We start from the raw sequence: 288358 nt of genomic DNA, 5'->3' as shown, positions 1-288358 counted from the left end.
GAGCAAGAATTGATTCTAGAGCAGGTGGCCTTCAGACTTGACCCAGAACATATCTATATATTACATATAATTATATAAATATACATAATTCATATTAATGTGTTATTTCATATTTAACTTGATAATTTATGAAGTGACTTCCTGTATAGTATCTCATTTAATCTCTACAAATCTTCTATGAGAGATGGAAAATGCATTTAAATGTCCTGTTTTTACAGATAAGAAAAAAAGGAAGGGTTAGAGAGGTTATCTGAGTTGCTCAAAACTCTACAGTCAATGGACAAAAGAGACTGGATTTGAACTCAGGACTTCAGACTTCCAGTGTAGTTTTGATTCCACTAGACCAGCGTTTTCACTGGGGAGCCTTAATGAACGCTGATGCTCAGGCCCCACTTCATATGCATCAAAAAAACATGCGATGGTAGGGGTCAGGCATGAATACTTTCTAGAGACCCCCAGGTGCTTCCAGTATTGAGCAGAGTCTGAAATTACTAGTCCTTTAGCCTGACGATTCTTTCTTTTCCAAATGTGTTTCTAAGGCACCATTAACACATAGTCTGACTGGTTTCTCACCATGAATTGTATTCACAGAAGAGGCGAATATTATCCCTAAACATAAAAACATAACATTAAGAGTAATTAGTAGGTTTTTAGCCATAAAATCACATGTACTAAAAATATATGAAAAATAAATTGGCATTAATAAGCTCTATGAGACCAGTGATTAAATTCTGAGCTTCCCAGTGTTGTTCAACCGAGTTATTAAGAAAAACTAAAAACAAAAACAAAAAAAAGCGATTCCTGACAAAGCTTTTACCTTTCTCAGCCAACACTCCTGTTTATTTCTTTGGGAGCTGCTTCCAAAGTTAGCCACTTATCTCATCCTCTTACTCTCATCTCTCCTCCTTTTCTGACTATTCAAGGGAAATTTCGCTAATAAGATCAGAGGGAAACAAGCAGCTTCGGCTATCAGTGGATGTGAAAGCAGGTCATGGATTCAGACATGCCACTCTATACTTTCCGTGCAGCGGGAGCCCAGGAATCCGGGTCTCTCTGGCAGGATCTTCGGTGCCCAGTAGGCCAAGAGAGTCCAATCGCGGACACTCCAGGAAGTCTGTCCGCATTGGAACCAGAGACTCGGACGATAATGCTTTTGAGGTGGTCCAAGTGGAAAGTTCAGTCGCGAGTCCGGGTTGCCCATCAGGTTAGGTTCAGGTCTGTTATCAACCACGGACTTCAAAGCTCTGGGCTCTAGTCAAAGGGGTAAGTGTGCTTAAAAAATCATAAAAATAAAGACCTTCTCAGTGGCTCTGGGCAGGTGGGCCCTCTGAAGGAGCCAGACGCGGGGAGCACAGAGGATAGAAATCTGGGAGCGCAACCAGAGCAGGTTCGTACCCCACAAACAGCGCGCTCCTCAGAGCGAGAACGCCATGGAGCCCCTGCCCGCTCCTGGGGAGATCTGGAGAATCCTTGGCCGCTGCAGTTCTGCAAAGCAAGCGAATAGCAGTGGGAACTCCCAGACGGTTACAAAACGGTGTCCCTGACATATCATCTATTTTCAGAGGTTTGGGGAAAGGGGGCATTTTTTCTCTCTTCTTTCTTTCTTTCTCACCTCCCCCGACTCCCCCCCGCCCCCAAGTAAATCAGGGCAGGCCAGTTTCATTCTTTGAAGTACAACCAAGTGCAGCCAGTCCCATTTCAGCATCAAGAAAAAGCACATCTGTGTCAGTAGCCGATGTCACCGGCCAAGTTGACATGTGAACACGAGAAAACTTACGTTAGGAGGACCTGTGCCGCCAGATCTGCCTCTTGGTGCGGGTGCAGCTCAGGTCCCTTTACTGCGATCCGAGATAAATGGGTCTTACCGCACCTTCTCCTCTCAGGTGACGAGGGATTGTAGCACTGGCATTGGCTCCAGAGCCCCAAGTATGTTCTCTTCTTGGCTCTGCTGCTAGGGAACTGTGCACTTTAAATTCTCGCCGTCTCAATTTCCTCCTCTGTGTACACGTGGGCATGAATATACCTTTTCTGCTGTACCGCCATAGGTTACCCGGAGGGTCAGATATGAGTGCTCTTTGCCAGGACTGAAGTCTGAGGCATTGCTTTCCATGTAGATCTGTCTAAACGTGCCCCTTCGCCGCTGCGTAAGAATGTAGAGAACCCCGCTGTGGCCGCTCCCGTGCTGCAGCAACGGCAGCATGCGTGCCGAGGGAGAGATGATGGCCTCATCTGAGGAGTAATAGTGTGTCTTGTATTCATCATTAGTATACAGGCCTCTCTTTAATTTTAAAGAGAACAGATGAGACTTCAGTATAATTCTAGCTAGCGCCAGGTCCTTTCAGCTGCACTTCCAGAACCCCGAGGCCCTCGGTCTGTGTTCCTTTCTGCTCTTAGGGACTCGTAGCAGAACAGCTGGGAGCCCTGGTCCTGCAACAAATAGAAACTCTGCCTGTTAGGACATTGGGTCTATTATCTATTGATTTCCATTTCCACGGCATCCCATGACAACCTGTATTCCTACCCGTCACACGCTGACGTCTGAGGTGCATTCTGTATTCCATGACTAGCTTGTTCCATATGGACGAGCCTCTTCCCTTGGATTAACCTGGCTTTATCCTATGTACTTAGAAAAGGGATATGGGCCCATTGTGTGTGTGTGTGCGTGTGTGTGTGTGTGTGTGTGTGTGTGTGAGAGAGAGAGAGAGAGAGAGAGAGAGAGAGAGAGAGAGAAGGGAGGGAGAGAGAGAGAGAGAGAGAGAGAGAGAGAGAGAGAGAGAGAGAGAACAAAGATGTTAATGATGCTGACCCTCAAACCCTCCATTCTACTACGTCTGGCTCTAGGGCACCAGTTTGAAAGTCTGGGCATAGCCACTGTTTGTGTCTTCTTTCTTTTTTCTTGGTCAGCCTGGCTAGTTTATCAGTTTTATTGCTCTTTGTCAAAAAGGACCATTTTATTTAATTGACTTCATTGTTTCACTGTTTTCAATTTCACCTTAATTCTTTTCATCCCTTTTGCCTGCTTCGTATTTACTTTGACTTACCTTTTCTAGCGTCTTAATTTGGAAGCTTGAATCATTGATTTGAAGACCTATTCTTCTTTCTACTATAAGCCTATGTGGCTACAACTTTTTAAAATTTAAGGAGTCTTATAGCTGCATCTCCAAACTTGAAATGTTTTCTTTTTATTCAGTGAAAAACATAATTCTACATTTCCTCTCCTATTGGCTTATTTTATAGACCTTTTCAACAAAAATATAGTGGTTTTCACAGCATTTACAATATATACTTCTTACCTGGCTTCCCCAGTGACTACATTTCACTTAACTGTGGTATAATCTCAAAACCAGTAAATTGAATTTGGTACAATACTCTTAACTAGATTACAGACATTATTCAGATTTTACCAGTTATTACATACTAGAGGCCTGGTGCATGAAATGTGTGCACTCGTGGAGGGAGGGTCCCTCAGGCCGGCCTGCACCCTCTTGCAGTCCGGAAGCCCTCGGGGGATGTCTGACTGATGGCTTAGCCACCACTGCTGCGCTCGCCAGCTGTGAGCCTGGCTTCTGGCTGAGCTGCACTCCCCCTGTGGGAATGCTCTGACCATCAGGGGGCAGCTCCTGCATTGAATGTCTGCTCCCTGGTGGTCAGTGTGCATTATAGTGACCAGTTGTTCCTCTGTCGGGCCGAAACCAGGTCTCTGAGGGGTCCCGGGTTGTGAGAGGGTGCAGGCAAGGTCAGGGTACCCCACCAGTGCACAATCAGGACTGGGGAGGGACACGGGAGGTTGGCCAGCTGGGGAGGGACCACAGGGGGGCTTCAGGGCATGTCCGGCCCGTATTGCTCAGTCCCAATCAGCCGGACCCCAGCAGCCAGCTAACCTACAGGTTGGAGCATCTGCCCCCTGATGGTCAGTGCACATCATAGCAAGCGTTTGAGCGGCCTTAGCATATTATTAGCATATTACGCTTTGATTGGTTGAACGATTGACTGGACAATTAGCATATTAGGCTTTTATTATATAGGATATTCATATGTGTATGTGTAGTTCTATGCAATTTTAGTTCAGTATAGATTCATCTAACAATAACAATACAGGTATTTGCCATCATTACAAAGCCACTCCCTTGTGCTAATTGTTATAGTCAACCACCTCCACCATCATTATCTTCTGGCAACCACCAGCCTAGTTCCTTTGCTAAAATGTTGTCATTTTTAAGATATTGCATTTTGTCATTTCAAGAATATAATATAGATGGGATAATACAGAATGCAACCTTTTGGAATATTGGCTTCTTTTTTAGTGCCCTTGCCATCCATTCAAGTTGTTGCATGTATAACTAGTTTGTTTCTTTGTATTTCTGAATAATATTCTGTTGTATGGATGTACCACAGTTTGTTTAACCTTCATCCATTGAGGGACTTTTTTTTGCAGTTTTTGGTTATTAACCATAAAGCTTCTATGAAGATTTATGTATAGGACTTTATGAGAAAGTAAGTTTTCATTTCTCTGGGGTAAATATACAGGAGTCAATTGTTGGGTCGTATGATAAGTGCATATAGTTTTCTCAGAAAATACCAAACTGTTTTCCGGAGTGGCTGTACTAGCATTTTACATCACCACCAGCAATGACTTAGAGGTCTGGTTTCTTATCTCCTCATCAGCACCTGGTATCTTCACTATTTTTAAAATTGTAACCTATTTAGAAGGTGTATAGTGATATTCCACAATGGTTTCATTCTTATTTCCCTAATGGCTCATCATTTGAACATCTTTTTATGTGCTTTTTGTCATCTGTATATTTTCTTTGGTGAAAGCTCTGTTTATGTCTTTAGCCCATTTTCTAATTGAATTCTTTTCATCTTTTTACTGCTTTTTTAAAAGCTACTTTATATATTTACTTGTGGTTTGCAAATATTTTCTTCCAGGTGGTAACTTGCCTCAGCCACTTCATAGTCTTCTACAGAGGAAACACTTTTATTTTAACAAAGTCCAATGCACTGATTACATTCTTTTTGATTGTATTTTTGCTGTCATGTGTAAGAACTCTTTGCCTACTCTTAGAATTCTCAGATATTTTTCTTCATTTTCTTTTAAAATTTCATAATTTTACATTTTCCAATTAAGTCTATAATCTGTTTTGAGTTAACTTTTTTAAAATATATTTTTATTGATTTTTTACAGAGAGGAAGGGAGAGGGATAGAGAGTTAGAAACATCAATGAGAGAGAAACATCGGGGGGGGTGGGGGCATGCGTGGGGAGGGGTGTGGGATAGGAATGGGAGGATGAGGACAAATATGTGATACCTTAATCAATAAAGAAATTTTAAAAAAACAACAAAAAAACACAAAAGTATGGAAGAGAATAAAAAAAAAAGAGAGAGAGAAACATCAATCAGCTGCCTCCTGCACACCTCCTACTGGGGATGTGCCTGCAACCAAGGTACATGCCCTTGACCAGAATCGAACCTGGGACCCTTGAGTCCGAAGGCCAACGCTCTATCCACTGAGCCAAACCGGTCAGGGCTTGAGTTAATTTTTATATAAGCTGTGAGATTTTATATCGAGGATTGTTTGTTTATTTGTTTATTATCAATTTATTTATTTTGGCCAGTATGACTCAATGGCAAAGCATCATTTATTGAAACATAGCAATTTCAGTGTTGGCATATTGATTGATTAATAGTTAAGAGAATGATATTTGCTTATAACATTTAAAAGGGGAAAGAAGATACTAGTTACTATCTTTTTTTTATTAATTTGGAGAAATAAACATTTACCTTCGATAGTATTCAAAGGAATAGAAAGTGAAACTATAAGACACAGTCTTCCCCTTGTCTCTGGTGCTATTCCTTCCTTTCTGGTGCTGTGAGTTTCTTGTCTGTCATTGTCCTTCTCGCTAAAGAAGGTTTAGTAATTAGTGCAAGGCAAATCTACAGGCAACACATTCCCTCAAGTTCTGCTTGTATTCCAAGTGAACTTGGGCACCAATAGGAGCAACTGGATTCTCAACATATATTCTAACTCAAGGAAACCCTTTTTCCTTCCTTCTTTCCTCTTTTCCTTTCATCCTTTCTTTCCTCATCCTGTATGCCTGTACCTACTCGCATTCATAAAAATTTGGTTATCTTTAGGAAAATGAAATATGTCTTTAATAATTGTAGAACTGATTATTTAAAAACACTTAACACTCTTAAGCTGAAACAGAAACTTGGAAAAGCCACTACAAAATTAACCTCGAGAAATGAAAGAAACCAACTGAAAAAATGTAAATGGAGTCCATTAAATCCTTGGAATTGCTATGGCAAGCAGAAAAAGCAGTTTTAATATACTTAGTTTGCTGAGTGTTCAATTTTTTGAATTCTCTCTCTTTCTCCCTCTCCCTTCCGGTCAGTGAAATGAGAAAGACTTTATGTAATCATTACTTTTCATTCTCATCACTATTATACTCATGGTAGTAACTGTAGTAATGTAACTAATCAAACTAGAACCACTAGTCGGTATTTCTGGGCCATGCATGAGGAGGAAATCAATCATTATTCCTGACATTGATTTTGTGGTATATTCTCCATTATATATGATGTTGCCAGATATATTTCTTCATAGAGAAGAAGGAGTCCTATTCCTTTGCTTATCTAGTCTCATATTTCCTTATTCTTTCCGTTGCTAGAATAAGTGGGCTCTTCCTGGCTATGTGGAGAAGGCGGGACTGATCGCCATTCTGTTTCCGGTTGTGGTTCTAATCTAGTCTAGGTGCAATATTGAGGTCTCAGAGATGCAGAGTTGATGAAATCTCTAAAGTCAGACTTCTTCAAAAAATAGAAAGACTTCTTTCTGGGTAATATAGTATAATTTTATAATTCTCTTGGTATTAATGTCTATGGTCTTATTTTATTATTTTTAATCTTGTATTCAATGGGGTGTGCAAACATTTTAGAAATTAAGATAATCAATAATAATCTCATCTCATATTTGTTCCAGTGAGTCAAAAGGAGTGTAAAGCCCCTTTAAGGAGTTTATGCACCTTTTTTCCTCTGCTTCCCTGGTAGTCCATAGAGCACAGGTGTAAGTGCTTACTAGTACAATGAATACGTAATGATATTTCTTTCCCTCCATGCCTCTTTCCCCCTCTTGCTCTCTTTATTTCTCTCTCTGCCATGGACATAGGGGTGCATATAGTCTTTCAAATTAGTACAACAGGCATTTTTTAAAAAACATCAAGCAAAGTACTACAGAATAAAATGGGCAAGTATGATTATATTACATATAATAAGAGTCTATAGTTGTATATGTATTCTACACCTGTAATCACATATATTTGTGTAATGAATCACACTGAAATTGTGTTTCTGACGGTACTTCAAATCCAATGACTTAGAGACCTCTGGCATCGTCTACGGCAGTCTATGGAAACTTCTGGATTCTCTAGACTTGAAGGTTTATGCATGGGCTGCAGTGTTATGACAAGAAGTAAGGACGACTGCTCCTCCAATGAAGAAAATGGTAAACTCGCCTACACTGAGGCCTTCCGAAGAGGGAAGAGGCTGAAACTCCTGGGTAGGTTGAGAAGACCTTTGGAAAGAATTCACTGTGCGAGGAATGGAAATTACATGAGATCATGGAACATGAGCCACAGAGAGACAGGTTCAAGGTCTCAGAGTCTGAGTCTGTGCAAGTCTCAGAAGTGTAAACACACAGCTGAGGTATCATAGAAGTGTACACTTGGTCCCTGTACACTTTTATTAGCCAGTGTCACCCCAGTAAAGTTCATTTAAAAAGGAAGTGTTCAGATTTGGGCTGGATGTCCGAGTCATTTCGAACAACCTCCTAATCAGGTCAGCCTTTTAAATACCACCCTGAGGGCTGGTGAAATGTTTCTACAGCAACTCCAAGTCCAGAGGCTGGGAGACGTGTCCTTGGCCAGAAGAGGCCCAGACCGGAGAGCATGGCTCAGGCCCAGCAGGAAGGGGCCCAGGGAGGGCTGCTCTGGGTAAAGGCCTCTGTGAGCTCCACCTAGTGGAAACTCCACCCTCCCTCCCACCGTTTTTGAACTTTTAAAGCTCATTAAATCAGGAAGGGTTGGGGGAGAGTGGTGGTCACTCCAAGAGCGAGGGGACTTAGGCATCAGAGATGGTTTTAGTGACCCAGCTTTATGCTCCACCAGTGAGGACAGATGGGAACTCAACACAGCAACTCAAGACTTGACTATGAGCCCTAGCTTGTTTGGCTCAGTGGATAGAGCATGGGCCCAAAGACTAAAGGGTCCTGGGTTCGATTCTGGCCAAAGGCATATAACTTGGTTGCAGGTTTGATCCCCAAACCCTGGTCTGAGCGCACACAGGAGGCAACCAATCATGTGTCTCTCTCATATTGATGTTTCTCTCTCTCTGTCTCTTCTCCTCCCTTTCATGCCCCCCCCCCCCGTTTTCACCCCCAAAAATAAAAAACACAATGGAAAAAATATCCTTGGGTGAGGATTAACAAAAACAACAACAAAAAATAATTGACTATGGCTTTGTCTTCCTTGAAGCTAGGTGAGGGGTGCTTCTAGACCCCAATACTTTGGCATCTAGGCACCCCCCTTGTGGACTGTTTTAGGGTGGCGTGAGCTTCATTCAGTTCAGACCGGGACAATCTGAAGAGCATCCTGAACCTGAGACAAGACTGTAAAGGCTCCACCACAGAAAAGAGGAACATTTCAGAGATGTGGCCCAAGGTTTCAAGGGAACACAAGGGGCATTTCCTTTGCTGGCAGGGCAGTTGGACGTGTTATGCAGATGGATCTTTGCCGTCGTGAATGCTCAAAACTCAAGAGCAGTCAGAAGAGCTCCCAGGCCTGAGCCTGAGACAAGTGGAGAGGGGTTTAAGAGCCAACACTCACTCTGAAGCCCCAGGGCCCACAAGCTAGATGGTAGTTTTAGAATTCCAAACTGAAGTCGGTGTGGCCAAGGGAGTCTTAGCAATAACGGGGACAGTCCTGCATATGGATGGGACACTTTCCCAGGGTTTCTGTCTCCACAGAAACCAAGAAATTCTGTTTGGTCCCATGTATTGTGGTGAGGACACCCCCAAGTGACTGACACTGAATTTCTTACCAGCCAGGTGGGTAGAGGCACAAAGCAGATTAAATTGGATTTAACACACTAATGGAACATGCAAGTTTGTAAGCCCTAGTGTAGTGGTGTGAGGTCACACATGGACAAAAAAATATAAAAGTAACATCTACATTTATTTATTTTGTTATTATTATTTGAATCCTCACCTGAAGGTATGTTTTTATTGATTTTAGAGAGAGAGGATGGGAGAGAGAAACATCGATGTGAGAGAGAAACATCAATCTGTTGCCTCCTAACCTGGCATTGAGCCCACAACCTAGGTATGTGCCCAGACTGGGAATCAAACCCTCAACCTTCTGTTGTACCAGGAGATGCTCCAAACAGCTGAGACACCTGGCCCAGGGCCATATGAGTTTATTTTTTAAGGCACTTAGTTCTCATTTCAAATATATTCACACACATTAAAGAGTTTGTAATTATTTTCATCTGTTACTGTTAGAGAGGAAGAAAATGACTTGGCAATAAAGGCATCATCTTACAAACCCAGTATACATACAGGAGTGGGCAAAAGGAGGTTGCATTTGTGAGCATTCGAAACACAGAGTTCATTCTTGTATTATTACTTATTAATGATTGTGTTGTTTGTTTGTATTACAATGTAAATCTCCTTTTGACCACCCCATGCGGGCAGACCTGAGAGATACTGTAGGTTTGGTGTCAGAACACTGCAATAAAATGAGTCATCATCTTTTTGCTGGTGGAGGGTCTTGCCTTCAATTTATTAAAAAAACAAACAAACAAAAAACGCAACATCTGTGAAGCATGGTAAAGCAAAGTGCAACAAAGCGGGGCGAGCCTGTACATACATACCTTTAGGTGGAGCCAGCCAGCAAAGTCCTGCCTTTTAGCTGACTCAGTTGAAACGAGTTTCTGTTTAGTATGGCACGTGTCCAAGACAGTGACCACAGGAGCAATGGGGTCAGAATTTACAAATTTGACTATGATATTTGAATAATAAATTTTTAATAAAAATTCAATTACTTGATAAAATTTCACATTTATTCTTACGGTCTGTACGTTTGTTCTATGATGATAATATTTGACTTTGAAACATCGACTCTGGCTGAATGTTTATTTTAATCCTCAAACATTCAACCCAGTGTACCTCTGTTAATATATAAAAACTCAATAAATAGTGGTTCTAGCAAGGGAGTATGGTGACTTGTATGCCTGCTGGAAAAGTAGTCATGTTTGATTGGGAAGCATCATCCCTTAACCTTCGGGATATGCAATAGGGGATTAGTGAGCAAGGAAGAGTGTGCCAGCCCTGCCTGGTGTGGCTCAGTTGGTTGAGCATCTTCTCATGCACTGAGAGGTTGCCGGTTCAATTCCTGGTCAGAGCACATGTCCAGGTGTTGGGCTTGATCCAAAGTGGGAGGCAGTCAATTGATGTTTCTCTCTCCCTTCCTCTGTCTCTAAAATAAATTTAAAAATTTTTAAAAAAGAAGTGTGTCCAGCTTACATTAGCTGTTTGTTCTGGTGATTGTTTAGGATGTTTGAGGTAGATGCTAAATTTATTTCGCTTGACAGTAGACCTTTGGAATCTGCATTTAACATCTGACACTAACTCTTAATGAAGACACAAAATACATGATATGTAATAATTTTCACTGGGGATAATAATACCTAAAGCTTTGAAATATCAACCTTTTTTTTTAACGTATGTAAAATCTATATATATAAAAAGCCAGCAACTGGAATGCTGGAACGAACAGTGGCTATGATGCCGACTGCAGCCAGCCAACCAGCCCATTGGGGGCGCAGCCAGCTGGCCAACCTCCCACAGCCTCTCCCCGCGGCTGGCCCCGCGGCCCCCATCCCCCCGGCTGGTCTGGCCCCTGATCAGCCCCCCACCTCAATTGGAGGCGGGTCTGGCTGGCCAACCTTCTGTGTCTCCCCCGCCCCCCCTCCCCGCCATCTCGGCTGATCAGGATGGACCGGCCAGACCCCACCCATGCATGAGTTCATGCACCAGGCCTCTAGTAATAGATAGATAGATAGATAGATAGATAGATAGATAGATAGATAGATATAGATATATAGATATATATATAGAATTTACCATGAATTTCAGGTATCTTGACTGTGAAAGATTTAGTCTATTACACGGGTTAACTGAGGTCTATCTACCGTTTACATCTTAATTAGTTCTATTGGTGAATTTGGTATTTTTAAAAAATATTTGATCATCTCCGAGAACATACTATTTGTATACATTTAATGCCTACATGGAAGCTATGAAAAATTATTTTGAGGTCTATGTCCTTATGGAGCTTACAATGTTCATTAAATGAAAAGGGAGCCGTGGATGGAACAACACAGTGTATGGAACAACACAGAGGGTCTTTTAACTGGCCCAAGTGTTACCGGGTCAAGCACAGAACATGGAAGCCAATTACAGGTCTTCACAATTCACTCCTCTTCACTCATTCAGATTTCCTAAACATTGTCATAAGCCCCTCTTTTCCTACTTTCCTTGAGGAATAGTCCTCAGGAACTAAAATAATCGAGCTTTGTTGTTTCTTCTGCAGGAAAGGACTCATTGACCAAATTAAATCTTATATTTACTATTAAGTTTGTGAGGGTTTTTAAACTTATTTTTTCTAAGCCTTTTCCTGAGATACAAACTACAGTGATTTATCTTTACAGTGTGCATCATCGAATGCAGGGACACATTCTGAGATTGGTGTCCTTAAGTGATTTCGTCATTGTATGGACATCACCGAGCACTTACACACCTGGCTGGTACAGCCTGCTGCTCACCTGGGCTGCATGGTGTCTCCTGCTGCTCCCAGGGGCAGCATGTGATTGTACAGAGCAACCCCAGAGTCCATCAAGCACAAGAGGAAATGGTACAATCAAGAGATGCAGTCAACAGATATTAAGAGGCTCCTGGTGGCGGAACATGGCAAACTGTTTTACAGCAAACCTTTTTTTAAACCTTTTTTAAAATAAAAAATACAGTATAGTAAATACACAAACCAGTCACATAGCCATTTACTATCACTATCAAGTATTCTTTCCTCTACATGATTGTAGGTGCTGTACTTTTTTCTTTTTTTAATATATTTTATTGATTTTTTACAGAGAGGAAGGGAGAGGGATAGAGAGTTAGAAACATCGATGAGAGAGAAACATCGATCAGCCGCCTCCTGCACAACCCCTACTGGGGATGTGCCCGCAACCAAAGGTACATGCCCTTGACTGGAATCGAACCTGGGATCCTTCAGTCCTCAGGCCTATGCTCTATCCACTGAGCCAAACCGGTTAGGGCGGTGCTGTACTTTTTTATGACTGGCAGTGAGGTAGCTTTGTTTACACCAACACCACCCCCAACACCTGAGTCACACTCTGCAATATGACTGTCACCAGGTGACAGGAATTTTTCAGCTCCTTTGTAAACTTAGGGCCACCATCAGGTATGCCGTTTGACATTGGCCAAAACGTCAGTAGGCAGCATGCAACTATATTTTAAATTTGATTAGCAGTATGTGATTTAAGATACAAGTGTCCACACTCTGTATCAGCATCTGTGTTCTTTGACAATGGTGAGTGGTGGCCTATAAGACATGTGCTCCTTTCTCTATTTCTCCTATAACTTCCATCTAACCTCAGGCCAATGAGTGTTCAAGTCATGCCAGACTTAATCAGGAATTAATTACACATGCAGAGATTAAGTTTTGAATGAATATCTTCGTGTAACATTTCTGTGCCTCCATATGTTTTTTTCCTAATAACACTTTAATCTTCTACCCTTTGGAATATTTTTATGGCCGTGAGATAAGACATACTATTAATGCCAGAAATGACTCTGTTGCACGGTACTAGGTATAATTGTAAGTGCTTATTTTTACTTGAACTGTCTACTGCTTTGATTAAAAATATTTTTTCTAATATTATGAATATTTTATTCTTGAAAAAAACGTAAGAGGCTGTTTATAAATGGAAATCAGAGTCTTTGGGAGGGAGGCCTTTGGCAAGTCCGTTCTTTTACACAAACAACTGGGTCTCTGGGAGGGGACCACACGAAGCCTGCAGCCCCTTTTGAACCCGCAGCGGCGTCCTCCAGGGAGCGTCACTGGCTGCGGACTGTTTAGTGACAGCAGTGGGGTGCATCGCAGCACCGCGCCTCAAAGGAAGCCTCACCTTATCTGACCTGGTCTTGCAGGAGCTCAGGCGCCTGCCAGCCAGTTGACGGTAATATCCTCCGTCATTTCCATTTTTTAACATTCAGAGCCATCTGAGGACATCTTTTGTTTGCTTATTAGATCGTCACAGGATAGATTTTGTTGAAAACTGAAGATGAGCCCTGGTTGGCAAGCTCAGTGGTAAGAGCCTCGGCCCACCTCCACCTGAGGGTCCTAGTGGTTTGATTCTGGTCAAGGGCACTTACCTGGGGTGCAGGTTTGACCCCCTACTTGGTTCCAGGTGCCTGTGGGAGGCAACCAATGTGTCTCTCTCACGATGTTTCTCTCTCTGTCTCTCTCTCTCTTTCTGCCTGTCTCTCTCTCTACTCCATTCCCTCCTTTCCTTCCTTCTTCCCTCCCTCTCCCTCCTCCCTTCTTCTCTCTCTGAGAATCAATGGGAAAAATATCCTCAGGTGAGGATTAATAAAAACACAAACAAACAAAAGCTGCAGAACTGTTCTGTAGCTGGCCCGTCGCCTCTGGCAGCAGTCACTGGGGATTTCTAGTCCTGTGACGTCCTGTGGCATCTGTCAGTGACCCCAGTGGCCAGACCTCCCCCGCGCTCTCCCCTGCTACAGTCCTTGGGTACTACTGAAGGATCACCCTTTTCATTTAATCTTTTTTGACATTAAAATTGTGCTTTTAATGAATCTTGTAGCTTCACGTCAACATTAATTTTTTAAATAAAACATAGAGTCCCATGTGTGAAGAGAGCCACTACACAGCTGGAAACGTGGGCAGCGATGACTTTGTTCGGTTCGTGGGAAGTGATCCCCTTGGTGAACTTGTCCGAGTGGAAAGCGCTATAGAGAGCGGTGGGCTGGCTTTGCTTCTGCAGAGCGCTCTGCTCTGACACTGTCCCTGTCTCCCTGAGGGACCAGTGGGTGAGCAGATGCTGTTAGCCGCCAGAGCCAACACTACATTCTTCTTTCCATTCTGCGAGGAGAACGTCCAGTGTTGTTATTTATAAAAGCTTCTGGTGCAGCCTGTCGGCTCGGACTGAACACACGCTTATTCCATGTCCTGCTAGGAATGCCAGCCCGGGAAGGGCAGCCGTCAGGTTTATCACTGTGTGTGGGGGTGCTGAGTATTTACCTAGCACATGGAGTAACTGAGGGCTTTTTTGAATTCATAGATTAGAGTCTTTTATTGTTACATCAGTTAGTGAGGTCGGATCATTATGACTTATCCCCAGAGCACAGCTTTTTAATGGTTTTCTCTATGAAAGCAAACCGAGTTAAAAAGTCACAGTTAAACATAAGTTGGTGAGGGGCAGTATTCATTTCCCAGTATGCCACCTTGTTTTCACTTCTGTTTCAAAACATGTTATTGTATCATAGAGAAAGCAGCTTTCTTTTCTTTCCTTTTTATTGAATGTATTGAGGTGACACTGGTTAACAAAATGATACCAGTTTCAGACGCACACCTCCATAGCACATCGTCTGTATATTGTATTGTGTGTTCATCACCTCAAGCCAAATCTCCTCCCATCACCATATATCCCCCCTTATTCTTCTCTACCTCCCCTCTGAAAGCAGTTTTCTAACCAATAAATTAATTTCAAAAAATAAAAAAAGAGAAAAACGCCTGAGTGTTCAGTCATGAAGTTCCTACAGTGTCCTCTGTACATTTACAAAACTACGTAATAGGGAAGGAATTTGTTATAACATAAAACACAATCCTTTAGAAATACCTGCTTTCTAATCTTGATACACGAAACTACTATACCTTTCTCTCACTTCTTTTTATTCATTAACTAGAGGCCCGGTGCATGAAATTTGTGCACTGGGGTGAGGGGGAGCAGTGTCCCTCAGCCCAGCCTGCACCCTCTCCAATCTGGGACCCCTTGGGGGATGTGGGATCAGGCCTAAACTGGCAGTCGGACATCCCTCTCACAATCCGGGACTGCTGGCTCCCAACCGCTCACCTGCATGCCTGCCTGATTGCCCCTAACCACTTCTGCCTGCAAGCCTGATCACCCCCTAACCACTCCCCTGCCAGCCTGATAGATGCCTAACTGCTCCCCTGCTGGCCCCAATTGCTCCCAACTGCCCTCCCCTGCAGGCCTGATGTCCTCCAACTGTCCTCCCCTGCTGGCCTGGTCACCCCTAACTGCCCTCCCCTGCTGGCCTGGTCGCCCCTAACTGCCCTCCCCTGCTGGCCTGATTGCCCACAACTGCCCTCCCCTGCTGGCCATCTTGTGGTGGCCATCTTGTGGCCACATGGGGCGGCCATCTTGTGTGAGGGCATGATGGTCAATTTCCGTATTACCTCTTTATTATATAGGATAAGTTAATTGGAAAGGATAAATATAGAGAGCAGAGCACTATGTCATCACAGCATCCAGAGTTAGCCACCCGCAGGGACACAAGTCAGACCCGACTTCTGACACCACCTGCAGTTCAGGAGTTTTCCAAAACCACCCTCAGGCTTGATCCTGTGCTGAAAAGTCTCGTGGAACTCACTGAACCCTGTTTTACTCACGGTTATATTTATTGCAGAGAAAGGATGTAGAAAATCACCGAAGGAAGAGATGCCACGATAGAGTTTGGGAGGTGTTCAAACGCGGAGCTTCCTCTCTCCGTGGAGTTGTCAGTGACTTGCTCTCCTCCTGGCCACGTGCAAAAATACGCACAGAATCATGTCAGAAGTCGGGACCAGGTCCACCTGAGCCTCTGGCATCCAGAGTCCTTATGGGGTTTGGCCTATATGTCTGCATAGCTGACCTTCAGTTCTTAGCACCTCTAGGAGGTTAGGCTAGTATCTTTGGTCTCCATTTCTTCCAGAGGTTGGAACTGATAGTGCACGGCTCCTAGTCCCCATCATAAATCAGAGGAGAGTGTCCTGTGGCCCAGGCTCCCAGGCAAACGAAGAGCAGGCCACTCCAGGAGCCTAGAATCAGCTTGCAGTAGTTGAGGACGAAGGTTAGACCTCGTTTGGGAGAAGGCTAATTCTTCATACACAGTGATGCCATTTTCACTTTCATTTGGCAGGGGTAAAATGAGGCAGAGCAAATATGGAAAGTCCTTAAGGTTGAAGAACATGGAACTAGGAAATAATACCGTATTTTCCAGCGTATAAGAGGACTGGGCGTATAGAAGATTTTCCTGGGTTAAAAAGTCATCTTAAAAAAAAAAGTCGTCTTATACACTGGAAAATACGGTATGTAGCACTTTTTGTTTATGTCTTGAATTATGGGATTTACAAGTAAAGGGGAGGACCAGCTGGCCTGGCTCAGTGGTTGAGTGTGGACCTATGAACCAGGAGGTCTTAGTTCAATTCCTGGTCAGGGCATATGCCTGAGTTGTGGGCTCGATCCCCAGTGTGGGGTGTGTAGGAGGCAGCCGATCAATGATTCTCTCTTATGATTGATGTTTCTATCTCTCTCTCCCTTCCTCTCTAAAATCAATAAAATAAAATAAAAATTTTTTTAAAGTTAAGTGGAGAATCCACTAATAGCCCAAACTCCTTTATTTACACATTGAGGTGGAAGAGGGCATAGAGAGGATAAAGGGTGATGGAAAAAGTTAAATTAAATTTTTAAAAATGTGTTGAAACTGTCTTCCTTTCCAAATTGTCGTCAAGTTTTGTAACTGTTTCTTGAGTGTTGAAACGTGGTGTTTTCTCCAACCATTGGGTGCACCACATGCCCTACATCACACTTGTTGATTGTGGTTTGGGGATCTTTTCTATTTTTTTTTCCTGTTGAATATAGAAATTATGAGAAGAGATATGTTAAAATCTCCCACTATGGTGCTGGATTAAACCAGGTCTCCTTCCATTTCTGTCTAGTTTGTCCTCACAGAGGTTATGGATTTATTATCCGGCGTGTTCATGTTGGTAGCTTTCGCGTAAGTCTGGGAGGTTGGAATGTGTGTCGTGGTGGAGTTTTCCTCTATACTCACCACAGTGCTTCTTGCTCTGAAGCTTACGTTTCTGATGCTAACATAGCCGTACTAGCTTCGCTTCTATTGGTGTGAACCTGGTGTACCATTCCACCAGCTCTTTACTTCCCAAGTTTCTGTGACCTTTTTAGACGTAGCTTTCACAGGTAGCCCACATCCGGATGTCGTGTTGTAACCCATTGGGATAAATTTTGACTTAATTGTAACACTTTGTCCATTTTACATTTGCTATGATCACTCATCTTTTGAGTTTATTTCTGAACTTTTATTTTGTCCTTTTTATTTTTTCCAAGTTTCCTTTACTCTCCTTTCTTGCTTCTTTTGCATTAATTTTTACCTTTTCACACTGTTTTGTTGCTTGAATCAGTGGCGTAGATTCTCTCTGGGATTGCGCTGGGGGATCATTAGAATACTCGTGCACGGTATTTAAGGGTCCTTCCTCAGCTACAGACATTGGATTCCCGGTCTGAGAAGTAATTCATATTCTGAAATGAGGCAAGGGATGGCCATTTTACCTGAGAAGTTTCACAGGCGCGTGCTCGTCTGTCTTGGGTTTGTTGTCGTCGTTGTATGACCTAAGCAATACCCTATTTTGGCTACTCCTCTACCTCATCTCTAGGGACATCTGGTTTCCCCTGAGACCTCCTTGCTGTTTATGATGAATACACTCATCTTGCTCCTCTTACTTCAGGATCCCGTCATCTCTATTTATGTCAGGATTCCAGATCTACAACACACCTGGCCATCGATGGCAGCTACCGCCGTGCCTGTCACTAATGCTGATGCCTCCTCACTTTTATCACTTCAATACATGGAGCTCTCTCCTGGAGCACAGATGGTTAGGGAGTTCTGGGCTCATGCATTTTACCCCCTCCAGCACGCCCACTTCTCTGAGCCTTTTAAGCTCTTCTTCTACCATCTGCTATGGCAGTTCCAGCGTTTCCACATCGCTTAGTGTGGGCCTGCTCTTTCCCAAGCTTCTAAGAGCTGTCTGAGCAGTGTGGTAGCAGAGCATCCCATGGTTCCTGCCCAGCTTATTTCTCTTGCATCTCAGGAAATTGCTCCAAGTTCAAAAGGCTATGCTTTATCCAACTTTATATTCTGTCCTTGAACCATGACATACATTGGCTCATGGTTCTCCTTCCTCCCTTCGCAGGCCTAGTAAGTACTTCCCCAGCTGGGTGGCTTGACCCCAATGATCGATCTGAGGAGATAAAGGAGAAGTGGAGACAGATGTCCTGTAGGTACATGTCATTTTGCAAAACAAAGTTTTTTTGTATCATCTTTAACGTGGAAGATGCTAGCCTTCAACTGGGAGGAGTGGGCCACTCAGGGGCATATTTCAGGGGAATCTGGAGAGTTCAGCCCACATCTCAGTGTCCTACATCCCTCTAATTATGGACCTGACCTTGGCATAGCATACTAGCCGGATTTGACAATGCAGACTTCCCTTGAACTCTGCTACCCTTATAATTAACGTCTCGGCCTCCTCCATGGCTTTTGTTTTGCATTTCATGACAGTAAATAAGAGACTCTTCATATAATGCCAACAAGGCTCTCAATTCACACTTTGTCTTCAACAGGAGATTCGTAGCCCTGAGCCTTTTATTGCCTTCCTCTGGTGCATCAGTACCGCCCGGCAATATGCATCTGATCTACAGTCCTTGTACTTACTACTTCCACCGCACCTCCCAGGCTCTGTGACACAGAAACTGCTGGTGCCTCCCCTTCATCTGCATCCCACCCCAGTTCATCACTGTCCACATGTTAGCAATGACACCAATATGCCATCCCAGGAGTCACTGATTGTGCACTTACCACCAGTGATGGTGTCCTCATTGCCAACACACCCATATGAGGGTCTGCTTCTTAAGGTCACTCCTCATATCCATTGCCTTACATTTTCTCAGGGTGCATGCTCTGAGATGGAGATTGAGTATAAGATATCGATTGTGGAGTGTGGTTTGACTTATCTGTTGCCACATAACAAAAAAGGACTTAGTGACTTCAGAAAACAACCATTTTGTTGTATCTCACAATCCTATGGGGCAGGAGTGTGGGTAGAGTTTGGCCGAGTGATCCTTCTGCTTTGTGTGGAGTTGACAGTTGGGGTATATTCACTTGGCAACTGGACTCTCTCACATGCCTGATGTCTGCAGAGAGAGGACTAGAAGGCTATGTTCAGTGGAGCTCCTCTCCTTCTATATAATCTCAGGACCCCTTAAATTCCTCAGTCCTCTTAAAGACTAGGCCTGACCTGGCAGGGTCCCTTCTACTGTATTATGTTGGTCAGAGTAGTCCTAGGACAGCCCAGGTTCCAGGGGAAGAAACACCTTCTCTCTTGGTTGGGAGAGTGTCGAAGAATGTGTGGCCCTCTCGAATCTGCTACCAATTCTCCTAGGAACAGGGTACATCAGGGAACAGACAAAGCAGGATTGGGAAGAAGGAGAAGATGAACTGCAGTGAGGTGGCAGCAGGGGTCTCAACTAATCCCCAGGGAGTTCTGGAGTTAGAATGGCATTTGAAGTTGTCCTGAATTGTTGCAAGGAGGTTGAGTTTGTGTATGGCTCCCTTGGGCCAGTCATTTAACCTGGACCAGTCATTTGACATGTTCTTGAGGAGGAGAGGCATAACCTTGTTTGAGAAAGCTCCCTTAGACCCAAGGCTATTTTTAGTGAGAAATTTTGTTGTGCTCTATCATCAACCAACTCTCTTGACAACCCCTGTTACTACAGGAACATCTGGGTGATGCATCACAGCATCCATTGCACACATCAAGAAATAAATGAAGGCTGCAAACATTATTATGACCTAAATAAGCAAATTAAAAATAACAAGTTACCATATCAAAAATACTGAAAATTAAAATTCTGATCTGTAAGACCCTCAGCAATAAAGATAAAAAATATACTGATGTGAAGGATATGGTTGAGATAAGTGCAATGTATGTATGCTGTAGAAAAGAGAAGAGTGTTCAAGAAGAAACGACTCGGTGACAGATAATCAATGTTTTTGAAGGGAGAACACAGCCCATGGAACAGAAGACGATTTCTAAAATATCTATCAAGAAGAAATTAGGAAAGAAATGGTTCTGAAGATGAAAAGAGCTTACAGTATGCGAGGCAATTTTATCCCAGGCTGCTGAACTTAAAGACATATTTTTAATGAATGATTGTATTTCAAAAGTAAAAGTGGAATTCCTCTAGTAAATAGGGGCTTGAAGTAGTGCCCATTTCTATCCAATATTCTATATAATAAAGAGGTAATATGCAAATTGACCCTCACACCCTCACATCACAAGATGGCCACCCCATGTCATCACAAGATAGGCACCCCCAAATAGTCACAAGGTGGCCGCCCCCACATTATCACAAGATGGTTGGCATGGAAAGGCAGTTGGGGGTGACGAGGCCTGCAGGGGAGGGCAGTTGGGGGGACCAGGCCTGCAGGGGAGGGCAGTTGGGGGCAACCAGGCCTGCAGGGGAGGGTAGTTGGGGGTGATCGGACCAGCAGGGGAGCAGTTGGGTGTCAATCATGCCAGCAGGGGAGCGGTTGGGGGCTATCAGGCAGGCAGGCAGAGTGGTTAGGGGCAATCAGGCAGGCAGGCAGGCGAGTGGTTAGGAGCTAGCAGTCCTGGATTGTGAGAGGGATGTCTGACTGTCGGTTTAGGTCCGATCAGAGATCAGACTAAACCAGCAGTTGGATATTCCCCAAGGGGTCCCAGATTGGAGAGGGTGCAGGCTGGGCTGAGGGACACCCACCGCCAGTGTACGAATTTCATGCACCGGGCCTCTAGTATCTTATAAAAGCAAGACACACACACACAAAAAAACCTCTACAGTTCTCTTTTATGTTGAAACTAGAAAGCAGACTTGCCCCCTAGATTTTTTTAAATACATTTTTATTGATTTCAGAGAGGAAGAGAGAGATAGAAACATCAATTATGAGAGAGAAGCATTGATCGGCTACCTCCTGTATGACCCCTACTAGGGATCGAGCCCACAACCTGGGCATGTGCCCTAACCAGGAATCAAACTCTGACCTCCTGGTTCATAGATTGATGCTCAACCACTGAGCAACACCAGCTGGGCCATAGTTTTTTTGGGTTGTTTTTTTTGTGTGTGTGTGTGTTTTGTGTGTGGGGGTGTGTGTGTTTAAGTGTAAAGGCAGATAAAAGCAACTAAGATTGGCCTGAAATGGAAAGGATTGTAGGGCAGCATGAAACACCCAGGAGAAAGGAAATAACAAGTGGTCCAGAAACAACAGGTCTCGGCAAAGACCAGCATGAAACAAGGGCTGTGGGGTCTGCGAGGGATGAAGCAGAAAGTGAAAAACCAAAGAGCTCAAAGTGCAGGGAGACATGAACGCACAGGATAATGGAGAAGCAGCCATTCGTCTTAGCAAATCCAGTGAGACTGCACTCTCCAAAGGAATTGTCTGTGACAGCCAGACAGGAAAAGGCTAGTTTTTTCCTTGGTAAGAAGTACAGTTGGAGCCGGGCCAGAATGGACACAAAACTGCTAGAAGAAATAAAGTGGGAAAGCTTTTCCCAAAGGACACCTCACAAAATTAGAAAGAACAGACGAAAGTTCTGGCCAAATACTTGATCATGAACTAAAAGTAGAGAAAGAGAAATAAAATAATCACTTCTATGAAGGAAGACCCCAAAGGAGAAAGAGAAATAAAATAATCACTTATATGAAGGAAGACCCCAAAGGGGAAAACACAAGATTTTAGGGAAAATACAGTGAGAAAACAGGAGGCCATGAAATGTACATTGACAAACTAAGGGAAAAATAGTAGAAAGAACAAACAAAAAAAGCACAAAAACGAAGACGAAATTGGAAGGAGCACAAGGCACCATAAGCATGGAAGATAATACAGAAAGGGATCTAGATTATAGAATGACAAAAGTGATCAAAATAAAGTAGAAATACAGAGGAGTTACAAAAGATTAAAGGGAATAGTTAGATACACAAGAAAGGCAAAGGAGATCAAATGCACATAATTGGAGTTCCCTAAGAAGAAAGCCAAAATAATGGAACAGAATATAGAAACATGTAATTCAAGAAAACATCCCTGAAATGAAAGAAGGCTTGGGTCGAAAAGACGTGTCATATGCCAGGGCAACTTGAACCAGAAGGATCAATAATGAGGTACATTTTGATAAAGTATTAGTCCTTAAAGTTAAAGAATCCTTTGCAAAGTTAAGCAAATTATCAAGTCACTTAGAATAATTTTTTTAAAAAAGCAAATTAACCAGATTTCAAGTTTTCCTCAGCAGAATTCAGCATCAGAAGACAAGGCAGCAATCCTATATAATAAAATGCTAATATGCAAATTGTCCCTACAGTTGGGAGTTCAAACAAATGGGAGTTCCACATGTGCTGACCACCAGGGGGCAGTGCGGAACATGGCAGGCGTCAGCAGTGGAGGCGCTGCAGGCCCCAATTGGGCCCCGATGAGAGCAGGACCACAGAGGGATGGTGGAGCAGGTGAGTGGGCGGCGCCAGGGAGGCCCCAGCTGGCGGCAGGCAGCCGGGGGAAGGGAGGCGCTGGCCGGCAGCTGGGCCTCTAGTATTTATATGATAGGCAAGGGGAAATGTACAAGCCAAGGATTCTATATCCAGCCAACTTGTGCTTCAAGTACAAATTCAATGGACAAATTGTTTTGAACACAAAAGCCTTCAGGGATTATTGGTCCCAAAAGTTCTTATTAAGGAAACTGCTTACAGGTGTACCTGTCAGACTAGGGGTAACAGGAAGGCAGTGGTAAGTCATATGTATTATATAGTACTCATCCATTGTGGAGTAATTGCCACAGCAGGTTAGTGAACACATCACCTCCTATGTTTCCCATTTCTTTTTTGTGATGAGAACATTTAATGTGTACTCTCTTAGCAACTTCCCTGTGTGTAACACAGCATCGGTAACTATAGTCACCATGCTGTCCATTACATCCCAGACTTACTCATCTTATAATGGGCACTTTGTACCCTTTGACCAACATCTCCTCATTTCCCCACCCACAGTGCCTGGCAAACACCACTCTACTGTCCATTCTTTCCTTTTTCTCTAAATTAAATTTATTGGGGTGGCTTTGGTTAATAAAATTATACAGGTTTCAAGCGTATACCTCAGTGATACATTATATGTATATTGCATTGTGTGCCCACCACCCAAAGTCAAATCTTCCGTCACCATATATTTGACCCCCTTGACCCTTTACGAGCCCTCTCCCTCCCTCCCTCTGGTAAGCACCATACTGTTGTCTGTGTCTTATGAGTTTTTGTTTGTGCATTTGTTGCTTTCAGTTCTGTATCCCATATATGAGTGAAATCAGATAGATGATTGGATGAAGAAGATGTACATAAAGGGTGAGGCAAAAGTAGGTTTACAGTTGTGAGAATGCAAAAGTTTATTCTTGTATTATTATTTATTAATCATATTTTCCACACAAACAACTATAAACCTACTTTTGCCACACCTGTAAAGATAATGAAATGCTACTCGGTCTTCAGAAAAGATGAAATACTGCCATTCGCACCAACATGGATGGATCTTGAGACTATCATGCTAAATGAAATAAGTCAGACAAAAAAAAAAGTTAAGAACCATATGATTTCTCTCCAATTTATGGCCACACCACCCCGAACACACCCGATCTCTTCGGATTTCTCTCTGTTCTTTTCAAAGCCAAATTAGATCATATCCCTCCCCTGCCTAAATCTCTGCATTGGTGTTTCAGTTGCCATCAAATAGACCCAAAGCCCTTACGAGATTAAATTGGCCAATGCTGTGTGGACCCTGCGTGTTTATTTCTCCATTGCAGACTTCTATAACTCTCCTCTCACTTCACTTCCTCCCACTCCTTCTGGAACAGGCTGAGCTCTCTCCTAGTTCTGGTCCATGGAACTTTCCAAAAACTCTTCTCTGAGACTTCATAGCCTCATTCTCTCACTTCGGTCAGGACCTGCTCCTTAGGGACGCTTTCCTGAGCCCACCTGCCTAAAATTGCAGCCATGTCTCCTAGCTCCCCTCTACTTAGTAGGGTTCCTGACACAGTAGGTCCTCAGCCTATTTTTATTGAGATTATTTGGGTCTGCGTTGAGTTGTGTTAATCCAATGTCTTTAAGTAGTCTCAGTACTCAACACTAGTCTTTCTATTTTGATGGGTGTTTTTATCACTTGAATTGTATCATTGATTCTCTTTTCTTTCCAAGAGGAGTGCTTGGCTGCAAAATTTTCCGAGTCCTTATACCCTGGGAGTGTCTTTCTTCGTTGCTTTCGTGTTAGAACAATACATTGATTGATGTGGAATTTTCAGTTCACACACTTTTCTTATTAAAATTCTGTGTTGTCCTCTGGCATTCCCTTATGTAGAAGAGAAATTCGAGGACAGCCCAACTTTTGTTCTTTCATAGGTAACGTTTTCCCTGCTTGCCTGAGTGCTAATGCTTCATTTTGAATCACTTTTTTTTTTTCATTGCTTTTTTTGGGTTCATGAAGTTAGTCCGTTTGATTTAGACTTAAATAATATTTCAGCTCAGAAAAGGGTTTTTTGTATTTACTTTTTTTTTAGAACTCTTAAGATCTACTCTTAGCAGAATCCAAGCTTAATACAGAATTATTCACTATATCACCTTGCTGTCCATTAGGTCCTCAGATCTTGCTCATCTTTTCATGGAAAGTTTGTGCACTTTGACGAATATCTCCCAGTTTCCATTTTCTCCTCCTCTCTGCTTCTATGAACTTGACTTTTTTTTTTTTTTTAGATTCCACATATAAGTGATACTGAACTGCATTTGTATTTCTCTTTCTGGCTTATTTCACATAGCATAGTGCCCTCCAGATTCAAGACGTCACTTTTTTTTTTTCATTCAGGCTTTTGTAGACTAAGGTATGCCCAGAAAAATAGGCATACTTATATTGTGCCAGAAGTGTTTTTATTTTACTTTTGCTTTAATCCTTTTCTTTTCTTCTAGAACTGTGGCTATAGTACCATTGACAGGAATATATCTCTTCTCAATGACTAGTTTGTATCATGGATTTTTCTGGGTGGTGCTTCTACTTGAGGTGAAATTAGCTCCTTATAACTCAGATGAAATATTAGTTCTTCATATAAATGTCAATATAAAGAGCACCAATAAAATAGATTTTCTGAAACTAATACGTTTCCCCCTAGCCCTTCCATTTGGGTAGATGTCAGGTGCTTAAGCCAACCATCTGGGAGTTGTCACGGATTCTTCCTTGTGCCTCACACGCAATCTCCTTTTCCCTTTATTCATCCTGCCAGAATGGCCTTGGCCTTCTCTCCATAGCTTGACCTGGCTTAGGCTACTTCTTAGATCCTCGGGGATGGAATGCTACTGTCTTGCCACAAAACTGAAGATTTTAAAAAGTATAGTTAAGGTATCACAGACACAGAGACACCTGAAAGACAAGATTTGAGAAGAAAGGTCTCATCTTTATCATTTACTGTACATTAACATACATAGTCATACACAAGGAATAGTCATTAGAAGGCCGATGTACTCTGACCACATACAGTAATTTCCAAAGCAATGGAGGGAGAAGACTATGCAACCATATGGTATGGTTATCATAAGGTAACCTGTTCCATTCTTTCGTGTTGCTGTTACTGCTTTTGACACAGCTACAGGAAATAAAAAGACTACTGGAATGCATACCAGGAAAAAGTATTCCCAGAAGGCTTTGCAAAATGAAAGTTGGAATCCTTGAGTGGAACCAGATTTCTAAAAAATAAGCTTTCTGTTCTCTATAGCTAAGATGATTCTGTTAAAAATAAAATACATTTTATGCATTTGGTCACATTTCATATTAAAAATACATTAGAGGAAAAGAATATGCGCACAGAAGTTATAATGCAGTACCTGAAGTTCAATGTGAAAAGCAGTAGTATCATGACATCATAATGTAGTGTTGGCTCTAGAGATTCAACTGTTTAATTATATTGCACTTGAGATACATCATACTATCTTCCTTCTTTTCATTGTAAACGGGAGAAATTTCTAGTTAGTTTTGGTTTTTTGATTACCTATTGCTGTGTAACAAACTAGCCCAAAATGTAATGGCTTAACCCAATACCTTTTATTTGCTTGCAGTTCTGGGGGTGGAAGTGTGGGGAGGGGGCATCAGGAATCCAGACAGGGCACAGCAGGGAAAGCATGTGTCTGCCTCATGTGATATATGGTAGATGTGAAGATCCAAGACGGCTCTCCAGTCCCAAGTCTTAACCTCAGCTAGGAAAGCTTGAAAAGCGTGGGCTGGCTGCAGTAGCTCTGGGATCAGTTGGCCAAGATCTCTGTTCTGGCTGTCATCTGGGTTTCGTGGTTCACCTCCATACAGTTTCAAGGCCTCTCTATAATCCCCCTTGTTCCTCCTGAAGGGTGGCTGAACTTCTCTCATGGAAACTCAGGGTGAGTGCAAAGGAAGAGCTACAATGTGTAAGATTTAGACATGGGTTGATCCAGGTCAACCATCAACATCAACTGCAAGGCCAAATCGCTTTGGAAAGAAGACAATACTCTGCGTTTTGTGGGATCAGGAAGGTGTGATGTATTATGAGCTTCTAAAACCAGGTGAAACCGTTAATTCTGATCACTACCGACAACAAATAATCCATTTGAACCACGCTTTGATCGTGGAACAACCAGAATGTGCCAGAAGACACAGCAAAGTAATTTTGCTTCATGATGACGCACCGTCACACATTTTAAAACCAGTTAAAGACACATTAAAAGATCTTGCCTGGCAAGTATTAACCTACCCGTCATATTCACCAGACCTTGCTCCTTCAGATGACCACTTGTTCCGATGGATGGCACATGCACTTTCTGAGCAGCACTGCAAACGTACGAAGAAGTGGAAAATTGGGTCTCTGAATGGTTTGCCTCAAAACAAGGAAAGTTCTATTGGGACGGCATCCACAAATTACCTGAAAGATGGGGGAAATGTGTAGCTAGCGATGGATGTTACTTTGAATAAAGCACTTTTGATATTTCTCTTGAAATTATCGTGTTTTCTTTGATTACAAAACCCACCATTATTAACCGATACATCTAGTAAAGCTTTCATTTCCTTTTTTTAAATGTAAACCTACTCAAGACTCACATACATCTATGTAAGTAAAAACCCCTTTAAAAGTGTTACTTCAAGCAGAAACCAGTTTGGCTCAGTGGATAGAGTGTTGGCCTGCGGACTGAAAGGTCCCAGGTTCGATTCTGGTCAAGGGCATGTACCTTGGTTGAGGGCACATCCCCAGTAGGGGGTGTGCAGGAGGCAGCTGATCGATGTTGCTCTCTATCCCTCTCCCTTCCTCTCTGTAAAACATTAATAAAATATATATTTTTAAAAATGTTACTTCAAGTCTTTAAATCACTTGATAAGGTATACTGAATTTATTCAGTCTTTTAGAAAAAAATTGTTTGGAATGTTGTGGAATTATTGTGCTATGGCATATGACCTTTCTCCCCATTCTACAAAATATTGACAACAAATGAATTTTCACAAAAAGAAAACCTGGCCAGTTTTAGTAGACTCAAACCCGTGTATTCCAGTGACTGAGTTATGAATTCAGCCTTCGGTTCAGCGCCCTCCGTGGCTGCTTTGAGCTTGCCTGCGAGCGTGCTGTTTATTTTCACATGCAGGGAAAACTAAGTATTCAAACTACTATCATTTCCCAGAAAAAAAAATGAATCTGAAGATGTGAATAATGAATAAGAGTCTAAACACAGTGCACCTTTGGACAGGAACACTGTCTCTCCACAAACAGCGATGGTAACGGGGGTAGGATATGTACATAGGGAACAACAGTGCTTTCAGGGTCTGCACAGGTTCTCTCTACTCCCGTGAATAGGGCCATTCATTTCGGCAGGCCCTGTGTGTATGTGTGCGTGTGTGCGTGTGTGTGTATGTGAGTTTTGGAAAGCTCGCTGTCCTAGCTGAGCCCAGCTGCATGTAGCAAATGTTTGGAGATGTCTAAATGTGTATAATTCCATTCAGTACCTTTCTAATGAAATAATTCAGCCAAATGTGTGAAAACAGGAATAGAGGAAAAAAAAAAAGAGCAAATCAATCATGATAGGAATTCTATTCAAAGTAAAATATAAAATAATATAAAATGGCCAGTGAGAGAGAGGTTAAGATTAATGTTATATTCTTATTTTATTGAAAAATAAAAAGCATCTCACTTGAATACTTCAGAAAGCAAGAGCTGTCAGGAAGGGAGCAATAAACCAGATATTTCTATGGTAGGATATTTATCCTGAGATTACAGCTCATGTTTAAGCCACCTGATTTGTTTCTTCCTTACATCGTGATGTATCAGCCATCATATCAAGCTACGAAATTAATTTTTAATTTTATGATTGTTTAAAAAAGAGCAAACTATATGAAGAGGAACAGAAAAAATGGATTAGATGATTTATGGGGTATAGTAAAATAATTATTTTAGCTAGTGAAAATTGTGTTATTTTATTAGGTTGACATGACAATAATATTAAAAACTCAAATCTATAAGGAAGATTTTTAAAATTAACTATCAGAATTTTGAAGCTTAAATGGAGAGAACTAAGAGTCAGGTCCCCGCCCTAGCTGGTTTTTCTCAGTGGATAGAGTGTTGGCCAGCGGACTGAAGTGTCCTGGGTTCAATTCCAGTCAAGAGCACATGTCCAGGTTTCGGTCTCGATCCCCACTAGGGGGTGTGCAGAAGGCAGCCAATCAATGATTCTCTCTCATCATTGATGTTTCTATCTCTCTCTCTCTCTCTCCCTCTCCCTTCCTCTCTGAAATCAATAAAAATATTTTTTAAAAAAGAGCTTTAGATCCCTGAAGCTCTAGTTAGACAGTTATTTTTAAAGATGGTGGTCTTCAGGGAGGCACTTCTAGGGCTGGGACTCGGCTTTTCCTTTGTAAATTGGCTATCTGTACCCATTCCACACACCCCCACTCCCAGCCTCTGGCAACCAATGAGTGAAGAGAATGTGGTACATATATTATATATACACTTTAATAGCTGATAGCTCACCTTTGAAAATGAAATGTATTTTAATAACCACTGCCTTTATAATTATTCAAAGTGTGTATATACACCTTTTGGGACACCCTATATATTATATAGAGAACATGGAATATTATTCAGCCAGAGAAGGGAAACAGAAAGAAATCTTGCCATTTGAGACAACATGGATGGATCTTGAGGGCATTATGTTAAGTGAAATAAATCAGACAGAGAAACACAAAAATAATTGAAAAAGTGAATTCATCTATACAGAAAACTTCAGGAAGTGGTTATGGGATTTAAATCAGTGGATATGGTTTGTGGGGTTTGTTTTGGGGGGGAGAGGAGAGCGGGTATATTGACCAGTTTGGTGAGCAGGCAAATTCCTCTTCCCCGGATTCTGAACCTGGATTTCTTCTCTGGATATTGGTGGACAATTGGTTTTATGAGCAAGGGCTCTATCTATATACACTGCAGATTTCAGAGGGTTAGTTTGTTAGTGTTGCATAGACTGTGCTGAAGAGAGGAAAACCTTGGGGCAGAAATATGAACGAAGCAGTTTTCTGGGCCTGGGGGCCATGGGGGGGTGGGTAGTTGATGGGAAGTTGGGCAGAAGAGCATAAAGTTGCAGAAGAAAGACTGAAATTCCAGAAAGGGTTCCTTGAGAAATCATGCTACGATCAGTAAAACATAAAGAACAAAGAAGCTTTGAGATGCCTTTGACCTTCCCCGTCTGAACCCTGTGTGAAGCCCACACTGAGGGCGTCCATACGATGCTGTAGATATTTACAGAGGCTGCCACTGCAGTGACAATTCACTTTGAAGTCCCTCTCCGTGGTGCAGGGGTGGATGAAAGACCGTCCTGTGATGGTCCTGAGCCAGCGGGCCGGGGCTATGGTAAAGCAAAGAGGAATCCTGGGGAATGAGCCTGCCTAGGTCTTCAAAGGACCTTTTCTCTGCCTGTTAAAAAGTGTTCATTCTTGATTGCCACCCTCCTAGAAAAACTGTGACGCTCGGGAGTTTTATTTGGAGCAACATGAATGGCTTTACTTTCAATAGTCACAGGCAAATGACAGGTTCTATTTAATTTTTTTATATATCTTTATTTACATAGACTTTAGTGATATCCCTGCCTGCTGTATAATTTGATTTATTTTGGGACATCAGAAAGAATCCACTGAAGTTGCACATGGCAGCCGCCTGCTTGGGCAGCAAAACTGGTAGCACAGAGCAGAATAGCAAATAAAATTCAGTTAAGAAATCACAGGCTACTTTAAAAGGGAGTTATGGGTATTTTTATCATTGTATACTTTACCCCAATACAAAAACATTCATTGAAGAATAAGCAAGCCAGTGTTTGGGAATACGTTGCCCCTAATTTACATAAAAGACCTACAAAAGGTGCCACGGATTTAAGTCCTCAAACCTTTTGGGGATGGGTACAGAAATGTGCGAACATGGAGGGGACCGTGCAAATTATTGTCAAATGCAATCATAGATTTTAGAAAAAGAACAGGACCCTTTGTTTGGCAGACTCTTCTAATTCAGTGTCTTAAATAACAATGTTTTCCTTTAACGTTAGGTCTGTGGCATAAAGCTTAGGCAGTAGAACAGGCGTGAGTTCAAATTCTGGTTCCAGCACCCACATACCATCACTAAGCCCCAGGTTGCCCATTTACACAGTGAGAATAATCATAGTAATGAGGGCGCCTGTTACTGGCGTCCTCAAAGTCCATGGCAAAAATCTCTTCCAGGTGGTTTATTTATTTATCTTACATTAATATTACAGATATCCCCATCCCCCCTCTTTGCCCACCTCCACCCAGTGCCTGCCCCCCTTCCCACTGACCATCGCCACACTGTTGTCTGTGCCAGTGGGTTATGCATACATGTTCTTTGTCTAATCTCTTCACCTCCTTTTATCCAGGCCCCCCTTCCCCTCCTCCTGACAGCTGTCAGTCTGTTCCATGTGTCCATGGCTCTGATTCTATTATGTTCATCAGTATATTTTGTTCATTAGATTCCACACATAAGTGAGATCATGTGGTGTTTGTCTTTCTCTGACTGGCTTATTTCACTGAGCATCATAATCTCCAGGTACATGTTGTTGTTTTTTGTTTGTTTTTATTTTTCTCATTGGTATTTTGTCTCATTCTCCTTCAGCCCTCATTTTTATTAAAAAAATATTTTGACATAGATTTTTTTTTTAATATGTCTCCACTGATTTCAGAGAGAGGAAGGGAGAGGGAGAGAGAGTGAAAGAGAGAGAGAAACATCAATGACTGATTGGCTGCCTCCTGCACACCCCCTACTGGGGATCGATCCCGCAACCCAGGCATGTGCCCTGACCAGTAATTGAACTGGGGACCTGGTGGGTCTTGGGTCGATGCTCAACCACTGAGCCACATTGCCGGGGCAGACGGGTTTTAGCCACGGAAAGTTTTCTTTGCAGGCTCTCTTTTTTTAATTGGTTCTTTCACTTCAATACTCTTCTTTCTTCAAATACGTCCACAGAACTTCAGATCTGTTCATAGACTTCCTTTATGTGAGTGAACAGTCTGTCTGTGTAAAGTCGGTTAGCTTATCGCTGCTCTTAGCGGTCAGAGGATGATGTAACATTGACCTTTCATAGGACAACCTTATTTCTCCAGTTTTGTAATTCCTGGAGGGATGTCTCAGACCCATCTCTGTGGGTGCGAACCCACTACATACTTCTCTGCTTGTAGAAATTTTATTTTGTCTTTTGTCCCTCCCCTCACTTCTTCTTCCTTTCCCTCCTCCTCAATTCAGCCAGCAAGGCCTTGTGATAAGAGTGAGGTTCCTACATTTCCCGTCTCTAATTTTTGACCAGAATGATAAAAGCTGAAACACTGGAAAATCATGAATGTTGGGAATAGATGTGTGTGGACTTGATTTCTGTCATCTAGGTTATGAGTCTGATTTGTGAGTCCCCCACACATTCATAGGTCATGTCATAACTTGAAAAAGTGCATAAAATATCACTTTGATAACTTAGCTCAGTGGTCGGCAAACTGCGGCTCGTGAGCCACATCGGCAAATTCATTAGTCAACAGAGCTGCAGTTTGCCGACCACTGACTTAGCTGCTAGATCTCATATAAATGGACAGAAACAGCTCTTGCCTTGGGACAGTCTGATGACCTCTGACCTTTGGAGTTGAGGTGCATTCTGGACCGTTGCCTTTCACTGTGTGGTAAGCTGCCTTCAGCGTTTAAATAAACTGCTCAAATGAGATGGGATGTTTCCAATAAGTTACAAAAAGTTGCTGCATTCTTGGGGGACTCTGGCTCCATTCCCATCATTTAATCAACCCCAAGAGCCCCACGTTCCTACAGCCTAGGAGATGCTTTGGTTGCTGCTGATATGCTTGTTGTTATTGTTGTTGTGTAAAGAGAGACTTCCTTTGGATGGGGAGGTAACGGAAGGGTCATTGCCCGTGCTCATTTCTCTCTGATATGTACGTCATGAAGGAGATACTCTGCCATCTTCATTCCCAGGTGGTGTAGGAAACCGGGATGGATCTGACTGCATTTTCCCCAGTACATTACGTTTTAATCCTATTTCCGGAGGGCATGCGGACATCAATTTAGGGTGTGCTCAGGCCAGGCATTCACTTTCATAAGAGAAGTGCGTTCTCATTGATGGTCCCTTCTGTCTCTTCTGCGTATCTGCCCTGAGCTCACTGCTTGGTTTATGAGACTGATTTGAAAATTGTCTTGCGTTTTTCATCACTAAAAATCACTTCTCCATTCTGTATAATCCTTAGGCATTTTGACCGGCCCACTGTAATTTTCTCCTGTAGAAAGGGGGCTTGCCTCTCCTAATTATTCTGCTTCTTCGCTGGAGATTTGTACATTAAATTGTTAGTTACTAAATATTAAGTCTGGAACAAGGCATGACACTTCAGATATAGCAAAGGTAAATTATGGCATTCGGCACTATTACAAGGTGCGCTACTATTTTTATGGTAACCTTACCCACTCTCTAACCACAAATAAGTATTTGTCTAGTATGGGTGTCGTTCGAAGGAAATTATGTTGCAGCTTGTAATTACTTCCACTGAAACCTATCTGCTCAGACCTAGACCTTGCCCTGCCTGGAATGCATGGGCGGTGGGGGGGGGGGGGGTTCTTGGAGCTGATTAAAGCCGTGGTCTTGACTTTGACTTTGGTCCTTTAAGAAGAAATTACTAGTAGCTTTACTGTGGGATCAATGAGCATCGCTGTGTGTGTTTCCTTGGAAAATGAAGTGCTTATGATGTGGCAGTTTAGAGAGAGAGGATGGTAGCAAGCTCTGGGGTTCCCTGAGGGATGCTGCCATGTGTACCAGGACTCCTGGGTCTCTCTCTCTCTCTCTCTCTCTCACACACACACACACACAGGCACACACACGCACACACACAGCCTTTGTAAAGTAGGATTTGAAATTACCTGAACAATTACTAGGAGGACACCCCCGCCCCATCGTTAATTTTTCACCTTAAACTGAGATTTCTCAGTAGAGTAACTGGACTTACAGAAAGCCTGTGAAGCCCGGTGTTCTGTACATGCTCCTCTCCCTGCCCCCGTATTCGGCAAGCCTTTCTGCTTCCGAGCCCTTTGCTGGTTCACAGAACCGTTCCAGCACGCGGGTTGTTTCTGCGCCTGGGGCGCCCTTACCCGCTTCCCTCTCCATCCGAATCCCGAGGCCTCTCTCATTCCTAGACCATCTGCTCCTTACAGTGCTCCTCCTGCTCCCGGGAGAAAGGACTCTTCCTCTTTGCCGCCCCCCCCCCCCCCCCCAGCCTTGTGTTGAGCTCCTTTTGCCATAGCTGGCCCAGTTCGCCCGCCCGGTGAAGTGGTTAACGCCTCCTGCCTTTCTGCCACCTACACCTTTCCATGGAGCCGCTCGCCTTCCTTACGCACTTGATCTGCGGCGCCGGCAGGTGCCCGCCACCCGGTGGGACGCAGGTGTCCATGGACTTGCAGAGCCCACGCGCTCCATCCTTTGGGGTGCTTTCGTCTCGCCTCTCTGCTTCCCGCAATGTTCTGTCCTGAAGTCAGCTCCTCCCAATCATTCTTTCTGCTGCCCCTGCCGGCCCCCCCCACCCCCCCTCCCGCCCCGGCAGGGATGTCTCTTTTTCCTACAGGGGAAGCTGTGTGGGGGATGGGAGGAGCTGATAGTCCAGGTCTGGCTTAGAGTCAGCACTCGATGAGCCCTGGCTCCGTGAGTCTCCCGTCTGGTCCATAATGCGCAGAGAGGCCATGTGCTCCTGGGGACGGGGCGTAGTGGAAAGGTGGAACGGAGACTCGGGCCTCTAGCTCTCCATCACGAGGTCGAGTTCAGAGCTCTTTAAATCACTCCGAGCTCTCCATTTCCAGATCTCTAAATCACTGACTGTCCCCAGGTCCCCCTGACCCCGGCTGCCTGGCTAAGGAAAGAGCCATAAAACCCTCTGGAAAATGGACCATTTATTATCTGCTGGAGCTCAGGTCTGCTCTTGGAGAAACAGTTTTGACGTTTTGGTTTAAGTCCTCAATGTGAGTTGGATAAGCAAGTTTCTTGGTCTTTCACTCTGAGCCTCCAACCTCATCCCCACATGTTTTTTAAAAAAATTTATCTTTATGGTTGAAAGTGTCACTGATATCCCACTTTCCCCCCATTGGCCCCCTTCCCCGCCCCAGGCCTTCACCGCACTGTTGTCTGTGTCCATGGGTTTGCACATGTGCATACACGTTCTCTGGTTAACCTCTTCCTGCCCCCCGCCCGCTCCCTCAGAGAATCCTGTCTGTTCCCTGCTTCCATGCCTCTGTCTGGGTCTATTTTGTTTGTCAGTTTATTTTGTTCATTAGATTCCGCATGTGAGTGAGATCATGTGATGCATGTCTTTCTCTGGCTGGCTTATTTAAGGGCAGCGACGTATCCTGTAAGAATTAATCTTGCTTGAAATATCTCTTACTTTAACTGTCATGTGGAAAGGACTTGAAGATTATTGTCATTTAATGGCTGTCTATTATTTTCCAGGAAAATATTACAAGTATTTGCAATGTTCCAATTATTTGTCAGGCAAATAATACAATTATTGGCTCTGCTTCTGACCATAATAATGTGTGGGAGGATTTTAATGGTGAGAGACAAGAGGCTCACAGGGTGTAAATGACTTGCCCAAAGGTACTCAGTAAAGGTAGCGTGGCAGGGTGTTAAAGATCTCCCATCTGGCCTCAAGGAACATGAGTTCAAATTCTGAGTGTATCACCTATCAAGAGGTGATCTTGCTGAATTTGCTTAGAGGTCAGATGATTGCGAGCAAAAGCTTTACTGAAGCAAGAAAAATACATTAATTAATTTAAAAAATACCAGTGCTTCAGTTTATAAAAGAACATATCAACCCCTAGGAAGGACAAGAGCCAGTTATTTTAGTAAAAAATGTAGACTTTGGTTTTACTTTTTAAAGTATCAGATGAATCATCCCCATATGTGCTGATGGTGCCGGTTACTCAAGCGTTCGTCCTCCTGCTCTTGATTCTGGGGTTTCATTCCCTGGAATTCTAATGGAAAAAGCCTGGGCTCACATGAAGACAGGGCATTCTTTGGAAATGCCAAAACTCCAAAGAGGGAATATACTGTTACCCTTCCAGTAGCAATTAGTGGGTTTATGAAAGCACACATGTCAAAGAAGAGCTTGCTTATGGATTCAGAGTGATGACATAGACTTAGAAACATGAGAAAAGATGGAAAAAAATCTCTGGTGTTCACCTTAAAATGGGGGCAAGCATGTAGTCTTACCTCCCACAAAAGATACAATTTAGGATTTCCGGGAAGCTCATTCTCTGTCTTCCTCTCCTTTTTCCTCTCGATTCTTCCTAATTTGTTGTTAAGTGGTTCCATTTTTGCCTGTTGTTTGTATAGAGCATATGTTGTGGCATTTCCAATGGTCAGACAAGGGTCTCTGCTCAACTCGTTTAAAGCCAAAGGGGATCTGCTGTGTCATGTACTGAAAACGTGGGGGGCTGGAATTAAGGGTTGGAAGGATGTCATCGGGGGCCAGGCCTTGGCCTTGGCTGGCTTGCCCTCATTCACACCAGCCACACCAGGCTACCTGCTGGGAAGCCTGGGGGGTGGGGGAACACTGTTTCTCTCCCAACAGTTACAGCAAAGACCTCCTCGTGTAATAAATTGTCTCCAGTGGGGCAGGTGTGCCCCTGAAGGAATCACTGGGCCCAGGGACATGCAGTGCTTTCACTGCTAGACCGGTTGCCCATCCCGAAGCTGCGGAGGAGTCAGTGGAGGACGAAGGAGGAAAGCGTATATATTGTCACCAGGTACAGGGTGAATGGTGTCAGAACCACAGACACCGCCCAGCTCAGGAACAGTTAATGAGTGGAAAATGGATCACATGATTCCTCCTCAAGAAACTTCAACCAACTGACTCCTCCTCTTGGTTTTCTTATTCTGGTTGTAGTGTGGATCACAGCTCTCCCAGAGCCCAACCTCAAAATAGCTTTCACATCTCCTCCTCCCTTGGCCCAGTGCTCGAGTTCTGTGGATTTATCTTTCAGGATGTCTTTCGCATCTGCACTTTCTTTCCATTCTCACTGCCACCATTCAGATTTGGAGGATCATTAATTCTTGCCCAGACGGTTGCTTTTTCCTCCTAATGGATCTTCCAGCCTTCAGTTTCACAAGTTTTTATATATTTATACCAAATTGTATTTCATTTTGTTTCTTACTCATGTTTCTATGATTTCTCTAACATTTTATTTTTGTTCCTCAGTGCTATCCCAGAAAGACCATAGACCTCCCTGCAATTTCTACCTGGTGTCCAGGAATTTTATTTTTTAACTCTTTTTGCTTATGCATTGTTGGCCTATTTTTGCAAGGAATTGTGGGTAAAAGTTATCTAAAACTGAATTGAATTCATTGCAAATGCTCTGGACTTCCTCACTGCTTTAAAATTCCATCAGTAAATAAGTGTTACCCAATTAAAATGTTAGAGCCACATAGTATGTATGTATGTATGTTGTTTTGTTTTGTTTTGCTTAAGAAAAACAACCTGGCTGGGTGTTAGTTTAAGGAAATACTGGAGGCAGAAGGACCAATTGGAAGGATACTAGCATAATACAAGCACAATGTAATAAGGTATATTAAAAAAAGGGAGTGGGGACTGGGAATAAAAAGGAAGGCAGATTGATGCCCGGCTGGTTGGGCTCAGTGATTGAACTTTTCTACCCATGAACCAGGTCATCTGGTTTGATTCCCGGTCAGCACATATACTCAGGTTACAGACTGGATCCCTAGTAGAAAGCATGCAGGAGGCAGCTACTCAGTGATTCTCTCTCATCATTGATGTTTCTCTTCCTCTCTCCCTCTCCTTTTCTCTCTCTCTAAAAATCAATAAAAGACATATTTTGAAAAAAGGAAGACAGATTGGAAGAACTGTTTTACCTCTCAGTTTCACCATGAGGCCCATCTTTCTCTCTGCTTGAATAACAACAGTAGCCAGGTCATAGCAAATCTTCAGGAAGACTATGAATGCTGTTGAACACTCTATCATGTCCCCTTTGCTACTTTCTTGGGTATGGGCTCTCAGTGGGCTGATTGTCTGTTTTTTTGTTTGTGGACTGTTAGAACCAGCTCAGCTTATGATGCCTGGGAATTACTGACCCTTTAAGAAGATTGGCAGGTGGGAGGTAGGTCACAATTCTCCATCTCTGGTAAGAGCAGCTCTGAAGTGTGATGGATCTGAGCTGTTTCTAAGTTTCCTTGAAATATTGGGTCAAAGATACCTTTCATAGGACTTGGTTGATGTCACACCTTTCCTCCCTCCCTTCTCATTCTTCTAGCAGTTTCTTTCTACCCCACGTGGAATCTTCTCGGGGTGTGATTCTAGGGAACCCAGCATGCACCCAAGGACTAACTACCTTATTCTAAGCTAAGAGGGCAATACAGAAGCTCAAGAATTAAGAATGAGAGGCCCCAGGTTAAGAATCTAGGTGTGAGAAATCAAAGGTAGGTGGAAGAGAATGCAGGCACTAAGATAAACATCTGTAATTGTGTTATTCCTTACCTGGAAGTGAGAATTAATCAGAAAACGACCTAAAATGTGGTACAGCTACATTTCCAGTGAATTAAAAGAGTGCACCTTCCTCACTCGAGCCAAACATCACAGAGCAGTATTTTACACTGGTGTGTACTTTGGCTTACAATGTAAGGTTATAATTTATTCTCTTTGGTCTACATCCCAGTATTCACAGCCATGTCCAGCGTACCTGACTGAGGAGTATTGTTGGCCAGATTCTTAGGAAGAAATCTTTACTGAAACCATTAGAAAAAAGTGACGATGGTTTCCAAAAGTTCAGGATTAGCACGACCAAGCAGCTGATCTGTTGATTCTCTGAGAAGGGTTCAACCTCCTCTCTCCAAAGCAAAAACACAGACAAAAACCTTTCTACATTCTCCAGCCAAGACCAACTCGAGCTGTTTGTTGGCTGGAGTCTTATTTGTATGAATAAAGAGTAAACATGCGGATAATTTACTGATGTAAAAATTACCAGAAGTCTAAGGTCTTAACCAGCAACAGGGAGTTGAGGGAAGTAGCCTTCGATTCAATTCTTGGGCATTTTGGTGATCTATTTTGTTTTCAAAATTATTCCAAAGCCCCATCCCAAAATTTCCTAACATATTTTCAAAATTTATCAGAAAGAGAAGTATGTTCATCACTATTTCATTATACTTGTATATTTTATTTTCCATAAGTGGCATGTTTTATAGAATAGATCTAAGCTATTCAGATGTCTTGAATAAGAAGTTTCATGAATGTGTGTTTCCTGTTTCCTGAATTTACTTATACTGAATGTAGGCTCAGGAGTGGTGTGTGTGTGTGTGTGTGTGTGTGTGTGTGTGTGTGTGTGTTATTCATTCCTATTCCCCTAGTTCTAGTAGATTTGCCTCTCTGTCCTGAGAGTTCCCAGAGTAGTACTCGACTCAAAAGAATATTCTCCTCGTTAATTAAAAAAAAAAACCAAAATAGTAGTTTTATAAACTTTTATTTTTCTGTTAGACTGTGAGCCCCTTGATGGCAGGAACCATGACTTATTCATCTTGGCATTCCCTGGTGAGAATGTGGGCATATAGAAGATGCTCAACAAATGTTTGTGGAATGAATGAATACACAGCCTATGTGTAGACAGGTCCAGATAGTTAGTCTTCCCCCCACAGCCCATAGTACCCCCAGGAGAAAAGAAATTGGATTAGGACAGTGGGTTCCAGGAATTTGACTTCTCAATGTCGGGCTTGTCTCCTCCCTGAGAATATGAGCAAAATATCTGAGAGGGAAACAGAGAAAGAAGTGTGGCTTTTTCCTTCTTCTTCAGTCTGTGGAGCGGACTGTATCCACTAAAAAAATACGTGGCGCGGTAACTTCAAGAGGCGACCTGCTCAATTTTTATTCCTTCCCATAATCTTTTTTGGTAATTAAAAATCATTGCTCTTACTTCTATTTTGTGTTGTAAAAGGTTAGTTTATTTCTAATAGTAGGGTGTTATATAAATAAATACAACTAGCTAGTCAACATAACACATTACAGAGTCAATGTAAAACCGTAGTGAAGAGATTGGGCAAGGTTAACGAAAGCAATCTGGAAGTTTATTATTATTAATATGTTTTTATGTATTTCAGAGAAAGGGAGAGGGATAGAGAGATAGAAACATCAATGATGAGAGAGAATCATTGACCGGCTGCCTCCTGCACTTCCCCTACTGGGTATCGAGCCCGCAACTCCCACATTCCATGCCCTAATCTGGAATCCAACCATGACCTCCTGGTTCATAGGTCAATGCTCAACCACTGAGCCACACTGCCCAGGCCGTATGGAAGTTTTAAACACTAGAATTCTGACTTCTAGCCCACTGCATTTTTCAGTTAACTACAGTCCTAGTTGCTTCACCTTTCTTGGACTTGAACTTGCTTTGTTCAGTGTAAATACCCACTTAAATACGCAATACATTGGTGTATAAAGGATGCCCTTATCCCTCGATTTATGCTGGTAGAGTTTTACCGGGACCTAGAGTGTTAGTTACCTGTCTATCCAGGCTTTTTTATACTGACTCTCCTTGTGCTACTTTTCCGGCTGTTGAATTAGTTAAAGTGACCCCTAGCCTTGGGCCAAGGTCTCACTAAGTATGCTAAGCAAAATTACACATTTTGGGTGAAGGTACTTAATAAATAAGAGCAGGGCAAAACCATAGAATCAAAAAGTGGAAGTAATGGTAAAAGGAATAAAAATTTTAAAGCTAAAAAATATTCATTGAATTTAGTGGGTTATATTTCATTTCTGAATGAGAGAGTTAGGCATATGGTAGAAGTAATTGCAATAATATAATTTATTAGAGTATAGCTATGTTATTTACATATTACAGACTTCCTTAAACGTATTTCATTATTTTCAGTATGGTATATAATTAAATGTAATTTAATTATCCTGTTTTTGTGAGATGTCTTATAAAATTAATATAAACATTTTTCTTTGTGGACCATATATTTCAATTTTGTTTTTAAAATTTGGTATATGAACACATGTATTTAAAAAGTTTTTTTTACTACCCTTTATGCTCTCGGCATTGTCTTGGCTCGGAGAATACATAGCCTTTGCCTCAAGACTCTTACAGTCAATGAGTAAAACTGATAAGTAAGTAGATGGTAACAGTGCGCAATGTGGAGTGTTGTGATGTGAAGGCAGAGAGAACGGGCACCTCGACCAGATTGTAAAGACGCTGGGAGAGCTCAGCAAGTCGTGTGAATTGCATCTTGAAAGAGAAGTTAGCCACGTCTAGTGGGGTTGGAGTTTGGATCTGGGAAATGATTCTCTACAAAGAAGCTGCAAGGTCTGAAGGGCCATGGCTGAGAGGAGTTTTGGGCATCAGCATCAGAGAAGTGCAGATAATGGAGCAGGACTGGAGACCTGGAGGGGGCCAGGTCACAGAGCCTCCTGTACCTGCTAAGGTCTGAACTTCGTTTTAAGGCTGCCATGTCCATGGAATGACTATATGCAGGTGGGTATGACATGGCCCACGTTACTTTTTATTTATTTTTAAAAAAATTTTTATTGACTTTAGAGAGAGAGGGAGAGAGAAACATCAATTTGTTGTTCCATTTATTTATGCTTTCATTGGTTGATTCTTGTATGTCGCCTGACCGGGGATGGAACCCGCAACCTTGGCTTATCGGGATGATGCTGTAACCAAGTGAGCTACCCAGTCAGGGCTCCATTTTTCTTTTTAAAGGAACTCCTCTGGGCATGGGAAGGGTATAGAAGCAGGGCCAAGAGAAAGAGCCATAGATCAATTTAGCAAGGAGTAGCAATTCAACCAAATCGGAGGTGTTAGGAAGGCGAGAAGTGGATGACCGGAAGTATGAAGAACATAGAACCTCCACCGTTTTGTGCCTAGCTGAATGCCGGCGGTGCGGCACGCATTTTCATCTCAGGAAGTGAATCTGTGCAGGCGCCACTCATCGAGATGAGGAATGAACAGAAGTGAGAGTGGAAGACGCGCGCTCACTTCGGCAGCACACACAAAAAATGTAAGATGATTTCAGCGTTTGCAGATGTTAAATTTAAAGGTTTTGGGGGGACATTTAAGTGAAAAGCTCAGGTAAGCAATTAATTTTACTGGAAAAACTGAAGTTAGGGTAGAAGATGTACCCAAGTTCTTACCAGTGAAATGTAATGGGAAGTGCTGGGCCTTCTGAAAGAGCCCTTTCCTTAAGAAGGAGGAAATTCCTAAGGAGCAGCCTTCCCCTTTCTCTCCGTCTGAGCACTGATCAGCCGGGACCTGGTGCTTGGACAGCAGGCAGATGCTTTGGACCATGGCGGGAAAGCAGGGAACAGCACCAACGAGAACCAGGTCCCTGATATTACTCAGCTACTGGACTCACCGACTCTCCACCATCCCACTATGGAGCTTTTAAACGATGAGCTCATAAAAGCGCTATTTGAGCAATTTTCCTGTTTTAGTCATCTGCGCTGAGAGAGCATTTTAACTTGAAGATTGAGATGCGATTTGAAGATAATTCAGCGGAGTATAGGTACCTCTTTACAAAGCTGAATTGTGATTAAAAGGGAAGAGATGCCATTATTTAGATGTGGCATCAAGGGTGTTTTCTTTTATAAGGGGGGGACTTAAGAATATCTAATTTGGAAACAGCCCAAGTGCCCATCAGCAGATGAGGAATAAAAAAAGCTGTGGCACATTTACACCATGAAATACTATGCAGCGGTAAAAAAGAAGGAACTCTTACCATTTACAACAGCATGGAGGGATCTGGAGAGTATCATGCTACGTGAAATAAGCCAGTCAGAGAAAGACAGGTATCACAGGATTTCCGTCATATGTGGAACCTAACGAACAATGTAAACTGATGAACAACATAAATCCAGAGACACAGAAGCATGGAATAGACTGAGGGATTTCAGAGAGAAGGCGGGTGGGTGTGGGCGGAGTGATTAACTAGGGAACTTGTATGCAATATATGCATAGCTCCTACACAGGCAGTACAGTAGTGAAGGCCTGGGAGGGGCGGGTGCCGGTTGGAGACGGTCAATGGGAAAAAAACTAACGAAGGGGACATCTGTAATACTTTGAACAACAAAGATAACTTTTAAAAAAGGATCTAAATATTAACAATACAGACAGATTACAGTGGAGACAGAAATCCAAGGCAAGCGCGTAATTGGATGGAGCTGGTTGAGTGGGAGAAGGCTTTGGAGGAGGGAGATCCCTTCCTCTCTGACCGCAGGCAGGGTGCGGGCGGGCGAGTGTGCGTTTCACGGAGGGACATCTTACTGCTTGCATTCCGTTTCCTTCACAACTCCGCGTATTGCTTTTGTTTTGCTCAGCGACCAGAGTAGTTTTATATTATCATGGTCGAGATTATCAGGAATCTCTCTCTTTCAATCAGAAAGAGGTAGAGGGTCACCAATATGCAGATGCCCAGGTGGGGGCGTGCCCGCAGGCTGGAATGAGACTGGCAGCAGCTGACTGTCAGTACCTTGTCAGAATCCCACCTCTTGTGGCCAGCTGGTGTGTGGAGACACACTCTTCTGGGGAACCCAGGAGTCCAATTGGTACCAGCTGAGGAGATAGAAAGTGGGCGTTAGGCCACATGAAATACGAAGATATCAGAAAAGGACAAATTCTGAGCACAAGAGAAGAAAACGGAGCGCACCCAAAAGTTATTTGATAGTTGTTTTGAAAGACACAACCGAAGAGGTTTGCATTTGCAGCCTCAAAGCCCAAAAAGTGTTCTCTCATTACACTCAAGCGAGGGATGGGAACAGTTCCCGGCTGCAGCGGGAGCATACCGAGAAACCTCCGTCGGTTACGTCCAGTTTCCATGCCTGACATTCTGCACGGAGCTCTTTCTCAACTGGATGGCACCGAGGGATGAAACCCAAGCTCCATCGCTGTAATGAACTTGAGTCCATGGTGCAGTACTTGCTGTCCCCAAAGTTATGGTTGACATTGAACTGTTACTGAGCATTGAAAATGAGAATTCATTCTTAAATGGAACAATAGGATGACGATATGCGTTTTCGTTTAGAAATCTACCTCTCCTATAAGATTCTGTACGAAATTCACGCCTTTAACATTATTTCCAGATGTACTTTTGGCTAACGGTTTATTTCTTTATTTAGCTAGACTTGTTTCTTACACCAGGAGAAGGATGATGTATTACAGAACAGAGCCATTTTTGAGGCTGAAGGTTGAAATCAGAGAGACTCGGGATTACATATATAAGAGAGTTCCCATTCTGAAATGATATGGCGTGCAAGAATAATAATGCCTCCACCCGTCGTTTAATTTCTTCAGCGGCATGCCAAAAAATATCAAGAATAAATTAATCTTCCCTTGATTTGTGTGTTCTGAAAGTAATGGGAAACCATTCATGAAGTCATACATCTTTCAAAAAGTGATTAACCAGGTAAAAAAGAACTGGCGAGTGCTCAAAAAAATGCCTTATTTAGTGTTTGGGCCAAACTGTACGATTTTTCAAGCTATTTTCAGTGTCCATTTCAATGCTCTGGTGGACGGAGACGAATTCTATTTGTTCAGCTGGAAGATGTTCCTCTTGGCATGACACCCACTTTACAAAGGCAACGAGAGAAAGTGAAAACATTCTGAACATTTCGAGTGTAAGGAAGTAATATCCTAAGACAATATAGAGTGTATTTTATAAGAAATGCAATGTTTTCTGTATTTTTATGTTTCTGAGAACAATATTTAAATTCGCTAATTAACTGAATAGTTGGAAAGTATTGGATTTCACTGTAAGTGAGGCACCAGTAGTTATACATTGCAAATGCTTTTCCTACCACTGCTCTTTTTGCCTTCCCCTTGTGCTTCTATTTTTATAACCTACGTTACTGGAATGTGAAATAAATTGTCATTACTAAGTCAGTGACACCAGGCTGCAAAATAAATAAATGAATAAAAGCTTGTGTGACACATTTAAAAAATTTTGTAACATTTAAAAATTATTTATATTTCCATTTTATAAAAGTTACAGGTACTGAAAAAATGCAAAATTCTGAATAATATAATGAAAAATAAAACAATATATTTTATCATCTCACTACCTAAAGAGTAATAGTAATATATATTTTTTCAAACTTTCACTTTATCAGTAGACCTTCAAAATGAAAATGTTTGGTGTAGTACTTTATATGTCGTTTGTATTATATTATTTCTGTAAAAATTATATGAAAGTATTAAATATAGCATACACCTCCTTTTCTTGGCTGTGTAATAGTCTGCTTAGTGAACACAGACTGATCATACTCTTTCACCATCATAAGTATTATTGGTGATGTTTTATAATAGTGGCATATTATCTCTAATAGCTCCCTCGAACTAGTGAAATACGTATTGAACAGCTATTCTGTGGTAAGCACAGAGCTGTTAAGACATAGCTCCTACATCAGGAAGAGTATAACACAATGGAGAAGACAGCAAACAAGCACATGGCTCATCTAAGATTGTGGACGACTGACATGACACTAATGACGTGGCGAGCTCAGACCCTGAGAGCCACTGGAGTTACCTTTGTCGAGAAGTTTGCACCCGGACTCAGGTTCACACCTGGGAGTCTACCTGTTGCAGGACAGGTGAACCGGCATGTCAAACCCTACTTTTCCTATTATGCGAGAACAAGCTAAGTCACCGTAGAATAGGAAAAGGCTCATGTACTTTCCTGTATCTGACATCTGACGGTAGAATATCAGCTCTGCCCGGCCGGCATGGCTCAGTGGTTTAGCATCAACCTATGAACCAGGAGGTTGTGGTTCTCTTCCTGGTCGGGGCACATGCCCAGGTTGCCGGCTCACTCCCAGTGTGGGGTGTGCAGGAGGCAGCCGGTCAGTGATTCTCTCTCATGATTGATGTTTCTATCTCTCCCTTTCTCTCTGAAACCAATAAAAACATATTTTAAAAATACCTATCAGCTCCCTGAGAGCAAGAACCGTAAACAATTCCTTGTACAAAGTTGTCCAATAAAAATGCACATTAACCCTATATGGAAAAAATCAGTCCCTGTTCCAATAAGCCATTCACTCAGCCTCTGGGCTTTGGACTTCGATCTCTCCTATCATTGCCTAGAGTGCTTATGCTGGGATGGCTTAGATACAACAATATTGCAAATGTAGTCCCTATCTGAGTAAAGTAACAGAAGTGAGTAAAAGTGGCATCTAAGTAGACTTCTCTCTCTCCCTACCTCCCCCAATTTAAGAAGTTATATATGATTCTACTCACGGGTCTCTTCCGAATCCCCCAGAACAGCAGGGCATCCAAATGAACGAGGATTCCAGGAGTCCTGCCCACTCACCTGGAAGGCCGCTGCCTTCGCACAGGGGACGAATGTCTTTCCTGAGTGTCTTTCGTGCTGCTGTTCAAAGGACTACAATTCCTGATAAGGATTTAGGCTAACGTGAAAGTTGATTATCAGTTAAAAGGGATGATAGGTGAGCAGAGCACATTGACCTGGAAGAGAATTCTGAGGGTCATGCAGCCTGGCAGTGTACGTAGGGGCTAGACTCATTTTTGGATCCAGTTACGTGATGCTTAGAGGGGTTCAGCTCCCAGGGTTGAAGTGGCAGCATGTGCACCGGGGAATATTGTGTCGTGCTATTAATTATTCAGTCCTCCGTGGGATGTAAGTATTTTCTTCTTGTCACATAAGTCAGTCTAACTGAAAACATTAGTTTATTGAGTGGGTACGTCTCAATGGTGCCATGAAAAAGGTTCGGGCATGTCCTCGCTTTACAATAGCGAACCCCCCTTTGCTGTTGTGCAGGGGTAGCACCAAAGTGTAAAGAACAGAATGACCTTCCCAGGGCACCTTCTCCAGTGAGTCTCTGAAGAGGCCAGGTTTTCCGCCCTCCCCCACCTTTCCAAGGCTGATAAACATCTTTCATCTCTGAAGACTCAGCTAAGTAACCCATCTTGGGAAAATCCTTGTGCTGAAAGGCACCTCTATCAAAACATTTACGTCATTTTGTCATAATTATTGAGTGTCTGTTGCCCGAGTGAGAACATAGGTTCTGCAAGAACAAGGTCAACAGAAGGTCACTGGATGAAAACATGCCATTCCCAAGCCTACAATCTGATATTTTGAAGATGCATTGGTATATTAACCAGTCTAGACTTCAGTTTGCTCATGTGCATAAAAACAAAAAAAGTACCTTTCAACTCTAATATCTCATGTGTATATGATGGATTGTTGGTCAATACAAGTCAACGTTCTGAAATAGCAGAACTCATGCTCTCCGTTAATCTCTGCTAAACCTTTGCTTTTTTATATTTTAAATAGGAAAATAAATGACTTATTTTTTATAAAGTTGAATCTGTTGTAAAGAATTGATTGAGCTTTACTTTTGGGTTTTGTCATTTTTCTACCCAAATTTCTTACTCTGTATCCAGATATGATCAGATATTTCCATTACCAGCATTAATTAGCCCACATCTCCTAGTCTTCTTTGAACAGATATCTAATGACATTATTTACTACTTGGAAATGTGAATGTGGGTATTGTTCTCAGAGTTCCACTTTCCTTCCTTGATTCCAAATAAATCTTTCCTCATTTCTCAAAGACCTTTGTGTAGCGATAAGAGCTTGTCTTTAGGGGTTTTTGCTTGGCCTGATGCATTATTCTAGATATTTCTGAAAACTCCTCTTCAGGACTTGACCTTATGTCCTGCAAGTCTGAATGGTAAAGAAATCAAATGCAGCCAAAAGCAACTATATTTGCCCGAGAACATTGAGCTATTTAAGATGCCAGCCTCTTTGGGCATGTGTGAAATGCCACAGCAGTTGGCAAGGCTTAATTAAAGCATTGATAGTAAATGGAAGCATTTAGATTTATATATCACTTGAGGAAATTCATAACTCAGTGGTCATTGAATAAAATTCACGAAAAACAAGCTTAATTTTCTTTTTTTTTTCAGCAACAAAACTTGATAGTTTTTTTAAATTTTAAAATCCCTTTGAGATTTCAGCAATCTATGAAACTGATGAATTTGTATTGCCCTTCCTATAAGAGGAATGCATGTAAAGCAATTTTGCCAAGATATGTTGATAACATTGCTAATGGCTACAATTTAATTAAAAAAATAAAAGTTAGAATATAAACAATATCAAACTATATTGCAAACATACACACACACATATCTTCTCTTTCTTTAAAGAACAAAAAATGAGCCCTAGCCAGTTGGGCACAGTGGACAGAGTGTCAACCTGTGGACTGAAGGGTCCCGGGTTTGATTCTGGTCAAGGGCACATGCCTGGGTTTCGGGCTCGGTCCCCAGGAGGGGGCATGAAGGAGGCAGTCGACCCATGATTCTTGCTCATCTATGATGTTTCTATCTCTCTCTCCCTCTCCCTTCCTCTCTGAAATCAATAAAAATATATATATATATTTTTTAAAAAGAACAAAAATGAAACAACTATGAAAATGTTAAGTATAATAAAATTATTTTTTTTAGTTTTTTTTATCTGGAATACTGTTATATGCCCATTCTACTAAAAAAAATTTTTTTTTATCGTTTAAAAAATTAAAGTACAGTTGTCCACTGAGGATTTTTAAATAGCCAACTCTTTCCTGCTTTCTATAACATTTTTTTCTTGTTGTGTATGCTTTATTCTTAAATAAAGAATACTCTCTATTTAAGAATAAAGCATACACTTATTCTCTAAGAGTTGCATTGAACAGACTGCCTCTGAACATGCTTTTCTAACTTCCTCAAGAATAATTAAACACGGTCTTAATTTCCAGATTTAAATTGGGCCTACAGTGTCTTAAGCTAGGGATATATAATAACAGTCTCATCTGGAAAGAGGAACAAAGATGGAAATAAAATAAGAAAACTCACTAGTATTTTTGAACAAGCTAGAGTCTTTTAACACTTTTTTTGCTGTAGGACTATGGCCAAGTTCATCTTTCTGAATTTCTATTTTCTTATCTTGGTTTGGGAAAGATTATTATAATTACTCCCTAGGGTTCTTATGATGATTCATTGAGTTAATTCCTTATCTTGAGCAGGAAAAGGATCTGACCTGAGGTTGGTGGAATTTATGGTCTATGCTCTTTTCGTGGGTGGAGTCCCATAGAGCACTTCCTCTTCCCAAGTAACTAGGCCCTACCTTGGGGATACTCAAAACCAGCTGCATTCTCAACTTGGTTCTCAACAGTTTCTGTGGCGTAGTCACCTCATCCCTCACCATAGAGCTTGTATGGTGGGCCAACTTCTCATCAAATCTCAGATATCTCTGCTTTGCAGTGTGGTCCCTGGGGAGTTCTGGATTGCTCCTGGGCCATGTACCATCGCTGGGGAACTAGGGTTGGGAAGGCCTCCTTACTCAACCCTCTGAGAAATTTCTAATTTTCCATTGGAAGCACCCCTTTAAAAAAATAACTAAAATTGACTGGGTATGTGGTCAAAATAGATTAAGATGAAAAAATCACTAGAATTAACTTACTGAATCGACATTTAGGGGAACATCCCTTTGGGGATTCCTTACTTTAGAAGTAGTCATTGCATTCTACAAAACATCACTTAAAACACGAATAAAATTCAGAGAAATGTAGCAATAAAATATTCTTCTCACTTTTCTCCATGACTGCGAGAACACTAAGAGGCGTGGCAACATTAAACAGCTGTTAAATGTTAATGATTTAAATAAGAAATGTCAAATTTAGCTATATCTTTTATTTATTGAACATTAGGATAGAGTGTTCAGTACTTAATATTCAATAAACATTAGGATATCCCTGACTCTTGTCCAACATTCACATAGTGCTATAGGCTGAATGTTTTGTCCACCCCCAAACTCATATGTTGAAGCCATAACCTAAAATGGTACTGTATTTGCAAATCGGGCCTTTATGGAGTTAAGTAAGGTTAAGTGAAGTCTTCAGGGTGCGGCCCTGATCCAATAAGATTAGTGTCCTTTGAAGAAAAGACACCAGAGAGCCCTTTTGCATGTGTTGCTCCATGTCTCCCTCTGTCTTGAGTGCAACCTCCTGGAGCAGGGAGGAAAGCCCACGTGAGGAAGGTAGCTGTCTGTAAGCCAGGAAGAGTGCTCACCAAGACCAGCTCCCACAACTGTGGGAAATGAATTTCTGTTGTATATGGCACTCAACTCTACAGTGTTTTATTATGGCGGCCCAAGTTGAGTAAGGCACATGGTAGTGACAATTCATTATAACCTTCATAGCAAGATTGATTATAGGTAATTATGTACCCTATTATGTACAATATTTTATTAGTCATATTGCAGAAAAGTAAAAATGACCAAAAAAATAGCAAGCACGTATTCCCGAATTCCTTAGTGCCTCAATGCTATATAGTAGAAACTATTGGCTCACAAGAGGTATTCCCTTTAAAAAGTTGTAGTTTTGTTAGGAAAGAAAAAGAACAAAACACCAGGCAGAAGATAAAATTACAGACCAGTATAAGAAACTAAAATTAGCCCTTGGAAAGTTTTGATGTAGGTGGTCTGCTCTACATATACGTAAATATATCTTTCTGTGTTTTTAGCCACTCGTTCAGTTTTTCCTTTATATTTTTCGTCGCTGAATAGTCCCAGGCTAACAAATACCTTAAAATTGTGTGGGTTCATTCATTGCTCTTACTGTTACTGAGGGAAGCAATCTAATTAGACAGTGGCGGGAGGTTATGAAAGATTTAACATATTCTTGCCATCCAGTGGTATTTGGATTTGAAGTGAACTGACTGGGGGAAGTAATGTTCACTCCAATGGAATAGAAACCGGCAGAATGTCAGCACTGTGGCCCAAAAATAGCTCCTGCCTACCCCCCATACGTGCAAGTGTTAACAGGATGGTGTATTATTACAAAACGGGCACATTTCATGGCCTTAATCACAGACTTTGACATGATTAAAGAAAAAAACCCAAGTGGTCTAGGGCTTCTTGCAAGACATACAATTGGCCCGTTTTTTAAGGTGGGGTAATATTTGGCTAATCAAAAATAAATAAATAAAGGAAGGCAGACACCCAAGAAGGAATGAGCAAGACAAGTCTGGGGACAGTCTTTAAGAATAATTTTAGCCGAAACCGGTTTGGCTCAGTGGATAGAGCGTCAGCCTGTGGACTCAAGGGTCCCGGGTTCGATTCCGGTCAAGGGCATGTACCTTGGTTGCAGGCACATCCCCAGTTGGGGGTGTGCAGGAGGCGGCTGATCGATGTTTCTCTCTCATTGATGTATCTAGCTCTCTATCCCTCTCTCTTCCTCTCTGTAAAAAATCAATAAAAATATATTTTAAAAAAAAGAATAATTTTAATAGCAAATATTAGTGTTAGCAATACCTTTAATTTGCTCTAGGTGCTTGCCCCATAGTCCTAATGTTCATTCGTTTCCAGATGAAAAGGAGAATGTTTGTTTCTGGTAACTGTGTTCAAATCTACTCACTGCTCCAAATGATTCCGAATACTTACATTTGAACACTGTCCCCCTTTTTATTTTTGGTTTCCAAATACAGTATTTGATTTCGTTGGAATAAAACGGAGAACTTGACTTGGTGTTTACATATGGAAAACTAATTTCTAATCGCGGTCCTCCGTGCGCTAGTGTGCTTGGCGTGTGCCTGAGAACCTGCCAGCTCAGCAGGAAGAGAAACCAGTGAGCGCCTGACGCTCTGAGCTCCTCTGAACCCCACCCCCTTCCCCTTTTGGCACAGATCAGTCCACTCTGATCAGCTTGTGACAGTTTCATTTCTAAGGTATCCGTCTTGGTCCTTTTATATAGTGGCTATTAGTATTTTCTGATTATCTTAGCATCTCTATTCAAATTTTACCACTTTGAGAATTCATGTTCCCCTATATTCTTTCCACACCCCCTTTAGCCATCAGGGTATCCATGTGCCCTCACCCTGGCCTTTCTGGGTCACAGTTTGGGTTTTTCCAAGGGCCTCTTGGTCCTTGGTTGAGTTCTTCAAATTTATATGTAAACCACGATGTGGATCAGAGTAGGACGCTTTGTGTGTTTGCAGAGCGTGTCCCTCACTGCATACATGCTGGTCTCCTCGCCGTTCCTGGGACACACACCCTCTCTGGCTTCGGAGCTCTGGCACTCACAGTTTTCCTTGGACTAGAATGTTCTTCCTGCCCGGGGCTCTCCCCTTTGGTCTTCTCAGGTTCTCTTCAGTGTCACCTCCTCAGGAGCCTCCTGGCCAATTGCCTGTCGCCACAGCACCAGCTCGTCCGCAGGCTCCCTCTCCTGCTCTGTTTCTTTGTGTTGCTTTCTCTCTTAGCAAGACGAACTTAGGGTGTATCCACTGGGCGTATTTATTTCATGCCTGTTTCCCTGATGGAATGTAGAATGTAAGGCCCCTGATGGCGGGGACTTTGTATTTTTCTGCCAGTGTGTGGGACACTGATACATACTAGGCACTTAGCAAATATTTATTTATGACTAAGGTACCAATTCATCACACACACACACACACACACACACACACACACACACACACACGAGAAAGCTCAGTTCTGGGCTCTATAAGTCCAGGAGTCCCATCAAGAGGCCAACTCTCCTGCCGGGCCTCGGCTGCTGGCTGGGGAGAGAACAGGCTGGCTGGGTTCTCATTCATTATGAACGTGGGGAGGGCCTGGTTCGTGGTTAGAGCTCTCCTATCAATTTCTTCCTTTCTGCTCCTTCGTAGTCAGAATGACCTCAAAACCCTATCTCCTTAAGTCTGCTCCTTACCCCCAAGTCAGAAGAGTGTCTCCCTGCGTTTAGAAAGCAGTTCTCGAGGATGCTGAGACCAGCTGTCTGACACTCATGAAATAGGGGAGAGGCTGTTCCGTTAGTTCAACAAACGATCCTTCAGTTAATTACCCTCAATACGTGATCCAATACTCCTTCCTTTGACTTACCAGCTAGCTCTGCGCCGCCTCCCTGGGCCTCCACCTGGGTGGTGCCCCCATGCGGCCTTCCCACAATGCTTTGGCAAATAATAATTCAACCAAACAGACAGTCCCCTGACAATCGTCGATTCAGTGAAGATTTGTGGGTGTTTTAAAGGGCTTGGGGGGGTGGGGAAGTCGGTACCGGCAGTCTACCACATTGGTCTTGAAATAAGATCTAAACCAGGAGACTTTTTAAGAGCCAACATTTGTACATAATTTCTCCTATGGAAACTCGGAAACTATTTCAGAGCACTAAATTAATAGAATTATTGAGGTTTCTCTACTTCCTGTATTCACTTTCCAAATTCTTCCTGTATTAGGTTACCAAGGCACAAACTGCAGGGAAAGTTCAATTAACTTCTGAAAAGAAATTTCTATTTCTATTAAAAAGTAAAAGTCAACATCAAGCCAGAAAACTGAAAGCAGGTAGTACTCACACCCCTTCTAGAGCCTCCTAATTCCACCTGTCCCCGAAGACCCCAACACCCTCTTTAGAGGCACACAGACCTCCCAACGCTCTTTATAGACCCCCTGGAGAAGGCCAGCGAAAGTCTCTGCAGGCAGAAACGCAATCCGATGTGTAAGTCATTCCAGCAAGGGGAGGGATGTGTGCGTCATATCTCTTCTTTCCCAGCCTGAAATACATTGTTTTCTCCCTTTAATGATGTACATTTGCATGAGGATTAATCAGTGGATTAATCAGCTTTAAGATCAGCATTCGGGGTGCTTTTTCTCTTCTTTTTTTTTTTTTTTTTTTTTTTTTTTTGGTATAGCTTTTCTCTCTAGTGAAATGCTGTAGTCGTTGAGGAAGTCAGGGTAGTGAGTGTGATAAGAGATGAGGCCAACAACCCCCTTCAGATTCCAGTGACCGCCCTGGACACAGGGATACCCCCATGCTAGGCTCTCCCTTTGGAGGAAGGGACAGCAGAGAATGAGCCATTTTTCAAGCCCGCCCCCACACCGACCACTCTCCCCGGGCTGGGCGAGGAAGGGCTCAACCCTTGTGGGTGGGAGATGAGTCATGCCACATTCACCTAATTCCTGGGCTTCTGCTCACCCGGAGGTGTCATTCAGTCACTGTGTTCTAAACAGGCTTTCTTTTCAAAGTCTCTTCTGCCTCGCATTTTTTTCTCCTGGGGGAGAATAAAGCTGAAAAAACATCGAAATGTAAGAGGTCAAAAACTAATAGCTGTGCAGTCGGCCATACAAGTCTTACAGCAGGGAGCTAACATCCATTTTCAGGTTTCTTTTAGCTCAATACTATTTTCAAAATTCAAAAAAAAAAAAAAGGTTAAAATATGGTAGAGAATTAAAATTACCAAAATCAATATTTCTCTTCATTACATCTCTAGAACTGAAGAGTCTTCAACCCCAAAATAAAGTCAGTCATAGGCTAGACCTGAGAGTTCAGAAATAAATATTGGGTAATAAAATATGATTTATCAATGTGGCAAAATACGGTAGATAGGCTAGTTGCCCCTGTCACAAGATTTTTAACCTTGGAACCAAATCATTCAGGAGCATCCCAAACAGTGATTTTGGAATTTGATGGAGTTGGGTTTGATTCCCAAGTAATCACTTACTGAATTGTGCCTACTCTGGGTTTTAATTTTCTCATCTTAAAAAATGATAACCACAAGCAAAATTGAGACCGATTCATAAAGAGCAGGCTGACAGTTCTGGCTGGGTGGGTGGGAGGCATTGAACAAAAAAGAAATTAAGTAAGAGAAAGAACTATGATACAAAAACAGTGTGGTGATTATAGGGTAGGATGGGGGTGGGAGGGGGTGGAGGTGGAACAGGGTATGGAGGGATAAATGGTGATGGAAAAATGCAATTAAATCAAATTAATGGTAAAAATAAAACTGCACAGAATTTAAATGAGATACTGTATGTAGAACATGCAATAGTAGGTAAAATGCCTTATGTGGTTGCAGGTCACAAGTTTCCGAAGAACTGGTTTTGAGTATCAACTAAGCCATTTAACAACTTTGAATTTTTTCAAGTTTATTTGCCCTGACCTTTCATTATTTTAATTCATAAAATCAAAGCTAAGGCCTAGTTATTTTTATGAGGATTAATCAATGAAATGAATGCATTCACTTAATTTATATTCAGGAGAAAACAGTGGACCCAAAAGACACCCGAGTGTGATGAAGCTGAGATTCTAGTCGTTTCACCAAAATTTGACACACACCAAAAACTTACTTCACATGGAAGAAGATTATTTCTATCGAAAGGTAGAATTGCACTCTTCTGGTTGACTCCCTAACAGAGAATTATCAAGAGCGGGGAAGGAACCCCCGAAGGATCTCCTTGGTAGTTCCCACGGTTGTCTTCACCTAAAAAACACGTTCATGCATTCTATGAAAAATTCTTTAAAGAAGCAATGGGAAAAAGATTAAATGAATCATATAATTTCAAAAATCCATAGAAGAAATTTACCTCCTTGACTCCATTCTGGCCGTTTAGCACATTCGTTGCTTTCAAAGAGATTACTTCTGGAAAGTATGACTTCCAGCCCCACAGCGATTAATTATTTCTATTTATTTTAGTGTTCTGAGCAGGTTGGGGAAGTTTGTTTAAGATGGTGTTTCCTCATTTTCCTTATTTTTCAAGATCTGGTTGGAGAGTTTGAGGTTACCCTAGGGGGAAAAAAAGTATATTAATTAATCATATTCTAACTACGTTGGGTTCACAGATATAATGCTAAAATGTTTAAAGTTTTTATCTCCTTGGAATCGAATAAACACACCTCTGCAGTAGGTAAATTATTCAAGTATGCCTACTATTTAATAAACCAAATAAAAATTCCAAGGGTTATAGTTGATAGACATTTGTTTTTTAATATTTACAATTACAGTTTTAAAAATAACTGGCTTGCCAAGTTACTTTATTGCTCATCTCATATTGAAAGTTTTATATGCTATTTTTTTATATTCAAGAAGAATCCAAATGATTTGGAATTGGCTGCTGTGTCATAGGTTGGTGAATGAACTATTTATTAGCAAACCACAATATAAACAGGCCTAAAGGAAAATATGAAAATCTCTATGGGACATTAGCCAAGGAGGTTTTCTAAGGAGAAGAGGAATGAAGTGATCATAAGGACATATATGTTGCTTTAAGATTACATGCAGATACAATGAATAGAAAAAAAAGTGGGGAAAGGAGATCTTAAAACTTACGGAAATTAGTATACTATCTTTACTATTTCCTTAGATCAATCTTCAGTCTGGAAATAAAGTGTTTGATCTGTGGGTAGATGGGTGAGGTTTTTTGGGCAGGAAGTGGCGTTTTATTTTTATTTTGATTCCCTAAATCACTTATTTACCCCTTCTCCTCTTTCTGGGATGTTTGATAGACACACTAGAACTTCATATAGATTAATTCTGACCCTCACCCATTTGAATGTGCCAAAACAGTCCCTCTGAATTTAGCCTCATGGTACATATTTTGTAAGAACAATTACTTTTCCTAAGCTTAATTTCAGTAATTGTATTTCAGCATTACAGGCAAATGTCAAATTTAGCTGTTCTTTCTCCTTTCTGTATTTTAAACTCTACCTTTATGCTTAGGTTCATTCCCTAGGTTTTCAAACACTAAGAAGCTCCTACCTTAAAAAAGAAAAATCAGATGTGCACACACACACACACACACACACACACACACACGCACGCGCGCGCGCACACACACACACACACACACACGCACTCACTTTGACGCCTATGTCTCCCTCTTCTGCACAGCCATGCATCCTAACAGTGTGATTTCCACTCTCTCTTCACTTCCTCACTTTCCAACTCTTTCTTTGATCCAGGCAGTCAGCTCCCTTTCTCTCATGCGAGTAAAACTCTTCTCACCTAGGGAAGCAATGACTTAGTTGTTGCTAAAAACCAGTGGGTTCCTCCTTATTTTTATTCACTTCATAGCAATATTTAACAGTTTAACTATTTGTTTATTAACCTGGTTTATTCCGCTTCTGCAGGCTTGTCTAATGACCTCCTGCCTCTGTGGTTGCTATCTCATTTTCCTTTAAGTTTCCTTTGACTTGGTTCTGGGCGTCTGGAGTTACACCCTGGGCCCCGTCTCCATCTCTTTTCACTCCCCGAAGGCGAATCCATTCACGTGGTTTCAGTCTCCATCGGTGGTCGTGGAGCCTCCCACATCCACGCTGTAACCCAGACCCGGATATCCTAACGCCTCTGGGCCTTTTCCCTCGAGTGTCTCCTAAGAACCGCAGCTTAGCGTGTTCCACGCTGACACCTTCTCCTCCCTCCTCCACGCACCAACCGCCCCTGTCTTCTGTGTTCTCCGCCTCTGCAAGTAGCATGAGCCTTTATTCCGTGTCCGAAGCCAGACATGAAGACCTGATTTTGGCTGCTCCGTGTCCTTCATCCTCAATCCAAATATTGGCCACGTCTTGTCATTCTCCTTCATGCCCATCGCTACCCTGTTAGTACCCAGCGCCACGCCTCTCACCTGGAGACTCCAACAAAGTATTTCTATTGAAAATGCGAGTTTTGCCTTTAGAAGCATTGTCTTATATGAGAATATTTTCCTTTGACTTGAAGGAGCTTAGTTTTTGAAACAATACTGCTCTACCCTGAGGCTGTCCTATAATGAAATCATTTTTTTCTGCTCTAAAGCGACTGTCAGAATTGGAGGCTCGTGTGAAATGGAATGGGGTTCTAGCCCATTTAAAAAATGTAGCTGGTATCTGTCTCTGTCACTCTGTTCCCACGTGGTATTTTACTACTTACAGGGAGTTTCAATCAAAATATGTCATTTATATAAATTTAAAATATGATATTCCCAAAGAGATTTAGGGGAACCATCTCAGAGTTTCTAGTACTACATACACTATAAGATCTGGTTAAACTCTGCCCTAAGACCGCACATTAAAATCCACTATCGTTAGTAATTATAAATTATTACTAGCCTTCAAAATATGGAGAAGGGTGTAGAGTAGGAAGCACATGTTTGAAAACATACTAGTAAGCGTCATTTCTGGCTTCACCACACACATAACTTTGTTGAACGGTTTCTCCTTTTCCCAGACTTCTTTACTTGTTACCAGTTTACCACGTGTTTGTTGAGCGCCTTCTTACTGCCACGAGCAGGGGGTTTGAAAATGAGAACCCAGGACCCCTGCTCTGCCTTGCCCTCCAGTGTTTCCGCGGAGATACATCCAGGCGCTCTGTGGGCTGGGTCCACACCAGCACACGTTTTATTTCTATTTACTGTGATGGCATCCATTAAGCACACACAACGGCTTTCTTAAGAATTGTTTCTGCAGACTTCTAAAGATGACCACATAATGAAGAAATGCAGGGTCATTACTTACTAAGCTTTTAAAATGTTCCTGTAATAAGAGCCCTCTCTGTCACCGGTCTGCATGCTGCCCATCATTGCTCAACTGGGCACTTACAACGAACTTTCCCTCTAGTCCAAACTGGAATCTTCTATCTTGGCCACCTCTCTAGCTCTCTTCTGAGAATATGTCAGTGTTAATACCTGCTTCATTCTCATTAAACTCTCCTGCTAATTTCCATTCAGTGATACGCAGATTACGTTCCTTCAATACTCCTTAGCCTTTCCACATAGGGATTGAAAAGAAAAGAGGAAGAGCTGATACGTAGGAATTTCATTTCCAAATGTGTGAATGTAACTGTGTTCTCCACGTGATCCTGATGGGCGGGGGACTGTCCTGCCGGCCTGTGTGGCCATGCTCTGCATCCTGCTCTCCTAACCTTCACACTAGCTGTTGAGCAGCACGGCCACATGACACAATAGAATCGAATCTGGGCACTAGTACGTGAGGACATGTGATTCCAAGACAGTTCTCAAACAAAACCCCTGCTGTTCACGCAGTTAACCTTGGGAATTGAAAATGGAGCAGAGGATGGTCTGGGGAGAGTCATCGAATGAAGACTGAGAGCAGCATGGAAACATACATTTTTAAAAAGGAGAAAGGTGCCAGGCCAGTGTGGTTCAGTGGTTGAGTGTCGACCCAGGCACCAAGAGGTCACTGGTTCAATTCCCAGTCAGAGCACATGCCCAGGTTGCAGGCTCGATCCCCAGTAGGCAGCCAATCACTGTATCTCCCTCACCAATGTTTCTATTTCTCTCTCCCTTCTCCCTCTCCCTTCCTCTCTCTCTAAAAATCAATTTGAAAAAACATTTTTAAAGAGAGAGAAGTGTGTTACCAAAGTGGCTGAATGAGGTTTATTTTAGTCCTGCTTTGAAGGTATTTCCAAAGGTTGTGCTCTTGGAGGTTGTAATGAATCAATGTTTCCCATCCACCTCCTGAGCCCCTCACTTTAGCAACCGTCAGCTTATCCTCTGCATCTGTGGGTCTGTTGTTTTCTTTTGTTACTTGCGCTTTTTAAATTTTTAATATGTTTTTATTGATTTCAGAGAGGAAAGGAGATGGAGAGAGAGAAACATCAATTATTGATTTTAGGGAGAAGGAGAGGAAGAGAGAGAGAAACATCTATGAGGAGATAGAATAATCTATCAGCTGCCTCCTGTGCACCCCCTACTAGGAATTGAGCCTGCAACCTGGGCATGTGTCCTGACTGGGAATCAAACCCTGACCTCCTGGTTCAAGGGTCCACACTCAACCACTAAACAACACCATCCAGGCTGTTTTGCTTTTATAGATTCCACATATGAGTGAAACCATACTGTATTTGTCTCTCTCTGACTTATTTCACTTAACGTAATGCCCTCTGGGTCCACCCACATTGTCGCAAACAGCACAATTTCCTTCCTTTTTATTGCTGAGTAATACTCCATTGCATGTACGTACCAGAGCTTTAGGATTTGTTGTGTAGTAGATGGATTCTAACACGCATTTACACACATGCACGTGCTTACTCATCATGTCTAGATCTGTGGCCAAAGCCTAAACAGCAGCTTCCTCCATGCCCCCCCGCACAATCTAACTTCATCGGCTAAAGACCAAAGTAACCCTGAGTTTATGATGGATTGTTCTAAAATTGGTTATTGGAGTAGACACTATGGATACTGTGGTACTCCCCTAGACTCCCAACTCAAGACCATCCCCAGCCTTTGGCACACGCAGCTCCGTCCCTCAGTAGGAACTGTCCTCGGCTGTACGGAACTGCCTTCCCAAAGGTGGCAGGCGGCCCATGGCCACGGGGGACAGGTGGAGGGATACAAAGGCACAATCAGCTCCCCGGGCTCAAGTCAGACCTACGTTAAAGGCCCATCTTAGCTCCAGAGCTCCCCCACAGGACTGGCGGGGCTCTGAGACGCAGCTGTGCTGGAGGCCAGGCCAGCTGCTCCCTCTGCCCAGTCCCTGTCATCACTTACTTACCTGTGTATATCCTGATAGAGCGCCCCTAAGCCCACTACATAAACTCTCTGTCACTTTATGGGGAACTCAGGCTGACACACAGCAAACGCAGGTCCTGCAGTGTATTACACTTAACCCTAAAGAACGTTCCTCTCTGAGTTTTGAAAAGGATGGTCTGGAAGCGCTCAGGCACTCAAGCATAATTTCATTAGGTTTATGAAAACTCATCGTTTTCCCTGGAATGGGTATTGCAAGATGGAAATGGCATTGCTCTCACAATAGCCAAGATCGAGATTTACTTGGAGTTTTTCAGGCGGAGCTGATGGGGATTGCATGTAACAGATAAATGCCAGACCTGGAAAGAGTTTAATTTTTAAGCCAATTAACGACAGGACTGTATATATTTCTTAGGTCAAACAGGACATCCATGTTGTGTGTTTTTAAATTATAAAAGTCGAAATGCACACCCCGGAAGGATGTCCATGACATAGTGAGAACAGCAGGTTGCATATACAATATATGCACAGACAATATTTATAAATGGAAACAGCACCCAAATCCTGTAGGTGCACGTATATTTGTTTGCATCCTTGAGGGTGAAGAAGGATAAGTAAGAGGACATAATAGCATTCACTATCATAGGGTGAGACTGCTAGTAGTAGCAGAAGTATAGCAGAGGGTGAATACAGTGGGTTTAAAAGAACAATTATTCTATACTATTCTTCTTTTTTTCTGGTTGGGGTTAAAATGTTTGTCATTTTGAAAGAGGCATTTAAGATTTAAAAATAAATAGAATGTCTTTAATCTAAAAACCAGACCACGGAAAACCAGTCTAACTAAAACTGTTCTTCGTTGGAACGTGATACGGTGAACGTTTATATTACTGAGAGGAAGACTCCCAGACACAGTGAAATCTATTGTAAACAAACGCAATGATTTCAAAGAACTGGGATAAGAATAAAGAAAATTGAATTATAATTGATGGCAGAAATTTTCAATTTTCCTTCCTCAGAAATGCCTATATCACTGATGACTAATAAGCTATTTTTCTCTTTTCTCAACTCAAACCTGTCTTACAGTAGCATAGATGGATCATGTCATGTTTAGAAGCCCTCAAAAGCTCCCCATAACTGGAGAGAGAATCCACGCCCATGAAAATGAAGTGTAGGTCTCATACTCTTTCTCCTCCCCGCTCTAACCTCATCCTGCCCATGTGGCCCCTTCCATGCTTCAGCCTTCAGATGATGGGAGGCCTCCAGCGTTACCTGCACTTGCTGGTGAGAGGAAGGTCTCCCACCGAGTTCCACCTCCTGGATAACTTCTCTCCTCCTCCCATGGTAAACCAGGATGTCCTCGCCTCTGGGTAGTATTTTTGTGCCTCGAAGAATTAGCCTGGGTTAGGCACCGTCCCACCAAACCCCAGCTATCTCAGGGGGGGTTGAATCTCAGTGAATTCGTTTCTTAGCTTTATTGACATTTAATTGTTAAACAATAAACTGCACATGTGTACACATCCATGAAGCCATCACCATAAATAAAGATAATGAACTCTCACCGTCACCCGCAAACATTTCTTCAAGGCCTTTTGCGTTTCCCCCATCCCTCCCCACCTGCCCTGCACATCCTCAGGCTGCGCTGATCTGCTTCCTATCCTGATAGATGCATTTGGATTATCTGGAAATTTATGTAAATGGAATCATACCATATGTACTCTTTAGTTATTTTAAGACTAATCAATGTCATAGCCTATGTCGGTAACTCATTTTTATTTCTGAGTAGTATCCCATTGTGTGGTTATATCAAGATTTGTTTATCCATTCAGCTGTTCATAGACGTGTGGGTGGTTTCCAGTTTGGGGATATTACAAACACAGCCGCCATGCTCATTTGTGTACAGGTCTCCCACACTTACATGGAATAATAAGCTTTGATTTATCCTGTGTGAATACTTAGGAGTGTGTACTAGTTTGTAAGGATGTTGGAACAGAGTACCACAAAATGGTGACTTCCAACAACAGAGGGATTCTCGCACAGTCACGGAGTCCAGACGTCCAACATCGAGGTGTTAGCGGAGGCTGTAGGGACGGCTCCTTCTCTGTTTCTTCTAGAGTCTGGCATTTCTTGGCATACCTTGGCGTGTAGATGGATCACTCCATTCTCTGCTTCTGGTGTTTGTTTGTTTGTTTGTTTTTAATTGATTTTAGAGAGGGGGAAGAGGGGAGAGAGAGAGAGAGAGAGAGAGAGAGAGAGAGAGAGAGAGAAACATCTATCTGAGAGAGAGGCATTGATCAGCTGCCTCCTGCACACCCCCTACTGGGGGTTGTGGATCAAGCCCACCACCTGGGCATGTGCCCTGACTGGGAATCTAACCAGCAACCTTTTGGTGCATGGGACGATGCTCAACCAACTGAGCCACACCAGCCAGGGCTCTTTTGTTTTTATGGGTCTTCTCTGTGTTTGTGTTTCTGTGTCTAAATTTCCCTCTTCTTGTAAAAACACCAGTCCTATTAGATTTAGGGCCCACTTCACTGCATTACATCTTCAAAGACCCTATTACCAAATGAGGTCACAATTATATGTTTTGGATGGATGTGAATTTGGGGGGGACACTACTCAACCCAGTACAGGGTCTAACATTTTTTTTGGACAAAGTTAATTCTTTACCAGACAGGTATGTTTTACAAGTATTTTCTCCACCAAAGGACTTGCCTTTTCTTTCTTTTTTTATATTTCTGTTTTGTTTATTAATGTTTTTTCAAGATTTATACATGCCCTAGCTCATCTTAAAAGAAAACCACGCAAACATGTAACTCACCCCAAGAATAAACTTTTTTCTTGTTCTTAAAGATGACATAGATATTGCATAACATTTAGTGGTTAGAACAGTATTGTCATTGTGCTGAGAAAGAGAAGAATGAAGTGGAGGTAAAGAGGATCCTGATTTTTAAATAGGGCTTTTAAAATAAAAACACATGGTTTCAGATTTGCAAATATATTACATGACTTATTACACAGTCCCCCATCTTCCTAACCCCTTCAGAGACTCAAGTCATTTAAAGAGACCTCGTGAATGTGGGCATCTTTCTTTGCCACAGCCTAAGCTCTCGGCAAAAATTTACAGACAGTCTACCTTAAGCCTTTTCATTTTTATACTAGTGCCTTTTGAAGAGCAATATTTTCAATTTTGATAAAATTCAACTTAGAGATTTATTTCTTTTGTAGTTTGGCCTTTTTGTGTGGTGTTTAAGAAATATGTATCAAACTCAAGGTCACTGAGATTTTGAGATTTTTCTCTCATGATTTCCTTTAAAATTTTTTCTAGATTTAGGTCTATGAGTCATTTTGAATTGATCTTTGTGTATTGTATGAGGTCAAAACAGAGGCTTGTTTTGGTTTATTTTGGATATAATTATCAAATTGTCCCAGAACCATTTGTTGAAAATATTTGTTCCCATTTAAATATCTTGGTAATTTTGTCAATAATAAATTGAATGTACATGTAGGCCTAAATCTAGATTTTCTGTCTGCCACACCATATTTTTGACATATTTTTATCTATATTTCCATATATATAACTGTCAAAAATATGGAAATATTTAGAGGCTTTTTAACAGATTTTTTTCATTCAAGGGTATAATTTGCCTCTAATTTATTATACAGACTCAATAAACATTGTTTTCCTCAACTGCATAAGTATAATGAGAATTTAAAATATATAGAAAACCTTAAAGAGATAGTTCTAAATGGTTAAATTTATACACAGAGAAGTTGAAGCAGAGCAAAATGTCTTTTCAGTTACAGAGCAGATACTCAATAAATGTTTTTTGAGTGTGTGACTAGTCAGTGATCAATGAAGGAACCAAAAACATCACCTATTTTATAACAGTCATACATTCATCTTTCCTCTATATGGAGTTTCTTTCTGTATCAGTTGTTAAAATTTAGTTATTTTCAGTGTTATAAAGTAAAAGCAATAGCTGTATCCTTGTCCTTATTTATCTAAAGTAGGTATGGGGTATTAAATTATTTGTTCCAGATTTGAAGTGGATACTCAGAAGTTAGTAATGGTGTACTTTGTTCAAATGTATGTATTATCACCTTTAACACAGATTTTCCCTTCCCTTTAGTCATGTAAAAAGCTGTGAGTAAAATATATATCTATACTTTCCTGAAAGGAGTGTATCGAGATACGTGAGCACATTATGAGCCAGGGTTCTCATGCTGGTACCCGTGGATTTAGGCAGTACCCCTTTATCAAGACTATTGGCAACCAAAATTTTACTTAGGAGCCAAAGAGACTTCCAATTATAAGGGAATTGGAACCAGACTCTTTCTTCTTGAGCTTGAGAATTATTAAAATATCTTAAATGCCAGGGTGGTGCCCATTGAGGTTTGCTATAATGGACGGTCAGGCGGCACACCCCATGTGCAAAAGATAATCTGTAGGAAGACAGATTCTGGACTGGTGTCTTCCCTTTGACATTGTCTTAGGAAAGGCTAGATTCGGGTACAGTGAATAGTTTATGCTGGAATCTCTTCAGACCTACAATTGTAGACATGCTTGAAAAAATTAAAGGCAACCAAATTTAAAAATCTGTTCTTAATGCTGGGACGGACCAGCAGGCCCTGGGCGATGGATGAATGGATCACTCTGACACACGTTTCTGTGAAAGAGAGGCTAAGGGACTGCCTGGCTCTAGCAACTAAGCAGCCCCGTTCGCCTGCCTCCGTAGGCTTTTATTGTCACAACAGCCTGAACTAAAATGAACTATTAGATACTATCAGCAGGGTGAGCATCTTTGAGAAAGCACCTGCTTCTACAAGGTCGGGTCTAAAGACTAAACATAGAGATTCCAATAAAACACCTGGGGGCTCAGACTTGTTTGGAAAAATCAAGGCAGGGGCTGCTGCCTTCGCCAAGGTCCACTGAGAGGCCCCCGACCTTTTGGAGGATCCTCCTCACCGACTTTCCCGCCAAGTCCCGAGCTTCCCCACATTTTAACACATGTCACAGCGAACTGGCCTTGACAAAGGAGCCAAGGCAGCCTCTTCCACAGACGGTTCTGGAACAACTGGACATCCACAGGCACAGACCTGATGCCCTCCACAAAAGTGAAATACAATTAGACCGTAGACGTAAATGTAAACTATAAACCCACAAAACTCCTGGAACATAACCTAGGAGAAACCCTTGGACATGGCAATGGCTTTGTAGATAAAACATCAAAGGCATGAACCATGAAAGAAACAATAAGCTGGACTTCATTAAAATGAAAAGTGTCTTCTCTGTGATAGACAATATCCAGAGTGTGGGAGTACAAGCCACAGGTGTGGAGAAAATATTTGCAAAAGATACATCTAATAGAGAACTGTTATCCAAAATATGCACACTCAAAAAAAAACTCTTAGAATTCAACATTAAGAAAATAACTCAATTATAAAATGGGCCACAATCTTTACAAATGCTTTGCCCAAGAAGCTATACCACGGGCAAATAAGCTTATGAAAAGATGTTCCACACCATTTGCTACCAGGGAAATGCAAATTAAAACAACGAGATACCACTATGCACCCATTAGATTGGCCAGAGCCCATTGACAACAGCAAATGCTGGTGAGGATGGGGCACCCGGAGCTCCCCTTCTTTGCTGGTGAAAGCATTTGACAATTTCCTACACAACTAAACACACTCTTACCATGTGACTCAGCATCATATTTCTCCGTATTTATCCAAAGAAGTTGAAAATTTATGTTCCCAAAAATAAAACCCTGCACATGGATGTGTATAGAAATTTTGTCATGGTTACCAAAACATGGAAGCAACCAAGATGTCCTCAGTGAGTGAATGGATACATACACCATGGTCCACCCAGACAATGGAATATTATTCATCACTAAAAAGAACTAAGCTACCAAGCCATGAAAAGAAGCCAATCTGAGAAGGCCTTATCTTGTACGATTTCAACTATGATATTGTGGGAAAGGTGAAACTAGGGAGATAGTAAAAAGATCACAGGTTACCGGGAGGGGAGGGGGGTGTGTGAGAGAGAGGAACAGGCAGGACACAGGCTTTTTAGGGCAGTGTATAGTACCATGATGATGGATACATGATATCATACATTTACACAAATGTGCAACAGCAATTATGGACCCTACGGCCAACTATGGGCTTTGGGGGATAACGGTGCCAGTGTAGGTTCATCAGTTATAACAAATGTACTGCCCTGGTGAATGACCTTGTAATGGGAGGGACTATGCATGTTGGGTGGTCGGGGCGATATCTGATAAATCTCTGCAATTGTATGAAAACCTTAAACTTCTCTAAAAAACAATGTCCTTAGAAAAATTTAAAAGCTGTTATAGTTAAGGCTCTAATTCTTTTTGCTGTGGGACCTCTTAATGAGCCTAACTTGGGAGGAATCGCCCGCGGAATGGGCGGCTGCGTTGAAAAGGCCTGACCTCAGAGCCAAATGGATTTTCTGGGCTTCTTCCACTTCTGCCGAACTTGGAGCCTCAGCCTGTGGCAACCTCCCCACCCTCCCTGCTCATGGACTTGCACCCAGAGCTGAGCTGCCCTGAACTTCAGCCAGGAGAGCAATTTGGTGCTGGAGAACTTTTAACCACAAAGCCAGGCTGTGAGCAGGCCAGCTCTTGCATAAATGCGGCTTAATGAGGTACACCTGAGTCCCCAGTCTCTGGCCACATTAGCCAGGCCAGTGGGAAGGAGCAAGCCCGGGCCCTTAGGAGTGGGGTGGGATACTGGGCAAGGCCTAGCTTCCCGGCTGTGAGGGGCCAGTGAGGACCCAGCGTCGTCATATTGTCAAAACTAGTTTAATGATGACAGTACATTCTACTCAACACAAAGAAAGGAAATCCATATTTTAAATAAGTGCATTGAATTTCTGCTTTTTAATTTAGACCCCAATGCCCTCTCATTTTTAAGGTAGGTTTCTTCCAATGAACCCATCTGTCCTTGGATAACTTGCCATCAAAACTGTTTCTTATCACAGTCAATGTGTATACTTCAGTAAATATTTTAATTGTGTTTAAGCAGAAAAAAAATCAAGAAAATAAATCATTCTAAGTGGACCCTTTTTAAGCAACACACATTTTCGTCATCACCATTATTATTCTCTGGGCTTTGGAAAACACACACTCACATGAGCTGAAAATTCAAACTCTTATGGGAAAAACGGGAAAACTCAGGCATCAAGCGCTGTGGGCTCCAGTCCCAGCCCTGCTTCTAACTAGCTGGGCGGGACGCGGGCTAACCCCCCGCTTCGTTGACCTTTGGTTTTTCCTTTTTAAAATAAAGGGCTTGTACCAAAGCTCTCAAGCCTCTTGCACATGCATCTGTGGCAAATATTGTACTGACATGGCGATGTTCTGTTTTCAAAATGCCGCCCACTCAGGAGACGCCACACCTGCCAGGCATCAAATCCATCAGATCGTAACAACAGCATTTCATCCAGAGTGGGGAATTTTCAAAGACAGTTGCACAATCCTAATGCATTGAGATCGAGATTTCAAAATTTTTGACAACTTAATAACTGTAAAAATCCTGATTTTGCTATTTTTCCCTTATGAAAAAGAATAAGCTCTTTATACACAGTTGAAAGTGTTTCCTTTCAAGCTCTCCATGAAACCATCATTTCTTTCCTCATCAGCAAGATGTGGCTATCAAGTGAAAAGTTGAATTAAATCAATAAAAGGTGCCATTTTTCAGTGCATATATACATTTCCCTCCTCAGTGATCTGATGAATTCTTCTGATTTTCATGCTTCAAAAAACTTTATCAGTTATTCAATTCTTTTCTGTCACATGATTTTACTTCTAAATTTTATCTCACAGATGTATATTCAGTACATATTTGCTGTTCCCAAATTACTATACAAACATACATACAGAAGAGTGTGCATCATCAAATACATCGGGGGGAGGCTGAAATTCAGCATACACAGTAGTTACCCTTGACTCGTGGTCGGCAAACTGCGGCTCGCGAGCCACACTCGGCTCTTTGGCCCCTTGAGTGTGGCTCTTCCACAAAATACCACGGCCTGAGCGAGTCTGTTTTGAAGAAGTGGCGTTAAAAGTTTAAGTTTAAAAAATTTGGCTCTCAAAAGAAATTTCAATCGTTGTACTGTTGATGTTTGGCTCTGTTGACTAATGAGTTTGCCGACCACTGCCCTTGACCATCTAGAACCTGGGCAGCTCAGTGTGGACCACGGGCCAGCAGCTTCAGTTCCACCTAGAAGCTTATTAAAAAGTCAGAACCTCAGTTCCATGCCAGACCCACCTCTTGAATCAACGTTGGGTCATAAACACATTCTGGTTTGAGAAGCGCTGGTCACGAGGAGCTGCTGATGCTTTTAGTTTAAGGACCATCCTTGAAACAGTAATTGAGGAGACAGCGTGGGGAAGCCTGCTGTTTGCCCTCCTCCCCGCATTTATTCATTCCTGATGTGGTATTGCTACGATGGTGAATACTCAGAGGGTGATGCCTCTTCTACCAAGAGGGCCCAGAGCTGGAGCTTATGTGAGGCCTTAGTTATAGAGACGGTTTTCACGTGTGACTTTGGAGAAGTTTTCAAGGTCAGTGTAAATCACCTAGAATACATTTTCATTCAGTTTTGAAAATAAAATTATAATCATCTGATCGCATCGGAAGTAAAATATTGTTCATTTCTATGGAATTTTGAAGAGTTTTAATGGTAAATCAGCTTTTTCAAGTTATTTATATTTGGACAGCCAATCATTAAAGAGCCATAGATATTGTGCGAAGACATCTGAGGGGCAGATGTGGGCTCAGAATGTGCTGAATACAAACCTTACTAAGTGCACTATGTAATTTCCCTACATTTATTTTCTCTTCGGGTTGCCTCCCTCGTCCAAAGATATGTATGCTTTGGGTAGAAAATCCCGTGATGTCATTTGAGGGGAAATTACGGTGCCAGTTTTGTTTCTGACAATGTCGCGGTCAGGAGAAGCCACACCACCTTGGCACTGATCGCCGTCCAGAAAGCGTTCGTGTTCTTCTGTAATGTGTCTAGAGGACAGGGAAGGAGAGAGATTTGGAGTTGGAAGGGTTTATACAACTCAAAGCGAATGTGTCTTAAAATATAATACAATACGATGTATGATCTGATAGGATAGGAATCGATGGTATGATCTGATATATGACATAGCATCTCAGGGTGTACCTGCTATGAGATGGGGTCATGAGAAAGCCTTGTAGGCAACAAGTTAATAACTTTGGATTTCATCGTGATTCTATCTTAAGTGTCCTTTGGACAAGGCCACTTATTCACATTCATTTCTTCAATACTATTTAATGCGGGTCCTCTATTTCCCTGTCACTGCTCTGGGTTCCAGGGACAGAAAAATGAGCTCTGTAGAGGAAGAACCTGCCTTTACGCAGTAACTTACCTTTAAGTCAGACTGCCTTAGCGTCCTTGGGTCCGTCTCCCCTTGTCTGAATGTGTTAACTTGCGGGTGTCTTAGGGTGGGGTGAGGAGTGAGCTAGGTGACAGAGCTGATCCCCTAGAGTAGTTAATGCATGGTGAGCCATAAATGCTCAAAAAATGTTAGTTTGCTTCCATCAAGTTCTATTCCTGTGGAACACATACACTGATCTCTGAATGCATAATAATCTGGCCACTGTGTGTGTGTGTGTGTGTGTGTGTGTGTGTGTGTGTGTGTGTATTTTAGAGGCCCGATGCATGAATTCGTGCGTGGGTGGGGTTCGGCCAGCCTGGCCAGGGGAGGGGACATGGGCAGTTGACTGGCCTGCCTGCTGGTTGAACTCCTGGCCGAGGGGACAATTTGCATTAGTCTTTTATTATATAGGATATACACTGAGTGGCCAGATTATTATGCGTTCAGAGATCATAATAATCTGGCCACTCAGTGTAAAATATTTAGATAAGGTAGGTTAAAAATCAGTGAAAAGCTTCTATAATCCATGGGGTTTTATAAGAGAGGATTTGCATTGTCTGACGTGTTGTTTTTTTTTCATCTATTAAATTAATGGAATCGATGATTTGCAGTTGTGATGTTTTTATTTGAATGAGGAACAGTCCTGAATCACTGGATGCTAAAGGATACAAGATCCAACCCGGGCAAAAGTCTTACCTGCTATTGCTCTGGTCACCAATGCCGCTGTGCTGGGGAGATTACCCCACACCACCCAGCCATTCTCAGACACCAGCCGTCCTAAATGCAACTCAGTCCTGCCACTACCTGCCTGCAGACAGCATCAGAGTCCACAAGATAGGAGCTCAGGCCCGCAGGCCGCTCCCACCACCCTGCCGTCACCAGGCTGCCCCTGTGCTCTGACCAGCAGGCTCGAGGTTATAGGTTCCATTGACACCCTCTTTGGAGTCGATCAGTTTGCTAGACTGGCTCACAGAACTCCCAGGAGCATTTTACTTACTAGTTTATCGGTTTATTATAGAAGGGCATAAGTGTGGAACAGCTGGATGGGAGCCATGCACAAGGCAGGGATGGAGCAAGGGGGCGGAGCTCCCATGTCCTCCCCACGCACCTCTCCTGGAATCCGCATGTTCACTAATCCTGCAGCTTTTCCCATCCAGGAGCCTTGAGCTAGGAGGATGGAGAGGGAGCGGGGTGTCTGCTAAATGTCTGTAAAGGGGTGGTGTGACTGAGCTATCACCCACCCCCTTGGGTGTGAACTGGTGCAACTTTGGAAAGCTTCCAAATTAAGACACCATAGGACACACCTATTCCATTCATACGCACATACCTCAAATCAATTGTTTTTTAAAATATATCTTTTATTGATTTCAGAGAGGAAGAGAGTGGGAGAGAGAGATAGAAACATCACTGATAAGAGAGAATCATTGATTGGTTGCCTCATGCATGCCCCACACTGGGGATCGAGCCCACAATCTGAGCGTGTGCCCTGACCAGGAATCGAACCATGACTTCCTGGTTCATGGGTCAACACTCAACCCGAATCAGTTCTTACATTCATTCGCCAAAAGATGAGTTCCAAAGGAGTTTCTCAAGAGAGGCTGGAACATGAATTTGTGATTTCTGATTCACAATGCCTGTGCAGATGACTCCAGAAGTTACATTCAACTCAATCTGAAGTCACGCTGAAGGGGAAAAGCCTATTCGATGTAGCAAATGGAGAAAAGGCTGCAGCTCAGCATCCAGTGCCATGGAGAACCAGAAAGTGCATATTTGGCAGCCATCGTTCCCCCTGGCCTAGTATTTGCTTCATTCCCGCCTTGCATCTTATTAAACCAGCCTAATCCTAGACCTCTAATAAGGATCACCAACCAGCACCATAGACCACACATGCCCTAAAGACACGGGAATGGCCCTTTAAATACAAGCCTCGTTAGGGCCTGATTTACCAGACCAGGCGGACGGATTTGTGAGCAGTTCCCGGAGTGTTATGGCCAAGGCTGCGCCTGTGAAAACAGTCTGAGCTGTAACCTCTCGCAGGAGCACATGCTTTCCCCAGGCCTCCAACCATCCCACAAAGATCCCAGGAATGTGAGCTCCGCCTGAAAAACAAATCACAAAACCTTCTGCGCAAGGAACTTGGCCTTGTAGAAATGGCTACTGCAGCTACGAGAGAGAGAGAGAGAGAGAGAGAGAGAGAGAGAGAGAGAGAGAGAGAGAGAGAGAGAAGGGAATATTGGGAGAGGGAGATGAGCAGCCCACATGTGGGTCTCAGTCGGTGGCTGGTGGAGCGGGTCCGTGCTGTATCCTGGCCGGAAAAGAAAGCCAGGGTTGCTCCGCTTTCCTAAAGAGAGGTGGTTTTTGACTCCTACCAAGACGTGGATGAGGTAAAGAATCACCAAAATGCTGCAGATGTCTAATCAAAAACGAATATCCTCCTGAACCTCAGTGCTGCCTGCGCTTACTGTTTTCCCACATGCGTCGGCCCTGACACAGCACTCCCAGGCCTCCTTCCAGTGCATGGGTTCATTCGACACTTGCCCGAGCAATCTTAGAACCCTGGTACCCCCCCCCCCCCCCATCTATCTCACTTTCTGTCTCTTACCATTTCTATCTCTGTCTCTCTTTATTTTTAAATATTTCTCATTCACCATTTCCCCAGTGGGTATGAGGATGAAGCCTAATATTTTATTCTATTGATTAGTAACTGTGTGATCATGAAAACATCCCTTGGCATGAATCTGTGAAATTCAAGCTGATTTGCAGGGGGGTGGAGGGGGGTTGTTGTTTTTGTTTTGATTTTTAATCAATAACTGGTGCTTTGCCAGGCTTGGTTTAAAGAATCAGATCTCCGGAGTCTAACACAGTTGAGATGAGCACGGAATATTTTGTCTTCTACCTTTGGTCTGATGTGCAAAAAGTATAGAAACGTTCCCTTTATCACATGCTATTTTTTATTGTTTCAAAAGCCACCAACCTGCATAGTTTCTACAGAATTCTGGGCTCCATAAGGAAGACAAGGGCATAGAAAGTCCTTGAAAAATCAGAAGCCACGCATTGTATGGCTCCCAGGCCTCCAAGAGGAGGTTCCATGTCTATACCCAGGCCGGCTTTCAGCCAGTGTTACTGACCTTCTCTCTCTGTATCCCTTTAACTGCCATGTGTGCTGCAAATGGCATACTGTGACCAAGGCCGTTTATACCAGGCATCTGAGTAGGCAAAGAACAACTGTGCACAGTGAGTGTGTGTGAATTCACTTCTTCCACTCTCATCAACTACATGGAAGCTATGTACTCCCGTTATGGTAAACACAAGCAAATCCAACCATCGTATTTCTTCAAATGAGGCTACAGTTATCTATTTTTAACTAGCTTTTCATGACACGTTTATTTCGATGCCATTTTCGGTCTGTTTTTTAAAGTTGTTCCTATCAGAGCTGCTTGTATGGAAGGGAAGCATCAGAGAAACTTTCCCGTCACACGTTATTGTTGTAAGAGCAGCAAATGTGAGAAAATTCCAGAACTTGCAACCCAGCTAACCACTTACAACTTCTCCATTCAAAAATTTATTTATTAGTAGTGTTGTGTTTTTTAAAATATATTTTTATTGTTTTGAAAGAGAGAGGAAGAGAGAGAAACATCAATGAGAGAGAAACATGGATCAACTGCCTTCTGTACAGCCCCCTATTGGGGATCAAGCCCCAAACCCAGGCATGTGCCCTGACCCGGAATCTAACCGGTGACCTTTTGGTGCATGGGTCTACGCTCAACCACTGAGCCTCAGCAGTCGGGCTATTAGTAGTTTTAATATTTTAGATCAACCAATATTGCTATAATCAAGAAGGGATTATATGAAAACATAATTGCTGCTTTCTGGTTTTGCCAGGCTAAAGTTCTGGGGCCTCCCACCTGTGTATCCCCCACCCCGCTGAGAACAGAGTCGGTGTTTTCATCGAGATGGAGTAGAGAGGAGAAAACAAGGTTAGCTGGCTTTCAAAGCTCATCTTTTATTTACTTTTTCAAGACACTTCTCTCTTGGAACAGAAAGAAAGTAGTGACTGAGAAAGCTTTGCCCGAGGACGGAGAGCCCTGGTGCCTGCTGGGCCTCCGCTCAGAATGCGTTTCTGGTCCAGAGAGAAGCTCAGGAGAACGAGCTGTGGTAGACTCGTTAGGGAGGAGCATGGCGTCCAACTTGGAAAATGGGGCAGAGCCCTAGTGCCAGCTGGAGATGGAATAGACTTCTAGCCCTTGGAGCCATCAAAGTTCAGAAACAGTAAAACAAACAAAAAATGTGGAGCGGGTGGACGATTTTGCAGCTGGAAACTGGTAGACAAAGTTTCCTTTAACTGGAGAGCTCGCATTTTCTCAATATTTAGCAAACGCTTTTCCCCTGACAATGGTTAGCACATCCCTTTTCGCCCAGGGACACGGGGCCAGCTGAAGTCCGTCCGTGTGCTCCACCCTCTTGGCCGGGAGGACGGTGAGGACTTCCATCCCCAGCAGGGAACCTATTTAGCCTGAGTGCTCTCCTCTGCGTCTTACACAATCCGCGGGCACTGCTTTCGTGTTTATTGCAGGGCGGTGTGCGCTTTCCACCCTTCCGTGCATTCATGTTATGAGTTGCTTTCTTATCTGAATTTTTTGCCTCAACATACTTCCGCAGTTTATAAACTTTGTGAATGTGAATTTATCCTATTTATATCTACTTTATAATTTTAAAAAAATTATTTGAGAGAGAAAAAGAAAGGAGGGGCGGGAGGGAGAGAGGGAGGGAGGGAGGGAGGGAGAGAGAGAGAGAGAGAGAGAGAGATATTTGTTGTTCCATCCATCCATGCCTTCATTGGTTGATTCTTATATGTGCCCTGCCTGGGGATCAAACCCTCAACCTTAGTTGCTCTAACCAACTGAGTTACCTGGCCAGGGCTATATGAGCTATATCTTCTTCTTTTTAAGAAAAAAAATCACTGAACACATTGCTTTACATAGCAAATACTCAGTAAAAGTTTCTTGAATAAATGAAGGTATGCATGCAGCCATGAATAAATAAGTGAATCTATTCACATGTGTCCTTTTTCTGTGTGCCAGGAGAGATTCAAAGAGGTTGCTAATGTGGATAAATACCAATAGTCCACCACGGCAGCATTTGATTGTTACTTAAGTATATTTATTTTTAGTATGTTTGGTTTAAATCAATTAACAGAAATGTTCCAGAAGAGTTACTGTCTGGGATCCTCACATACCCTGCCAGGAAAAATAAATTTAAATGCTAAGTCATATGATTTAATAAGTTAGCGTTGGTAAGGCACTTAACGGAGTGCCTGCCACGTCGCAAGGACAAGCTGGGACCTTGTTAAATGAAACATCCCGGAAGGGCCTCTGCGATCCCTAATGAAATAGTCTGCACGTATTCCCATGCACATCATCAAGAACGGTAAGGCAAAGGCACAAACATGATACTGGACACAGAGTAAGTTTTCTATCATGCAAAATCCCCAGCAAACATACATGCATGATGAACTGAACTATCTTTGTAAAATTATTTTTAATTTTCTGGGTCTAAAATATAGACCTGTTGCTTCTGTGTTGATCTAAAATTTTATTTCCTTATTGAACCTATTCTTTTTTCTCTTTCTGGCACCTATGGATTATACCGGTTCTTCAATAATTGTTCAAAGGGATTCGCGAGTAGGTCGTCCACCTACATGAAGTCTTAGAAAAGATCACATCTTTTGACACATCTCAACTTCTACCCAACTTTATGTACCTCTTGAATCCTTCACGTGGTAGACTTTCTTTGTACAAGAGTGGGTCATCTCTACTCTTAATGGCTACATGTAATATTTTTTCTTCCTGCTCATTTTTTATGTTTGTTGCCAGATCCAGTGTTGATCCATTAGAAAATTAATTAAGTAGATTGCCTTACCCTGAGCTGAGCTCCTGAGGTCACTTGGAATTGCATGGGGCAGGAAAGTAAGCAAAACACGATGCCCATCAAAAATAGAATTGCACTCAAGGACAGTTATTGCAAGGGGTCAGTAAGAAGAAGAACTGCAAGGGCCAAATTAAAGGGATAAGTGTAGGCCACCACCAGGAAATAAATGAGATGTAAAGAGAAGGATAAATGATGGAGACCATGTGAGGAAATGGAAGGCAGAATTGATTTGCTTATAACAAAATTGTCCTTGCCAGAATTGGGATGGATGCTTCAACTTGAATCTAAGCCCAAGGTCAGGGGAGACTTTTCTCAAACACATGGTACTTCCAGAAAATAAAAGGCATTTATTAAAAACAAAAAATTGCTCAATATCATTTATGTGCCAGATCTTCAATATGTGTATGCAAATAAACAAAAAGAAGCCCTTAAAACATTTACAATCCTAGCAGAAAACAGGAAAAAAGCTCCTGGACGTGGGTCTTAGTAATGATCTTTTGGAAATCACACCAAAAGCACAAGCAACAAAATAAACAAACACATGGGACGACATCAAACTAAAAGGATTCCGCAGAGCAAAAGATAGACTCAGCAAAGTGAAAAGTTGAACTATGGGATGGGAATAATATTTTCAAACCATGTGCCCGCTAAGAAATTAATATCCAAAATATAGAAAGAACTCCTACAAAACAATTCTTTTAAATTTCCACCCTTTCTCTCCTCACCAACTATCTCTACTGTTCCTTCCATGGTGCTCTGGTCAGTTCTGTTAAATCTGATAAACTTTCAATCTCCTTTATCTCATGGGCTAACTATTGAGGAAAGTCATCCAATTCACTGTCTTTGTTCACTATCAGTCTATTTAGCAAATAGCTTCGTGTCTGGCATCTGCTTCCTCCCACCTATGAGGCCCTCTCCAGGAGGCACCCATAATATACTGACTGCCAGTCTCAGTCCAGATAGCTGTTCTCAGTCTCCATCCTTGACCTCCAAGTAGCCTGTTCCTCTGAACTGTGTCCCTTTGAAGCTCATTTCATTGTGACTTGCATTCTCTTAGTTTTCCTTTTCTTTTTTCTCTCTTTCCACTCAACATCTGTCTCTTCCACTGGCTCAGAAGACCTTTAAGATACAGGCAAGCTGAAATGAATGGCATGGCTCGGTCTGCAAGGGGGTTTACTTGACCATACTTACGTGATAAGTACTCCTAACATAGTGCTTAGCATTCACCAGGCCGTCCTCCAAACACTCACACAGTTAACCCCTCACCATTACCCTGTGAGGGTCAAGAAAAAGAGAGACTGGCGCACAGAGAGGGGAAGTGACTTGCTCAAGATGGTACAGTCGTGTTTTGGCTGGAGTCTATGATCGTTAGCAATGTGCTGGCTTTGGCGCCACTGGAAAACATAGGTGGTTTCTATCCAATTGCTACGGTTCTTCCGATCTTAGAATTGTTTAGAGTCATCATTACATTGAAATTATCACAGTTATTAAACCCACCACTACATCTTGTTATCTAATGCGTTCATAAGCAAGTACTTCCATTAGCATATCGCACTCCAAGTTACTCTGATAGCTCTGATTCCAACAAATTGCCCTTCATTTTAATCCCATACCTTTTCGTTTATGCAGGTAAGGCCAGAATTCTAAGGAGGGGTCCACAGTCTTCACTAGAAATTCCAAAATCCTCGATGGCACAAAATAACTTGGAGACATCTGCTCCAACCCTCTCTGCTTACGACTCTGTCTTTTTAACTCTAATTGGATCCGTAATGATGACACTTGACCACTTATCTGGAAGTCTACCCTCTCCTAAACCTAGAGTGAAGTTTCCCACAGTCTGCTGGATTATGCTGTCAACATCTCTACCTCAAGTAGGAGAATCCCTCGCCTCCTTTCCCTAATTTTCTTCTCCTTCTAGGACCCGTGTACCTGTGACTGGCATCTCCATACTTCCTGAGGTTTAGGTTTAAAACCTTGTAGGAATCCTTGATTTAGGTTAAAAACCTTGCAGGAATCCTTGATTCTTTACTGTTTCACTTGTAGTTCCAATCAAGTTTTTATGTGGGTTTTTTTTCCTTCCCAATTTCATCCCAATATTTTATGTACATTTTTACTTTGTTTTTATTTCAGATATTACTACCCTCATTTTTTCTCACTTACATAGTTGTAGTTATATGATGAATTCAAAGTTATGACGCCATAGCTGAAAAGAGTTCAAAGTGGCTTCAACATAGTGAGACTATTGGGGCCAAACAGGAGAAAACATGAAACATGGGTTTGTATTATCATCCATAATGTCTGAAGTTTATCTCTCTCACACAGACACACACACACACACACACACACACACACACTACAATGAATGATTTCACACAAACGGAGTTTATTGAAAGTGTATTAACATGGTAGCTGTTCTTTTCCCTCTAAAAGGTCAAGAGCATTAAATTCTTGCTTAATGCTCCAGAGAGGGAGAGAAAGCGAGCGAGATATATGCCAAGGAAATGTAAAAATAAGTATGGATAGCAAGAATAGAGAAGAGTTATGTCAGCGATTTGCAGATAATGCAAACAGGAAGGAAGGGAATCGCTTCTGATTTTGAGATTTTCTACATTTCTAACAAGTTACCATCTCACAGTCATTGAATATATAAAATGAATCTTATAAGGATTTTTGTTTAAATGTCATTCACTTGTAGTCAAGGAATCTGAGAATTATAATGAACTGTTCAGCAACGTGTATAGTTTGCTTCATAATGCACGTTTAATCAGAGAACGCCAAAATAAAGAATGCTTTTGGATGTTCTAACAGACAGGAGCATTAGAAACACTTAAACTTCTGGTGTTCAGTGTGGGTAGAATAGATAAGCAGGACCACATGCTGCTCAGTAAGGCCTGTTCCTGTTGGGTGTGGCCCCCATGTGGTTCATGCCAACTTCTGCTGACACCCCTTGCCTAAATATGGATGCAAGTAATGCCACTAAAATGTATCTTCACTCCCCATAATAAACGATATTGATTTAAAAAGCTTCTAAACTTATTATCATTTACTAAAGCATTACTGTATTGAAGAGAAATAAAGAGTTGAATGTGGCCAAAATATCTCCTTGAAAGTGCCAAACCCTAAAAATGAGAAAGCTCAACTTCAAAGTCAGATGAGTAGAGGCGAGATTAAAGAAGGAATGTGGGCTCCGATGGAAATCTGTGAGAAGGAATGAGCAGTCAGAAGACGGAGGTGTGTGGAGTATCTGGTGTGTGAGTCCTGGGGGCAGGACACAGTGACTACACCGCATGGCAGGTGGCGTGCAATTGAGGCAAAACAGAGGAAACCGCTCAGCAGGCTCACACCCTAAAAGTCACCTATGGCTTTCCTAAGAATCCGGTGACACGTACTTTGGATCAACTAAGACAGTGGTCGGCAAACCGCGGCTTGTGAGTCACATGCGGCTCTTTGGCCCCTGAGTGTGGCTCTTCCACAAAATACCATGGCCTGGGTGAGTCTATTTTGAAGAAGTGGCGTTAGAAGTTTAAGTTTAAAAAATTTGGCTCTCAAAAGAAATTTCAATCGTTGTACTGCTGATATTTGGCTCTGTTGACTAATGAGTTTGCCGACCACTGAACTAAGAGAGATTTCACTATACGGGTTCTGGTACGTCTTGGTTTTTAATTGTTTTGTTTCTGTTTTTGGTTGAAGCAACAGATTGGCCTCTTATAAAAGTCATTTTTTACTTCTCTCATCCTCCCACTTGCACGTTTTAGCCATTCTTCTTTGGAAGTCATGAAAGTCAAAAATCTCTCAGGTGTCCTGGCCAGTGTGGCTCAGTTGGTGAGCGTTGCCCCAAGCCCCATGCACCAGGAGGTTGCCTGTTAGATTTCCATCTGGTCTGGGCCTGTCTGGGGTTTTGGGCTCCATCCCCAGTAGGGGCCGTGCAGGGGGAGGTTGATAGATATTTCTTCTCAGGGATTTTTCTATCTCTGTCTCCCTCTTCCTTCCTCTCTCTGAAATAAACAAAAACATTTTTTTTTACAAGTTAATCAGATGGCTATCATCTAACAATGGAAAATAGCAAGAGTTGACAGGGGAATGGAGAAATGGGACCCTTATGCATTATTAGTCAGAATATAACAGGGTGTAGCCCCTTTAGAAAAAAGATTGGCAGTTCCTTGAAAAGTTACATGTAGACTTTCCATAGGACCTGGGACAATGACTCCTAGGTATAGATACCCAAGACAACTGAAACATATGTCCAAACAATGACTTGCACGTGGATATATAGGAGCATCATTCATAATAGCCAAACAGTAGCAATAACCCAAACATCCATCAAGTGATGGGTGATGAATAAACAAAAAGTGGTGTGTGCATGCAATGAACTATTATTCAGCCATTAGAAGGGATGAAGTAATCATAAGCTATATCAGCTGAAAGAAGCCAGACATAAGAGTATGACTCCATTTATAGGAAATGTCCTGAACAGGCAAATCCACAGAGACAGGAGGTAGACTGGTGGTTGTCAGAGGCTGGGGGAGGGGGAGTGGAGAGTGGCTGTTACTGGGTATGAGGTTGCTTTTGGGAATGATGAATATATTCTGGAATTAAATCATGGTGATGGTTGCACAATCCTGCAAATAGACTAAAACCACTAAATTGTACCCTTTAAAATAGTAAATTTTATGGCATGTGAAAAATTAATCAGAGAAAAATATATGAGAAAGTGAAACTTTAATGTTCTTTTGTGATTCTTAATGGACTAAAAGAACATGTTTAAATTGTTGGGGGAAATAATTCATCATGTTATTAAAAACTGCTTTGGCTGATTTTTCCAATATTATTTAAATATCACCGTCTATGAACTAATTCGCTTTTTAAAATAATTTATAAATCATTTCTATTTAGTCAATTGACTGAAAATTGCCATTAATGTAAAAAGCAGCCATTAAAAATCTATTTACAATCTCAGAAACATTGATAGTCAATTTATCATCTGTAAAGCTACATTGATATAAAATGCATTGATTGTGAATTAATTAACATTTGCGTGTAGTAAATATATAAAACAACTTTTTATTATACAATAACATTAAATTTGAAGAAAATTTAGTTTCATCAACATCTCTGCCATTATCTCATCGTACCTGCTATAGTGGAATGAAACCCCCTTATAAAATCACGCTGATTTCTCCTGGTCCTGGAAAACGATAGCTTTTACTTTAGGCAGTCTGCCAAAATGTCTAAAAAAACAGCAGTCTGAGCTTGCCATTGAAGAATCATAATTTTAAAAAAAAAGATCAAGTAGTTGAAAATTAAGGGTCCGCATGATTGAGAGAGAAGCCTTTAATGTTATTTTATTGTTTATTTAAATAATGACAACATTTTGTGTGATGCCAAATAGCTTTAATGGATGGGACTTTAAGGTGGATATTGTAAACTCAAAATAAGGGTCCTACTAAGCACGGTATTAAATCCTGTGACTTGCTTTGCTGTTGACCTGTGACGCTGACGGCTAACTTCTGTGGTTGCAGGGGTGTCCTGCCCAGTCCCATGGTGCCCACAGGGACAAAGACCCCTCGGAGCCGAGGGCTTGCGTCTGGGTTTTCGTCTGTGCCCACCTCCGCTCAGCCAAGGTAAGCCAACGCGGCCCAGCTCCTCCCTGTCTGCCCAGCCCACACTGAGGGCGCCGGGCTCCCGGATTGTGGTCCGCCCGCTCTCCGCCTGCAGCTGGGCCCACTGCTCCGAGCTAATAACAGGAGCCGAGGCCACCCCAAATTCTGCTGTTGGTCACGGAATCCGCTTTTGCACACGCAGGGAATTATTTTTAAATAATGTTCCTTTCAAACCAGCTGAGATGAGGCTTTCGTGTCCCCTAGCATTAAAGGTGGACGCCCAAGGACGATGAGTCACCTGCAGTGAGCTCTGAGGGACCCTGCCTGCCGTGTTACTAGTTAAGGCCTCAGCAGAAAAGAAATAGCAATCGTAGAAGAGTAACTCTAAAGGGTTTAATGGAGGGGCTGTTTAGGATGGGGACCAGTGTTAAGAGATATCAAAGAGGATGTTAAAGGCCCTGGAGCAGTGACAATGGGCATTGCCAGGAATCAAACCTGGAGCCTGTCAGTCCTGACACTCTATCCAGTGAGCCAGACAGGCCAGACCCAAACTGGGGGCTTTAAACTCTATGCGTGTGGTGACCACTTCCAAACGGCGTCTCCATCACAGGCTTCTTCCTGTGTTCTGTACGAGAATAAGAAATCACAAGTAGAGGAAGGAAGAACAGAAGGAGGACACATCTTTTAAAGTTTCTTGCGCACTTACTATGTGCTGACTATCTTCCTGGACAATTTATGTTTACTAAGTTTATCTCAAAACGATTACGATGAAGAGGTGTTGTTTTTATTTTATAAAAGAAGGAATTGACACACACGTTAGTAACACTGTCTGAACTGGTTTCCTCACACACATTCAAAGGCTCTTCAAAATGAATTTATCCAAAGAACGGTTATATTTTCAAAATACACATTGATAATTTCTGGCCAGTAATAATTCAGTGCTTTCCGTTTCCGCGAGGCCAAACTCTAAAATTCTTAGCCTTGCATGAAGGGCCCTGCGAGCACCCTGAGGGGGAGACTTTACCTCTGACTTACTGTGTGTCCCCCAACCTTGGCATCTAAACATCGACCACGGTGGGTGCATTTATAGAACCCAAATGGGCAAATGCTAGAAACCCAGCTCCTCCCCTCCCCACTGCCAAGAGGCTGTTGGGAAGAACCTATTGGGAGTCACTGAGGGAGATTTAACTAATTCCTCTGCCTGCCATAGGGCATTGTTACTCCCTGACAATGCAATTGCAGTTCTGTAATTATTCTACGATAACCGTCAAATAGCATTAAATGTCCCCCATTAGAGCCTAGGAATCTTGTTCCTTTGTTTCTTATCACATCTCTAGTAACTAGAAGAGAACTGGCACTGCATAAGAATTTGTGGAATGGAACCATGCATGGCTGCCCTATCAGGAAACATCATTACAATACCAGACGCCCACCACTGCAGAATAGGGTGTTATCTATTCCGCATATCACCTTGCCACACACTTAGTGACTTAAAATAACCCGAGCCCTAACCCTGATCCTGACCCTAAACCCTAACCCAAACCCTGACCCTAAACCTAAACCTAACCCTGACCCTGACCCTAGACCCTAAACCCTAACCCTGACCCTGACCCTAAACCTAACCCTAGCCCTAACCCTGAACCTAAACCTAGCCCTAACCCTAACCCGAACTCTGACCCTAAACCCTAACACTAGCCCTAACCCTGACCCTAAACCCTAAACCCTAACCCAAACCCTGACCCTAAACCTAGCCCTAATTCAAACCCTGACCCTAAACCTAACCCTATCCCTAACCCTACCCCAACCCTAACCCTAATCCCTAATCCTAACCCTGACCCTAAACCCTAGCCCTAGCCCTAACCCTGCCATGGTGAGAGGGAGAAATCACATCTGGAAGAGAGTGGGAACTGATTTCTGCATATGAGTGCCCAGTGCTTCTCCAAGAATCGGTAATTTCCATAAGAAAGTCATGTCAGGCCAAGCCTCCCCTGAAAACACAACTCAGTCCTTACAGAATGTGCAGCTCCAGGCGACTTGCTGATCTGTGCGGAGGAAGGGTCCTGGGGAATGCTGCCTCTCTGGGACCATGATGCTGTCAGAAGACTCACCTGCACCCTTTCTCCACGTGCCACCCTGTTCTGCTTTCCCAGGGAAACTTCAGGCCTTGGGTTAATGACGTATCTTTCCTTTCTTTTCAATCTTAGAAAACCTGCATTATTAATGTGCTGCTTTTGGGTTTTGTGTAAACTCTCCAGTGAGTCATTCTGAGGATGAAAAATGCTGCTTCTCATGTTTTCCACCAGCCTGTGCCCTTCTCTCCCTCTTGTCTCTTCTCCTTCGCGATCCCTCCCACCAGATACATCTCTGCCCTGGTAACAGCCACGTCCCCCTCCCAGGCTCCCTCTGCGACTACTGAACCCCTTTCAAGGACTGCAATAGAGGAGTTCTGTGTAGAAAGCCATTTGAAAAATGTCAGGAACACCCCTGTGCCCGGCTCCCTGGCTCTCTGCAGGCGGCCAGCGGACTTCCCTGCGGTTCGCAGCCTGGACCACAGTTTCAAGGGCTGAACTGTGGGCCCTTGTTCGCGTCCCCTGCTAAAAATCAGAGTAAACAGCCGAAATCAAACTGGGCTTTCTCAGCTCCCCTTTCAGCCACCGCCGCGGAATGCTGGGATTCTATTAATACCGAAGCCTCGTGGCCTTAAAAGAGGGGGTTCTCTCAGGGCCCAGAGGCAGCTGCCTTCTCTTCGAGGGGCAAAAACGGCAGGAGAGTTTGGGCTGGAACCTAGGTAGTTGGAGCATCGTAATTGCGCCTTAAATAAGGAAAGGGTTATTTTACAAGCTGTCATTTGAAAATATATATACTTAGGTCAAAAATTACAGGCTGGGGAATGTGAAATAGCAAGGAACATGGGAGAGTACATATTTGAATGCATATGAAACCTACAGGGCCTAATGACTCCTGACAGTCGTCGTTCAGTGTTTCCTCAGAGCTCCCAGAACAAAAGAGACCTTTCACGGCCATCCCACAAGGTCAGAGTCATTGCGTTTGGAAATCACAGTTGCATTCTGCTGTCTGAGCCCTATTTCAAACTCTTTTACCAAAAGGAGTTTCGGGGATGTGTTTCACAATGTAGAGGAGTGTCCCTGTTTTGTATGCGAACATGCCTGTCCTGGTAGCCACCGCTGCTGTCATAGCCCCCCTGACAAGCTCCCGTGGCATTTTACTCGTGTGGCTTTTATTATACGTAGTATATAGTCTGTGCTGTTGCATACTAATCTTACCTCCCCTGCCATACTGCCAGCGTCTGCAATGGCAAGACCACAGGTCCTCATCCCTCAGGCTCAGAGAGGCTGTCCTGCTGCCTCCCTTGCAGCTATTACTCACTGACTGAGCGCTGGGTGGGCCTGAATCACAGGTTCTCCAAGGTCATAGGCAAGTGATTGACAGAGATGGGACTGGAGTCCAAATCGTTCTCTTTCTTTGCAGGAGCTGGTCCACCCTCTTTAGCTGGTACCTCTCCTCAAATGTGTAGTCGCAGGAAGTGTGGGAAGACAAATTGTGAGCATGCCAGGGAATAGTATGGGATATACCTCCCAGGGATAGGCATGCTATCCAGGTTTCTGCCACATGAGGTAGGAGAATTCGGAAGCATAGAACACAAATCCTTGAAAATTGGTTTCTAGAATCCATTAACAGTGGTCCATTGAAGAAGAAAGACAGATATCTACTTAGGGATAGCCCTGGTTATATATTTAAATACACACATATACCATTTTTATAATAATACTAGAAGCCCGGTGCACAAAATTTGTGCATGGGGTGGGGGGAGGTCCCCTCAGCTCAGCCTGCACCCTCTCCAGTCCGGGACCCCTTGGGCGATGTCTGACTCTCACAATCTGGGACCACTGGCTCCTAACTGCTCAGCTGCCTGGCTGCCTGGGCCCCCCTAACTGCCCCCCCCCACCATCCTGGTTGCCCTAACTCCCCCCCCCCCTCCACCGGTCTGGTCGCCCTTACTGCCCCCCCCCACCAGCCTGGTCGCCCCCAACTGCCCCCCCTGCTGGCCTGGTTGCCCCCAACTGCCCCCTCTGCCAGCCTGGTCGCCCCACACAGCCTGCTGCTTGGTCATTCTGTCGCCCCTCCCTAACCCCCCCGCCAGCCTGGTCACCCCATGTAGCCTGCTTCTTGGTCATTTGGTCACCCCTCACGAACCCCCTGCCGGCCTGGTCACCCCACGCAGCCTGTTCAGTCGTCCATTCGGTTGCAATGGTTGCTTAGGCTTATATATATATAGATATTGATAGGTGGAGTGTTTTGTTTGCTAACATATAATTCAGTTAAAATAGGACAGGTGTGGAAGCATTATTCCAAATACTAGAGGCCCAGTGCACGAAATTCTTGCACTGGTAGGATCCCTAGCGGCTGCCAGCAGCTGACCAGGGCTCCCTCCAGTCCCCTGGCTGGCCCCGCCCCCTGGTCGAGCTCCTGGACAACTCCCAGTCAAGGGGGCAATTTGCATACTACGCTTTTATTATATAGGATAATTTCCCAACTGTAGTACAATCCACATGGGCATTATTTCACACGATCAGAATAATGTCATTAAAATACAGTGTGCATCACAGCGTGCTGACTGGCCCTGCCTGCCCCGCCACACTTTATCCTGTGTGTTTTTGTTTTTTTTTAAATCCTCACATGAGGATACAGTTATTGATTTGAGATAGAGAGGAAAAGAAAGAATCATTGATGTCAGAGAGAAACATCAACCAGCAACCTCTCACATGTGCCCCGACCAGGGATCCAGCACACAACCTGGGTATGTGCCCTGAGCTGGAATCGATCCTGAAACTTATGGGGGGAGCGGAGGGTGCCCCACCCAACTGAGCCACGGGCCAGGGCTCTCCTGTGCTTCGTAGCAGAGGCCGTCACTAGCTATTCCTTTACCGCCAGCCATTAAATATTCGTGTTATGAGTTTATCTTTGCTTTTTCCAAAAACCAAAATAACCAAGAAAAACCAGTTTATCTATTAGTGTCCTTGATTATAGTTACTCGTTTCATTGTTTGTTTCTGCACTGGTCTATGAATTCTTTGAGGGAAGACGGAATGGCCGGGTCACTTTGGTTTTATGATCCGGGGTAGATTTCACAGGCTTTCATTACAGGGATGAGTAAATTGATGGAATTTAAAACGACTTCAGCCTGCCGATATGCCGGCATCAGGCTTTTGCAATCAATCATCAGTAAGACCAATCGTCTGGCCCCTCCTTGGTCTAGTCCAGTGGCCGGCAAACTCATTAGTCAACAGAGCCAAATATCAACAGGACAACGATTGAAATTTCTTTTGAGAGCCAAATTTTTTAAACTTAAACTTCTTCTAACGCCACTTCTTCAAAATAGACTCGCCCAGGCTGAGGTGTTTTGTGGAAGAGCCACACTCAAGGGGCCAAAGAGCCGCATGTGGCTCGTGAGCCGCAGTTTGCCGACCACGGTTCTAGGGAGAACTCAGAGACAGTGGGGAAGGCTGCAACCAACGTGCAATACTTGGGCAGGGTCAGTGGCTGGACTGGGGTGGAATCACAGCTTTGGGGACCTGTGAGATGGAGCGGGGCCATGGAGTCTGGAGTAAAAACCCTGAATTCTCATGTTAGATCGTCACAGTGCTGACTGTGTCATCTTGGGCACGTCACCTGGTCATGAACCTCAGCCGGTCGACTTGTCCTTGCCTTAGGAATCTAACTCTATCCAGACGACCTGTGTGAGGAAATGAGGCAGCACGTACTTAGAAATGTAGACGGATTCATGGGCTAAACATGCTACATCAAACCATATTGTTTCTCTCACGTGAAATAGCATTAGCCCCACTGCTAGCATTTGCTGCGTATCACCATGCACTGCTGTCTTGGGTGTTGTACCATGTGTTTGGTTTGAGAAACATCCTTTGAGCATTTACGAGTCCCTCTATTAAACAGCATGTAACTATATCAATCCCATTTGTTTTATGCTTCCTAAGAGCTAGCTGTTCTTTGCAATAGTAGAAAGAGCCCCTTTGGGTAAAAGACTAATTTTACACACACACACACACACACACACACACACACACACACACACACACTGTAGCTCATTTGTTTGTTTCACATATTCCTGCCTTGACCAAGGTTTGGGACTTTTCACAAATGCTGCGCAATGTACTTCATGGATGTGTGGTGACCACAGCATTTCAGTTTAATTGTGTGACTGTTTCCCCTAAAACACAGCCCGGGTGTGAGCAGAGTGTCTCTCCTTCGGGGCTCCCCCTCGTCGTGAGGGCGGCCATGGAGCCTCTGTCACCTGAAACCTCCAGGTATTGAAAGCTGTCACCCCATCACTGTGCCCACAGGGGTAGCGGTGTGACGCAGGGCAGCGAGGTTGTCCAAAGGAATGTGGGTTAGGGTGGTGGCTACGGCAGACCCAGGGGCGCTCTGCCATGTCACCACTGCAGGCACATCCGATCGTCTTCCATTTGACCAAACGTGGGGCCCCTCGCTCTCACTTCCTGTTTCCTTCCCAACTAAAATAACGTGGCCCACACCAAAGACTGGCCGCTGGCCGAGGACCGAGCCAGTTGAGCCCCACTTCCTTCTGCATCACTTACTTTTTGGGTCTGGTCTCCTGTCACACGCTGCAAGCATATGTGCTGGGGTTCGTTTCATCCCAACGCCTTTAGATCCACTGGTCCTCACACAGCTTTCAGATGAATGAAGCAGATGAATTTCTAAACTCAGGATTCACAGCCATTGACTAGTACTTTTAAATAGCCCAAGTTTATCATTCCTGCTCAGACTAATTCACATTCCTGGCTACAATGGGCAAGTTTGGAATGTCTAGCCCTAGAAATTCACATTTTGTACAGTTATTTCTATCTCGTATATTTAACCCACAAAATGGATATAGTTGAAAACAGCAGCAAGCCTGTTTCAAATTAGGTGATGCACTTAGGGTATTGACAAAGGCCATAGGAAAACACGAGGCAGAGTATAACAACTTAGACAACACGCCCTAACCGGTTTGGCTCAGTGGATAGAGCGTCGGCCTGTGGACTGAAGGGTCCCAGGTTCAATTCCGGTCAAGGGCATGTACCTTGGTTGCGGGCACATCCCCAGTGGGAGGTGTGCAGGAGGCAGCTGATTGATGTTTCTCTCTCATAAATGTTTCCGACTCTAATCCTCTCACTTCCTCTCTGTAAAAAATCAATAAAATATATTTTTAAAAAAATAAAAAAATACAAATATTAAAATTTTTAAAAAATACACAAGACAACACCTTGAATTCCCAGCTACCGTTAATACATATTTTACAGAAATTAGTAAATCTCCAATGAATATTTTTAAAACTCACTCAACAGTGAGTTTAAACTCAGAGTAACAGATTTAACTTACAAATATTCTTAAACAGTAAATATCAAGAAACCGTTTTTAAGGTTTGGAAGGAGCCAGTTTATAATGTGCATAATGGAGCGTGGGATCTGTCTGTATTCATATGAACACGCATTGCTGTAAAAGGCATCACTGTTTCATTCCACATCATGCAAGCTTAAAGTAAAATAGTCTGAAGAAAGAAAAAGAAATAGGAAGTGGAGGAATGCAAGAATCTAATTCCCTGTGACACAGCGTGCCAGTTAACTTAGCATCCAATTAAGGGGACACACTTGAACCCCACTGCTACCTTTCTTGGGGAAAACACCAGGGAGTTTTCCTTGAATAAGGACCAATGAATCTCAACCAAAGGAAACCGACCAGACCTGTCTTGGATAATGAAGAATGGGAGCTGGACCCAGAGACGCAGGGACATCAAGCGTGCCGACAGCAATACCAGGGGGACTTCCCGCGGTAGCCGGTCCGCGGGTGGCTCCCTGGACCAGTAAAAATAGGGCGGCAGCCTCCCCTCCGCCAGCAGCCTCCCTCCGGCACTCCACCCGGCTCCAGGAGCCCAGCCAGGAGGACGTGCGTTTGTGGGGTGGAGTGTGGCTTTCCCCTGCTCGTCTGGGGCTTCTTGCTGTATGTGTTGGCCACCACTGCTCAGAGCGGCTGATGTGAAAGACAATGCTATGAAAAATACACAAAGGAGTCACATTTTTGTCTGAACCCATGCAATACATTTCTAGTCAGAAGAATGCTTTTGGCTGTTTAGAAAGAATCAGGACCTCCTACATTAGCTCCTTGAACTCTTACTTCTTTTTTGAAAGATCCTTCTAAACGTTTCATCTCACCATTTTTTTTTCTTTTTTAAAAAAATATGTTATTATTGATTTTTAGAGAGGGAGAAAGGGAGAGGGAGAGGGAGGGAGAGAGAAACATCGATCCACCACCTCCTGCTCGCCCTCTACTGGGGATTTGAGCCAGAAACCAGGGCCTGTGCCAGGACCAGGAACCCAACCGCTGACCTTTTGTGGATGGGAGGATGCCCAACCAACTGAGCCACACTGGGCTCACCATTTCTTTTCTTCATCACAGATCAGGATAGCTCTTCTGTTGATTGTGAATGTGTCATACAGGCGACTTGGTAAGTAGTTAAGTGACGTTAACAGGTAACGAACTCAACAGAGGATTTTTTGCCTGCTCTCTCCTTCGGAAAGTCCTCCAGGCACAAGCGTCCATTCAGACCGTGAGTGAGTTCTCATTTAATGAGACTCATTATCTCTGTTTGTGTTCTACCCCGGGTTCTTTGCTTTTATTAGTGTGCATGTTGGAAGCCGAACGGGCTTCCAATCGTTGACTGATTTGATCCCTGGCCAGCATACCAAGCATTCTTCACAGGAGCGCCTAATGTCTGAAACAAGCCTCTGTGGAAGCAGAGTGGGTCACACAGGCCTGGGCTCTCAGCTCCGCCTGCTCCTCTGGACCACACACCCCAGCAGTGGTTGGCTGCTTATCAGCCCTCTGTAAACACTTGTTGACTCACCAAGTGTGTGAGGTTCCATTGTTTGCTAGTTGCTATTGTCCTCGGCAGTCAGATTTCCTCAGAGGGAATGTAAACCACCCAGCGCTTGGAGCATCATTGTTTTCTCTGTTCGTGTACTGGCATCCCTTAATTTCTTTTTCTTCTAAAATACTCAGAAAAGGAGAAAAGAAGTCATCGTTTTTACCTTTCAGGATGATTTTTTTTTTTTTACACAAACTGCAGAGGATATTGAATTAATATGAGGGGACTTCGTGGGAGCCAAGTGGTAATTTCAGGAACTGAAGCCAATTTCAGCTTACGTTGGCAACCCATGTTTATGTCTCTTTAAAAGAAGATTTGAAAGAAGAAAGGACGGTGGTGATGAAAGAAATGCAGACAAGCTTTAGAAGAGGTCAGCGAGGACCACATAAATCAGAAACGCTATATGAGATGCATGCTTGAGGTGGGAAGGGAGAGGAGACCTTGTGGTAAATGCCGTTTTCAATGAGAAATGACTGCAGACAGCTTCATAAAGACAGGATGGGACTTACCTTGCAGTATAAGCCAATTCATGCTGTACTTCAATGATGTAAAAGAAGGGTTTACATAATTGTAATCGAGATGTGCAATAAGGATTTCATACTTAGAAAAACAATGTTAGAGTTAAATAACTATGATATAATTTATTTTACCAGAAGGGAAACTGAGACTTAGAAGATTAAAAAGGCTCGCTATTGGCCATTGCCCAAATTGGTAGCAAAACCAGCAGAATTAGTTCCTAGAACTCAATTCTTCCATCATTCAACCCAATGCATGCACATGGTTTACTTTGGATACACAAGAATTGTTTTTAGCCATATGAACTTTGCCAAGATAAAGCAGATAGGTACGCAGGGTATGTGGCTCTCTGACATAGTTCAACATTCTGAAACATAACCTCCCAGGTAGTAGACAAAAACCATCCTAAAGTGTTTCTGTGTTTTACTCTGATAGGAACACTATCAAGAGATTCGTTGAGAGTATCAAACTCTTTTTGAGACAATCACCCATAGTTATAAAATTAAAATATTTCCCCCTCCCACAATTTTTGACTACTGAATTTAGTAAAAACAAATAGCAAGAAAAGGGGTAGTATGAAGGATGGTCCCTGCTTTCTGATTCTTTCTAAAGCAAAATACATCTCAAAACATTCAAGAAATCAAATGATAAGTATGACTTTTAAAATTTTCAAGTGAATTCTATGGAATATGTCTTAATCTTTTAAGAGGGGTGACCATTTGATGTAAATCTTCCCACTTCTTCCCTTTCCTTCTCTTTTTGTAGACCTTGACTTTCCTTTTAACTTCTTTTTTTTTTTTTGAGGAATTATCCTAATTATGTGGGAGCAATATTAACTCATAAGTTAAAACACAGTTAGGAAACCCATTCCTCCTCTTGAAGTAAGAAAGTGCTATAAAATAGCAGGGAGAGCTCCTTCCCCCGATACCTCCCCTCCCCCCCCCCCCCACACCCCCACACTCCCAGCTAGTATCCAGCCCATCACGTTTTCCCTGCTGCTTCTGACTGGACAGAGCTATGAAAGCTAACATATGTACACTGCGTTCTAGCTTACCATTCTAGCTTTCTCACAAGCATTGCCTCGGGGTCCTCACAATAAGCCATTGGGGGTGGTGGTTATTACCATCACCATGGTGCACACAAGGAAACTGGGATTCAAAGAGGGAACGCAACTTGTACAAAATATATTGGATTCATTATATATACATTAAAATGAGGATTTTGTTAATTTAATGACATGGGAAAATGCTCTTGAAAAAATAAATTTAAAAATCCTCACAAGCTATAGTAAATGAATCCAGTTTTCTCCTTTCTGCACCTCAAATTTTCTATCAAACGTATTTACTAATTTTCATAATTTGATAGGCCCATAATAATTGTTATTGTCTAACAAAATCAACATTCACCCTGACTATGTTCAGGTTTCCTACCAACTAGCTTATAGAAGAACAATTAATGTCACTGGTATATAACTAAACAAACATTTTCAAAATAATTGCCTCAAGTATGCATGTGAATTGGTTCATTTCTTCATAAAATTCATCAATGTTTTGGTTGTTGTTGTTTTCCAATTACTTTTCCCCCAAAAGTCATTGCATTAGGTGTCTGTCAATAGAAATGGACTGTCATTAGGAAATCTTACATTTTTCCATCCTCCAGGGAAATATTCAGAACTCAAAATACCTAACAGTTAAAAAAATATATTTGTATTGATTTTTTTTTAGAGAGAGGAAGGGAGGAAAGAAAGAGAGAAATATCCAAGTGAGAATGAAACATGGATCGGCTGCCTCCTGCATGCCCCCTATTGGGTTTGAGCCTGCAACCCAGGCCTGTTCCCTGACCAGGAATCCAACCAGCAACCTTTTGGTGCATGGGATGATACCCAACCAACTGAGCCACACAGGCCAGGCAGCGAACATCATTGACTAGTTCATCGTTTTGTGCTCAATAGTTGATAAGACACTGTAACACAGTAAGCCACCTAATCCTGAAAGAGTCTCTATGAAATCGGTGGTCTTTATTAAGCCCTTTACGGCTCAGGAAAGTGAGACTCAAAGATGTAGGACACATTTCCACCTGCATCACAAGTGAGTGGCAGAGGACAAAACTCAAACCCAGATCTTTCTTTTTCCAAAGCCCCTGTGCTCCAGCTGCCAGTCCAGCTCTCCTTAACATGAAGGATGAATGGCTGTGACCTTAACCCCGTGACCTGAACCTCGGCTAGAAATCTTAATGTATTAGCTCGGCTTGCTAACCTCCTTCATTTTTTTTTTTCTTTAAATTTTAGAACCCAATTTAGTTCCTGGTTAGTTTGTTAGCCAGCTACTTGTTATTATAGAGGTAAATCTAAAAGCCCTTTCTTTTGCTGGCTTCTAGTAACTAGTCATTTTGAGAGCAGGAGACAGGACCAGGGTATAAACAAACAAAAATTCACCCAGTGGTGAAGCGGTGAATTCACAATTCTCAAGGCTTAATGAATTTTGAAATGTGAAGAGTCACTGGGTTTTTACATCCCAATGAAATCACACTGTGGAATTTATAAATAGATTTTTTTTTGGACAAAAGCTTCTTTTATTCATTAAATATCAATCGCAGATGGTCTTCCTCTTTTCTCATGGTAGTGGAACTTTTTGAAGACACTCTCCATTTGAAATTTCAGATTGAGGATAGGTTGCCCTGACATTTTTCCAAATCATATTTGAAAAACTGAATTATCCCCTTCTCTCTTGTGGCAATAAATACCAACTCGGCTAAACTCTCTGGAAAGTCCCAGGCTTGAGACTATAATGTGTCAAGATAAAAAAAAAAAAAAATGTCAAGCCCGGCCAGAGTGGTTGAACATCGACCTATGACCTATAAACCAGGAGGTCACGGTTCAATTCCCAGTCAGGGTACAGGCCTGGGTTGCGGGCTTGATCCCCAGTGTGGGACATGCAGGAGGCAGCAGATCAGTGATTCTCTCTCATCATTGATGTTTCTGTCTCTCGCTCTCGGAAGTCAAAAATATTTAAAAAAAAAAAATTTTTTTTAAAAGAGATAAATGTCATGTGAGATCTGAAATGGCACAACCAAGAGGAAGGACCAAATCGGAGGAGGAGAATTTTCTTGGTCACTAATTTTTTGTTTGTTGTCTATGTAAAAACACATTTTATCACTTTATTTCATTTCACCTTTTAGTGTTTTGTTGCCTTCACACAATAACCTCGTTCGTTCTCCACAATCGATTTGGTGTGAGCTATGAAGGGAATGACTTCAGGATTGACAAAGCCTCTCTGAACATCCCACTTACTCCTTTCATTTGCCTGGAGGGGCTGGCCAGCTCTGCATCTGTGGCTCCTTCGTGATGTTTTCACTTAAGTAGAATAACATCAGTTGCCCACTTTTATGTTTTATATGGTTTTACTTATTATATAAAATAAGATGTTATTCTATATTCTGTGACTTTGGGAATCCTGAACTGCAAATGCAGATGTACATGGCTTTAAAGGCTCGCAAATGTGAGCATTCTTTGGTTACAAAGTAATTCACCCCACGTTGCATTAAGGGTTATGCTTTTTCATGCACTTATAGTTTTGAAAATTAAATTTACAAATCAAACCCGAAGCATGTGTGTAAATATAGAAATACTCCTTATAAGGAATTGTACATAATTCATTGTAAGGAGTCATTGCGAATAAGTTTATCTTTATTACAAAGTAATAAAATTGTAAAATTTTATTCACTATCACTAGATAAATAATCTATATCTTCTCTATAAGAGACAGGCTGGTGCAGCGGTAGCGAAATTCTGACATTAGAGCCAGAAGACGTGGGTTATAATTTTTTCCATTCCCTGAATGTGTGAACTCCAATTTACTTTCCAGCACATGTCTTCTTGCAAATGTTGATAGGATTAATGAGATATAATTGATTCATAAACCCCTTGTGAGCTATAAAAACATAAAGGAGGCTATCTGTGTGCTTTTTATATTGCAAATATTATTATTAAGAATGACAATATTCCTTTAAGTAAAATGATTATCTGGTTTGTTATTTTTACTCAGTTCATATGATAAATTGATTTCCAAATGTACAGTTTGATTTGATAGGCTCATGGGATTTTCTTTCCAAAAGTAACACATCTCTCCTAACCTCAGAACTGTTATGTTGTTCTAAATAGTTTCTTTAATGTTATAGCACCGTAACCTTACATCTGTGTGTGCCGTCCTCTTTGTCTCGAGTCTCCCACAGCCGTGTTCCCCGGCAGCTCTAGCTGGCCGACAGGGCCAGCATGAGGTTTGCATTGACATGATGTAGAACACTTCATGGTCTTCGTCTTGCCTAATTCCAGCTGCTGAGCTTACGAAGATGCCACATGGCTTTTTGTTTTTCTTTGCAAAGTTACAAATGTATTGGTTTTGTTGCAGTAAATGCTCCCTAATTAGCACATCTCGGTGGCATCTCCAAAAACAATTCTTTCTTATCCAGGTTGCATGAGAGCTGTGGGTCCTCCAAGGCCCTGCCGGCCCCTGCTGGTGCTGCTGAGCTGGCAGCATCTCCCAGCCCCGGTTGAGGAGGTACAGGGAAGGAGTAGCCATTCTCTGGGATGGGTGTGTTGTAGACAGCGGAGCACGTGGCCAGTACATTCACAAAGCTGTAAAAGCCTCTGCTTGAATGAGGCACACACGGGGCCCACTCACTGTCTTTTGCAGGAATAAGTCACATGAACAAGACCAACAATGGAAGGAGGCATTACCCTATAAGGACAGGGGTACACAGGGGTCTGAGCACAGACAAGTCTCTTCCCAGGAGGTGTGGATAATTGGACATCATAATACAATCTACCACATGGGCATAAGCCAAGTAACTAGAACAGTGTTGCCTAGATGTGTGTTGAATGTATATTATTAAAATTTAACAATTGATCAAGATTAAGAAATATACATGTTATGTGTGTGTGTGTATGTTTTTTTATTTTTTATTTTTATTAATGATTAAGATATTACATATGTGTCCATATTCCCCCAGTGATGCCCCCACCCCACTCCCATTCATGCCCTCACCCTCCTGGTGTATCTGTCCATTGGTTATGCTTATATGCATGCATACAAGTCCTTTGGTTGATCTCTCCCCCTTACCCTCACCCTCCCCTACCTTCCCTCTGAGGTTTGAGCATCTGATCGATGCTTCTCTGTCTCTGGACCTGTTTTTGTTCATCACTTTATGTTGTTCATTATAATCTGCAAATGAGTGAGATCATGTGATATTTACCCTACAAGGACAGGGGTACACAGGGGTCTGAGCACGGACAAGTCTCTTCCCAGGAGGTGTGGATAATTGGACATCATAATACAATCCACCACATGGGCATATGCTAATTTCACTTAGCATAATGTTCTCCAGCTCCATCCATGCTGTTGCAAATGGTAGGAATTCCTTCCTTTTTACCAGCAGCGTAGTAGTCCATTGTGTAGATGTACCACAGTTTTCTAATCCACTCATCTGCTGATGGGCACTTAGGCTGTTTCCAAATCTTAGCTATTGTAAATTGTGCTGCTATGAACATAGGGGTGCATAAATCCTATCTGATTGGTGTTTCTAGTTTCTTGGGATATATTCCTAGAAGTGGGATCACTGTTTCAAATGGGAGTTCCATTTTTAGTTTTTTGAGGAAACTCCATACTGTTCTCCACAGTGGCTGCACCAGTCTGCATTCCCACCAGCAGTGCATGAGGGTTCCTTTTTCTCCACATCCTCGCCAGCACTTGTCATTTGTTGATTTGTTGATGATAGCCATTCTGACAGGTGTGAGATGGTACCGCATTGTCGTTTTGATTTGCACCTCTCGGATGATTAGTGACTTTGAGCATGTTTTCATATGTCTCTTGGCCTTCCTTATGTCCTCTTTAGAAAAGCTGTATATGTTTTTGAATGAGAAAAATCAAAGACTATTGACCTTCCAGTTGGTCTTCAAACTTGGGTATGCACACGCCAAGGATACGGGCACACTTTTCAGTGAGTATGGACAGCATCAGTAGCATTGAAGGAAATGATATTCAAATCCTCAACTTCTTAATATTGTTCTTCCCAGGAGAGCACAGCGCGTCTAGTCTTCCAGCTCTCCTATCTCAGACCCCTTTCCATAATTGCCCTTCTACCATGTTCCAAAAGAAGGCATTGCCCTGCCTATTGAGAAGCGTTCAGATCTCCTAGGAATCAAACAAAGGAATGTGTTTCCCCGGGACAACAGGCGCAGAGCTCCTGGGGCCTGTGTCTAGTTTGTCCCCGCGACCCGCTCGGGGCAGAGTTCTCTGCCACTCCTCACTTTCTCCCGTAGCTGTGTATCTTAGGATTGGAATTCCAAAGTGAGGGGAAGTTTTCACATGAACAAATATTCATACAGATAAATTTATCATGTTAAAAATACACTCTGACTCTCAGACAGGAAGCAAATGTGATTTGGCTAACTGGTTGAACAATGAGGGCTGACTTTGCCAATTGGATTCCGTGGTGACATTTTCTATCAATTGAATGAGCTACATCTGTTACTCTGAGGGTATAAGATAGGATTAAAACACTAAAGTTTACACTATATAATATATAGCAAAACATATCCTTCACCATGACCTAAACCAGTCATTTTTACATAAAATTTAAAATGAACCAGAGGATGAATAATATTGTAAAATTTTTACATGGTACACAAGCAAAAATGTTGCATCTGAAATATGGGGCCAGAAGGAGAGAAATGAGTGGCCAGTGCAGTATGAGAACATTGAAGACATAGTGTATAGGTACACTACTTACACAAAGCTAGGAATCCTATATAATAAGAGGCTAATATGCAAATCGACCGAATGGTGGAATGACCGGTCGTTATGATGCGCACTGACCACCAGGGGGCTGATGCTCAATGCAGGAGCTGCCTCCTGGTGGTCAGTGTGCTCCCACAGGGGGAGCGCTGCTCAGCCAGAAGCCGGGCTCACTGGTGAGCACAGCAGCAGAGCTAAGGATGTCCCCCTAGGGTTCCTGGAATGCAAGAGGGCACAGACTGGGCTGAGGGACACCCCCCTCCAGTGCACGAAATTTTGTGCACCAGGCCTCTAGTTTATAATAAACTTCTAAACTCTGCACACACTGAACCAAACACGGAGGCTTTGAATGGATACCTTTGAAGGTTTTATTTTGCAGAATTACTCTAAGAGCAGGTCTCCCAGCTACTGCCAAAGAAGCACAGGAAATGCAGCATAATGATAAGAATCTATATGGCATAATGGTTATTCTTTGGCACCTAAATTATGTAGCCACCCGTCAATCAGTGTCTGCATTCACACATGGTAAACCACAATTGAGAGGCTGCAAGGGTTTGTTTCAAGGGTGCAGAATAAATCACTTCGGGCTGTGATGGTGGAGCTGCTGGGCTCCGCATCACCTGCCTGGGGTGTCAGAGCACTGAGGTGAGGGTGCGGTCACAGACTCGGCCTTCTGAAGAAGAAGAAAGAACTTTCTCACCTCTTAGCCACGCCTGCCAGGGCTGCCATTGCTGCTCTGTGTGCTGGTGAAAACTCTGCTCCTGATGGCATCCTAGCCACACAGTGACTGTGTACATGACTAAACAGCTAATACAAATGAAAGCTCTCCATCCATGACCCATGCTGCCAGGTAGCCAGATGTTTCCCAAATACTTGTTGTAAAAAAAAAATGAAGGTAATTGACATTTCATTTTAGTATCACTTGGACACAACCTAGAAAAAATGTCTAAAATCTCGTAACAAAAGACAACCATATAATTTTGATTTAAATAATAAGAGGAAGGAATCTGGGAGCCAGGCTGTAGTAAACGCTGGGGAGGAGGCCCTCTCGCAGGACTGCTGTCAGCCACTCCCCTTCGATTGGAAACCTGAACTCCTCTCCCTTACACTTAGGTAGTTTTTTGCTGTATATCTAATAAGTATCCTATTTGAAAGAGAACTATCCAGTTGTGTAGTATCATGATTATTCTCAATGTAAAACTGAAGTCAATAGTTAAATCTACTAAGTGTATATTCTAAGTTGAAGCAATTCAATAAGCTGTTGACCCCTTTCCTTACATTCGTTTGCATAATTTGTTTCCTGTGAGAAAACAAAAAAAAATAATGGAAGAAGACCTGAGTTAAAAATGTCCTACTGAAGGTTTTGATTTGGTCCTAATTGGCTTTTTTAAAAAAATCTATAATTTCTATTTCTCTTTTATTATTCCTTTGAGTCTCTGGGACTGTATGGGGTCGACTGTGGGAAACTCCAAAATAAGGAACAGTTGGGTTTGGGGGTTATGACTTTTTAGTGCTCTTTGTCCTCCTCTCCCCTGCAGGCCCTTTTAGTAGGAGACCAGCATAAAGGAGTAGAAACGTTGCAGTCAGGGCCTGTTGGACTTGAACCTGAACTCGGCCACTTATTAACTGTGTATCTTGATAGTCAGATGTCTAGAGCCTCAGTTTCTGTGTCTGTAAAATGGAGTCTCTAAGGTGGAGGACAGACCTGTATGACGGTATCCCTTCTCTGCTCCCGGGCCTGCGGACCCCTCGCCTGTTCTGAGAAGCTGGGAGAGATGGGTAGAGTATTGGGTTTCAAGATACATTTGAATTTTTTAAATAAAAATTTTTGGATAGTGCCCTGACCGGTTTGGCCCAGTGGCTAGAGCGTCTGCCTTCGGACTGAAAGGTCCCAGGTTTGATTCCCGTCAAGGACACGTACCTTGGTTGCAGGCAGTAGGGAGTGTGCAGGAGGCAGCTGATCGATGTTTCTCTCTCATCGATGTTTCTAACTCCCTATCCCTCTCCCTTCCTCTCTGTAAAAAAATCAATAATATATATTAAAAAAAAATTTTTTTGGATAGCAAAACATCTTTTTTATAGCAGAAAGTTGAGTTTAAAAAAACAACAACACAAAGTTACTCAGATGAACGTGTTTTCTAGGTTTTTTTAAGGAAATATAGCCCCTCTCTTCCCTTTTACGCCCTCTCCCACCTCCCTGAGTCCTCCTGCAGGGATCCTGGGAAGATGACAATACAGCAGCAGCCAGTGAGCCTCCCGCTGCCCTGCCGGGGAGGTTCCCAGAGCAGCTCACTGATTTCCTGGCCCAGCTTGCCAGCCCCCGCCCGGGCTCTGTCCGCCTGCAGTCAATTCCTGTGGTTCCTGTGCTGGAAGGCGGTCAGGAGAGGGGGAGACAGATGTTGGTCCAGGCAGCAGCTTCACATGTTGGAAACCATGTTGTGGTTTTATTTTCTTCCAGTTTGATTTTTATTGTCTGCTTGGCCTAAACACTTGCCACTCTGTTGTGAAGCTAAGGACCATAAAGGCCAGTATTAATATCACATTGCTTTAATACCTTCTTGTCTTATTTTCTTTTTTAATTTTTAAAAAGATCTTTATTGTTGAAAGTACTACAGATGCCCCCTTTCCCCCCATTGCCCCCTTCTGGCCTGTGCCCGCCCCCCTGCCCCAGGCCCTCACCACCTACTGTCTGTGCCCATGGGTTATGCAGATGCATACAGGTCTTTGGTCCATCTCTTCCCACCCAATACCTCCTTGTTTTAAATGCCACCGGAAATCTCTCCAAAGAAGGAACGTATTGTAAGGGTACTTAGGGAAAGTTGGCAGTTCCAGGTCGCTGCTGATTTTAAAGAGACTTCTTAGGGGTTCACTAGCCTGAAAGGCAGGGGCAGCGTACCTTTCTGCAGGGGGAACAGGTCATCTTCCATAGCTTCGCCCTGTGAGCCGGGCCCCTCCCACCAGGAAGGCACACACAGATAATCCCGGCCCTCAGTCCTGGGAGGGTCCCTCCTGGAAAGCATGAACTCCGTTGGCAGATCTGTTCTTGCTTTGGAATCCCATCGTTCCCTTCCAGGCTCTGCTCTCTGTCAGCCGGGTGGCCTTGAGCGAGTCCTCTGACCTCGCCGAGCTTCATTTTCTGACTTGTAACTGGTGATCACAAAAAAAAAAGGGGGGGGGGGCTGATTTTTACTGTAATTGCCAGTAATGCATTAGCAGGCCTCATGTTCACGGCGCTGGCAGGAGACAGGAAACTATGGCTCCGAGGAAAAGCAGTCTGTCACTCACAGCAGGAGCAGGGGCCAGATCGCCATCCCGGTGCCCGGTGCCCACGCCTCCATCCGGGGGCTCTGGGAACCCAGAGGGGAAGGGGCCTGTATAGGGACATGGATTTGATCATCCAGCATTCCTTCCTGAAGAAGAGTGCTTCATGCTCACGTCCCAGGGGTTGCTTTTGTCTCTTTCCAGGTCTTGGCCACTGTCAGGGGCCCGGCTCGGAGTCACAGTATTCCTCGCGGGCTGCCAGCTGCCCGCTGCCCTGGCCAGGGGACCTTGGCCTCTGCGCCCCAAGCCTAGCGATTCCGCAGCAGGAAACCCTTCCCTCCCGCCCCCGCTCGGCCACCTGGGTTTTATTTTGCCCAGGCTTTTTGGGTTTTGTTTGTTTTTGTGTTTTTGTTAGTCCTCACCCAAGGATATTTCTCCGTTGACTTTTTTAAAGAGATTGTGGAAGGGAGAGGGAGAGAGAGAGAGAAACATGGATGTGAGAGTAGCCTCCTGCCCGCACCCCTACCAGGGCCAGGCAATCCGCAACCAAGGTACGTGCCCTTGACCGGACTGGAACCGGGGAACCGTCAGCCCGTGGGCCAACGCTCCATCCACTGAGCCACACCGGCCAGGGCTTGCCCCAGCCTTTCAGTCAAGCGCCACGTCCCATCCATGTCCCGGCTTCCAGAACTGTAGCGACATGGCATGCTCCGCTTGCTAGATCTACCCCCTTTCTTTTGGGAGGAATAAAGATCAGTTTTGAGGAGGAAGCACAGCTGAATGGAAGTTTCTGAGAGCACGTGTTCAGGAGACCTGTGTGTGTTCTGAGATCTGACAGGTGTTTTTACCTTCTCCCAAGTCCAGGGTTGTTAGTCTGTCCACAAACCTAAGGTCCCTGGTGCTGTAACGTGTATTTACTTTCCTTAGCTCCTCTTTGCTCCCCGAGAGGTAATGAGCAGATGTCTTTTCACCTCAGCATGCAGAATGTCTCTGTATGCTCTCCAACTCCTTATATTCCTCGTGAGCGGTGAAATCCCAGCCTAGATGTAATGCCTTGAGAAGAAACTCACCCAGGCCAGACGCCCGGCTCTCTGTTCCCATCCCACTGCCACGGGCGCCCCGTGCTGTGTGGGCGGCTGAAGTGGAGGCGGGATCCCATCTCCCCAAATGCCGTTGTGCTGTCCGGTTCCCCAAAGGGGAGCGTTTCCAGATTCCAAAACACAGGAAAAGGGCGAGTGACAGTCCAAACAGCCAGGTACGGACTTGGAGACGGCGCTCTGTATTAAGTGAAAAATTCTGTTCTCGGGACACATTCAGGAACCTGTCACCTCGTGGTCTCTTCAATGCAAATCTCGTCCCTTAAGTCAGGTATTAGCTATGGCAGATAACCGAAGAGAGTGGAAATGGTTATTTAATACTTTACACTTTAAACTATTACTTTAGATTAAAATGCTTGCTTCTATGCACTTTTAAGACTACTGGCTGCCGTATTGTCAAGAAGAGGGTAATTGAGAATGTCAAAAGCATTGGCACGTCCTTTTATTTTATCCCCCGCCCCATACACCTTCCGCCTCTCCCCCCCTCGCTTCCCCCCACCCCACCTCCCTACCCCCTCCTTCTCCCACCCTGCAATCACCACACTTTTGTCTGTGTTCTGGGTCCCTGAGTGTTCTTTCTCTCTCTCTCTCTCTCTTTTTTTTTTTTTTCCGCTCAATCTCTCCACCACCACCTCCAACACCCCCGCCCCCTGACCCAGAGGTGTCTGCCTGCTTTCTATCTATGACTGTTAGTTCAGTTTGTTCATTAAAAAAAAAAAGCATTGGCACTTCCAATGGACATGAACCTGGAATTCAGGATGGGTGGAACTGAGTCACTGAATAAATCCAACTCTGAATTCATAAAGTTCTCTGAGATGTTTCCAACAGCTTTTGGGTTGCAAACGCTCCACACCTCAAAAGTCCCATAAGGACAGCCTTTCCGCGTTAGGTTCACGTCTGGGGCAGCTTTCAAACGCGGTCACACATTTTGTGAGCTTATTCCAGCATGAGGTAGGGTCTATGTGGCCTCTTATTGTTTTATCCTATACGAGGGTCTGTTTTTATTGACTTTAGAGAAAGGAAGAGAGGGAGAGGGAGAGGGGGGAGAGAGAGAGAGAGAGAGAGAGAGAGAGAGAGAGAGAGAGAGAGAGAGAGAACATCAATGGGTTACTTCTAGTATGCACCCCAAATAGGGATAGTGAGAAGGATAAAAAGGGCTAATTCCAATGTAACCCTGATATTTGGGGCTAGTGATCTGAATCCAAGCCAGCAAGCTCAGTGTACATTCCTGATAACCTATAATTAAGTCCCTCTCTCCTTCCCAGATCCTGGTCTTGCAGAACCTGTTACTGTGAACAGTGCACAGCCCCAGAGGGAGGGTTATTAATGCTGGTGCCAGGCCAGACCATCAGATATGGCCTGGAGACCCCCAGCACCTGGGAGTCTTCTTGCAAGGCCCGCGAAAAGGACCGGAATCATAATCCATGTTGTGGGACAAAGACCACAGGGAGGGAGATATAAAGGGAAGCCCCACGCATGTTCCTTCACTCAGATTTGGAAGGCTGTTCCCCGAGTCCGCCGGTGTATTAAACAGTGCCCCTCCTTTTTCCTAGAAGCGTCTTTGGTTTTCTTTGGTCTTCTGCAACAATAGAACCTGCACCTTTTTGGTGTATAGGACGACACTCCAACCAGCGGGGCTACCTGGCCAGGTCTGTGCCTCCTCTCTGAGTTTAGGGGAGCTGGTGACTCCTCCAAGCAATAGAATACAGTGCAGATGGTGGCATGTGACGAAGGCTGGCGCTGCACAGCGTCGTCCTGTGGTCTGGCGCCCTCCTTCCTGCAGCCTTGAGTCATCGCATAAGAAGTCTCACTACCCTGACAAAGCCCCTGTTACACAGAAAGGCCACACAAAGACATTCTGGTTGACAGTTCCAGCTGAACCCAGACTGGAGTCATCCCAGCACTGGCACAAGATAAATGAGCGAAAATCTGTCCACATGATTCCAATCCCAAGCCAGTCAAGCTCATTCAGTTTCAATCTTCTCATCCTTGACACTAGACCTGGGCAGAGAGGAGCCCTCCAAGCCATGCCCAGTCTGAACTTCTGAGGCACCAAGCTGTGAGCATAGTAACTCGGCTATTGTTTTATGCCACTACATTTGGGGATGGTTCATTGTGCAACAATGGCTTTGAAAAAGTTTTGTTCTTTGCTATATACAATTCAAACATGGCATCGAATAACCTTTAGATCACTCACCTTGCAAAAGTCAAGAGAAGCATGACAAATTACCTGTTGAAATCATCACTTTAATGCTTCTCAAACTATCCTTCCTTTCCTTTCCTTTCCTTCCTTCCTTCCTTCCTTCCTTCCTTCCTTCCTTCCTTCCTTCCTTCCTTCCTTCTTTCCTTCCTTCCTTCCTTCCCTCCCCCTTCCTTCCTCCTCTCCCTCTCTCTCCTCCTCCTTCTCCTTCTTCTTCTTTATGTAAGCCCATTTTGCACTTTTAAAAAGGTAGACCCACTTAGAAATACATGCACTTTTCTGATGAAATAAATTATACTCAGAGAGTAGAATGAGGGTGTATCAGAAGTTCTGATGGAGATCATCTATATCACTTAAAAAACAAATTACAGCTCCATCCTGATGGCTCAGTTGGGTGGAGTGTTGTCCTGTATACCAAAAGGTTGTGGGTTTGATTCCTGGTAAGGGCACATACCTAGGTTTCAGGTTTGATTCCTGGTCAGGACTGGTACAAGAGGAAACCAACTGATGTTCCCTCCCTCCCTCCCTCCCTCCCTCTCTCCCTCCCTTCCTCCCCCTTCCTCTCTAAAATCAATAAACATATCTTTGTGAGGATTTAAAAAACTGAAATTTCAAAAAGTACACAAAGTCAGGGTAAGAGACGGAGAGATGGAGCTGGAAGATGTTCGCAATAATATACCTTAATTATTAGCCTTGTTTGATCTCTCACGCGCCATTATTATTTGATCTCTCACGCGCCATTTTTAATTTACAAAGTACTCCTGTCCACAGCCTTTTCCTCTTCATTGTTTCTCATGTCCAATACACTGCTTTCTTGAATACTCATCAGGCACAATATCACTTACATTCGAATGATTCTCTAACATTATGCATATCCCTTTTTCATGTGCATTTTAAAGAATTTTAATATCTGTGTCAAATATAATTTAAAAAACACTAGATGTCATCTGTGTCCTTTGTAATTAAAGATATAATGAGAGAATTTCACAGAAGCATATGCTGAATAAACTTGGGATATAAGTCCTCAGTGAGCAATAAATGCTTTAAGTAAACCTGGGATAGATATGCTCATACAAAAATGAAAAGCTTTCCACTGAGGTCATTCAGCTATTTTTTGAAATGAGACAGAGTTAGTAAGGGAATCGGCAGGTGAGTGAGTAACAGGTGATGATTTCCTAAGAGACCCCTGACTAGAAATAAGCAACCCATTTCAAAGGGCTTCAAAGTAAATTACAGGTTGAATGTTAGCGACGAAGATCAGACATCCTGAATGAGGAATCCTTGGCCCTTTGAAGATTGTAAACACGTGACATCAGTTAGCCTCGCCATACCTGTGAATAGGTCTATTACATCCATTTTACAGACAAGGAAACCAGGAATATAATAGATAAGAGCTAGGACTTACTGAGTCCTAAATGTAGTTTTATCTGCCCACGAATGGCTTCTGGAATGTTGTCTTTGTTCCCATACATACATACATACATACATAAATACATACATGGCTGCTGGAGGTCATTCTGCTAAATAAGAGCCATCTCCATTCTGGGCCGCAGAGGACTGATTCCAGGGTGGACTTTTTGTGTTCCTATGTCCATCCCAGGTGTCCCCCGGGGCGTTGGGCATACAGGGCTGAGAGGAAAGGCCGCAGGGAATCGTGGGAGCAGATCCACACTCTTGCCATTTCCTCAATGGAACACGGATCAGCGTCTACTCTGATCCCCACAGTCCCTGAGGCTTAGCTGGCCAATCTCTCCTTGGGTTCAGAGAGAGACTGAGGAACACGCTCAGGTCATTTTCTCTGTGGCCTAAGCTAGCCAGAGCAGATTCTGATTTCTCCAACCTGACGGACTTCAGTGATTGGGACACCATGAGATACTAGTACAGGCTGGGCATGGAGGGGTGGGCAGTTTCAATATCAGGGGGACCCTAGACACCATAGGTAGGAAAGAACTTTATGAGGACAAACCTGAAATAAACATTTTAAGGATTCTATCCCAAGAGGTGGGGTCAGGTGACAAATTTCAAATACAAGCTTCATTCAAATGGTGTAGGGAACTGAATGGGAGTCTCTATATAATACCACTTCTTTGAAGCATGGAGCATTCACAACACCCGGTTCTCAGATGTGCCAACCCTTATATGGCCATTTGAGCAACTATCTCAGAGCCACAGGGCTTGCCAGGGATTAGGCCAGAAATAGAACTCGAAAAGTCGAGCTCCAAGCCCACTCTAACCACGAACACCACTCCCTGCCTACAGCCCGTTCAGTGTGAAATAGGCCTTTGGTTTCTTTTCATGCTTGTAGTCAACTGAAGGAGGGTGGCAAATTACAAACAGGCCATGCCCTAAAAAATGCATTTCCCCCCTCCCATTCAAAAACGTTCCTATTAAACCAAAAAAATAATTTAAGAAATTTTATGGAAATTAGTAACCCAACGTTTCGTTTTTTTACTACCCACTTTATTTTATTTTTTATGCTGAGGCTACTAAAAACTAAGTGTGGAAACTGTTCATCAGTACACGAAATGCGACTATTTTTGCCTCTGAGCAACAGCATCTTTTAGAGAGGGAGCATCATGAATAAGGGCCTATTTTCTTCAGCTCCTCTGGCCAGACCAGCTCTGACAAGGAGGGATTATCCCCAAAGAGGAAACGCACTTCTCCATTTTAAGGTCTATCAGACGGCTCATTTGCATGATGTTGTTATTTTTCCAGAGCGAAGGTGAATTAGCATTTTGACAAACACAGAATTCAGAGGTGAAGGCAGCTGGGTGTCCAGAGACTCGGCAGTTCATGAAAGAGCCTCTTTTCCCCGGGAGCTTCCTGTTTGGAGGCCCTTCCCCGGCCCCGTGCAGGCAGACAGGAGGGCCGGTACTCCGCACGCAGGCCCAAGGTGACACTAATTATCGTATTGAGTCCCTTCTTGTGTGTGTGGGCAGCCTGCCTGCAGACGGGGGGCCTGGCCAGCTGTTTGCCTTTGCAGATGTGCTCACTAATTTTTTATTTTATTTTTTCTGAGAAGATAGCTTTCATGACACTGATTTTAATTAGGAGAATTTTGTTGTTCTTCTTTAGATTCCACATATGAGTGAGATCATGTGATACTTGTCTTTCTCTGACTGGCTTATTTCACTTAGCATAAGAGTCTCTGCGTCCATCCATGCTGTCTCAAAGGGCAGGAGATCCTTGGCCAGGGGCATGGGTACCTCGAGGAGACTGGCATATCTCAGAGGGGGGGCAGATGGGGAGAACCGGAAGAGATGAATAAAAGAACTTACATGCATGCATGCATAGCCCATGGACACAGACAGTCACGTGGAGAAGGCCTGGGAGGGGCCAGGGCTGGGTGGAAGGAGGCAAAGAGCGGGGAGTGGTTGATGGGAGACATCTACAACAGACTCAAAACAACAACATGTATGTGACTCTCCCAGTATGGAATTGTGGACTGGGAAGAAGCTCTCCTAAACTACAGTAATAAAAATAAATTTCAATCCAAAGTTAGGAGGATTTGACTCCTGGAAACTAATTGTAACTAGTTGTCTGACTCAAGCATTCAACAACAGAATTCTGGGTGGCCATAGGGTTATCTCATTTTGCATGCTGAGGTGAAAAGCAAGTAATTATATTTATATGTCAACAAAATAACAGCACCCCGACACAACTTATTTGGGTGTTCAAAGAGACGGGAAGCTTCAAATGCTCTTCATTGCACGTCACCGCTTTTAATACTCAAATGTGTATCAGGTTCCTGTACGTACACTTATGGTAATACTAAATAGAATCAAGAGTTGTGTTAACAGCAAATTGTTATAAACACACGTTTTGAAAAGTAATACAGTTGGAACAGACTGTGGAATCTCAGAGGGAAGGCAGGGGAGGGTGGCTGGGTGGGAAGACATCAACCAAAGAATTTAAATGCCTAAAGCGTGGACACAGGCCTGGGGCTGGGGGGTCACATGTAATACCTTCAACAATAAAGATTAAAAAAGTAAAGTGTACAATGTGATAAAAAAAATGATAAAGTCACTTCAAACTAAGAATTTTCTTCTAGAAAAGGATGTAGTGTTGGAGAGAAAGGCTTTGGTGGAAGAGGAAAGGGTGAGGGATTTAACAATTAGAAGTAGTAACACTCAGCAAGTCCCGACCCTGACGAGGGTCGTTCTAGGGGACGGCCCTTCATTCGGCAGAGCTCAGGCCTGGAGTCCTTTACTTTGGTGCTTCGAACCCACATTCTTGTCCTCACCTCAGAGCAGCTGGGCTCTCATAGCTTTGAATTCCCCTTTCATACTTTCTGCTCCTCCGGGGGCTCAGAAATGCAGATTTTCCATAAATAGCGTGTTGGTCACAAGGAAAGGAGTCAGTTCAGTTTCATGATCAGACCCCCCCTCCCCCCGCCACCCCATATTTGCGTTGTCCCATAATAACTGGTCTTTGGAGCAATGGCACCGCATCTCTAAACTCGCTTCGTCCTGCGTGGAATGTTCCGTATCCCTTTACCTGCTTAGATTCTGTAGTTTTCAGGAACTATAGCTACATAAAATCCTGATACACTGGAGTGATGGGATACTGCGCAGTAATTGAAATGTTATTAAAGGAAAATAAGCTATGTCCTGAGCAAACATTATTTTGATAAATCACAAAACAGGTTATACAGTGTGCACAGCTCGACCCAGATTTATATACAAACAAGTTAAAGCTTGATGAATAAACATGAGTAGAAGCAGAATTCTAAGGGATACACTCGAAAGTTAATAGTATGCAGAGTGTGGAATTAAGGGTGATTTTTTATTTTATTGTGAGCAATTTTTGTGTGTTCTGTATGAGGCAGCTGAATAATAAGACCATCAAAAGTGGGTATGATTCGGATACTGTGCAAAAGAAACCATTATGAATCGTCAACTTACTATTTCTTTTCTTTGTTAAAAAGATGTTTTTATTGATTTTGGAAAGAGAGGAAGGAGGAGGGAGAGACAGAGACAGAGAAACATCGATTGGCGGCCTCCTGCATGCACCCCTACCAGGCACAAAACCCTAACCCTCACCTGGTCATGTGCTCTGACCAGGAATTGAACTGGTGACCTTCCAGTGCAACCAACTGAGCTCACGGCCAGGGCAGAATCCTCAAACCATTCACAAGGGCTCTGGGATGGTTCACACGGGAGGAAATTGAGTCACTTGCTTGTGCTGTGAGTTTTGTCACAAGCAAACAATAATTGTTGTTCCCGAAGAAACTGAACATTAGTAGAAAAGACCTAAAATTCCCAGGTCCTCGGAGCACATTATTGGAGTTGATGGAGATGAGAAATGCCTTCATTCTAAAGCTGCATTTGAAATGTTTCCATTTGCTTGAGGAATGGTAAGATAAAATAAAGCCCTTTCTTCAGTTGTCTGTTGAGAAGTCAGGTTTGTTCAGCCTCCTGAACTCTCCTGACCTAATTTTGCTCTCTTTCTTTGGAATCCTTCCATTTCCGTTCTAGGCAAAGAAAGAGCTCACCTGAAATACCTCGGAGCTGACCCACCCAGAGGGGTTCCTCATCACCCCACTCTCAGGCTAATCACCCACTTCTTCAGAAACAGCCCTCTGAAAATCACAAGTTAGTGAGGTGTCTGCTTTATCATTCTGAAGAATTATCATATCTACCGGGAGTTAATGATCACTTCTCAGTGCATGGCACTTAGCAATGTTATTTCTTTTGGGTTAGGTGCTTTTCCTGTAACTAGGGAGCATTTATTTGTGGGGAGACAGGAGCATAGGTGTAAATAATACGTATTACATGTACACAGTAAGTAAATTACCACTGATAGATACTGAGTTATTATATTCTAGTGCTAATAGGAATGCGGGGAAACCATGAATGGGTACTGGAGTCCACTTCAGCGAGGCAGTCTCCTGAGGACCACAGCTCCTGCTCTGTCATAGAAGTCTCTGGAAGGGCTGGTCAGACATTTGGAAGGACAGGACCGGCCTGGCTATTGGAATGGCAAGGTCATTTTCATTTCTGGGAAACGCAGCACCCATGGGTCTCTCCCCAAGTGCTAAGCTAGATAGTGCGATCGCACCTAAGGCGTTCTCTGGGCAGATTCCCTCCCAGGGTTGTGGGTTTATCTTCCCGCCCACATGGCCTCAGCCAGATGAGGGGGCGTTTGAACTGCCCACGGGGTGTAGGCAACGTGACATTGCACCAAGCAATCCCCTGAGAGCAGAAAAGGAAGGTTAGCAATGAACTCATGGGCCTTGAATCCACGCGTTCTCCCATGTGCTGCGTTCCTCAGAAGCTGCGGGCCTGAGAGGGCGGGGATGGGCTTGTGCAGGTAAGAAGAGGCGCCGGCTCGGAGGCGCTGCTCTGGATGGATGGAGGCCCATCTCTCTGAACACATTCTGGGCACTCCGTCAGCAACGAGCGTGTCCTTCTGCCCCCGCAGGCAGAACACCTGGGGCTGGACTGTAAACTAAGGGCAGAAGCAGAATGGATCCACCTGGCATCCCCACCCAATTCCACTTCAGCGCACAGGGCCCACCTGCGGGGCTGGCTTCCTGGCCCGTAGCCTAGCCGGAGGGTCACTGCTTCAAGGTCCTGTCCAAACACAGCTGCTGCCCCATCATCTCCGACTCCTCCCGAGGGGCCTGAGGGCATAGGAAGGAGTTTCCATTGTGTTAGAGGGAAATGGATTCTACTCGCTAAGCAAAGACAGGGCTGGGCTGGGCAGTGGGGCAGCAAGACCCCATGTGACCTCGGGGACCCACCAGGCAGGCAGTCTCTCGGCACCACTTTGCGCCGACTTTATTATAAACGTACACATGCATCATGCATGGCCCAGGAAGGGCGAGGTGAGGAGGGGATCAGAGCCCACAGCCACGCGTGTCTGGATTATGATATGCGGTAGCTACCTCGTCCAGCAAAATAGGCAGCAAAGGAAGAAGATGAGGCCAGCCTTGAGCCCAGCTGCACTCCGCCCAGCAGTTCTCCCTGAGAGCTAACTGGCCAAGGTCCTGGAGGAGCTTCTATGACAAAAGTTGCTGGAACATTCGAGAGATAGGTTATAGGAGATGCTCCAGGGAGCCACGTGGGTACCACCCCAGGACTCGGACATTCTCAGGAGGTGGGGAGTGTTCTCAGACGCTGACCTCCGTGCGCCATGTTTGAATAGATACAGACATAAATCATGAGTATACGTATGTGTTTTCTATAAACATCAACATATACACATCAGAAATTTAGAAAAATGCATTAGATGTAGACTAAAAATGAAAACTTACTATTTCTTAATGTAAATCTATTATTTCCTGAAATACAATTCCACTCCCTTTCTATTTCTCTCTTTTTCTTCTGAGAATCCTATAATTGTGCCTGAGTTTGCTTGGTTAATTCCATCACCCCTTAGGCCAGTGGTCCACAGAGCAGCAAACCGCAGGTCACAAGCCGACCACTGCCTTAGGCTATGTTCACTCTTTTTTTTTTTTTCTCTCCTTTGAATAGATAACTTCAGATCACCTGTTTGCAAGCCTGCTGATTCTCTTCTCAGTTGGTTCCAATCTGTTGTTTGACTCAGTCAATCTTTAACTTCAGTTACTGTATTTCTCAGTTCTGATATTGCTGTTTGGTTCTTTAATGTAGTTTATGTCTCTGCTATATATATATTTTTTTATTATGCTTTTTTTATTGATTCCAGAGAGAGGAAGGGAGAGGGTAAGAGACACAGAAACATCAATGATGAGAGAATCATGGATCGGCTGCCTCCTGCATGCCCCCCTCACTGGGGATTGAGCCCACAACCCAGGCATGTGCTCTGATTGGGAATCTAACCCTGACTTCCTGGTTCCTAAGTCAATGCTCAGCCACTGAGCCATTTAAGTCTTTTTAAAAACAAATATTTTGGGTGGTTTGGAGAAATACTAAGGTAATTATGACTATATTCTTTTCTTTAATATATTGAATGTCTTTTTTTCCCTTTTGGAAAGCATAAAATGCCTCAAGGTTAACTTCAGTAGTGTTTTCTGTTTGCAGAAGCATATCAAGTTATACAATTTATTTAAACATCTTAGAATAAAACCTGAAGATTGGCTTTGGGGTAAAAAATAACTCTTTACCTTTCAAAACAGGTTTTTAAAATTTCTTAGAAAATTATTCAAAGATGTAACTCTTTAATCAGATTTATAGATTTTTTTTTTTAAGTCTATACATGTAGTCAGTGATGTTACCTTTCCTGATTTTAAGATTTGTAATACTGGGGATTGCATTCATTTTATTAATTAATCTGTAAAGAAAATAATATGCCTACTATAAAATACAAAACTATATTCTAAAAATATCCTCTCTAATAAAATGGTAATATGCAAATTAACCATCACTCCGCTACATAAGCCATGCCCACCAGCCAAGCCACGCCCACCATCCAATCAGGGCAAGTATGCAAATTAATCCCAATCCAAGATGGCTACAGCCACAGAAAGCAAGGTTTCCCAGGTAACAGAGCAAGCCAAGCTTTCCATAGCCGTTGCAGGCCTAAGCCTCCACTCAAGCTACAAAGTTTCAATTATAGAAGGTAAACAAATTCAAACAAATGGCGGCAGAATGGAGCTTGAGAGAGCAGGCCAGGGTTGCCGGCGGCAACAGGGGAAGCAAAGCTTTCCGCACACCCTGGCCGGGCCCACCCGCTTAAGGCTACAAAGTTTCAATTGTACAAGGTGAATTAACTGCCACAGAAAATGGCTGCCGCCCCGGAGGGAGCAGCAGGCTTGGCTCCGCTCCAGGCTACAAAGTTTCAATTGTAGAAGGAAAATAAATTCCAGATACCAGGGCCTCCGCTTGGGTCGCCAGGGTGCATGGCCGGCCTGCAAACCACCACAGGCCCCTCGCTCAGGCCGCCCCACACCCCAAGGGAACCCCACCCTGATCCGGGACACCCTTCAGGGCAAATCAGCTGGCCCCCACCTGTGCACCAGGCCTCTATCCTATCTAATAAAAGAGTACTATGCAGATTGATCATCACTGCAACACACAATATAGCTGCCTCCATGTGGTCAAAGATCATGCCCCCATGTGGACACAAGATGGCCACCACAAGATGGCCAGCAGGAGAGGGCAGTTGGGAGGCACCCGGCCTGCAAGGGAGGGCAGTTGGAGGTGATCAACCCTGCAGGGGAGGGCAGTTAGGGGTGACCAGGCCAGCAGAGGAGAGAAGCTGGGGGCAAACAGGCTGGCAGGGGAGCAGTTAAGCATCAACCAGGCTGGCAGCGGAGTGGTTAGGGGGTGATCAGGCTGGCAGGCAGAAGCGGTTAGGCGCAATCAGGAAGGCAGGCTGGCAAGCAGTTGGGAGCCAGCAGTCCTGGATTGTGAGAGGGATGTCCGACTGCCCGTTTAGGCCCGATCCTGTTGGGATCGGGCCTAAACGGGCAGTCGAACGGGATCGGGCCTAAACGGGCAGTCGGACATCCCTCCAGGAGTCCCAGATTGGAGAGGGTACAGGCTGGGCTGAGGGACAACCCCCCGCCGTGCACGAATTTCGTGCACCGGGCTTCTAGTATTACTTATAAAGAAAGAAGTAATGAGAGCAGGCCTGGCCAGTGTGGCTCAGTGGTTGAGCATCAACCCATGAACCAAGAGGCCACGGGTTTGATTCCTGATCTGGGTACATGCCTGGGTTGCGGGCTTGATCCCCAGTAGGGGGCATGTAGGAGGCAGCCAATCAATGTTTCTCTCTCTGTGTCCCTCTCCCCCTCTCTAAAAATCGAGAATGGAAAAAAAATTGTAATAATGAGAGCAGAAATGTGAAAATAAAATGTTTCACATGTTCTGTTTCTGTGTTCCTACTTTGAACTTTGAGTGCCCCTAACCTCATCCTTAAAGTGAAAATATTAAAACTGCCACATTCCTATGATTTGAAGATGTTCTGAAGACTGACAAGACAAACCCATTAAGTACCTTTAATAAGAAGTTCTTATTAAAGTTATTTTGCTGTCAAAAGTATACTTTCTTATGGAATACTACTTCTTTTGCAATATTTTAAATCCATCTGCAATTTTCCAGCCTTTATAGATTAGACTGTAAAAACTTTTGAAATAGGAGCTATTGTTTGTGCAGCATTTAAATGAGCAATAATTTGACTGCATGGGCATTGGCAGAAGATAGAATATTGGGAGGGTTACTAAACACTGAGACTCTGCAAAACCAATTAAGTTCGAGTTATTCATCACAGATGTTTTAAAAATAAGATCTATTTCGATACTTAACCCTATTCACCACACTTAAATCTCGTATTTGGCATTTTTTGTGACATCAAGAGAATGTATAAGATTGCCATATAAAAATAACAGAAATATTGCCTATAATTCACAAATCTGTTTGGAGTGAGCTTCCACTTTCTAAAGCACATGCATTTAGTTTCAGAATTAAATGAGTTGGTGTAAATGGTGGAGGCACAAAACACATTACCTATGGTTGAAAGTAACATTTTATTCTAGGTCAGTAACACTGGCAAGTGCCATTGGGGTAGGTCCGTCTGTGAGAATGTGGTCGAAGTAGACGAGGATTCTGCTTATTTTAGAAAGTGCAATGACAGATTTGGTCCTCTGCTTGCCTTTTGTTACTTATTTGATGAAAGGTGTCAAAAGAAAGCTATTTGTATATTCTTATTTCACTGCCAAAATTAACTTGTAAAAAGTATTGGTCAAATTGTTATGAGCAAATTCTTAAGAGTAAACAATCCCTTGAAAGTAGCTAGAATCCTTACCTGTAGCAACCCTTATTTTATTAGGAGCAACCCGGTGTGAATGAAGATATTTACTGCTCAAATGCTAGCTGGGATGCCGTGCACAGCAACATAGCACTGGGCTATATTGTTGTGGTCCTTCCTTTGGCCATGCACAGGGCTCACTGAAGTGTTTAACATTCCATCTTCTACTTCTACTGACGGATAGATACGTCGATGCTCTTTCGTACCACTTCGTAAAAAGCCTGGTTACATTTTTGCCAACACACACAGGAGCTTAGCAAATGGCCAAAGCCACTCGGTTAAGGAGAAGAAACGATACAGAGTAAAACTGTTTTGACAAAGGGCCCGAAATATTTCAGTGTTTAACCCTGAGCCATTCTGTTCCCTGTTCCTCTTCCACCTTGGGACAATTCAAACAAGGACTGTGATAGTTCCTGTGAGCAAAGCCAACAACGGGTAGTTTATTGTTATTTTATTGTTGTGGTTAATCCTCACCTGAGGATATTTTTCCCATTGATTTTTAAAGAGAATGGAAGGGAGGGAGGGGGTGGGATGGGTGGGAGGGGGGGAGAGAGAGACATCATGTGAGAGAGAGACATCAATTGGTTGCCTCCCATACCTGCCTGGACCAGGGCCAGGGATAGAATCTACAGCCCAGGAACCTACCCAGGACCAGGAATTGAACTTGTGACCCTTCTGTGCGTGGGCTGATGCTCTAACCACTTAGCACCACTGGCCAGGGCACAAAGGGTATTTTAAAGTGAGATGTACCCGAGTGTACAAGGGCCGTCAATGGATTTTACTGTAGGTTCTTTTAAATAGGATGGGTCAGTTGACTCTTTCAAAGCTTCAACAGACCAAACTTTCCACCCAAAGTTTTGTTATCATGGAAAGTGGGCTTAGTTTGTATCCCTACATTCTGTATGTTATTTCACAGTAACGGTGCCGAAAAATACTTAATCAAAAATGCTTAATACTGTAGAGTAACTTGGGAGCTGGTCTAGACTATGGAAATAAACTCCCCTGTCCCCTCCCCACCCCCACTTTCTACCATAAACAATGGTCCCTCTGTGAGGCCAGAGGGACTGGCTCCATTTGTTTCCTTAGCGAGTTCTCTCCACCTCCACACTGTAGTCCTCTCTGTAAGAGGAGCATGCACCCATGTGCAAGGGTTCTCCAGCCCCAGCTCGGCTGGTAAGGTCTCCATGTGGAAAACAGTGGTTCTGACTCTGTGTCCCCGATGCCTAGAGATTGAAGACCTGGAGAGGAATCTGTTGGCTCTTCACCATGTTTAGTAAAACTCCATGAGCTCGGAAGATTGTCTAGAACTGTGGTCGGCAAACTGCGGCTCGCGAGCCACATGCGGCTCTTTGGCCCCTTGAGTGTGGCTCTTCCACAAAATACCACGGCCTGGGCGAGTCTATTTTGAAGAAGTGGCGTTAGAAGAAGTTGAAGTTTAAAAAATGTGGCTCTCAAATGAAATTTCAATCGTTGTCCTGTTGATATTTGGCTCTGTTGACTAATGAGTTTGCCGACCACTGGTCTAGAACATTCACACTTCCCTAAAGGGACCTCCCAATCAATCACCAACTTACTCTCTCCTCTCCCCTGACAAGCCAGTGCGGAGAAGCCAACTTAGAACACTGCTCCCAAGGAAGCCACTGTTGTTTTCTTTAAACTCTTTCCATCTTTTTTGACGGCTTGCAGCCAGAATGAATTCTACAAAGAAAGCCACGCAAGCCCTTCAAACACTGTTTCTAATGTGCCCAAGTAGGAAGTGCCATCGAGCTAATTGTGCTGCGGGTTAAAGGCTATGTAGGGAAACCGTCACATTCTATTAGATTTGAATCTGTGGGTAAACAGTGACCAAGGACGGCTGAAAGGTGGCGTGGAAACTGCCCCTGGAAAGTAAGCCATGCCAAGTTGAAGGTGGTGAGGTCTCATATATATATATATATATATATATATATATATATATATATATCTTTTATTGATTTCAGAGAGGAAGGGATAGAGAAACATCAATGATGAGAGAGAATCACTGATCGGCTGCTGCTGCACGCCCCACACTGGGGATGGAGCCCGCAACCCGGCAATGTGCCCTGACCGGGAGTTGAACCTTGACCTTCTGGTTCATAGGTGGACGCTCAACCATTGAGTCACAGTGGCCGGGCCCTGTCCTCCATCTCTTGTTTGGCAATAACCTTCCTCTCTATGAGTTCATCTCCTGGAACCCATGGGCAGGTTCCTGGGCTCTAGATCTGGCTGCTAGCTACAGGCTAGCGGGATTGGGCATCATTAATATTCCTTTCTATGCATCTACTATATTTCCTCCCAGAGCCGTCAATTCAGACCCAGGCTATGCCTGGCTGGGCTGGGGCCAGAGGAATTTAGACCACAGAGTACAGAGAGCCGAAGGTGGTAATGGCTCTATTCACCCACGTCCCTTTGCCTGAAAGGACCCTTTCAGTGGTGAGAAGGCCTGAGATGTGACTGGAAGGCGGGGCTTGCTAGACTGACTGCCTCATTTCTCACCTTCTGTGACATGTCAGGCCTCGAAATGCCCCATAAATCAGGACGGGGATGGAGAAACAATTTGAAACACCATTTGACACGTTCCTACAAACCCTGTAACTCTCTCTAGCCATTGAGTTGGTTTCCCATTTTGGCAATCTCGCAGATATGTATATCTAAACATCGTATTAATTTCACCAGTTTTCATTTAAGGGATGACTTAGAATAAGTTTAAAAATATACAAAGAATTGGATAGGAAAATAGGGTCTTAAAAAATGTGGACACTGCAAAAACACACACATTTTTTCATTTTGAAGAGATGAAGGATAATGAAAATTGTAAATTGACCTAAGTTCCCACCATAAAGTTTTCATTTGTAACCGTACATTCCAATTTCGAACACACTCTGATTTTGAATCATTTTATTAAATTAGCGACTTGAGGTCATTGTCTAAGAAGCTCGTTGGTGATACTTCTCTGTAGCTGACATAAGCATCCCACACATGCTTTTGGCAGTATCCTTAATATAAAGTAAGAAGTCAACTTCTCGATATGGGAATGGTTCTTTGCCACTGAGACTGACCGCCACATTGAAGGTATTTTTTTAGTGGCTCTCCTCATTTTACATGTATGGCATCCTATGCATGTTGTGAATTCCATCTTGGGCCTCACTCTCTTCTCTGAGCACCTTCCAACTCTTAAACCACGTAACTAGAGCATCTACTTCATCTGATGAGGTCTAGTTCCATAACTAATAGGAAGTTGGTTCCGAAAGATGAGTGGACATGTGAGCCTCATAAACGTAGTTGGGAATTCTTACACTGAAGTATCTTAACTACTCAGCCTAGGTCCTGGCCAAAGCTGCCCGCCTCTGTCCACGGGGACACGTCTTCATCCATTCAACAGGCCTCTGTTGAGTGCCTAATGTATGCTGGCACCTTGCTGGGCTCGGGTCCAGAAAACTGGAGAGAGACACCTTAGGAAATAAGGAACAGGAGGAGCCAACAGGAAGCCATATTTTAGACTTGGGGTGGGGGGGGGGGGAGCCAGGGAATCTGTATCCCAGGTGTAAGCGGGTTCATCCAAGCAAGGGTGTGGAAGGTCCTGAGACACCCTTCCCCCCCTCACCCCCCAACCCCCACGGTTCACTGTGCAGGGATCATGGTTCCAGCTCCGGAGGCCTTTTGCTGGTTGCTCTCCAGGTGTTTCCTCCTCCCATCCTACCCTCTCCCTGGGACGAGGACAGAGTCAGCTGGAACATTCGATTGAACATTCATTCAATTGCTCAATCGCCATCAGCGCCCAAGCATCTCTCGGCTCTTCCTCGCCCTGCCTCCAATCAGAGCCCACAGCCTCTCAGTGGAGCTGGTGCAGAACTGAGGCAGTTCAGAGAGACACCTGTCCATTTCAGTCCCAAAGGAGAGCTTCCCTGGAAAACCATGGGTGTTGACCTGTTTGGGTGCCTCCGTCTCACCTTGAGCCCCTTCTTCTACTTCTCCGTGTAAAAACAGCAAAACAACACACGTTGGGGAGTCCGCGGAGCCGGGGTCCGCAGGTCTCCCGTCTGCTAGAAGCTGCAGATCTGTGCCCAGGGATAAGGTTACGCCGGCGGCCAGCCCGCACTCCAGCGGGTGGGGATCCGACGCGGGCCCCTCCCTCCCCCGCCGCCGACCCGAGGCGAGCCGACGGGCGCGGGGAGACAAGTAGCTGTTTTCACTGAACACAGAAGCTCCTTGAAAACTCTGCGCGCTCCGGCTCCCCGGCCATTCCTTTCATTCCCAGGGCGCAGGAGCCAAGCACGCGCCCCCCGCCGCTCCCTCCCGTCGCTTCTCCGGGGCTCGGGGCGGAGAGCGGGGGGGCGGGAGGGGGGCGATGGGGGCTGGTAGGTGGGCTGGGCTTGCTCCCGGTCGCGGTCCCAGGGCCCGGCCCGAGGGGGGCGGGCTCGGGCCGCGCGCGCGGCGTGTGATTGGGTCTGACCCGCGGCCGGCTTGTCAGTTTCGCGCGCGGGGCCGGGCAGGGGCGGGGGGCGCGCAGGGGAGTGGGCGGGGGAGGGGGCTGCCCGGAGCCTCTCGCCCGGCCCCCTGACGGCATGCAGCCTTTAGGGGCCCGCAGTCCTCTCCGGTTTTTGGAGGAAGCCCCTCACCCGCCTTCAGTCTGAAGGCAGGGCCCCGCGGAGGACGGATCGGAGGGTCCCGGCCGGCGGGGGCCGAGCGAGAGGGAGAAGAGGGGGGCCGAGGGACAGGAAGGAAGCAAAAAGCCATCCAATTTGAAAAGAAAAAGCCCTTTGATTTTTTTTTAATTTTTATTTTTATTTTTTTTTTTTGCTCCCTGCTCCCTCCCCAATGGCTGTGTAGCAAACAGCCCTGCGCTACCTGGGAAGGGACGCGAAGTCGGTGCGCGGTCGCGATCTGGTGGGTGGCGGGGCGAGCTCCCGGCGGCGAGTGCGGGGCGCGGAGATGGAGCGGTGGCCCTCCCGGTGGAAGACGAGACGGTGGCCGTGGAACCTGGCCGTCACCACCCTGGCGCTGACCTTCCTCGCCCAGCCCCGAGAGGTCAGAGGAGGTAAGACCGCGGGGCCTGGGGGCGGTGGGCGATCGCCGTCCGCCGGGGGATCTCATTCTGCGCCCCTCCCCCTCCTCGCCCCCCCCCCCCCCACTGCCCAGGCGCCCCCCTCCCAGACCCCCCAAGAAAATACTCTCCTAAATAAACTCCAGATCGCAGCTGCCACCAGGTTGGAAGCTCAGGCTGGAGAGCGAGGTGGGTGTAGGCGGGACAGTAATGGGAGAAGCGGTGGCGGGGACACAGATCTGTCAGGCGCGGAGCCGGGAGGTGCCCTGGCCGCGCAGAGCCTTGGGGAGAGGGAAGCTATTACCTGGACTCGGGGCGCTGGTGCAAGCTTTTGTTCCACACCGGCCCCCAGCCCGCCCTCGGAACGCACATCTTCTGGTTCCTGCCGATTCTAGTGAATGGAAAGAGCTTTTTTAGGGCTGAACTGGGCCGAAAATACAGAGAAAGGGGATAAAGGGAACCTGGTCAAGTTCTTTGTCTGGAATAAAGTGAGAGACGGGCTGTTTTCCTTCCAGGGATATGAGAAAGCAAGGGGTGTGTGTGTGTGGGGGGGGGTGCTGGTGAATCGAGAAGACTGAGAACACGTGTGTGTGTGGGGGGGGGGCATTTTGGTGAGATTTTAAGTGGGAAAGTGGCAGGTTCTTAGGGACGGGGTGGAAAATAGGGGGAAGGCTTCTCCCGGAGTTTCAGCCCCCGACTCTCCACCATGACCCCCACCCCCCACTTCTTGCAGGTTGGACGTGCAATTCTCATGGAGAATGATGAAACGGGCCAAGCGAACGGGCTGGGGGAGGAGGCAGAGGATTGGAAAGGGAGGGGAGGGCGGGGAGGGGGCGCGGGTGGGGCGGGAGGGGAGAGGTAAGGAAAAGTTCCTACGTGGCACCAGCCGCTGTTCCATGAGCTGACCTGTCGGGAAGACCGCAGCCCTGTCAGTACCCAGGGAGGGAGAGCGACTTCCCTCCTCCCCCCGCCCCGCCCCCGCCCTTCCCCGCAGAGGAGCGCTCTGGTCCGTTAGGTGCTGCAGACTCGGCTGGCTGGCGGGAGGCCGCCTTGGAGAGCCCGGAGCCCCAAGTGCCGGGAGTAGAAAAGCCAGCTTTGTTCAAAGCGCACGGAGCAGCGGGGGTGAGGAGGAGGGTGGCGAGGCTTGGCTGAGGGAGGAAGAAACTGTCAGCCCCGAATGCGCAAGCTTGAGCAGAAACCTGAGTCTGGCCCGTGGGTGCCAAGACCTGAGTTCTGCCTGATGGGCGGTGGGGCTCCCGGGGGCCGAACTCCTGGACAGCAGGTCTGGATCCCCTCCCACCCGCGCTGGCCTTCACCTTCCCCGGCAGCGAGCAGGCCGCGCGGCGTGGGTGTTTCCCCCACGCGACGTGTCCCGGTGCAGACCGCGTCTCAGAGGACCCTAGTTGCGCTTTAAAGAAGTTCTGCCCATGGTGTCCATTCGTCCCTTTCTCCCTTTCCAAGGATCCAGAGCAGAGTCTTTGAAAATGGAACCCATCCCAAGTTTGCCTTCTACCTTGGGTACCTGGTCCCCAGCGGGACTGGCCATTCTGCCCGCCGTTCTGCCCTCTGCTGGTTTTGCTTATTATTTGGAATCCTAGCATCTACTTAGCAAGTGAGGCTTCTTAAAATCCTCACTCGGTTAAGGAGGGAGGGATATGCCAGGACAAAAGTATTCTAAAGGCACCTATTTATTTAAAAAACACAGACACTCAGACTTTCTTCACTGAAAGGTGAAATACAAACTCAAGGATGCCATTGTAGGCATTCAGGGTTAGAGATGTATGCTTCTTTTCCTTAAAGTTCTAAGGATAATCAGAGAGATTACATTCCTGCCCTTGTAAAGTAGCTACTTACCTGAAACACTTTTAAACAAACATCCGGGTACCACAGCGAATCATGATGGAAAAAGAACCTTCCCGGTTATTATAAAGCCAAGTAATGTGAGACGTAGCCAAGCGCACAGATCCTGTTGTTTCTCTGTCCTTTCTGACGAACTGTCTTGAAAGTTCTGGGATTGCTTAGATGGTCGTGTTGTAAATTGTGGTATTCGTTCAACCAAGTGCTAGGTGCTTGCTGCTTAGTGGGAAGCTAGATATTCCCTCCAACCTACTGGTGGGCTTTCTAGCCTCTTGATAAACTTCCGAAAGGACCTGGTCGTCTATTAATGCCTAAAAGGAAACACTGGCCTGAACCATCACACGGGGACGTGAACCCAGTGTCTACTTCTCAGACTAGTCTTTAGGTGTGCACGTGAATGAACAGAGAGTCAGATTTTGTTCCAGTTCCTAAGCAAAAGTGCCGTGTGCTAGAATTATACTGTGATGTATTGATTTCTCAGAGATGCAGCGGTGTGATTTGGTCGCTCGACCCAAAGGTGACTTAAAACAGCCTATTTTCATCTAAAATTTGCATTCCTGGGATTAAAAATAGTAAAGCCTTCAAGAGTTACGGGTTTATAATACATCCGGCCCAGAAGGAAGCGTAGTTAGGACCCTGGAGCATCTAGCCTTACAGGGAAAAGCTCTGGACTGAATGGATTCAAAGAAAATTTACGATCTCACACCGTCATCATTTTACTTTGCACATAGAAACTTTACCCCTTGGTAATCTTTAACATGCTCATTCTAAATGTGTGGTATTTATTATGATCTAGCACAACAGGGTTTTATAATATATTCATTTACATTAGCTTCCATTTTTAGCCTGTGGTTAACGTACATGTTTTATCTCAGAAATATAAGGGGTTTCTCTGTCAATCAGCCCATTACGTTTTATAGACAGGACTTGAAGTTTCCTCGGACTCTGTGGTGACTACTCTGTGATGGTGCTAAGATAGGAGGTTTTAAAGTTTTAAAAATGAGTTAAGGTACGAGTAAGTACCAAGAAAAATAGCATCTAATTGGATCATGTTTTGCTAATTAATATGGGATTCGATCTTTGGTGGTGAAGCCAAGACTGTTCTTGCAAGAAGTGGATTCATTGTATGAGAAACTCCCAGAGCTTCTCGCCGTGGGCAGTGCGCCCTGCAGCGGGGTGTTGTCTTGAGTGCCCAGGATCAGCAGGTGAAATGGTGCTGGCTCCCGCGGCCGAGCTAATCCATCTTTGCAAAGAGATCCAGCTGGGCCTTGTGGTTACTTAATCAGAAACCAGCTCAGAGATCAGATATACTTCCGATAGTCAATGCAGTGTCCGCGAGGAGTACTAATAATGTCTCTTCATGTGTTATTTTCTATTCAAAATGGACAAAGTCTGCAATAGAGAAACAATAAGGAAAAGTAGGTGTCTTCCAAGAAGCATCATCCTGGGTTGGGTGGCATATGCACAGAGGGAGTTAGGGACACGTTCACAAAACTGTCTACATGTCTTAAATCAAGTGTATTGATATCTTAAACTGACTGTTGACCCCATAATCAATACTTGACAGTGTCTACTTTATCAAAATCACTCTCTGAGTATATTCTGGTAATTGCAGACAAAATTAAAAAGTTATAAAATGAGAAATGTATATATTTAGATAGCATGCTTGCTCACAGGTATTTATTATTTTTTTAGGTTCTATATTTGTCTCTCTTTGTGACTAAATTAGAAGGAGCACATCATTCATGTTAAGTTATTCCTAACACATAGCAAGGCAACTATGAAGCCCTTTTCAGACTTGTGGGTAGGCTTTCTATCAAAAAAAATCTAAGTACTTCCCCTGCCTTTTTTTTTTTTTTTTCTTCTAAAAAGTTTGTTTCTATTCTGGGACAAATGATCTTCACTCTGGTTAATGTACTGAACTGCGTCCTATTTAATAATAACAAATGGACTCAAATCAAGTTTGGCTGAGGGTGTCTGTAATAAAAAGAAAAAGGTCTAGAGTTTTTAAGGGAATGCTAGACAGAAATTATTATAGAAATAATAATACCACCTTCTTATATACCACCTTCTTACTTTACTGTAAGAAAACTGAGGCACAGAAAAGTTGTTAGCTGAATACTCTTTCTCATAAAAAAAAACATTCTTATACTAGCCATGGTTTTTCTAAATGAGTAGGGGAAGATCTGCAATAGTGATGTAAATAACTAAAAAATAGTAGTCTGAGACTTTATGGAATGACTTAAATGTATGTGCTGGAGTGCTTAGTGAGAAGATGGGTTCAGTGAGAAGGACTGATTTAAAAGTGGAGAGGAAATAGTTATAGGATGCATTTAAAAATTCCTCAACTTCCTAAGATCAGAGGAAGGTGATTTTTGGTTAGCTGTATTGTTAATATGCCTAATTATCTGATTCTATAAGATTATCTGTATCAGAATAGAAAGCATAATAGTTTGTAAAATATTTTTTTGTAAGTATTTGTGGCTGGATTAAGAATATAGTGTTGATCCTCTCTAGAGTTGTTACTGGAGAGGCAGGTACAACTTTGAATTTTTAAGAAGCTTAGAAAATTATATATGTATTTCACATAAGGCAAATCATGTCAGATTTCTATGCTTTTCATGTTTATTTTATATTGATTGGGTGATATATCCTATATAATAAAAGCCTAGGTGGCGTCACATGTGATATTATCATAAGATTGCCACCACAAGATGGCCGACAGGGGAGGGCAGTTGGGGGTGAACAGGCCAGCAGGGGAGGGCAGTTGGGTGCAACCAGTCCTGCAGGGGAGAGCAGTTGGGGGCGACCAGGCCTGTAGGGGAGAGCAGTTGTGGGTGATCATGCTGGCAGAGGAGGACATTTGGGGGTGAACAGGCCAGCAGGGGAGGGCAGTTGGGTGCAACCAGACCTACAGGGGAGGGCAGTTGGGTGCAACCAGACCTACAGGGGAGGGCAGTTGGGGGCAACCAGGCCAGCAGGGGAGGGCAGTTGGGGGCCATCAGGCCAGCAGGGGAGGGCAGTTGGGGGTGATCAAGATGGCAGGGGAGGGCAGTTGGGTATAACCAGGTCTGTAGGGGAGGGCAGTTGGGGGTGACCAGGCCTGCAGGGGAGGGCAGTTGGGGGCAATCAGGCCGGCAGGGGAGCAGATAGGCATCAATCAGGCCAGCAGGGGAGCGGTTAGGGGGCGATCAGGCTGGCAGGCAGGCGAGTGGTTAGGAGCCAGCAGTCCCGGATTGTGAGAGGGATGTCCCAGATTGGAGAGGGTGTAGGCTGGGCTGAGGGACACCCCGCTCCCATGCACACATTTCATGCACCAGGCTTCTAGTATATTATATTATACTAGTGACCCGGTGCACGAAATTCGTGCACATTAAAAGGGGATTAATTAGAGGAAATAATTTAATATTGCTATTTGCCCTTTCTCTATAATAGAAGTGTCAGAGATGAAAGAAAATTAGTAAAATGTATATGAAAACCTTCCTCCTGTCAGAGTCTGGGGCTCACCATGGGACCCAGAGTCAAGTCCCCGCCCACCCACATGCACCTCAAAATCGCATAAGACCCAGACTCGGCCTTCCCCCCCTTGTCAAGCCCTGCTGGGCAGGGGGCATAGCCTCAGGTCCCCTGGCCTGGCGCCAGGACAGGGGGCGTGGCCTGAGGTCCCCCAGCCCATACCAGGGTGGGGGGCATGCCTTGAGGTCCTCCATCAAGCCCCGCCAGGTGGGGGACACGGCCTGAGATCCCCTGTCAAGCCCTGCTGGGTGGGGGCATGGCCTGAAGTCCCCCGTCAAGCCCCGCCAGGCGGGGGGGATGCAGCCTCAGGTCCCCCAGCTCAGTACTGGGAGGGGGGTGCAGCCTCAGGTCCCCGTCAAGCCCCGCTGGGCAGAGGCATGGCCTGAGTTCCCCCGACCCAGTACTGGGGGTGCATCTTGAGGTCCCCCGTCAAGCCCTGCTGGATGGGGGGCGCGGCCTGAGGTCCCCTGTCAAGCCCTGCCGGGTGGGGGATGTGGCCTGAGGTCCCCTGTCAAGCTCCATGGGGGCGGGGGAGGGCGTAGCCTCAGGTCCCTGCTGATTGCTCTTTAAGGCTCCTTATGGGAACTTGGCCTCAGCTGTGGGTGCAGCCATCTTTGTGACAGAGTGATGGTCAATTAGCATATTCCCTCTTTATTAGATAGGATAAGTTATATGACTTTTATTAAGGCAGATAATTGATTATTACTTGATATGGGTTGTATGTTTCATAGATAATCTCTTTTTAAAAAACAAGGAGTCAACCTTGGAAAAATAAGAGGAAAGCACTTATTAGTGCTCATTCTAATTAAAGTTGTTCCTTTGGATTGTCTAAATATCTGAAACAACAGAAACACCTTCTACCTCAGGAATAGATACATAGAGGGCTAGTTTGTAAGGAAGTACTCACTCTTTTTTAAAAAAATATATTTTTGTTTATTTTAGAGAAGAAGGGACAGGGAAAGAGAGAGAGATAGAAGCATCAATGATGAGAGAGAATCATTGATCTGCTGCCTCCTGCATGCCCCCTCCTGGGGATCGAGTCTACAACCCAGAGATATGCCCTGACCAGGAATGAAACGGTGACCTCCTGGTTCATAGGTTGACACTCAACCACGGAGCCACGCCAGCTGGGTGGAAGTACTCACTGTTAATGGGCAACCATAACATTTGTCGTGCTGGCAACACCATGGCAGAGTTCGCATTTCTACCACAGGAAGCCCTTTCCTGTTTTTAGGGAAAAGCAGTACCTGTCCTTAGGCTCCTGGGAAGACGCCATGGAAGCCAATTATACTCCTAGTGTATCTAACAAGTCATGCACACACAGAGTTTTGTAAGTGCCAAGCCTTCCCATCGTTTTGCATACCTGTTAATGATTATATCTAGGTCTGTAAAGGCCAGGATTCTCTTGTGCCCTAAGTGCACTTTTCTTTCCTCCTTCCTTGGAGAAACGATTAGGGGCGGGTGGTGGGATCATTAGGAATTCAAGGCACTGGGAGTGGGGCCTGAGAGCCTGTCGTTTCGGCTTTTACTCCTTCACTTCCCTCCTTTAATTCTGGGGAAACGTGAGCCGAGCTGGGAGTGCTGAGAGGAAACCAACCTTTTCTTTTCCTTGACCATTGAAGTTTTGTTCCTCAGCAAAGAAGAAAGAGAGGTACACACAGAGGCTATAAAATGTCGCCATGGTCCCTACATTCTCTCACCCAAGAGTCAACTTTCAATGCAGTTTTCAGTGTAGCTTTTAGTGTACTATGATGCCTTCCTTACTTTTGGACTTGTTTTCTTCTAATCTCAAATTTAATTCAGAACCCGAGGGTTGTTTTTCGTTGTTGTTGTTTTCATTTCAAACTGCCTCCTATGTTATAACGCATCAAATACAGTTAGTTCTTCTTTCAAAATCGTAACATGGTTTAATTTTTATAGGTTCATGTGTTTGTTCATTTCTGCTTTCAGTTGTGTTGGATCTCACCCTGAATAATACCAGCTGCTAGAGCAGATGAAAGTCAATTTTAAAGGGATTTCGCCAGGACTGTCTATTTATCAGTTACAGTCCGGGGCCTGCCACGGACTTGGCCAGTGGCTCTTTAGACATTGGCCGATCCCCAGGCCTACTGTTATCTGGTAAAACAAACTCTTTGCTTGCTGCGCATGGAATTAGAGACAGTGCTATTAATTTGGGAGAAAGAACCCAGAGAAAAGAAAGGTTATCATATTTCAGAGTAAGAGGCCAGCTTAAATACGACTGGACAATTGAGAACTAAACCAAACCTGTGTCAAAGTGCTTTAGCACAATCAACTTTTGCAATCCCCTCAAACCTTCTTTTTTTTTTTTTCCTCTCTCTTCTTAAAAAGCACGTCTTTCTTATTTTAACCAAATTTAATTGCTCCTGAATGAGGCCCGCACTGTACAGGCCCATGAAGGTCCCTATTCACAGAACCCAACGCGCATAGGGTGTCACCGGACGCTTCCTTCCTCTGTCTGACGGGGGCCTGACATCCGGGCTCGAAGGAGCGAACCTTAGACTGTCGGACGCACTTGGCTCTCCTTCCTCGCTCAGCTTTGCACCGTTTCCTGAAAGGGAGCCTGTTGCAATTCCCGACGAAGCTGCTGGGAGGCTCCCGGGCGCGCATGTCCCCTGTGGCTTGGGCAGCTCTGCAGAGAGGAGCCACAGCACCAGGGTGCTCCCCGCCTTCCCTCTCGGGCAGGGCCCTGGCAGTGGAGCTCAGCCTGCTACCTGCTGCCAGGCCTCTCTGAACGCTGACGAGCCGTCAACCTATTTCGCTGGTTCTGAGGATAACCGTGTTGTCCAGACAGCAGTAGCCGGAGTCAGTGTGCCCTTCAGAATGGCTCCTCCAAATGTCGGGGTTCATGACCATTTCCCACCTGCTACAACCCCACCCCCATCTACCCTGTGCATCAGCCATGGTTAACCACCCCAGTAGGGAGGCGTGCAGGAGGCAGCCTATCCATGATTCTCTCTCATCACTGATGTTTCTCTTTCTCCCGCACCCTTCCTCTCTGAAATCAGTAACAGTATATATTAACAATAACAAAAAAGGCAGAGCTGCAGCATTCTATCCCCAGGCGGATATACATAGCAGTAAGGGCCAACACTGTGTGCGCATGCTCATTGTGTAAGCGCTTTCCATATGCACTCTCATTCATTCTGACAACTGCCCTGGAAGTACCATAAGATTAAAATCTTCCTTTCACCCATGAGGAAGTCAACAGAGAGGTTAGTTACTTGCCTGAGGTCACACAGCTACTCTGTGACAGACCCACACAACCTTGCTTTGGATCACTGCCCAGGTGGACTTCATCGTGGGTCCCAAGGCTTCTCCACAGCCTCCCTGACTTATGATTATGGCGCCGCGGGGTCTAAGATGAACGCACAGAGCATGCAGCTGCACCCCAGTCCACAGGATGTCATTTGTGTGCAGAACTTAGTGCCGCCGAGGAGACAGAGGAGCGGTCCTGGCGGAGGGGGTGTTATAATTCAGAAGCTCCTCCGCCTGCACGAGAGTTGGGTGGTGGAGGCCAGATCACTGCTGGTATTTATGGGCCCACCTAGGTCCTAATGCTTGTGGAAAGCACAAAGGGGGGGTTGCTCGGAGCCAGCACCTGTTGCTTTGTTCCTTTGATTAAATAAAGGACAGCTGTTAACCTGTTGGCGTTCCAGGGTTAGATTGGGGTTGGCTTGGTTGCATGAAGTAACAGGGACTCTTGCAAATGGCTTCCTGTTCTAAGCAGGACTCACTGCACGGAACACCGGGCTTATTCCACTTTGGGGGCTGATGTATATAGGAGTATGTTTGTTACCTTCAGTGTGAAGGTGTCAGATCTGATTCTCTAGAAGCTGTTTGGAATGTAACCTCCTGGGAGAATGAAACTGAAAGATGCCTGTTGTTGTTTTTTTGTTTGTTTGTTTGTTTGTTTGTTTTTGGGGGGCGGGGGAACCACCACATTATCATTATCTTAAAAATCACTCATTCATATGTTACTCTTGCTCTAGGAGTTGCTGGGGATTAGTTAGTGAATGTGGTTTGGTTTTATTTCTGTCCCCCGGTGTCTACCAAGACGCCAGAATACACAGTATGTGACACAGCCACTATTTAGATTATTAACTATCTTCTCACTTTGCCCTCAGACTGGAACAGGTGAAACCCAGTTGACTTGGAGTGGTGGGCGGGACTCCTCCTGGCCCGCTGTTCGCAGTAATCAGCCCGCACGCCCTTTCTCTTACTCACGCTCTAGAAATGAGTGAGTTAGAACTCCTCTCTAGCTTTCTGCATCTGGGAAACCGTCTTACGCTTTCTCTCCAAAGATGCCTCTGAATATTTAAAGCTACTGATGGACTGTCGTTTGCTCTAACATGGTAATCTGAGAGAGGGAAAAAAACCCATAGGGAGTGGTGTTTTTGCTTTGGCCCCAACATAAACCATCATTTCACTTGCCTTCTGGTGAACAGGAACGTTTAATCCAAGAATGATATCTGTAAAAGTAATAATTGGGAAAATTTATATCACATATTCATTTTTGAGCTTTTTATCTGTTTTGTATGCTATTAGGGATTGTCTGCTTTTGCTTAATAACTATTAGAAAGAGCAGCCCATCTGTATTTATTGCTTTATAATTATTTTAGTAAACATTCTTCATGTTAGAAAGTATTTTGCATATTACACATATAATTCTATTACAAAGTACCATCTTTAAGCAAGGAGTATATAGTTTCAAGTGCTGAATATGATTGATAGATAGGTTGTAGAATTGTTTTGGAAGAATGTATATATTTTTTATATTCTATTTCTATCCATTGCAATTTTACACTAAAATCACTCGCATAGGGCCTGGCCGGTGTTGCTCAGTGGTTGAGCATTGTCCCATGAACCAAAAGGTTACCAGCTCGATTCCTGGTCAGGGCACATGCCTGGGTTGTGGGCTCCATCCCCAGTAAGGGGAGTGCAGGAGGCAGCCCAATGATGTTTCTCTCTCATTGATGTTTCTATTGCTCTACCCCCCTCTCCCTTCCTCTCTCTAAAATTCAATAAAAATATATTTAAAAAATAAAAAAATAAAGCCACCAGCATAGGTATCTTTATCTGTTTTATTGAGCGTGTCCTAAGCACGTAGAACAGCTACTGTCACATAGTAAACATTTGGTAAACCTTTGTTGAATGAAGTGAAGGTGTTAGTCGCAGCTCTAATGAATTGCTCTTCAATAACCTAATTAAAGACCTGAGTTGTGATATGAGATTATGTTTATCAATCACTGCCAGTGTCTACAGAAGTGTATTAAACAGATTTTTGCTGATACTATGCTGATTTCCTGTAAATACCATCTCTTTTTTGCCTCCAAGCCAGCTAGGATCTGCACCCTGAACACTCCCCACCTGCTCACCATTGCTTTTTCCTCGAGTAGCATTTAGGCAGTACCTCCCGGAGGAATACCTCTCCTCAACCAAGAAGCCTGGGGTAGGTGACCTTGCAGCACCTCGTACGGCACAGTGGACTTCCTCCAAGCGGGCTACTCCTCACAGAGCATTGGCGCTAAACTGAAAGCATCCTTTTAGCCTGTATAAGCAATCTGGCCTCAAGCACCACACCTGCAGCACGGAGACGGGCAATGCACCTTGGCTGACTGTGGTAATGCGCTCCTGAGGCGGCCAATGCCACTGAATCAGGAAGACGGGAAGCGGCCTGGCTGCATCTCCCAATCATTCCCCGTCCATCCCTGTGGATCTCCATGCAGGCGATTTGGCACGGAATCCGAGCGGTGTTTTATGAGGCTCCGCAGGTCATTTCATACTCAGTCAAGGGTTGACAAACCTTCTGTAACAGGAAAGAAATGGACGCGCAATGGGCATGTGCCTCACTTCTGGACAGGGCCCCGGAAGCCAGCGAAAGGTTATTTATCTGCGCAAATCACTCCCTCAGTAAGTCTCCTGTTGTCTAACAGCAGCGGCTCTGCAAAAAGACGTGAGGAGATCAACTGTGGTCTAGATGGTGCTTTCCCAAAAGCCCCTCCTCTCCTGGCAGCTGATGGAATACATGTCAATGCGCACCGCTCTCTTCAACGTTACTGTCACACGGTTGGGTTGGACATATAACTCTGTTTTATAATAAATATTTTCCTAACTTTGGCCACTTAGAAATCAGAAACGCCATTACTTTTCAAATAAAACGTTGTCCGAGTTGGGATATTATTCCTACTTTCAACTTACACTTCCTGTAAACGTTTATGATAAGAGAGTTCAGGATGGAGGCTGCTCAATAACCATGAAAATCGAAGGACGCTCTTCGGCGTGCCGCATTGGGCGCCGTGACTACGTAGAAGGCAGGAGGCCAGTCCATTCTCAGGAGAGCGCCGAGGCTAGCGGAGTGGGCAGGGGCCATATGACACAAGACCCTGTGGATAGACTTTTTTGGAATCACGTGACTAATTAAAAACCACAGCGGGGTGCTGCTAAGTTGGCAGGGTGGGTGCCATACCAGGAGGTTCCGGTTGATTGCGCCCGTGTATCCTCCAATAAGCCGGGCTGGGGCCAGGCTGCCTTTTCTGGGTTAGCCAACGCACGGTAAAGCCGACCCTCTGACTATTGGCACGTGTAAGTCACACTTGATGGCCATCAGAGACCTGAAAAAAATATGAATGAATAACCCTCCTATTTTGTGGGGGACTGTGTTACCCGAACGTGTGGACACATTGATAAAATCTGTTATAAGCAAAGAGATAGCCCAGCATTGTTAAACCTTGTTCTTGGTATAACCCAAATGATAGCATATTTTAGATCAGAAATTGTAAACAGTCCTTCTTGTCTCTGAGGATTAATATAGTGAACCACGATCTCTATGTTGGTTATTTGAGAGAACAAAAAATATTTATTACACAGAGTTTTAAGTCATAATGATTTCTTTCAGGGAAAGAATAAAGTTTTACAATAACCATGTCATTAAGCTAATTATAGCCTTCAATAACATTGATAGACTGTCCACGCCCTTAGTTTTATTTCTACCCCAGGTCTTCCCTTGAACCTCAGACTCATATACTCACTCCCCTGCCTATCCAGCCATTTCCAAAGGCATTTATGAAGGCGTCTCAAAATTAGTCTGCCGGAAACCAAACTGCAGAACTACCCCCTGAAACCTGCTCCTCTCGCCGCCTTCCCCTTCTCAGCTGATGGCAATAACTCAGTCGTGATGTTTGACCTAAAACACCCAGAGGCAGCTCAGACTCCTTTTCTGTCCTACTCCACACCCAGCCCGTCGACAGCTCCTGTTCGCTCCATGTTCAGAACATCCACACCCTCACCCAGTACTTGATCTCTCCGTCCAAGATAACTCCGTTCGACACATAGAAGATTGCAAGGGCTTCCCGTCTGCTCTCTGATTCCACTTTGGTGCTCCCATAGTCCATTCTCAGCACAGAGCCATAGTAGTGTCTGGAAAATCAGTTGGTTCATGTTACTCCCATCCTCTCAACTCCCAGTGGTTTTCCATCTCAGCTGGAATAAAATCCCAACACCTCGACCCCACAGGATCTATCCAATTGGCCTTCAACATGTGCTCACCCTTGTTTCTCTGACCTCATCCCTTTACTTCTTTTGTTCCCTTTGCTGGAGACATACTTGTCTCCTTGCATTTCCTCCAACATCTGGGCCTACGCTTGTCTCAGGTTCCTTTTGCTTAGAATGCCTTTCAGTAAAAACAGCAGGGTTGCCCAGCCAGTGTGCCTTATTGGTTGAGCGGTCCGTCCATGAACCAGGAGGTCACGGCTCTATTCTGGATCAGGGCGCATGCCCGGGTTTCAGGCTCGATCCCCAGTAGGGGGCGCACAGGAGGCAGCAAATCAATGATTCGCTTTAATCATTGATGTTTCTCTCTCTTCCTCTCTCTGAAATCAATAAAAGCTTATCTAAAAGTAAAACAAAACAAAATAAAAAACCAACAACAGCAGTCGCCTCTGAGGCGTTTCTAGACTATGCTCAAACATCCTCTTCCTATTGGAGCCTTAATTATCTTTCTTATTTGATATCCATTCCTCTGCAACCCTTCCTGTACTCATTCACGGATTTATTTTTCTCCTTTGTGCTAATATTTGTCATCTATAAAAAGTAATGTCCTATTTAAATTTATATAAAATGTGGAATGAGATGATTTTGGAGTACAAACATTGCCTTAAATTATTTGGGCAGCTTGTAGGCCATATTTATTATCCCAACGACTCCCATGGCTTTTCATTTCATTTTACATATTTAGTCATAGTCAACATGGCCGCCTAGTTCCACATGATACATAAACCACTCTGCTTATGTGACGGGCGCCACGCACACAGGTTCAGTTGTCTTGCGGTTCTAGTCGCATCGAAGTGGGCCTGGAGTTGGTACTTGGTCTCCCGGTGCAGCAGAGCGGTGGTGGGTGTTCTCTAGGAACAGGTGGGAGGTACGCCGAGCCGCAGGCGGAGAAAGCAATGGCAGATGAGATGCTGTCAGGGAAACGAACACACGCCGGTAAAGCACATCCATGTGTCGCTCCGGTCAGTGCTGAAGCTCAGGCCCTGGGTTTTGTGGTTTTCTCCCAACCTCTGGATATCTCCGAGTTAGAAAAAATTCTCAACAAAATGGGCTGTGTCTGCAATTGATGTTGATGGGATTCACACTCCATTAATTCTGCTTCAGATCACAGGCTGGGGCAAGAGTGGGTTTTACAGCCCTGGCTGGTGTGGCTAAGTGAGTTGGGCATTGTCCCGTGCACCAAAAGGTCCCGGTTTGATTCCCAGTCCGGGCACATGCCAGGGTTTCAGGCTTAACTCTCAGTAGGGGGCGTGTAGGAGGCAGCCTGTTGATGATGTTCCTCTTTCTTCCTCTCCCTTCCTCTCTCTAAAATCAATAAAACGTATATCTTTTTAAAAAGTAGGTTTACAGGTGTATGTGAAACACAGAGCTTATTCTTGTATTGTTATGGATTATCATATTATTCCTCATACAAACAACTATAAACCTACTTTTGCCACACGCTGTATTTCACTATGTATTTTTTCCCCATGACCTTCCCAGTTTTGAATTTCACTATGTAACTATTTTTTTTAAAAAAATGGCATTTTCACGGAGTTGTACATTTACACTTAATCGTTTTTCTGAAATGCTAGTTCCAATAGGCTTGTTAGGTGCTTGGTTTGATTAAATTAACCATAAAATTGCTAAAACTCCAGGATTCTGCTTCATACTGTCTTTGTCCAAGTCATTCTCAATTTGATGCTATTTTTTTTTGAATATCAAAAACTCTTTTTTTTTTCAAGATGCCCATTAAAAGCTTGAGCCTTGGGATGCTTATATTTATTATATTCATATTGTTTTCTGTAGGAAGTATATTCTCTAAACATAGGCTTAAAATGGAAAAAGCATTTAAATTTGTTACAGAACCCCTTTGGGGAAAATAAACTCTAAACACTGGCCATTAATGTAAACTGTACAACTCTACTCTTATATGCTTACAGTTTGCTAATGTTTCCCAGCAGTTTATTTCTCTCATTTTGCACTTTTTTTTTTAACTACAAGATTAGATTACAGAAGACACACAAAAAGTCTGGTAAATTTTTTTTCTGCTAAAAAAATTGCTTTGGGACATAGGAAATGTACATGATTTCCATGGATATTATTTGTGCCATATAGTCATTGAAAGATGAACTTCCATACATTCTAAATATGAATTCAGGTCAATATGTTTTATCTCTTAATACTCCGTGTAGGCTGATAATACAAGGCTGGTATGCCTTGTGTTTGAAATAAATGAAGAAATAGTACCAAAGGAAAGATACTAAGATAATTGGTTTTTTAAAACTTTTTAATACATAGCTCATATCAGGGTTACTGTGTTAAGGCAACAGTTATATTAATGTCTATGCAATGCTAAGAAAAATTATATAAAAGGGGAAATGCTAAGGATGTCAGCATATTAATGTCAAGGGTGGTATTAGAGAGTGAGCATGAAAACATAGATTTGAGACTCATTGGCTTGTTTAAGCTGTTACGGTTCCAGGAGGCCTCCTAGGGTTGTACGTACCTAGGGTGACATAAGAACACACTGGGAGCCCTGGCTGCTGTGGCTCAGTTGGGTGGGCGTCGTCCCATGCACCAAAAGGTTGCTGGTTCGATTCTCTTCGGGCACATGCCTAGTTTTGGGCTCAATCCCCAGTAGGGGTCACACTGATCGATGTTACATTCTCACATTGATGTTTCTCTCTTCCTCTCTCCCTTCCTCTCTCTAAAAATCAATTAAAAAAACACACACCCTAGTCGGTTTGGCTCAGTGGATAGAGCGTCGGCCCATAAACTGAAGGGTCCCAGGTTCGATTCCGGTCAAGGGCATGTACCTTGGTTGCCGGCACATCCCCAGTAGGAGGTGTGCAGGAGGCAGCTGATCGATGTTTCTCTTTCATCGATGTTTCTAACTCTCTATCCTTCTCCCTTCCTCTCTGTAAAAAATCAATAAAATCTATATTTTTTTTTAAAAAAAGAGCATGCTGGGAGGTTGCTCAGCGTCACAGTTTTCATGGATGACATGTAATGGACCTTCCCAGGAGAGAAAACGGTCCCGTCCTCTCCTCCAAGGGGAAGAGGGTCCCAGGGCCTGCAGAGGGAGGCAGAACAGGAATGAGGGAACGGTACCTCCAGGTGGCGCTCACTGGGACTGGCAGAGATGTTCCAAAGGGTGACATTGTGAAGAGACAATGCCTTTAGATGTTACTTTATCGCATGCTTACTAGGTGTCAGAGGTTACAGTGCCTTATGTCATTCAATTCTCCAAATGAGGTTAAGCTGAAGAAGCCAAGTCTTAGTGGGGTAAGTGTCTCACCCAGTGTCATGCTGACAATAGATGCTGGGCTTGCGCTGGACGCCGGAAGTTCCAGCCACAGACACTGAGCTCTTAATTGTCTGGCCTTGGGGAATCCTGGGGAATTTGCTTTGGGAAATCCTGTGTTTTCCTCTTTATTAAGAGCCGTTGTGATTTTGAAATATAGAGGGTATTGGTGGTAGTTAAACTAGAGTAACTAGTCTCTTCTCGCTCATGTTTGATCGGCCCTGCACCTACTACCACACTAACACAGAGGCGCTCCTGGCTGTCCACACTTCGGGGCAGCAAAGCACTTCAGGCCTGGGTGTGTGTGTGTGTGTGTGTGTGTGTGTGTGTGTGTGTGTAACTCTTTCTGTGTTTCATCTTATTTTTATTTCTCTCCATGATGCGCTTCATATGTGGCCTGTGGTGTGAGGTGCAAGGTGCGGGCAAGTGACTCCCTAGAAAGTACGTATGTTAGAAAGGCCTCTTTGGACCTGTGTTCTTGCCACCCCTGAGTCAAAGGGGAGCAGCTAGACTTGGGAAGGTCGTCAAGGCGCTGTTTGTGACAGTCACTTCCAGGCCTTCCTCCTCAGCCTGGAGGGAAGGAAGCTTCAGGTCTGAAGCAGGACGTAGCTGCTGGTTTGCTCGTTCATTCATTCATTCATTCATTCATATATCACTATTGATTATTTGCTATGTGTCAGTTGCTATGTTGGTTATGAATACTATAGTGAATGACAATAGTGCAGAGATTTGCTATCAGAGGGTTACAATCATCGAGGGAGACAAACATTAAATTATGAATTACAAGTTCAGGAGCTTAGAGATTGAGAGAGACAGAGACGGGGGGAGAGAGAGAGAGAGAGGAAATTTTAGGTGGTATAAGTATGAAACAGGGCAACATGACCATAACTTAGACATACACTGTGCCTGAGAACATACAGCCTAGAGTGAAAATGAGATAATTAAGCAAGCCAACCACGTAGAGTGTGGAGTTACCCAAGGGGAAAATAGGGTCCTTGGGATCATTTGAGACGGTCCCATAACCCAGCCTGGGAGGGAAAAGTAATGATTTCCTGAAGGGAGTCAGGCTTGGGTTGAGATTAGAAGGTTGGTCAAGTCTGAATGCACCAGCTTTCATCCCTGGCTACCCACTCGACTTGTCTGGGAAACTTGAAAAACATACAAAAACATACGCATGAATGTCTGGTCCCCGCCCCAGTCATTGTAGTCACTAGTTTGCATGTAGCACCTGGGCATCCACAACTTCAAAGTCCTCCAAGGGATTCAGATGACAGTTAGGGCTGAAAAATCAGCCAGCCCTCCTTAGCCAATGGAGGTAGGATTGAAAAATACCCCAGTAAAGGAATAATAAGAATATTAGAAGCTGGGAGATGGTTATTATGGCAGGAGCATAATATTTGGGGTCGGGGAAATGAGCAGGAGTTAGAGTAGACATCTCATTGGAGTGTGTGGCTAAGAATACTCGTGGAAGAGATGTGAGTTTTCTCAAGAGCAGCCATGGGTCCCGCAGGGAGAATTTGGGCTCCTAAGTATATTGAGTGTTGATGTCACATCCGGCAGCCATGACCACTTTCATGTCCTTGAACTCCGTGCTGCCATTTTTTGATAGTTCTATTGCCCTCCTCTCCATTGATGAACTCTACTCGTCCTTCAGGACTCAGCTCATCCTTCAGGACTCAGCTCACGAGGGCCAGATGGTAGATAGTTTAACTTCTGCGGGCCACATGGTCTCTGTCACAGCCACACAGCTCTGTCCTAGTTGGAAGGCAGCTATGGACAGCCTATGAATAACTGGCTGTGGCTTTCTACAATAAAAACCTTTATTTGTGGATGCTGACATCTAAACCTCATACAATTTTCATGTGTCGCAAAATAGTATGCTTCCTTGAATTGTTTTCAACCATATAAAAATGTAAAGCCACTCCTATCTTGTGTACCAGACAGCAGGGCGGTCTTCGCCCACAGGAGTCCTCCCAGCTGCTGTTCTGAGGCACTACTACAAATACCAACTCACAAACATTCTTTTAGCTAAATACTTCTATTGTTCTTTTACAGATGTGCAGGCTGAGGCACAAGGCCCTTCAGTAATGTGTCCAAGTCGTACAGATGCTCAATGCCAGATTTCATATGCAAGGCATGCGCATACACCTGCTAGTCAGCGGGCTGCTTTGAAGGGATTCACGCAGCAGGCTGACATGCAGCACGGAGTTTTGCCAGCTCACTCCAGCTGTGGTATGCAGATGAATAAGAAAACCCAGGGAGCCCTAGCCGGTGTTGCTCAGTGGATAGAGCTTTGGCCTATGGACCAAAGGGTCCCGGGATCGATTCTGGTGAAGGGCATGTACCTTGGTTGAAGGCTCCTCCCCATCCTGGGCCCTGGCCGGGGTGAGAGCTGGAGGCAACCAATTGATGTGTTTGTCTCACATGGATATTTCTCTCTGTCTTTCCCTCTCCCACTCTCCCTAAAAATGAATGGAAAAATATCCTCGGGTGAGAATTAATGACAACAAAAAAGAAAACCAGGGAAAACAGTTAAATGGCTATTGTAGTACCACACAGGGCTCTGAGGTCCCATTCTCCCATAGAATAAGCAGTGAAAGTCTACCATAGAAGCCAGGAAAAAGGTTTCATTCGAGCAAGATGCTCTTCTGAACGGATCCAACTGACAAGCGAATCATGACTTGCTCCATCTCTGTTGGCAGCATAGAAACAAAGTATTTAGGGCATTTAGGATTTGCCTTGACTATGGAAATTTCACTTCTTGTAGAAATACTGAATTCACTTAAAATAAATGTCTACTTTTAATCTTTAAACAGTTGCAGTTTAGGTAATAAAAAAATGAAGAATAGTTTCCCTGTGTGTGTGTGTGCGCACACGCATGCGTGTTATAAAACCTTAGACCAGTGGTTCTCAACCTTTCTAATGCCGCGGCCCTTTAATACAGTTCCTCATGTTGTGGTGACCCCCAACCATAAAATTATTTTCGTTGCTACTTCATAACTGTAATTTTGCTGTTGTTATGAATCCTAATGTGAATATCTGTGTTTTCTGATGGTCTTAGGCGACCCTGCTAGCGGTTCTCAACCTGTGGGTCACGACATTAGAAAGGTTGAGAACCGCTGCTGTAGAGCCTAAGACCATCAGAAAACACAGATATTAGGAAGGTTGAGAACCACTGCCTTAGATCCATATTGTAAGAATTTGTTAAATGCTATGATGATGAGATCGAATAAAAGGCAGATTTCAAAGCGGCTTAATTTATTATTGATTTTAATTGAAAGGAAAAATAAAAACTTTAAGACTTAGTTAACTGAGCTACATTTTGGTGACTTTAGAGAAATAATGCAGTTGGCATCTCTGTTAGATGTCCCTATTTGTTAACTGTTTTTTGCAGAACTTCATACTGTGTGTCTCTACAAAGAACCGAGCCCATGCTTGAGTCCTGCAAAGGGAGTGAGTTTCCATCACATTGTGTTGGCAGTAGGCAGGGATCAGAGCGAGACCCTGCCCCGGAGAGGGCCACCCCCTGAAAAGATAGTTGGGGAGAAGGAACGTTGTGGTTCATTTTCTGTCTTGTTTACCTACATACAGTTGGGACCTTGACCATGGGGCTGCCGCCTTTTCTTCTCCGAAGAATGACAGCCTTTATGGCTGTGTCCACGTCTCCCCTGGAGTCTTTCAGCTCTTCAGATGTACTTTTCCTAATGGCTTCGGAGCAAGGAGATAAGATAAAATAAACAGATAAGGTGCTGTGGCTTTCAGAACCAGTCTCCTCCAGAGTAAACCTACACCTGCAGCACCACCGAGTTTAGCCTAAAGCCAATGTAAACGTCAGGCCTCAGAGACCGGCCTCCAGATAATTCTAGTGTATGATATTTACGGTTTCCGTTTCGTTATGCAGCGTGTCTATTTCTGGGGTACAGCCACGAGGACGGGGGAATGGGAAAAGCCTAGATTTGATATTTGCTTTCTGGTCCCCAGTTCCTTCCTCTGCACGGTGGGGATAAGCACAGAGCCCCGCATGGCTTGTAGGGTTACAGCCTGAGATAAATTCAGCCCAGTGATGGGCACATACTAGACTCTCTGGACATGGCGGTATTATAGTTATTGTGGTCTGAGTTCTGTCGTCGCAGAAAAGTAAGGATGCTCAGTTGTCCCATTGGCCTAAAATCTTGGCCATCACCAGCAGGGCTATTGTAAAAAATGTTCTTCACTGCTATTACTATTCTCTACGAATTCCAAGGCCGAGCTAAAAAGTATCAGATTTGATAGAGTTAATGATCCCTTGGAAACGTCTGATTTCCATAGAGAAAAGGCGTTTTTAAAAATATTTGAGACACTGTGCATGTACTTTCCTGGATTGTATATTGATGTTCGTTCAGAAGCTTGATGGAGTAAGTAGACGTCTTTATTATGAGAGGAAAGTACATTAGTTATACCATCAAAGGCAAAGTACATAAAGCTCATTCACAGGTTTGAACACAGCGAAGTCAATACCGCCCAGAATGTAATTAACTGAGGACATGACCAGGCGCGCACTGCTCACAGGCATGCCATCGTTCATGGGGAGATTCTAGAACACACTGGCCGTTACTGTAAGAAATATGAATGGGAATGGGAATTTTCAAAGAACACCATGGTAGCCGTCACCCTGTCTGTTCTGAGTGTGATAAATTGTGGTGATGATATCTCCTGACTCTAAAGCAAGCCCCAATTTCATTCTCATTAAGTCCTCCCAGAAATAGCGAATGTATGTTTTGAAATGTGATGGCGATGCCATTTTTTTTAACTAACAACTGAAAGTTTTCAAAGCAATAATAATTGGTTCTCACTTCCAACCAGGACTGATTTCTTTCCCGTCTGAACAAAACAGGGCTTTGCAAAATCTACTTCAATGGAGATACTGCCTCCTACTTACTTACTAGGCATAAAAAGAGTCTTTTTCATTAGAATCTAAATACGTGCAGTAAGGAGTATGTCTCAGACTCACTGATACACTGGCTGGCACATGGCCTTCTCTGAAATTTATAATTTTTGAATAAAAATAGGGAGCCAATAGAATGTAAGCATATTGAGTAATAGGATTCTGAAGCCTGGTTTTATCACAACGCTTACAGCTCATGATGGCTGGTTTTACTTGCTCAGTGAATTAAATGAGACTTGGTGGTGGATCAGGAAATTGGAAGGTCTGAACATATTCATTTGTCCTTTTATGCCTGGCTTACTTCGTAGAGTGCTGTGTTTTGAAGGTGCATCTATGTTGTAGCATGTATCAGAACTTCATTCCTTCTTACGGCTGACTCATGTTCTAGTGCATGAATATACCACATTCTGTTCACATATCGATCTAAACTTGGGTTATTTCCACGTTTTGACTATTGTGAATAGTGTAGCAATGAACATTGACATACAGGTATCTGTTTAAGTCCCAGCTTTCAACATTTTGGGTATATCTCTCAGAGTGGAATTGCTTGGACTTATGGTACTTCTATGTTTAGTGTTTTGAGGAATATTTTATGATTCCACTTAATGTGAAATATTTGAAGTAGGCAAATTCATACAGACAGAAAGTGGAGTAGAGGTCACCTGTGGCTTGGAGGAGGGGGAAATGGGGAGTTATTGCTTAATGGATCTAGAGTTTCTGTCTGGGGTGCTGAAAGTTTCGGAAATAGCGATGATGGTTGCACAACAACGTGAATATAACCATGCTACTCAATTGTACACTTTAAAGTGGCTAGAGTGGCAACTTTGATGGTATATATAATCATGACATATATAAATGAATAGTATAGTATACCAAAACCAGAGAATCGGACACTTAAAATTGCCTGGTATGTGAATTATATTCCAATACAGCTGTTTACAGCATCATGTTTATCTGAAGGGGAAATTTAAAGTTCCAAACTTATTTTCTACTGATCACCTCATGGCAGCAGGGGGCAGCTGGAATGAACTGGATTTGGAAAATTTATGCTTCTGCCAACAAATAGGCCTGACCCTGCACCCTGAGACTACATAAAAGGGGGAAGGGCAGGATTACTCACCTCCGGGGACTTTAAATATCGAAGCATGAAGCAATGTCCGTGAAGTTACTCTGGCAAATGCAGGTGGTGAAAGTCAGCAAATTACACATCCATACATTCAGGCAGGCACACAACACACAGATGCACGCATACCCACGCAAGTGTAGGCTTCTCTAAAGTACTTTGCGAATATCTAATATCACAAAGCACGCAAAACAAGGGCATTACGTTCTGTTACTATTCTTTTACTATCTTATCTTTGTGCCGACCACATGACTTAGTAACTGCTCATTGGCAGCATTTATGCATAACATTTATTCTGAGTTTGAATCTTCAGAATCACCTTTGTTTAGATTATGAAGAGTTGAATGGTAAATCTGTTAGAAGTTAATGGAACATTACAGATGCTAGCTTTCACTTTAATGCCAAACAATGCAATTATTTAGAATAATGAAAGATTTTATAAATTGAAGTTGTGGTGCATCAGAACGTCTGCAAATTCATATACAAGTCATATTAAATTCTAAATCTATATACACACACGCATAAATATTTATATAAAAGTAAATATTCTGCTTTGCTCTGGCATCGTTTGGTTCCAGCTAGAGATCTTTTGTATTTGGGAATGTTTTGGTTTAGACTTTACCTGCTGCCCCACTCCTCAGCTCCCCACCCAAATGTTAGGGAAGCAGGACAGGTGATACACAGATTTTGTACGTGGAACCGCAAACGATTTCCTCTGTTAAAAAAAAATATTCATTTTTATATTCGATTGTTTTGTTCGATTACATTTTTCTTATTTTTAACTTATTTTTCAGCTGCTCCAGTTGATGTACTAAAAGCTCTAGATTTTCACAATTCTCCAGAGGGAATATCAAAAACAACGGGCTTTTGCACAAACAGAAAGAATTCGAAAGGGTCGGATACTGCTTACAGAGTTTCAAAGCAGGCTCAGCTCAGCGCCCCGACAAAACAGCTCTTTTCAGGTACGTTCACTGCATTACTATGGCTACCACTATGTTACTTCTCACTATTTCTTTTTATCCTACTTTATAATGCACGGTTATGGTGGGGAACATGTCATTTTTATATATCAGACAGCAAATAGATGGTGGTCACCAAGGCAACAAGGAAAAGAATGATTTTAAACATATACTTTTATTGATTTCAGAGAGGAAGGGAGAAGGAGAGAGAGAGAAACATCAATGATGAGAGAAAAAAAATCATTGATCGGCTGCCTCCTGCACGCCCCCTACTGGGGATCGAGCCCACAATCAGGGCATGTGCCCTGACAGGGAATCAAACTGTGACCTCCTGGTTCATAGGCTGACACTCAACCGCTTGAACCACGCCGGCTGGACTAATAATGATTTAGTTATTGCCAATTTTAACTCAGCACATTCACAGAAGATACACTTAGGAGAAAACCTAATAAAGCTCTTTTATTTCAAGATGACAAAACTTGAAGACAACATTCTGTGTAGCTCACTTTTGCAGAGAATCAGGCAGAATTTACTTATTGGGGAGAACAGAGCAACTTCACCTCTCATGCCTACCCATGTACAATTTCACCTACTAGGTGGTTTCAGTTCTGTTGTTGAACTACATTCATAGGGAATTCTCTCTGACATAGATAGTTGTGAACAGTTTTGAACAGTTTTGTTTTTTTAAATTTTTTCTTGTACAAACATTTTCTTCCTGGCACACATATATATTTTTTTCCAAGAAAAACGATTTTAAATATAATGTTACATGAATTTTGAAGAGTTTTAATTAGCATCTTCTAGGGAGAGACTAAAGTGGGTTGCCTAGGTTAGATTGACATTAAATCCTGATTTTTTAGATAACTATATTTTCCTTTTTAACCATAATCTTTAAGGTTATTGCTCTATTTTAAATTGGAAAATAACTTTATAATCAACAGCTTTTACTCTTTAGTTAGAAAGTGACAGTATTCAAAGGTACTGCTGTACAGATTGGATGATTAAATTGTTGTAATTTTTAAAATCTGATATAAATATGTTATTTTCTAAAATCCCCCTTCCTCTCTCTGTGTAGACTTTATTTTATATACATTTTCTTTGCTTAACTGTGTGAAATATATTCATGCTGTTCATTTAACTAATACACTCATTGACTAAATGCTTTCTAAGCACTGATACCGATCTTCCCCCAGGCGGGGTATTAGGGATATGATGGTGGGGAGGGGAGAAGGAGACAGACAGTCTGCCCTCTTGAATTTACCATCAAATTGGCCAAGTGTCTCACAGTTCTGGTTTATAATGACGTAAGCTTTTTTTATTAGTGGAACTGCGCTGTGTGATAGGAAAAACTGATCAGAAACTCTGGCTTTCAAAAGGATGGCTGAAAGAATATATTTACACCGTGTTGGTACCCTGCCTCTTTAGAGAGATGATGGATGGCCTCCGACGAGGCAAAGGCAGCAAATACAAGCCTGGCACCAAAGCGGGACTTGAGTGCTTTAAAAGTGCCCGTGCCCGCTGTGCTTGACGCTGTACTTGGCATCATGGTCTTGCTTCCTAACTTTTTATTTCATTTTATTTAATTACTGTGCTTTAAGTGAGTGGCTTTAAACTTGATATAGCTTAGACGACTGTTGCAGAAAAAGCTTAGTAGAGATTCTTTTCTATTTGTTGTAAATGTTTCAAATTGATTTGAGAGAGCAAGAGAAAGGAAGAGAGAGAGGAAAAAGCATGGATTTGTTGATCTACTTGTTTATGCACTCATTGGCCGATTCCCGAATGTGCCCTGACCAGGGGTCGAACCCACAACCTTGGTGTATCGGGACGATGCTCTAACCAGCTGAACTACCTGGCCACGGTCCCCTCTGTTTGCTTTTAAGCCTGTGTTGTTATCACTGAGTAAACTTAGGTGACTTACTAAGGCCACACAGAAAGCTGACAAATAACGGGGTGATCCAGGAGCAATTTGGAAATTCGGAATCTGACCCTTTGGCCTTTTCTTCTCAGGAGGAACTTTCCCAGAAGATTTTTCAATATTATTTACAGTAAAACCCAAAAAAGGCATTCAGTCTTTCCTCTTATCTATCTACAATGAGCACGGCATTCAGCAAATTGGCGTTGAGGTCGGGAGGTCGCCCGTCTTCCTGTTTGAAGACCACCTGGGGAAGCCCGCCCCCGAGGACTACCCCCTGTTCCGCACGGTCAACATCGCCGATGGGAAGTAAGTGCTCCGTCGCCCAGTGTCTCAGCCCAAAGCTGTTCTTTGGCTTGACTAATCCAGCAAGTGTTTAAACACAGGACACAGCTTTCTACAGCCCAGCGAGAGGGACAGGGAGAACACGCTAGCATGTCCAACCTGGCATAGTGTACAGTCTGGGCAGACAAATAATGAACAATAAAAAATGACTAATAAGCCCTGGCTGGTTTGGCTCAGTGGATAGAGCATCAGCCTGTGGACTGAAGGGTCCCAGGTTCGATTCCGGTCAAGGGCACATGCCCGGGTTGCAGGCTTGATCCCCAGTAGGAGGGCATGCAGGAGGCAGCCGATCAATGAGTCTCTCTCATCACAGATGTTTCTATCTCTCTCCCTCTCCTTTCCTCTCTGAAATCCATAAAAATATATTTTTTAAAAAATGACTAATAAATAGTATGTCAGGTGGTGATACCTGGGAGAGAGAAATGAGCAGGGGAGAGTTTAGGGAATGGGGGGAGAGGTGCACTTTTAAGAAGTGGGCTCAGGCCAAACCTCACTAGGACAGAGACTTGTGAAGGAGACGGGGCAGGTCACGCTGAGGATCGAAAGGCTGCTATTCCAGGAGGAGGGGGAGCAGATCCAGGGTGGCCGGGTGGTCCAAGCAAGGTCCAGGGTGGCAGCCTGCCAGGAGCAGAGCCGGACCGTGGGGATGGACAGCCACGTGGGCCCAGATGCCCTAGCACGTTGCTGTGCTGTCAGCACTTTGCGCTCTGTTCCGAGTGAGACGGGAAGCCACTGTAGGCTTTCTGAGCAGAGCGATGGTCTCCTTACCATGTACCAGTCAGATGAAGACGGAGGAACATTGGAAGGAAGCCTTACATAATACTTGGCATGCGCTACATACTTTCCTAAACACTTCATACACAGTTGATCTTCACAGCTCTTTGAAGAAAGTGATGGTAATACCCCATTTCACAGATAAGGCAACAGAGAGGTTAGGTCCCTCGCACGAGATCATATATTTGGAAAGTAGCAGAGACAGGCCATAGTTGTAGCCAATGGCTGACATAAGGGCAGGCTCTCCAATAACCACACCATTCTTCCGAAAATCATGCTGAATTCTGAATTCTGTGCCATCAACATTGTCTCTCACTCAGAGAGCAGTTCATTCCAATAAGTGCTTATGACTTTTAACACTTGAACTCATAAGTATTTTCTGTTCATGGAAAGCACATCCCTAGTGAGAATGGTTGAAGCGAGGACACGGGCATCTTAGCGGAAACGTGTGTGAATTTCACCCTCACAGTATGAAGAGGTTCCTCCATAGAAATCTTCGCTCAGTTCAAACCAAGCAGATGCCTGTGCTCGTTGAACGGGCTGTGGAAAGACCAGAGATCATGTGTATGTGGAAATATGCTTGGCCCTCATCCGTAGCCCTGCCAAGTCACATTTTAGGATCTAATCCTAGACATTTCTGGAATATTAATCTAGCACTTTTCATTTGGAAAAAAAAAGAAAATATAAGCCAGAGTGGCTTGCACCATCGAGTGAGCTTCACCCAGTGGTTATGTTAGCACCAGCTCCTGCTAATGGAACCCACCCTTTTACACCACGAGGCGGGCACGCACGTCTCCAATGGGCTGGTCATCTCTCCCCTCCCGCCTGTCATCATGCCCTGAATTAGCTCTCCCCCCACACACATGCAGACGGTGCTTGCTTTCAGCATGCCCGCCTCCTGCCAGCCCGGGGAAGAAGGAGAGAGATGGTGTCTCCGTCTTGGCTCCTGCCCACCGGAGTGATCTATAACTGTCTTGAAATTAAAATGGAAAAAGAAAACGAAAGCACTTGAAATAAAGTGAAGAAAGACAGGGAAGCACATTGTGTCTTACAATGAGGACGTCCCGGGGCTCCAGGTGGAGCGCCATTCAGTGAGAGGACACACCCCTTCGCAGCCGGCCTCAGGGGACCGCGGGAGAAGACACTGTTCTCTTTCTCAGTGGAATCCCACTTTGGAAGAAAGCATTTCCGTACCCCCTCTCCCACCCCCAGTCTCTTAGCAAATACCCTCTTTGGGACACGGTGAGATGAAGCTTTTGTTGCCACACACACAGGGAAGCCCGATGGCACCTCCTTATCAGCAGGGATAGCAGGGATGCTGAGCATCCATCCTGCTGAGCATCCTACCTGTGTCCCGATGAGGGTATTTAGCACCTTCCTGGTGAACAGTGAGCCTCCATCTGGCACAATTTCAGCTCACTTTCCCAATTTCAAATGCACTGTATTTTAAAATATATATATTTTTGTTGATTTCAGAGAGGAAGAGAGAGAGAAACATCAATGATGAGAGAGAATCATTGATTGGCTGCCTCGTGCACGCCCCTTATTTAGGAGTCGAGCCCACAACCGGGGCATGTGCCCTTGACTGGAATCGAACCCAGGACCCTTCAGTCAGCAGGCTGAGGCTCGATCCACTGAGCCAAACGGTATTTCAACGTGAGCGATGGCTCAGCCACCAGGCCTTGGGAGCTTACGCGAGGATTATTGTTGGGCTTTTGCAGGTGGCATCGGGTAGCCATCAGCGTGGAGAAGAAAACGGTGACGATGATTGTTGACTGCAAGAAGAAAGCCACCAAACCGCTGGAGAGAAGCGAGCGCGCCATCGTGGACACCAACGGGATCACGGTGTTTGGCACGAGGATTTTGGATGAAGAAGTGTTTGAGGTAAAGATGAGCCAGACTTTGTTTCCAGCTGGCTCTGGCTGAGGCAGGTGCGCCGAGTTAATGGCAGGCACCACCAAGAAGTGCCCAAACGGAGGCCGGCCGCTCTACAGGGTGACCTACTTTCGTCCCCTGTGGGCGCAGCGCTGATGTTTCCATTGTTGGGGGAGAGAATGAGTGGACAATGGCCACCCGAGCGCCTGGGAACCGTTGACAGAGATTGGGTGATGCGAACACAGGCACGCTATTCTCCGGGGAAGGCCCCGTGGCTCTGCTCTTAGTGCCTGCTATTCTTCCCTTTAGAGAAAAGGACATTTTCTTCACTTCCTTCTCTGGGAGATGAATTTAGAAAAATGTGCAAGTCACATATTCTGCTTTTCTCGGTTCTTTGTGGAGGTTTGCAAGGCACAAGAGAGATGGCAAAGGGAACTTAATGTTGTTCAAAGACTTTTTAAAAAATGATGTGAAGGTCATGGTAAAAGCTTTCTTCCAATTATGATTCCCCAGTTAGAGCCTCACATTCTTTCTGTTAACCCTCCAGGCCCCGCACCCCTAGCTGGTGCTTTCTGGTCATTTAGTTAATTGTGAGCCAAACAAACAGACTGGGGCCTGGTCCCCGGCGGGGCGCACGCCTGAGACATCATCGTTACTCTGATGGCTGTTTGTGCACAATCTCTAAGTCACTTACTTTTCAAAGTGGAACCGAGTGAAGCTGTGCAAGATATTACAGGTTAATAGACAAGTTTTAATGGAATATATGCTGTATTTTGTTGATATGTGAATCTATATATATCACATATATGTACATACACATATGTATCCACACATACACACAGACAGTATGTATTTTTATAAAAAGAACAGTGTAACTCGGAGTGTCAGTCTTGCATTCCTGTGCTTATATACCTCACCTGTGGCATCTATAATAATAAAAGCGTAATATGCTAATTAGACCGGATGTCCTTCTGGACAAAGCCAGGGCTTCGAGGGAAGCCCGGGTCCCGTTGCCAGAGGGAAGCCGGTGCCAGCAGCCGGGGGAAGGAAGGCCTACTCTTGTCGTGCATCGGGCCTCTAATAGTTTAATAATAATTGTTATTGGTAACATTTTCAGATTATTTGTTTGGGATTCCATGTATTTTGTATATTCTCCACTGGTATTTAAGCCCTAGATTCTAAACACAATGTTTTAACACATTATATCATACTAAGTGAAATCATAAATTGATCCAGGCAATATATAACCATATACTCTCACATCTTCCAGTACACAAATATTACATATTAACTTATTAGAGGAATGGATATTGTAAACAATTTAATTTCTAGTCTTGCAAAGTTAAAAAAAATTAAAATGTATGTGTGTGTGTGTGCGTGTATATACATATATATATATACATATATATACACACATATATACATATATATATATATACACACACACACACATATGTATATCTATAATTGATTTTGAAGAGAGAGGAGGGTGAGAGAGAGAGAAAAACATTGATTGGTTTCCTCCCCTACATGCACTGACGGTATCAAACCTGAAATCTAGGTATGTGCCCTGATTGGGAATCAAACCCGTGAACTTGGGGTGTACTGGGTGAAGCTCCAACTAACTGAGCCACCCAGCCAGGGCGAAAAGTTTTATTTTAAGTGTAAACTAGTTTTACAGGCTAAATTTAATTTTGTAACACACACACCTTTTTCCATCAGAATAAAATTTTCTAATTCCTTTTGTGAAATTAATTCAGCATACCTGAATATGGTGTTAATATATCTTTTCCTAAAATTTTCTCAACTATTTTTCAATTCTTTTGGTTTTTACATTATGGTTCCTATCTAGACTTCTGAGTCATTGCAACTGAATGTGTAGAAATGAAACTAAAACTGACAGGAGATAGCAATGGTACCATGTATGCATTATTTTAGAGTTGGATCAACAGTTGTAATGAAGAAGAAGATGTAAAAACACCAGCAATTCATTTTCACTTCTTTGGAAATAGTGTCATTTCAATTTAGATGCAAATTTGTTTAGTGTATATAATTTTGTCTATATATTACCCTGCATTTATGGAATGGTACTATTCTGGCAAAAATGCTAAAAATGACCCTATTTGAATTGCAATCTGAGGACTTTTAGGAACAAAATATTTAACAGATAAGAAAAAAACTGAAAACATTTGTAAAATAATGATAAATTAGTTTATATGAAAATGCCCAAATGAATATATAGACCCCTAATTCGGATTCTTTAATTTCATTGTAGCAGAGGGAATATAAGAATTGATTCTGGAATGAGAAAAATCTGATTTTGAATCTCAGCATCTAGCTTAATCACGTTTCTCTGGGTAATTGCTTTATATATGTTTTAATTTTATCGTTCTTCAAATGGGAATAGTAATGGAATCTCCCTCATACATATTTATTTTTAAAAATGAGCTGATGTATATAAGGTGCTGAAAAGACTGGTATGCATACATATGGATCTATATTCTATGTTAATTTAATCATGCATTGACATACAACAGTTTTCCTGTTGTACATTCTATGGCTTTTGGCGAATGCATTCACCAATGTAGGGTCTTATGAAGTAGTTTCGTGTCCTAAAAATCCTCTGTGGTCTGCCTATTCATCCCTCCCTTACCCCCAAACTCCGGCAAACACTCATCTTTTTACTATCTCTGTAGTTTTGCCTTTTCCAAGATGTCACATAGTTGGAATCCTCCAGTTTTTAGTCTTCAGATTGATTTCTTTCACTGAGTCATATGCATTTATGTCTCCTCCATGTGCTTCATGGCCTGATAGCTCCTTGCTTTTCAGTGATGAATAATATCCCGCTGTCTGGCTGAAACACAGTTTATTAGGGCTTCTACTGAAGAGGATCTTGGTTGCTCCCAAGTTTTGGGAACTGTGAATTAAGCTGCTATAAACATCTGTGTGCAGATCGTGTAGGATTTTATTCTTTAAATTTGTTAAAGGTGTGTTTTATGGCCCAGAATGTGGTCTTTCTTGGTGAATGTTCCATGTGAGATAGAAAAGAATGTGTGATTTGCTGTTGTTGGATGAAGTAGTCTATGGAATTGAATTATATCCACTTGATTGATAGTGTTGTTGAGTTCAACTATGTCCTTACTAATTTTTTGCAGCTGAATCTGTCCATTTCTGGGAGAAGGTTGTTATACTCTCCCACTATAATATTGGATTAATCAAATTTTTTTTGGGTTGTTTTAGTTTTTGCCTCAAATAGTTTTGATGTTCTGGGTTTAGCCACACACACATTAAAGGTAGCTATTTTCTTGGACAGTTTTCTTCTTCATCATCATATAATGTCTCTGTTTAACCTGGATAACTTTCTGTGCTTTGAAGTCAACTCGAACTAAAATTAATATAGGTACTCTTACTTCCTTTGATTAGTGATAGCATGGTGTATCTTTCTCCACCCCTTTACTTTTAATCTATATGTCTTTCTATTTTAAGTAGGTTTCTTGTAGACATCGTATACTTGGGCCTTGTTTTTTGATTCCCTCTGCCAATCTCCCTGGGACTTGTTTTTTTTTTTATCCATTCAGATAATGTATATGTAGTTATTTCTAAGAGGGGATCTTATGGCTGGCATGTACAAATAGTTCTATGTATCTACATGACACATCTCAGACATGGCTTCTGACATGTCTTCTGACATGTCTCCCTTATCATGCTTTATTATATTCTGCACAATGCTTGACACTCTTTAATTTTTCTTAGTTTCTCTTTCCCCATCTGGAATCTAAGCTCCAAGAGGGCAGAGGCTTTGTGCTATATATACTCAGTGTTTAGAATAGTGCCTTAAATTTATTGTTGTCTAAATGAATGAATAAGCATACTTTTTAGCTCTTATTAATTCAATGGGTTATAACTCTTCTGTGGCAAGAAAGGAGACAAGAGGCCAGGTATGCTACCATTTTTCCAAGAGCTAGAAGTTTAAAACCCCCTTAAAAAAATAATAACAGAAAATGTCCTTTCCCTGGTGAAGGAAATAGTCCTACAATCCAGGAAGGGTAGAGAGTCCCAAACAAGATGAATCCAAGAGACCCACACCAAGACACAACATAATGAAAATGCAAAAGGATAAAGACAAAGAGAGAATCTTAAAAGCAGCAAGAGAAAAGCAGTTAGTTACCTACAAGGGACCTCCCATAAGACTATCAGTTGATTTCTCAACAGAAACTTTACAGTCCAGAAGGGACTGGCAAGAAATATTCAAAGTGATGAAAAGCAATAACCTACAACCAAGATTACTCTACTCAGCAAAGCTATCATTTGGAATTGAAGGACAGATAAAGAACTTCCCAGACAAGAAAACGCTAATGGAGCTCATCACCACCAAACCAGAATTCCATGAAATGTTAAAAGGTCTTCTTTAATGATAATAATAATAAGAAGAAGAATAAGAAGAAGAAAGATCAAAATATGAACAATGAAATGGCACTAATACATATCTATCAACAATTAAATCTAAAAAGCAAAATAAATGAAGAAAGCAGAACAGAAACAAGCTCATAGATACAGAGAATATTTTGATGGTTGCCAGATGGGAGGGTGTTTAGAGGATGGGTGAAAAAAGTGAAGAGATTTAGAAGTACAGATTGATAGTTACAGAATAGTCATGGGGATATAAAGTACAACCTGGGGAATATGGTCAATAATGTTCTCACAGCTATGTGTGGTGTCACGTGGCTATGAGATTTATAGGCATGATCTCTTAGTAAGTTATATAATGTCTAGTCACTGGGTGTACATCTGAAACTAATGTTGTAAGTCAACTGTAATTAAAAATTTTAAAATGGTTAGAAATAATGAACATTTAACCCTTTGCACTCACTTGCTTTTTTTCTCGATTCCTTTATTCTAATGCTAACCGTGTCGAGTCACACTCGACATCCGAGTGCAAAAGGTTAATTTAACTAATTTATTATGTGGGGGGAAATAGAGCATTGATGGTAAATATTTTTCAGTAAAAATCCTTGACTAAAAGTATAAGACAAATGTGCACTTTTGGTGGCCATGTTTTATTCAACTTTAGGCAGTTTCTGTGATACTTGGTAAATAGTTGTTGAATTAGTAACACAGAAACACTACCCATTTTCTTACAATTGATTTCCCAAGCTGGTGTTGGTTAAATATAAGGACTGTGTGGGTAGCAGTTCTGTCTCTGATTACGTGGTTTCCCTCCTTCCGCGCAATCGATGATGCATTTTTCAGTTACACTAGAATTCTAAGCATCTTGGCAGCTTTCCTTTTCCACACAAAATTCTTGAGAGGAATCATTAACTGGATGGAATGTTGGAAGAGAATCACTGCGATGAGAGCTAACGCCCCAGCAAATTCAGAAGTCTGGGTAGACAGGAAGCATCAGTTTCCAATTAATCTTCTGGCAGTGGGAGTTGCTCCTGGAGAAGCATGTGCCATGTTTAAGATTTAATGCTGGTCGTGTTCCTGAACATACAAACAAAAACTCCTCCTGAGACCCCCATACATTTAACAAAGCTCTGATATCAAAGGGGAACTGGGCACCTTATGGAAATACTCTAGAATTTTGTTAGGCAATGGCTTTGACAGTGGCGCATGCTCGAAACTGCTTAGCTAAATGCACCTTTCTTTCTCGTGTGTTATATATTTTTTCCTGATTGCCTATCCTTATAGAATAATGACTTTAAGGCTCCTTAATCTCAATCGTTTGGAATTTATTTTTAGAACGTCCACAGATGGATTGTCCAGCAGCATTTTTTAAGTTTTACAGGGTCCATATACACATTGCCTAGAAATTTGGTTTAAAGATGTATTCTCCTTGAATGGCCCTCAAATACTGAAATAATTATACCTAATATGTATATACACTTTACACTTTAAAAACTGCTTAAGTACATATTGTTTTTTAAAGAAGCTCTAGGAAATGCAAGACAAATAAATAATAGTGTTCTTCATTTCAGGTGTTGAAGTCGAGGCTTGGAGTGGTGAATAAATTCATTGCCCGGGGCTCTATTTATCGTGTGCCCGCTGTCCACAGGCTTATTCCAGAAAGGGAGGAAGCTTAGAGAATGAAACAGAGAGGGCCTTGCTTTCTGAAGTTTGTATTTGAGTGAATTTTATTGATTGAACAGTGGAGACTGGCTGAGGAAGGAGAGGATCCCAGACTAGAAACTGTACCTTTGTGCTCTGGTAGAAACTGTACTTTCCAGGCAAGCGACATAGACTGATTATTTGAATCCTTAAACTTAGGACATGCATGAAGGCGAGATGCCAAGCAGTCTCAAGGCCTCAAGTGCAGCAAGGTTGTCGAGTAGCATCGTTTCCTAAAACGTTGTTTCATTATAACTTGGATGAGGCCCTGTGAGAACCTAACTCTCGAGCTGTTAGCTGGATTTCCAGTGCCAGTTCTTAGGAACCAGCTGCTGTGTTGCACAGTTCAGGGGATGCCCACGCTGGGAACTGACTTCAACCAGGCACTGGTGGGTCTCACAGAAAGATGAGGCGTTGAGTCTGAAAATTCAGATGCCTCACATTGACCTATGGACAAGGGGTCTTTAAGCAGTAAACCAATCTTGTAGGACACTTTTTCAACAACGGTGATTTCTTACACAGGCACAAAAAGCTAAATTTTTATTAACTTGTATATCTCATAGAGCTAAATTTTTATTAACTTGTGTATCTCATAGATGTAACTATGAGAAAATAGAAATAGTTGAGCCTTATAGAGAATTATTATTAGCCGGCTGGCATGGTTCAGTGGTTGAGCATCAACCTTTGAACCAGGAGGTCATGGTTCAATTCCAGGTCAGGGCACATGCCTGGGTTGTGGGCTCGGTTCCCAGTGTGGGGCGTGCAGGAGGCAGCCGATCCATGATTCTCTCTCAGCATTGATGTTTCTATCTCTCTCTCCCTCTCCCTCTCCATTCCTCTCTGAAATCAATAAAATGTATTTAAAAAATAATAAAATAAAGAGTTATTGTGTATGTATATAAAACAAAAATGAAAACAAGCCAAACAAACATTGTTAGAATACATGAATTCTGTTTTATTATGGAAAGGAGGGTACGCTATGCTATCACTTATAGAACTGGTCTTTTAAAAACATGGCAGGAACCTTTTGCAGTGCACATGACATTTGGCAGAACCTCCTCAGCATAGGTAGGTTCTGTCAGGTTTTCTTACATGTGCTTTGCCCTAGACCAGTGGTCGGCAAACTCATTAGTCAACAGAGCCAAATATCAACAGTACAACGATTGAAATTTCTTTTGAGAGCCAAATTTTTAAAACTTAAACTTCTTCTAACACCACTTCTTCAAAATCGTCTCGCCCAGGCCGTGGTATTTTGTGGAAGAGCCACACTCAAGGGGCCAAAGAGCCACATGTGGCTTGCGAGCCGCATTTTGCCGACCACGGCTCTAGACCCATGTTCTCTGTAGGCAAACGCTATTGTGTAGACCTGGCTTCCACAGCTGCCCACGCAAGGAAATTCCATCCACTCAACTCTAAGCTTCGCAGGTCATTGGAGGAGAAGGTGGCTTGTCACACCTTGTGTGCTCCAGATGCCCATTTTACTGGGTCACCTCACCTTTTCCAGCTGTGGGATTTTCTGTGACTATTGAAGCTAAATATGTACAGTTCCCTCAACCTCAGGATGCTTTTGTTTATCTGCAGCCTGTCTCGCAGCCTGTCATGTGATTAACAGAAAAGCACTGGAAGATGCCTGCTGGGAGGCGGAGAAAAGCAGATTTTTAACTGCACTTTCCAGTGACTTTTCAGTCGTGGTTCTTATGGTAGAAAATGTGACACCTGCAGTGAGAATTTATGGTGGAAAGGTTGGCAGGGTTCCATTTAATGAAGTCAAGTGCCTTGACTAAAATAGTAAGTGCTTAGGAAACCGTAATTCTCTTAAAAAATACAGGATTTTAAAAGTACCACATGCGTATATGAGATAGGCAACATTCTTCTATCTCAGGGACATCTCCACTTGGTTCGTTATGTTTTCTATAATTTAAGTTTGGGATTATAGATTTCGCTCTTGGAGAGGGCCACAGATGTGATCTCTCAGTGTGTTCTTTTTATAAACGATGAGTGAGGTTGAGTGACTTGCATCATTCCAACTAGTTAATGGCAAACTGGGAGAAAATTCCAGAATCAAGATTTCTAATTGAAACCCTTCATGAGACCATTACTCAAGGAGGCCTTATTTTTTTTTATACAGCCTAATGAAGAATTCTGTATTCACATTTCTCGTGGTTATTGATGATTATTTATAATAATTCAGTCGTGGCTTCTCAGTGGTCTAAATTGATCAGTTGGTGTTGTCCACCTTAAAAAATGAAATAACACAGCCGTTAGCTACCCGGATTGAGTTTATTCAGAAATAGCAGAGGATTTGCAACTCGGGACAGCAAACTATGGGGAGACACAGGCAAGTAAGAGGAGAAAAAGGGTCATTTCTTAGTGCTCAGTGTTAAGAGTCTTTAACATCTTAATATCTTTACTTTCACCAGGCCCTAAATAACACCTGTTAATAACATGTAGAATGCAGAGAAAACTGGAGTAATTTTGAAGTTATTCAGAATGACCTCAGGAGTTCTGGAATCCAGTTCCTGTTCTCAAATCTACAGGGCCTGGAATCTGAATCAAATGGACATTCACTCAGGATTTTTCTGGGCCTTAGTATAATTAATAGGGTCATGAACCATAGATTCATGTCAAACTAGTTTCCTGTTTAATTAGACCCACGTGGAAACAGATTGTTTCAAGAGCAGAATACAGTTGACCCTTGAACAACGTCGGGGTTAAGGGCACCAACCCTCCATGCAGTCAAAAATCTGCGTATAATTTTGACTCCCTCAAAACTTAGCTACTAATAGCTTAATATGGACAAGAAGCCTTACTAAGAATATAAACAGTCAATTAACACATATTTTGTATGTCAGGTGTACTATCTATATATATAAAAGGCTAATATGCTAAGTGTTCCTCCTACTGTATGGCCGGTCGCTATGACGTGCACTGACCACCAGGGGGCAGACGCTCAACGCAGGAACTGCCGAGCTGCAGTGACTTGGCAGCGGAGGTTCTCGGGTGATGCACCCTGAAGCCAGAGAGGAGGGAGCCTGATTGCAGGGCCACGCGATTCCACCTTTGGCCATGGGTTGTGTTGTTGCTGGGGCATTGTCGCCCCAAATCTGGTTTACTGCACACTTGCATTTGCGTTCCACACCCTGTACCACAGCTACTTTGCAGAGTGCCCTCTCGCACTCCGGGACCCCTCAGGGGATGTTGGAGAGCCGGATTCGGCCCGATCCCTACAGGCCATGCTGAGGGTCCTCACCTGCTGGAGGGACCCCACAGACGTCCTTCGAGCCATGGCACCACCCCAGGTGCAGCTGGCTGGGAAGGGACCGTGGGAGGTTGGCTCCAGGGTGTGTTCGGTCCTTCTCACCCAGTCCCGCCCCGCCGGCCACCTTCTAATTAATTTTTTCAATGTGCATGAATTCATGCACCAGGTCACTATATTCTTACAATAAACTAAGTGAGAGAAAAGGAAATGTTACTGAGACAATCATAAGGTTCATCTGAGAATTTTTAAAATTTGTCACAAATCTCCAAAAATGTTCTAACATATTTATTGAAAAAAATCCACATACAAGTGGACCCATGCAGCTCAAACCTGTGTTATTCAAGTGTCAACTGTAGTGGAAGAGGTGTGAGTTTCACTTTCAATCCTATAAGACTGTTTTTAACAATGAGCAGTAAGTGATTTTTCTTCCTTAGATATGTAAAAATACACCACACGTGATCTTGAGTAAGTCTTACTCTAGACCAGTGGTTCCCAACCTTTTTTTGGCCATGCCCCACCTAGCATCTCTAACATCCTGATGCCTTCCTTCCCCTCCCCCTCCCACCTGTGACATATACTATAGTTCTTATTATTCAGAAAGTGAACTCCTATTCATGTGGAGGAAGCCTAAAAGGCCATTAACTTGGTCTAAACAAGCTTCCAAAGAACATGGCATCCATGAAAGAGGAAAATAAAAGAACGAAAGGAGAATTGAAGTACTGAGGAAGAAATCACTAAGAAATGGTTAAAAAAATAATGATACTATGAAGTTATATGAAAAAATAGCAAATAAAGTTTCAAAACATATAATAGAGAACTGAAATGCATAAATATGTCACAATATATATTTATATACTGTACTAGAGGCCCGATGCATGAAGATTCGTGCAAGAATGGGCCTTCCTTCCCCTGGCTGCCAGCACTGCCTTCGCTCTGGCCGGAGCCGCCTTTTTGCTCCGGCCTGGAGCCACCTTTCTGTCTTCCCACACTGCCCAGAGGCCCAGAGTGGTTGGGGTGGTGCAGAATACCTGCGTCATTGCCATGGTGACGACGCAAGCATCCCACCCCACCCCCAGCTGCTCAGTGCCTGCATATGCAAATTAACCCACCATCTTTGTTGGGTTAATTTGCATACTCACTCCTGATTGGCTGGTGGGTGTCGTGAAGGTACAGTCAATTAGCATGTTACTCTTTTATTAGTGTAGATATGAGGCCCCTAGAACCATAAGAAATGCAAAAAATTCACAGTTAATAACTCATTCTCAAATTGCCCCCCTTACAAATAAATTGGTCCGCCTGTGGAGCATGTGCCCCCTGTGGGAACCACTGCCCTAGACCTCTGTATATTTGAATATGCTGACCACATCCTTGTTTGTTTCTGGGCAGGGGGACATCCAACAGCTGCTGATCATCAGTGACCCCAAAGCCGCCTATGACTACTGTGAGCATTACAGCCCCGACTGCGATTCCTCGGTGCCCAAGGCCGCGCAGGCTCAGGAACCGCAGATCGATGAGGTGAGGACCAGAAGGTGGGCCAGGGGTCTCACTTCAGTGGCAGAGACGCAGTCCTGCAGTTTGGAGGCTCATCCCAATGTATTCCTTTTTCATTAAAGTACCCTTTGTACTTAATAGCGCTCGATAGATGGGAAGAACTGACTCGAAATGGCTTTTGGTGTTTTTTCCTCTTATTAAAGTATTTTGTAATTTAAGTTTCTTAAAAATAGACATACCTCCCTTGTATACAGTGTATATAAGCATATTGCATTTTTTTGGAGGGGGAGAAAAAGATAATTTCTAAAAGCTCTATTTTTGCCCTTAGCACTTCAGTCATTAACTCTGCTTCAAGATAAGGCTGACAGAGCTCTGGAGATTCCCCATTTCCCAGGCCTTGAGAAATGCCTGCAGATGAGAAAGGGATACTTGAGCCACCTTAAAGTTTGTAGGTTGTGAGGGAATTTCTTTCTATTTCTGGTAGTGTTATACTACCATATCATATACTACATTGATATATGTTTTCTTTTTCTTGCACAAAATTTGATGTAAATCACAATGAAATGAAAAGCAGTATGAACTGATTGTGGTAATTAAACTATTCATGTACTTTTATTCATGTTATGTCACATTATTTGGAATTCAGGTGTAAAACCATTCTCCCAAGAGATTGTTTTCCCAAGAAAATTCATCACGATGAAATCTGACTCTGTTCTCATTCAGACCAAAAATACGCATGTCTAAGTTAGTACACAGAGCAATTCTGTCAGCCTTGACTATCCCATGAACAAGAAATACAGTACAGCATACCCTTTCTCCAGACCTTTCAGTAATATTCATTGATGTGGATTTTCTGGAAATCAAAAAGTAAGCAAACTGGAAGTTAGTCTTTGGCTAGTCTCAAAACTATGTATTTAGATTCTTTTCTCAAATTGAAAGTATTACATTTTAGAAGGGATGGTGGAAGTTGAAAAGCATTAAAACTGTCCTTGTGTTTGAAAGTAGCTCAAATAGCATTTGTATTCTAAATACACGATTATTAGTGCCACCTTTTGAGTTTTACTATCTAGAACAGGCTAAGACTCCTATCTTTTAGTTTTACATAGTTATTTTGAATATTACCTTTGAAATGTTGAAAATATGTATTTTTTACATTATTTTTAAAAGTCTTATAGTGATTTCTGTTGCAATGATCTTTTCCATGACTTAATATTAATTTTTTTTCAAAACAGGAAAAAGTCTTAAGAAGCTGACAGGAAGGTCAATATGAGAAAGAAAAGAGAAATTGCTTGGATACTTGTGTTTGCATGTTTACCCATTCTCAACTGCTTCCTGCTTTTTATTCCCTCGTGGTCTTTAAAACAGATTTCTCTGAATCCCAAGAGGATAGGTAAAATAGCCATCAGCTGTAGTGCTTTTATACCTTGCAGATTATGCAGTAATTCCATATTAAAATGTATGACATTTAGTATACGTGTTCAGGATTGATAAAGTTTATTTTGTTCCTGTTTTAAGAACGATAAGGCTTATATAATTTTAGCAACAGATATGGCTCTGATTTTTTTTTAAAGAATAAAGGTATGCGTTCTTAATATGTTACCTTGAGGTGACATTCCCATTTTTTAAATGCTATTAGCCAGGTAGCTGAATTCTTTTGAATCAAAATAAGACTGTTTATCCCTTTTTTATCTTAAGTTCATTTAAAAGTAAACTTGCCTTCACTTAAAATAGTAAACCTTTTTCTATTTTAATGGTCTATACATATATTTATTTAACATTTTCAGATGTCAAATTTGTTGATATATATGTATATACTACACACATACATACATATACTAACATATATACTAGTATATGTATGTATATATTGATTTCAGAGAGGAAGGGAGAGGGAGAGAGAGAGAGAGAGAAATATCCTGCACACCTCATACTGGAATCGCACCCACAAACCCGAGCATGTGCCTGACTGGGCTCAAACTTGTGTTTGTTGCAAGCACTTGATGCAAACAGCATATCGCTGGAGCAAAGGCTGGCCGAAGTCTGCTGGGTGATGCGTCACAGCATCTCCAACTAGTTTCTCTGCTGAACATGTCACAAGGGAAAGTTTACATCAGCCATTGGTTTTTTCCAATTCTAAGGACACTGATACTTCAATAATGAGATAGCCATTTTATACTAGTATGTGAAAACCTGGCTAACCATATCTGCAAGCAATTCTTACATTAATTTTGAATTCTAATATATCATTATATTTCAAAAATACATTAAAATTGATGTATGTTCTACCTATACAAAATAGGAATGCAGTGTTATTTGCTAATGAAAATGAAAATAAAGTACAATGTGGAGCACCAAGCATACATGCTGTACTTTATATTAGTTAATTTTATATTAGTAAATTTGTGACATTGCATATTTATTATTCTTAATTTGAATTAATAAATATGTCAGTTTCTTTTAGAAGTTAACTGAACTGTGCTTTTTCTAACTTGTAATTTAGACTAGTTAGTTTCCTCTGAATAACTCATTCTTATTCACTTTTAGTTAATTTTTTATGTGTTTGGCACAATAGTGAAAAACGTATCATGTAGATAGATTTGAATATAGTGATAACATCATCAAACTTAAATTTTATTTGAACCTACACAATACCCTCTACTGGTATATGGAAGAATAACTAACATTAAAATCATGATGGTTTTGATGTTAAATCTATATATGGTTCTTTCTTCATGTATTGCACAGACTATAATGCCTTATATCCAGTAGGCAATTGATGGTCTTCCATATAAAAGATAAAAAAAAGAAAACAAAGATAATCTTTAAAAAATTTTTAAAAATAATTGACTTCCCCAAATGTAGTACCCTAATTTTCCATTCATTTAATATGTGTCATATATCCCAGCTCTCGTGGGTGCACAGATATCTGCCGATGCCACTGTTTTCTACCAAATGAAGCCAGAACAGACGTGATGACATTTCTCTCCTCACAGACACTCATTCATGCTCGGCTGCTCACAGACAACGTGGCAGTCATGCCTCCACTGCTTATCTTTCTGCATAGATTCACCTGTTGATCACAATAGGGTCTCTCTTCTTCACCCGTCTTTAAGGCATCCTCACACCCCATAGTTGGAAAGCTTCATGTAGACAACAAAGCCTTAAGTCTGCTCAGGGGGATGTTGTGCAGATAAAAATAAGAACAAAAGCAGCGATGCTTTCCAATGACCCGAGTAGCCCCAGGAAAGAGATGCCATCAGTGCTTAGGGTGGTGAGCCTGTTACCTCCTACATCCTTACAGTCACAACCGCGTCTTCTTGGTCCCCATTTGGAAAGAGTTCAAACAGAGGAAAGAATCATGGAGGTTAGACAAGGTTTACTCCTACAAGGGAAATCCTTGCTCTAAAGATAACTGGCTACTTTGGCACAGGTTTATCTATAGATGGATATATAGGTAGGTAGGTAGGTAGGTAGGTAGGTAGATAGATAGATAGATAGATAGATGATAGCGTTAGCTATTATCTTTATATATATAAAGCCTGAATACCAGACTTTAAGACACATTTAAATTCTCCTTTTACGCCTTTCTTTATTGCTTTTTTTCTTTACAATTCATTATAGATGCACGTGATTCTGAAAAGCATGCTGAATTATAAAACTCTATTATAAATTATAAAGTAGACGGGCGATTTTTTTTGGCTGTTGTCTAGTTTCAACTAGTAGCTAGTAATGATAGAACCCCGATATTCCTTATTTCAACATGACTCCTTCGATAATATCCACTCTCCATGGATGTCTACTGCATCTCTATCTAATTCAGTTCTTAATTATTTTATTTGACCGTGCTATTAGTAATGCTTACATTAACTTTCCTAGAAATCATTGGCATGTTGTCTCGCTTGCAGAGGCGTAAAGAAACAAAAATGTCTAAAGTGCTATCCACATGCTTTTTTCTATTTTACCAAATTCTAGTTAAAGTTTTGTTATAAGGCATCCAATGCATGTTTATTGAAAATGAAGATACTGCTGGAGAAAGAAAATGATGACTCTGTTTCTATTCATTTAGTCAAGTGGGAGTTTTGACCATCATAAAGAAGGCTGGAGCGCCATGTTTATTTCAGCATGACCTCAGCTGCACCAGCGAGGAGGGGTCCCCCTGGGGCGGGTGCCTCAGAAGGGCCAGATGGGCAGTGTCGCCACAGTGGTCACAATCCTCTAGGCCAGTGGTCGGCAAACTCATTAGTCAACAGAGCCAAATACCAACAGTACAATGATTGACATTTCTTTGGAGAGCCAAATTTTTTAAACTTAAACTTCTTCTAATGCCACTTCTTCAAAATAGACTCGCCCAGGCCGTGGTATTTTGTGGAAGAGCCACACTCAAGGGGCCAAAGAGCCGCATGTGGCTCGCGAGCCGTGGTTTGCCGACCACTGCTCTAAGGACTTGTTGTTCGGGGGCAGATTCAAAAGAATCAGTTGAAATGCCAAGAGAGGTTCGGTTGGGATATAATTGGAATTTTACTAACTATAATATTTAAAAAGTTCCAAATAGTTTGCATTTGGCACTTAAAAAGTATATAGACTATATTAGTGTTAGCTTGTGGCGTTTGTTGCTTAATATTTCATGCTATATATGGCTTTACTGTACTTGGTTATTTTAATTAAAACCAATTATGAATATATCCTTCACAATATCTCTATTCTTCTTTACAGCTTAAAAGTTTGATAGAGATTTTGTCTGTGAAGGTGAACACATTACTTTCCTCATCATTCAATTTGCATTATTGTCTTGCATATCCTTCTACTAAGAACATAGCTCTTTCCGACACATTTTTTTTTTTTTGATACAGTAAACCCTCAATTTTGTGGATCTCGATTTAATGGACTTTGGATTTAATGGACAAAATTTCCAGTCCATATGTCATACGTGAAAATTAACACCCTGTTAATTTAAAAATGTTTTTAACCAAGATTTGTTTATAATTAAAGTAACAGGTTAACTGTTGTTTTTAACACATTTTCGCGAATAGGCTATATGTTGGAAAAAAACATGTAGTAATTTCACCAACATAACTAACTATTACATACCTAAAACTGTAGTCTACATATTTAAATCCAAGTGTCACTGCTCATAAACCATGTTCAGAAAATGATTAGCACGTGATCACACCGCATCACCAGTGTTAATGGGTTGATTGGTCCTGCGGTCACGTGGTGGGACTTACTGCAGCAGGTGGAACAGGTGCGTGTTCCCACGTGCGCTAAGCCCCGCCCAGCCGAGCACATCTGCGCATCAGGTGACGGGTGAAGGCCTGCATGTACTAAACCTGTTCAGTATTGATTTAAAGTGACAGGAATGCATATAGACAGCTTTTCTGTGAAGCTAAACTTTTTCATACATACTTACTTTTAATTACACAAATGCTTCTACATAAGTCAAAGCAGGTAAACTAATTTGTCAATTTTTTAACATATATATTCGGAAAACCTACTTTATAATATAACAGACTTTCAGCTTTAAGGGACATCCCCTCGCCTGAATTAGTCTGTTAAATCGACATTTTATTGCACACAAAAAAATAGTATAAAATACTATTTACAATGTGAGTTCAGTTTAGTAGTTTATGGTATCTAAATGGCATGCCCTTTTTTGGTAGATACAAAAGCAGTATATTTAACGTTTTAAATGAAGTGTTAAATATAAGCAGATATGAGTTCCAATCTTTTAATGCTTCACAAGTATTCTATGCTCATTTGGATTGTAAGTAGCAAATTTGAGATTTCTGAATAAATTTAAAATTTAATCTTTCCATTGGTTCTAGTATTCCCAATAAAATGTAGACTCATTCCATGTCCCTTGTATTCCTTCCCTGCCCTCTCCCCCCCCCCCCCCCACCCTCATTTCACAATAAATACCAAAACCCTTCCATACTTGGGAAGCCTAGTCTCTCTATTTTTTATTTTTATATATGCAGTTTTAAGAAAATAAGAAATCGCCCATTGAAATTACTGTAAAATTCTTATGGAGAAACCTTGTGGAGTAAGTTTTACAAACCAAAATTAATACGAGCATTTAGCAACTGTGTCCAAATACATAATTGCTGTGTCTGAGTTAATATTCGATAATTAAAAGTTTGAATTAACATTCAAAACTTGTAGTTTCTTCACAATCCTAACCACCATCCTGCTCTTAGAACACCTGCTTCGTCACGCCTGGGTTATTATACTCTGTGCGGGACAGTATAATACTTGGTGTGACGCCAAATAACATGCTTCCCTGTCTTCTTAACGTTTCCTCCAAGTGTCAACGTTAAGAAGACGATCCCTACTTGATTACTAGTGTTACCTGCAACTAACCACATTGCCTGATGTTTCTCCCCCGCGGTGTAGTATGCGCCTGAGGATGTAATGGAGTATGACTATGAGTATGGGGAAGCAGACTATAAAGAGGCTGACAGTGTGACAGAGACCCCCACTGTAGCCGAGGAGACCGTAGCACAAACCGAGGTAAACACCGCGTGGCGCCTGTGCCCGGGGCCCCGCTGCCTTCACCCTGTGGTCCCAGCGGGCACCGCTCCGCACACTCCCCGCCGCCCTCCCGTCCCCCCGAGTCCTGGGAGCCAGTAACGGTGGTTTCTCTTCGGCAGCCGCTGTCCCGAAGGCACGAGGCCCGTTTGGCGCTGCCTCCTCTTCCTCTCCCCGAGCCCTTGACTCCCCTTCTCACTTGACATTTATGTTTTCCATCCCCTCTCCCGCCGCGCTTTCCAGAGGAAGAAATCCAATTTCCAAAAGAAGACGAGGACAGTGGCCACTAACTCAAAGGAAAAGCCCAAAAAGTTTACACCCCCTAAATCTGACAAATGGGCATCCAAGAAGAAGAAAAGTTACCAAGCAGCGGCCACAGCCAGACTAGGGGTCCAGGTAGCAAAGCCAAAGCAATCAAGATCTGTCCTAGTCCAGCAGGAAGATCTGTGATGATGAGACGAATAGACCAACCCCCCTTTGGCTAGTCCCATAACCCCGTCAAATCCCGATTGTACAAGATTTGGGGTCGCGTCTCATTTCGACTAATTGCGTTCCCATTGCATTTGTTATCAGGCAAATATCGTGGAAGATTTTCAAGAATACAACTACGGGACCATGGGAAGCTACCAAACCGAAGCTCCCAGGCGGGCCTCCGGCACCAATGAGGTAATGCTCCTAGGCCCGGGTCAGGCTCAGCCCCAGGTTTGACAGTGGTCCCTGTCCTCCCGAGATGCCTCTCTCTGGAGGAACCCACAGGGAACCTCTGCACGTGTGGGGTTTCTATTGTCTCACCGAGGTGAGAGGAACAGTGACGTGGGTTCGCTGTCCCTAAACACGGGTCGTTCACAGTCAGTGTCAGTCCACGCCCGCACGGCTCCAGCTCCAAGCAGAGGCCACGCTGATCTGGCCGAGGGGCTGCTCTCCTTGCCTGGATGCTCCTGGGGTCGCCAGCTTCTCCGCATGGTGGTGAGCGGTATTCACAGCATCGCCTCCCCCGAGGAGAACCCCCGAGGGAAACTGTATCCTCCGGGGATGCAATTAGAGTTCTCCCAGCTGAGCATCACCACGCATTTTTATAACAGCCGCCTCCTGGGCACATGCAGTCTTCGCGGATCTTATTCGCTGTTTACAGTGCCACACTGGTTAGGATGATGGTTAAAATTACACACTTTAACTTTCCCGTTCTAGGAAAAGATTTAAGGAGCTGTAGGTACAAACCAAGCAGTCTTTCTGAATTTCCTGTCATGTGCACATTCTGATCATGCAAAAATGAGTGTATGATTCCGTTTAACTTTGTAAAATACCTGCCTTCCCTGGTATAAACAATGGCTGAGTGATTGAGTTATTAGAAACTTATGTGACCTGTGTCCCTGCAGGGAATTCACGCCATGGTGCATTACATGCAGATGCATGATCTAACAATGACATTTTAGCCTAAGAACAGATCAGTTTTATCTTGTCCAAATTAATCGTTTCCCAAAATGGGTATCTTGATTCAAGATGTTTATTTATCTACCCAAACTCACCCCGCTGTGTAGTTCTCAGCTCTGAACACAGTGAGAGCTGCTGGTAATGTGCACCCCCTGTAGACCCTCCTTGTTTGAGTTCCTGAGGTTACTGAACATTTCCCTTTAGTTAACAATGGCTACAGTTCAGCCACATTTTTATTCACATGATTTTGTGTAGTCTACTTACTTGTTCAATATTGCTTTATCATCTAGACTCACTATATAATAGAAAACAAGTTACTTAAAAATAGAAAACAAGTTATTTAAAAATCAAACTCAAAAAGTAGCAAAGTAAGTTATTTAATTTCAACTTCACCAAAATCAGAAGATGGCCAAAAATTGCATAATAAATATGATTTAGATTTATACTCTTATTAGAGAATTATTCATGAGAAAATGAAAATTACACTAAGTTTATGTTTCTGTATCTCCGATGTAGTGTTATTGATGTAATTTTTACTTTTAACTGAATGTTTCTTCTCTACTCTTTGAGATCTGACAGTGATATATTCAACTTGATTGTCTTAAATTGTGAGGACTGTATTTTATATTATATTGGCTTTAAAGAACTCTTTGGAGATATGAACCTTCCCTACACGCCAGATACTCCGCCAACATATCGCAATGATAAGTCTCAGTATTGGCGTGGATAGTTCATTTCTGGGATCGAGAGTCAACGTTACATGGCTTTTCTGGTGGTAATTATATCGCATAAGGATGTTCTGCGAGATTTGAAAATTAAGCAATCTTTCACTAAGCATATCTTATTATTCAAATTTTAAACTATAAAGTAAATATCAAATTGACTAACAAGGTTCTTTCCCATGGAACAAGCAAATACACATGTGGAACCCATGTGAATATTTGCCTTGGAACTCTTGGGAAACATGTTGGAAAGCCATGTATCCTTGTACATACCCATGTACAGAACTATTTCTCTCAACGATCCTGGCAGAAATAGTGCTCGGACTCGCTTGAGCAGCATTCGAACCGCTGCCCCCATCACATCCCACGGAACTGTGATTGCAAATGCTTACCTTGCTTCACTAACATTAACCTTCATGTTCTTCGATTCCTTGCAACTTAAATGAATAGCCAAGTCCCGTGGAAGATGTGTTTACTGAAGAATATCTAACCGGAGAGGATTATGAGGCCCAGAGGAAAAATCCCGAGGATACACTGTATGAGAACAAAGAAATAGACGGCAGGGACTCTGACCTTCCGGTAGATGGAGATTTAGGCGAATATGATTTTTATGAATATAAAGAATATGAAGATAAGCAAACGAGCCCCACTAATGAAGAGTTTGGTCCAGGGGTCCCAGCCGAAACAGATATCACAGAAACCAGCGTAAGTCTGTGTTACGCTCTGTGTCGTTGTGTGTCCTTTTGGGAGTATTCCATGTTCACCCTGATGTCTTTCCAGGTTTAAAAGGCAGCTTATCGCCTTAGCTAGTGTGGCTCAGTGGATAGAGCGCCGGCCCGTGGACTGAAGGGTTCTGGGTTCGATTCTGGTCAAGGGCGGCATGTACCTTGATTGCAGCTCAATCCCCAGTAGGGGCCATGCAGGAGGCAGTCAATCGATGATGTTCCTCTCTCATCGATGTTTCTCTCTATCACTCTCCCTTCCTCTCTCTCTAAAAATAAATAAAAACATTTAAAAATAATTAAATAAAATCCAGCTTGAATTCTCATATAAGTTTTGAACACTTATCACAGCTAGGACATCTGGATAGACTCCTCCCACCCCCCGGGGACCTGCCCCAGTTGTATCTCTGGCCACAGAGCCGGAGTCTTTGTTGAAAGTATAATCTTGAATAGAATTGTATCCAGATTTTCTCTTCATTGATATGATGAAAATGTGGTCATAATTATTTTGGGTAGTAAGTGAAATTTCTGATTTTTAGACTTTATTTTGGTGACGTTCAGTGATGCACCATACTTATTATTATATTATTATTATTTTAAACTTTTGACCACCTTCACCCATTTCCCCTACTCATTTCCTCTATTTTATTAACTTTAATTTGATGACACTTTTTGATGAATGCCTTGCAACAATTGTTAAGGTCTGCGGATGTCTTTATCTTTCTGTCTTTAAGAAGCAATTGTTCATTCTCATTCAGGATTCAGCATTAACGTTCATTATGTTTTCCTATGTTATAGTTTCAGTATTTAAACCTTGAATAGGTGGCTATTTAAAGAACACACTTTAATAGGTTATTTTAAATACATTTAGATAATTGCCTTATTAAAAATACTGGCCCGGCTGAGGTGGCTCAATGGTTGAGCATCGACTTATGAACCAGGAGGTCACGGTTTGATTCCCAGTCAGGGCACATGCCCGGGTTGTGGGCTTGGTCCCAAGTATGTGGTGTGCAGGAGGCAGCCGATCAATGATTCTCTGTCATCATTGATGTTTCGATCTCTCTCTCCCTCTTCCTGCCTTTCTGAAATTATTAAGTATATATATATGTGTGTGTATATGTGTATATATATATATATATATATATATATATATACTGTGTGTGTATGTGTATATATATATGTGTGTGTATATATATATATATACACACACATACACACACAGTATATACATATACTGTATGTATATACTATATATATTTAAAAGGACTTAATGGCCTTATTTACTTAAAGACAGGCTGCTTGAATTTTTCACTCAACAGATAAATGGCCATGGCGGATACGGGGAAAAAGGACAGAAAGGAGAACCAGCGGTAGTTGAACCTGTAAGTACTGGTGTGAATACATTGTAAAGGTTGGTAGTTATTTCACTATGTTCATTGAAAATTCTATTGTCCAAATGTGTATATAATTTGTCCCAGATAACTTGAGTTGGTAAGGCCATTTCTGGCAAGTGCAATCTCAATAAACCAAAAAATATAGAGTTATGGAATTTTAGGATTTGAAAGTGGCTGAAATGTGTCTAGTCTAATTCCCTCATTTTACAACCAAAGAACCTGAGATTCGAGGGGTTTAAGTGCTTCCCTTGGGTGTGAATGTTTGCAGGTGGAGCTGTAACTAGACTTGAGCTCTTCTGGATTCCAGGCCAGTGATTTCTCCTCTTATGTCTGAGTGGACATTATTAGACATATTTTTTGACATAGATACAAATAAGTATGAAAAAAGTAAGTTTCATAGCCAAATAACATTAGCTAATCAAGTGAAGATTTTTTAAAAAAAAATTCAGTTCAGTTTTACCTCCCAACAAAAAGGCTCCATTTCACTCCAAACATGACTTTTAAAATGATGTTAATGTTCTTACCACTCAAGATATTGGTAAGAAACATATTCTTTCCGGAAAGCAGTGTTACTAATGCTCTACCTGCTGAACACCTTGGGAAAACTACTGCATTAGAACTAAAGCAGTGTGTCCAATCATTGGCTCACGGTCATGCATATCATTTCAGAAATTACAATGACATAAACATTAAAAAAAGATGGTGGGTGAATAAAAATGAACGCGCTACACCTATGAGGACATTATTGGCTACCCACTGTATTTCTCCAAAATCTGAGAAAGCAACGCCACATGCTAACTAAAGGCTTTAAAAAATGTGTGTTTTCCGAATGACTTTGCCCTTGTTATGAACATTTACAACCAACTTTTAAAAATGACAAAACAATTCTCAGCAGTAGAATCATGAACGTTTTGGAACTGGGTTCTTATGCTGAAATAGTACTATATTCTCTTATGTACTTCAGAGCTTATCTCATGTTTATCCAGATTCTTTTGTCTGGACTTTCCTCCCCTTTTCTGAATGAAAGTGTTTGGGTGTCACTTCCATTCTTTCATTCACACAACCAGTATTGTCGTCCCTGCTTTGCGCCTGGAATTATTCCGGGAGCCGGGGACAACTTGGTCACATGTCTTTGTTTTCCTCTTCTTGGAATCACTTAGCATATTCCCCTGGTCATGTTCCTGATCGGAATATTTATATGTTTCCTCACAAGTCCATAGATTCTCTGAGGACGGGGACCATGTCTTCTATCATTTGAGTTTCTGCCCTTCCTCAGGCAAAAGTGTCTGTGATTGGTTTTACGTGGTGGAAACAGAGAATTCCCTTTTTAAAATGCTTTCGGAGAGCCAGTCAGGTAAAAGGTGAGCGGTGACACTTTCCCTAGAAAAGAGCCTGTTCTTCCTTATTCCAGGGAATGCTGATCGAAGGACCACCCGGGCCAGCCGGACCTGCGGTATGGACATGTTTTACGATTATTTTTGTCTTGATTTTTTAAAATAATCAGATATAAGATTTCTGCTACATTATTGAATTGACATATTTTAGACTAATTTGAGCATTTTATTATAGAGGCGAATATTTGTTCAGAGGACCTGGGCCTTGAATTGCTTTCTGATTTGGCTATCCAAATGATATTCTTTAAAAACAAACAAACACCTTTATTGTTTGAAAGTATTACAGATGTCCCCTTTTTTCCTCCATTGGCCCCTCCTAGCCCATCCTCACCCCCTGCCCCAGGCCACTACCCCCCTATCCTCTGTGTCCCTGGGTTATGATTATATTCATACAAGTTCTTTGGTTGATCTGTTCCCACCCACCACCCACCCCCGGCTTCCCTCTGAGATTCTTTTGAGAGCAGTGGAAATATATTGTGTTTTAAATATTTTTGTTGCTTAAATATCTCTGCATCTAACCTCATTTTCAACCTCTACCGGAAAGTTATGCAAGTAAAAGAAAAGCCGTGGCTATTTTTATGGAAAAGGTGTAGATGTATCTCAGTGAATGGGGCCCAGGGTTCTAAGAGACTGTAGCTGCCTGGTCTGTGTTTCTGAATGGAGTGACCACCAGCTCCTTTCGTCCTTCCCCTGTGAGGCGGATAGCACTGCCGTGTTTTTATTCTCGGGTAGTTGTGCTGATCTGGCTTTGTTCTGACGTCCTCTCTCTTTTGTGGGATTAATTAAAATCTCGTCATCTGAAAGAAGTATGTGATACTGGTGCCTTCAAATACTTTACCCATAAAAGAAAATATGAGAATGCCTCCAGGCTAAATGATGCCTACATTTCCACATTGCTCTCACATTCTTGAGGTCTAATCCTAGGAGTCTACCATTTCTTCCGTAAGACTCGGGACCAACATCTGCCTCAGGGACGTGACCTTGGGGAGTTCTCCTTCCCCGTGTTTCCCTGGACCGTCTGCCTCCACCGGGAGAGCAGCTTCTTAGAGGAAGCGTCCAGATAGCCACAAAGTGGCCCCTATATGTTGCCTGTTCATAGGAAGATAAATAGGGCGATTGTTTGAGAGACAGCTGTATGTTCATGAAAGATAAATGAGCTCTTCTTTGATGTTGCTTGGATGAGCTTGCCTGCATCCTAATGAGAGCAGGAGTCTGACTCAGATGCTGGTTTCTTCCTCTGTAGGGTCTTATGGGCCCTCCAGGTCTACAAGGCCCGTCTGGACCCCCTGGCGACCCCGGCGATAGGGTAAGTGAAGGGCCTCCTCAGAACTAAAGGATATAACGTAGATTAAAAATTAAAATATATCCTACAAGCTTAACATGTTATTCTTCTCACTGCGGAGGGGTGGTGTTTATACATTGAATGTTGTGCAACATTTAGGTTAACTTTTCTAACTATACTTTTAAAAATGAGGGTAAAGAACGTGCATGTTATCTATGTGATAATGAGTGAGAAAACTTACCAATTTCCATATTGACATGAGCCCGTTACTTTAGATTCAGTTCTTCAATTTGAATTCAGACAAAATTTCCAGGAACTGCCATGGGTGTTTAGTGGGAGGCTGGTAGAGTGTGAGCTAATAATGAGCATCACATCCTGGGGTCACATGGTGGAACAGAACTTTTATGTGAAGTCTCCCCAAACTCCTCATGCGGAATTCCATCCCTCTGTTTTTGGGGGTTTTTTTTGACCATCCTTGTGTAGCCTATAACTTTGCACATTATTAAAATAATGTTAACTGGTATAATGAAATACAATTCTTCCTAGGTATGCTTACTAAAAGGAGATTAACGAAGGAGGAAAGGACAAATGCCAATGAGATAATGTAGACTTATTGGCAGTTATTCAGTTTCTAATAAATTTGATTATTTCATTCATTTATTAATTTTGAGGATTTTATTTACTTTCTAGGGTCCCCCAGGACGTCCTGGCTTACCAGGGGCTGATGGCCTACCTGGTCCTCCTGGTACCATGTTGATGTTACCGGTATGTTCTTTCTTGTTGCTATAAAGAGGACTTAACATTTGTCATCTTGTTTCTGAAAACTATTGTTGGACCATATTACAGAGCGGTCAACTAAAAATCATCCTATGAGGTAGAAAATCAAGCAGCCTTTGGGAATTATGATAAATTTTACTGAAAGGGACATCTAGTAAATATCGATCTCTACTTTAGAATTAAGGCTTCAGGATTTGATTACACTTTTGACAACAAAGCTGAGAGTTTTTTCTTAATAGCCCCAATCATGTGCTTTATCCTGGTCATATGATTAATCTGTATTTCATGTGTTAACATAATATTAATATATTGTTTCTCACCATATAGACAATAGTTGATACTTTTGAAAACAGATATCTCTCTAGTGTCACTATTCATTGCTCAAAAGTTATTTGTTTTACCATGAGTTGCCTTTTAATGCTGCCCTGCCTCTGTGGGGAAAATGATTTATTTATGTAAATGCAATAAATTGCAAGTAATAATTACATAGTGAGAAATTGACTCATGCTGCATTTTAAGTTAAAATTTAAAAGAAGCTTTAGAATTTTATGGAGGAATATAAGTAGGATCGGTTTTTAGTAAAGAAAAGTTAAACAAAATAAACATATATCAACGAGTCCACTGTGTTCACAGTGATTCCAAAGTTTTACTCAACAAAATAGCAATGGCCCTGTGACCACCCCCGACTTTGTGCATTTGGGATTTTTACAAATGATTGAATAATATGGGTACCATATGTGCACATGAAAAACGCCTGATAGAGTTTTCAGAAATAATGGCATTTAACAGTGGAAAGAAGTCTCTAGTCTCTTCTACGAGTGGTAAAATGGTCTAGAGAACTTGCATACTGGACAGAAGGAGACTTTCTAAAAAAATAAAGAAATCTAGGCATCATGGTCCATGATGGAGTGACCTTGGACTTTTGTAAAATCCCGCTCTTTTAAGTCAGTGGCTTTTATCTAGTAGTTAAGGCCCCTGCTGAGCAAAGGCTAATTTTGAGTTTCTTCGTGTGACCTGCGCTTAGTTTCGCTATGGCGGCGATGGCTCCAAAGGCCCGGTGGTGTCTGCTCAGGAGGCGCAGGCCCAGGCGATCCTTCAGCAGGCTCGGGTAAGAAGAACGAACCGGTATCCCCCTAACCCCATTCTATGCTAAATTGTGCACACGTGTGTGTGTGTGTGTGTGTGTGTGAATGAGTGTGTGTGTGTGTGTGTGTGTGTGTGTGAGTGAGTCTGTGTATGCATCTGGAGGGTGCTACTATTTTGAACAAAATACTTACTGTTGAGTAGAATATTACATATAGATGGGAAAATGCTAAGATTGTATCTTTTGTCCACTAGGATTTTTTATCCTTGATTGAGCATTCACTGACTGGCCCTTGCACTGTTGCCATAGATAACTCTGGTGATAACATGCACATTTTTCAGTTTGTTTTGAAGAGTACTGGTGGGTTTATACCTAGCACTCTCTATCTTTCACTTCTTCCTACCATGGTAATAATTAGATTTATTGCAATCACATTATACATAAGTAAATCAAAGAAGGGATTGGGAAAGAGTTGAAAGTCATATAATATTTTTATTCATAGTGTAGTTTTTTTAAAGAAGAAAGGAAATAAAGGGCTAAATTGGTATGGTTGTGGGTACCCACCTGCTAAGTGATATAAATTACTATGTGATAACATTGTTTATCATCATAAATCTGACTGTATAAAATATCTGAAAACATAAGTTTAAATTCATTATCAATATATTTGTTTACATATTTATCAATCTATTCACCTAGAAATATGCCATTATGTGGTGACATCATGTATAAAGATAATGAAATGAAAAATTTATTCGTTTACTAGACCTTACCATAAACAAATATAAAAATATTGAAAATAATTTGTTAATGATTCCTACAATTTATCTTGTAAATTGTATTACTTTGAACAAATTTAAGGTAATTATTTGAGCTTAAACATTTTATGAGGCCACTGAATTCCTCATTTTATTAGTCCTTGCAACCTACTTGGAAATAGGTAGCAAGCATTATAATTCCAATTTTTCAGATATTTAATCTCAAGGATTAAGAAGTATATTGTCAAAAATCTCATGGTGAGTCAGTAGCGAAACTTTGGAGATCCTACCGTTTTCATCTTGTGCACTTTTCTAATACGATTTTACATATTATTTCTATTACTGTATTGTTTTTGATATCTGTTTGGATAATCTAAGTATTCACCTTTGGAATCACTAATATTCAAAACTCGCACACCATACTAATTTAACATCTATCAGATATTTATTCTTTGTACTCTACTTGTTCCAGCTTTTCAAGTATGCTAATTTCACATTTCTAATTGTCAGTGTCAGTAATGCATGTAATCTGTCTCCCATGCCTATGATTTCACAGAAAAAAATGTATTTTTCTATATAGCATTAAATTTGAGATTTATCAAAAGAAGTGTATCACCATAACTCTTTTGATCAATTTTGCATTTTGTCACCTGGCTTTCATTGTCATAGTCTTTCCTAAAATATGGCTAGAAAATGTTTACCTAAAAGTATTTTCAACGAGTACTGAACCTGTACATTTAAGAGAGGTCTATACATTATTCTAAAGTACACTTCAGATTAGAAAACTATATTGGATATTAGATTTCTTATTCTAAGATCTATTTTAACCTTTTTATTGAATAATCTTAGTAGTATGTGATACAAGATTGTATACGCTCCAAAGGTTTAAAAAATGTCTGATACTTATTTAGGTCATTCTAGAAGCTAGCGATTCTTCAGTAACCAGGCACTCTTCCTAGCATGGAGCTATCATGCCTGTGTTGGTCATCTGTCACGTGAGGGTTGCTTGTGCCAATGAATATTGTGGTTGAACACGCGAGTCCAGTAGGACATTCCTAACGTTGATATATTTTATTTTGTAGATTGCGCTGAGGGGTCCCCCTGGCCCAATGGGTCTAACCGGAAGACCAGGTCCTGTGGTAGGTTCCCCAATAAGATGATGTGTGTTTAAATCCCTAAAATAGCAGTTCCATGGGCAGCTTTGTTCAAGCAGTGTTTATACCTCTGGCTGGTGACACTAGGGTGTGTATATACCAACTCATGCTTAATTTTCTTTCCATTTAAAGAATCTATTAGAATGGAGTCCTCAGTAAATTTTGATGGAAATGAATTTTTTTTGTTTCAGTGAAAAGTTTTCAAATCAAGTAAATACAATGAAAAATGTAGTCACATATACAAATGCTAATTTTTCTACATGCAAATATAATATACTTGCATAATATTTAGAGTTACTAAAATTCAATTTTGCATTAAATTGAGACTTGCTTTTATGCTAAACAGAATTTTCCGTAATAAAAGAAAAAGTATTTGAGGCCAGTGAAAATTATTCCATCACATTAGGAGCAAACAGGAGACCTGGCTTACACTCGAGACTGCCTGCAGTATTCCACACAGTGATCCAGACACTGGAGAAATTATTTGTCTTTTAGAGACTCTTGGAAAATAAGTGTTTGATTTTCCTTACTAGCTTGCTAATATATTACGAATATTTTTTAAAGTATCTTCAAATCTTATGAAACTTACTAAATAGTAAGCATTGTAGCAATCCACAAAATACAGATTTTTTTCAAACCATATTGTTTTCTTTAGAAAAAAAAGAACACTGTAGGATCGCAACCCAATTTCTCATTGATTTTAGGATTAATGGAATAAATAATGTCTATTTTAAATATTTGTTTTTCAAAATGAGGCATGTATACTCTGCTTTTATATGATTTTATATGCTTTCGATTTGCTTTCTTGAAATAGGCATTTATAGAAATTATAGACTTGAACATGAAAATCTTATCTTGGATTTACTTAGTGGACACATAGCAAAACTATTTTATTCAAGTTTAATCAAGTACACAGGCTTCTGTTTAATCTCTTTGATTCTTATTAGGATGAGTGAAATGGTTTTCTACTTGTATTTTATTGAGGAGTTTGTTATGTAGTTTTACATGTATTTGCAGTTCTCTTAATTCAATCTTGAAATTCCATAACATTTATATATTTTGAAGGGTTTTACACTCAATTATATGAGCTCATGTGGAATATATGTTCTGACAATATGTCCCACAGAATTTATATTATACGTAATTCTATGTGCATTATTAAGTGTTATCATGTATTTTTACTGTTCTGCCTCTCACGGTATCATAAGGAACATGGAAGATTCCATGCTACTTAACAAGGGAAGAAATAGTGTTAATAGTTAATGGCTACTTAGTGATAACTCCAATTTACCTGATGAACGAAAACCAGAAGCATGTTAGTGCTTTACAGATTTGGGCACAGAAGGGTTGCCTGTATATTTCATTAAATATAAATGCTCTTGAACCCTGAACTTGAGACTCTGATGATACAGGTTCAGGGTTGGAAGTGGCAAACTATAATTTTAAAGAGTTCACCAGCTTGATTCCTATAGTCAAGAATGTTTGGGAAACACTGACATGTATTACTTTAAAAATATTAGTCTAGGGCCTCTAACACTGTCTTTTCCAAAAGAATTTTCCTACTTATCATCCAGACAAACACAAGCCTAGTGGATATGTAGCGGGTAAGGGCAGTGGTGAGCAGAAGCAGTAAAACCAGAGAAAATTGGCATCTCCTGTTTTCACCAGTCATTAAGGGTCACGTCACGTGGGCAGAAAGAAAGCATTAACGACCTTGTACGCATTCTCAATGTTACATTCAAGATGAATGAATTTTACTACTTACGTCTTTGTTATGGGAAATATTAGGTTCCTTAAATATTAAAGGTAAGTATTCAGAGAAAAAAAAGTCACATTGCTTCTTTTTACCATTTTCTCTAGTATCCTTCGCTCTAAAACATCCAATTATAACAGACTTTCAAATATCTGTTAACGCTAGAGTCCAAAAATTTTTATACATTAAGAATTTAAAAAGAAATAGAGACTACATCAATATTTTAAGACAAATATGTATATTCTTTCAATGAAAAAATTCTTTATTCAGTTGTGTGTGTGTGTGTGTGTGTGTGTGTGTGTGTGTGTTTTCCCAATAGGCAAATGGGGGCTTAGCTTGTAAAATAGACAGGAAACAGAAAATGTTTTTTCCCCCTGTCCTGTTACTCTCAATTATTGCATGACAATTTTCTGAGTAGTGTTTGGGCACAGTAATTATAATCCGTTGAGTAGGTTAACGCTTATATGCAGCAAATTAATTAAAATGAAATCAACTGCCCTAGCATTCAATTCAGTGATTATTAGTCCCAGTTAATGTAGCGCTCCAGTTTTTCTTTGGAAGACATTTGGTTATAGGAATTCTTAATTAGAAGTTTGAAAGTCATCGTTCTTGTTCCTTTCAAGGTTAGAAGGTTCATGTTTCTGACTTGCCCTACTTCTCAGGAGTCCTGTGAATAGTTATTTTACGTTGGAGCCACCAGGAGGCTCTAGGTAGCTAACATCTTCAGACAGCAGAATTTTACTTTTTTCCTGCTTTGATTCAGTGCACTATTAATCGAGTATGAATTTGATTTAAATGAACCCTTCACTTCTTAGACACACAAAGTCTATTTGCATGGCATGCAGGAACTATTACCACCAGGTTCAGCTGTAATGTTCTAAACCTTTCCAGGGGGTTGAACCAACTAGTCTTTATTGTTTATTTTTATTTGTTACTGATTTGACCTTGACACACCAGGTTTGAATCAAAACAACAGAGCATGCTGCAGTTTCACCCCAAAGTGGTGGTTTTACTTTGCCCTTTCTTTTTTTTAAAGGTATTTTTATCGATTTCAGAGAAGCAGGAAGAGATAGAAACATCAATGATGAGAGAGGATCATTGATTGGCTGCTTCCTGCACCCCCCACACTGGGGATCAATGGAGCCCACAGTCGGGGCATGTGCTCCGACCGGGAAGCGAACCGTGACCTCCTGGTTCATAGGTCGATGCTCAGCCACTGCGCCACGCCGGCTGGGCTACTTGACCCTTTCTTGCCAGCCCAGTGGGTCGTTAGCGAGAGGCCCAATGAGTGCTTTTAAAACGAGTACTTACTATTTATGTCGAAAACTCACAGGACCTTTACAAAATGGTTTTCTGTTTTTCCAGTTAACGTGCCCCGCTTTTGCTGCACTTTGTGCATTCGGTACATGTTGGTAAGAGGTGTTTGTCACAAGGACTTGTTCTCGTAGGAGAAGCACAGGCCAATCTGAGAAGAATAGGCATTGGCATTATTCCGGGACTATTGCGACGATAGCAGTAGCCTCTGTTCTTGACGCGCTGTTGCTGTAGCATGCAGCGTCCGGTAAACGTCTGAGTGTAAAAGCAAGAGCCCTTTGCCTCCTTCTTGCTGCCCACATGCACTCAGCACACCTGATGCCTGTAGGACGCATGTAAGAGCGATGATAAATAACGCCTGTGTGTCCCCGTCAGTGCCCTGACGGTGCACACATTAAGGACAATTTCCATGTGATTGCATGAAATTGGCTTCTGTGTGGTTATGCATGAAATAGTCTTCTCAATGGAGCTCACCCTGGATGCATTCTGAGGAGTTGCCTTTCAAAGGACTTGGAGATGTTCTCCTATTAATACAATCGTGCTAATTGGAGGAGGTATATTTTGAATAATGTTTAGTCATCTCAGGTGACGATGGTGGGAGAAGAGTGGGTAGGGAATTGCCCAATTAAATGACTGCATCCTCACTCTTTCTCTCCAGGGGGGGCCTGGTTCGTCGGGGGCCAAAGGGGAGAGTGGTGACCCAGGTCCTCAGGTAAAAATTTATGTCACTTATTTCATTTTTGACGTTTTTGTTGTTGTCAAGTAGGATAATGGAAGTGTCTGCCGCTTGCTTTATGAGTAAAGAAATACTGACTCTACCTGGAAGCTCACATCAGCTCATTTCACTGGGAAATCCTTAGTGGCCAGTTGACTGCCAATGACTTCATTAATTTGAACAAATATTAAAAGAAGATAAACCAGGATGGGAAGGGGCTTTGTCATGTTAGCCCTGCAGAATAGGAAACTGGTTGGGATTGTACAAAGCAGGCAGAACGATGACGGTTTTATTGGTGGTGTCCCTGCCTGCAGCCCCAGGTGCTTTCTGGGAAGAGTAAGTGGTCTGGTTTCTCAGCACGGACAGTTGGCATACTTGACAGGAGCTGACTCCACGGCCGCTGTAGAGCTGAGGCAGCTCAGAGAAATGGAAACATCTGGAGCCGAAATTTGTAAAAGCTCTTAGATTCCACTTGCCTGGTGCCAAATGGAAAGTGTTGTTTTTCTTTAATGAAGATAAATAAATAGAGTCACTCAATATATGCACATTATGAAAGAGACCTATTCTAAAAAGCAGAAAAATAAAATGCGATGTATTTTTTTTAAAAATGCGTCCCTTTCTTAAAAGAATGCTTCTTCATGTACCCAGTAAGCATAACTTCAGGTCAGAGTGCAGGAGTTCTCAAGTGGCCACTGACTGCTTTGTTTTCTTCTTTTTAAAGTCATTTCATTTACAAAATAGCGTACGGTAACCTTGACTTTTAACACCTATAATATTCTTTGCCGTCACCACCACAATCATGAAGATCCATGACCCCCAAAATGTCTGGGTGCCACCACCCTGCAGTCACATGCGCAGCCCAGCCCCAGCATCTGACACCCCTGACCGGTTCCTCATCACTCCAGTTGCATCTTTTCGGACCCCCTGTCAGTGACGGCACACACTACATGTGTAGCCTCTGATGCTGGCTCCCTGCACTCAGCACAGGGCCTTTGCGAGGCCTCAGGGCTGATGAGCGGATCGATCCTCGTTCCTGTCCGTGGCTGAGCAGGACCCCCGTGTGGGTGCACCACAGCTCACGGACTTTGCGATGAGAACAAAGAGAAGGCCGGAAAGGCATTGGGGTGACTCAGAAGGTGGCGGCGGCGTCCTTTCTGATGCTTGGTCCATACTGCCCATAAAGGGACCGGAAGCATTTGCAGCTTAACCGAGACTTGCATAAAAATATTGAAATAACGCTGCATGAAACTAAAGAGTTTAATCTTCTGCAACGTTTAAGAACTTTTTAAAATCAAACTCGGGTCTTTAAAAAAAAAAATAGATGAATCTGAAAACACTGCAGTAGGTTTCAAGAATTTTGTGTTGTGTTTTTTTGTTTTTTTATTCCTTAATTCCAAAGAGATACACATTCAAATGATCATATTCATTGAAAACTAACAAGATTTGTCCTGCTATTAATTGCCCCTTGCCTGCCAGCTGGGTACAGGGTAGAGTTCTCTCTGCAATGATTTTTTTAAAAGCTGCATTTTCTTAACCTCTAAGTATTAGACACTCTTAACTTTATAATTTTTATAATCAGTATTTTTACAGTGATCATAAAATTATTTGTCATTTTAAATGCGCTACATTTTCTACCACATTATATGCATACTGTTTAAATTAACTTTAAATATTTATAGTTAATTAAATATAAAAGCCTATGTAATATTTATACTGGAACTGCATTTGATCTATGATTAGTTGTATAATTTTATTTTTAAAAACATGTGTATCTACCTCCACAGGAGACTTCATATGTAGATACAACATTGCATTGTACTGATTCAGGAGAGAAACACACTGAGTATCCAGCCTTCACTCTGCAAGGCATGGTGCCAGTCAGTAATTTGCATTAGGGATTGCCAGGCATCCTCCAGCATTCTACGGATGACTGAGAAAAACCTGTGCTAGGCATGGCGCTGAGTTAGAGGAGTATAGAGGAGAAAAAGAGAGATTTAGTCCAAAACTGCAACAGTTAACTCAATGGGAGAGTCAACTGTGAAAAATAGGCAATTATAATCCAGTGTGAAAAATGAAATAAAAGAATACCTAGGAGAGGAACTGCCAAAAATGAAGGGAAAGGTGTTTGAAACAAAAGAGGAATGAGATGGATGGGTTAGGAGTGTTTTAAGTCCAGGGAAATACAAAACCCTCAGGTTTTGGGAAGAAAAAAATTAAGGATTTTTTAAAATGTTTAAAATATTACTGTGTTCCTTTTGTTTAAACGAAGGTGCATGTTTATATAAACTTAATAAAATAATACGACTCTTCTGCAAGAAGTCATTTAGAAAAATTGATTCACTTTTAGTTTATCTGGATTTTTGCATAAGAACTGATTTTCTTGTGTTAAACCAATTAAGACATAAAATAAAGAGAAAAAGGTATTCAAAAAATGATTGAGGTAAAGTTAATAGGATATAAACTCTTAAAACCGTGTCTGTCAATGTGATTGAGTTTATTGGTGAAGAACGTTAGAAAATGGATTAATTGTGATGCTTTGGCACAGGGTCCTCGCGGTGTCCAGGGGCCACCTGGTCCAACGGGGAAACCTGGCAAAAGGGTAAGCTTGGCTTCCACGGGGCTCCTGGAGGGATGCTGAAGTCATCGGCTCTTTTGTCGTGTTCTCCTCTGTGCTAGTCGGGAAATACTAGCTTTTGGTTCATCATGTTCTTGGCATTATCAGGGTCGTCCAGGTGCTGATGGAGGAAGAGGAATGCCAGGAGAACCTGGGTCAAAGGTCAGGAGCTCAGCTGCTATTATATATTCAGATCCTGTATGTCCATTCAGCCCTCACAATTTTGTGTTTTAAAATATCTTTCTTGATATAAAAGACTATTTCACAGTGAAATTATCCCACAGAATGAAACTGGAAATGTGATGATGATGATGATGATGGTGGTGGTGGTGGTGGTGGTGGTGATAGTGATGGTGATGATGATGATAGTGATGATGAAGATAGTAATGATGAAGATGGTAATGATGATGACGTTAGATAATGATGGTGATGATGATGATAATGTTTATGATGGTTTTATAGGGGGATCGAGGATTTGATGGACTTCCAGGTCTACCAGGTGATAAAGGTCACAGGGTAAGACATACCATTCTGTTACTTTTTATATAGAGATAATACAAGAATATTAGGAAATATTTTAGAATTGATAAACTCTAGGAAAATAGAAGGAAATTTACTATTTGTAAATCCAGTTAGTAAGTCATGACACCTACCTGATAAAAGAATAATAAAGGATTTTTTTAAAGAAAGATAGAGTTACATATGCAATCTATAATAATATGCTAATTAGACCAGACAACTGAACGACCTTCCAGACGTCCTTCCGAACAACCTTCCGGATGAAGCCATGGCTGTGAGGGCGGAGTCAAGCCTCCGCTGCTTCGAGGGCCAAGCCCCTTGCACGAATTTCGTGTATCGGGCCTCTAGTACTAATATAAGTTCTTTGTTTTTAGATTTTAAAATACTCATTTTATATAAACATAAGTTGAGCTGGAATTTTTATTTACATGTATGTAGAAATATAATTATAGAAGAACAATAATTTAGGGATTTAATTTTGCCTCCCATTTTTTTATAATTGCCTTAATTTTTCTTTTAGCCTTACATTTTCCACTTGTAGAAATATACTCAAAGGAAGACATTTGTAGACAATCTGTTATTAGTATAACAATATACTGGACACTCTTTTATTATACAAAATGAGAGGGTTCTGGTAGACAGAGACACCACAGCTATTTCTTTGCTATAATATAACCTTGCAACCCAACGCAGGAGCTTATAATTGGGTAGGGCTAAATAAACACCATTGTAAACAGCAATCCTGGAGATATTTTTAGTGGGATATTAAGCAGAGTCAGTCTCTCCAAAAAAAAGATCAGTTTTGGATCTTTACATTTTTCTTTTCTAGAAGTTAAGAATGAAGGTAGCATAACCTTTAGGTAAATTGGAGAATATATTTTAAAAAGAAAGAAGGAAATAAAGAAAGAAAAGAGGAAGGAAGGAGGAAGGGAGGGAGGGAGGAAGGAAGGAAGGAAGGAAGGAAGGAAGGAAGGAAGGAAGGAAGGAAAGCTCGTTGCCTAGCAAGATAATGTATGCATACCACATGTCAAGAGAAATACATAATTTTGCTTTTTTAAAAAAAATCCCAAATTCCTTTAGTATTCTAGAGTTGTGCTGATTTAATATGAATTATTTTAGAAGCAGAAAAATTTCAAATGAAATTAAAATCACCAAAGTGTATCCACGTTTGAAATAATTTTCAGGAAAATAATATTTTAATGTTTTACCTTATAATAATTCCATGTCTGGAAATTATTTTGAGTGTTTAATTTAAACCTTTTTGTTTTGAAAATCAAGGGACTATTTCCCTAGCATACTGTGTGATACCAGTTCATGTCAAATGATGGCTTATCTGTGAGGAGCTCTGAGGAGGGCACTACAGCATAAGGCTTCCTGCCCAAGGCTCTGTTCTGGGTGGTAGGAGAGCTACAGAACCAACCTCTAAACCGTCTACTTCATTTCCTGTTCGAGTCACATTTGTGTGTATTTACTAGGGTGAACGTGGTCCCCAAGGCCCTCCCGGCTCTCCTGGCGAAGACGGAATGAGGGTACGTGAAACTTTATTTTTTATGGAAATGCTTAAAATTAAACCTAAGAGAATAGATCACGTAGCAATGACACATTGTCTAATTGTGCTCCTCTCCCACTCATTCTGCAATGACAGGGGGAAGACGGAGAAATTGGACCCCGGGGCCTTCCAGGGGAAGCCGTAAGCAACTTCCGTTCTTTGTCAATTACACCCTGTTTGGAGGAGTACTGGGGGAGGGGGGAGCGGGGAGGCTGCACACTAAGGTCAATGGTAAAGGCAGGTGACTATTAATTACCAAATTACCCCGGTAATTATTATGTCAGAAAATTGAAGGACACATTGCGTTTTTCTGGTATCAGTTCTTAGACATTGGAGAGACAAGACATGTAAAATATAACATCTTGTCAGACAAAAACCCTTATCTGGTTTTGGTTGCTGTTTCCTTGTTTTGTTTAATTTTTTAAATATCAGTAATAGCTCCAGAACCGATTTGGGCATTTAGGATAAATGAAGCTTATTACCAGAAAAACACTACATCATGAAGTGCTCAGTAAGCCAGAGAAAAGAATAAAGTGCGCTAGATTCTGCTTTCTTCCACTGAATTTTACTAATGAAAATGAATTGGGGCCCTAACCGGTTTGGCTCAGTGGATAGAGCGTCGGTCTGCAGACTCAAGGGTCCCAGGTTCGATTCCGGTCAAGGGCATGTACCTTGGTTTCGGGAACATACCCAGTAGGGGGTGTGCAGGAGGCAGCTGATCGATGTTTCTCTCTCATCGATGTTTCTAACTCTCTATCCATCTCCCTTCCTCTCTGTAAAAAATCAATAAAATATATGAAAAAAAAAAAAAAGAAAATGAATTGGAAAGCTTTACCCAACGCTAGTTCATCAAATAACCAGACTGGAGGCAGCCCTAAGCCCGCGCAGGGGCATGTCTGTGTACACCTAATACAAGAATATGACTCTTGTTGTGCAAGGAGTCATTTAGGGAAAAAATAATGGTTCTCTTGTGTCCTGCTTTATCTGGACTTTCACATAGAAATGATTTGCCACTTCATAGAGCCTGTTGACCCAACGGCATGAGAGCTGAGAGAATATGAGAAACCGTGAACTACTGTGTTGACTTTTCAAAGCGAGGAAACCCCAGCAGATGGAGGAGGGGGAAGGGAGAGGAGGAACACTGATTAGGATTAAACAAAAATAATTTTTAAAACATCTCAGGGGAAGGGCTTCTATCACCTGTCTGCACAGGTGATAGAGCTTCTTTCCCTCCGGGAATATTCTCTCAGGATGGACTTAACGCAAATGTAAAACAGAGGGGACCAGGGACCCGTCTCTGTGAGGAGCAGAAACGTAAGGTTTAATCCGATTCCGTGCTGCCATTCCAGTCAGAAATGACCCAGCAGTGACATACGTAAAGCATTAAGCTATGTCTTATTTTAAAAATATCCCCAGTGGTTCCTACGGAAATTGACAGAAACAAAGATACTCACCGCCATCCATTCCGGCTTCCGGATCAGTATAAACACTGACGATGTGTCACGGAAAATGGGCTTAAATGCCACTTCCAGCGAGTTCAGAGAGGTCGTCAGGTCTTTTTACTCTGTACTTGACATTGAGATGTCTTCAGAGGCGGGCCTGTTGGGAGCGCATTTCTCAGGAGGATGTGCCTGTGTTTGTTTGTTTGTCTCCTTCCAGGGCCCACGGGGCTTGCTGGGGCCGCGGGGGACGCCAGGACCCATCGGGCAGCCTGTGAGTACTGCTCCAGTGCCGGGCTTCTCGGGAAGCTGGTTGGGTTTGACATTGGGCGGCTGGACAGCCTTCAGCAGACAGCTCACCGAGCTACCGGCCCAGGGCTAGTAAAGAGCTGCGTGTCTGCAGTTAGTGCACCCTTAAATATTGGCGACCACAGCGTGTATGCTCCAAGACCCAGCCAGCTGCTGGTCAGTCTCAGCAGCTCCTCTCGGAGTTTATCTGATCTCCTGTGATGTTTCCCATCAAATCCCCGGCCCAGTGGGGCTGCAGTTGGGTTTTCTCCTCTGTGAGCACAGATGGCCAGGGTACAGCTCTCTCCTTCCTCACTCATCCTGGCTGAGTCTGAGTCCCCCTGGGCTGAGGGCGCGGTGCTATGAGAAGGTTAGTCTTTTTGATGTTCCCGTGTAGCATCTCAGCTGGTGAATAGCCCTGTATTTTGTTCTTTCATTGAAGGGCATCGCGGGGATAGACGGCCCCCAAGGACCCAAAGGCAACATGGTACGTATAAATGTCCGTAAAATAACGCATCCCTGCCAAACCCCGGGACTCAGACTCCTGCTGCGGCTAGATCGGAAATGGAGCTTTCTGACAGCATTTGCGAAGTCCGTTAGATGCCGCGGGCGGTCATATTCTGCAAGATTTTCCAGACCGTCTATAGGGGGACTTGATGTGGGGGCTATGTTTCAACCGAGAAGAAAAACAAACACGTGTGATGCGAAATGGCTGTTACAGTCTCTGTGTGTTTTCCTACGCAGGGTCCCCAGGGGGAGCCCGGGCCCCCGGGTCAGCAGGGGAACCCCGGGCCGCAGGTGAGTGTGAGCGGCAGCTCCTCTGAGGTGGTGGGGTGAGGAGGTGCCTTTCCCAGCCGCAGAGTGTCCACTTACAGCCCAGAGCTGTCAGTGTGAGAGGAGGAACACAATCCCTTTCCCCTTAGAAAGAAGAAAAAAGAAAAACTTGAGCGGGGGGGATGGAGGGGGGGGGGGACGACTGGGTGGCCAGGGTGAAGGGAGTAAGAGGCGCACGTGGGCAGTTCCCGGACAGGGATGCCAAGCGCCGCCAGGGGAGACCGTGGGTACACGCAGTGGCTGCACGCGGCCAGGTGGGCACCGGAAGTGGGCGGGGGGGGCACTTTGCCAAGTGTGTGCGATGGTCTGACCGCTGTGCTGTGCACCAGACTTCATGCCAGATCATACTGCATGTCAACGGTGACGGAAAAAGTAAGTTAAAAACAAAAACGTTGAGCAAATGTGCCGCCGAGGCCTCCTTCTTGCAAGAGAAACGTGGGGCGTTGGTGCTCGCGATGTGGGGAGATGAGCCACACCTGCAGGGGGGGCCGAACAGGATGCGGAGAGCCCCGTGGCCCAGAGGGGCTCAGAGCGTCCCGGGACTTTCCGGGGGACCCCGGGGGCTGGAGCAGACGCCCCAACCCCCTTCCTGGGAAAGAGGGCTCATCACTCACTGCTCTGCCAAGTGGTCCTTGCCAGGTGACCTGACGCGTGGCCTGCTTTCTTCTGATACAGGGGCTCCCGGGCCCGCAAGGCCCCATCGGTCCTCCCGGTGAGAAGGTGAGTCTCTCTGTCCGCCCAGTGATGTCTGGCGGGCGGTTTGGGCTGTCGACCTCAGGGGGTGTTTTTGATAAGACATCTCCGGGGCTTGGCCATAAGGAATTGATCTGGGGCTGAACCACGAGGGTACAGTGTGGAGTCATTCATACGCCCCCGAACTGAAAGTGAGGACATGCCTCAGGGTTTCCATTTGGATAGTTTCCAAATGTGACATGCTCAGCTACATTAATTTCAGAATGGCACTGGTGTGCGTCCGTGTTCTCTCTCTCTCTCTCTCTCTCTCTCCTCATTCTCATTATTTAAAGAAATGTAATTAGGTTTGCTTGTGACAGAGGGTTTGTGGCAAGATCTGATTAAGGGAAAATGGTGAAGTTATCATTGCCACCGCTTCTTGTATATAAATGACAAATGATGTTCTTGTCAATAACCCAATGCCTGGATCAAAACAAGAGTGAGTCTTTAATGAAAGCGATGTCTTTTCCTTCTGATCGTCTCTGCTGGATTTCCTCAGTGCTGCTCTCTGTCCACGTCCACTGTCGTAACAGCAGCGTCAGCTGCTCTTTCTAATGCCTCCCCCCCTTATGTATAGGTTTAATTTCTATGAACATATAATTTAAAAAATAGCTTTAATGGGAGTATAATTTCATACTATAAAAATGCATTCGTTTTAAGTCTACAGTCAATGATCTTTAGTAAATTTACAGTCATGCCACAATCAACTTTTAAATTGGTTTGAGAAAGAGGAAGGGAGGTAGATAGAGAGAAACACTGATGGGTTGTCCCACTTATTGATGCACTCATTGGTTGATTCTTACGTGTGCCCTGACCAGGGATCGAACCCACAACCGCAGTGTATGGGGATGGCACTCTAACCAACTGAGCTGCCCGCCAGGGCTGGCACAAGAGTTTGAATATTCGTAGTGTCCCCTTAAATATGTAGCAACAATGAAGTATTCGTGCAGTAACGCCCACAGGGTCCTTGTCATGTGTAGAAGTATTCCATCTGTAACAATTAACGGAATAGTCTGCATTAGACCTCTACATTTTGTTCCTAAGAAATAAGGTAGCAAACGATAATTTCAGTGACAGTCAAAATACTTGCACTGAAAATGTTGTGTTTTATAATAGTTCTTACATAATCTTCAATTCCTCAGCCACATGTGACTGCACATTAGTGAGGGGGAGTGAAACTTTTCAATGCGATTTTATTAACCTCAGTTATGAAATCTAAATTGCTCAAGTTAAAGGTTATCTTTCATCTTTTGTTGTTTGGTAGAGATTTAAGTCAGGTCTTGTAAAACTCTTTGCTCTCAGTCTACATGAATGCCATGGCGTTCCTAAACACTATGCGAATGGAAACACCTCAGCCATGTCCACCACCTAGGATTCCTGCTATATCCTTGTCCTTTTAAAAAAATATATCTTTTTATTGATTTCAGAGAGGAAAGGAGAGGGAGAGAGAGATGGAAACATCAACGGTGAGAGAGAATCATTGACCAGCTGCCTCCTGCCAGTCAATAAATATAAATTTTTAAAAAATTAAATAAAAAGACACATTTAGGATTTGTAAGCAGGCCCAAAATTAGCATGTTTCTTTTCACATCTGCTGAGTTTGGTTTTAATTATCTCTATGTACTATTTCTTCTACATCATATGTTCAAAAGCATTTACGTGTTTGTGGCTTATATATAAAAACCAGTGACTCAAGCATAACCAATGGACGCAAGACACTGGGAGGGGGGTGAGGACATGTGCTGGGGGGTAGGGGAGCCTGGGGGAAGGTCAATTGGAAAAAAAAAAGACATATGTACTACTATTTGTAATACTTTAAACAATAAAAAGATTAAATTAAAAAATTGTATTAGTAGTAGATTCCTATGTACAAAGTCAGCCTTTTCCTCGTTTTCACTTTGGAAACTAACACGCTCTCTCTCTCTGTTTGGTTAGGGACCTCAAGGCAAACCCGGGCTCGCGGGCCTCCCGGGTGCTGACGGGCCTCCTGTGAGTAACAGTGACCTGCCCCCTAGCCTCTATGTGTTCCCGTCCCAGACAGCCTCCCGTGGGCCTTCCAGGTGGCTTATGCGTTCAGGAATCCGAGCTCACTGAGCCAGAAATCAAACATGGCGCTCCAGCCCCTTTCACGGTCACGACCACATGGCCCATCTCCTGACTGGTGCGCAGGGGTCTTCGGAGAGCCTGGTGCTCCAGCTCAGAGCCTCCCCTTGCCCGCCTCGCCCCTTTCTGCCCCAGGCCCTCAGCCTTCCACCGTCACCCCTTTCCTCACAGCGGCCTTTCCTTTCCACAGAAAGCACCCCATCCCCTCTTCCTTTTCAAAGCACAAGTTTCTCGAGAGTCCCCTGGGCTTCCTCACCATTCGTTAATTTGCTCAGCTCCAGGGATTCCCTCCTTTTCTAAAAAAAAAATGGCAATGTTTATTGCATAGCAATCAGTAATGGAATTCTGTAATCTCTACAGTTGTTATTCTTAAGAATTTGTTACTGATGCTTCTTTTTTCCTCTTCAAACTTCTTTTTTTACATTAAATGTATTGGGTGACCATGGTGAATAGGATCATACAGGCTTCAGGCGTGGATTTCTATGATACGTGATCTATATATTGCCCTGTGTGCCCACCACCCGAAGTCAGATATTCTTCCATCTCTATGTATTGTAGGTTCTCACTCAGAGCTACGGTACATTTGTCTTTCAGCCTCTACTTGTGCTTATTGATTATAATTGTGATGGAGCTGCATGTTTTTATTTATTAATTTTCAATAACTTGATTATCGACACTATTAGTATTATTTATGATCTTGCTGTATTTTCAAGGTCCCACCCACATGCCTTAGTTCCCTTTTGAAGATGCATGTCTGATTAATTGATCAATATGCAAAATAGAAGTCAGACTGAAATCTGACGAATTATGTAAGACGAATTGACACTGAGGTTGAATTATTGATGAATACAAATATGTATCATTTTATGTGTTTTTCCCAGGCTCTCTCAAATACATGATGATGCTGACAAAACTTGCACCTATCCAAAATGCCACAGTGTTCAATGTTCTTTAAGGCCATGCACACTGATGCAAAATGTTCCATTTGTTCTGAAACATAACAAGTAATATCTCAATATTTTGAAAATAAAATGTAATAGTACCATGAACTGCCTTTCATTTTTCATCTTACCAGTACATCTTTTTGCTAAATATAGGGTCATCCTGGGAAAGAAGGCCAGTCTGGAGATAAGGGTGCTCTGGTATGTTACGAAGTATCCATGGAAATGCCCCTCCCCTCCCCTCCTGGAGAACATGCCTACGCTCATCATCTCCGCGATGCATACATGACACATATGTGATACATGATTGCTTAGGGACATGGCTATTAGACAATAAGGACCAGAAACGAATTCATCTCCACCTGTAAACATGTCTTCATTTCCAAAAGAATGTTTGCTACCATTTAAATATGGCAGGTTCCTAGAATTGCTTTTGTTTAGGTTATAATAAACAGATACATATTAGGTAACTTTTAATTTTGTATTAGCCATTTTGTTAGACTGCATTTGCTGTTTTTTAAAAATGTTCTCATGGTCAGAAATAAATCCGCATTCTGCATATGTAGTCAATGTGGAGTAAATGACCATGAATTATGATAGTGAACTTGGACCAGAACTACTGAGTATCGTTACACTGTTTCTGTCACTCAAACTTCATCGTCACTTACTACTTTCTGGCAACTCTTAAGGAAGCGCAGATGGATTGTAAGAGCAACAATTATCAAAATATCTAAATAAGACTTATTCAATGTTAATACTATTTGGGGTTATAGTAGCAAGGGCAGGATCATTCTTATTTAGAGTTGTTTTGGATTCTTATTAAAATACTCAGCATTCCTGCAGAAATTATATATTACATATAATATATTGTTTCCTTTATGTAGACTGGTGCCATGAAACCAGCTGTGGAAAAGACATCATTTTGATCATATTCTTAATGATGTGAATGCTACAAATTTATACAGAGTTGTTGGTTAGAAATGATTGATCCTCTTAGTTAATCTGTAATTGTCTATTATAGCCACTGAGGACATCAGATATTTTTTCAGGGTTAGAAAATTAGTTATTAATTATGTATAATTATTATATTACTTCACATACTCACAATATTTATCTTATTTTTAGCATGAATATATGACATGATAAGTTTGGGATAAGTAGGGCTAGTCACATGGTTTATTTATCATTTCTGGCTTTAGAAATAAACAACCCAAGAAATCTTTGCCCACAGTAGAAAAAGAGCATATTCTTGTTGATTATCTGGTAAAATTATAGCATAAGCAGGACTTTGAATGCATTCTTACTTAATTTGCAATCGGTGTGTTTCAGGGTCCGCCTGGTCCACAGGGTCCGATTGGCTACCCCGGCCCCAGAGGAGTGAAGGTAAATGCTGTGTTTCCCCACATCACTTAACTTCGATGGAAAATATCACAGTCATTTACTTTTTCTAATTTTTCCACAGGGAGCAGATGGTGTCAGAGGTCTCAAGGGCTCTAAAGGTGAAAAGGTAAATTACAATTCACTCAGTGGTGTCAGTGACTGTATCCGTTATATCAAAAATGTAAATTCACTGAAGAAATTCTGTTCACCAAATGGCATATTGTGCTTTCTTATGTCCCAGGCAATGCAAATATAATTTTATACCTTGTATTCGGAAAACTTAAAAAATATATATGCTTATAACCTGGAGTGAGGACCAAATTACAGACCAGAAACAAGAAACGTTATAAACAGAATGAATCCTGCATTCCTTTTTTCCTTACATGTATTTAACTTTTCTAAATCATAAGATTGGCCTTTAGAAGATATATTTTATGCAGGGGTTGTTCAATATTTAATTATGTGCACACCAGAGGAGTGTTTATTTCTCGACTAAAATCCCCCAGATCCACACATTGAAACTCAGTGCAAAAGGTGACAGTGAAAAGCACTTGGGGGAGAGAAAGACTCCCCATGTGGTACTGTTTGCACAGCACAAGAATTAGAAGGAAATAAAGATTAAAACCAGGAGGAATGAAAGATGGAGTATTAAGGAGAAGGAAATAAAGGTTAGAAGGAATTAAAGATGAAATATTAAAGAGAAGGAAATAAAGATTAAAACCAGGCAGAGGTGGATGAAAGAATGTGGAATCTTCTATAGAGCATTTATAGCTTAATTGTATTTAGACAAAGAACTTAACATTGAAATTTAAAAAATATAAATGTTTAATATAAGTGTAGAGCTCCCCCCAAAATCCTTCAACACTTATGTTGAAACTGAATGATAGGACTCAGAGTCAGTATTGAGTTTTCTTACTACAATATTATATTTTTAAAGATATAGGGTTTCTTATCAAATGTTGGTAGATTTGGTGAGAAATATATGGAATAGCAATGTTGATTTCAATGTGACTTTTCATTCCCTTAGTCAGAATTTTACCAACAGTACTTTGAGTGGATTTGATATTATAAAGAATAGATAACAGGAGATGGACTTACTACATCCATTTTAATTTAGTTTTCTGAAAAAAATAAAAGTAACTTCTGGAGCATTGTCAAGGTATGCCACTATAGGGTGTCCCCAAAAATGTGTGCACACACTTCGAATAATTATAAAGTAAATGTTTTTAAAATACATTTCATTTTCAAAATGCAGCTATCAGCTGTTAAATTTATATTTTCAAAATGACAGATGATGTGCTATCTGTGAGAAGTCTCCTCAGGAAAAAAAATAAAGGTATATGGCTTATATGCAGGAAGATAATTTGAGATTATTGTATGGTCTGAGAAGAAACAAGTAGACCTCTGGGAAAAGAATTACTATTGTGAACTTGGAGTTGCAAGTTCTGGGTTCTGACTCTCATTGTATTAACCACTCATGTCAACTTAGATGGTACACTTTCCCGGAGGCTTATTCTAAGTCTGTAAAATGAGACTGAATACGGTCCAAACAAATCTCTAAGGCACTTTTTTTTTTTGCTATCTCTTCTATTCATACCACATATTAATTTAACTGGGTATTACTTACCTAGATTTAAATACATTTTGAAGAAAACTATTTTAGAATGATAAGAATTCTTATTTTAAAACTCTATACAGAACCATTAAGTCCTAATGAATCTTAATGTATATTAATTAGTTTTTCCTGAGTATGGATTATAATCAATCATTTCTCTTATAAGAGATTAAAAAAAAGGAAGTCAAAACTATTTTCTTTTTACATACAACAACATTCATTGTTAACCAAAGGTCAAGGGGCAAGAATTAAAAACCGCTATTGTTTGGACTCAGGTTTTTTCCTGAGGACATGAGTGAATGCCTCCTTGACACATCTTCTCAAACTCTGGGTTTTTTGTGTTTAAGATGAATTCAGACCTGACCACTTTAGGGCTGGAAATCTCAGAATGCGGTAGTGTCCGCTGTTTAAAAAAGCCATGTATTGTGTGGGTGCCTACGAATTCAAGTCATCGCCTGTGTGTCCTGTGAACGTGGTGGAAGCACAGGTGAGAGGAACAGCATCCAGCTCCCTGTGCTCTCCCTTAAAAGACACACCCAGCCCACACCCGCCTGCCTGGCCCTGATGGGGAGCCCAGGCAGTCCTTCTCACGGGACCTGGGCCCCTGCGGCCACCTCGCTCCCTGGGGAAAGGTGATGGGGACAGACTGGTCAGGAGGAAGTCCCGTGGGCCTGTTCCGCGTGTCCGTGCCTGCTTGCCCAGTGGCCCTGGGCGCAGGGCGAGCCCTGACCCCACAGGTGATTCTCTGGCCGGGACTTGGGAAACGGCACGCTTCTGTCTTAAAGGGAACGTCGACACCAGTGGGACTTCTTCGCTTTGGCCAAGACACCAGATGGGATCCCTTTCCAGGTGCAGGTCTCCTGCCCAGAATGCCCCGATATGTCCGGGCCTGAGCAGAGCTTGCCAAGCCCACCCCGAGGCACGGGCGGCCTGTTGGATAGGCTGTGGTCGAGGGTCCGAAACGCAGCGGGCACCGGCGCTTCAGGGGTTAACGGGCACGCACCTCTCACCATTTAGGAGAATGCAGGAGACCTGGCCCCGCTGAGAGCCTGAGAGCCGGGTGGAGGGGTGGCCCTTATAGAGGTTCAGGGCAGAGCGGTGAGTCTGGGGGGACACTGAGGTCCTGGGACACGCCCTGGCAGCCTCGCCCACCGCGTTTGAAGGTCAGTCCTGTGTGAGACGTGGTTCCCGCCGCGCGGTTCTGTGTTTGGAAACGGAGGTTCGGCACTGCGGGGCCTGGAGGCTAAGCTGGCGCGTGTCGGCAGCGTGACAGCGGTTGGTCATCGGCGGCAGGGCTTTAGCCTTCGTTGGTGCGGGCTGGTGGCCTCGGTGCGGGACCTGCACCCTTCGCGCCGCTGCCGTGGTGTGCATGGTGTAAATGTTATGCGCTCTCCACAAGGACTTTTCCTTTTGCCAAGTCCAGTGGTGCTGCCTAAAATGACCAAAAAAAGTGCTATAAAATGGTGACAGCTTCTTTCCAAACGGCCGCAAGTGCTCCAGTCCGCTCTTGATTTGGTTCTGTTTGGTTTTTCTGTTTTGTTTGCAAAATGGGCAAGGGGAATTTTTGGGGGCAGGGCGTGTGTTTTGTTGTTGTTGTTGCTGCAAGGTCTTGAGGGGAATGTTCGGTTTGTTCCTGTTGACCTGCACGTGTGGGCTCCCCACGTGGTGGTGTTTCTGCTTCTCTGAACAGCGGAGCGAGGTGCCGGCCGCCGAGTCTGGTCTGCGTGGCCTTTGCACGTTTCTGTGGTTCGCAGCCACGGATGCACCTTGGAGCTTAGTAACTTGTAACACATGCAATTGATTTTTTTCTTTTTTAAAGAAAGAAGGGCAGAGTGTCCCCAGGTGGACGGAGAAGGTCAAGATTTGCAGTGTGTGTGTGAGAGTGGAAACCGAAGCGAGATGACAAATGGAAAAGCAGATCAGAGTTTCTAGCCCCCACTCCCCCAGTGTTGGGTCGGGGAAGTGAGATTCAAGACCAAAGAGAAGAGAGCCAGCTGAGCAAGATCTAGCTCACGTGGGAGGGGGAGGGGAGGGGGCGAGGGCATGATTAGGCATTTGCATCCACTGGAGCAGAGGTTCTCAACCTTTCTAATGCCATGACCCTTTAATACAGTTCCTCATGTTGTGGTGACCCCCAACCATAAAATTATTTTCGTTGCTACTTCATCACTGTAATTTTGCTACTGTTATGAATTGTAGTGTAAAATCTGTGTTTTCCGATGGTCTTAGGCGACCCTGCTAGCGGTTCTCAACCTGTGGGCTGCTGTAGAGCCTAAGACCATCGGAAAACACAGATATTTACATGATGATTCATAACAGTAGCAAAATTACAGTGATGAAGTAGCAACGAAAATAATTTTATGGTTGGGGGTCACCACAACATGAACTGTATTACAGGGTGGCAGCAGTAGGAAGGCTGAGAGCCACTGCCCTGGAGTAAAGTGAAACTTGATGTGACTAGTTTTGTGGGTGAGAGGTCATCTTGGCAGCAGGATGTGGAAGTACATCAGTGTTTCCCGCTCTATTCTGCCTTGAAATGTCCTTTGCTCAAACTACGCAAGTCGAACCGACTCAGGAAGATACCAACCGCCCCTCCTCCAATTCCCTTTTTTTGCCTCAAAACTGTGGTAGGCCCCTCTCACCCACACCAGAGAGGTGTTCCCCAGCGCCCTGAGCCAGGGGGGAGGGCGGAACCCAACCTGGTCCTTGTCTTCTCATGTAAATGAATTTTTGTGAGAAACTTTGCGTGGTGAAAAGCCAGTTTATTAAAGTGATTAAAGCGTGCACCTTTATTGAAAAAAAGCAGAAGCAAAGCAAGCAAACCTCTACACCTGGCGAATGAAGCGCAGACGGCTCTCAGCTAAACTGAAGAGCAGGTTGGGTGGGGGTCCGAGGCTTATACACCTCCTGTCTATGGCTTCAGAACGCCTCTGCTGCCTATTTTGGTGCAGATGAATGCTCAGAGCCTTTTTATTTTTTTACTTGTTGTGGCCTTTCCAGAATTCATGAGGAGCACCTGGCAACCCAGCTTGCCAAGCCTTGAGGCTGCTGGCTTCTCTTAGGGAGTAAAAATGCTCTTTCTCCCTCTCCCCCTCCCTTTCTGTATTCTGTCCCTAGGGAGGCTTTTAACCATTTGCTCTGAGTCCTTGGCTCGGGAAGGTAATGGCTTGTTAGCTACAAGCTGGCTGCAAATTGCCCAGGCTGTTTGGCCTTGTTTTAACTTTCCTGTCTCAGTTTCCCTATTCCTCCTGTCCTGGGATCCTTAACAAAACCACCATCATCATCTTCACCACCACCACCACCACCACCACCATCACCACCATCACCACCATCACCACCATCACCACCATCACCACCATCACCACCATCATCACCATCATCATCTTCTTCACCAGCACATCTTTTCTCCAAACAACCATTTTACTCCATCTGTACCAAAACGAACCCAAATATTCTGCCTTCATTTTATTGGTAAAACAAAAACGTCCAAATACTCCACAGTACTCTGAAAGCAGTAATTGCTCAATTAATGTTTTAAATATATGGATAATGATTCACTCGGAATTTAATCTTTTTCCTGAAATTAGGAGATGATCAGGTTATTTGTGATGCTTCTTAACGGTTCAGAGTTCACTAAAGATTGATAGGACATATTTTTATAGCCAGAATGTCTCCCGTCTTGGCTACAGGATGCCCGTATTTCAGCAACACTGGTCTGTGCATAGGATGCGTCGGTGAGCAATCTGTATTTACAGATAAAGGAAAATATTGATTTGCTCACTCTCCACCTGTACAGAGGTGATTAGACAGAGAACAAGTTGAGCTGGAAAGCATTTATCTCAAGCACATGCTACAAAACGCATGATACAGAATTCTTCAGTATAAATCAGTAAGTGAAGGGTAAAGACATTGTATTTGGAAGTTCAAAGTTCTTGGAATCCAAAGTTAACAGGATAAGTATTTAAATATTTACTTTTTCTTCAAGTAGCACAGAATACATGTTGTCATAAGAGAATAGTTATATCCCCCACAAGATAAGAGAAAATTTAATGGACACATTTGTAAAATATTTCCAAAATTTAAAAATTATTTTATTTTATTATCTTAGAAAATTATTTAAAGATTTGACTAATTATGGTAAAATAGAAGGGTACGGGGGAACAGGTTAGAAGAGCGAGGAGGAAGTTTTACAATGAGGATGCACATTTCTCAGAAGAATTTTCCCTAATTATCAGTATTTACATTGTACTTAGCCATATTTTATATTCAAACACCTGTTTATTACTTGTATTTTTAGGGTGAAGATGGTTTCCCAGGATTCAAAGGTGACATGGGTCTTAAAGGTGACAGAGTAAGTGAAAAGAAAATTTCCACTAGTACATAAAATTATGTGCGTGAGTGTGTGAATGTGCATGAGTGTGTGTGTGTGTGTCTGTGTGAGTGTGTGTGAGTGTGTGCATACTCTTTTAGTTAAATATTGGAAGTATCAGCACAGGATAAATAAAAATGTTCGTATTACGCAAGATATTACTCAGTTTTTATATAAAAGTTAGGCATTTTAATCTTTGTGAAGATAATATAATCAGTTGTCTTTTAGATGTTCTATTAAATTTCCATATTGTTTATAGACATTTTAAAAAATCAATGATAAAATTGCTTGAAAGAAGTAACAATGGATTTCTTCTCAATTTAGTTGTATATAGTGAGCTATGCTGCCTGAAAACTATATACCTGCAACTTGTATGAATTTGTACTATATGGTGATTTTGAATTTTTGACTTAAAAAACCCTTTTTTTCTGGTAATGAATATCTAGAAGACAAACAAAAATGTGAGTCACCTAAAGTATACTAACATTTTATTGGGAAGATTTATTTAATAACTAACATAATAGTAGCTGGTCAATCTGCAAAAGAAGCAAACTGGAGAATATTTTGATTCCCTAAGAGTTCATATAAAGCCTGTTCCCAGGATGGTGGCTACATCTTTCATATCCTAGTACCTAGTGCAGATGAAAACCAAGTCTGAAATGGAGAACTTTTTAAATATTCCAAACAGTGATTTCCAGAGTTGCTGTTGTCAGAGGAACTATTACTTTTTCTTACTATCCTGATAGGTTCTCTGGCTGGAGCCCTTTCAAATCAGCCTGACAACAGAGGGTTAGCAAGAGAAAGTAAAGAGACGTTTGCTGGCTGGTGCATCACGTTTATACCTGGAGCACTCAGCGATGACCAGTAGTAGCTCAAAGGGGTGGTGGGCACTTTGGCTTACTTAGCCTTTCAGAAAAGGAACAAGACGTTTTTAGAGAAGTGATGAGACACAGGAAGAGGACCTCGAGCTCCCAGGACTGCAGATAGTTGGAAGGCACGTAAAAGGGGAACTAGGGGCTCTTCAGTAAAATGTGTTGTTGTAGAAACCCCGCGTGTCTGCTCTGGATCCCAGGTGGTAAAGGACTCATTGTCTCCAGTGATTAGCTCCTGTCCTTCCTGGTTGTAAGGGGAGGAAGGACGCCTTTGCAAATTTAAGTCTTTATTTTAGGCAATTAAGGGGCGGGCAGAGAATTTTTTTAAAAAATTAAATTTATTAGGAGGAAACTGGTTAAAAAATTATACAGGTTTCTAGTGTACAGTTGTATGGTATTGCATATATCTGTTATTGCATATATCAGCTTCTCAATTGCCTTTAGGTCAAAATAATTGTTACAAAGTGGTATAATGAAGCTGGCATCTCCTGCCACCCTATATTTATCTAATCTTGATTCGTACTTTTCTCTCTCTTTCATTCTGCAACACAGATGCATTAAAATGAATTTAATATGATACATAGTAGCATGGGCTTCTGTAGGTTGTCCAGCGTCAAACTATATCATCTGTTTGTTAATTAACGTCAGATACTTTCAAGCCTCATTGTCATAGATAAAACATGAGCAAACAGGTCAGGAGGTGAAGAAGGTGACTTCCTGATGGGCTGTAATCTTTGCCATTCAATCTCCAGTCTATTTTAAGTTTCAAAAATGTTGTTGCTCTGCGTTTCAGGGAGAAGTCGGTCAATTAGGTCCAAGAGGAGAAGATGGCCCTGAAGGCCCTAAAGGTCGAGCAGGTCCCACGGGGGACCCCGGTCCTTCCGGTCAAGCCGGAGAGAAGGTCAGTGAGCAACTCTAAGCCCACAGATGCTCTTGAAGAAAATGCTTCGTGGTTACTCAAAAGTGTTTTTAATGATCCACGTTGGGAGTGAAGAGGATCCTATTAAATTCAAGCATGTCCATAAGTAGTTGTGAGCCACTTAATGACAGGAAGGCGTTGCTAGGTGATTCCTTCTCTGCAAACATCACCCAGTGCCCTTAGGGCTGGTCTGCCTGTTGTCCATCTGTGCAGGGCTGACCTGGAATCGGACAGCTCTTCAGTTCAGTCTATAATGGCTAGGTCAGAAATCCTAATCCTAATTTTTGACCGTGCTTCATCTAGTAAAATACTTCGTTCATTAAGTACGGCTCGTCTTTTAATGTAGTACTTAGTAACTTAGACTTGTTTTTATTTTGTCTAAGTGTACGTAAGAAAGACTGATACCATGTGGGTCTAATATTTAAGACTTTGGCACATATTTTATAAAGTGTGCTTTCATAAGATCTTAAGAAAAATGAATCACAGTAAAATTCCACAAACATCTTTTATTCATCTATTTAATTTAGTTTCCTCTCCATCTATGATTTTTAAATTAATGGTTTTCCAGGGGGGCCATTTTTTGTTAGTATAGCATCTTAATCCTCCAAGTATTTGTTACACATCTTTGGACACCACTGTTATGTATCATTGGTTTTAGCATTTTTTAGATGGAGATATAATCTCATTGCACTAGTACAATATGGCCGTACATTCGGGCGGCCACCTGCAGGAGTTAACACTCCACAGAAATCATTACTTAGCTATAACTTGCAGCCTATGTATATTTATTGATGCAGATACTTGAGAGGAAAAAAGAAGAACTGCTCAAAATTGGGTCAGAATTTCTTAATACAGTTATTTAACTTATTCAGCGAGACAAGGGTAATGAACTTGTGAATGCTGGCTTTATATTTATAGTGAGGACTGAAATACTTTTATCAAAAGGATGAACTTTCTAATCAACATCAACTAACTTTCAGTAACATGCGATGTTGAAAGAGCTTAGGTGTTTTCTTTACTCGGGCTTAACCGCTCCCCGAGGCTCCCAGCTCTCCCATCACCCGGGCTCTGTGCCCCAGGTTCCCTGTCACTCAGGCACCACGGGGAGCGAGTGGCCATTGGCTCATTAGAAACGTGTTTGAAGCATCCTTTTTCCTCTTCGGATGAAGAATAGAGGGGAAGTGTGGCGGAAACTTGCAGATCTTTCTTTCTGGTGTACAAATACGTGGTCCTTCTAGAAAAATGACTAAAATTATCATTTAAGGTTAACTCAACCTAGAATTTTTTTTAACTTTAGGGGAAACTTGGTGTTCCAGGATTGCCCGGGTATCCAGGAAGACAAGGTCCAAAGGTAAAATAATTAGCTTGGTTTTTAGAGTTTATTTACCAACATTTTGTAGAAACAGTTAAAATTGGTTACCTTCCTTTTTTTTGGGGGGGGGGAGGGGGCATATAATATGACAGTATCTTGAAATTTCACTTCCACTCATTCAAAATGACTATTAGACCTGTTAGATCTTGTAATTTAAAGTGTGTTATCAAAGAAACACATAGATTATTACCCTATCACAATTTTTTAAAAAAATGTTTGATAACTCTATTCCAGTGCAGTTGTTTCCCGTTGTAAGTCTATCTACTTTAATGCATTTATTACTATTTTTAAGTTATCTTTGTTGTTGAAAGTATTACAGATGTCCCCCTACCCCTGTCATTGACCTCCTTCACCCCGCACTACCCCCCCAGGCCTTCTCCACCCTCTTGTCTGTGCCCAGGGGCTATGCATACATGTGTGTACATTATTTGGTTAATCTCTTCCTGCCTCCCCACCCCCTTCCTTCTGAGATTTGTCCGTATGTTCCATGCTTCCATGTCAAATATATATTTTTGGGGGGGCCACCATTCAACCCCCTCCACCACCCAAATGCTATATTTTCCTAATTGAATTACATATATGTTATGGATAAACATAGATGGTTTTAAAAATACATGTTTACCCTGGTGTGCTCATTTTTCTCAAGCTAATGATAGAATGTTGTTACGGCTGCACTTGTTGCATTGACTAGATACAGTAAAGTGGTTAAACGAGTTAATATATAAATCTTGGTTATTGATATTAAGGTTGTTAAATACCCATGCGATTATCTATCTGTGTATCTATCTGTTTATCTACCATCCATCTCTGTTTGACCCATTCAGGCTTGACAGGTATAGTAGGTAGAAATAAATCCTAATTATATAACAATCCCCAAACATTTATTTATTAAGAAGCTTCACTAATAATCAGTGGGAGAGAGAAATGTCCTTTCTCCTCACAAACGAGAAAACAGGCACGCATCGTCATGTGACAACACTCTTTTAGGCTTACTGTGTGGTCTTGTAATTTTTCTAGAAAAATTATTTTCTAGAAAATACGTATTACACATATTATAATTCATATTTCCTCTGTGGTAGGAGGTGAACATGACCCTTTGAGCCCTGGTAAAATAGGAGTCCTATGTGTCTGACTTTAAACGAATGCAGTCATCATTCCCCGACCGTGGCTGTGTTTCAAGCACTGATTAGGAATTGTCCTGTTAACTCCCATCCCCACTCCCCTGTCCTGCCTCTCAGTTTCCTTCTCTTCAAATGCCAAGCATTTCTCACAAGTGCTGGGAGTGAGAAGACATTCCCGCACCGCCCTGGGGGTCAGCTCTCCTCCCTTACTCCCGGAATCACTGATCTAATTAGGAAGGTGAAGTGCAGCTGTGCTGGTGCTTTGATGTAAAAACACGAAACTGTCATGTTACTTGAATTTCCTTTTGTGAGTTTGACATCCTTAGGTTTTGCTGTTTTTCACAGGTCAATTGTTTGAGTTGAAATTTTAGTCTTTATGATTCTCTATAACTTTTCTTCATACATTTTATTCTATGCTCAGAAACCATTTATGTTTCTCAGTTCTACAATCAAAAAATGATTGGCACATCAAAGATCACAGATAACTTCAAAGATAACTTTCCTATGTGGAAGCCAGTGAATTTTAAATAGATTTAAATCTTTTTTGTATTAAAAGTGAAATTTGGCTGCTGATCTTCAAGCAATTTAAAGACTATAATTAGGCAATATAATTTATCCAGTATCTTACTAGCAAAATCTTGGTGGGTATTAGATGCACCCATCTTGTGTACTATAAAATGATAGGTAGCTATTTCAAAAAGTAATATCTATTTTAAGACAGGACACGTTGATGGTTAAAACAGCATTTAAAGTAATATTTTATGCTTTCACACTGACTGACAGCCTATTTTGCCATTAAGCTTTGACTTTTGGCCTTTTGCGTGCTGTTTGCTTTTTTCTATTTAAAATCAGATGATGCCTCGGCATGGAACTTAGGTATCTGGTGATAATTCCTTCCGTGAGGAAAAAGAAGAATGATTTATACAGACTGCTTAGTTGTTAGATTGGACATTTTTGTCTGTTTCCCATAAATTCCTTAGAGTAGAAGCTATATAACAAAATAAATTTATTAAAAATGAAATTGATGCATAAGAGCCATTTGTTTTAGTGGAATTTCTCTAAATGTGTTACTCATCTAGGCCACTCGGGACAGAAGTGAATGTTTGTTCCTAAATAAAATCTGATAGGAGTAAATTATTTTCATATTCAGTTATACTCGCTTATCAAATTCCCAGCATATCACAAAGTAATACTGTACCAGACACAACTATCTGCTTCTCTGTAGAGAAAGAAAAGAGGCTTTGAAAGCCTTCAGGAATGTAATTTGCAGACATCTCCCCCATTATGTGAACATTACGCATCCTGACATTTGTCCTCAGGTCGGACATGGTCATCTCTATGAGCAGAAGAGATAAATTGGGAAATGGGTCATAAAAATAGCTTAGCCGAGCGTTCAGGTTAGTGTTTTGACCATCAGCTACCACGGGCTTTGCACACTTTCCTGACATGGGGAGGGCATGGGAATTGATGGCCTCCATTCTGTACGCAAGACCTGGAGAAACTGTTAATAATGTGGATTCCTGAAGCAAAGGTCTGCGTGGGACCTGACGGCCATGATGTTAGCCATCGCTCCATTTGTCACTTGGAGAGACAGTAAGGGGTCATTCAGTCCAAATGAGGGGGTTAAAAAGCAAAGTGTATTCCAGTCAAAGAAGGCTTCATTGCCCTTCCTCCCATGCATGGACACGTGTCAAATAGGACCGCCTTCCACTCTTTGATGGACATTTCACTCGTTGCTGCATTCAGTTCCCACGATGGTCTAAAGAGGAAACGTGAGTGTGTGGAAGCACGCTCTCTACCCCGTCCCAGGGTCTGATAATTAGCAAGTTGAACAGCACGGATTGGAGTCCTAATCTACTCATTTAATGAGACAGTACCGAGGCAAACGGCCTCAGTCCTGTTCACAGGAATCTCTGAGCAGATGGAAGTCTGGACATGTGCACAAGGAGAAATTAGAGTATATTTCATTTATAAAATGTGACTGTTTGTAGAGAAAATGACATAATGCTTTTACTGTGCTTATTACATCTTTAGCCATTATTTATTGCTATCATTGTCATTTTTTAATATATATATTTATTGATTGATTGATTTCAGAGAGGAAGGGAGAGGAGAGTTAGAAACATCAATGATAAGAGAGAATCATGGATCAGCTGCCTCCTGCACACCCCCTACTGGGGATTGAGGCCGCAACCCGGGCATGTGCCCTGACCGGGAATCGAACAGTGACCTCCTGGTTCATAGGTCCATGCTCAACCACGGAGCCACCTCAGCTGGGCTCATTGTCAGTTTTACACCTTGCCTTCCTTGATTCCCATCTCCCCCAAATTCCTTAGTTCCTGTAAGATGTTGACTGCCCTCATTTCACAGAAGAGAAAACAACTATGTTCAAAGAGAATGAACACCCCCAAAGTATTTAGGTGAACACTTGACAAAGACAAGTCTTGGACTTATGTTTTTGAAATGCCCAGAGCAGGACTGTGACGCTGGACCACAGTCACACATCACACAGGGAAGGTGGAGGGAGATGTTCAGCGTCTGTGACTTCATCCAGTTCTAAGGACATAAAATTACTCAGTGAAGAGTGCTATGTAGACTCATCCCAGAATGCTAATTCAGGACAAGATTGTGTAAAATGCTCATTTTAATATGTGATTATTCATATCGAAACACAGGATTCTTCTTCAGAGTTGAAGCAAGTATGAAGGCTTAGACGTTATCTATTAACTGACTATAAAATGCCCTGTAGTTGCTATTTTCTAATATGAGAAATGACATATTTGACTCGTGATTTTACCGAAAGCAAAAAACTGAACATCTGTTTTATCCGTTCATGCTTCCGCTGCCCCCAGGATTGCCGACGCCCCTGTAAGTGGTCTTTAAATACACGGGTGGAGTTTGTATGGCGCATTAGAGAGACACTTTTCACTTGCATGTGACCAGCTTGTGAGAAGCACTGTGTTCCCAGAGACGTCCCGCTTGTGGTTTACATGTCAGCTGCCAAGTTCACGGTGGGTCCTTTTCATCTTCGCAGGGTTCCACCGGATTTCCCGGCTTCCCAGGGGCCAACGGAGAGAAAGGTGCACGGGTACGGTGCCTAAGTATATTGCCTGGACGCGCTAGTGTAATGTTCTTGCCCGAGGACCCCTCTGGGCCAGACGGTGCCCTGTGCCGCTAACCCTGACCCTGTCTCCACTGTCTTTGGCAGGGCGTCGCGGGCAAGCCGGGCCCTCGCGGGCAGCGCGGTCCCACGGTGGGTACCTGACATTCAGTCCACATTGTCATTGTGGACTTAATTTTCCAAGATGCTTTTCTCCAGAAATACAAACGTCTCCGGTGCCTCTGGCGTGGCGTGGCCCGAGAACCACATGGTCTTCTGTTCTCTGCAGGGTCCTCGAGGGTCCAGAGGAGCGCGCGGCCCCACCGGGAAGCCGGGCCCGAAGGTACCGTCGGGGCCTGTTTCGGGGGCTTTGCTGTAAGGGCTCCGTCGGAGCCGATGCTGGCGCAGCAACCTCACCGCGTTTTTCCTTCTGTTGTTGGCAGGGCACTTCGGGCGGCGATGGCCCCCCAGGCCCCCCTGGCGAGAGAGTAAGTATGAGACGGGCACATCACATGGAATCGAGACGAAGATTTTGCAAGTGATGACGTTTCTAGGGAAGGAAACCCGTGTCTGCAGCACACAATCCAGCGAGAGTTGAAACATGCCTAGTCTTTAATTGACTCCTCTAAAAGAAAGCTTCGTCTTTCTACTTTTTATTTATCTATTTCCAATCCTCACCTGAGAATATTCTTCCATTGACTTTTAGGGATGAGAGAGGGAGAGACAGAGAGAAACATCGATGTGAGAGAAACACATCGATTGGTTGCCTCCTGCAGGAGCCCTGACCAGGGCCCAGGCCGGGGAGGAGCCTCCAACCTTAGTACGTGCCCTTGACCGGAATCGAACCTGGGATCCTTCCGTCCGCAGGCTGACACTCTATCCACTGAGCCAACTGGCTATGGCATCTTTCTATTTTTAAAAAATATTTTTAATGATTTTTGGAGAGAGAGGAAGCGAGGGGGAGAGAGAGAAACATTGATGGGGCTGCCTCCTGCACACCCCCTACTGGGGATCGAGGTCACAATCCATGCGTGTGCCCCGAAAGGGAATAGAACTAGACGATGCCCCACCGAGCCATACCGGCCAGGGTTCATCTTTCTTTGCACACACGTTACGTGCTACTGATTTTGTCACAGAAATGAGAGAAATAACACATGTAATTGGTCCAAGACGTCACTCTTAAACTCAAGCCAAAATAATGTTTTTTCTTTAAATGGATGCATACACCTTTGCCTTCTTCGCTTTGCTTATGTTACACAGTGATACTCATTGTGTCCAGGAGCTGGCCAGCAGCATGATGCTGGCAAAATGCACGCTCCCCGTGGCCATTCAGTCACAACCCATATGCACTCAAATCAAGATGAAACATCTATTCCAGGAAATAGAAAAACTATTTATTTCCAGTTGATGTAAAATCAAGCTAAATACACATGAGTAAGCATGCCCTTTATTTTACTTTAGTTTTTTTGCAAAAAGGATCATTTTTGTAGTCAGATTTTGAAAAGCTATCCTCTTGAAAGAATTTTAAATATTAAATTGAATTACTGTGCAAGAAATTAGACTTATTTTAAATATTCTATAATTATTTTTAGTATTATGCAGTCATAGACATATATTTTTATATTAATTTTTGAAATTCATAAAGAAGTTTCACAAAATATCCTACAATGTGTAACTTAAAACTGAGAATAAGTAATTTTTTGGGCGAGTAAAGTTGGTATTTGTGACAAATGTCAGATGAGACAAAAAAATAAATACTTAGTTATAGTCATTTCCAGCTTTGGTTTATATTTAATTAAATTAAACTTTCTACTAAATGTTTCTTACAATTGAACTATCCTCAAATTAAGTCCATCCTGTACATTTTGAGCTCATAAATAATACATACATTTTGAAATTTTTTGTGGACTAAATCATGTTAATAAGAAGATCCAGTCAAATTAATTAAGATGGCTGAATCACTAAATGGAGTAGAAGCATTTAAGAAATTGTAGCGGAACTAGGAATTTTGTCTTTAAAGCACAAACTAGTTTTTCTTATTACTTGTGCTTTCCAAAATTTCATGATCAGCCACGTCTTTACAAATTTATTTTGGAGCACAACACGGACCCAATAGCATGCTTATGTATAATTGCAAAAACTCTTCAAGAATAAGAAGAGGATATTTTGAAGATAAAATTAAAGGCTGATCCAAAAGAAATTTTTTTTTCAAGTAAGCTGGGAACAATTTTCAAGAAACATTTATACATGTTTTAAATATATGGAACATATTTCTTGTATTCTGTGGAGTTGTTGCGATATTTCCTCTCTAGTGTACCCTCATTCTCTGCAAAGAATTTTTATAATGAACTGTTTAGTTACATCTTAGGCACACAACTGAAAAATGATAGAAATAACATACAAATATAGGATATCCTACAAGTTAAATATGACCACTCATACTCAATTATTTGCAGCTCAGGGGTGCCTGTTAGTAGAAACTTGGTTAGTACAGCATTCATTTGGATCTGAGATGACCAGATTTAGCAAAAACAAAACAAAACAAAATCAAAATAAGTAAAATAAGTGAGATATCCAATTAAATTGGACTTTTACATAAACAGTGAATAATTTGTGACATAATTATGTCCCTTGAAATATTTGGGACATACTAAAATTGTTCATTATTTATCCAAAATTCAAATTTCTCTAGACGCTGGGTATTTTATCTGGCAATTCTCGTTGAGTTTCAATACTATTTTTACAGAGTCTGTATGTATTTTTTACCCCACCTGGAAACTCTTTTGATTAATTCAGAAAGCATATGTCAACACTCTCTTGTGGAATGTCATAAAGAAAGACCAAGTGTTTCATCTTTATTTTGTCTGAGGAAGTGAGTGAAATGAGATTGTATCTTCTTCACAAGTAGCCTGTTTTAAGTACAGAGATTAGTTAAAGGCCTCTTCTCTGGTCTTTTTGAGGAAACCACTTATTTGCTTCCTTTTAGTTTGTATGACTTGAGTCAGAATAGTTAGAAAGTCCTTTTAAAAAATAGTTTTTCTTTTGGGGGACTTGGAATTGAAATGTCCTCCTTGTCAGTTGTTTCTAGCTAACGTGGAAGGCAGACAGTCTGTGGAAGGTCCTGGCCCGGGCGTGGCTTACACTTTCCCGTGAACGTGCTGCGTGGCTCTGGGCGCTGAGTCGTGTGAAAAAGCGCCCCCTTGGCTCTTAGCTGAGCACGGGTGGTCTCGCGTGTGGCCGTAGTCGCCGACGTGGTGAGGCAGCCACCTGCTCTGTGTGCTTCCTCTGTAGACACGTACCGCGAAGCATCAAGGCGTGTCGTGAGGCATGTTCTCACATTTCCCCCTGCTCTTGGTTTTCAGGGCCCTCAAGGACCTCAGGGTCCGGTTGGATTCCCGGGACCAAAAGGCCCTCCGGTAAGTGTGAGAGTTTTCCTCTTTCTTCACTTGAGAATGTGTTGACATTTTTGAGAGTCATAGCTTATATTTAAATCATTTTTCAATACACATATTGATGACAATTCCTATAAAAACAAAGTTTCAATGAATAACGTCAAATTCTACGGATATTTTCACTTTGTGATGTTTACTGAGTATTTCTGGTTATAATGTAATTACATCTTACTAAATATTCTTTCGAAGTGTATCAAACACTAGAACAACCTGAATATTATTCTCTCTCACTGACTCCTCTGCCACCACTGATGTCACTCGTGGCATGAAAAACTGTGATATCCAATGTGTCCTTCAAAATGCGTGTGGGTCGCAGACTTCTCACTGTCCTCGCTGGCGGAAGGGATGAGGGAGCTCTCCGGGGCATGTGTTGTAAGTCACCGATCCCATTTAGGAGGGTTCCACCTTCATGACTGAAGCACCTGCCAAAGGTCTCCCCTCAATAACAGCACCTTAAGGGTTAAGTCTTTTTTTTTAAAAAAAAATATCGATTTCAGAGAGGAAGGGGGAGAGAGAGAGAGAAAGAGAGAGGGAGAGAGACATCAATGATGAGAGAATCATGGATTGGCTGCCTCCTGCATTCCCCCTACTGGGGATTGGGCCCACAACCTGGGCATGTGCCCTGACAAGGAATCAAACCGTAATCTCCTCCTTCTTAGGCAGACACTCAACCACTGAGCCACACCGTTCAGACAAGGGTTAGGGTTTTAACATACACACTTGGGGTGACCCAGCCTTTGGGCCCAGGCACCACCTGTCTAAGGAGGCTGTTCTGAAGGTGTGGTCCCTGGACCAGCACATCAGCTCTCCTGGGATTTGTTAGAAATGCCAAGTCTTGTCCCAGCCTCACTCACCTGCTCGGAGCCCTAGGGGAGGGGCCTCGGGTATTCTAGCAAAGTCTCAGGTAGTTCTGACGAAGGCTCAAGCTGTTCACCACTGTTCTTGTCTCGACCTGACTGTGCACACAGGTCATGTTGGCACCTTGTTAAAAATGTAGATTTTGATTCAGTAGGTTTTGGGTGCATTCAGTACAAGTCTTGCAAAAAGGAACCATTCAGAACATTCTAAATTAAGATGTTAAAATTTTAAGTAAACGTTATATGTGATTACATTATATATTTAAACATGTTGAAAATAATTTATAAATAATTACATATGTTCTCCAATTCTTATTGAGTTTGAACAACCCTCTATTTCACTGTTACTTTCAAATGTTACTTCAGCTCACATCTTCAGAAGATAAATTATTTATTGTGAAATACTGACTTGAATAGTAAATGTTAAGGCAGTCTCTGGCCTTCTACAATAATTTTCAGACAGGATGTGCAATCTACACAGACACATGTACAAGTATGTTTAAACTATTAGTTTAACACTACAGTCTTATTACTGCAAACAGATCAAGAGCAGATTATCTGCATTACTGTATTATGAACAGATTCATGCAAATAGCTAATTAAATGTAGGGTAATAACTACACACAGGATTCTTTTCATGAGTATTTTGAAGCCACGTGCATAGACCATTGTTTCAGCACCATAAAAACTAGTGTCATGTGTGACTTCCACATTATCACACCATTTATTTTTGTGTGCGTACGTTTAAGAATTGTTTCCCTTCATGCAATGTAACTTTATTGTCGGGGAAAGCCACTTGACCCACTTTCCCTCAGACTTTTCCAGCCTATTCTCTCGTGCCTTTTCCACCCGTTTGGAGCCGCTGAGCGTGCATGCGTTCTGTCTCCACGAGGCGTTGGACGTGGAAGTGCCTGCACTCGAACAGAACGCACTCTCGCTGGAGAGACACGGCAGTGCTAAGGAGCAAGCTTGCACTGCAGAGCAGAGTGGCTTTCATACTTTCTCTGGCACGTGAAACAGGCGAGCATGAGAGAAGCACCCCTCAGTTCTCCGGAATGCATTTTTGTGATGCTGAGGAAAGAAATGCCTTCATCTCGTTGATAGAGAAGGAAGACATGTGGTTGGAGGGTTGGTGCACCCTCCTCTTCCTGCAGGTTAACCGGTTCATCTTCACTGTAATCACGAAATGTATTCTGTGTACACACAATATACACATACACATGCACAGATATGGATTATGGATTGAGTGCTTGGGATATTCATGTTTAGAATGCTAATGTCATGTCCATGTCAGCATACAGTTTCCCCACTAAGGTAATCTTTCACTTGAGGCGATGAAGATCTATAATATGACTGTTGTAAGATACATTCTACTTACAGAAGAGGAAAATTCAAAACTCAGTGCCTAATACATAGATAGGTAAAATTTGCTTTGGAACGAAGGGATGGTTAAAATGCATCGTAATTTGGGGGCCTTGGTTAAACACATTCCAGTTTTGGTTTTGGGGAGAGGATGGCATCAGAATCGCTGGAAAACACGAGTCAGTCCCTGAACGAGCTATGATCTTGGGAAATATCGCAACGGCAGCCCTTAACTAGGGCTGTTAGCTCACCTGGCGACCCGTGTGTCCGCAGCGATGAGATCGGGGAGCAGATGGGTACCAGGCGAGGCCAGAAAACTTCTTCCCGAAGGGCTGTAGCCGAGCTAGGAAAAGGTTTGTCCCGGGGAAGGACGTGATTGTGAAAATGAGCTTATTTCTAAATAACCCCCTTAGTCAACTCAACATAGAAAAAGCATGATATTGCAGAGTAGATTTATGTATATAGCTCTTTTAAACAAATACAGAGATGTATTTAAATGATTAACATGTCATGAGAAGTATATCTGTCATCATTAAAATACTGTTATTAAAATGGTGGTTTTTCTTCATTTATCCAGAATGGCAAGGCTATTTCTGCCTACCTCTAGTAAACATGTCTTGAAATGTGAACTTGATCCTTAGAATGTCTTCTGAGGAGGATGAATAATTCCTAACGCAGATAAAGAAGCAATCTATTTCTACTAAGTGTCTGAAACATAGGCACCTCGCTGAGTTGTTTACTTTAACTACTTCATTAATTGCTTCATTTATTTCTTTGGTCATGAGGAAGATGGCATCCTCTACACAAAGGGACAGCATAGTAGGCCTGCTCTCCGGCGCTTAACAAACACGATGCTTGCAAGAAAATCTGAACAATGCGACTGGGGAAATTGGTGTCTAAAATTGAGCGTAGTACCTTCTTTCCTTTTCTTGAAGCAATTGAGAAGTAACTACCATTGTTTGGAACATCCAGTTTGTGTTTCTTTTCATTGTCAGTTAGAAGCTCAGACCACCACTAGAGGGCACTGTCTCTCTCTCTCTCTCTCCTTTCCAAGTCTTGATGGGTTGAAAATTGATCAGCAAAAGGAGGGCAAAATATATTCATATTTCAAGTATTAAAGAACTAACATTTTTGCAAAAATAAAAACAAATATATCTCAATATTCCTTTTAAATAGGTAACTACTAATGAAGAAAATTGAAATGTAAAATGTTCAGATTAGGGTTGTACAATTCTTTCTTGGTCTCAGTTCAGATAGAATTATACTAAAGATATATATATATATATATATATATATATATATAGACACACACACACACACCATATTACTATATAAAATCAACAGAACATAAAAAATACAATATCTAATGAAAATGTGATAAGAAAATTAACATTGCATTAGACTGTACAACAAGTCATATTTATTGCATGTGGCGTTTTTATTTGTGATTTCAGGGACCACCTGGGAAGGATGGCCTGCCAGGGCACCCTGGGCAACGTGGAGAGACTGTAAGTGTCCCCCCTCCTCTGATTGAAATTGTCCATCTCTAGCACCTCATCATTTAACGGAAAGCTACTTTATTATTTAGCAGCTCAATTACCAGGTTAAGAACAATGGAGAAATCGATTCTATTGAAACTCTTTTTAAAAAAATATATTTTTTTAATGATTTCAGAGAGGAAGGGAGAGGAGGAGAGGGATAGAAACATCAGTGATGAAAGGGAATCATTGATAGGCTGCCTCCTGCATGCCCCACACTGGGGATCGAGCCTGCAACCCGGGCATGTGCCCTGACCGGGAATCGAACCGTGACCTCCTGGTTCATAGGTCGACCCTCAATCACTGAGCCACACCGCTGGGCCTATTGAAACTCTTATTAAAATACAAACGCATAAATAGAACCATGTTTGTATCTAAACACCTAAAAGAACAGGCTTGAGGGTATGGTATGTTAGTTGCTTTGCTTGTCCTTATGGTCAATTACAGCATCTTGGGATGAGCTGATGGGGAAGACCCCATTATTTTTGTGACGCCTCCACCTTGGCCCTTTCACTGAAGTCTTTGTTTACTGGTATATTCCAACCAACCCTATCACCCTTCCACTCTCTAAAGGAAACACATTAGAGTAAGCCATGCAGATGACACATTCTTCTCTCCAGAACAAAAGGATGCAATCCTTTCTGATGTTGAAACCACAAGGCTATAATTGGTCTGGAACTAGGTCAAATGCCTCCTCTTGCCTCCAGTAGAAAAATATGAATGGGAACATGTAACTTCATGTTATTTTAAAGCTATGAACAGTATAACATTAAATACATGATTAGGGCAGAGGGGACACCGGAAGCTCAGCTATGCCTTACAGATCCTGGGGGGTTTGTGGGTTTACTCTGCCACCATCACAAAACCAGGCGTCAGGCTATGCCAGTGGCATGTGAGTTTAAACAGAAATCATCGTGGGTTAGCCTGTTGACTTGGAATCCCATTTTACTTCTTATCGTTGGTTAATTTTATCCAGATTTCTTAAGGAAACCACCACGTAGACTACCTTTGAGGATGAGGCTCCAAAGCATTCTAGGGCATTCTGTGAGCACGAAGACGTATTTGGAGTCGCATCGCAGGCCACGATAACAAATCTGAAAACGATGATTTTCTGCGTAGTCTTGTGTCATTCACCAAGTGGCAGTTTCTGGTGTAAGAACTTTTTCGCTTTAGTCAGATTGTAAACTTCAAAGTCTTGGAGTTCAGAAATACATTTCAGAATGAGTTAGTGAGACCAAAGAGTAAAATTGTTTGGGTTTTCTCCCGGGAAAGATAGCTACATGAGGAGCATAAAATAAGCCCTCTAAAGAAAAATCTACATTCAAATTTGCAAATGCATTCTCATTTAAATATTGCAGTCAATCATTTTTAACCACGTCCTGGTAGAGCTTTGTGGGAATAATTCTGTAATATTCCCAAAATGTCTGTGAAGGGAGGGGTACCTAGAGAATTTTCATTATAAAATCCCTTTTGTCTTCAATTTAATAAGAGCTTCTGCTTTTCTCCAGAGTAACCATATTATATATTTAAATTTAAACAAAGAGGGAAAATAACATACTAACTAATGATTCTAGGATGGATTTTCTCATTGAGTAGTTTCTCCTAGACAAAGGCTAGCATTCTTTCTAGAAAATTGTATTTCAGATTTCAAATCCACTTTTTAAAAAATATTTTTATTGATATCAGAGAGGAAGGGAGAGAGAGAGGAAAAAATATCAATGAGAGAGCATTATCAATCAGCTGTCTCCTGAATGCCCCACACTGGGGATCGAGCCCACAACCTGGGCATGTGCCCTGACCAAGAATGGAACCGTGACCTCCTGGTTCATAGGTCGACGCTCAACCATTGAGCCATGATGGCCAGGCCAAATCCACTTTTAAGAGCAATAGTGAATAATCCTATTGCCAGGAACCTTTCTTTCTCGTGTGTGTGTGTGTGTGTGTGTGCGCGCGTGCGCACACACACGCACGCTGACTGGGATTGAAAAGATTACCTTATACAAGAATTTAGAGTAGCTGTATTTTGCTATATATGTGTTACTTATTTTAAAAAATGGATATTTTTTACAATGGAATTTAGTCCTCAGTCAGAAATCCTTGCATTGAGAGTTTAATCTGACATTTTACCATCCAAAGCTTTTTAAGACCACTGGGAATTATTAGAAATAGTTTCTATTACACTGAAACAACCCAAGTTTCTTTCAGAAACACAGTGCCAAGTCCTGCATTGATCCTAATATAGACAATGAGGACAGTGAAATTGTTCAAGATTTTGCTGATCTTGGTTTAGTCATCAATTCAAATGGGAGCTTCAGCCAAGAATTCAAGAGAAGGCTGGGATGTGGGAGGGCAGCCATGAAGAATCAGGGAGATCGCCAAGAGCAAAGATGGGTCTTTAGAGACCAAGGCTTAGACCACCGCTCCCTCCTGCTCCCAGTTACTGTGCGCAGATGGGAACGTTGGACAATGAAAGCTGATAGAAAAAGTAAGATTCAATTGAACGAAGCTGTTAAAAAGAGAGCTCAGTAGGTGCCCTGACCATCAGAAAGACAAACAAGTGGGTCCTAGAGCCAACGCAGCCTGAAACATCGCTGGTGGCAAAACTGACAAAACTGACGCGATCCTATTTGGGCATATCGTGAGCAGGTGGGCTCTTTGGAAAAGACAGTTATCGCTGGGAAAAATAGAAGGCAGCAGCCAAACAGGAAGACCGAAAGTGAGACGGATTGACTCCAGGAAGGAAGCCAGAGGCGTGAGGATGCAGGAGCTGAGCAGGGCTGCTGAAGACAGGACAATGTGAACACCCCTCTCATTCAGGCGTTGGCGCTAAAGGCATGGGACACACACTTAGAGATGCTCAGAATAACGGTTACATTCTTACAGGCCTGGAAGGTGGTGATAGAAATGGGGGGCCACCTGTGGCTGCCCTTTGCTTTCTGACCTTATTTTTTTAAAATTGTCAGAGAGGAAGGGAGAAGAAGAGAGAGAGCAACATCAATGATGAGAGGGAATCATTGATCGGCTGCCTCCTGCACGCCCCCTACTGGGGATCAAGCCCTCAACCCGGGCCTGTGCCCCAACTGGGAATTGAACAGTGACCTCCTGGTTGATAGGTCCACGCTCAGCCACTGAGCCGCACGAGCCGGGCGCTTTCTGACCTTATTATCTCCATCTGATGTTCTCGTGAGTAAAACCTTGCAAATACCAGATGCTTTAATTCAGTTCTTTGGAAGGTCTTTCTCTCAGCATTTTGAATCTTATTTCTCCAACTGTTACACATAAGTTCACTCACATGAAAAAGAACCGTGCCAACCATAATACAGACATGCAGAATGAATAACGCATGAGTCTGGAGAAATACAGATACAGAATATAGCCCAAAGGCATGAATTCGCCAATACATGCAGCTGACATGTACCAGATTTTACCTTAATGACTCATCCTATGCAAGATACATTTGTAAGTATATTCTTTGGGCCTTTAATAAAGAACACTGATCAAATGCTGAGATGTTTACTAAGCATGTCAAGTATTCTTTTTTTATAGTATACCCTTTTAAAAATATATTTTTATTGATTTCAGAGAGGAAGGGAGAGGGAGAGAGAAACAACAATGATACGAGAGAATCATTGATCGCCTGCCTCCTGCATGCCCCCTACTAGGGATAAAGCCTGCAACCCAGGCATGTGCCCTGACTGGAAATCGAACCGAGACCTCCTGGTTCATAGGTCGATACTCCACCACTGAGCCACACTGGCTGGGCTCAAGTATTCTTTTCATAAATATAATTTTACACCGTGTTTATTTTACACGATTGTTGGGATGCAGGAAAGAGAAGCGCTTTGACATCATAGACTGTAGATGTATGCCTGCGTTCAGAATAGCGCCTGTTTGGGAGAACGTCTGACAGTCGTCATTGATTCCGCCCGTAAGCAGTGCTGGGTGACAATGATCTCCTTTGACCTGAACAGCGGGCTGAGGACATGTGTCCACTCCAGGGTCATCCCAGGGTCTTACTCTGTCTTCTGAGCTTATTGAAGGTCACCATTGGACTGTCATGTGAAATCATGCACGTGGTGAATTTTTAACTTTAGAGAGAGCAGGAAAGTGATGACACGCTAAGTATTGTAGCCAACAGTGACTTTCTTTTCATGAGCGGTATTCCATTATCTCGGGAACTTTAATTCATGCGTCGTACCCTGTAGAGCTTTAATGGATTTTGCTTTCTCTCCTTAGGGATTTCAAGGCAAGACCGGCCCTCCTGGGCCCGGGGGCGTTGTTGGACCACAGGTACATCCCAACACTTTGCTCCCCTAACACGTCTTATTTTCCTGCTTCTGTTTTCACCTCTGCCCAGCTTCTTAGGATTGAAAAGGAGGTATTTTCGTATTTCAGATAGCATTGTAATATATGCATCTTGCTTACATTAAATGAACTTCTGCAGATAATGCTTAGCTAAAGTGATTTCTAACTGAACTGAATGAGTAAAATAGAAGGAAAAATAATAAAAATAAGTCAGAAAATCCCCTTTCACGTAGTGCAAGTCCGGCCATGGCAGCATCTGCTAAAAACCCACAATGCCTTGTTAACGAGGTCAGCCATCCCCTCTTCCCGGAATTTCAAGTTACAAAATGACTTGAATCTTCTGAGTATAAATTACATTTAGAAGTGGATTAGAAATATAAGGCTTTGACCCAATTTTATTCTAAAAATGTAACATTTGTAATATATTGTATTTTTCTTAAGATTTTTGTCTTCATAACAATGATTTTAGCAGGTGATGTATTGAGTAGGCATCTTCATTGGATTATTTTTATTGGTACTTTCGAGAAAGAAAAACCAGTGGCCTGTTTCAAATGTAATCACATTTTCATGTTAAGACAAAGGGTGTGATTTAAAAGGAGCAATATTGATTGCAGTCCTCGCCAGACACTTTTTTTTGGCACAGTTGTGTGAATCACTGCTCATTTTTGTCCCAGTGGGGATGGCCATTAAATTAGGATCCATTTTCCATTCCTTACTGTTAAATTCTGATCAAAAATTGAAGGAAAGTTTCCTTTGGGGGAAATGATTGCATATTGATGGTAAGTTGGGGACTTACAGCAATATACAGGGTGTCCCAAAAATGTATATACACTTTAACAGCTGATAGCTCGATTTTTAAAATGAAATGTATTAAAAAAAAAACACTGCCTTCATAATTATCCGAAGTGTGTGTATACATTTTTTTTGGGGGGGACACCCTATGTGACTAAAGGAATTTAAACCTAAAAACGTACACTCACACTTGGGGCATCTGGTTCTTTATCCGAGACCGAAAGGTAAGGAGATCAGTTGCATCTTCAGGTGGCATTAGCGTCTGCAGTCAGACTCTCCTCCCACAGGCACAGCATCTGCACACTTGGCGTTTGTGCATCTTTAGTCTCGTGCCTTCCCGGCGCCTTGTTCTTGTCTCCGTTCTCTGGATCCACCTGCGAGCTCATTAAACTCTCACCACAGAGCGGCTGCGCTGGGGACCCGGGAATGGCCTGGCATTTTTCACTGTGGCATTTGCAGCGGTTTCAGGCAGCGGCTTATTTGTTACAGCCTTCGGGCGGGAGGAACGGCCGGCCCAAACCCATGGCCTGCGGGGCCCCTGCCACTCGCCAGCCTCTGTCAGATGAGTGTAGATTAACCACAGGGAGGGCTCCACTCTGGGAAATTCCAAGGCGGACCACGCTGGTGCTTTGGGTTCCTGGGAACCTGAGCTCAATTTCCAGCCGTGATTCATTGAGTAGCTACCATTGTGGTACCAAGGGTTTCTTCTTTTTCACTCCTATTTGAATCCTTAGACACAAAGAGAGAAGGGGACAGACTAGAGTTAGAAACCTGGTTTTTACAGCACTCGGGCTGACCTCACTCTGAAGGTTTCTGGTATTGAACAGAGAGAGCAGCGCTTTCCACTTTTTTAAATATATTTTTTATTGATTTCAGAGAGGAAGGGAGAAGGAGAAAGAGAAACATCAATGATGAGAGAGAATCATTGATTGGCTGCCTCCTGCATGCCCCCTACTGGGGATCAAGCCTGCCACCTGGGCATGTGCCCTTGACTGGAATCGAACCTGAAACCCTTCAGTTCGCAGGCTGACACTCTATCCACTGAGCCAAACTGGCTGGGGTAGCTCTTTCCATGTTGAATAGATTTCCCTTGGACACTCTGATCCTAAGAGTACACACCATCCTTTCAGACTCCTGTTGGACACAACACGGCCAGCGCTCGATGGGAAGTGTTCTGTAGGGCGTCCTGAAGGTCACTGAGAACAATAAACGTCATGCAAATGAATGAGAACGATGCACTATGCGGGGTTTGTGTTATCTTTGCAAAAATTGAAAGAGCGATCTAACGAGTTCTGCCTTTCCATTGAGGGGCCCACTGGCGAGACTGGTCCCCTGGGCGAACGCGGACACCCTGGCCCGCCGGGGCCGCCCGGTGAGCAAGGCCTTCCTGGCGCTGCAGGAAAAGAAGGCGCAAAGGTACCGATGCCCAGGGATGTTCTTGGCCAACAACATCCATCTGCTGTCACTCTAGCTCCGAATCACTGGTCCATGGTTGGACTAACTACACGGTGGTGTAGTATTCCAAAGAATGTCAGAAAAACGTCACTGAAATGCTCACTTTGCTGTCCTTCAAGGCATGGCCGAGCAATGACATAAGAAGTTTGCTCCATTGACTATAAAACCATCCATTTATGTACATATGAAATCTCCATAAGTCGTGGTTACTTTATTTTAATGTATGTGGCCTTTCCCACCATATTCTCCCGGTGAAATGAGAGTCCGACTGGACTTACAGTAGGTTAGGGGAGCTACAGTTTTGTGTGTGGACACATGTGTAGAAACCACTCCCTATGACGGATGTATGTTATACCCCTTAGGGCGACCCAGGTCCTCAAGGCGTCTCGGGGAAAGACGGCCCGGCAGGTCTCCGTGGTTTCCCAGGCGAACGAGGTCTCCCTGGAGCTCAGGTACCGTCACCGTGCATGACATTGCTTATTAGAAACATTTGCTTTTTTTTTAAACTAAAGATGATGACTAATGAAGGGGAAATATGTAAGCGTATGCATGGATGATCGTCTATAGAGCAATATGTGTGTCTAAAAACACTTCCCAACACCCTCATTTTACCCATCATGCGTGTCCTCGAATTTATATTCTGTTCGCATCGACTCATTGTCTCCGTTTTCCCCCCGCTTTTCCCAGGGTACACCTGGCCTGAAAGGAGGAGAGGGTCCCCAGGGCCCCCCAGGTCCAGTGGTAAGTATGATTATAATAAACAACCGTGCCAGCCACGGCTGCAAATTACGGCTCTCCTTTCATTATTCTCCCGCTGTGATCCCACAGCGTGTGGAGAGGAAATAAACACGTGTCAATCAAGCCAGCCAGTGCTGGGTTGCTGCTAATTGCTTGCACTAATGAGTGCCGAAACAGAGAGCTCAGAGGACTGACAGTCCTGCCCCTCCATGCTGTCGGGAGGGAAAGGCGCTGTTTTGCCTCCATAGTCGTAATTTGTCTGATCCTGAGTACTCGGTGAGCCTTGAATGTTATCAATGCTTATTTAGACATCGCAGAAGTACGGAAAGTGTATATCCATGTGTATATTCTCCAGATAGCTTTATTTAGTTAATGCGACCGCATCAAATAGTTGGCAAATGAGTAAATACCAGATTCCTTTTTTGAGAGACCTGGTCAACCCCTAGGAAAGCAATCTAATACAGCTTTCCATCAGTTCACCTTGGTTCTTACCTGTACCCTGAAAGGTTAACAAGAACAGCCCAACTACCCAGTTCAGTGGCCTCTTCTCATGCTTCCTTTCATTTCACCAATCTCAGAAGCTAGCAGTTGCCTCAAATTGTTTCTCAACTTCCTTACACATGTGGAAGTCACTCCAGTTCCACATTCAAAATGTTTCTTTAATTTCCCCCTTTCATAACTTCTATGACCACTGCCTTTGTCCGGTCTCTTTCCTTTGTTTCCTTGCTTAATTGTGGCTAAGCAACATTTCCTGTCTCTGCTTTCTTACCCTTTCAGCCAGTGGTTCCCACTGCTTCTAGGCGAAGACACACCCTTAACTATGCCCTTCCTTTACTTATATATATCTCACGGCCCCACGCTGCCTGCGGAATCCAAACTCCTTATGTGATTGAGTTATCACAATTTGATCCCAATCACCATAGTCTGTTTTTTTAACGTCGCCTTCGGGGTATTGACTAAGTAATGGTAAGTGCAGGATTGAGACGCACGGGGGTGGAGAGGGATGGAGATTTTGCTGTTATTCATATGAAGGAAAAGGTACTAAATTGAATTCTTGGGGGAAAGAATGTGAATAAAGAACATGAAGGGTAAATGACATAGAAAATGAAATGATATCGCAAGTGTTTATTCTTTCAATTATTAATGCTATGAACTTTACAATCATTATCTTAATGGTTTTTATAACCTGGCCAGGTAGATACTATCATTCCCTTTTTAAAGGCAAGAGACCTGAGGCTTAGAGAAGGTAATGAGGAGGCTGAGTTTATAGTCCTTTGACGACAAAGATCCACCCTAGCACGTTGCATAGACTCCTCTCACTGGAGACATCTACTTCAGTTCTCTCCTCTCAGTCTCATTTGTCCAGGTCCTCTTGATTCTTCCCGGCTCCTGTGAGCAATTGTGTCAAAAGGCAGAGAGTTAGAGGAGCTCATATTCCAGCTCACTGGGCTTTACTATTCCTGCATGTGCTCTTTATAACAGTTACTTAATTTGAATGAATCAGAGATTAAGCTACTTAAGCAAATGGGCAGGTTGAATCCTTGGACACCCATTCTCTTTCCTTATAATCCATTCAGTCAGAAACCCAGAGCGGGCTGTGTCCCGTCGCTGTGACATCCTGTACAGGGGGGTTTCCTGGCCTCGGCCAGGTCTAGCTGGAAGGCCCCTGGGGGGTGTGCAGGGGACAGCGACATCTAGATTTGCATCAACCACCGGTTCTGTTTGAGGACGGGAGATCGCTGTAGGCGGGGCCCTCAATATGAATACCCCCAGAAAAATCTCTTGTGAATCCTAGCTTGAGAATATTTGTAATTTCGCGATCAGTTACCAGGTATATACTGTATTTTCATAAATTATGAAAATTAGAATCTTTGTGCTTCAGCTTACAGAAATCAGAGTCAAAACAGACACACTAGAGCAGGCGTCCTCAAACTACGGCCCGCGGGCCACATGCGGGTGTTTTTGCCGTTTTGTTTTTTTACTTCAAAATAAGATATGTGCAGTGTGCATAGGAATTTGTTCATAGTTTTTTTTAAACTACAGTCCGGCCCTCCAACTGAACTGGCCCCGTGTTTTAAAAGTTTGAGGACCCCTGCACTAGAGAGATAACTCTTTGCTTTACAACTTTTTGAGTACAACTCACTATGTGAAACAGTACATGTCATATACTTTCATATTATCTATTATATTTTATCGCAGTCAGTATTTTAAAATTCTGGACAAGACCCACTGACATTATACAGATTCACTAAATGGGCATTTCCTACAAAGAGCTCTGGCTTTCAGAGGAAGCCAGGCAGGAAAAAGGTAAAATAACAAATAATAAATAAGTGATATATTAAAAGGCAGACCAAAGAAGACAGGTGAGAAAAATGATTTTTGCCTAAAGGAATGATGTTGGCATTGGAGCCATAAATAAAAGATCATTTGATGAAAAGCGAGTTTTTGAGTCTAAGCAGAGCTGGAAGTGCTGTGTAGGTTGTCTGAGCGCAGAACTGGGGTGTCATCGTGTTCTTGAAGTTTGGCGGCTGGGAGTAAATGCGTATTGAGAAACATTTTTCTTAAAATATATTGTTATTGATTTCAGAGAGGAAGGGAGAGGGAGAGAGAGAGAAAAACATCAATAATGAGAGAGAAAAACATCAATAATGAGAATCATAGACTGGCTGCCTCCTGCACACCCCACACTGGGGATGGAGCCCACAACCCGGGCCTGTGCCCTGACCGGGAATGGCACCTTGACCTCCTGGTTCATAGGTCCATGGTGCTCAGCCCCTGGGCCATGCTGGCCGGTGAGAAACATTTTTTGAATGCTCTCACGGGCGACAAACAAAATGATCCCAACTGGATGCTGTGACTTGGGGCCTCTGAAGTCTGGCAACTCCGCGTGCTCACTGGAAGCACCATGTTGCACCCGAGAGCTGGTAATAGATGCCCAGCAGGCCCAGGCGTGCTTTCTGCCTCAGGTTCGCCCGCTAAGTGGCATCTGCGTGCGCGCCCAGCGGAAAGCATCGGCTGGACGGCCAGTGAGGAGGGCAGGCAGCCCTTCCCTCCCCCACCCCACGTGCTGAGCAGAAACTGGGCCGTGCTTTATGTTTATGTAAACGCACAACATACGCAAATGTGTTGTGCGAGCAAATTCTCAGATGGCCTCTGCCACCTGTGTTATCATAAAGCACCACCAAGGAAAATGCATCCCCTAAATAACCTCTTTTCTTTTTTCCCTGATATGGCATCCCCCTTATTACCAACGTCATTTCTCAGAAAATGAGGTGGTTCAGAGAAATGGAGTAGTGTGTGTGTACAAGCCCTGGAGTTTTACAACCACATTTGCTTTGTTCCTGGGAGAAGCAGGAGGCCATGTGGGGAGAGGGTATGAGGGGCAGAGCTGCGGGGGCTGGATGGCCCGCTGCACAATCACACAGTCCATCCCCCTCCCCTCCCCCTCCCCCTTCCCGCGGCTCCTGTTTTCCTGTTTCAGGACCACCCGAGCCTGCGGCCTCGCGTCTCCTCGCCATGTGCTAATATTTCTTCTCCTGCACTTTTCCTGAGGAGTTAATAAACCTTCCTATCCAGTTCCTATTCATTCTGTTTTTCTCCCCTACATTCCATTCCAGAGGACCTTATTTTCAGTGCCTTCCACTCCTCAAACAAGGAAGCCCGAGTTCTTAGAAGGATTACACCTACAGACGAATTGGGCCACGTGCGATAGTTTTAAAGCTAAAGCAGGTTTTCTGTAGGGGGACCTGGGTAGATCTCAGGATATTGTCACATCCAAGTAGGAAGGAGCGAAGGGTTGAGATAGAGGTGCAGATCAATGGCAGAGGCTGAGATAGTACAGGACTTGGAGTTAATCATTCAGAATGTTGCTCTAACTTGTGGCATTGCTTGACGTGTTATCAGAATGTTTGGCTTCACTGGTCTAAACTATTTGTAATCTGCGAGAAGAGGAAATCAGAGAGAAGCGAATGGCTTGCTCACGATGGGAGGAGGCTAGTGGTTCCAGTGCTGGGAAGGAAAAGGCCATACACACAGTGGACACACTACTGAGGGCCTACTGTGTGCCAGCAATTACTCGAATTGCTGGAGATGGGTGAGGAGGAGAAAATCCGCAAAAATTCTACCCTTGTGGAGGTTATCATTATCCATTTAAGCTACGTTTAAACCCAAACATGTTCGTTTTAGATGCAGTTATTTATCTGACAATTATCAAGCCCTCCGTTTTTACTATAGCCAGTTATAGAGAAACGCAGTAATTCCCGTCACTATAAATGTCTACACTTTATGGGGAAAAATGCATTGCAATGTGTTTGTTCAAGGGCTAATACCCACCATAATACATCTTGTATTCCCAGGCACAAGACTCAGATTCTCACAGTGTTTTGTGGAATGTGTAAATGGGTTCTCTTTTTATTATTGGGCTTAAATGTTCATTTTTTTAAAAAATAGGACCTCTTTAGTGATTCAGCTGCAACCAGAAGATTGATAGGTTTATTCTGTTCAAAGTCAGCCTGGGATATTTTAATGAGACTTGCAAGTTTTTAATATGATTTGCTTAATCGCCACGTATCATTAGAGATTTTTCCCTTTTCATTTATAGATGTATATAATGAAATCATTGAAGAGCATGCTGTTATTAAAAATATCTAGACTTACAGAATGTTTGAAATAACTGACAGAAAAGGAAATTGCAGCTGTACTTTTGGGAGCAAATACACATGGAAAAAGTTTTCATCCGTTGTTTTGAAATTAATGAGCTGTGACATTATCATGAGCAGTGTTTTAACTATAGAAAAGTAATATGTTTTCATTGTTAATTTTAATGCAGGTTTCACAGGCAAGATGGCAATCTGAAATTTAATCTTATTAATACTCCAAGCGAGTCATTAAACTAGCTCAGCTTTGTACCGTAAAAATATTACGTAATACCTACCAACTATGGGCATTGTGATTGATTCAAATCGGCATTCTTTCTCTCTCTCATGTACATGAAAATATTTGATTGATTTTAAATATTAAACATACTTCACTATAAAACTAAAATGCATTCTTTTCTTAAGTAAAAGCCATGAGTTATTTTCGTGTACTTGCCGGTCATCAAGTATCCAATTAAGGAAATATATATTTGTCTTAATTTTTATACCACATCATTTCAGGAAAATACACATTCAACTGAAGTTTTTTCTCCTGCAAATCTGGGGAATTTCTATTGACTACACATGAGGACATTTAGATCCTATACTTTTTAAAGCCATCATGTTCACAGACTTTATAAAAAGACTAATGCATATCTCTAATTGTATAATAATTTTACATTTAAATGAAAAAGTATATAACATCTTCAAAAAATTAAGTATATATGCCTTTGAAATTATTTTATCAATAGTATTTCCTAACTCTAGTATTGGACTAGAACTTACCTTTGAACTGGTGAGCACAGCTGTTCTTGTTTGGGATTTTGTAACTGTCTAAAAGTGACCTTTGCCCTGTGGACTGTCAGACCCCACTGCTAGCCACCTGATTCCTAAGCCTGCATCACCTTCCCCATCACTAGTAACCGTGTCTTTTCTCCCGTGTCCAGGGCTCCCCCGGGGAGCGGGGGTCGGCAGGCACCGCGGGCCCCATCGGATTGCCAGGGCGTCCAGGACCCCAGGGTCCCCCCGGGCCGGCCGGCGAGAAAGGTGCTCCTGTAAGTAATTTCAAGGAGAAAAACATATTACCCTGCCGCCCTGCAAAAGTTATTACTTCTTATTCAAGGATATTAGCTCTTCACACGCCACTGCATTCTCACTGCATATGTGCCTGGCATAGAAACACACTTCTTTATTTTTATAAGAGAGAATATTTCAAATTCAATGAAATGAGCTGATATTTTTCCACACTTTGTGAAACCCTGATTCTGTGAGGGAATTGGATATTATTAATGTAAAAGGTTTCTGATTTGGCTCCTTTAAGAAAAAAATAAAACTGGAGTTTTTATTAAAACTAGATCTTGCCGCTATATTTTAGAAAGGTGTGCACTTTTCTCTCTTCTTGTAATACAACTTTTATTTTTTAAAATACATATTTTTATTGATTTTAAAGAGAAAGGGAGAGAGAGAAACTGGGGATCGAGCCCTCAACCCGGGCATGTGCCCTTGACCAGAACTGAACCTGGAACCCTTAAGTTTGCAGGCTGACGCTCTATCCACTGAGCCACACCAGCTGGGGCAGTACAACTTTATTTCCAATCATTTTCATGCAAGTGAAACTAATAGAAAGTGGCGGCTCTTCTCATGCGATTTGATTTGAGGTCTACAGTGAATGAGATGGGAAACATCTGACCAGTTACTTCATCTTACATTATTGGATTTTTAAATTTTTATGATCATAAGCTATATTTTGTTCACTAGGTTTATGTTACTGTGTCAAGATCTCTTCCCTCTTTTTGTTTCTGCTTTTGATGGAACCAAACTAATTTTCTAAAAAATAAAAGCTTTCTCTCATCCTCCAAGATGAAAACACAAACTCATTCAGTAACTGTAGATGAAAATCAGACATCATACGCAAAAACATGAGTTTAATACTTTTGTATACATGTCAGTCTTAAAATATGTAATCTAGTTTAAGCCTATAATTTTAAAAATACTTTTTTTGGTCACGAAAACTTAGTTTTAGATTAATCTAGTTGAGTTCATTGTCCAAGCATTTTCTCTCATGTTTCTGATGTTACTCAAAGGCTTCCAAATTAAAATGATTGTTTTCTGTAAACGATTGCCTTTCAGAAACATGTGGAATGTTAAAATGAGGCCATGCCCCCTTGGACAGAAAAGAAGATGGCCACAATATTTTGTGGGGATCAGATGAAACTGTAGTTCTAAATCACTTCGTAGAATATGCATGCAACATTTATTAATATAAGGAAGGTCACAAAGCTGTTGCCAAGGTGGGCAGTGAGCAAATGCGTTTTCATGGATTTTGAGCCCTAACAGCAGTGTCTGGCATCACCGCCCAAGAAGAAAGGCTCAGTGAGTTTTTGCAAACATCAAGCATCCGATTTACGGATATGCGAAACTTGATTAGAAAATGTGTGTTTGAAATAAAAACCTAAGACGAATCGATCAGACCTGTGGACCGTCGCCCGCGATCCGTACCTCGTTACCGAGGGGAGCATTCCGGGCTGGGAAGGAAGGGGGTGGGGCTGGTGTTCGGTGTCCTCCTTGACAAAATGGGTTTTTCTTGAGAACATTAGGCAATTTCTTTGCAAATATGGAAGCTGGAGTGTGACTGTTAGCTCTGCTCCTTAAAGTTGCAGCAACTAACGAACGTGTCGGTTTCTTACAACAAAGTGACGGTCTGCTGGCTTCTCACTTACAGGGCGAGAAGGGTCCCCAAGGCCCCGCCGGCAGGGACGGAGTGCAGGGCCCCGTGGGGCTCCCGGGGCCGGCTGGGCCCGCTGGCTCCCCCGGGGAAGACGGAGACAAGGTTGGTGCCCTTTCTTCGTTCGTGTATCCTGTGAAAGTGACTTTTCCTCAGGAGCCCTACGCGCTAACCTAAGATTAGACCCCAAATCCGAAGGGATCTTCCCTAAAGTTTCATGCATCTCGCATGGGCTCCGAAGATTTATTTCCGAGATTGGGGATTAGTAAGCTTCCCATGAAATGTGGGATAGAAACAAGGACAGGGAACAGGTACAAGAACAAAGAGAAGGAGGAAAAAATAGCAGGCGCCCACATTGCTTATTTGTGTGTAAATACATGTGCTTCTGGAATGAATGTGAAATTAACGTAATCAATTACTTGTGTATACCCAGCCCTTGCGTCTTGGGTATTGCAGAGTAAGGACTTGGGTATGGGCTGCAAACGTGTTTGGTAATCCGGCACCTCTCTCTTCCTAACGTAAAAGCTTCTGAGCTCTTCATTCTGGACGTATAGCTGTGATGTTGTGTCTGAGTTTATATATTGTCTCACGTTATTGTGAGGCACTATAGCAACACTGGTGAACCAATACTATGATAATGTGCAACATTTTAGCATTTTGGAAAGTAGGAGAAAAATACTTTTTTCATTACCGCTTAATTATACATTTTTTAATAAATCAATGTACTTCTATTATCAGACAATCATGGTAATTTTTCAGACAAAATGCATTTTACAAATTAAAAGTCCTGTTGCAATATTCCTCCAGGTTGAGTTGACTTTAGTCTGTTTTAGTCAATACCAGAAAGTGAGAAGCAGAGGGAACCTGCCTTTTACAATTTAAACAGGGACATGAAGGGCTAGCCTGCAATTACGTAAACGTCAGACTTAATAGGGAGATGATGGTGGTGATGATGCATTGGTATGGCATACTACAGATAAACTTTACCTCGAATTTTCCGATACAGGGTGAAATCGGCGAACCCGGACAAAAAGGCAGCAAGGGTGACAAAGGAGAAAATGTGAGTTTCCTGCTTTGTGGTAAGGGGGCATTATTCACTTAACTTCTTCTGCTATAACCATGATAGAGAATCAGTGCTGCTTATTTACATATCAGAAGATAATCCTATCAACACTATAGCATTTGGGATTCAATCTATTCCATTTTTTATTTAAATTTTATTTTTCAATTACAGTTTATATCCAATATTACTTTGAATTCAGTCAATTCTAATAAAACCCCTTTCCACTATCCTTCTCAAAGTATTCCAAAAAATCAAGAGGAGGGAAGACTCCCAAGCTCACTTTACGAGGCCAGCGTTATCCTAATTCCAAAGCCAGATAAAGACACGACAAAAAGAAAATTATAGGCCAGTATCCCTGATGAACATAGATGCCTAAACCCTCAAACAAAATATTAGCAAGCCAAATCCAGCCATACATTAAAAAGAGCATACGCCATGACCAAGTGGGACTTATTCTGGGCATGCAAGGTTGGTGCAATATCTGTAAAACAATAAGCGCGATACACCACACAAAATGAGGGATAAAAACCACATGGTCATATCAGTAGACACACACACGACATTTGATAAAATCCAGCACCCGTTTATGATACAAAGTCTCAGCAAAGTGGGAATAGAGGGAACATACCTCAACTTACTAAAGGCCATAGATCACAAGCCCATAGCCAGCCTCATCCTCGGTGTATTTTCAGATCTATGCAATGATCCCCGCCAGCAATTTCACCTGCCATCGTTAGCTCAGGTTTTCATGAGGGTTAGAAACAAGTAAAGTCTTCCTTGTGATGAAAAGAATTTGACCTCATTCACACCTGAAAGGGTTTCGGGTTGCCAGGAACTTTGCTTTAAGCACTTTGCCCAGCTCCCAGCGGCTGTGCTAAGGAGCTTTCTAATCCCATGACGCTCTCATGCCTGGATGGTTTATAAGGCCTTATCAGTATTTACATATAAGAAGTAAGGTAGCAGGAAACATGTATGCATGCAAGACTAACAAGCCTACTCAAGTCTATTGCTCACAATAAGGAGTGCTGAGATACTTACTGAACAACGCTCAGTCCCACGTGTTTCCATAAGGAGAAAAGTCTGACTTCCATACACCACTCCCTTCCCATGTAGCGGCCCCCCCACCTCCTAGTATTCACTTAGAATGACAGCACCAGGTGAACTTTTCATGTGCTCCTTCTGACTCATACAGCCCTCATTCAAGAGACCGGGTATTCTGAAAACTTTCAGACGTGAAACTTCCCCGCTATTTATGTTAGCACAGAAACCCACTTCTAAATATCTGCAACATCACAGATGTGAGTGGCTTTCATACCTGCTGATGTAGAATGGATTGCAGCTACACACCTGGAGTCTCAAGGACTAAAGTCAGTAATGGTTGACTGCGCTACATTGAAAAGACTTCTTTTTATCACCAAGTGTAGAGAACGCCCCGCCCTGTACTTCTGAGACCCATCTGGCCTCAGTGTCAGAATTCCTGATTCTTCTCTCCCCCTAGGGTCCTCCTGGCCCCCCAGGTCTTCAGGGTCCCGTCGGCGCCCCTGGAATTGCTGTAAGTATCCCCCCTTGCCCAGCCAACTAAATCCTTACAGTCCCTGATTAAATTCATGAACTGCTGCATAACCAGACTATTTGATATTGTTCATATGCTTAATATGGACTGAAATGTAAAAGATCTAACAGCTAACCTAGCTGATCTTTATAAACAAAAGCCATTGTGACTTCATCTCAGAGGAGTCCCTAACCAGTTGGGAAGTACATTGTAGTCAATGCTGAGCGTTATTTTTACCTTATTACAAAGCGTTTACTTAACTTGGCATACACAAGCAAATTAAAATCAGCCATACCCCAGAAACAAAGAATATGAACAAAACAAACAATGGGATATTTGCAGCAGAGAATGGAAGTTTAATCCACTTGCTACTCGTTCACGCCTGTCTAGACCAGTTTGGAATCAACTAGAAGCGCTTATACTTTTATGATGACTTGTATCCCATCACGGTCTTCCCACTTTGTGATCATGTTCCTTGTTCTCCGCCAGGGAGGTGACGGGGAGCCAGGGCCCAGAGGTCAGCAGGGGATGTTTGGACAGAAAGGGGATGAGGGAGCAAGAGGTTTCCCGGGACCCCCTGGTCCCATCGGTCTTCAGGTACGTTGCTCTCTGCCTGTGTCCTCTCTCATTCCACCTACTTCACACCAGGTTTTCTGCAGGATGTAAAACAAAGCAGAACGTTGGTACATGGCTAACCCTAAGGGCTGTTTTTCTTCTATGTGTATCTGAACTTCCACTTCTTTTTACCTATTAATATTCCTTTTTCTGGAGCTGTATCAGCCCCAGTTTCTGTTTTTGGTATTTGTTTAGCCCATCTTAGATATTCCATCTGCTTTCCTTATTCTTGTGTTTGAAAAATGAATCTTGTTTAAGTCTGATAGTCAGCAGGAAATTGTTAGAAGGGTTTTTTCATTTTGTTTTGTTTTCGTACATGTCATAGCAGGAAAATTGGTATTTCAGATGGCTAGCAAAATTAAAAGCATTCTGAGCAATAGCAACTGCCAATCACAACCACCAACAGAAAATACCAACAGCAAATGTTAGAGTAATGGGTAACATAAGCAAAACAACAGTGAATGGATCATTTAAAAATCACATTTAAAGTTGTGATGTGCGTCTTATAGAGCACGTTCAGGAGAGGAAATGTGTTTCTGTAAACATTGCGGGTGAGGAGTTTTCAGACGGTGCTTCAGCAGGACCCCTAGGGAAAGCTTGCGGACTGACGTCTGTCCTGTTGGTTACCGCCTCCTCCGGGCGCTCACGGCTTCAAACGTAACAGCGAGCTCTCCTTTTCCACTTGCTTATTCTACACCTGCCTAGTGATGCTCTAGAACAGCGGTTGCCAACCTTTCGTAACTCATGGACCACCAATGGCCCATGGACCACCAGTTGGTGACCGCTGCTCTAGAAGATTACAAAATGTTGTTTTAAGTAACACTCAAGTACCATTTTGATGTTAGTTATGCCACATTAGAAATTTTAGAAATGTTCAAATTAAATCATCTATCACTGCACTTAAACATTTGTGAGGCTATAGAAAAGTAAGTAGAAGTGTAATTTATATAAATTTCATTTTTTTTATTTTCACAAGTAAAGTCCCAGAGTATTGGTTTTCAATATTAAATAGCTTACGTATATAATTATACAAATTACATCGTAAACTATACAATTAATTATCATAATTATCATTGTTATAAAACTCATTGAATGTCTACCAGTGAACATGATATCATCATTTTCCACTTTTATTTTAATGCCAAGATAAATCCTTTTAAACTTGGAAAATGCAAAGATTTTATTTTCATATTACTGTTTAAGTATTTTACACTTATTAGACAATAATAAATAAGCAGTCATGAGTACTGCACATCAACGTGTGAAAAACTCACATAGTTGAAAACAACAAGACATTAAAAATTAGATGGCCAATGGCTACCATTCCCTCTCTGCTTTCTCATTTAAGAGATCGCTCTGAATTCATAAGCGTGTAATTCAGGAATTTAGTTCTCATGATTAAAGAAGATGCCTTGTAGCGTATATTTATAACATATTAAATAAAAAATTACCTTCATTTCCACAACTTAATAAATGTGCTCTTTGATAAGGCGACTCAAGAAATCAATACACTAAGAAATTAATTATATTTTGCCATGGCTACCTCTTTAAATCGGGAATCTGAAAAGATGTTAATATGATTAACATTTTCATAATTGACCTACGTCCTTTAATAGAGTCTTCATGGCAGCATAGATATTACCAATTATAATAGACCTAAATAATAATGATATAATGCTCTGGTTAAATGACTTGATTTTTCAGTTTGAAGTTTACTCTTTGTCTGCAAATGAAGGAGACATAGAATGAACGTTTTTGGCCTAAATTGACTTTTTCATTTCATCACTTTAGTGGCAAATGATTTGAAATTGACAGACCTTAAAACAGAGTCTCTTCCTGTGTAAATTACTCCCAGGAAAAGCTTAGAACGCGCAGAAACCCATTCAATGGTGTCATTTGGGAGGTTGAGCTCTGCAACAAGAGAACCTGACCCGTTATGTCTCAATTAGTTTTAATAACAAGAACATTCGTCTTAATAAACTCAAACTATAATCAGACTTTATCAGAAAGAAAGAAATTTTTCAATTTTTTTTCTATTGGAAGGTTCCTATTGAGTAAATTTTAGGGATGACCATACGCATAAAGAAATGATGCAATGCAGAGCTGGGCTTGTTCTGAAAATAAAACGATCCACTAGCATTTATATCTCATTTAATTTGGGGACCCCAAAGTAGATGCACTCTCTCGGAAAGGAGGTGGAAACCTGGATAACATATAGGGAATGTACATGGTGTTGGTAAGAACTGAATTATGCCTAAGTTGCAATGCATATTACTTTAAAAAAACAACCGACTTAATAATGAAATATTTATTTCATCTGTGTTCATGTCTACTCGCATGTGTAAGAATTTACGTTTGTGAGCTCCATTGATGAATTAGCATCTCTGCTAGTGTGGATCTTGGAGTCTAAAGTGTTAGCAATCTCTCCCAGGTAATTTTCAGGCGGACTCAGATCTGCAACTCTACCTGGCTATTTCCTCCCGGGAGCTTCTCTGGCAATTCTGAAACCGACATTAGATGATGGTGACTGTGTGGGAATTACATGTAGCAGGCTACTTCCCTAGACATCTATCTGACATGCGATAAAAAAAGAAATGAATTCCTGGTTATGTTGTCCAGTATAAATCAGCACTTAAGTTTTCCTCATAAAAATGAACGTATACCCAGTGTTTTAAAAGTTTATATATATACTTGGTACAGCGCCCTCTCTCCAAACTGAGACACATGGGAGCAGTAGATCATCAAAACCACATAATGGGGTATTCCCAGCATAAAAAATGAAAAGGAACAGGATAAGTAAAGTAGAATAAAAACATCAAAGACCCTCACCTGTGCATGGAGGGTCAGCCTGACTGTTGGAAGCCCGTGTTTCAGCTACTCCGCATGTGCACGTTTAGGGAGTAATGCGTAGAAGGCAGTTATTACTGTGGGTCGTGGTCTAGTAATTTGCTGCTACTGTAGTGCAGTGCCATGTAAATACTTTCCTAAAGTACCAGCGTGAGTTTAAAGCTTTGCATCATGTGTCTTTTTATTTCTTAAGTAGATTACACCTGTGATGCTATTGTATCAGCTTTAAAAATAAAATATGTATAGAGTGTATAAGATATATACAAATAACATTAAAAATGAAAACACTCCATAATTATACTAGATTGGAAACTATTACCACTTTTAAAACTGACACCTAAGAGCTCATGATTGTAAGTACACGAGCAAGTGGCAAATTTGTGTTTTTAAGTGCTGTATACAATCCGAGTGTGTACAACGTGTTGTGACGCGAAAGAGGAAAAATAAACAATTCTGCATGGGGGAACTAGGGAGAAAGTTCAAGGTAATACAGTAACTTCCCATGAGGACATAGCCAGGTGACATCACAGTGCAACCTGCTCTGAGAGTTCCGGTAACTAAACTCAAACAATGTGATATTATACAAAGCCTACGTGTTATGTGTAAGTGTAGATATAAGATCTTACCACGTGTAGTCAATTCTTATATGATAAGTATTTTGAGATGATAGTTTCTGAATCTTAATTTTCGTGTTAAAGTTCTAACTGAACTTTATATTTAATTTTTGGTTGTATGTCAGAAATGGGCCAGGTGTTTCTTTTTCAGTAAATGAGTGACGTTTATGGTTTTTCTGTTCCATTTTCCTAGGGCCTGCCCGGCCCACCTGGTGAAAAAGGTGAAAATGGAGATGTCGGCCCCATGGTACGTTTGGATTTTTAAGTACCGGATAGATCTGATGGGTTTCCATGTTACTAATATGTCCTGAAGGTTTATTAATGTGAACAAAGGCTATGGCTTTTCAAATGGCTGCTTTCTCTTTCCTCTACCCAACCTGCGACTGTGACCATTGCGTCTCTCTCCGCTCATCATGTTGAACCTCTGTTTTTTCTTTCTCGCTTTGGGGTAATGGTGAACACACCTGGGCTCTCACTGGTTGATATATTTTTCATTTCTCTGTGTGTATATTCCCCAGGTGTAGATAAACTGCCACACTTCAGTTATTTATGAGTATTGAGCTCTGAGCTTCCATGTGGCGTAAATAAAGAATAGATGGTGGTCTCCCAGGATTTGAATAATTAGCAAATGTTAGCACAGTATTAAAATTAATTGTATTTTTAAAGTCTTCATTTAATAAGGAATTCTCAATTAATTAGAACACGATGGCATAATTTCCATTGATTAATTCTGGCTTTCTGCTCTCATGGTTCAACTGAAAATGTGAAACACATACGTTTGTTTAGTAAGCACTGTATTGGGTAAGGAAACAATTAGGTAAGATCATTGACATTAATAATGAAATATAATGAATACATGTTTGATAATTTTACACTTGAACGGTAGATTTTATTTTCTTCAAATAAGAAATGATTTTTTGTCATCACAATAAACTTAAAAACAGGGGACATAAAGGTGCTGATTCAGTAACTGATTAAGACTCCAAGCAGCATCGGGCGCCCAGCGAGCATCCTCTGGATGTGCCTGCTAGGTTCCCTGAATATTAATGCCTTCTCCCTGACCTACGGTAACGCTGGGAGTAGACAAGCTTTTCAACCATGATATTAAAATAAACTGTGACCTTTAAAAAAAAATACCAATGCCCTGGTATTCACTCCAGACTAATCACAAGTGTGAGGTTACGGATTCTGGCCATCCATACTTTATTAAAAGCGGCCAAGTTCATTTTAATGCATAACAAGGAGAGAGAACCATCGTTTTGGGAAGACAATGAGGCAGTTAATCGTATTTCAGTTCTAACCATGGAACACGTATACAAATTTTAAAATACTCTATAGAATTGAGAATTCGAAAGCTACTCAAGCGCCATTTCTTGTTCCAACTTTGTTCCTTTTCCACACTAGCATTCTGGCATAAACTATTTCTAGTTGTATTATGAATTAATTATACCAGATAGTAGCAATAGACTTTTTAATTTTTTTAAAATATGTCTTTATTGACTTTTAGAGAGAGAGGAACGGGGAGGGAAAGAGAGATAGAAACATCGATGAGAGAGAAACATTGATCGGCTGCCTCCTGCATGCCCCCCTCCTGGGAATCGAGATCAAAACTTGTGCATGTGCCCTGACTGGTAATTGAACCTGTGACCTTGTGGTGCATGGGACAATGCTCCATCCACTGAGCCACACTGGCCAGGCGCCTTTTTTAAATGTGTTCCCTGCAGCTTTAATTTCCCCATAGCTCTGTATAAAGAAGCATTTGCTAACGTGGCGTTGTGTCCATCAAGAACGTCTTATAAGCCGGAGGTGCCCCACGGACTGATTTTGCAGGCTGAGACCTTTACGTTTTCTAAGTGCATTTCAGTGTGGCCCTCACAAACCTCAATGTCCGTTTCTTACAGGGTCCACCTGGTCCTCCAGGCCCAAGAGGTCCCCAAGGTCCCAACGGAGCTGATGTAAGAACTGTGAAAGAGATGTTAATTATTTGGAAGTTGTATGGGTGTTGTTATCATTTAATGACCAACGTGTCTGCAGTACAAGGGAGATAATCACTCTGTTATTGAATGTTTAAGTGCAGAGTTCAAGGATCCCCTATTTACTCCAGGTCATTTTACAAGAAAAGAAACAGGCTTTTTAGGGAACTAATCACCATAAATATAAAACAGGTGCAACGTGCACATTAAATACTTATTGGTGAGTTAGAAATATTACCTTTATTAGAATAACCACATTTGTTCAGTTCAACATACTAAGACTGGGCCTTGCATACATGATAACTGTTCAATGTTACTGAATTGTCTCAAAGTTTAACCTTTATTGCTTACAATGGCTTGAGGAGATGGTTAGCTTTGATTGCCTGAGCCCAGGACTCTACTTCAAACCGCCTTTACGTATGCATCTGTCACCGGTGACTTTTATCTAAAAGTTTGCATTTGTATTTTCACTCTATAAAATACGTTTGAGTAACGTGTGCCTATATATCATGCACCTCTCACCATGTAAAATGTTTATCTCAATTGTATAAACAATCTCCCCAGAGCTTCATAATTAACTCACTGTTCCAATATTCTAGGATTTTGAAAGGTAATGTCATATTTATCTTGTTATCAACAACAAATGTATAGGCTTTGAGGTGATCACACCTTCTGACCTCACCTTTTCACCAAGAACGAGTCATCTGTTCCTGTCTTTACTGCTCTTATGTCTGCTTTTAATCCTGGCCAGAATGTACCAGGAGTAGATGTACCAAAAAAGCTTTTAGGTTCTCCTTGTCCGGAAGTAATTTTGAGGTTGAGCGATGGTTGACCTTGTTTTTGGCATGGATCAACTAATTCCTCACCAGAGTCGTATTTTGATCTACTACACAAATTCACAAAAATCATCCTCTAAATAGGACATTTTTGCTGATAGGAAGGATGAATTTACGTTTTGTGTACCAACTGGCAAGACTAGCGTTGGAAAGTCTCGAGTCTTAACTTGAAAATTCTGGTGCATTTAAAAATCCATTTAATTAAATTATTTGCTCTTCAGTGAATTCAACAACGCAGTAAAGGGCATGATTTTGTCCCATTCTTCCAATGACTTGGGAAATCCTTGCACACATTCCTCTCTTTAAGAAGAACCAGATATATACCGGTACTTATGATTTATTATGTCATTATAAGGAGGATAACTGTGTTCCTTTTCCTCTCCTGCAGGGACCCCAAGGACCTCCAGGATCCATAGGTTCCGTTGGTGGTGTCGGAGAAAAGGTCAGGAAAGTAGTGATTTACAGTTTGAAATGGCAGGAATAGAGGACTTGGATAACATTGGCTCATGTTCCCAGGGCTTCTTTCTAAGTGTTTCACACACAGTTACCTGAACCGCGAGTCCTCCTCTCCGGTAGCTCAGTAATGAGAGGTGGAATGATTTGCAATACCATGGTTTTGATTGCCAGGTGTTGTACAGATGGTGTACATGGAGTATTTCCTTTAATCAACCCAACCACCCTGTGATGAGGGTGTTATTATCATCCACATGTCTAAGCCAGGAAAGCTGAAGCCTGGAGAATTCGTGTTTGCATCAAGGTTTTATCAGTAGAAAGTGACTAAATCAAGATCTACTCTGACCCAGGTATGTCTGACCTGACTAAGTGTCTCTAATAACACTCTCTACTGAAATTAGAAGAGATCGGTGATGCAATGACGTAAAAGGGGAAACTACAAAGGAATTACTCATTTTGTCGTACGTGGAGCTCCGTTTTCATTGCTCACACTGTGCCCTGTCTCTGGCGCTTGGTAAAGCCGTTGGCATGTGCCGTAACATCTGGACCCGGGATGGCTTTTCTCATGAGCACCATCACGTTTAAAAGTCTCCTCCTCCTCCCTGTGAAAATGGCACACTGCTTCTCTGATTTATTATTGATGCTTTCATGCTCATTTCTTAATGGAATTTTCCAAACATTGACATCAATTGTGCTTTATGTAAAAACTAAAATACTTACCAGTTTTGGTGGCCAAAAGTGAAATTTCATAACATAAAATATTATCCAGTAGAAACAACAGAAGTTTCTTGAATTTTCTAGTTATTAAATACTATCAGAAAAAGTTCTGTTGTTTGGTCTAAAAATTTTTTGATATACCATATCTTGTACTTATTTTAATTTAAAATTTTAACGCTCAGAAAAGTAATGTGATAGAATTAGAATATATTATTTGGAATTAGAATATATTATTTGGATGTATATTTCTGCTCAACACCTACATTCTAGTAGTTTCAATGTAATTAACCCTATATGACTGTTCTTTTTCCTTTTTTTATTTATTTTAGAGAGGGAGGAGGAGGAGAGAGAGAGTAACTTTGGCTTGTTTATCCAATTATGTGTGCATTCATTGGTTGATTCTTGTATGTGCCCTGAGCAGGGATCAAACCGGCAACCTTGGCCTATCGGGGTGATGCTCTAACCAGCTGAGCTACCTGGCCAGGCCTATATGATTATTCAAATAGTTTCTTAATGACTACATAGAAACACTACATTGAAACACTTTAAAGTTATTATCCAAGTGTTACTGCCTAACAATCTATTTTTTAGACTGATTAGCTCTTTGTTTATATTCTTACATTGGGAGTTCAGTGTTGAAAAGGCGCCGGTGAGCTGGGGGTGGAATTGAAAGATCACTTTTCACGGAGTCCAGTTGTCATGGGAACAATGGCGGGAGAGACCACTGTCTGAGGGTGTCCCTGTGTCGCACAGATGAGGACACAACTGTCCTCCTTCCCTTTGCATCACCCCCCGCTCCCCCCTCCCCCGGCTTTGGCTCTAATGCTGACTAGGGAGTTGTGAAATCTAGTCTCTGCTTTGAGTTTTGCCCACATAGCAATTTTTACAACCTCTTAGTAGAGTGTTCAGCCTCTCTCTTTGCTCTACAAAGCTTTGGGGCGCAGTGGGAACCGTTGTAAGTACTTCAGTTGCTTCTTGAATGGTTTTCCTTCTGTGGAACTCCTGGCAAACACGGGTGCCAGCTGCTTGCAGAGCCTCCCTGCCATGCTGTCTCCATGTGCGCACAGCCTGGCTGGTAGCCCAGCCCACTTCCAGTCTCCAGAGAAAGCCTCAGGGGACCAGGGTGACGATTCCACTTCCTACAGCTCAGGTGTGGCCCACTCCACCAGCGTCACCATCGCAGAAAGTTTCATTTCTCTCTCTTTGCAAAAAAATATGCTTCTATGTGACAGCCAGGTAGAAGTGAAATTCTGATTTTAATTTTTTTCAGCATCTGGAGTAATGTAATTTGCTGTAGATTACAGGTTTCTGATATCAGCTTTGGTTCTGGCTGAATGCTTTCTCATTTTTATTTTGGAAAATTTATTTCCAGTCACTAATTCAATGAAAAAAAAAATAAAGGGAAAGAAAAGCGTATCCCTGAGTCACGCTGCACTCTGCTGACAAATGTGTAGCCTGATTCCATAGAATACATATTTGCTGCAGATGGATTTCTGCACTTGAACGGTTTCCTCAAAACAGAGATGGTATCAGCACAGGGCCTGGGGTTTAATGCATATTTTATGACAAAAGGCAAACAGAGCCATTTGCTCTCAACCTGCGCAAGTGTGTTATAGAATGAGGCAAAATGGTGGCATGCTGAGTAATAGTTTAAAATTTATCACATAGCTCTCTACAGAATTTGTATCATTGCATATGAATTATGACTTTCTAGAATGAATATGGTGTAGCCTTGTTGATACTAGAAATACAGATTGATCCATTTGATGTAGGCTTGTAACATTTTATTTTTTTACTTGGAATTTTGTCCTATTCAAAAGATTTTAAATGGGACCTTACTTAACATTTGCACAACATTAATTTCTTCTTAAATAATTGTTCACTTATTTTGTGCACACGTGGCTCTCATATACAAAAGGTAATTTGCATATGAACTTTTGACAAATGAACACAGACGTGTTGTTCTCTAAATGAAGAGATTTTTGTAGTTAAAACTTTAAATTTTAACAATTATTCAAATCCATCCTTTTGCTACCTGTCATTTTCCTCATTTGAAAAAATGGAAATAATCCTTAAGAATCTAGTTTAACTTTATAGTGGACAAGGATTAAAATGCAGCAACACAATATACAGAGGGTGACTAGAAAACGTTATTTCCCCTCTAGTTCCAGTTTCCATGGTCTCACCAGGGGTTAACATGGTGGCTAAGAAGATATTTTGTTCATGGTCAATAGATTTCCTGTATTTCTTTGTATACTTTTTTAGAGAGAGATTAATTTGTTGTTTATTGTTCCACTTATTTATGCATTCTTTGGTCGATTCCCTGACCAACCAAACTTTGTTGTATCAGGACGACGCTCTAACCAATTGAGCTACCCGGCCAGGGCCTGATGTCCTGTGAGTTTTTTCCCAGCTTCATTGAGCTATAATCGACAAAAATTATATATACTTAAAATGTACAATTTGGTGTTCTGGTACAGATATGCTTTGTGAAATAACTTTCTACTCTCTCCTTGTATGAGTTTGTTTTAAATTTCACATCTAAGTGAATTCATGCAGTAGACTGTAATATTCCATAAAGAAAGCATTTGATTTGGATGGCAAACTAAAGATTTATTTTGAAGATATGAATAATGACAGAAATATCACATATATCATTCCATCATACTCAGATAGCTGAATGATCCATTGCTTTGTAAATAATATAAATACAATATTATTTCAATGAATATTACTTGTAAGATTTATTTAAAAACTGGTAATATTTGCTACTCCTCTTGAGAAGAAAATTTCTTATATACAATGAAAGTACTTGATATTTTCCGTCGTTATGCAGATAATTCATGAAGTTAAAACATGCGCATATTTTCATCGAGGAAGGAATTATATACATAAGCTAGCCTGGCCCCGGGATTCTGTTTAATGTAATGCATTTCAAACAAATGTATGAGCAATGGGAATATTTGAGAGAGTAGAGTTAAATGTTAGAGCATTCAGGCCTTACATTTTTAAAAAATTTAGAACCATTTCTGCCTCAGCATTGCTGGTACCTCTGATCGGGTGGATAAACATGGCACATGAATGTACTGATACATTATTTGCCGGCATTCTACGTCCAAAGAATTAGTAACAGACTTTCCTAACCCAAACCTACTAGTCTTGGAGGCTTAGTTATCAGTCTGCTGAGGTAGAAAAATAACCATCCAAATGTATAATACGTACATCCTCAAAAGGAGCAGTTTTAACTGGTATCTATGTACCTTTATGCATTTTACAAAGACATTCTGTTCTATGTTCTTTAGGCCTCTACTCAATACAGTTTACAGGAGAATCATACTACCAGAGGATTTGCTTGTTTGTCAGTGATAGATTAAATTCACATTTTGGTACAAAAATACCTGGAATTGTTGAATCCATAAATTTTAATTGTGTGATCATGGACGGAGCACAAACACACACGGGGCTGGGGGCAGCGGCGTTGTCCTGGGAGGCTGGTGGGACCCGGGGTGAATGGTCTGCCTGGTAACTCACCAGTGAGGGCGGCAGCTGTGGCCTCTCCCGAGGAAGAAAAGGCAGTAAGAGGAAGAGTTTCTTTGCCTTTTAGAGACCAGAGTGACTGCAGGGCTGGTCTCAGACGCCGTGGTCCTCCCTGACGGCCGTTTCACCAATGTGAGCCCTCACGTCCATGTCCTGATGCTCATCCGATCTCTCCGTTTCAGGGTGAACCTGGAGAAGCGGGAAACCCAGGGCCGGCGGGCGAAGCAGGCACGGGGGTAAGCGCGGGCCTTCCCTCCGGGGGTCCGGGGGGTCCGGGGCCCGGAGCGCGTTTGTCACGTCACCCACCTCCTCGCTGCAGTCCAGTGACTGCCTGGCCTTTCCGTTAGGAAAGCAGACACGCGGAGCGTTTCCGTCGACGGCTTTTTCATGTCCTCTGCGTGTCTTGGTTAACGTGGGAATTGCACGAGTCACATTTACGTAAGGTGGAGCCTTCCGATTGGACCTGTTGATGGTCTACCGTTGGGTGGTGGATTGTCCACAAAAGAAATAAACAGACCAACATGCTACATCAAAAAAAAGTGTAAATTGTGTTAGGATGGCCGTGTTCTCACCTAGGTCCGGTGAAACCTGGTGGATTGGACCCCTGGGGGAGGCCTTGGAAAACGTCTGGGCAGGTTTTGGGTTGTGGCTGGAAGGCACGTAGCTCATCCGCAGACAACGGAGAACAGCTCCCCGGTGTCTACGGATGAGCTACGTGCCTTCCAGCCACAACCCAAAACCCCGACATGCACAGGCTAAGACCCAGGTTTACACACGTGGGCGAAGGCTCCGGGGGCTCTCCGCCAGCGAGAAGCGAGCGTGGAGTCGCCCTCATTCAAAGCGCCGAGCGTCCTGGGAGAACGGACGGGGCCCACGTGTGCGCTCTGACTCTCCATAGCAGCCGCACCCGCCTTAGCCCACCCCGTGGGTTGCCGCTAGCCCGCTCCTCTCGTGTTCCTCCTCCTCTGGTCACGAAAGGCGATGGTTTCCGTGGGAACCCTAGGAAGCCGAACGCAGTGCCGAGCGCAGCCAGGAGACGCCTCGGAGTTCGGTGCCGGCCTGCGTGTCCCCGAAGTCCAAGTTCCCGTCTGTGATGACCGTCAGCGTCCTCGCATCACTGCAGTTAGAGCAGGGCCTGGCTTATCGATGGAAACACCTGGAAACGGGGAACAGTTTGGTTTAGAGCTTGTAGGTAACGGCTCTTTCTCCTGTGCAGGGCCCCAAAGGAGAACGAGGAGAGAAAGGGGAGGCGGGGCCCCCCGGCGCGGCCGGACCTCCGGGCGCCAAGGGGCCACCAGGGGACGATGGCCCGAAGGGCAACCCGGTGAGTCGGTCCCCTTCCAAGTGGCACCGAAGTCAAGGCCACGTTGGAGCTGTCCGTAGGCAGATGAGAAATCCCAGATTCTGACTTTGCAGAAGCCAGCACGGCCTCAGGGACTGCCCCGTTTGGGACATTGCTAAGAGAAGGGAGACGTGCTCACTTGGTTCCCCCATGACCTTCACCTCTTAGACGTCAGCGTTCCTAAATAGTTCTCACTTATCTCCTTCCCTCTGCAAACACCCTTCTAGGGTCCTGTTGGATTTCCTGGAGATCCCGGCCCTCCCGGGGAGCCCGGCCCTGCGGTGAGTAGCGTGGGAATCAGGGTGGGGCTGTTCCCGGCGTCTCTATTGCTGATAATCACAGAGAACATTGACTCACTCACCTCGGAGGGAAGGGGGTGGGAAGAGATTAAGTAAAGAACTTCCATGCTATGTGCAAAGCCCATGGACACAGACAATAGTGGGGTGAGGGCCGGGGGGGGGGGGGACAGTGTGGGGGTCAATAGGGGGAAACCGGGGGACCTCTGTAATCCGTTTCATCAATAAAAATAATTTTTTTAAAAAGAGCACACTACATTTGAAATTCGATGTGGTCACAATTTCACAAACCTTTATGGAAGAGGGAGAGAGACCACCGTCCTCCGAAGAAGACCGGGAAGAGCAGAGCCCTGTGTCCTGGGGGTGCGTGAGCTCCGGGCCGGGCCCGGTGCGCGTTCCGGTCTCTGGGGGGAGGGACTGGGCTCATTTCCTGTTCCCCTCCAGGGTCAAGATGGCGCTGGCGGTGACAAGGGCGAGGACGGAGACCCCGGGCAGCCGGTGAGGAAGCACCCTCTGCTTTTATTTAGTCTTTCCCTGGCCTCAGGCATTTAAGAAAATCAGAAAGAATGATCAGTTATATTTCAATTCCAGTTAAAAGGCTAACTTACATGGACTGTTTCTAAGTCGATGTGATTTAAGAAATCTAAGCAAAGCCTTCACAATAAAAATGTAGTCACATCAAGTTCTGCCCGACAGCATCAATTCAGCTGTCTGTCCACTCGTGTTAGTGTAAGTTCCATGGAGATCACAAATAGGCCGGGGAGGGGAGAACGCCAGTTTAATGTAAGCTCCGTGGAGATCACAAATGGGCCGGGGAGGGGAGAACGCCAGGTTAATGTAAGCTCCGTGGAGATCACAAATAGGCGGGGGGAGAAGGCCTGGGTGTGGCGTGTCCTGCGCATCACTCCTCCGGGCGCTGACCTCCCCGAGCCCCGCGCTGTGCTGGCTGCGGTGGGTTGGTGATGACACAGGAGCGCTGTGGCCACATGGGGCTGGGCAGGGCGGGCGGGAGCTTGAGCCGGAGCCAGAGACAAGCTGCTCCCCTAACAGCTTTGTGCCGAGATCGTGGCCCCCGGAGCTCGGGCTCACTCTGTGCCGATGGTTCGTGCTCCTGGCGCAGCGATGCTGCGTGGCACGGAGGGGCGGAGACGCGCTGTTCCATGGCTTCACACATGTATGCCATCTGAGAGGCATTACCGCCGCATGATTCTATAGTTGGCACGTCTGTTGGATGCTTGTCAGAGAAATTAGCACTTTTTAAAAGAACACAGTATTTCTGATCGCTTTCTTCGGCTCCGAGGAGTCCTCACTGGATTTCCCAGGTGTCTGCCTGCAGTTACCTAACGGCCGGTGAGGCGTCGGAAGACGGGCTGCGGTCCTCCAGGAGAGAGACGTGGGGAAATGGAGCGGGAGGGTGGGGTTCAGTCCTGATTCTGAAAAACGCTGTGGGCCGTCAAACAGCACCCAGTGGCTTACATGTGTCTTTCTCATTTTATAGGGTCCGCCCGGCCCCTCTGGTGAGGCAGGCCCGCCAGGTCCTCCTGGGAAGAGAGTAAGTTTTTAAAATTCCTTATTGGAACCATCCACGCATTATCCACTATGTGTGTAAATCCATACACTATATATGTGAGCGGTGCATTAGAATGATGCTGAGGAGTGTGCGTCCTAGAGAAGAGGGTGATTTCTGACGTTTGTCAAAATACCGAGGAAACGATCCCACTTGAGCCCCCAGGCCGAGGCTGTCACAGTGAACAGCAGCTCCATGTCTCCGTGCTTAGCCCGCCCTCTGTCTAGGTCAGTGGTTGGCAAGCCGCTCTGTTGACTAATGAGTTTGCCGACCACTGTCATATACTATACCCTTTTCCTCTTGGCACACAGTATGCCACAATTGCCTAATCCTCACGGCTTCCAACTACACGGTAACATTTAGTCTAGCAGTGGTCGGCAAACTCATTAGTCCGCAGAGCGGCCCGCCGCGGTTTGCCGACCCCTGGTTACGTGTCCTGGGCTGTTAGCGTCAGCTCCAGTGCATCCCAGAGAGATGGAATGTCACCTAAGAACACCGAAAACCTGGATGCAGGAGCCATGGGATGGGCTCGGAGCCATCCACATAAAAGGGTAGGTGGCTTTCCACGGGCAGACGTCTCTGATCTGGAAGCAGAGGAAGGATCTTAACCAAAGACCAGTGAGATGTAAATGCGTAGACCCTGTGGTGACGTTGGTTACAGCAGGCGCTGGGTCCTCCCGGTCTCTTCCGGGTGCACTGTCCATAACACAGTCCCTGTGCACCCGCCTCTCGCAGCGTTGATGCCTGCCCCATCCTTGGTGCGTGGGCAGGTGGGGAACACCGAATATGTTTCTTGGGCTCGGTCTCCCTAAGAAACCCAAAGGACGGAGCTGCTCTCCTCCGGTAGCTTTATTTTAGGGGCCTTGTCACACAACCCTCCTTCGAAGACAGAGTGTAAGTAGGTTTTCCTCTGGTCTCCCAGCAACAGAAATTTGAATTGATATTTACAGACATTCCTCTTTACAGAAATGAATTTGGTTTATAGTAAATATCTTCTTGGGATGCAATTTCTCTTCATTGACCGAGTGCCCCTTTTCCCTTCCTCCTCACTACGTTCCTTCCGTCCCCAGAACATGAACGCTTTGTCTCTGTTTTGTGGCAGCCAACAACCCCCCTCCCCTTGGTCTCCCCACACTGGAGACCAGGAAGATAGACCAACAGCCATTAGTGCCGAAGGAGCAATGGCAAGACGTGTTCACACGTATTATCATTTTTTCCACGAGTGAATCCTACACATAAGCCTTCCTAATGGAATATTGATCAGAATGTTGCAAGTGGCGGTGATACTGGCAGTCAACATTCTAACAGTTATTGAACAAAGAGGGGAATTAAGTTGTCATTTGTAGTACACGCACACCCTGTCATGCATTGGTAATCCTTGAGAATGAATGCGTATTTCCTTCAGGCACAAGACGGGTGGGTAGCTGCTGTCAGTAAGCCATGAGATGCTAAGACCCAGGTTAGCCTCACAGCTGTTCCAAAACCAAGTTCGTTCCATGCATTTTGCTGAAAAACAATTTCTGGGGCTGATGAACATAATGTGAACACGATAACCTTACAAAGCACCATCTCCCCTCCTTTCCCCAACCTCAATCTCAGTTCCTGACTCTGAGCACAATTCCTTGCAAAAATTGAAGTAAACAAGAGAGTCTGGGGAAAAACGAATGCAATTTTCTTGAGATCATCCATTTAAACTTTCAGGACTTGTGTCTGAGCTGGTGCAGAAAATTCCATCACCTTGCATTGCATGCTTGTTAAAGTAATAATAAAAATTCAATTAACTAGTGGAAATGGAATAAGTATTCCATAGTAATTGTCAGTTTTACAAGTCTTAGAGTAAGTTTATTACGGATGTGTATGTGTAGATCTTACTGTGGCGGGCTATCAAAGGCGAGCCCTGTTTGTGTCGAGTTGAAAGGTTTCTAGGAAATGCCGCAAGTGAAGACATGAATAATGCGGCAGAATTATTAGGAACCGAATGTAAATATCATGGGGATTATAATGTCTTATTTCTAGCTCAAAACTTTTTCTTTGGTACTTTGAATATTAGGTTACACAACATAAATGATTCTTCTTTACATCAGTTGGCCGCAAGAGTTAGGGATGCTGAGTTTTTTATGTCACAGGGGTCCCTGTCAGTGCAGAGGAAGTCTGACTGTGTTATGTTCGCAGGGTCCTCCGGGAGCAGCAGGTGCAGAGGGGCGGCAAGGGGAAAAGGGCGCCAAGGTAAGGTCGGCTGTGTAGGTGTTATGTGTGCAAAGCTCCTGCCTACACAGCTTTGCATACACGGCCCAACGTCTAGATTGACACTTTTTTTTTTTTTTTTTAGTCATAACACTTTTCATGAAATAACAAGACCTCTCTCCTCACTAGTCCCGTGTGCCATCTTGTATTTCCTAACAGGGGGAAGCCGGTGCCGAGGGTCCTGCCGGAAAAACTGGCCCAGTGGGTCCTCAGGGCCCTTCCGGGAAGCCCGGTCCAGAGGGCCTCCGGGGCATCCCCGGGCCTGTGGTGAGCATCTGTGATGTTTTGGTTTTTTAAAAAAACACAACACAATTCTAAATGAAAATGTGTCAGCACTATTTTATAAATTAGAGTGGGTGTTTGAAGGGAATTCGGGAAATATGTAATAATGAAAATCTTAAATATTTCAGTATGTCATTTATTTAATTAGTTCATGGTGAAATTCTGACTCATAAAGGCAGAGTAGTAAACGAAACCCTAAGATCACAAAGATGTCTTATTTTTATAGCGTGTGTGTGTGTGCCTGTAGACAAATACCACACAAAGGGAGAAGACTCGAGATTGCCTACAATTAATTGTAGGAGTTCTCCATGTGAGGGACTCCACAGGCAATGTTTGCTTTCTTCCAAAATTAAAATAAATATGTTTCTGTTTATTTAAGAAATCAATCCTGTTTATTTTCCACAGGGAGAACAAGGTCTCCCCGGAGCTGCCGGCCAAGACGGGCCGCCCGGTCCCTTGGTGAGTAGCACCCTTCCTGTTAGGAAGGGAGAATTCCAGAAATGAAATCGTTTATGAGCTACAATTTCTGTCATTCTAGCTTATAAACTGCTCTCTATTTTGTGCAACATTCAAGGAAGTGTCTTACACTGGAGAAGAGGAAAATAATCCGGATAGGTTCTTTTGAAAATATGCCCCATGATTAGGAGATCTTGCCTTGGTTCTGTCCTTTGGATGAAAAAAATGTTTCCACTCCGAGTAAAATGCCACCAGCAGCCCGGCCAGCTCTTTCCCCAAACGCGTGCAATCGCCTGCCTTCCGGGCGCTGCATTTGAAAGAGCGGCGCTGGCCCAGTCCACCGGGGATTCCTTCCCCAAATAATGTTCTCTCTGTCAGCCAGCCACGCAGCTGAGAGAGAAACACGAACCCCCGCCGGGGAAGAGAGGTGTGACTGGTACAACGCCGAGCTCGGTCATTGCCACGTGCATGCGACATGCGTGGCAGATGCGTGAAGCACTGCGTGGACCCGCTTAGCGTTCACAGACGGAGGTTATTCTAGCAGCCAGGCTGCCCTCACTGCTGCCTCAGGCAGGAAGTAAGAATTCAGGTCTCGGCCTTGAAATTCTTGCTTGCTACATGACAGATTCTATTTCATGGTACAGACATGTAAACTTCATTTTCCAGAATTAGTTATGTGCAAAGGGATTAATCCAAATGGCAAACAAAACACACAGCACTCTGTGAGAGATGCTCATTACTTTAAACAGGCGAGGACTTCCCTATCGTAGCTTAAATTTACAGAGATGAACACTGAGCAGTTATCTCGGAGACATTTACATACGCAGAAAGCCATCAAAACGGGGTCTCACAGTCTTAATTATTCAGGGAATTGGGGTCATTCCTTTTAGTAAAAATGTCACCAGAATTTCCTCTAACATGAGTGTCTTTTAACTTTCTCTGAAAAGTTAAAGATCCGTTATTTTAGTGACTGAATAGAAGTTACCAAGTTTTGAGTGACTTCAAGCAGGAGATTATCAAGTCAGCACGCGACCTCACAGGCCCTGGGCCGCCCCCCCACCTTCCACTGTTTAGGGAATATTCTCCATGAATACGGGGCGCCCCTAACTGCAGAGTGCGAGCCTGGACAAAGGAAGCGCTTCGCCTTAATGTCACCCTAAAATTCGCCAGAAATTTTTTTCTTGTTATTTCAGATTTTTCCAATAAGTATTCTGACCTTTTTCCCAGATGAAATAAACATCATGCTGGAGCTTTCCTCCGGCTAAATGGTTATATTAAAAATAAACCATCAGCCAGGCCACCCGGAGGCGGCTTGCAGAAGTCTGTACTGCTGGCTCTTAGGTAAATGTGCGTTCACAGAGCGAGGGAGGGGCGGAACGCCTCAAACCCATCGGGGCCCAGAGTGACCTGGAAAGGGTCAGAATTGAGAGCGTGGGTGCCCAGCCCTCTCCGGCTGCTTGCTTTAAGGACATATCGTTGCTTTTTCACAGCGTTTGACTGTGATAGCTAATTTTAGTGAAGATGCTACTTGGTTCTCAAGAGGGGAGAGCAAGAGGAGTCATCTCTAGGATGTCCTTCATGGCCACTCAGTGGTCTTTCAGGCTCAGCTAACGGACGTTCACTTTTGTGGGCAACTATTCTGATCGGAGCGAGGAGGAGCGGATCCCGGTCACTGGTTGAGGTCACTGAGCCTGGAGCTCCCGCTGATGGGCGGGGCCCCTTTAGGAAAGTTCCCCATCTGTAACGTGAGGACAGTCACAGCCTCCGTTCTGGACGTTAGGACGTTTCAGGAACTATTTTAGTTTTGAAGGCAGGTTAGCATCTCTGTGTTGGGCCTAAGCTTGTATTGTGTCTGATTCATTCCAATGTCGCTGAAAATTGCTCAGTGTTCATCTTTGGACACGTTTACCTTAGAACTACCTCACAGTCCCTCTTTTCACAGGCTGACCAATAAAAGAACCCACAGCGTTCTCTTTCAGGCCACAAAGGCCTGAGTAAAGGGTAGCCCGGGTAGTAAACTGCAGTTTGATTACTTTTTTATGCTACATTTAAACTCTCTGTAAGCAGGTCGAGGTGTGCAGTATTCCATAGTGATTAGCATGCTCAACATAACGCTTGCTTTTTACCAAATTAAATATTATTTCACAATATCGCAGTGTCTGGCAACGGCAAGTTAGCGAGTTTTGTGATGTTTATCAAAGCACGCCGTCTGGGAGGCACGGCGCTGCAGGGGGATGTCTGTGTGTTCCAGACACTTAAGAACGTTCTCCCGTTTTCTTTTCCATAGTATTTCTTATGAATTATGCATTTCTCTAGGGTTTTTCAATTTACAGTATCCTAAAGGGGAACTAGAAACTATGTCCACTTGGAATAACAGCTTTAAAGGCAGAGTTAGTATTCTGATGTGTCCCCGGTTCAGAGGGTTATTTATAACTACTGCTCATATCAGATCTTCCCCGATTGCTATTTCCAGCGGATGAAAATGATTAGAAACTGGTTTTTGCCTGGCAAATTCCTCCTTAGATATTGTAATTTCATAGAGATTATTAGCTTAGGGGTATTAAATAAGAATTTCCTGTACCTCCTTCATGAATAATATTCATAGAAACGATTTAAAATGCATTAGAAACACAAATAAATGTCTGATACAGTTCTCATTAAGCCCGAGCAATTAGAATTCCTAGGGTTTCTTTCTTTTTTGGCACTTTCGCTTGTACTGTTAGAATGCGATGAGGAAGCTGATTATAGCAGAAATGAATAATAATAATGGACATTTACATTGTGCTTCAGTTTAGGCAGTGCTTTTGTAGGACTGGTTTTTCTTTCACGACAACAATCCTTGGACACGGTTGTTATTATGAGGACGCTTTTCTAAATAAAGCTCAGAGGCAATCAGTGATAGATGCAAGTGTGCCCAGCTCGTGAGTGAGGGGCCGGGCTGGAGGACGCAGCCATTGGAATACCGATGCCCAGCAAGCGGCATCCCCGCCAGCTTTCTACCACCGCGACCTTTCCCCCCAGTGTACTCCACATCGAGGTTTTAAATTTTACTGGAAATAGCGTAATCTTTGAATTTGAGTTTAATGACAAAATATTTGAGTGAATAGATGTTATCTGGAAACCCCTTCTTCTAAAATTAGTGCAGTTAAAAATTTACCCTTCTCAACTGAAAAACTACATTTCTGTCTTCATATTTATTTAATCAAAATGATCATTAATGTATTTTATTATTATGGTTAAATATTCAACCATAGAGTTTTAAACATACAAAACAGTTTAGAATTCTGAAAAATAAATGCTGTTCATTATTATTTTTCAACTTGGTCAAAATTAAGTTGGCAGAGTTACCAAAACCAGACTTGCTCTGTGCATAGTACCATGATTCTCTCTATGTGTGCTTATTGTTTCTCATTATTTAGGGACCTCCCGGATTACCTGGTCTCAAAGGTGACCCCGGCTCCAAGGGCGAGAAGGTGAGACGAAGTCTGTGTTCGTACAGTTTTGATACTCTAGTAGCAGAGACCATACTTTTGCAGATTAAAGTCACCGAAAGGGAAATTTCAAAGACTGTCTTCACTGTTCTAACGAGGACAGCGCCGTCAGGCCTTAGCTCTGCAGGTGGACTAGACAGGAGACCGTACCCAGAGCCGCAGTGAAGAAGGTGCCAGAATGCCCTGCTGCCTTTCTCCGTGGCTCCGGAGGAACCGGATGGGGGAAGCCGAGGTTGTGCTAAGATAGGAATTCAGAAGTAAGCACAGGGAATAGGAAAAGGCCCGTCTTTACGCTTTAAACAAGGAAGTAAAACTTTGAGCAGACTCTTACACATAGTCATGTGATCTCCCAAAATGTATACTGAGCTGCACCAAATCATTTTTTTGTAAAATAAGCCTTTTTTAAGCTTTAAACATGGAAGTAAAAATTTGAGCAGACTCTCTTACAAATAGTCATGTGATCTCCCAAAATGTATACTGAGTTGCACCAAATCATTTTTTTGTAAAATAAGCCTTTTTCAGAATGGCATTAATATTTTTGGATTATTTTTAAGCTCCCGTATATTTCTTAAGGACTGCACAGTCTCTTAAGAATAGAAGTCATTCCGCATAAAATAAGATGCCTGTTAAAACAGTGAGCCTCCAGTTGTTGACTTCACCAACATCTGGTTACTATTGGTCTTGTAGTTGAGGGAATTCCCAGCCAGTAAAGGAAACGCTGGAGATGCTATTTTTAGAAAGCCACAGTACTCCCAGCCCTCAACATGGTCAATGTCAGCAGGAAGCGATCATGGAGGTGTGGACAGAGAGGGTCTTCATCCCACATCCTTTCAGAAAGTTCAAGTTTTGTTTCATAAATTTAATGCGCAGTTATTTTATGATGAGAATGGACTGCCTGGCTGTAATTTCTGTAGCGTTAACATGTCCTTTCTCTGCCTCCCACAGGGGCATCCTGGTTTGATTGGCCTGATCGGGCCTCCAGGAGAACAAGGCGAGAAGGGTGACAGAGGGCTGCCCGGGACCCAGGGATCTCCAGGAGCGAAGGGCGACGGGGTGAGGAAAGACATCAGTTTCCTGTCCATCCCATGAGACACACACACACACAGCACGTGCAAGGCCTTCGTACTTGACCAAGGGGGGATTTAGAGCGTCTTTATTCTAATCTCCTTGCGTCAGTGCTGTTTTCAAAGAAAAATTTATTTCACCTTAGAATAGATAAATTAAAAGCATGCCAAGTCGAATCACAGAAGTTACAGTTCAGTAGTTAATCGCGCTAACATGTATTGATCCCCAGCACTTGCAAATCATTATTCTGAAGGCTGCAGAAACATAAATATGTATGTAGACATTGAAGCAACATACACTGAGTGGCCAGATTATTATGATCTCTGAATGCATAATAAGCTGGCCACTCAGTGTATATCCTATATAATAAAAGGCTAATATGCAAATTGTCCCCCTGACCAGGAGTTCGACCAGCAGGCAGGCCGGCCAACCGCCCATGTCCCCTCTCTCTGGCCGGACCCCACCCATGCACGAATTCATGCACTGGGCCTCTAATATATATATACACACACACACACACACACACACACACACTGAGTGGCCAGATTATTATGCATTCAGAGATCATCATCATCTGGCCACTCTGTAGAAAAAAACAAAACAGACTGTCTTGCCAAGTTATTTCTTAGATGGACAATGGGAAACGGAAGCTCTTCTCGGTACTGTTTGCGCTCTCTGAATTCTGCGCTGTGCACTGCTATGCAAATCACGGCAACGTGATGCTGAGAAAAGCCCTCTAACACGGCTGACTCTCTCCCTAGGGAATTCCAGGCCCTGCCGGTCCCATCGGGCCCCCTGGTCCTCCAGGCTTACCAGTAAGTACCAGGGAAGAGAGCTTTATAACGTAACCGTACACATGCCCCAGAGACACCGTCCTCCTCACCTCTCTGACTTGCTCTTGCCTTTTCCAGGGCCCGCAAGGTCCCAAGGGGAACAAAGGCTCCACGGTGAGTCCCCGCGCCTGCGGCGCTTCTCAGCGAGGCGGCCCCGGTGCCTGTTCTCCGTTCACCTCGTTCCTTCTCCTTCCCACAGGGACCCGCTGGCCAGAAGGGTGACAGTGGCCTGCCAGGGCCCCCCGGGCCTCCGGTGAGTGCGCGGAGAGGAGTGGCCTCGGGGCTCTTAGGGTCCCGAGAGGACGCCTCCACATGTGTGTTGGGGGGGGGGGGGGGGCTGGCACATGCTGCCAACGTCCGATTTTCTGGGGAACGGCAACCACATTCGGAAGCCCCGGTCTGCACGCCGAGGCCTGTCCTAGGTTGGCTTCGCTGGGCGAATGTAGATGCTTTCATTATCTCTGTTCGGGTAGTCCTGCTCGTATTGGTTTCTTAAGAAAATCATATGTTTTGATGTCAGATTTTCATGAAAGCCACAAAGATACATTTACATCTGACACTCAAAACAGAGGGCCGGCATTGTTTTCCCGCCGCATCTGACGCTAAGAAAAGCAGTAATAACCACCTCTCCACCCCCCCCCCCCCCCCCCCCCCGTGTGAACGCTGGCCTTTCCAGGGTTCACACTGAGTGACGGGTCCTGGGGAAAGGCTTCAGGCTCCTGGCCTGGGCTTGCTTCCCAGCTGTGGGGGGTTAGTGTGCGTCACCCACAGCATCTTACTGTCCACCCAGGGGCCCAAGGGCTGGGGGCCAGTCTGATGAGACCTCCCGCCCGGCGTGTAGGTGGCTGTCTTCTGCCGACGCCTCTTCACGCTGACTTCTGTCTAGGCAGGTCTCTGTGCCCCCATCTTCCTTCACCCCAAGGAGGCCAGTCTAGGACCCGCCCTGATGCTCTCACTGTTACCTCACTAATTAGAGCCACAGCACCCCCATTGCCAAATGAGTCTTATTCCGAGGTACTGGCACTCCAGACCTCTACATGTGAGTGTCTGTGGGACACGATTCGACCCGTAACGATATGGATCGACGATTTAGTGAAAAGTCAAGTCTGGTGCAATTTCTTTTGAGTTTGTTCATTTATAAATGTTTGAAACAAGCTAAGGTGTATTTGTAAAGGATTGAAGTATCATCAAGCACAATAGACACCTCCTTAGACACACAAGAGCCTTAAAGTGGCGCTCCGTCTTCAGGGGCTGGAAGCTAACTGTGGGGATACGGGCTGTGGATGAGGACTAACTAATAGACGAGAGCAGGCTTCTGGTGAGTGTCCACGCAGTGCGTGCTCCGTCACCAGCAATAACTCAGCTCTGCAGGCTGTCCGACCGCAGGAAACACGGCCTGATGTCCTCTCTCTCGCAGGGCCCCCCCGGGGAGGTCATCCAGCCTTTGCCCATCCTGTCGCCCAAGAAGACGAGGAGACACACGGAGGGCATGCAGGCCGACGCGGGGGATGCTACGCTCGACTACTCGGATGGGATGGAGGAAATATTCGGTTCCCTCAACTCCCTGAAACAAGACATCGAGCACATGAAGTTTCCCATGGGCACGCAGACCAACCCGGCCCGCACGTGCAAGGACCTGCAGCTCAGCCACCCCGACTTCCCCGACGGTACGTCCGTGACACATGGCCCAGCCCAGGCCCACCCCAAGCACGGAGCCTTTCCGTTCCGGGGCGCGGCGTCCGCTCGTGCATTCTCGTTAAGTGTTAAGTCTCCAACTAAAACGCAAGCCAACGATTTATTAATTCCAATCTTATAGACAGAAAAAGTCATTTATGCTGCATAATGCAAGATCTGCTTTGGAAAACCCGTGTCTGTTAAATAAGGGTTCATTAAATTATGACAAGATCATTTTCGGATGATTATAGATAACATAGGTGCACTTTGCCTTGTAATAGCAGTCATAGAATGGGGCTTATGTGTGCACACATATGTGCATGTTACCATATAATTATTTATATCGTATACCCTAACTTACTTTACATTAATATGAGTAAAGTCAACATGATGAAATAGTGTAACAATCATATTTGATCCAATGAGCAGAATATTTAAGAATTAGGATAGCTTGGAGCAAAAATTTGTTTCACCCATCCACCAATAGCCAGAACAACTGCTCATACCTATTTACCATCTTTACCCACCCAACACCAACAGCAAGGTCATGCACAGGATAAAATGTGTTCTGAACCACTTAGATAATGGCATTAACAGGAAGCGGCCTCCAAATACACAGAATCCACCTGCCTCTGAGGGCCCCAGGCAGAGGAGGAGGACATTGACTGCAGGAAGGAGTTTTCGCTGTAAAGTAATGCTCACGGGTAATCCTTCAGGCCGAGTAGATACTACCACCACCTCCATTGTTACCAGTGAGTAAACCAAGAAGATATACAGTGGCTATTCTACTCGGCTGCCTTCGGTGGTAAATAATACCGGCGGGTTTAAGGTGGAGCATATATCTGCCTCCGTGTGCATGCGATTTCATTGCACGTGAGCAGTAGAAGGTTACTATTAGAGGAGATGACATGGAAGCTGAGGCCTGAAAGGAAGAAGCGTGCTAGGAATAAAAACGGGTGTCCAGGCCGAGGACCTGGGGTCCGTGCACAGCTCTGAGGCAGACAAGACAAAAGGGTCACTTTTTACTCTTAGAACACAGACCCCAAGACGACCGAAAGCGTACGAGAAATCCCTGTGGGGAAAGATGGGTGGATATTTATTGTACCTTCTTTCTCTCTCTAATGAAATTGGGTACATAATGCAGTTGATTTCAGACCCGCATGTGTTTGCCCATGACCTTTGTCCATGACCTATTGTTCCCTGCCTCCAGGTGAGTACTGGATCGACCCTAACCAAGGCTGCTCAGGAGATTCCTTCAAGGTTTACTGCAATTTCACGTCGGGCGGCGAGACGTGCATTTACCCAGACAGGAAATCCGAGGGGGTGAGTGCCAGCGCGTTGGTGTGACGGCTGACAGTTCCTGCCGTGTGTTTGCAATATTGAGCTAAACAGGAAAATTATCCTGTCGGATTTCCATTCAGCTGCTTTCCTTACGGAGTAATTAGAGCATCCATTTGCATAAACATGACTAAGGCACCCAAGTGATGTGTGGCGTTAACAAATACTTCTCTCCTGCATTTCACCCACATGTGTTCCTGTTGCACCTGTGTGCTCGCCCGAAGTCTAGGGCTTTCCACGACCAGCCGATCCTCAGGTTTCAGCGCATGGGTAGCAGCCTTCACGCCGCCCCCAACGTGGTAGAACTCACAGCTGTGCCTGATGCTGGAAATAGTTCCATAAGCATTCCTTTCTCACATAAAAGAAGAGCCTTCTCCACACATGCATACTTTTTAAAAGTTTAGTCCCTTCAAACCCATTTCTTTGTGTTTTTTTTGTTTTGTTTTCATCAACCGAGGATATTCTTACATTGACTTTCAGAGAGAATGGAAGAGAGAGGGAGAGACTGAGAGAAACACATCGATTGGTTGCCTCCTACAGGAGCCCAGCCAGGGCCCAGGCTAGAGAGAAGCCTGCAACCGAGGTACATGCCCTTGACCAGAATCGAACACAGGACCCTTCAGACCACAGGCCGACGCTCTATATCCACTGAGCCAAACCGGCTAGGGCCAAACTCATTTCTTGGTTTTCACCTAGCAGTATCAGTATATTTGAGTTCTATCTTTAAAGCTAAGAGCTAATTATTAATATAATGAAAGATTTTTCACTGGCATAATTATAGTCTCCAAACACAATACAGGTGGGAAATTTTGCTTTTATGTTATGTTAATAATCCACATTTTTCTTAGGAAATGGCGTGTGTCTCAGAGTTACAGAAACTCCCTAAGTCAAAACACTGGCTTTGTGTGCAGCTCCTCTCCTGAGGGAGGTGTGCAGGGCGGGGCGTAGGGGCAGGAGACAAAGCAAACTTGCATTTCCCACCTGCCTGGCACGCGGGGAAGCATCACAGAGCTCCTGGCGCCCCAAAGACCTGCGGCAAAGAGGAAAACGCGCCCCCTTACACTGCTGACTCCAGCGCCCTACCGTGAGGCCTTGGCGAGCCGTAGGTACCGCTCATCTTCGCAAAGCAAAACGATAAACGCAGATCTGAAATTCAGAGCATTCTTCCCAGCAGGGAATGGCCAGGCTCGCTTCCCGCCAAGGACTTTCTGTAGCATCCCCCTCAGTTGCTGGTGGGATACTATCAGGACTCGACCTTGGCTAGGAATGCTGGTGGTGCCCGCCAGTGGCTGATGCCACGCAGCACTGTGAGGGCATCCTTGGCAAAGGGTGAGCTGGGAGTCCCAGCTGTGTTCCCTGCAGCCCTGTGCTTGCCTTTACCAGATTGTTTCCCCTTCTTCTGAGCAGTGAAAGGAAACAGAGAAAAGGACTCGTCTTCACTAAATGGGATTCCCAGGATCCATCTCAAAGTTTGCCCTCTATATCGTTTTGTGTAATCCAGAATAGGCCATTTTGCATCTCGCTCCTGCTGAAAATTACTGATGTATACATACATGTTATTGTTCATGCTGTTTACCAACTGTCTGATTTCCCTGCTCTTTCGCAACAGGTGAGAATTTCATCGTGGCCAAAGGAGAAGCCAGGAAGCTGGTTCAGTGAATTTAAGAGAGGAAAACTGGTATGTTGGTACCTCAACATGCAATGGTTTCTCTGGAGCTTCGTAAATGAGGCTCAGATTTCCTATCACTGATGGTGCTAGTCTAGATTATACGAAGCAGGACCTATGGCTCTTACACTACTGTGGCATAGACTTTAGAGAAATCTAAAATTTTCTATCAAAAAAAAATGTAGATATACTAAATTTGCTAAAATCATCATCAATTAGATATACATTCTATTATCTGAGATAGACATCAGAAAAATGGTTTATGTTAGAAACATCAGGCAGAGAGAATATATCTACTTAGTATCTTTGATTCTGACAATTTCATTTTGTGTTCTTCACTTCTATAAGATTTCATTTCAATATAATCTGGATGAATTTCTTAATTTTTTCTAAAAATCTAAGTTTATATGTCTCAGCTGAGCCCAGCTCTTTTGATTATACCTCATAAGACAATTTATAACTTTGGTAAAAGAGACAGTTTTTAAGGCTTTGCAATCAGGACTATTTTCCTTACTAAATCCCAAGCAAATGTTTTCTGACAACACATTCCCTGAGAATGGGTGAGCAGGCGGGTCTGAGCGGAACAGTACAGACCGGAGCTGCCTGAGAGACCATGGCCCCATGGGAACTGCGGGGACGCGTTTACAGATTTGCTTCCAGTTGGTACACTGCCATTTCTAAAGGAGTCGGCGAAGTCAGACAGCATAAACACAGTTCCCTTTACGTCGCACGGAGACACCTCAGTTTCCAGCTTTATGGTTAGAAAACAAATGCAAGGAAAGGCTTTTCGGAAACACAATTGTTTTCTGATGAGGAAACTGAAGCCTAGAAATGAAGTGATTTTTTTTCCAAGATCAGCAGAGCTCACAGCAGCTCAGGTGGGAACAGCCCCGATTTCGGAAGATCCTGGCTCTGGGTCTCCTGCCCCTCAGCACACACGTCCCTGAAAGGGACATGGCTCTGAGGCCCACCCGCACGCTCCCGGCTTCCCGGGTCCCCGCCGACGGGGATGTCATCCCGTTAGGACCGAGCGGAGGAGCAGGGTCTTGACGTGTCTTTGGCGTGTTTGTCCCCAGCTCTCCTATCTGGACGTGGAAGGCAATGCCATCAACATGGTGCAGATGACCTTCCTGAAGCTGCTGACGGCGTCCGCGCGGCAGAACTTCACCTACCACTGCCACCAGTCCGCCGCCTGGTACGACGCGGCCACCGGAGGGTACGGCAAAGCGCTCCGGTTCCTGGGGTCCAACGACGAGGAGATGTCCCACGACAACAGCCCGTACATCAGAGCGCTGCACGACGGCTGTGCGGTGAGTCTCAGCTGCGCGGCCCGGGAGGCACAGGGCCCTCATGTGGCCCCATGTCACACAGGCAGTGCCTTTGCTAAGATCTGATGCTGATCACTGACATGTGGAAATACAGTCTCTTAGAAACCTCTGATACACACACAGGAGGGAGAGAGAGAGAAACATCCATCATGAGAGAGAATCACTGATCGGCGGCCTCCTGCACACCTCCTACTGGGGATGGAGCCCACAACCCGGGCATGTGCCCTGACCTGGAATCCAACCATGACTTCCTGGTTCATAGGTCAAGGCTCAACCACTGAGCCATGCCAGGTGGGCAGGCAGACATATTTTTAAAGCCACAACAGAAGGTAATCTTGTTGATGAGGGCTTGCTGGTTGGCACTACATGACACCAGTGTAGACGCCACTGTTACTTCCCGAGGATAAAACTAAGAAAAGTATCTTTTTCACACCCTGGGAATTGCATGTAAGAAAATGGCCCATAGACGCCCCCAAAAAGCCCAGTTTTAGCTGATGGCTGAAGAGAAGGCACAGTTACAAGTGAGCAGGCGCACCAGGGCCAAGGAGAGGAGCTGCCCGCAGCTCACGGGAAGGAGGAAGGAGGTGCTTTGGGTTCTGCAGTAGAAACGCGCTGACCGCTGTGCACAGGTTTCCTATACACCCGGGCCTGCTCTCACCTCTTGCATTTAATTCCTATATTCCAGTTTTCCTTAAGAAAATTTGACTATGACTATATCTTATGATTCTACTCATAAGGATATATTATTTATGTAGGCGTATAACCCAATACCAACATTAGTTTTCCCATTAAACAGTAATTATCAATTCAGTAAGATTCTCTTCAACCGTGCAATTTATTAGAGTATTATAGTTGGGTAATTATAGCTAAATATGAAATGGCGGTGCCAGCATTCAATGACATAAGTGATAACAGGAAGAGTTTATGACCTCAATAATGGCAAATTTGTGCTTCCACTCTCCTCATCTTCCTACCTCCCTTCAGAAGCTCCCTAAGGAAAAAATAACATCTATGTTAAAACTATAAAGTGATTGCATAACTTGTTCAATTTCTGCTTAACTTTACAGTCCAGAAAAGGCTACGAAAAGACTGTGATTGAAATCAACACACCGAGAATTGACCAAGTCCCTATCGTTGATGTAATGATTAATGACTTTGGTGATCAGAATCAGAAGTTTGGATTCGAAGTTGGCCCTGTCTGTTTTCTTGGCTGAGGTTAGGACGAAGAACATGTGAAATCAACAGGAAACATACCTTGGTGCCACCCACCCATTTGATGCCACATGCGAGTTTTGAGTAAGGATGGCATAGAAAACAACTCGTCACGTATACAATGTACCCGTTAGGAAGTACTGACGCCCTCACCCGTGAGGGCAGAATCACATGGCAAAAGCTTTGAAAATAATTTAAAAAAAAAGATAGTGTGGCTGAGATGGAAATAAGCCTTATTCTTGATTCCCAATTTTCACCTCTCCTTTTCCTATTTGGATTTCTTTGGTGCTGTAGAAAAAAAAAAGAGAGAAAAATATATATTCATAAAAGCTATGGTGCTCATTCCCATCCATGAAGGATGTGCTAAAACAGTGTGTTTAATAAATTGTAATTATTTTGTGTACAGTTCTATACTGTTATCTATGTGTCCGTGTCCAAAACTTGCGTGTGTGTCTGAATTCCATTTGGCTCGAATTTTACGACAATCGCAGAACTATGATGGCAATAAATGTATGTATTATGAAAAAAATAAAGTTGTCATTTCTGATGGCTCTAATTCCCTGTCTCCGATGAACAATAAAATGCCTTTGTACATATTGCCGTTGAGGGGTTCAGTTATTCGATGCCGGCAACAAATTTCTCCGAGGCGCGCGTCCATCAACGTCTCTGCTGACAGTAACGTGGACGGATTCCAGCCAAATAGACGCATCTGGATGCTTTATGCAGTGCCATACCTCAGCTTCCTTTCTTCCCAGAGTCCAGGATCTCACAGGCTACTTGTATATACATGGAAAACAAGCAAGTTTCTATTTCCGGACAGGAGAATGTGTCTGAGAAGCTACTTAAAAACACACGGATGCCTCCATCAATCAGCTGTACAATTTTGTTACTACCTTATCTCACCGCTCCGGCGCGCTTCGGTCACGCAGGTTAATATTCAAAGTGGGGAGCTCAGCAATTATTTATGAATATGTTCAATGTTGTACTTTTCAAAACAAATCAGCTTCTTGAATTGGATTCTGAGTTGCATATTATAAGAGTCTCCAAAAATCATTTTACCTGCACCTGCCCAACAAATACTCTTTCTTTTCTTTTAATATCATGCATTATCAGACCTACCTAATTGCTAAAGTACATAGATATGGTGGACTGTTACTAACAGTGCTTGTTTTAAAAGTCATACTTAATGAACAACAATCAAAACATCTTTTCCCCACTAAGGTCTTTTCTTTCAGGTAGCTTGAAATAGCAGTAAAATTTAAAAACTACAAATTGAACTTTGTATCTATTCTAAGTAATATATGTCAGACTTGAAAATACATGTTTTATTATTGCTGATATGAAGTGTTAAGTTAATTGATGCCAGATTCCACTGGACCCTTTCCAACCGATAATTTATCACGAAAGCGCATACCTGTAATGTTGACATGAAAACGTGAACGTGTGTCCTTCAGAAGTTCTTTTATTTTTGAAATTAAGTTTGTAAATGTCCTTTGGAGAAGGGAGGTATGAATCGTATAAATAAACTCAAGTCTTGTCTACCTGGTCGGTCCTTCTCTTTCCTAAATCGGTTCCAAATCGCTTTCCCCTGCAGACAGGGCTTCCGATTCTGCGTGCTGACCAGCCAGGTTGGAATTGTTTTACGTTTTAAAAAATAATAATATCCTTCTCAGAAAAGTTGTTTAAATCTCCACTTGTCTAAAACGTATCACCACATGGTAATACTCTATTTGCAAAATAAAAATAGGTTACATTTAAAGTTTCAGCACAGGTACTTCTCATAGGTAAACATTTTGCAAGGTTTCTAACATATTAATAATTTCAGCATTAAAAGTATTTTCAGAACTTTTTTTGAAACAGAGTCTCTAAATCACCCCTGAAATAATATTGTTAATGAAGAGGTGTTCCCTACCTCAGACAATTTAATAAATGAATGGCAATAACACTATTGTGCATATTGATCTATGCTGGGAGAGCTGTCCATTTAAATAAAATAGCCTCAAATTTGGCACTCAATAGAACTATTTCCTACTCCTTTTATGTGTGGATACAGCCTTCTGCTTAGAATTGGATTTTTTTCTCCCTTATTATTGATTTAATCTAGACAAAAGGAAGCTCAGTGGAATAGAAAAGGCATATTCTATGTGTAAGTTATTCATGCATAGACCATGAAGAATAACACTGACTTCAATGCATGGGTGGATTCTTGGCCAGATGTACATAAAAGTTGGTCTCTCTTTATGAAAATTACCAATACAGAAGGCACTATTTAAAATGAGTTCAGATACTACAGAAAAGCATTTATGAAATGGACCAACACCAAAAATAATCAGAAAATCCTGGAAAATATCAATGTGTTTACTAATTCTCTGAAGGACTTCTTATTTTTTGGCTGCCATTTCTGAGTGCCTCTTCATAGGAAATTGTATAATTTAATTTCTATAGAAAGAATAAGTTTTTTTTCCTAGCATATTAGATTAAAAATATTTTCATTATCAATAGCTTAGAGATGTTTCAAAATTGCGTCTTGTTAAGTATTTTTAAGTTTTTAGATCCTTTTAAATCTAGGGAGAGTTCTGTCAGAATCCTTTCATATGCTCACTATACACGTGTAAGGATTCCTCAGAGACCAGTTCTGTGTGTTTTATACCTGCCTTCTCGCCCACTCTCCATAGGTTTCATGTTCTGGACCCAAACAACACACACGCCATGGTGAACTCTGTCCTCAGACCTTTCTTGTTATCATAACACGGGGTAATAGGATTATTCTAGAAAACCATTTCTATTCATTCCTGGCATTCATTATGCAGAAATATTAACTGCAAGTCATATAAGTACAGGGTGTCCCCCAAAAAGATGTGTACACCCCTTAGCAGCTGATCCGATTACATCTTGAAAATGGAATGTATTTTAATAAGCACTGCCTTTGCACTTATTCAAAGTGTGCGTGTATATTTTTGGGACACCCTGTATGTCCGACAACCCCCGTAAATAAATCGCAGCCCCTCCTTGCGGGTCCCGTACCCCCCAACACAAGACGAGCGCCGAAGGGAGCACAGAGTGGGAGGTTGCGAACCGTGGGCAGGTCTCCCCAGGCTGCTGAGGATGTGACCCTATTTCTAGGCGCTCACACAGCGCTTCAGGTGGAGCCCGTGGGAGAGAAGGACCCCGAGGCAGCTTTCTGGGGTCACAGTGCACGGTCCTCTGCATGCTGGGTAATTGCACAATAAATGAGTCCCCCAAGGGCCGAGCGCACAGATGTAGACTGAGAGCCAAGTGCAGTTTCCACCTCCACGTTTCCCACCTCTCCCGTCACCCCGGAGCGAGCGCTCCCTTCCAGAACGGGGCCAGGAACTCAGGAGCGCCCCTCCTCCCGGACCTGTAGGAAGAGGGGGACGCTCTGCAAAGGGCATGATCACAGTGCCAGCCAGCAGCCGCGGTGGAACACCAGCTCCAGGAAGGATGCTCCACGGACCCCAGAAGGCGCAGCGGCATCTCTGTAAGTAACCGGGAGCCCCATCGCAACAGAGGGCTCCCCGGGCCCCTTTCCCCGGGGTGGGGTGTGCCCGCGGCCCGGAAGGCTGAGTCCCGGGGTTTGGGGTCTCGGATGCTCTGCTCTCCAGCATCGCTTTAGTGCAGGTGTGACGGGCGATGCCCGGGGACGCAGGGCTGCAGGGCCGTGACACTGTCCACCGCGCAGAGGCTCACCCCGCGGGCGGCCACTGGGCCACAGCGAGCCTGCGGGGCCTCGTTCCTTTTCCACCCAGTAAGCCCGTCCCCGGCATCCAGGAGCGGGCTGGCCAGGGTCGGACAGAGGGGGAAAGAGGTACAGATGGTTAGTGCTGTCCTCCTAAAAATGCACACTGACGTCATGCCAGGACTCTCCGCGGCCCCTGCCGAGGCCCCGTTAGGTAACTCCCTCCCGGCGGCGTGTCTGCCGCTCACACCGCTCACAGCAGTCACCCAGCACACAGCCTGCCGTCTGTACGTGACCTCCGTGTGTGTGTCTGTCTGGAAAGGATGGACGCGCTCTTCGCTCCTCACCAGGAAGATCTGCATTTGTCAAAATTGAAAAGCTAAACCCACTTCCCGGAATGTATTCCGGTGACAGCCGAGGGCAGAGGAAGCCAGCGCGTGGACGAGCTCCCTTCACCGCCTCGACAGGGCGTCCCGTGGCAATAAGATGCTGGCCGGCTGTGTGGGGGCTCGGGAGGGACATGATGATCTGGGGGCGCAGGCAAACCGCCACCTCCACGGCGTGCACCTCTGTGTGGGGTGGACAGACTCACTCAAGTGCCACAAAGTCCTCTGGGACAGGCCGTGATTGGCAGGTCCCTCGGGGCAGCAGCGTGGGAGGGTCGTGTAAGGATTCTGACACCACACAGGCGTGGGCGTGGGATCCGCTTCAAGAAAAGGAAGTTGCTGAGTAAAAATGACCACAGCTACCATTTTATACGGTAAGATGTAGTCTGAAACCCCGAGTTGTATTTTGATGTGACTAAAATTCATTACATGGCAGCATACTTCGCATGTGAGGGAGCGTTCCGAACTAGCTATGGCTACATGGCTATAGAGACTTTCCCCGCCCGACTGAGAGAAATGAGAAGAGAGAGACAATGCTAACAGCAAACAACAAAATCCCTCAACGTATTCACAATTTAACTCAAGGGAGGAAAGCCATGTGACTAGGTAAGTACCTTTTTTATTTGAGATTTTTGATGAAATTGTTAAAAGTCTTATCAGAAATTCTTCTCAATGTGAGGGAACCTCCCCCACCTTTGCCCCCCAAGTCCCACCCCCACCCCAGCCCAGGGAAGGAAAGGGGGGAGGGGGGAGGGGGTTGGTGAAAGGCCAGGCAGGGGGCAGGCTGGGGGCAGAATTTCTCATTGACTATTTTCTAAAGATCCAGCCAAGCGGTTTGAATTTATCAACATCATAAAGGCAGGTAATAACACTGATAACAATGATAATACGTGGCACATTTTATGATTGGCCAAATACAGGGGCGGGGACAGCTGTGGCAGGGCTTCCGGCAGTGACTGGGGCCCAGACCAGTGTGTGCGGTAATGACCGTTGGTATGCGGTAAGAGAAGGTACAGGAATGTCCCACCTCAATAGCGGAAGAGAGATAAAGTGTGTTAATACAGGAGACAATGATTACACCGTAAAAAATCTCTGATTAAAAAACAACGACTGCTCATTATTCTTTTCATGTTGGAGAACAGTGAACAAGGGTTTGTTTTCCTTTTTCTTGCCCTTCTTCCCACGCCTGCCAGTTCTCCGCGCAGCTCCCACCAGCTGGCCTGAGGCTTAGAAACAGGGAATGAAGCGTGAGCCACGGCCCAGCAACGCGGGTCCGACCACCACAGGGAAACCCCAGCGGAACCTCAGAGATAACACGAGCCCAGCCATGGGAACCGGCCCATCGACAGCACCGCGTGAGGCCTCGGCCGCAACGTCATCTCACAGCCCAGCTCAGGCAGAGAAACCATTCAGCAGCGCTCATCGCGGTGAAGAAAGCCTCGGGGCAAAGAAAATCCGAGTGTCTGAGAAAGCGCTAGTGTTGATGCCTGTGGTTCCCGGGACAGGTGGCAGCTGCCCCCACAGGGGTGACGGCTGAGCCATGTACCAGCTCCAGGCGCATCCACATTCCATACAGTTACACTGGTCCCCGGGACGGAGCCCGCTGGGCAGTCAGCCCATGGCTGCTCTTAGGGAGCCCCTCTCCGCTGCTGGGCAGAGGTTCTCTGTGCCCGGAGCTGTTTGCCAAACATGGGACAGGATCCCCCATGAGCTGGGGAAAGACATGGGACAGGATCCCCCATGAGCTGGAGAAAGACATGGCACATGGGACAGGATCCCCCATGAGCTGGAGAAAGACATGGCACATGGGACAGGATCCCCCATGAGCTGGAGAAAGACATGGCACATGACACAGGATCCCCCATGAGCTGGAGAAAGACATGGCACATGGGACAGGATCCCCCATGAGCTGGAGAAAGACATGGCACATGGCACAGGATCCCCCATGAGCTGGAGAAAGACATGGCACATGGGACAGGATCCCCCATGAGCTGGAGAAAGGCATAGGACAGGATCCCCCATGAGCTGGAGAAAGACATGGGACAGGATCCCCCATGAGCTGGAGAACGACATGGCACAGGATCCCCCATGAGCTGGAGAAAGGCATGGCACATGGGACAGGATCCCCCATGAGCTGGAGAAAGGCATGGCACAGGATCCCCCATGAGCTGGAGAAAGGCATGGGACAGGATCCCCCATGAGCTGGAGAAAGGCATGGCACATGGGACAGGATCCCCCATGAGCTGGAGAAAGACATGGCACAGGATCCCCCATGAGCTGGAGAAAGGCATGGCACATGGGACAGGATCCCCCATGAGCTGGAGAAAGGCATGGCACATGGGACAGGATCCCCCATGAGCTGGAGAAAGACATGGGACAGGATCCCCCATGAGCTGGAGAAAGGCATGACACAGGATCCCCCATGAGCTGGAGAAAGACATGGCACAGGATCCCCCATGAGCTGGAGAAAGACATGGCACAGGATCCCCCATGAGCTGGAGAAAGACATGGCACAGGATCCCCCATGAGCTGGAGAAAGACATGGCACAGGATCCCCCATGAGCTGGAGAAAGACATGGCACAGGATCCCCCATGAGCTGGAGAAAGACATGGGACAGGATCCCCCATGAGCTGGAGAAAGGCATGACACAGGATCCCCCATGAGCTGGAGAAAGACATGGCACAGGATCCCCCATGAGCTGGAGAAAGACATGGCACAGGATCCCCCATGAGCTGGAGAAAGACATGGCACAGGATCCCCCATGAGCTGGAGAAAGACATGGCACAGGATCCCCCATGAGCTGGAGAAAGACATGGCACAGGATCCCCCATGAGCTGGAGAAAGGCATGGCACAGGATCCCCCATGATCTGGAGATAGACATGGGACAGGATCCCCCATGAGCTGGAGAAAGACATGGCACAGGATCCCCCATGAGCTGGAGATAGACATGGCACATGGGACAGGATCCCCCATGATCTGGAGATAGACATGGCACATGGGACAGGATCCCCCACGAGCTAGAGAAAGACATGGCACATGGGACAGGATGCCCCATGAGCTGGAGAAAGGCATGGCACAGGATCCCCCATGAGCTGGAGAAAGACATGGGACATGGGACAGGATCCCCCATGAGCTGGAGATAGACATGGGACAGGATACCCCATGAGCTTGTCTCCCCTCGGCCTGACCTCCAAAGCATCTGAGGATATTTCTATGAACCACCAGGAGGACTGTTGCCTAGCAACCGGCAGCCCTGAGGATGTCACTAAGGGAAGGGTAGCCATGGTCTACACTGGTGTCCAGAGACTAACCTAGTGGAATGCGTTGGCTCAGATACGCCCATTTACACCCCTTTTTAATTCGTTGCTAATGTTGACAAACTTGAATTTCTGGCCCCTCCTGGAAACGCGGGGCTCTGACACAAGGTCGGGCAGTGCCCAGGGCGTCCTTCCGAGGGGGTGCCGAGGGGGCGCATGCTCTGACTCGCTGTGCCCTCAGCTCGCCCCTTGTTTTGCGAATACCTCATCTGCTTCCTGTGCGCTGACCGTCTGGGCATGTGAGTCCTAAACCCAGGTCAGATGTCTTCAACAAAAGCAGCAAAGCAGGATGGAGGTTAGGGAATATGGATCAGAGAAGGAGTTTATTGTCCCCCCTCCCAAATAAAAGGCCCAAATACTTATTGTAATAAACTCGGAAGACACTGGGCAGGTCACCCAGATATCAAGGAAAGGGGGTCGGAACGGAGCTCATGAAAGGTGAGACACATGGCAAGGAGGTAAGAGACTATTTGACGGGGTGGTTCACACTTATTTACCCAGAATAACCAGGGCAGCCAAACCCCAGAAAGACCCCATCCGAGTAAAAGCCTCTGTACCACGCCACGGATCGTGGGGCTTAAACAGCCTCTATTTTCTTAGTTCAGGGTGCAGAATGGCCAAGATGAGGGGGGAGGAGAGAGAGAGAGAGAGGGGGAGAAAGAGAGAGAGAGAGAGAGGGAGAGAGAGAGAGACTCTCTGGTGTCTCTTCATAAGGGCACTGATGTCATCGCGAGGGCTCCAGACCTCAATGACCTAGGACGGGACGCCCAGGAGAGGCCCTCAGACACCAAGGGTGCAGTTCAGAAGGGTCTTGGGCTTGGAGCTGCAGACCCCGCCTGGCCAGGCACTACCCTCTGGGCACGCAGATGTGTTCGCCAGTCTGCCAGCTGCCAGCGAATTTCACCTCAAACCGAGGACCCTCCAAACTCCGCAACAAAAGCACAAAGGAGGTGCAGGTGGATCTCAGAGGGAGACCCCATGAGACGGTGGCGTCCGGTTCCTACCAACAATGCGGTCAAGAGCGCAGGGCACAGGGCCCAGAAGTGGGCGGGGACCTTGTGTGCTCCATCACTCAGTCCTTCCCTGTATGGAAGCGGATGATCAGGAATTGATGACATTTAACAAATATACTGGGGCAGCAAGGCGCGGGGAGATGGGTGCTTGCTGTGAGGTCACCCCGCCAGTTCCGAGGAAGGGCGACGCTGTCCTCGGCTTTCATGCGGTTCCCACGCCTCCTGCTTGTCTTAACGGGGGGACTTGTAAGGCAGCCGGAGCCCGGAGAGACAGGGACAAAAGTCAATCAGCAAAGTAATCCTCGGGCTTCTTCCAGCCGCCACGGCTCTGGGCCAGCTCAGGGAGTCGGAACAGCTGCTGGGACTGGGTGCCGTGTCCGCGAGCCGCGCACCCCAATAAGCAGCAGTCAGTCTGCTCGCGTGTGTCAGAGGCCCGCGGAGTTAATTGGGATTAAGGCAGGATAAATTGCAGCCAGTTGGCAGCAGGCGCATTTGTATGCAAAGCTTAACCAAGCATCGGCGCTGCTGTTTTCCTTTATTTACAAGCAAACCAGGAGTTGATTGGTACATAATTTCGGAAATAACGACTCCTCATCAACATTTCCCCTTACGTCCGTGGCCGGCTGTGTTTCCTTGGGGTGGAACATTTTTCTGATAGATCGGAGTGGACTTCTGAATTGCAGTAGATTAAAATAGTGTCTTTTCCCCCCTGGGGCTCCCCTTACTTCCATCAATGAGCACCTAGATGTACAAAAGGATTCCGAAGCTTGAGATGCATACCTTTCTGTGAGTGATGCTTGCAAAGGGAGCCCTTTTTAGATCTAAACCTCCCGCTTCTTCCTTAAATTTGACACCTTCCACCGAATGTCCCTCTGCCTTGAGGCGGTCAGAGGATAGACTTCCATCTCGTTCATTGGACAGCGATCTGCGGCTGCCAACAGCTCCCTGCCTGAACGGAGAGAGAATCTGGAGGCTCGGAGACGTAGTGACACTGGGTTTGACAGGTTCTTAGCTGAGGAGGGAATGACCGCCGGGCGGGCAGTGTCCCCTGCCCCGCTCCCCAGTGGTCACCGCTGGGCACCGTCCGTCTCCACTGATGTTGGCTCGGAGTCACGCAGAAGGCCACCCAATGCTCTGCGCGCTGCGGGCCTTCGAAGAGGGGCCCCCGGCACAGCGGTAGCCCCGACTAAGGCGCCGCGATGAAACAGCGTTAGTCAGCAGCGTGGACACTGTTTCACGGCCCTGACTCCATGCTTACTTCCAGCGGCTCCTGTTCGCCCGCCTCTGACACTTGAGCAGAGAGAGGCTGATAGAAGTTGAGGTTCTGGTTGAAGTTGGAACTGAGGACAGAAGAGGAAGAGGAGTCCCGTCTTTTTGGGAAATACAACACAATCCGCCTGCGACTCCAAAGCGAGGGCCTTCGGAAGGGCCATGAGCCCACGTGAGCGGGAAGCCTGCCGCCCGGCCGCTGCGACCATGGGCCAGGATGCGAGGGCGAGCCAGGCTCCAGGAGGCCTCACTCCCCCAAACGGAAGCGATTCGGTCCCACACGCCGGGAGCGGGACACTGCTTCCTTCTGGTGGGAAGGCCAAGCGAACACCCGGCTGGCACGTAGCACCGCCTGCCTGACGTGCTGATCGCTGTGGGTTTCAATAGTGACTGTGGCTGCTCCTATTGGCATTGCAAAAGGAAAGGGAGGAACGACGCGTTTCCCAGCGGTTGGATTGTGTTGACAGTGACTTGCTGCTAAACACGGGCCGGAGCGGCGCCCCAGGGACCATGTCCCGCCATACCTGGGGCGGCAGTGAGATGTCTGTCTCAGGGGGAGAGAGCAAGAGCCTCCTTTGTACGGAGTTTTCTAGTGCCAACCACATCCTGTGTGAATGTGCGTGTGTGCGCGCATGTGTGAGTGTGTGCATGTGTAAATGCATGTGCACATGTGAGTGTATGTGTTCATGTGTGCGTGTGTGTGCGTATATGTGTGTGTGCATGTGTGTTTGTGTTTGTGTGAGTGTATGTGTGTGTGTGTGTGTGTGTGCATGCACATCACCAGGTACATATGCAAAGGCTTACACGGAGAAACAGAAATACTGAAATTCGGTCGGGTTGAGCTGAATTGCACATCCAGTTTCCGGTCAATGTTTCGTGGTCATTGTCTATTCTCAGGCCACATGGCTCTTATGCCTCTAAACGGTGGGCAGTCATGTTTGGTTTGAACTCTCCCAGGAAGATGCTACCCTGCCTCCTACAAGAGAAACGTGATCCGATCACCTGCATTAGAATTACGTCCATTCAGGCGACAGGAGTGTTTGATTAGATGCGCAGATCTGATCAGTACGTGGTCAGAGGTACTGAGATACGGCAGACATCACGCAGAAGAGGGAGGTTACAATCCATCCTGTATGGAGAGACTCATCTCCTTTCTGAGACCAGCGGAGCGTCCCCATGCCCACCCAGCTCCCCGGCCGCACTGCCTGGGGTCAGGCCTGGTCCCTGGGTGCCCCAGTGTTCCTGCTGAGAGCTCAGGCTGTCTTCAATGATCCCTTCAGACCAATATCCAAGGGCACCTATTGTGACTGTTCCTCACCAGTCTCCCTTTCTGCCTCGGAAATATTCATGTGCTTTGGAGACACCCGGGCCAAGGCCAAGAAATGCGATGGGAAGAGGACAAAGCATAGAACCTGTTTCCTACAGAGAGATGGACTCCTGCTCTGAGGCCAGAGACAGAGGCTCTCGAATGAGCAGCGAAAGCGAGAGAAAACAGAGCAGGCATCTACGCTGGCGCCTCTGAGCCCCCAGGCACGCGGCCTCCTGACCCGCTCCTTCCCAGGAGCTTAGCGAGACGCCAGGATGCACAGGGTCTCCCGCACTGTGGTGCAGGGTGGCTCTCGTCGTTCCTGGCGCCCTTTCAGGAACCCAGGAGGCAGGCGGTGCAGGAGAGAAGTGCAGAGATGGGCCTTTCACCTCAGCGGCTGATTCTAAAGTGAGGCCTGTGGGCATGGCACCCCTGTAATCGAGTCGCCCTCCCCGAGTCGCCTTTGTATAGGATCTTGCGAGTATCCCTCGTTCTGTATTTATTTCTTACACTAAAACCCAAAAACAATAATTATATTCTTCCCTATTATCAGCGTCCTTTATATGTTTCACCCAACATTTCAAGCTTCTTATCCTATCACATTTGTTATAGCATCAATGATATTAGTTATCTAACCATTTCATAGTATTTGCCGATAAGTTCTATAATAATAGCAATTTGGTAATAGTCATTTTCTAAAGGAATTTTGAAAAATAAGTCTGTAAAATGGATTCTTCGTGTCTTCCCAGGCTATGACACCTCTCCATACCATGCTTTAAAAAATCACTTAGCTATTGTAATAGTGTAATATTACATACTAGAGGCCCGGTGCACGAATTCATGCACAGGTGGGTCCCTTCGACTGGCCTGCGATTGGGGCTGATTGGGCTGGCCAGGGGGAGGGACAGTGGGAGGTTGGCTATGGGAGTGCACTGCCCCCTGGTGGTCAGTGCACATCATTGCTACCGGCCGGTCAACAGGTCGGCTGGTCATAATAGTCACTTAGGCTTTTATATATATAGGTTTCCAAAATAGTTAATATTAATGATCAATTATTCTACTTTTGAGTCAGTAGTTTTCGTCATAGCAAATGTCACCATGAAAGGAAAGAATACGTGAGTGCTCTTGCTATGGACATGTTCCTTCTTCTTTAGAGCTGGCTGTATTTTAGATATTGCTTAAGGTGGTATATCCACAGCAAACCCTTCTTCCTCCTGTTCCCAGATCCTTCCAGCTAAGTAGGAGCCAAATGTTTTGCTATTAAGTTCCTACCCTGTAGATTGGCAATGCCATGGCCTTTAACTGTGGCTTTTTATTGTAGACTAGAGGCCCGGTGCATGACATTCGTGCACGGAGGGGGGTTGTCCCTCAGCCCAGCCTGTACCCTCTCCAATATGGGACCCCTCGAGGGATGTCTGACTGCCTATTTAGGCCCGATCCCGGTGGGCAGTCGGATCCCTAAATGGGCAGTCAGACATCCCTCTCACAGTCCAGGACTGCTGGCTCCCAACTGCTTGCCTGCCTGCCTTCCTGATTGCTCCTAACCGCTTCTGCCTGCCAGCCTGATCACCCCCTAACCACTCTGCTGCCAGCCTGTTTGCCCCCAACTTCCCTCCTCTGCCAGCCTGGTCACCCCTAACTGCCCTCTCCTACAGGGTTGATCACCTCCAACTGCCCTCCCTTGCAGGCCTGGTCCTTCTCAACTGCCCTCCCTTGCAGGCCGGGTTGCCTCCCAACTGCCCTCTCCTGCTGGCCAACTTGTGGTGGCCATCTTGTGTCCACATGGGGGCAGGATCTTTGACCGCATGGGGGCAGCGATATTGTGTGTTGCAGTGATGAACAATCTAAATATTACTCTTTTATTAGATAGGATAGAGGCCTGGTGCATGGGCGGGGGCGAGCTGGTTTGCCCTGAGGGGTGTCCCGGATCAGGTGGGGGTTCCCTTGGGGTGTGGGGCGGCCTGAGCAAGGGGCCTGTGGTGGTTTGCAGGCCGGCCATGCCCCCTGGCAACCCAAGCGGAGGCCCTGGTATCTGGAATTTATTTTCCTTCTACAATTGAAACTTTGTAGCCTGGAGCGGAGCCAAGCCTGGGGCTTCCTCCGAGGCCGGCAGCCATTTCTGTTGAGGTTATAATTGAAACTTTGTTGCCTTAAGCGGGTGGGCCCGGCCAGGGTGTGCAGAAAGCTTTGCTTCCCCTGTTGCCGGCAGCAACCCTGGCCTGCTCTCTCAAGCTCCATTTTGCCACCATTTGTTTGAATTTGTTTACCTTCTATAATTGAAACTTTGTAGCTTGAGTGGAGGCTTAGGCCTGGCAAGGGCAGGCGGAAAGCTTGGCTTCCTCTGTTACCTAGGAAACCTTGCTCTCTGTGGCTGTAGCCATCTTGGTTTGGGTTAATTTGCATACTCGCTCTGATTGGATGGTGGGCGTGGCTTGTGGGTGTGTCGGAGGTATGGTCAATTTGCATATTTGTCTATTATTAGATAGGATCTACACAATTCAGTAATTAAGTAAAACAAAACAAAAAAACCCTAATATAAACCAAAGATGTATTTTTTTACTTTTTAAAAATATTTTTATTGACTTCAGAGAGGAAGGGAAAGGGAGATAAAAACATTAATGATGAGAGAGAATCATTGATCATCTGCCTCCTGCATGCCCCCCACTGGTCATGGAGCCCACAACCTGGGCATGTGCCCTGACCAAAAATGGAACCGTGACCTCCTGGTTCATAGGTTGACGCTCAGCCACTGAGCCACGCCGGCTGGGCCAAAGTCATAATTTTTAATCCTTTGTTCTCTTTTTTAAAGGGTTGAATTACTATTGGTCTACCCAGTAATACTGATGAATATGTGGTAAATTAAAATTCCATTTTGATTTCATGGCAATATTAATATGAGATCATACTGAAAATAATGATGTGAACGGTTCATGATCTGGCTGATCTGTTTTTATAGTAAATTTGAGAGATCTAATCTGATTCAAGAGTAGTTATATACCAAATGTGTAATACAAGTATTTTCTTTACTGATCATATGCTACAGGAAATAAAATCAAATGAAATTAATATCGAGAGATAAAATTATGTTTTATGGGGATGAGTGCCATTTAGGGATATTGGATGCAGTCAGCCCTTAAGCATTTCATCTTGACCGAGACGATGCTAATGCGGTCCCCTCGGCAAACACTGCGCTGAGTCAGGCAGTTGCACCGAGGGGGCTGCCGAGGAATGACCTGAGCTTTCCCTCATTCTAGTTGGAAACATCGGGATGGTCTTTTGCTCTGCAGATTACAGAGACACTGCATTGGCTCAGGTGCTCTATCTTCAATGAAAGCTGCACTCAACTGCCATTGGCAATGACTGCTGTTAGCAAGAACATGGGTCCCTTAATCCACCACTAAAGGAGCTCAGGGAGCCCTAGCCGGTTTGGCTCAGTGGATAGAGCCTCCACTCATGGACTGAAAGGTCCCGGGTTTGATTCCCGGTCAGGGCACATACTTTGGTTGCAGGCTTGATAATTGGCCTTGTTTGGGCATGTTCCGGAGGCAACCAACTGATGTGTCTCTCTCACATCGATGTTTCTCTCTCTCTGTGTCTCTCCCCTCCCTTCTACTCTAAAAATCAATGGAAAAAATATCCTTGGGTAAGGATTAAGGAGAAAAAAAAAGAAACTCACGGACAGTAGAGCAGAGGCCAAGGAGACAAAATACATAAACATAGAAATGATCATGGCAAGAAAGAATTGCAAATAAAGGGTGAAATTAAATGTAAATGCACTTTGCCATGGAAAAGAAATGCACCATTTTATAGAGAACATGCCGGGAAGCCAGCCACCCAAGGTTCGTCATGGAAAGATCCGTACTGTAAAATCTGCTATTGACTACGAGCTCTGAGCTATTCGCCAGCAAGAGAACTGAGTAGGATCTTGACCTAAGTAGCTGGGCTCGTGTGGATTATCTACTGAGTTTGATGTTTCTAAGATCTTATATAACAGACAGGCTATGTTGCCTTTTAAAAACAGAGATAAAATTATGCACACCTGGTATTCCTGGTCACTACAGCACTCACTATACACCTGCTGTCTTACCCAGGCATCCTGGCTCTGACCTTCAGTCGTCAATGCGATGAGTTTATGAGGCTTTCTCTTCATGACATAATACAAAACTGACCTTGTCCTTTATCCTCTGTGAAACATACTACTGCGCACTGTGATATAAAGTTATTCTCACCTTATGATTATGGTGGGGATATTTCTGATTCTAGCAAATCGCAAATTCCAGAGTAGAGCTAGACATCCTGAATGGAGTGGGGGTGTGATGAGCAATCTACTGATGGTTTAACACTTCAGCAGAAATATTTCAGACCAAAAAAAAAAAAAAAGCATTAATTTCTCTCCAGGGCATCCTCTCAAACTCCTATTTCACTTGTAAAGACGCCTTTATCCACTCCATGACATTCCCATCATCCCTTTCCCTGCCCACACGCTGCTGCTCACTGTCCATCTCGCAATGTGAGTTTCCGTTTTGGGAAGAGAGGTTTACTGACCTTTTTTTTTCTTTAGCCCACATGTGCATTTTAAAATAAAACCCCCCCAACTTAAGCCAGGAAAAATGACTGCAGTGGACACAGTGAATGGTCATGAAAGCATGGACAAGTCCTGTGCACGTTCTATGCCTCAGAGTTCACAGCAGTAAGCCAGATAGGAACGCTTTCTTCCAGACTTCCATCTTCGGTGAGTCATCCCCCCTTGTGTCTGCAGTGACTCCTCGGAGGACATTGCTGAAACAGTGTCGAAGCCAAGAGATGGTGCAGAGCCGCTCACGTGAGCGCTTCTAATGGTTCCTGAACTAGCAGCGGAGGAATCCCCACAGAAGGGCTCATCATAACACTTGGTTAGCATTTTTGTTGAACAACTGCCTTTTCATCCGAAGGAAGCCCAGGAGGAAAATAGAGCGTGCAGACATAGGACCTGAAGAGTAATTAAAGGATGTGCCGAGAGGGAAGTTTGCTTTTTGAATACACTGGATGTCCACAGTGGAATGTGTTTATAAAATTCAATTCACATTTCCTCAAGTTTCACACAGAAGTCAGAGTTCCTAGAATTGTATCGAATCATTTCATTTGTATTTAATGATCTCGTTTTAGAATCTTTCGCTTTATTATAGGCAATGGATTGATTGTGCATGATTGCTGTTGTCATTAAGATTTAGAATCAATGTCATTGGGTGAGTATTGATTAATTGCAGATATTTAGATAAAGGACTCACAGATCCCAGTAGGATGGTATTAAATTAGAGCATGGTCCATCCATTAAGATTTTGGTTCGCTTGTTTGCTTAATGATAAAGTGTGGTGATTTCATAGCAACAAATATCCTTTGTTTAATTTGTTGTAGAAATTTATAATGAAGGTCTTTAAATAATTCTATAATTAAATATAGAATATATACTTACTTTGACACACTAATTATTATGATTTTAAATCAAAAGGAAAGATGGAGGTAATATTGGTTTGGATAGTACATATTTTCAGAAAGGAATATTACAAATTTTACGTGTCCCTGAGACAGTGACCCACAGGCCATGTCTGCTGGTTCTTTGAAAGGATAAACAAGATTGATGAACCTCTAGCCAGGCTCACCAAGAAGCAAAGAGAGAGGACCCAAATAAACAAAATCAGAAATGAAAGAAGTGAAGTAACAACAGATCCCACAGAAATACAAATGATTATGAAAAAATACTATGAGCAAATCTATTCCAACAAAATGGACAACCTAGACAAAAAGGACATATTCTTAGTAAAATGCAAGCTCCCAAAACTCAATCAGGAAGAATAAAAAAACCTGAATAGGCTGATAACTATTGAAGAAATTGAAGCAGTGATCAAAAATCTTCCTGCAAAGAAAAGCCCTGATCCAGACGGCTTTACAGGAGAGTTCTACCAAGCAGTCTAAGAACTAAAACCTATTCTCCTCAGACTATTCCAAAAAATCCAAGAGGAAGCAACATTTCCAAGCTCTTTCTATGAAGCCAGCATTACCCTAATTCCAAAACCAGATAAAGACACCACAAAAAAGAGAATTACAGACCAATATCCTGGTGAACATAGATGCTAAAATTCTTAACAAAATTCTAGCAAATAGGATTCAGCATTACATTAGAAAGATCATACACTATGACCAAGTGGAATTCATTCCAGGGATGCAAGGATGGTACAATATCCGCAAATCAATAAATGTGATACATCACATAAACAAATTGAGGGACAAAAATCATATAATCATATCAATCGATGCAGAAAAAGCATTTGACAAAATCCAACACCCTTTCTTGTTAAAAACTCTCAGCAAAATGGGAATATAGGGATCATACCTCAACATAATAAAAGCCTTATATGACAAACCTACAGCCAACATCATACTCAATGGGCAAAAACTAAAACCATTTTCCCTAAGAACAGGAACAAAACAGGGTTGCCCACTTTCACCACTCTTATTCGATATACTACTAGAAGTGCTAGCCATAGTGATCAGACAAGAAGAAGAAATAAAAGGCATCCAAATTTGAAAAGAAGAAGTAAAACTGTCCTTATTCGCAGATGACATGATACTATACATAGAAAACCCTAAAAATTCCATCAAAAAATTATTAGACCTAAGAAATGAATTTGGCAATAGACCTGTACTCAGAAAACTATAGGACATTGAAAAAGGAGATAGAGGAAGACATAAACAAATGGAAGAACACACCATGTTCATAGATTGGTAGAATCAACATCATTAAAATATCCATACTACTCAAAGCAATCTGCAGATTCAATGCAATCCCCATTAAAATACCCATGGCAATACTTCAAAGATCTAGAACAAACTCTCCAAAAATTCACCTGGAATAAAAAAAAGACCCCCAAATAGCCACAGTAATCTTGAGAAAGAAGAACAAAATTGGAGGGATCACAATACCAGATATCAAGCTATATTACCAAGCCACGGTTCTCAAAACTGCCTGGTAATGGTACAAGAACAGACATATAGACCAATGGAACAGAACAAAGAACCCAGATATCAACCCAAGCCATTATGCTCAATTAATATTTGACAAAGGAGGCAAGAGCATACAATGGAGTCAAGACAGTCTCTTCAATAAATGGTGCTAGAAAAATTGGTCAGATACATGCAAAAAAATGAAACTAGATCACCAACATACACCATACACAAAAACAAACTCAAAATGGCTAAAGGACTTAAATGTAAGACAGGAAACCATAAAAATCCTACAAGACTCCATAGGCAGCAAAACAGCAGACACATGTCGTAGCAGTATCTTTACAGACACAGCTCCTAGGGCAAGAGAGACTAAGGAGAAAATAAACAAATGGGACTACATCAAAATAAAAAGCTTCTGCACAGCAAAAGAAACCATCAACAAAACAACAAGAAAGCCCACTGCATGGGAGAACATACTTGCCAATGATATTTCAGATAAGGGTTTAATCTCCAAAATTTACAGAGAACTCATACAACTTAACAAAAGAAAGATAAATAACCCAATAAAAAAATGGGCAAAGTATCTTAAATAGACATTTTACGAAAGAGGACATACAGAAGGCCGAGAGACATATGAAAACATGCTCAAAGTCACTAATCATCTGAGAGATGCAAAACAAAACAACAATGAGATACCATTTCACACCTGTCAGAATGGCTATCATCAAGTCAACAAAGGACAAGTGCTGGCGAGGATGCGGAGAAAAAGGAACCCTCGTGCACTGCTGGTGGGAATGCAGACTGGTGCAGCCACTGTGGAGAACAGTATGGCGTTTCCTCAAAAAGTTAAAAATGGAACTCCCATTTGACCCCATAATCCCACTTCTAGGATTATATCCCAAGAAACCAGAAACACCAATCAGATAGGATATATGCACCCTATGTTCCTACTATAGCAGCACAATTTACAATAGCTAAGATTTGGAAACAACCTAAGTGCCCATCAGCAGATAAGTGGATTAAAAAACGGTGGTACATCTACATAAAGGAACACTACGCCGCTATAAAAAAGAAGGAACTTTTACCATTTGTAACAGCATGGATGGAACTGGAGAGCATTATGCTCAGCAAAATAAGCCAGTCAGAGAAAGATAAATATCACATGATCTCACTCATATGTGGTATATAATGATCAATGTAAACTGATGAACAAGAATAGATTCAGAGACAAATGGTGGGGCAGGGGAGGGTGGTTAAAGAGCAACCAAAGGACTTGTATGCATGCATATGAGCATAACCAATGGACACAGACACTGGGGCGGTGGGGGCTTGCCCGGGTTGGGAATGGCTGGGGGTGGTGGGGAGGGCAGGGGTCAGGCAGGGAAAAAGGAGACATATATAAAACTTAATAAGTTAAATCCATAGAGTATGTAGACTTCTTTTTTTGCTAAAGTAATTTTTATTATGTGTGTTTTTTTTCTGCATTCTGAAGCCAAATAGGAATGAGTGCTAAAATGGATGAAACTGAATTAACAACTACTTTATTATCTTGTTTAGGACAATGGTTATAGAAGCACTAGGTTCTGACAGGCACTGAGCATACATGGCTTAGAGGACCACGATGAAAAACACGTTAGGTGACTGTCATGATGGTGGTAATGAAGACAATAACAAAGACAAAATCATTCTTTTTCTTTTTTTTTAAAGGGGGGGGGTCAAAAATAGCATCAATATTTGATGAGGGCTCATCTGGAAAAGATGATTTCTCTTCTGTACAAAGCTCTTGACCTATCATTTGTAGAGAAGCTTAAAAATACACTTTGTTAGGTACTGAAAATTACTAGTTCAGACTAGATAGATCATGTTTATTTCTTTATCTTTGGTAGTTTTCCTATAGCAAAGAATTGATTTTAAAAAAATCCAAATTATTAACTCATAAGATTTGACATATTGGACTATTTTAAACTCAAGTCAGCCCTTGACAGCTACTCAAGGGCTGACTTACTGATAATATTAGAAAATTAAAAAAAAAAAGTTTTTCTCTAAAACAGCTTCATATGTCAGATGCACTTGTTTATGAGGTGACACAATCTTTACCTATTTTAATTGAATGCAAGGAGCTAAAATAACTTCATTCTAAGGCATTTGTAGTTGGGTAGTTAAATTTGTGTAACACAGTTAAATTATCACTCTGCTGATGTCCTATTTCAGCTGTCTGTCCCTGACTTGTAAGAATGTCTTGTTGGTGTGTTTTTTGTTCCTGCTGCTCCTCTCATTCTCCAAGTTGAACAAACTTTGGATCAGTTACAATGAAACCAGGCCTTTTTCCATGACTATATCGGTTATTTCTTATCACAAATTTCATTAGTATTTTGAAAATATAATTACAAAGGCAAATGCAATTCCTTAATTCCCCTTAAAAAGACAATGAGTTTTTCATGGAAAGCCTATGATTATGTTAATTCAAAACTTTTTTTTTTTTGGAAAGTTAAATAACTTTAGCCCAACATCCTCATTTCCTTAAATACATTAACTCATTAGAGCAAAAATGCAACAGCAGCCCTGAGCCTACATTACAAATGACATATTTAATGTGCCTTTAATCATGTACAATGGCTTTACTAATTAACCAATATTGCCAAGTACTTGGCACAGCATACACACATCATTAACAAGATGAAGAAAACGGAATCCTAATTCCATTGTATAGGTACATCAACTCTGGCCAAGCACCTCCCGCCAATCAACCTTGACCTAAAGGTAGAGCTCTTGTTAGCTATTGTGAGGAAAGTAAGGACATTCAAGTTTCCTTGATGGAAATTTGGATCTCATAGGTCTTGGCCCAGAGAACTTTCCCTGGACTTATTTATCAAACAACGGTGTCCCACCAGACAAGTCAACTACCGTGCAATATCTCAGCTTCCAAGTTCTGATACTTTTGACTCCATAAAAATATTTCAGAAATACTTTCCGTAAGCAAAGCCTATGAACACATAAAGCTGGATGCTAACATGAAGACATTTGTATACACTACAAAGAAAAAATAAAGGCTAGATATTAATATGAAGAAACGGGTAATCTTCTATTAATCATAATAGCTACCTATCAGGTAGTTCTGTTTTCCTACACACATACATACTCGTTTAATACTCCTGATAATCCTGCCAACTAATATGCATTTGCATTTTGAATATGAGGAAAGAGAAACACAAAAGAATAATTGGCTTGACATCACGGCCTATTAAGTAATCTTGGCTGGAATGTGGAGCCACGGTCCTTAATCATTGTGTTCTATTTTCTCTGAGCCCATTGAGTAAAGTGAAAGATATCAAATGTATATAAAACATATGCAAAAAAGACAGGCTAAGTCCAAGTACACTGCATGGAATGAGCTTCAGGGTCCAAGCAAGGGTATAAGAGTCAGGAAAAGACTGGATGATGCAGTTTTAGCTCTGAGACAGGATCTGAGGAAACTGAGGCTTAGAGAACGTAGGTTATTTGTCCTTGGTAAGAGTAATAAGAGAATTTATTTGGCTTCAGCAAGAATTTTTTTTTTTTTTACAAAATAGTGGCATTTTCATCTAAGAAATAGCTTGAGTAAAGGTTGTACTTGCCTTTGTGTATTAGCTTGAACTTATTTTTGTCCAAGAGGCAGCAAGGATACATAGAATGTTTTTAAACAGGGAAGTTATACAATGTGTGGGCTTATTTGGCATGACTACCTTAAGGAACTAGATGGAAAGTCATTAAAATATTTTCAGAAAGCATTTCTCAAATTGTGTTTCACAGAATGCTAGTCCTTCAGAGGTTATAACTGCTATTTTTTTTTTAAGTTGCCATGTTGAAATAAGATTGGAAATTTTGGATTAAACCAGGCAAAGAGGTTCCTTTATTGGGAGACATACTTGCTAACAAGCATTTTAAATCTCTACAATGAGGTAAAGCCAATGGCATTTCTGAAACATATTTAACCACAGAAAGCCCTCTTCTTTGAAGAGACTCTTAAAGGGCCAGTGTCCTCAGAATACTCTAGAGAATGCTGTTGACTGTAAGTGATAGAGAACAGCAGCAATGGGAAGAGAAAAAGAACTCAGGAATGTTTCCTTTGGTGAAGAAACGTGTCATGGGGTTACTGGTTTAGAGAAGACAAGATAAAACTTAATTATTAAAGATAGATCCACAATTTTGAACTGAAATGATGAAAAAAAAAAGAAAAAAAATGAGGATGTGTGATTGATGAGATGGGGCAAGTAGAACAGGAGGTGATTTCAGCTTTAGGTGAGGAATGTAGGTGGTCCCTGGCATTTCAGGAATATCTTCTTCATTCTTTCCTCTCCGTTCATCAGCTATTTCTTACTCATGATGTCTCTTTCCATGTGAAGGACTCCTGAGCAGAGTAATATTCTCGTCTCCTCACTGTTCCGGAGGTAGGACAAGTGAGGCAATATGGGCTCACATACTAGTACATGCAGTGTATGTACAATGACAACAACTATGCCAGCAGAGAACCCTAAAGCTCTAAAATACTCAACAACGTCTTAAGATGTAGGCTCAGTTAAATCCCTTTATGTAAATTCCAAGGTCTCCTCTTTACTAAATACACGTTTCCAAAAGTGTCCTGGATTTTTCCCCAAGACAGAACTAGCTAAACAAACTTTACATGCAGCTCCTGGCATTAAAGTCTCATAAGCAAGCCCCAAGTCGAGCAAGCCCATCGTGGGAGATGATTTTGTTCTCAACAGGCTCATGGCTAGCTCAGCTCAGCTCAGTGAACAAGTTCAAACTGGGCCCGTGGCTCCTCCCACTTATGCTTTGTAAGGAGGCAACTCCTGAGCAGTTTTCATGACCTCATCTGCCTCTCCACAGATGCCCGAGGTCACGGATTGAATGTACTTGACCTCTCATGGACCCAAATTAAAACACTTCCTTCTTCTGAGACAATGCCATTTCCCTTATTCTTCAACCCTCCTGCAGAAGTAGCATATCACCTTTTATAATTTATTACTTCTGCGGCGGAAAAAGCCCTAACTGTATATATTTTTCATAGTTCATGTTCTTAAATCGGTACTCATCATCAACAGAACATCGTATTCTATTAGCAAGGCTGAGTCGTCATGTCGGGCAGGGCACCCTTTCGGGCCGGATACTGTTCGGCTGCTCAAATACACTGTCAATAAAGTCGGTCCCCTCCCCCGCCCCACCCCACCCCTGCAAAGGCCAGCCCACCGGATGCTCAACGTCACCTTGCCAAACGTAGGTACCCGAGGGCCATTTAAAAAGTCCATTTTATCTCGATTTTGAAAATGGGTGATGAAGAAAACAATAATGGGAAAAATCGACTGGCGTTAGGAACAATACTGTATTATTCTGGCCTGCTGGATAAGGAGACCACAGGGGTCTCCTCCGGCAAATGTGATTCAGACTAAACCCTGAAAATATAACGGGGTTTGCTATTCTGCTTTCTGCCTGCCAGGGTCTGAGAATCCCCTGGACTCGCAAGCCTGGGCTGAGATAATAGTGTTAGAGACTCTGCCTTGTGGTTCTAGCTTCAAATTGTGGGGAAAGAAATGGGAAATACAAAATTTTACAAGCTGTCACTTCAATTTTCCATTCCCCATCTTTGTCAACACCCCTCTGGCCTGAAGAGAGCGGATGCTAGAGAGAAGAAAGAATCCGGGGCCTGATTTCTAGAATATGAGAATGACAGGATAAGACGTCTATTATACTGTCTGATACCTGGGAAGGAAGGAACTTTTGAATAGGTCCAGTTAAGCTAGTACACAGGCACTTACCATGAGTATTTTATCATCGTGACTTAAGGCAAGGGTGCAGTAGGTCAGTTTATTTCTGTCCCATGGAAAACACCCCAACAGTAAATACCAAGGGGTTTCATACCAGAGGAGGGGAGATGCCATCATTCAGGTTTATGTCATGACAGACCCAGCAGCAGTGCCCCCCACACTCTGCTTTGTTCCGTGTGTCAGCCCTCTCCATCTCGCCTGAAACTGTATTTCAAATAACTTCATGCCCTTTGTGGTGGTTCTCACAGACCCCGGCACTGACAAATCCGAGAAGGGTTCCTTGACGTTTGCGTGGATTGTACTAATGGCAACAGACAAGATGTCAGGAGAGATCTCCCTTCTGTCTCTCGGTGCCTGTGGCACAGGGACGCACACACGAGGCCGGGTCAGCGTCGGAACCCCTTGAGCCTCAACGCAGCCCGAGGCTGACCGTGTGCGCGGCCTTTTCGCCGTCAGAAAGGTCACGGTCTATCTTTAGTTACAGTTAAACACGGCTTTAAGCCTCCGAGTCAAGTACCTGGGTGACCTTCAGAAATGATAAATCTCCGCTAAGGATAAATGTGACATGTTTACTGAAGAACAAAGCAAGCCCGAACACGTTTTCCTAGGTTGGAAAAGCGTAGGTCTTCAAGAATACACTGAGATGATTTTCTTAATACTCGGAATACATGAATCTATTTTAAAAAAAATATATGTTTTCACGGGTGGAGAGAAGATTGTCCTTCTCATGGGAGGAGATGAGGTGAGCAGACTGTCAATAGTCTGGTTTTCAAAGCAAGTCAGGCCAAGGTCTGCTGGCCCTTCCCCACAGCAGGCCCTGGAGTGGGGAAGGAGGTTTTCTTTCTGCAAAACCGCTCTTTGAAGATTTCCTGATTAAAAATGCATCCTTATATATATATTTTGTTGTTGTTTAAATAAAAAATAAAAGTAACAAGTTAGTAGATTCTGTGACTGGATGGGTTGATTGAACCAACATATTAAATTTATAATAATTTATCCTCTTATCTTACACACACACACACACACACACACAAATCAAAAAAACCCAAAAACCTTTGTGGTTACAAGCATCAAATAGAGTATATATATGTATACATACATACATCTTGGCTTTTGTTTTATAAATACAAGGTAGAATTTTTATGGATTGCTATAAATTGAACACACCTGGTCATCTATAGCCAGAGCAATAAATAAAATAGTAAAATAACCCCAGAAGACTAAACTATGACCTCTTTTTTTTAAAAAAACAACAAACTTTTTTATTGATTTCAGAGAAGAAGGGAGAGGGAGAGAGATAGAAACATCAACAATGACACAGAATCATGGACCAGCTGCCTCCTGCACGCCCCACACTGGCGATCGAGCCCACAACCCAGGCATGTGCCCTGACCAGGAATCAAACCATGACCTCCCGGTTCATAGGTCAATGCTCAACCACTGAGCCACGACCTTTTATAAACCTTTCTTTTCTCCAATGGTAACCACTCTACTTCCTAATATGACAATTGATCTTGCCCGTTTTCAAACAGTACCCAGGTGGAACCCCATGCTGTGTATTAGTTTGCGTCCTGCTCCTTAGCTTTAATGGATTTGTAAGATTCACCTACATTGCTTCAGGCAACACAAGTGTGTACACATATGTTGTTGTAGAATATGCTACTGAATGCATAAAACAGTTTACCCATTATAGTGTTCATGAATACTGGCTGTTCCTAGACTTTAGCAATTACCTGCAACAGCTTTGGAGATATAAATGCATTTTGGAGAATTTATATTTAAATTTCTGTTGGGTTTGTGCTGAGGAATGGAGTTTCTAGGACTTGAGACTGCCATTTTTTTTCAGTTTTATGAAATCATGCCAAATATTATCTGGAAGTAATTCTAACTCGCACTGCGAGTATATGAGAGTTCTAGCTACCCCCTATTTTCACTGGGAATTTTCATTCTACTTAATGTTAGTGATTCTGAGGAGAGTGCAGGCAACCTTTTTATTTGAATTTGTCTTTGCTTGACAACTCCAAAGACTCTCTTCATGCATGTTTAAACAAATTTAGCTGTTCCCTCTGTGTAGAGTGTCAAAGTCTGTTGTGTATTTTCCCACTGAGCGGTCTATCATGGCTTTGAGTTCCCCTCATGCTCTGGATTTGAGCCCTTGGTAGTTATATGTCACCAAATTCTTCTTTTGCTTGTGTCTATTAATGGAGGGTTTATAGCTTTAATGTGTTATGATTTAACAATTAGTTACTTTAAAATTCATGCTTTTTATTACCTGATGATGAAATGATGATGATAATAGCTGTTAAATCTTATCAAATGTTTTTTGAGCATCCCTTTGAAAAACATGTTTTGCTCTTTATTCAACCTTATACGCTTTGACTTTTTATTTTCAAAACACTTCTAAAAATATTCCCTTACAACCTAATTTATAGTGATCCCTTTAACCCTCATATATAAACATGCTATTTCTTATTTAACCAGTTTTTTGAAGTTTAGATTGACTTGATATTGTTAATTACACAAAAAACCCTACTATTAGCATCCAGTTATATAACATTTTCCTTAAAAGACTTATTGACATAGACATAGTTAGTAAAAAATGAAGACTATTCATTTTTAGATAAATATAGCCAATCTTCTCTTAATAATAGTTACCTTAATGTACCCTTCAGCCAGAATTATCTGACTCTCTTCCTTTTCTTTACCCGATACTGCATTTAAAAATATTCTTTTCAGCATGCTAGGTGCTATTGCTATCTCATTTTAATTTTCATTTCATAGTAGCCTTCTAAATTGGAAAAATATATAGATATGCAATGATTATTTCCAGATCTATTAATATTAAAGTTTAGTTTATGAAAGAGATGAATCCATAAAATAGGAGATGGACTAGCTTACTGCTTTAACCTAGCAGAGTAGCAACCTGCACACAAAACAGTGCTAAGCATCAAACACTTTCCCTATGGCTCCAAATCAAAATCTCCTCTGGTTTATCAATGTGAGCCATGTCAGCAAAATTTCTTTTAATTTGTCCTTAACTGATCTTCAAGGAAAATCACAGCATAAAATTACATTTGATATACAGACAATGTCCAAACCCTCACGTGCTTGAATTCATCTCACTTGTCAGCCAGAACCTTTCAAATATTAAACATTTTGTATAAAGGACCTGAAAGACCCAGGAGTGATATGTTCTTTGCTTTTCTGCTAATATGTTGTTTATGTCACTCACAATACACATCCTTGTCCGTGTACCGTGAAATGCTCCCATTTGCTTCTTTGTAGATTAGCATTTATTTCTCTATTCTCATTCACTTTGGCCTTACTTCATAGATGATTTCACAACAGAAATACTTAATAAGCAAATTCACCTTGACCTCCACCTGAACTGCAAACAATACCGCTGCCTTATTTTACATTCTGTGTTAAATATGAGTCTCTAAGTGCCATTGTAATCCCAGCACCACGATGTAGAAGGCTGGAACTGGCAATTTATGACTCCTTCTGATCTAGAAGAATATTACAGTTTTTCAGCTCTATAAAATGTTAGGGGTGGTCTCCAGCTGCTAGCTTTATAGTGATTTATACCCAATGTTGACTCCTTGCCTTTTATTGCAGGGGGTTAACTAAGAAGAGATTGATTTTGCTACTGCCATATTTAATAGGGATTTTCAACAATCCTATATAATAAAAGGCTAATATGCAAATCGACCAAAAGGCGGAACGACTGGTCACTATGATGCGCACTGACCACCAGGGGGCAGACGCTCAATGCAGGAGCTGCCTCCTGGTGGTCAGTGCGCTCCCACAGGGGGAGTGCCGCTCAGCCAGAAGCTGGGCTCAGAGCTAGCGAGCACAGCGACAATGGCAGGAGCCTCTCCTGCCTCTGTGGCAGCACTAAGGATGTCCGACAGTTGGCTTAGGCCTGCTCCCTGTGTCAGTCGGACATCCCCAAGGGCTCCCAGACTGTGAGAGGGCACAGGCCAGGCTGAGGGACCCCCCCCTCCCTCCAGTGCACGAATCTCGTGCACTGGGCCTCTAGTACTTCAATAACTATCTATGGTGTCAGATGGGTACAAGATTTATTGGGATGAACACTCAGTATGTTATATAATGTCTAATCTCTGTGGGGTACACTTGTAACTAATTCAAGAGTGTGTGCCAACTGTAATTGAAAAATAATAAAATTATTTTTTTAAAGTATAAGACAGCTATCAGTCACCACATGAAATGCATAAAGAGTGAACCCTTTATTATTTTTAGGTACTCCACTCAAAGAGTTGTTTTTTTCCTTCTGCAAAATGCCGGGCCTTGACTATA

At 43.1% G+C, this 288358-nt stretch overlaps 1 protein-coding gene across 2 annotated transcripts; it reads left to right on the top strand.

Moving 5' to 3' along the window:
* The first annotated feature begins 119114 nt into the window (after window positions 1-119114).
* COL11A1 (collagen type XI alpha 1 chain) lies at window positions 119115-261764 on the top strand. 2 transcript variants are annotated; one of them, XM_079760722.1, is made up of 68 exons: window positions 119115-119608; window positions 142684-142851; window positions 144856-145069; window positions 147601-147763; window positions 158508-158636; window positions 165003-165119; window positions 165381-165533; window positions 165711-165803; window positions 167741-167995; window positions 169332-169394; window positions 170818-170859; window positions 172044-172106; window positions 172773-172847; window positions 173884-173967; window positions 175784-175840; window positions 179581-179634; window positions 182183-182236; window positions 182360-182413; window positions 182714-182767; window positions 184246-184299; window positions 184416-184460; window positions 185979-186032; window positions 186489-186533; window positions 186791-186844; window positions 187556-187600; window positions 189548-189601; window positions 190813-190857; window positions 191986-192039; window positions 192119-192163; window positions 197949-198002; window positions 199686-199793; window positions 201109-201162; window positions 205339-205392; window positions 205513-205557; window positions 205694-205747; window positions 205848-205892; window positions 208767-208820; window positions 212530-212583; window positions 216850-216903; window positions 219019-219126; window positions 219528-219617; window positions 219853-219906; window positions 225485-225592; window positions 227260-227367; window positions 228269-228322; window positions 229824-229877; window positions 230367-230474; window positions 234147-234200; window positions 235855-235908; window positions 237151-237204; window positions 241652-241705; window positions 242686-242793; window positions 243039-243092; window positions 243552-243605; window positions 244606-244659; window positions 246847-246900; window positions 247078-247185; window positions 247606-247659; window positions 251076-251129; window positions 252093-252200; window positions 252974-253027; window positions 253124-253159; window positions 253245-253298; window positions 254463-254712; window positions 255930-256042; window positions 257667-257735; window positions 258800-259033; window positions 260119-261764. In XM_079760722.1, the coding sequence occupies exons 1-68, from the start codon at window positions 119503-119505 to the stop codon at window positions 260263-260265; spliced, it is 5574 nt and encodes a 1857-aa protein (XP_079616848.1). In that variant the 5' UTR covers window positions 119115-119502; the 3' UTR covers window positions 260266-261764. The 2 variants fall into 2 exon arrangements, with proteins under 2 accessions (XP_079616848.1, XP_079616847.1); XM_079760721.1 differs by lacking the exon at window positions 165381-165533.
* The last annotated feature ends 26594 nt before the right edge of the window (window positions 261765-288358 follow it).

Source organism: Cnephaeus nilssonii (assembly GCF_951640355.1).
Source record: "Cnephaeus nilssonii genome assembly, chromosome: 21".
NCBI lineage: Eukaryota > Metazoa > Chordata > Mammalia > Chiroptera > Vespertilionidae > Cnephaeus > Cnephaeus nilssonii.
The sequence above is the reverse complement of the archived record's forward strand: the minus strand, read 5'-3'. Positions and strand labels throughout refer to the sequence as shown.

Excerpts from the sequence above, each read along its gene's own strand:
- COL11A1 (XM_079760722.1), top strand. The coding sequence starts at position 119,503 with ATGGAGCGGTGGCCCTCCCGGTGGAAGACGAGACGGTGGCCGTGGAAC. Across the intron at positions 219,618-219,852 it reads GAGGTCTCCCTGGAGCTCAG|GGTACACCTGGCCTGAAAGG; the intron begins GTACCGTCACCG and ends CGCTTTTCCCAG. Across the intron at positions 219,907-225,484 it reads AGGGCCCCCCAGGTCCAGTG|GGCTCCCCCGGGGAGCGGGG; the intron begins GTAAGTATGATT and ends TCCCGTGTCCAG.